Consider the following 202,472-nt stretch of genomic DNA (forward strand, 5'->3'; position numbering starts at 1 on the left):
TTCTTGCTCCAACGAATTGAAATATTTGCTAGAAATCAGTGTATCTTAAATATTTTGAATATTTTACATTTTGAAAAAAAAACCTGTCATTCAACACACTCTTAGGTCTACATTTCCATAAATCGTTTTATCCTAAATTCTTTAGCTCTTACTACAAAATACTACAAAAAAAGAAACAAAAAACATCGTCGCTATCAGGCTATAAAAATTCCTAAATATTTTTCAAGAAAAACTGATGGATATTCGATAAAATTTACTATGCCAGCAAAACAGCAGTCATTATTAATCAGGCTGACCTTTATAGCAATCATCACTATGAAAACATTCAAAGTCCAAACAAAACATTGCATTGAAAAAAGCCAACGTTTTTAACTCATCATTCATCAATCGGTAAATGATGCTACAGCTTTTTTTCCGTATTGCATGGACCATTGTTACATCTCTAGAAATGATAACTGCAAAAGTCTATTGCTTTGAACAGTTCAAATAATGTGTTGGAACGGAAAATCGATCTGCTAATCCTACTTTCATGGATTTTTCTCAACGTTTTTCTGGACAAAAATTTTCACAGAAATTTTCTACAGTCAGAGGCAGTGAAATTTCAGCATAAATTTGCTCAGACAACAATTTTTTGTTCTAAGTTTCGTTTGCTACAAATTAAAAATTTACTGACTCATCAAGGTCTGATCATAAAGGTCAAGAATTTCTACACATTCAACATTACGAATACACTGTTTTGCTTGAGCTCTTTTAATTATTGTTACCTTCCTTTTGTCCGGAGTTAGGGTAAGCGTACCAATCCCCGGTCATCATGTAGTAGTCGGGCACCTTATTTTGTTCTTTTATGTAAAATCTTGTTTATGAATGAAGGAGAACAATATATATGTCCGACTACTCACGCATGCCAAAGTCGCTGTTGAGATGTAACCATCGATGTACTCTAATGGAAAAATGTACGAGAAAGAAAAGCGGTGCCGATTTCCCTTCTCGAAATTTTTTATTCTAAAGTACGTAATGCAAAATACTTAACAGGAATTAATCAAATAATTAACATAATTCGCAAAAAATACGCACACGCCTCACACATGCTCCACGAAGCTTAATAAATGACTTGTGTAGATCTGCGTTACGCCTCGACGTTATTGCTTCCTCCAAATTTGAATCTAATTTTCGATAAGCAGCTGTATGCTTTCTGCGCGATAAGCCACTTCTTCCGTTCGTGTTGGAACGGCGTCCTTCAAGCAACAAAGCGAGCATTTTCGACTTGTTGTGATAAACCACATACGCGATGACACACACCAACAGTAGAAACATGAAATAGGTGAAGAAATTTGAGTCGGTATCATCGGTGAATGGATCTTCTTGATTGTGCAATTGCTCATTGGATGGCGCCTGTTCTGGCGGTGATTTAGCTGACTGAGCACCTTGTGAGTCCATCATATCATCGCCTTCATTAGTTTCGATTGAGTCGTCATTTATGTTGACCAGTTTATCTTTGGTGTTCACATCATTTACATCGAAATCGTCGTTGTCCTCGGTGACAACTTTGTAGTTTTCCTTATCCTCGTCGTCTTTCACCACATCCTCATCAATGTCAGTATCCACCAGGGAGTGTTCCTCATTGATGACTGGTTTTTCGGCCGTTTCCCCGTTAGGAATTGGATTTTCGCTTGGATTTAAACGTTTTCGCAGTTGGCTTCAGTTCCTGTTTGACAGTTGCCGTTGGATTGGATTTAGTGCACTTGACACGTCAATCTTTGCCTCACCCTCTCCAAAGTCCATATTTTGTAAACCTTCGACTGCTGACTCGGCAATTGGACTAGAATCTTCTTCGCGGCTTTTCCATCGAGCCCATCAATCTTTTCTTCGTGAATCGTTTCATCGACTTCATCGACCTTCGCTTTAGCATTTATTGCTCAACCACTTGCTTTATAGCAACATCAGCATCATTCGCATTGATCGGCATAGCTGCCGATAGTTTATCTTTATCTGGCTTGACGCTGCCGGATGCTTTATCTGATTTTGATGAAGAGTCTGCACGTACATTACCCAAATTTCGAATACCTTCAACTGACAGTTGATTAAATGTAGAATTGGTGACCGCATTGATTGGTTGCACGGGTTGTATGTCGACATTCGATAGTTGAAATCCGATTGCACTTACTTGACAAATCGGTTTGACCATGACCAGATTGTCATCGACACAAAATACTGGACAAAGGGTAGGTAGACGGTCGTACAACATATGCGAGTAGGGATATTCGTTCGGATTGTTTGGTACGTAGCCCGGAAACGTGACACAGGAATTCTGCGATTTGGGTTTGATTGGATGCGTTCATGGCTTTGGTGAATTCGTCAACAGTAGTTAAACCTTTTACGTTGCTACGGTCCAATTTTTCAATCATTTCAAAGTACGACCCGCACAACATTTCTTGCTGCGGTTTTAGTTTGTCCGTTGAGCTGCATTCGGTAACAAACGGAACTACTGTAGCATTTAGTAAAGTATCTGAAAATTGTCACGAGAAGCAAACATTGAAACGACATCAACAAAACCATTTCCTAGAAAAGTTCAAATCGTTACCTCGATATTTCGGATGTTTTTCTATGGCACTGGACAATGTCGTTGAGATCGGTAGACTATGTGTTAATGTTACAATTGATATGAGAATGCAATTTAGTAAACACATTGTTAAATAATTTTTCGCTGGATTAAGTTTTAAATGAAATTGTCGATTTGTTGACTTCATCTTTCTTTCGGAAGTGTCATTGAGTTTTTAGGACGGCCACACCGCTAACTTTGTTTGTTTTTTTTCTGTATTTTCTTAAACTTTTGCGTTGGGAATCATTTTGCTGCTCGTATTTATTTTCACTGGGAAATAAACTTGGCTAGGACCACTAGAATAGAACACCAAAATGAGCACGGAATAGGTTAAATGTCGGCCCGGAGCACATAGAGGTTTTTTAAAAGCATTTTCGTAGTAATTTGACATATAAATTGTGAGTGCGTTCAAGATAAATCGGTCGATTGACCATACCTAGTATCTAGTTTTTCATTGCGGAACACTACCTCGTATCTACGTTCTGTGAGAACAGATACCCAAAGTATTCGTGATCAATTCAGAGGTGTTTGATAACATACTTTATGTTTTCGTGTCGTACAATGCATTTGGTGATTTTTGGAATTGGAATTTGAATCTGAATGCGATTTGGATGAATGCAATTTGGATAAGTGCGATACGGTTGAAGCAATTTGGATGGATACGGTTTGAATGAATGCAATTTGTGTGGATGAATGGTGAGATACTTTAGTAGATTTTGTTAATTTGATTTTCTTTTGGTTGCGTCGGTTGCGTTTTGTTTGATCTTTTGCTGCATCTGGGTTGTGAATTTTTTAGCAGCGTTCAAAATTTACCCGTGTTTCCATCAGTAAAATAAAAATTCTCTAAGTAAACTTTCAAACGCTTGTTCAATCGAAAGATTTACTGTCGCTGTCTTGGGAAGGGATCAGTGGAAACAACTGATGATCACGCTACCCCCAGACCGCCACTGAATCCTGTGGTCGAAACAGCTCTGTCGTCTTTGTTAAAATCACTAAACGTGAACCGTTAGTGGGTAGGGAATAGCAAAGGCTCTGTTTGTTTTCCTTTCTCTTATTATCTGCCATTATATTTTAGCAATTCTTCTGTAGGCATTTCAGCTAGTGGTATTTTTAGTGATCCCAAATGTCCTGTATACTGTCCTTTGATCACTGAATGCAACGTTTGATCTACACAGGATGTTTAATGAACAATTGAATGAAGTGTCTGCCCCCCCCTCCTTTTAGTACAAATATCTATTTGTCTGAACCCGTGGCTTTGGCGCTAGAGCTCTCGACTCATAATTCGTTTTCTATGTAACACTTACTCGTAGATATTCTAATATAGTCCGTTGCCAATTCGCAATGTTAAAAATATCGAATGTCCTACATCGCTATACACACAACGTGGAAACGACGCCTGTATTTTGGGCACATTAGGGAAAAATAGGATAGATGTTTTTTATTTATTGTAAATTTAATCTTAGATTAGAAAAGATCACTTTTTTACTGACTGCGTCATTATAGTGAGCAGTCTTTTTTTGCGCATTTAAATAAAAAATATGTACATCAGCGATCGTCGGCCATAAGGCTGTGCGTTAAATTTTATTCTTTAATTCATTCGTTCATCTACTGATTTATTCAAAATTAAAATTCTGAAACGCAATTAAGGCGTGAATTCTTCCCGAAAATAATTTGGACTGATTTAATCACTTAAGCTTGGTTGGCGACCTCAACAGGTCGGAAAACATTCCTGACTTAATATTGGAATCGATAAAACTCAAATTCAAAAACTCGGTTCTGACATGTTTTGGAGAAGTGTAGACTCTCTAGAGATGTATAATTTCCTCGCTCAGTAAAAATCAGTGATTTTTTTTGTTTTCTCTATCAAAAATACATATACAAATGAGTTCTTCCAACAAACTTCTCATTTCGATTTGATTGTCGCTCAATAATTCAAGAACGACATTTTTGCGAGTCCCAAAAATTTTTACTGGGACGCATTGGACAAAAACAAACTTCTAACCACAATAACTTTTGACAATTCAACCAAAATACGGTGAAAATGATTCGGGAACTGAACAAAATTTTAAAATATCGAAAAGATCTGGTTTGGCATGTGCGAAATCAGAGCACAAGTCCAGCCGTACGGAATACGGTTTCAGTTTGTAATGGGAACTATCCAACTGATAGTTGGACAAATGTCACACCGAAAATACTGTCCTATACTGGCCGTAACATCTATTTGCAGAAGAACCATCCACTTTGCATAATACGCAATCAAATTGTGAATTATTTCTACAAAACATTTGTCAACCCAAAGGGAAATGCAATTTTCAGTGTGTTCGATAATCTGTCGCCAGTTGTGACAACAGAACAGAATTTTGACCAACTACTTATTCCGAAAGACCATGTAAGCAGGGCGAAGAGTGACTGCTACTATGTGAATGAACAACACTTGTTACGTGCCCACACTACAGCCCATCAGGTATGTTCGTAGATGAGCACTATAAATACCGTTGACATCAATTTTTCTCTTCAGGTTGATCTGCTAAAATCCGGACTGGATAACTACTTAATTGTCGGTGATGTCTACCGTCGTGATGAAATCGATGCAACTCACTTTCCAGTATTCCATCAGATCGATGCCGTTCGAACGTTACATCGCGATAAGCTGTTCAAAAACAACCTGGAGCTAGAGATTTTCGAGAGCAATTTCAAAGTAAATCCATCATCGTTCCTACCGATCAAGTCCAGTCTGAAATGCATCGATCAATCGAAACAGCCGTGTCACACAATGGAATCGGTTAAGGTGATGGAACATGAAATCAAAACGGTTCTGGTCGGACTAGCACAACATTTATTCGGCAAAAACGTTGAATACCGCTGGGTCGATTCATACTTTCCATTCACGCAACCGTCATGGGAACTAGAAGTTTACTGGAAGGGTGAATGGCTGGAATTGCTCGGTTCGGGTATTATAAGAAACGAAATATTGGAAAAGAGTGGCATCAGCAATACGATTGGTTGGGCGTTCGGCGTTGGCTTGGAACGTTTAGCAATGGTCTTGTTCGAAATACCCGACATTCGTCTGTTTTGGAGCAACGACAGCGGATTTCTGAATCAATTCAAAGCCGAAGACTTCGGTAAACACATAAAATACAAACCGGTTTCGGTGTATCCGCAATGTTCGAATGATGTGTCGTTTTGGTTACCCGACAATGTAAAACCCGAAAACTTTTCGGAGAATGATTTTTACGATTTGGTTCGGGATGTGGGTGGTGATTTTGTCGAACAGGTACGCATCAAAAATCCATGACTCCCCGAGTGGTTCTCTATTAACACATCGTCCGTTTGTTACAGGTGTCTCTTGTTGATAAGTTCACCAATGCAAAGACTGGCAAGTCGAGTCTGTGTTTTCGAATAGTCTATCGACACATGGAAAAAACGCTGACTCAAGACGAAGTAAATGAAATTCATAGCAAAATAGCGTCAACTGTTGAACAAAGTTTAAATGTTACGATTCGATAAAGTGTGAACCTGAGATTTGTTTTCGTTCGGTAAAATAATTATGAATAGAGTGATACGATAACAGTGCACATCCTTTGATTATTTTCTTACAAATTTCCAGTCAACTTTCAAACTTTCAGAATAAGTTTTGCGCCTCACTGACAATTTGGGGCTTCGGTTTATTAACGAATCCAACGACTCGGCTCTACAAGCTTGATAAGCCAATTGACGATGTACGTGGAATTGGTAACATCGAACCAAACTGCATTGTAGTCGTTTTGCGAATTCTGTTACTGGTCTTTTTGTAGTGCAGGTTTTTAAGTTTCATTTCAAGAACTATTTTGTACAATCAATAACCACTGTCGTCCAGTTAACAGCGATGCTAGATGGACGCACGGTAAATTACAGTTCCAGGTGAAATGTAAGGAATGTGGAATGAGGACTCTGAGATTCAAGGTTGATTATGATCAGAAACGGAAAATCGTCGTAGACGTTGTTCATTTCAGACTTTCAGAGAAATTAGCTCAAAGCTTCACATATCAGCTGTACTGTACAATGAAGCGTACCAACTGAGACTTTCCTAAACAAAAAAATGTTTCTCTTCGTTTCATCATTGAATTTTTAATTTCGTTTCGCATTATAACGGTTTCACAAGTGGATTCCGTTTCTTGTTAACATATTCCGTCTCTACGGTTGAATCTTTCGGTACCACATAAAATATCAAACATCCACCGCTCACAAGAAATCTGATGGAAATCAAAACAATGTTACGGACACCGAATGCAATTTCTAACTCTTATGCATTGACTTACCCTTTCTCGGAAACGATTTGCCTAATTGTCTGCGATAAATTGACCTTGTGCACAGACGCGGCTATTCGATTTTCATAGTAGACATTGCACGAATCGAACCTATATCTCTGTTGCCTATCGCATTCCAGTGGTTCAGCAAACAGGTGTGATAAGGCATCAATCATTCTGCAAAGGGACACATCTGAATCAGACCTATTTCGGCTAGAATCAATTTCAATTCAGTTACGTCACATCTTCGCTGACTTGTTGCTGAAAATCGCTGAACAAAAATTCTGGATAGCAGAAACTAACCGGCCAAGTCAACAGTCCGTGTTCATCAATCGATACGGGAAAGTCTTCCAACGGACCCAATTTCGGTTGAATTAGACTGTCCGTAATCGGTGCATTGTATTTTCGGTCTTCGAATTTAATTTTTCGATTTTCCAATTCCAGCAACGTTCGGTTCAACGTTTCTTCTTTCTTCCTATTCGTTGCGTTCAATTTCCGTTGGTCTCTCGCTTGATTGATTTTACTCTGTTGACTGGCCTTACGCAATTCTATAGCCGATTGGTATGTCGGAATGGAATGTAGAATTTCGTCGCATACCCTAATGCAATCATCGTACTTCCCCAACAGACTGTAACACTGAGCCATGCGAATATGGGCCTTTAAATATTGTGGATTGATGGCTAACGCTTTGCCAGCGTCTCCAATCGATGATCTACCATCAGGAATTTGAATTTATTATCTTGTCAGAGTGCGGATTCGAAAGTAACGTATTTGTCACCTGTAATTTTTGATGAAAAAATGAGCTGCACTACGATTGTTGTACAGAGTCGATCTCAGTTCGTCGTTGTTGAATTTCTTATTCAGTCCTTCCGTGTAGCTGTAGATGGCCATTCTGTATTTCTTGTGCTTGATGTAAAAATTGCCATCCTCTTTATATTCGTACGCTTCTTGTCTCTCTCTTCACCATCAGCAGTGTTCAGTAAGTTGACATATTTCAATCTGATCGATTCTACAAAGTGAATTATTCGAAACGCAGAACGACCATGATGCATGAAATGCTGTCCATATACAAGACATTTACGTGAATCATTTAAAAAAGCCGACGTTCAACAGTCAAATTGAAATTCTATTGGAAGGTGTACGATCGAAACAGTACCAACCGTTAATGACGCGTACACGATGTGGTAGGTTGACAGTTGTTTGGCTCTGAAACAAGCGAGCCGGAGTAAAGAGTCGAAATTTTGATTTGTTTTTCTTCTTCACTTTCAGAAAGTTTGGAAAACCGAATAGCTCATTTCGCCAAGAAAGGCGAATCGAAGTGTCAAGAAATGAGGAAGAAGATTGACGGTTGATATTCTACGAATGTATTGTTAAAAAGCTACAAAGTACATTACTTTAAAGAAAGAAAAAAAAAAAATATTTTTTGACAATCTAACTGAAGGCTCTTTTCATTCACTTTAAGTCCATACATCCCGCTGTGGTAATTACCGATCGATCGAAGTATGCAGAAGGTTAAGCGTCTGTAGCCATGGAAGATAAGCTGTAAATCGCGAACAAAGGCAAGCCTCATTTAATTCGCCATTCAATTCTACAGAATCTTTCTTTTTTCGGCTTGTCACTTATTTTCTGTGTAGGGTCGAAAATGAAGCGGTGTCTGAGGTCGCGAAGACTGTTTTTTTTATAACTGGGGATAGAAATTCTGTATAAGTGTGTCACGCACTTACGCCGCTTAGCTCTCGCTTCACGAGCGACAATGGAAGCTCCTCCCACTTCTCATTGCAGGGCCAATTTTTGGAAATTGCCAAAAATTTCCAAAAGCTGCGAACGTCCAAAAACCGAATTTTACACATATTTCGAACGATTTTGGAAACTCCTGAACTCAGCCATGCGTTCTTCCTGACTCTCGATTATTTCCTGACCCTATCAGTTTCAAATGAGCATGATTAATTTGAAAGATGAGAGCGTGAATAAACAAACAAATCATTGAGAGCCGGCTAAACGTTGGACGTTCGCAGCTTTTGGAAATTTTTGGCAATTTTTATAGGCCCTGTCTCACTGTTAAAAACTAAACGTAGTAAGTACGATTACATCTTAAAGGTTGAAGTATTTTAGAAAATAAAGAATTTGGATTTTGCTAGATTTTTCGATCGAATGAGGAGTAACAGGCAAACATAGCTTGAGAGAAATTTTAATTGAATTAATTTTTGTCATTGAATGACGCTCAGTATGAACTCAACTAGAACAGTTGTGTTCTTGAACCATTTCGGCATATCGTGCCAATCGTCAGTCAAGTCATTCAACTTGATATGTTGATATGGGTACTGAACCGAAAGTTGTAAGTTCTATATGAACAAGCCTTCGGTAAAAACTGGGGCTAGTGAATTCTAACTGAAATGACGGTCACTGCCATCGAACGTCATACTCCAAAGTTAATTCTATCTCAAGCTTTGAATGCCATGTGTCATAGCTAATTGATGGACGACCACCATTTCGTTTTGACGACAGAAGCCATTTTGTTGTGAATGTTGCTATACGTGGCTATATATGTTGTTTAAGGAGAGCGATTTTTGACCACTTTGTTTAAACTGGTCTCGGGGTCACACGTCAAAATGAAGAGAAATAACATACAAATTTAAACTGGGCTCAACTCTCAATTTCTTTTTTCATTGATGAATATTTGACAGCTGACCCCGAGACCAATTAAATTTAACTGGTTTTCGCTCTCCTTAAACCTTGTATAGTGGCTTGTATACGTACAGATACTATCTGTCAGATAGGCGGCAAGGAAATGCTAATAAATGTTACGCATTTTCACATTCACATTTTCCCTACAGAAATCACAAAATTAGCAAGAAATTCATGTGTTTCATTGTTTCTCTTTAATTCTCCACTTCTCTCAATACGTTGCACGCTTGCATATTGTGTATACAGCGCTAGTTGCCTCGCTCTAAGCGTGCTCGTGTAAGCAGTAAATCCGAATGTAGATCCGACTTACATGAACATGTATTGATGTGGAACGTGTGGATCTAGCAAAAAGAAGAAGTCGCATAAAAATTGCTAATTATTTTGAGCTTCCTGTATCTTTGTGCTGTAAATCTAATACAAGAAAACATTAACAGGGAAGGAATGAAAAGATGCCGACAATTTCAATCCGAAATGTAAAATCGAAAGAAATGAAAAAAAAATCGGATTCACTTCTGGATTAAATGGAATAAAAATTGGATTAAATGGAATAAATGGGAAAAACTGTCGTCTTACCAAATACTTTAAAAGTCTTAGAAAGACTTCTTGATTTTCATCGAACCACGTGCTCCAACTCAGTACAATGTAAAAAAGCGTAAAATTCCACTTTTAGGAGTTTTTGGTGTAAAGTGGAATAAATGGATTAAATAAATTTAATATAATTTTAATATAACAAAAAAACTTTTTCCATATCTCACGAGTACTTAAACGCCTTGTGGATCGCGCAAATCTAATTTTCCAATTTCCAATTTTTTAGGTGGGTGGTCTAAATATTTCGATAAAACTAAAGACTTTTTTCATTAAATGTATTATATGGATTTAATGGATTAAATGCAAGTGCGTCACCTCTTGGGACTCACACGTTCTTTGAAAATGCCCCTGCTGTCACATGCCAATTTTTTTAATATATGGTATGGGCATATGGTATAGACTGTGGGCAGTCCACTTTTCTCCGCGGAAGAGTAAAATAAACGTTACTCTGTCGTGATATACTGCTTCACCTTTCGGTAAAGTTGATTTCTATATAAATGAGTATATTGGATTTTCCAAGAATTCGGTGAATGTTACAAGAATAAAAATTAGAGATGTGCAGCCCACTGAAAGTAGTTCGCCCGCAGTCCATGCCACATATCTATGGAAATTTTGAAGAGAAAATGAAACCAGAAAAAAAGTTGGTTTGAACGGTTAAGTTGAAGGTTTAAGGAATTATGTTCAACAGTTACTACTAACAGTGACAATTAGCTTAAAGACAGGGTAAATTGAAATGATCTATTATTAAGATTTTTAGCGTATTGTGATTTGAAAACGAGTATATAACAAGCGTTTTGTCGATTGCCATAACATTCCAAGTGTATTGAACTTGCGCGCGCACGTTTATGCTTCGAACTCGAGCTTATGCGTATGCATTTGAACTGTTTACAGATAACAAACCTAACAAATGCACCATATATTGCGTACGTGACCCAAATTCGTCGGTCACCCTTCTCTTACCGTAAGCATACTGCCCCAGTAAACGTCGTTAAAGTAAAATTCTTATGAAATGTGTACGTCTTAAAAATTGCGAAGCCCCGTACGATGTTCCTTTCAAATGTTACACAAATTTCAAACTGACCTAAAATTTTATCGAGTACATAGAACTTACCAGAGGCAGTACCGACAGCACCGTGCTAAGTCGAATGTAATTAATTCCTATTCAAACAGCTACATACCGCTATATCAACTTATATTTTACTATAAATAAACAATTTACTGTTGAATATGCTAGTATACAGCTCAAAATAGCTGTATATACCGTTATATAGCTCAATATAGCTGTATATATTTATACAAATATGGGATGCTTAAAACACCCCAAACACATAACCAATCACTTTCCACTTTGCAGGAACTTTCTATGTACCAATTTAGCAAAGTTACATCATTTTTACTAAAATCCAAGATGGCGGCCGGTGGCCATTTTGTTAGGAGGTGGAAAGTACAACGGCCACTTTACATTCGTCAATACCTTTCAATCAAAAAAAAAAATCATGAAATTCGGTCAAATTTTACTCGAGATATTGACAAAAAACACCACCTTGACTGTACCGAGGACTGTACTCGGAGGTGAGTTTGTTTATTGAAATCGATATGTCCTACGGTTTGTATGGACAGACCATACCTGGTTTGTACATTCATTGGGATACATAGCATTGATTGGATTGTATTGCCAGTTTCTTATTTTTCTTCCACTGTAGGAAATAAATTCCTAAAATAGGCCCTGCCGCTCATCTCTAGCGTAGAAAAGTCTTTTTTCTTAGAATGTTTTGTGTTGATTAAAAAAGAAAGTTCCGCAAAAAGTCATTTTGATTTAAATTTTATTATGTTGTCGATCGATGAACGGATACAAGTTAATGGTCAAAATAACTTAGTATAATTAAATTTATTCATACTACATTATAGCAGATAGTCGAAAGAATTTATGGAAACGTACGGATTGTAACATAATAACACATCACCCATCGCTGGATATCAAAAATTTACTAACAACGAAAAGTCCTTCTACTGATGCCCATACAAACAATGATCATTATTCAATTAAACATTTCCACACATTCAGCATCGGTAAAAATTAATCATTTTTCAAACAACTGAGACGATCTTTAGCAACTTTAATTTTTTGACTATGAACCAATGAACTCAGTTCTCTTTTTCGTAAAACTTTTTTTTTCTTCTCTCGATTTACTTAGGTGGGTCTTATAAAATTAATATCTCTGCATCATGCCCAAAGATTAAGTGTTGTGTTTTTTAATGTTCAATGATATGCTCGCTTCGTAATACATCAAATTTGTGTGTTGAAATTGTTTAAAATTTATTAGGTTGAAGAGATTGAACGTTTTATACACTATTCGATTGGTTAATTGGTATACATTTTTAGTTATCATTTTGGCATTTCTCTTTGTGACTGTAACAAATTTCTAAATAATGTTGTGGGTTCAACATTTTTATGATGTATGGATGTAGTTACGGGTGTTTATAGCGTAAGAAATTTTATGGTAATTTATTGGCGTTTGCAAAATAACAAACAAATTAATCTGCGTAGTCAAGTGGTCATACATATATATTTTTGAACCATCTGTGTATGAAGTGAATAATAAAATATTTAGAAAATAAATAACTGCAAGAACAGACCATTCTTTTGTTGGATATTTTATGTTTAAATGTCTAAGCTCAAGGTTCCGCCGCCGAATTTTTGTAGAGATTTTTTTTTTTTTAATAAATCAAATACTTGGATGCTATTGTTAGAAACTGAAAAAGTGTTTGAAATTCGCATATTATTATTATAAAATTAGACGGTGGTTTCCTGAATTATTATTGTGATTAATAACGTTACATTGAAGCTATAATGATAGAAATTAAAATTATATCAGTAAATTATCATATTAAAAGAATGAGTTTCGGTTGGTTTTTCCTTTTAAAAAAAGAAGATAAATTCATCAAAGAAACATTTACTTCAAGTAGCAGTTTAAAGTTAATTACAAATTGAAAGAATAAGAATGAAGCAATACCCCGTATTTTTGTTGTGTTCTCTTGGGAAATTTCGGTAAATTTCAGTAAATTCTGTAAATATCTGTCTTAATCCACATACCCAGACCCACACCTGTATCGAGAAGCTAATTTGAATTGTTTGTAAGCGAACTAGAGTTATGTTGTGTTGATGTGATTTTGAAGGACTCGACATGGTAATTCCATAGTGAATTCATAAACAAAATGCAATGGAAATTAATGGGAAACTCTTTTATTCAATTATGAATTGTTACAGAGTAATAAATAAATCTCACACGGCGCGAAATTCCTTTTTTTACTGTATAAACGTAGGAATTTCGCACAGTATAGGCGCGAAATTCCTACCAGCCGATTTAATGAAGACAAGATTCTCATTTGAATGAATTTAATTGAAATAAAAGTGGTCACAGATTCTTGTAAATTTCGTTGAGAAATGATTTTCTCCTATGTTATGGCGATTTTCTCTACTGTTTTTGCTAGATATTCATCGATTTTCTTTTTGAGTTTTTTTGCACCAATTCTGAGGATTCACTTCGACTTTGAGGATTTTCTGATAAAAGGATTTTATAGTTTTCATAAATTTTCAAAGGATTCTTTTCGGTTAACATTGAAAGATGATTTTCTAGTTTATCTGCTCCTCCAGTTATAGTTATAGTACATTATAGTAAAAGGACCGCTTTAGGATGCATTACTAACAGTTAAAACAAACTAATTTCCAGATTGAATCTTTTTATGAAAATTAGTTGTTCACTGGAACCTTCAGAGTAAGGGTATGTCGTGCTGCTCAGCCGACGAAAAAAAAATTAAAATTGTAAGTAAAACACCTCCTCAACAGAGAACCGAAGAATGACTTATAGCTTCTAATTGTAATCAGTGGCTAGAAGTCATTCGATTAATCTTTTGCAATGCATTATGAAACAAATTCATTCAGCAAAAGAATACTTACAAGCTCTGTCGTTGGTCGGCCAGTTTGTGTAAGTGTGTTAAACTAATATGTCGATGTGATAATTTTCCCATTTTTAAAAAGCGATTGTTTTCAGTAAATGGGCTTCTGGAACAACAGAACTGATTATGCACAGTTCAAGAAGCTATACAGCTGAATCCGTTGAACGTAAGTAATCATTTAAACTTAACATCAAGGTCTAATACGTTATTATGAATAAGTAATAGAAAATAATTTAGAAATTCATTCCATGTAAAATGTAATTATCGATACATTTTCTTATCGTATTGCTACAATTGCAAGAATTTCGGAAAAGTAATTATAGAATTTTAGTCGAACGTTTTCGAGCATTGTATGAGCTTTGTATAGGACCGAAAATTAACCGATATTACTAAAGCAAAGGCTCAATTTCACGATTAATTATACCTTTTTCAAGAAAAAAAAATCATAAAAACTCTTGAACACTGCCCAGTTATTCGGATTGACTGGAAAAACTCAATCAGTAAATATCGCACTTGTGGATCGTTTCGGTTTTTTTTTCTCTCTCAAAAATGCATTTTCTGAGTGCATTAATCATTGTCTACTTGTCTGGACGTCCGACAGTGGTATGATAAAACGATGATTAATGAATTTATTGTCTTAACATTAACCATTTCAATTCGAAGATAACTGAAGCATCGAAAATCCTAACAAACTGCGGTATGTTACAGTTACATTCTAAAGTGGTTTCAAGATCGATTCACCTTAACCTTAATTTTACAGAATGCGGTCAGGCGAACACAATCTTCAAAAATCGTATCATTGGAGGTGTGGATACAAGCCCGCATGAGTATCCATGGGTAGCGGCAATTTTCGATGAAGACAACGAGATCTATTGTGGTGGTAGCGTAATATCCAATCAGCACATTCTGTCAGCCGGGCATTGTGTCTATTAGTAAGAGATACAATCACACCAATCTGCATAGAAAAATTCGTTCAGCTGAGATTATTGTTATATTTTCAGCACCGATCCGTATAAGCTTCATGCAGTTCTCGGAATGCACGATCGAATCAAGAGAGACGGTCACCGATATGATTTCATGGATATATTCATACATCCGAATTTTACCGCATTGCAGTATCACGATACATCAGATATTGCCATAATGAAAACAAACAAGCGAATAACTTTCACCGACAACATCAAACCGATTTGCTTGCCACGCGACAATAGTAAGAACAATTTGTGGTTTTTTGGTGCTGTACGTTTGGAGGGTTGAAAAATTAAATTTCTCTTTCATAAAATTGGTTACTGGTATGAGGGCGAAAAGGCTACCGTTGCTGGCTGGGGAAGGATGTGGTCAGGTGGCGATAATTCGAGACATTTACAGGAGACAAAAGTAATGGTTCAAACGAGTCAGGAGTGCCGTAAGACTAAGATCGGTTTTCTGTTGGAACCGAAGACCATGATTTGTGGATATGGTAAAAATGCTGATGCTTGTCAGGTACATGATTAATGTTTGATCAATTTTGAATTATACCTTGGAATTACTTCGATTGGATATAAATTATGTCTAGTTCTGGAAGTGTCAGTGGTTCTGTTTCAATTGAAACTTTTTACCTAATAGAAACGGCCGGTGAGTCGGGCTATAAAGATTAAATCTGTTACTTCATTTGGTAAAATGTTTATGTTTGAGTTTGATACAAAATCTATTACTTCATTTGTTTTGACATACATTTACCTATATAAGTATTAGAAGCTATAATGAGTCTATGCTCTTTTTTGTTGTTGCTGCCGATAACAGATGAGCTATTTCCAATTGACTTCGTCACCCATTCTGCCATATCACTCTAGCCATTGATATTTTGACAAAAGCTCGTAATTTCTTGATTTGAGAAATTGTGACAAACTACCTTCAGGACATTAATTCCTCAGCGAGTGTAATCATATAGAATGCGAAATTCTGCTGTGGCATTTGTTACTACCACTTTATACAGCAGTCGAATAGGCAAACCTTGAATAAAAAAAAGACGGGTTGTACACAAATGACGTCACAATATTTTATTGAATTTTTGTCACTACTACGTCACACAATAAGTGTCAAAATTGACCCATTTTTTTAGAGCCGACACATTTATCTCTTCAGTCCAGTTTTGAACACTGTCAAACAGTTTCAACGCAACTTGAACAATGAACTTGCAACTTGAACTTATATTTTGAATTCTTTTTTTTTGCCGAAAAGGGTGACTCAGGTGGCCCGCTTTTTGTGGAAATGGGATTTAATCGACACGAACAATTCGGTGTAATATCGTTCGGCATCGGTTGTGGTACGGAAAATGCGCCCGGAATATACAGTCGAGTGACGACATTTTTGCCATGGATACAAGAAATTATCGCTAATGCTGCTGTTTGTGCCGATCCTGATGCTTATCTCGGCTAATATGTGATTCCATGGAATTCATTTTGTAATAAAAAGAAATGCAAATAAATAAGTGTCAGCTTCCGGAGTTTCGGTTAAGCATTTCTCCTGACTGAATGTTTTCATATTGAATGAAAAATTAGCCATTCAAATCTCATATCGATAATACAATAAATAAGTTTTAAAAACTTAATTAAATACTGTCTCGACTCCATATAGAAGTCATCAACATTCAACATACCAAATATGATAAAAACCTATAATTTCGTTTAGCATTTGAAATTTATATAATTATAATCAAATCACGTAATTATCATAAAAACGTCTCTTAGCTGTTTGGTTGGTTGATGGATCGTTAAAACAATGCGTCAAGTTTAAAAAATAAAAAAAAATTAAAAACTTTTGACCAAAAATAATGCGATCGTGTATGGGTTTTTCTTTCTTTTTATTTCATTCGAAAAGGCATCTTTCCATAAAAATAATTGTTAGTGGATTCGCCGATGGAATTGATATTTAACCGATAGAAAAAAAATGAATTTTACATACAAAGTTGGCAACAGATGCTCAATTTATCAAATATTTTTTGGTAAATGTTGATTAATCACGTTCACCCACAACTTTTGTTTGTAGTCGACCTAATGATGCCTACGCTTACCGTATACAAATTCTCGTTTCAATGATAGAAAAAGTCGTTAAAAGCCAATAAAAATTTCGTTTATTGCTATCAAATGGATTTTACATAAATTATTTTAATTTAGCATTACGAATTAAGAGCAGACCATAAATTCACTTAGGGAACAAAAAGGTCCGTTATAACAGGCTGCATATGTTTGGCATTTACAACAAAGAAAAATTCAAATTTGGTCCATGACAAAGTCTTCTGTTGCATAATTTTTTTATATGCACCGTCACAACCTTATAGTGAATATGGAATATTACAAATATTACATTGAAACGCTACCCAAAGTAATTTCATAAAAAATTTTATTCCGCGAGTAGAGCTTTTTCTAGTGTGATTTACTTGTACCTCTTGCTACCTCCCAAATTGTTGTTTTTACTAGATGAATTGCAATCGCTTAATGTAATCGACCATTTACATGGTCTCTATTGTAATCTACTATTATCTACTGCAGTGCACAACGTTTTTCTTAATAAAGTTGTACTGTTTGGGACTGAGTTGCGAAATGTAATATACGTGACTGGCTTCCAACTATTGTGTTGACTAGTGCAGTAGGAGAAATTGTCTTTGGGATTATCTTTAAACCATAATTCGTAATCTAGTATTGGTTATACAAACAAGGGTTCTAATTCTAAGAAAATTTATTGTTCCTTCAACAACGGAATTAAAATAATTGGACATGGATCTTGTTGACGTTGTCACCACTTTTCAGGAAACTTTCTGTAGCTGAATATGGCGCTGTTGTGCATTCAGGATAAAACTTCACGAAATGACCGAATTGAGCTATGAAAACAATGATGCCTCTTTTGTAGTTTTCAGGGTAAACTAGTACGTCGTAACCATACCCTGTATCCATGCAATCATAGCACTGAACAAAGCACTAGAACAGATTTTTTTAACGGTCATTTGGCCCTTCATTTTTTTTTGCGTTCCAATTAATTTATTTATTTTTATATGAAAAATTTGTACTACTGCGTCGAGAAGGCCCATCTTGAAAATTCTGTTCAAGTGCTTTGTTCAGTGCTATTATGCAATACAAAGATTAAGTAATACCCTGTAATTGTTAGGATAATTTTTGCCGATATGTTCTACAAAGATGCTCTTTTCAAACGCAAATAGGGAAGGAAATGATAATAGGCATATCATGTTCTACTCGTCAATATCTATGTAAAATTGTAAGGAAACTTTTGATTTGTTTACATCGATAACATGCTGTACTGCACACCACGTTAACCGTTCTGATTTTATATTCCTCATTTATTTTTGAGTTAATTTTTTGCATGACTGAAATGTGTAATAGTCAAGTCTGCAAATTGGATATAAATGAATTTTTAAAATTCAATTTTACCATTCACATGTGATAATGCTAACAACTTCAGATATGGGTATCGGATTTGTTTTAATTCATCAATGCTTGCATAGTCGTTAGAAACAGCGAAAAAAAAACCAATAAATAATTTTATTGCTCACCGCGGTTCAGTCAATACGCCCTCGCCTTGAAACGAATTTGTCTTATATATGTGAACGTGTGCAGAGGTTTCGCTTACGAAATTTGGTGATGATTTTTTTTAGCCTGAACTCACCGTATAAAACGTTTAAGGCTTACCAAATTAAAAATCGTTGTCTTACCTCCAGCCTGCACATTATAACGAAAATGCGGATCGACTTGTGTTAGCAGCGTAGCAACAAAAAGTAAGGTTTTCTTTTTTATGTGTAAAAATTTGTTTATTTTAGGTAAATAATTTCTTTGTACAAACTTAAGTCTAGAAAGGATAGATCAAAATAACAATAGGTGGAAATGGAATAATTTTTTTTTTTGTAATTTAATTTTTTTGTAATGTTTTCAATAAAATGAATTCCAAATCAAAACGAACGATGATTAAGTAAGTTTTCAATTTTGATTTTTGATTTTACATAACTGGGTATCAAAGTGAAATGACACGTTGTTGTGTTTTTATTGACCTCGGTCTCGCCTCGGATATGTTAAATTCACACGAAAACTGGTCTTTTCAACGTTTTTCATTCTCAGTTATGTGACTATTAATCAATAAAGTTAGACAATTCAAAATGATGAGTCATCATTGATTACAACTCTGTCAGCAATAAAATTTACAGATTTTTTCACTCCAATTTCAAATTACAATATGCCTCTCGAATTCCTAGATTAATGACACTCATTGCTCTTTAAAGAATTAAAAAACGGTTTCCCGAGATCTCAGAAGATACTTAGGCCGAATTCGAGGTTTGATTTTCTTTGAATTAATTTCTAAATAAGACAGTTGGGAATTATGGTATCACGTCCAATTTTCCTGAAATAAGGACTCAAATAAAGACTGTCAGGAAAAACAAACTATATCAAAAATCGATTTCGTACTTTCCGAGATCGCAGAGACTCGCTTTTTAACCGATCAGCGACATTTTCATGAGTGTCTCTAAGCTTAAACAAAGTTCGGAAAAGATGTGAAATTTGAACTAAAAGTTCTAGTTTTCAGGTCATTTCAAAATTGATTACACCACGTTCAGTTATTTTAAGGTCAGGTTCACGTAAATATGATCTGATTCCACTTTTAATTTTACATAGGATATGGAACGCCTTTTACCGGTTCGATGCAAAACATCACTCTCAGCAAAATAAAAATTCGTACGATCCACTTTTTCCATAAAAATTCGTTTTGCATTACAAGCCAGAATTTAAGGTGGAGCTCACTGTTTTGTTTACAAATTGGTCGGCGATATATCCATTTTTTGTGTGTAGAATAATGTTTTGCTTCGATTAAACTATAAAAAATAAGTGGTTGAAAGTGCCCACTGCCCACGGCCTATTGAATGCTTACGAAAGAGAAAGAAAACATTTCTGTACTCTAAATTAATTTAACCTCAAAAGAAATTAATGAAAAAAATCACTTAAATAACTTACAAATTACGACAAAAAAAACAGCTTTCACAATAGAATAGACCATCAGGAATGATCCGACTAATACTAATTTTTTATTGTAAAAAAATCAATTCTACAAAATTATAGACGAAGATTATTGGTATAAATCTAAGAAATTTTTGATTATTTTTAAATTTCTTTTTTTATTAATTGGTACGTTAATTATTGCATTTGGTTATGTATTTTCTTCATGTTCCGTTGTTGTTCTTAACAAATGAAGAACAATTTCTCATTAAATTATATAGGTGCATGCCCAATCGAATTATTTTTTTAAATTTTTTATTTTCGAAAAATTACCTCAATTTGGAGTGGATATGAATGTCTATATGTGCCACATGGGATTAGTAAAAATAAATTCTAAAACAAAACATTCAGCACAGACCTATCTAAAGTTTAACCAAAAGAACCTCATCAACATTCAGTTCGCTCTTATCCCGTGATATGCAATTTCGACTTGTGCCCGTCACATTATTATTACATTCAATACTTTTATCCGCACCACCCACACCGTCACCCATGAATTTCGTCAATTTGACAATTAAATTATTATTTTCCTCGCAATTCAACTGCTCCTTCTCCAATTGTTCGTTCTCTCTCGACAACAAATCCTCGTCCATCTCACTTTTAGCCAACTCATCCGGTATCAGTGCGTAGCCGTTGCCGTTTATTATTTTCGGTTTCGGCGCAAACAATGAATTGTACGTTGGATTCGACGGATGCTTCCAGATGTTAAATAAGGTTGTTATTGCGCGACGGCCTTCGTCCGTGCCATAGACCTTATGCGATTTGTCGCCGGTCCGGAGTACACGATTTTTCACCATGTTATGGGTTGCTTCTTTACGATCGTACACTTGGCCGATTTGTGCTAAAAGATCGATCAGGAAACCGGTAATATTGAGTGGCGATCCAAGTTCAGATGCACGGTAGTCCCATGGAAATGCGTGATGATAGTTGTGCCATCCTTCGCCAACGGCAAAGAAGGCCACGAACATTGATTCCACCGGAAAGATTGATCTATGGATAGTTAAAGACGAAAATTTCAGACTAAGAGTGGGACTTAGAAACGTTTACTTTGGTACTAAGGGTAAGCATTGGGAAAACAGATGACACTGGAAAAATTTTACGTTATTTATCTGTTCTGCGACCAAAACAAGCTTTGAGGTCTGGGTTTAGTGTTTTCAATATTAAAACGAAATGTATGTTAGAGTAAATGAAGTAACAGATTTTGTATTAGGTACTACAAGATATTTTTTAACGAAAGAAGTAACAGATTTTATCGCACACTGTGTGTTATTTCAACAAAACATAACCTAAGAATAAAGTCCTTGTAAGGAAAATATTGGAAAATAAATATTTTCCTACTGCCACAAATCAATTAAACCAAAAAAATCTTACTTGTCAAACGGCCGTGTTCCATATAAATGAGCAGCACTGTTAACCAACCATGTTGCATTCAACTGGATCACTGTACGTGCGAAGAATGCAGCGAAAAGCGCAATAACTGGATCCTCTCCCCAGAAATAGCACGGGACCATTGTTGGTAGCCACAGGGAAAATATTGTGTAAAGTACTTTGTAGTGACTGTAAACGGATAACAAGAGAAGCGAATTAATTTTCAGACATTTTTCTGAAAGACCGCAAGCCGTATTACACATTTAGCTTTTCAAACAAAATTGTATTAAGAAGTGGATAATGCAATTTCTTGATCATAATGACACCTGAAAGACACATATTTGCATGTGCAAATAATTAAACAATCGAGTTAAATATTGTTGACACCGTCATTTCAATTTGAAAAAAATAAAATAAATTTTATGAAGATGAGTTTTGAATAATAAACCGAAATTATGTTTTGTGGTCACATCTTTCGGAAGAATTGCTGTCCTTGTGTATTCATAATATGCATTCGTGTGTTATATGACTGTTCAATACTAAATCTATTTTTCCAGCGAAATAATTAAATATTTAATTGCTTTTTCAGTTGAACGAGAAGCGAGAAAACATTTTTTGTTTGCATGCAAATGCTGACGGTGTAAACAAATATATATATATTATATAGATGGTATGCTCGCGCCACATATGTGAATGAACAATGTTTGTCCTACGACCTTGTTTGGATATAGACAGCTTTTTCATTTGTTTGGGAAAATAAATGTATTTACTCAATTGTTTAACGTTAATGAACAAAGGTATGTATTCTGTCACACCTCGCACAAGATATAGATTATGCTTTCCTATCGCAATATTGCTTCATTTAACTTCAAACAATTTATTTTTCGACAAAAGATCTCTTTGAAAATGTTTTCTCTCTTGTGAACCTGCTGCGACTGTACAAGTTTCTCTCGGATATCCGAAAGAACTTCGCGGCTAATCTATTTAATGTGGATGGATACTTTTTCTGCATATCGTTTGTGTGTTGAAACAGGTTGTGCTGAATTTATTTTTATTTTGTTAAATGATTTCAAACCTTTAGGTTTAATTTAAAATCGGGGAATGCCTTCTGACACAAGTTACGCTATCGATTTCAACCTTCTACGATTCAGCACAAAACCCATCACTTTTGTAACTTTAGTCCTAGCTTGTGTCCCAAATAATTAATTCTAATCGAGTGATGATTTATGGCACTTTGTTACTTTTTAATTGTTGATATTAACGTCAAAAAGCTATATAGCAACATGAGGTCTATGAGGTCTATGAGGTACATATGTAGTTTTTATGGCAAACTCGAGTATGCAAAAATTTACGATTGCAAAAAATCGTTCACATGTTCTAATTTTACATGATCGATAAATCAATCGTTTTACGCGACGACAACATCAAATACTATAAGTCTATTAGTACAATAATTCTTAATGAATGTTCAAATGATGGTGTAAATCGTTTTAAAATTCTAGGATGGTTAAGTAGGACATGAAGTACATTTCTTCGAATAGGTGGAGAATTCTAGAAGGATTGGATGGAGCTCCCAACCATAAAAATAGAATGAATTGCAACTAATGTGTAAAATTGTCAATCGCTCAGTGGCCTAGTACAAGTTGTAGAACATGAGATGGGTTAGATTTTGGCGGACTACATAAGTTTCGCAGATGCATGCTCATTGCTCAACAATTCCCAAAAAATTAAAAATATTTTTTATTATAAAAATCTGTGAAAAATTTCTGAGAATAAAATGAACAACTTACAGCCAACAACAACTTGAGCATACAGTTGGTGACTTTAAAATGAGTGGCGCATTTCGTTTCAGCTGTTTATCAGCTGATTCACTCACCGAAGAAACATGTAAATACTAAATCAATCAAAATTGAATCAAAACACAACACATCACCGAACAATCAACCTATATAATAACAAGGTACATTGATTAGCATCTGTCTGTCTGTCTGTTGCAGTCGAGTACGTGATAAAGTTTCCTACCATACGTGAATCTAGAGCCATGAACTCAAATCATCCGACTTTTTGCTTTTTACGTCGCATTATGTTGAGAAAAGTGTATAATCAAAATTACGTTAAAATTACGAAAATTTTTAAATAAATCAAATTTTATCTCAATCCATCACAATATTACCAAAATATACAATATAAGCCAATGGATGTTGATGATGATGCATCGTGTGTTGATATTCATAGGCAAGGCATAACTAACAAGCCACGGTTGTTTGCAAATTAGTGATATATGTACATTTAAGCCAAACTGTATAACTTACAGTCGAGTGTGTATAACACATTTTAAATATGAATTTTGTTTTATACGGTTTATTATTTATCTCAAACCATATTTTTAATGTCATGCCGGCTCACTAATAATGTGAAATAATTTCTTTTCTGAACATTATTTTTGTAAATTATATTTTTGTATTTAACCTTGCCTACAGTTTTTTTCTTCTCTCTCTCTTTCTTTCTCTTCTTTTTCGTCTTGGTCTTCTTCTGCTTTAAGCTCGTTTAAGCGTGTGTTATGCAACACACCATGGAATCAGCAGATATGTAAATTAAGTTCGTCGTTAATTTTGAATTTAAAAAATATATTAAATATTGAATGAGTTAACTTCATTGAGAGAATGGAAAAATAAAATATTAGAATCAAGGATAGTGCACACCACAAAAAAAAAATCATGGAAATTAAATTGAAAGGAACAGTACCAACGCAACACATACTGAACAAAAATTGTTATATCAGTGAAGAAAAAAGAAAGATTTTGTTGTGCGGTTAAATTTTTGTGGATATAACGTCCAATGCATACCGATTTTTTTTCATTAATATTTTTTTTTAAATCTTTTGATATGCTGGAAATTTATTGTCGATTTGTAAAATAAAAATTGCGCGGTCGCGAGCAAACAAGAATGAAAATTTTTTATTATTTAGGTGGAACTTTCATTTCGTTTCTGTTACTTTTCAATGAAATTCATTAATTAAATAATTTTACGAGATGAGATAATTGAACTTAAATTTAAAAAAAACGACCAACTCGTAACTTAATCACTTAATTTCGTTAAAAAGAAAATCACTGAATGATGATCCGAAGTTACGGTGACATTCGCATACTCAATAGAAAAATTGAAATTCAGTTTTAAATTACTCAATTAAGAGATGACCGAAATTTCGTAAATTTTTTAAATTTACTACGGTGTGGTATCATAACATACAACCAGTTCGTAGTCACAAACATTGTAATAAATAATAAACTGAAACTTCAACAAAAAAGAGATTTTGTATAAAAGTAAATCATTAATTTGTTATACGAACTGTTTTTCGTACGTAGATAGGACGCTGGAAATTTAATGTTTAAAAAGAAATTTTAGGTTACATCTTTGTGAATTATTCGGAAAATCTCGGAATAATTCTAGATATGTAACTAAGACGAAAAGGCTCAGCTTAACCCGAACCTGGCTAAGTAAGATTTATATTGGATCTGACTTGATATGAGCTACTATCCCGGCTAATAAATACCCGGCTACTATCCTCTGAATTCAGATTTTTAAGGTCATCTTAGGTTCAGATTTATTGTAAACAATCAAGTTACATTGCTAAGGGCGGGTTTATAGTAAAACAAAGACGGCCCTGATCAACATCTCGCAAAAGCTAACATTTCTATTTGAGATAAAAGAGAGAAACCAGTTGCGTATTAATGATGGAGACTATACACGATTCGAAACTGCTTAATGAATTAGCGAGATGTGATCACGTGTATCCATTATTAGCACCAGAACAGAACAATAAGGAAAGGAATCAGCCTTTCAAGCACGAGTTAAAAATATTCGATTTTTATCGTATCCAAACTGATTTGAAATTCTTAATGACGTATGTATTGGGCTGCAAACATTGCAGCCGTAGCTCCACTAGCTATAAAATCCAACTGGTAACACAATGTAACTCATAATCAAACTATACCGATTTATAAATATAATTAACTAATAGGCCACTGCGGTCCACAGTAGGTATGTTCTCAAGTCACAGGTGTCTAAATTTGATCACGTTTCTACTTTAAATGTATTGCACAACGTAAACGAAGCAATAACCGAAAAAGCAACTCACCGTTTTTGGAACATAATCCATGGATCCGCTTCCAGATCCGACATATCGATCTTCTTTCCATACTCGATAACTTTCGGATGTTTTCGTGACATCAACCATCCAACGTGCGAAAAGAAGAATCCACGGTTCGCGTTGTGTGGATCAGCATCGGTGTCTGAATATTTATGATGTTGTCGATGGTCTCTTACCCATACGTACAAGCAATTCTGTCGAATAAAGAAAGTTTTGGTTAAACGAAAAATCCATCGGCGAATCATTTAAAATTCAATTCATTTACCTGTCCGGCTAGTGTATGCAGCCACAAAAGAAATATTTTTAGTGGTAATTTGGCTTTGAATGATCTGTGTGACCAAAGTCTATGTGCGCCCATTGTTATTCCTAAACCTGAGCCATAAATTAAAACGAACCCTGCAAAACGAACGGGCAAGAGTACGTTAGATAAATTTGTTGCGGTTAATTTGTTTATCTGGGCTTACCGTATAAAGTGGTTCGTATATCAACCATTCGCAATAAAGTTATCACAATTCCAACCAATGCACATAAATGTAATAAAAGAAAACCGATAGCGTTAGGCCATACAATTTCTCGTTTGAAATTAAAATCGGTGCCGATTTCCGATGGTAATATGGGTGTCTTAGCTCCAATTTCTTTAAGCTTCTCTAGTTCTTTTTCATGCGATAAATTCGCACTCATGACGTGATCAGTGGCTGAAGAATTCAAGGTTGTAATTTCATTGTCAAATGCGTCCTCATTGAGTAGTTTTTCGTCAGCTTTTGAGGATATTGCTGACCGATGTCTATTGACTAAATGCTGAGAATTTGCGTCGGCACCCATGGTTGTCTGTATCTGGAAATATTTAATAAAAAAAGATCGTGTTTATTGTGTGCGTCATCAACTATGGTGGTTACATTAGAGTCGTATTTCAATTTTACGATAAAACACGTTGACAGTGATGTGTCTAAAATTGTCTTGTTGCGCATGGTAAAACACATTTTTTATCGGCTCTATGATTAGAAGAACCGTTGTTAAAAGAGGTGAAACTAAGAAAAATGTTTAGCGAGTGGGTTTTACTATAAAATTGAACTTTGTTCAATAAAATATTGTTCATACGCTGATGACTTGGCAGCAAGTCCTTGATCAATCGTAAGGTATCATTCATAAAGTATGTCACACGTTGCGACTATGTTCATCTCTTTCTAACACATTTTCAACCGTGTCTTGCATCATTTTCGCCCGTTCGATATACTTTAGAACGATCCTTGTTCCCTGCGGACCGTATTAGAAACTTACGCTAGAAAATTCAATTATTTAGAATATGTCCTGCCGGACCTGGCCACGAGCAGAACTTTAAGAATGTTATAAGGAAAGACTATGTAGAATCGAATAATTTTGTTGGTACTGCAATGTTGATTGAATTGCGATTTTTTTTTCTCATTTTATTAGCTGCCGGCCTCTTCAACTAATCCAAAGTCACCAACTTTACCTAATGGTATAAGTATTTCACAATCCAATTTTTTTTTTCTCTATCTGACCGAAGGAAAATTAAATTTTACTTTTTTTGAGTAAATATTGTTCATCGATGCCCAAAAACTAATAAAATGTAATTTTTTATTAATTTTTAATTTTAAATGCCAATGTTAGACGAACAAGTTATGACTCAATATATATATATATACCATATATACACACAACGCTCACCTCACAGCCACACTTAGCAACGCAGGTCATTTCGAACCTCTATGGATCGATACATTCCAATACTATTTCTAATTTGTTGTTGTTACTGTGTTAAGGTACTCTCCTCTTGAGTACGTGTATACATTTGTATTTTTATAGACATCAAAATCGGAACATTCTCAATCACACCAGACTGTTTGTAAATTCAGACAAGACTTACAAGCAAAAAAGATCGAACAAAAAAACCTTGAACATCGTTCGACAATTTTTTTTTTTATTTCATGTCAACTGCCGAAAAGTTCAAACCTGTTATTTCATCGTATTACCACCATTTAATACCTTTGAAATGATAGAAATCCGCAGCATGTGCTATTCAATTTCGATAATGTTCGTTCGTGTACACATCCAAAAGTTTGTATAGTATATAATAGCTTTCATATACACAACACAATATGCATGTTAATTTTCGTTCAGTTGAATTAAGCAGTATAAGCGATAGACTCGTAATTCATCAATAACATAATAGTTTTATATTAATGCGTGTGGCGTGGGCTTTAATTTCTTGTTTTGTCTACATTACCAAGATGATACATCATTTGACTTGTAAATATTTATTTACAATATCTATTTTGGCGAAGAATAATATTTCTTTTGGACAAAAGATATTATGTGATTTGGAAGCGTTAGAATCGAGTTTAAACGATAAATTGACCTATGAGGCAGCCAAGCATATATTAAAGATTAGAATTTATCTTAGGATTTGCCATTATAGTCAAAATTGAGAACTAAGAACCAATTTCCCACTAGAAGACTAATAATTGTAAGAGCGTTACTCAGAACCGGCCAGTAACTTCTTTAATTAGGTGAAACATTTTCTCCCTCCAATTAATTTACAAATTAGTTTTTTTCGTTAGCATAGAATTGACGCACTTAATGATGACAAACAAACTTTTTGTAAATAATCATTGACTCGATCATTTTCTTTACGTAAGTAAATATTGATATATGTAAGATGAGACACGGACGTGTTAACCTTAAAGAGTTTGAGTTTAGGCGGTCAATGTCTTTATCGATTCTACGCTAGCGATAATTGTGGAGCATTAGATAATCTTGTCGGTACTTATAAGCCACTTACAGTGGACAGTGGTTCTTATAAATGAATAATTAAATGCAGAAATGGGACATGTCGCATTAGCTTCAGTAAAGAAGGAAAATATTTAGTTTTCATTTTTCTTATAATTCCCTAATGCGACATGTCAATTTTTTCATTAATTATTCAAGTATCTTGAATCTTGCAGAATCGGGACAAGTTACATTAGCGACTTATAAGAAAATTGAAATTTCTTTCATTTTGCTCCGGTTTGAATAAGCTGACGGCTTCAAATAAGCTGACGAATCCGTTTCAAATAAGCTGATACAGATTATTTTCTGATAAATTAAAACAAAAAATGATCGTAAGCGTATCCGAAACGAGCTACATCAATGAAGTTTCATTTCTCTTATAATTCGCTAATTTGACTACATATACGTTAAGATGAGCTACTTTAAGTAGATTCGTGTAATACGAACTGTGTTGTTGGTATTATTTACAATAAAATTAAATATTTGAAATGTATTCTTCTAAACTAAGGCTAAGGCATTGACTGAACATTTAGAGGTCTTAATCCTTTTTGGCTTTACAAGTTTGATATTAATTTTACTTCTGCTGAACTCAACATAAGGGAATCCAAATCAAATTTTATATTAAGCACATCTACCAAATAGCAACATCTTCTAAATGTCGGTCCTACTAATTCGTTAAGCTGCTGCGTGGGCTGTAATTTTTTTTTCTTACGAATTTATGTGAATTGAATATTCAAAATTTATATGGGTATATATATATTTATACGGCTAGTATCATGGGTACTTTCGAGTCAGGTCGCAACTTGGAGGAGATTTATTTTATTTTATAATTTATAATTGTATATTATATATTTATTTGCTATTGAAAATATAAAACTATAAAAAATTTATATTTTTATTTGAAGATTTAATTCGACATTGACCTTACCCTGTGCCACCATAACTCTTAATACAGCCACATCTTTCAGAACATTTATTGCGATGTTGTAATTAATGCACCTTGACAGTATTTTTTTCCAGTTCTCATTCAACAAAACGAAATGCTCTCAATGCATGACGGTCAATTAATGAACAAGCATTTTCAATTCTCACCCATACGGCATATGTATTAGCAACAATTTGAACTATTTATTGTTTGTGTAAAAATTTCATCATAATCAACAAATTGCCTTTTTTATCCACCGACAAAAAAAACGTAATTTTTTTGGCCAAATTAAAAGCAACTTTTCAACGAAATTAAAAATAATTGTCGGGTTAACAGTTTGACTTTTTCAATCAAATGTTAAGACTAGCATCCATCTCTGTTGCTGGATACGTTACAAGGTGTGCATAAAAAATCCATAATTATCATGGAAATTATCTATTATTCGTGGGTACATGGGTTTTACCATAATATTGTTGTTTACTTAAATATCCTTCTGACTAATATCCATAAATTGTGTTACGTCTGACCTATTCATCTTACACTCTAATAATGATAATATACAACGCAGTAGTTGCTGTTTCATGGAATGACTTTTTAAATTGCTTTTTTACACACTCTTTCACCATGTGTGTAATATGAGGCAAAAATGTAAGTCAATCCACAAAGCTCACAAAAATACCGGATCAAATTACTCAACCGGCTCAGCCAAAGCGAAAAAATTGAATTCATTCACAAAATATTATCATTTATACAAGCTTAAAGAGAACTTGACCTATACCATCACATCGATCGTACAGCCAATGAAATCGTATTTTCTCAACAACAACGAAAGCATATACATCACATATATTGACATAATCATTCGAACATAATGCAACACCAAATGATTAAGATGAGAAAAAAAGGTCTGTGGAATTTTATTGGGTTTCATGACATAGAAAATAATTCAAATGAAGTGAACGATGGAGAATATATTGTGTACGCTAAGTAAATACCTATGTAACAAAAGATATCAATGAAACAGCGAACCCAAAATATGAATTTTTATAAATATACGGAAGGAAGTGATTTCGTTTGCAAGCTTTCAAGCTTCAACCAGAAACACAATGGAAACACCATCAAATTGAATTAGATAAATATCTCATTTGAATATATTGACCGTTCAATGTTCGACTTCTATTTAGAACGAATGTATAAGATCGGCTGGAAGGTTCTGTTCGTTATTGATTTTGGCTTTGCGATACAATTCCGCTTGATATTTTTTCACCAAAAACTAGTATATTAAACGTGAATCATACGACAATATACCGGGTCTTTATACCTTCTGGAGGTAACATTTTATTACAAAAATTTAGAAGACATTTTGTCCACATACCATCAACCCATTTGTCACTCCAATTGCAAAATTCAAATGTGACTATGTGACTTACGCGTCAAACTTTCGGTCATTATTTTTGTCCACAAAATGTTTACGCATAACGGTGCCGTCTTTGACCCCTTGTATACCGAATTTTTGCGAAACATTTTTAATAAAACCAATCAAGCCACTAAAACCACTAAAACCACACCGAAGCAAGGTACTATAATACCAAAAAAAAATTGCTGTATATATTTGGTCAAGGTTGCAATTTCATAAATACTATGGCTACACCTATTCATTTTCAAAGTAATATTTATGCTAACGTATGTGTACACCACACATCGTCGATAGAAGAAAAAGTACACAGCAAAACATGTGTAAATTTCGTATTAATTGACTTCTTTCTTTTGCCATATTGCATTTTGGTATTATAAACATCACGTTCAAACGAAAGACAAAATTAATTAGAAAAAAGTGCGTCGTCGGAAGCCATTTCGAATGCATTCCGCATTTTTTTTTATCAATCAACTATTCTAATATGGGTGTAAAGTGGAATACAACATTTATTATTTTACAACCATAATTTCATAACATGTTGTTGCTCTTTTTTTTTGATTTGATTTGATTTGAAAATATTAAAGTATCGACGCAAAGCAAAAGAAAAAATTTGATACTAAAATTTCAGCTTTCACTAACGATAAACAAACCATATTAGTGTGCTGCATATGCATCAAGTGCTGTTTATCGAACATATAATAGTGAATTTATTTAAATATAGTCGTGAGATTCCAGGAAAACTGTGGTAATTAATAATGATTCAGGAAAATCTTGTAATTGATTTGATTACATCAATCATGAGGACCCGCACGAAATTTATTAAAATCGTACTTTCAGTGATTCGACATTTTTGCGTTGTCGAAGGTATCCTAGGCGCTCAGCTAAATTCTTTGTAATACCCAAGGTTCTGAAAGAACACGTGCATCAGACACCTCTGAGTTGATCACGAAGGCAGTAGTAGCAAAAACATTTTCTGAAGAGTACTTAACCCCTTTACCGATATATTAACAAATTTCTACCAATATTCCATAAAATATAATGGTAATTCCGAAGTTATAAATGTTACTCTATAAAAAGCAACGGCGGAATATTACCACACTTAGCAAACTATGATTGGTATGCCTGAAGTTACTGAAATAGTGGCAAGTTTCTAAAAAAAAAACTACAAATTTTGTAATTTTGTTAAAGACATGGAATTGTATTGTACCTGCAAATACCGATATGGTAACAATCAAACGAATGGTACAGTTATACCGAACAAATTGTATAGGTCTAAAAGCAATTTAAAGAGTATGTGCAGTGAAGTTCGCACTTACGTATAATTTTTATTATTGTCCTAGTTATTACGTGAGCCTTTTTAAATACAAACTAAAGGCTTCGGTAATGTAATTAGACATATTTTCGATTGCGTGAACTATGTAAAACAAGTGGAGAAAGAAAAAAATTGTTAAATTGTTAAATTCACATTAGATATGAGTGTGAGATGAACGATTGGGGCATAATTAATTTTATATTAAATGCATTTTATGCCCGACCAGAGTCGTGAAAAGTTTGTGCCATTGCAACCGTTAGTTGAAGTGAAAGGTAAAGTTGATTTAAATATGTCACACACAGCATAAATGTGTAATCTATATAAAAAAAAAACCAATTAACAGACATCAAAGATATGTTATAACTTAAAATTAATATCTTGGTTTGATTATTATGTATTATGCGCAGGCTGTGCAAATGTTTTACGTAATGCAACAATCCAGAGAGTAGCGCTTACAGATTTTTTTTTCATTCGTAAATAGGTAAATCCGCAAATTATAAGAAACGAGTCGATAAGTAGATGTTTGGTTTCAATTAAATTTGAATGGCGCAGTTGAATGGAAAATCTGTCTGTTCAACGAGTAATGTAAAATCGCTAAGGGTCCTTTAACTTCAGCTAAATTCTTGGAATTTTCGGCAGAATTAAATTCCTGAATGCATCAAAGGGATTCAGTTGCAATTTTATTCTTATTACATGACCCAAATATGACCGCGATCATTGAATCCATTGAACGAACATATAAATTCGAACAGTGCAGGGGATTTTTGCGCGACTCATCAAATATCCACTATAATGACCCCGAAAAACATGTAACATTTACACATGAACAGTCCTAAATATTCACAGCTACTAGCAACAGGTGACTTTGCTTTAGTGGGTCAACATGGTATCATTTGCTTAGGTTTCTGTAATTTGAGTTGTTGTAAGTTTAGTTTTTGTATCTATGCAGCAAAAGAAGTGCCTTTGTCCTTGTTTGAGAATGGGGAGAAATTTGTTTGGACTGTGAAAATCACAGGCGGATTCATCAGTACACTAATACATCTGATCATTATGGTACACCGGTAATCCATCGAAACACTTTAGTTTGCTTTGCAGTTTTTATGTCGAATGGATGTCATAAAAACTGTAATTGTAATTGCATTTAGCATCTTGATAATCCTACACACAAAAACGAAATGATCATTGGTTCAGCATTGAGTTCAAACAGCAATTTTCGTCTTAAAATCAATATATCGCAACACTAAAGCTTATTACGGCACATTTTTCGTTGCATTCATTACGAATTTAAGGTATATAGAACTTGTTTGTACCTTACTTTTACTTTCGTCCGATTGATTGATTACTACATTTTATACGTTTCTACATAAAACAAAATCTTCTGATTATTTTCAATCAATTGATATTTTCAAGTGAATTTTAAAAAAGTCGAACTGTTTCTTGGCGAGTTTTTTTCCATTTCTTTTTGTAATAGAGGAAAAAAAACTCTTTCATAAGCGACATAATGTTTAATGAAATAACTTTTGCAAAATAAACGCCAATATATAAAAAAATCCACATCTCTCTCATATGTTGTCTATATAACCGGAGAGAGATAGAGAGAGAAAGACATTTTTCTAACCAGATCTGCGTAACCAATAATCTCGAATTATCCGATGAAAATCAGCTGAAAGTATTAAGCAACGATGCAGATACAGATACAATTTTCATTTTCTTCAAAAAAAAAGCATCGTTACAGCATATCCGTATAAATATGTATACATAAGACAAAACCGGCCGGTATGTGGCTTACACTACTCGGTATATAGTTGTTGTTGTTGCTGCTGCTGCAGCCGCTGACATTTTTCAAGTGCACTGACAGTGAATCGATGCATGGAAAAACGATTTATACATTTTAGACATACAAGCAAATTATCATATTTCAGATATCTTGATTTTCATGTCCATTAAAAATTTCACATCTTTATTATGCAGACATGGTGCGGGTAGTTTCTTTTCATGGAACAGTGGCACACAGATCTCGTTATATTTTTGCAATTACTTAATATTTATAATCTGTGTGTATGTACAATGTACATTGTACATGTATGCATAACCAATTAATATTTTTGACATAATTTTACGCAACTTATTCTTTTTCGAGTGAGAAAAAAGAAAGAGACGCAGTTCGGATTTAAGAAATATTGTAGCCACACCACTGAAACTGCTGGAACTAAGTGTTTAATTTTAATTTCATTTTTTTAAATTGCTTGCCGCGTCAGTTGTTGCCATAATTTTTTTTCATATATATTAAGTGGTCAAATGTGACCTAATTTATGTAATAACGTGGCGATACGGACGAAAAGTTACACACAAACAAACAAAAAAAAATAATTAAATCAAAGATCGTAAATCTCGAGTAGATGAATCTTACAATGAAAAAAAAAACGAATAAATTTCATTGTTCACTTCTAACAACAACAACCAACAAAACCGAGAAAAATTAAATCCAAATGATTCATTAACAAAGAGTAACGAAACCGGAAAGGGTTTTTCTGTATCACCAACGTGTGTGTATATTTATGTGGAATGTGGTGCCCATTTAAAACAATGTAAAAACGTAAGAGGCATTCATTGACATTGAAAATCGTCTAACCGAAAATTGTTGAAACACTCGAATCATCTCTACTCGGTATAACATACATTCATACAAAAAAATACGTTACACTCCGTATCGATGCGAAACAATTTCAGGTAATCTCGTCTACGTGATAGGAAATTATGTGAAACAAAAACATAAACATTCTGTTACATAAACTAGTTCTTCTACCGGGAAGGTTAAAGAAAACGTTAATTAATTGCGGAAATGGTCAGATTTTATGTTTCCAAAATAAAAATTAAATAAATAATTCTCGCTCGATCTAAAATAACTCGACGAATTGATCCTATGAAGTAAAGCTTAAGGAAGTCCGTGTAGAAATGTATCTCGACGCCTGCATAAATTAATAGAAATCACGTTGAACGAATTTTAACCAACTCAAATTCAAACAATTCAACACACCGAGTGTTAGTCGGACAGAGTAAGTATTTCAGTTTGTACATTTAATCTGAGCAATTTTCTTTTCAAATATCATGATTTGGTTCGAGGTTACGTTTGTTGGACGTAAGTCAGGGTTATTCACATTTCTATGAGTTAATATAATGTACGTGCAATCGAACAGCATAAATATACAACGTACAACCTCATCAGAAATATATATTAGATTGTTTGCTATGAACTAATTAAAGTAAAACAGACATCTTAAATGAATGTACCTTTTATGCAAATATTGAATATGAAGCAATTTTTGATCACCTTCGAATCGTAACACGTAAAACGAATCACCACGGAATGTTTATTCATATGGGAATTTTCGTTTGTTTTCTTGGTAATTTCGTTTCGAATGACTCAGAGATGATAAGCAAAACATTAAATTAATTGACACAAAATGAATTGTCACCTACATTACCCATGCAAAATCAGTAGTTGCAAGTTTATGATGGTAGAATTAACGATTCAGTAGGATATTAATAATAACAATCCTTATTCGTCTGAATACAGAGTAGAATAATGCATAAAGTCTTCTTACAATAATATGACTAAGATTTCTAGAATTGATTTTAATTTAGTCCAATTCAAGGTTACATAGTATTGCTTCTTTCTTTCTATCATTTCTACTATTTCTACTACATTCCGTTACGATTTGAAATGTCGGGTTATCAATGTAATAAAAGTCGCTAATTCGAAATCTTTTACTTCAATTACTTTTAACACTTAAGCAAAGTTAGTCTTATCGTCGTTTCGTTGTAGACAGCCTAGCAGTTTTTTGAGTGTTATTTCGATTTTAACAATTATTTTAATGAAACCCCATTCGTCTTTGTATTCCTGTGCGTCATGGACAACATTTAATAGTCTGACGCCCATGTCAATATTACAATAGCAAATTGTGTACAGAAAATCAAAAATCTTCAATTTAGTGAAACATTTTCTAAAAGATGTTTAGTGGCATGCGACCACCTACATCGTAAAATCTTTTGTATGTACTTTGTATATTTAAGCAGCTTTTTTTCTCTAAATATGTTTCGATGACGACAATTCTTAACGTGTGTTATATAGTGTACGTACAGCTGTACCAATTAGTGATTATAATCGCGATATTTTTGGTATTCATATTTCCCATTTTAGATCATTTTTTGCTAAATAAGCTGAACAAACATAATTAAAATAAAATAATCTGCTGATTATCACAATTTGCGCCGATAATAGATCAGCAACGGTTTGTTTGCAATGATGATTAACGAAAATGAATAGATCAAATAAACAAAATTGAAATATATAGAAAAAGGTGACAAATTTTGCAGACAGTCTTCATCGTACACGTGTGCGAATAGAGGTAGTACAGTATCTAGGTATCGCAAGGAATCGGAAGAACGATGATTTTGAAATAGTTTTATTCCTGGTCCGAAAACAGAGAAGTTTAAACAGAAAAAAAAACGAAGACGATGATCAAGGTCACGTTCAAATTTGTTTGAATGCAAAATCGTAACATTACTTAAAATAGCGTTTCAATGTAAACCGTATCATGTTGTAAAGACAGCGAATTTTGTTTTTTTCTTTGTTTTTGTATAACCATTAAAACGTAATGAAACAACACTTCATTATTAAATTTACAATCATCATTATGGTAAAATGCTTCCTAAGTTTGGTTTTTTTCTGTAATGCTAAACTATTTTGTTGCGTGTCTTCATTTGTTGTTCATAAAATTACCAAAATTAGATTTTTTTTAATGTGTTGATTTTAGATTGAATTTTGGAAAATGAAGTGAAAAGTTCCTGTCGGTTGGCTTGGAAGGAAATACAAAAATGATGGCGGTGGTTGCTACAAAAAACCAAAGTGGTGATTTACAGTAAAATCCCCAATCGGCTTGAGATATAACCTAATATTGACTGACTTTTCGCTAGGCATAGGGTAAACCGACTAATCTTTGACTAATCTTTGAATCTTTTAATCACTGGTTAATCTTTGGTTAATCATTGGGTAATCCTTAGCTATTCTTTGGTTAATCGCTGGTTAATCTTGGGATAGACATTGGTTAATCACCGATTAATGACTGGTTCATCAGATGAATCACTGGTTAATCACCGATTAATCACCGATTAATCACTGGTTCATCAGATGAATCACCGGTCAGATTAATTACTGGTTAATCAAACAAGATTGTGCACATCCTCGGGGAAAACATGTCAGCGGTGTCTTATTCGTTGCAGCTTTCACTCATGTTTCCAGTGGAAACTTTCCATACCAAAACATCTTTCCAATATTACAATATACAATATTACAATAGATTTACATAAAAAGGTTCAAATGACCGTCAATGAATACAAATGAATTGAATGTATTCTTTGAAAATAACAGATGGAAAAAAGTCTCTCGCCATTTATTTTCAAGCATTTAAAAAAAAATTGAACTGCCCACATGCCCAGTCCAAATATTGTCGTTAAAAAAGTGGAGAATTTTTAATATAAAATTCCCAATTTCATCAGACAATCATTCAAAAATGTTCATATTAAACGTTTCATCGTCATTGTATTGAATGGTACACGTATTGTTTCGCACAAGATGTTGGATGTTCTTTTGATTAAAATACGAAAATATTGACGTGGTTATTAATTTGACGAGAATCAAAAAAAAAAAAAAAACAGCGAGGAATATATGAGCATTATGTAGTTTGTGACACGTTAAATCCGTTTAGTCATGCTTCCTTTATGTGTAGTTTTTTTTTTATTTTTTAAAATTTTCAGCTCGGATGATACATTACGTAATAAATGAATTGACGATATATGCACGCTACATTGTGTTAGCATTATCATCGAATAGGTAGGTCAATTTTTGAACTCTGTCACTTTTTATTATCATCAGTGACATGACAACAAAATAAAAACAGGTTAAGTTGTCGTCATGACCTTACCTAATATTCATCTGCAAAATGCGTAAGGCAAGGAACATCATCGATCGTTCAGCCAGCAGTGAATTAAAATTTTTAATTAAAAAATATTTTGAAGTCGAATTGACTCGGATTCTTTTTCCTCTTGAATATGGTTTTACGAGGAAGTTATACGCATTGTTATGATAATTTTCGAATTTCCTCCAAAAATTCTATCAATAAGATCTCCGGGGTTTTTCTATTCGTCGGATGATGTGAATTTCGTACGGTGAAGAACTTTTATTGATGATTTTTATTCTTCTGTTAAATCTTATAAAACTTAATTTTATTCGGATATTTTATAGCCAAACTGGTTTTGAATACTTTGACATATTGTTTCTGGTATTTATATAAATTATGAATTTTAAATCATTGCATAAACCACCGAAAAAGCAGACGGCGATAAATAACACACACAGTCAATTCTAATTTGTTGAAAAAGGTTTTTGTTTCCTTTACCATCTGATACAAGCCAGATTGAATCTTAATGGGACGCACGTTTCCAATTGAAGGGCAATACACAGAGTTTCTCTGTCGTTTAAATTCATTTCGGATAAAATCAAACACTCTGAAACAAACGAACTTCATTTGTATTCCTACCGGCAACGGATTCAATTTTGTCAATAGATCTCTTTCAGCGAGAATTGACGAAGAAACATTTAAGATTTTGAAACTCTAATGAATGCTAAGCGAAAAATAATTGAGAAGAGACAATTAAAAGCAGTTGAACATTGATGTAACACTTAAGCTGTTGTATTAAAAGCCATTCCTTCACACCACAAGTGTTTCTTTTACAATCAAATGGTTCATATTTAGTTCAAAAAAACAATTCGCTTAGATATCGGCGATTGTGACATTGGATATTATTTCTTCTCTCTTCATTTTTCAATCGCATAACGAAAGCTATAAATCTGCAATACGTAAAATATTACGATTTTGTTTTTCCAGTCATCCCAGCTAACGGATAGACAGATTATGTGTGTTTGTGTAGTGTTAGTGTATACGCAATCATGAAAACGTGTAAAATTATCATTAAAACATAATAAAGATAAACTGAATTAACCAAACAACATTAATTTGGACCAGAACGCACAGATAACAGCTTTGAATCATTGATTCAACAACACGTTACTCAATTACTCGACCTTCGGCTCAGACTGACCTATAGATATTCGGAACTATTCAATTACAGGCTACGCAACTTAGGCAGATTAGCTTTCGAAATGTTGTTTGGTTTCTTTATGGTTTGCTAGTGAAATTTTTTACAGGACCAATGGATCCATCAGAAATGTGAGCAACCACCAACATTTCTCGTCAACGTAAATCGATTCGGGTTACCTTAATTGGGTAGATATATTGTGTGTTGTCGTTGTGTGCTCAACTTACACACACATTAATTTGATATAGAAAGTGCTTGAGGCTATGTTTTAACAATAACTATTCCATTGTTCCGGGTGTCAAAGTCTAGTAGCTTTCAGAAGCTGGATATAACAATTTGAAGAGGAAAATTTTTCCCTATGCTTTAAAATGACAATATTGAAAGGAATAAAGTAAATAACCACAGGTCCTACTGTAACTGAATATAATTTTTAAAAAAATCCACATATGGCACTATCAAAACCAATGTTTGTCTAATGAAACTTACTTAAGTTACATGCAAAGAACTGTACATTTCATTCTATGGATCAATTTTGTCCAATTTCAATTACCTTTTATTTAGAACCAGTTTAAGATCAGGGGTAGGTCATTGCCTGAAGTTATAACGGGCTAATTGCCTTCCAAAATATTCAAAGTCACGTTTTGTTGAAAAGGGCTTGCTGAATTTATTTGAAGATCGGCTGAAGAGAAACTGACTATGTAACGAGGTGCCATTAAAGTTTCTTCAAGCTCGCGGTCAAGTCAATCGAAAAATATGCATCAGAGAAAATTGAGCAACAACAAGACCATTGGAAACATTCTGCTTGCTACCAGTTGTCATAGATTAAATGAAATGAAAGAAAAGAGGATTTCTATGTCTTGATGACCACTGGACATTGACCGGTTTTAGTTTCTACACGAAAATCATTAGAATCACCAATCGAACGCATTGAAATAAACCGACGGACTCATACAAATGCTCTGAATTTGTTTAAATACAGCGATTTAACAACAGCGAGGTTATTATATTTCGAAATAAATAATTGTTGTTATCCTTTGACACCCTTTCACCCAATCACTTTCCATATTCATAATATTTCTTGATAATTCGATAGCTGTGAAGTGGAGAGGCACGTATCACCAGTTATGTAAATGACTTTAAGGAACTTATCAGTAAGCAAAATACATGACTAACGGTCATACAGATTGACATAAATTTTCCCATATGAACGTCCGGTTATACGTTTTTTTATTGTTGTTGCTAAGAACGAATAACTGAGATGTGTCGTTTTATATACTGGGCAGAGATTCTAAAATTTTATTCAACGATGTACCCGTGCCATCTTATCTGAATTTAAGGTGGATATTTATGCGGTTGAATTTGAAATAAATTTTAATAAAAATGGCAAATATTAAGCCGACTATACAAAGACTGCATTGAAAGCAGAACCCACAGTGATACTTATTATTATGCAAAATGATTATTTTTTTTGGTGTGGATTGTGGATCCACACAATATTTCTTCTTTTCCTTGAGAATCTAACTAGACAATTGACATCTTTGTATTTTCATAAGATTTTTTGCTCGATTGAATGCAAATGTTTGTGTAATATTGATAATTTATGTAACTTTCGATACGTACGAGTCTAACAGTTACCCGATTAAGTCAACCTAATTTCTTTGCTTGTTAACGTTATATGTTTTTAAACAACTTTCGGATCACGAAAAAGAAAATAAAAATTTTTGGCTAAGAACGGTTGGTTATGTCATTTCATTTACAAAATAAATTTTACCTGTAATGGTTCATAATGGACAGCGCACCAAACACATTTATTCATGCACACGAAATGAATAAGATTCAAAAGTAACGAAAAGAAAATGAAAAGAAATGTAAAATCGACGAAACGCATTGCACACCAAATTATCAAATAAAAACAAAAATTTTAATTTTGGCTCAAACTCAAATCGTGTTGTTAATCTGTAATTAACGATTGCGTTAATAAGTGTTTGACTTAATTGAAGTAAAAGGGAAATTATCGTACGTAAAGGTTTTTTTTTCTTTGGTTCATTGGTTCATCCACGGTGACATATCGAATATAATGCGATAGAAATTTACTGCAAAACAGAAAGTTTGAACTTACCGTTTAATGTTGATGTGTCTGGTAAGATGAACTTTTGTGTTGCTCCAGTAAATCCAACAATTGTAAAATATTGCAAGTCTAACCGTTTATTGCATTCACACACTATCAATTTTTCATTTTTCCTCATCAATTGTGATAATATTTTTTTATTAGTATTTTCACCAAAAGCACGACAATTGACGGAATTTTTTTCTTTTATCAAATTATACTTTTCCCGTGTATAATTTATCGATCACTTCAGAGTCACTAAACAGAATCACAGACACTTAACCGTTTTATATAGTCGACGAAATTGTCGAAATAATCCAAAACGCTGCTATGCGCCACAGTCTTTATGATTTTTTTTTTGTCAAAATATTGCAAAAACAGCTGCAAAAGAAGGCACAGGCATATAAACTAAAACAAAAAAAAAATATTTGTTTTCGCTTTAAACTAAATATTTTTGTACGACCGATCGAGACACACAAAATTTTTGTAACTACATTGATGTTAAATTTGAAATGAGCGCGTTTGTCTTCGGTACTTTTGCTTATATACCAACTCCTACCGCGCGCGTGTGATGATTCTTTTTTTTTATACTCAACGTGCTGGACACTTCGTTTGAGTGGATTCGATATGAAAATAGCAGCAATTTTTTTTCAATTTTTCGGAAAATACACTTTTTGTTCTACGATGCTTTTGTTCTGTTCGGGTTTAACCAAATTCATTTTGCATATAAGGAGGTTTTGAAATTTGGTGAAATTTGCGATCACAGAATTCGCTTCGGGATGATAATGTAGTGTTTATGACTGCTTTTTAGTGCAACTGTTTAACTTATCTGTTTAACCTTGAAAAAAATTAGGTCCGCTCCTTATGAATGAAACACGCTTTATGTAATGATCAATCCAGGCACTGGTTGAGCGTTTACTCAAGGGGAATATTAAGTAGTCGGAGGACTTTATAAAGTTTGTATGCAGGGAATAGCCATTTCATAAAGACATTCATTCAAAAATTAGCTGATTTTCAAACTACCACTTATCTTACTCGACAGAAACAGATTCTATTCATTCCATGCGCCATAACGAAGCTACCGTACATACACCTACGGATTTTTTAACTGTATCGCTCCTTCAATAAATATTTGCCAGTCGATCATGGAATTCCAGACACGAGTACTGCGGATTTCTTGTTTAAAGCATGGTTTCTCGGATGCCGATCAGATCTTACAGCTCAGACCATTCCTAGACACTTCGACAAAGAATATTCGTAAAAGGCTTGGCTGAGACCGTGATAACCAAATGAATCGTCTTCTGTGGGGGAGATGTTCTGTGAGTCCAATGTGTCCAGTTTAATATGGGCCGTTTTTTATACCCTCCTTCCTCAACTTACTATACAGGTCAAAGTGTACGTGGAATCTTTGAACGATCATGAAAGAGTGTGCCGATTTTTCTCATCTTTTGAATTACACATGTTAGTCGATCGAATACATCCCCTCAAGTCAAAAGAAAATAAAATTCTTAATTTGCATTCATGTGTAATGCGGAATGTTACATGCGGCTATCATCTGTTATCAATAACGCACTGAGGAATAAACACCAAGCTCTGACTAATGTGGTCTTAAGTAGCGTGTTCAAAATAATGAAGTAAAAGATGTGTGATTCTCTCTTGAAAATAATGCCGTCTATGAAAGATTAAGTTTTTACAAAGTTGAAATAGTCAATTCATATGCAGCTGAAGAAACCGTCTAGCTCGACCTCTACCTACACAGAAATGTTATAAATCGCTTTTTTAGTTGAGAAAAATGGAAACATATTTCGTATCTATGTGTAACAAAGAAGTTGCCAGGAAGACATATTAAATTCACTCTGAAATTGAAAACGGTAGCCCAGGTAACTTAAGGTAAGGATTCATGAAAATTTCGATAGAAAAATACAAAATTTTCATAAACATAAATATGCATCTTGTGTCAATGTACATCTGCATTTACATTGAACAAAATGTCGCATTCAGTTGTAAGAAAAACTATGTTCAATGCATAATTTACAATATTTTACCATAAATGTTTTGTTGCTTAATTGAGTTTTCAAGAAAAACGAAGCAAAAAAAGAGACAAATCATCTGCAAGACAATTTAAAATTACAAAACAAAAATGAGGAAAAAAACAAAATAATTAATGAACAAATCGTTATCCCAATTACTTTTTGTGATAATTAAATTAACGCAATTTATTATTTTGTTTCTATACATTATTATGCGATGCAATAAATTTAACGTTCGATGTAAGTTTTCGCTTTAACCTCTGCAAATATCGATTATTAGACAAACTTAGCTCGTTCATAAAACATCAATCATTCATTACTCACCTTATAATTTTCTTCTAAAGAGGTAACATCTGTAAAAAAATATGTATATCGAGTGTATGGCACCGTTTGTAACTTATATTAAAATCGTGTAACATTCACAGTAACATTTAATTCAATGCACACCACACAACAACAACAACAACAACAAGAACCCTGACTTTGTTATAAAAAGAATTTCGATTAAAAACCCAATAATGATTTTAGATTTCATTACCGAATTGTGCGAAATGATTATTTGATTTTTACCAATATTTTTGAGAATGTTCTTGTCAGGGAATATTTTCATTTTCATTCTATTAAGTTAGTTGCTTCATCACATCACAAAAGTCTGGTACATTCTGAGTTGATCACAAGCAAAAAATCTTACGTAGTTAGTGAGTTACTTACAAGCAAGGACGTAATATACTAAAAATAAAAAAAACACTGAAACGTTTTGCTACCAACACTTATGCTGCTCATTGGTCTGCCCTAGTCGGCCGGAAATTTTGCTATAAATCCAAAGCTTCGATGATTTATTTTTGGTCTTTCATTTTCCAGATTTTTGTTTATTTATAACCCAAAATAGTTTCTCCCAGCTATACCGTTTTAAGGTATCACCAAATTCATCTAAATAGCCCCTGGGTGAAAAAGGAAACGAATAACGCTCTGTTTTGTTATGCGATTCCATTATTTGAAGGTCAAGAATTAAATTTTACAAATCCACAAAATGGTAACATCTCGAATGAGATCCGTTTATTGTGTGGAATATTACATTTGAACAAAATAAACTATAAGGTAAGGTAACCAACATGATGAATTGCTGAAAGTTGCAGAACGGTATGATTGATGACTTCCTTCTGTCCTTCTGGGTATGGTACTTTATATTAAGATGTTACCCGCTTTAAGGCCCAAAGCTTTAAAAATCCATTACCCGCCACAGATGACATAAAACCTTTATCTGTCTCGTTAGAAAGTAGTGCATCTTAATTGTCAGGTATATTGCGTTCACGGATCTCGAATTTTCCTGTTTTCATTTTGTTTTTCTGTTTACAATCTTTACCATACCATCAATCATTTCTTATCGAAAATGTGAACTTTAAAAATTTATGCTCAGATTTAATGCGCACATACATCAAGTTAAGACAAATATGTACATTGCTGTAACAACAATCGAAAACATAATATTCAACTACATTGAAACCTTTCAAAATTAGAACTTGACCAATTTTTAATTTTTATATTCCTTACCATACGAACAACAATATAACCATTCACATAACATTACCACGAACGTAACAATCGAAATTGAAATAAAAGTGTTTGTTTAAATACATCTTTTTGACCTCCGGAAATAGGTATATTATGTTCTAGAATGCAACACACTTATGAAATAAAAATCAACAGTCTGTAATAAACGCCGAAAGAAACCATCTAATAATGATTGCTATTTTTTTACAAGGCGAAACATTTTAATTTATCGTTTGAGAAAAGCTAAATTCATTTATTGAATTTAATTATGTACCAGGAAGCTCTCGATCACGAGAGTGTATCAGATCAGATCAGATGTTGTTATTATTATGATTATTTTTAACGAAATTAATATTTCGGCTTTGTTTATTGCACATAAAAGGTTAAATTTGAGCCGACCGAACATAATGTAGGAACTCTTCAAAAAATCGTTTCAATGACTTAGTTGTTTCTATTAGAATTGTTGAAAGTAGTTATATATATTGATCAACTAACCAACAATCCATCCGACCAGTAAGAGACATAAAAATTAATTCAAGGACTTTACATTTGAATAAAAAAAGGATGTTGCATTCATTAACAGAAGTGTAAACTTACCTTTCTAATACCGATGACTTTTCACGTCTCACAAGTTGACGAGTTTTGTTTCCTAGACTATATTTAAGTTCTTCCATCTAGGAAGTCTATGGTTCAAGACTTCGTAGGCCACAAATAAATGTTTGATGTTTGACTACATGCAACATATTTTTATGCAAAATTGTTTTGCAGTTTTCATCTTAGACACTGTAAATACAACGTAGAGGATGCTTATACATTAAACCACAGTACAGAAGAGACTATGTAAATGAGTGCAAAATTAGGTGGTTTTACTAATTTACTAATTTACATAGGCTCTGCTGTAATCTACTTTTCAAAATCGTTCTTTAGTTGTAGTGTATTTATCGAGTTTGTTATTACTTTTGATCTGAGTTTCCAACAAACCGCATTTAACCGAAGCTCATAACTCATCACTTATTTACCGAAGTTACTGAAACTTACCAAAATTTAATAAAGTTTACGGGGTTTTACTGAAAATTGACTGTATTTACCAAAAATTAAATTCGGATTTTTTTTGGGTCATTTTCAGTAAATTCAGAGAATGAATTTACCACCACTAATAAGCCCACGACCGATGCAACAAGAAAATCAGAAAAACAAGGTTTGACAACTTATATTAGAGATTTAGCGGAATCAAAGTAGAACCAAAAGAATTATCGATTTGTTAAATAGATTCGAAATCCGAAAAGAATTAGCGTGACTTGTCTTTTCTGTTTAAATTAAAGCATTAGACTAACTGATTTTAACGCTGAATGAATGTGATAGTTTTACAACATTGGTATTCGCAATCAGTTATGTGAGAGTATTGTACAAATTATTGTATTAATGAAAGCTTTACTTACACTTTTTCGTACGATATGTAAGTCGAGTATCGCTAACTAACATGCTATGGTACTTAATGGCATATTATAAGTAAATTGTTCATTCAACTTAAATAACGAATCAGACTTTTTAGAAGTATAAATGCTGTGACAAGCTATTTTTCACATTTATAAATTTTAAAATCGCTCAGAATTTACATTATGAAAATGTAAAGCGCTCCAATCATAGATCTGTGAAGTAGGATAGATGGTTAGTGTGACGAAAAAGTTTGGTTGTAAAAAGAATTCATAAAATTTGTACTGAAGAGTTAAAACAGGTTTAAGCACTGTCTGAGCCAATGAGGCTATAAAATAGTGTTGTCTGTGCCATAGTGCCATAAGAATTGGCAGTATATTGAGCTTGAATTTCAACTAGTTCTTAGCTTGTCATGGTATAACTAACTAACTAAATAAACATATTTTGTTTAAAGTTTCGCCTAGTACTCGACGACAGGAAACTATCCATTGGAGACTTCCGCTTGAAGGAAAAAATGAGTCTCGCCATCTCTATTGACATGCCTTGTTATAGGAATCGAAAACCTGCCTAAGAAGAGGACGAAAGGTCAAATATTTCAGATAGATCGACAATCACAAAACACACTATTTGCGGATGCATAAAAATTCTGAAGAGATCTATGATACAAATATTTATCGTTAAACATCTATCCTAAATAATTGCTCTATGGTGCTAACGTATGCATGGATAACATATCCATCCATTGAATATATATATGAGTACAGTACGATTTTATGTAAGATTTACAATAATTTCTTTTACCCACGTTGTGCATATTGAGTGTTATGTTTTTACAATATAATACAATGTGAACCACATCACGCCACAGGTACACATGATCGATCATCTAATTAGTCGTATGTTTTTAAATTACAATAATTTCAATAAATTTGAATCTGATTTTTATCTAATGCGCAAATAAGACAGCAAGCATCCGTTCCATCCGAATGGCTACGTGAGAAATACAACGTACCGCTGAACGTGTGGTACTTGCATATGCATAAAATTCTTATTCTCGTTCTTATTATATTCTGGTTCTCGCACGAGATCTTTTAAAGAACCAAATCATATGTGCGCAAAATTACTGTTTGCTTTATCGCACGTCCGCCATAAGATAAGAAGGTGGAAGGTAAAGCGAAAAACGAAAGGTATAACGATTACGCGACTGTAACACGGTTCTACATGGTAAATGTGAGTTTCGGCAATATTGATATTCGAATGTATCCAACCGACCCATGGCACACATATATTCCGTTCACCATGTGATAAATTTTGTGTAACTGTGATAACCGAATCGACTTTTCAATATGAATAGAATGTGATAGATTTGTTGCATTCTCTTCGATGAACGACCTGTTCAGTCTATTGACAAAAAAGCTGAATAAGTAAAAAAAACGTTAGGAAAAAGTGCAAAGAAGATAGAAGAAATATAGATCGAGAATTCACATTTCAATTTTCCTTTAAAGGGTGTGAGAGGGTTTTATGGTTATCTCTTCGAAGGTCTCGACCAGTGGTTAGCTCGGCTCAATATCTATGATTTCTGTTGAATTTAAATAATTATGCCTCTGTCGTATATTTTATGATTGTTATCATAACGTGCGTGCATACCATTATAAAGCAAATTTAAAATTGTCATTGCAAACATGCATGTACGTAGTTAGATTCAATATATCTCAATACATCATGGTTTTTAATTAAAATAATCACTGGCAGTCCTCAGATCATCACTATCACACGTTCAGGAAACTAGAGTGACATATTTTATTAAATCGCTTTAAGGCACCGTGACACGTTAATTTATAATGAAAAGAGTGTACTGTACGTTACCTCTGCAATAACTTTTTTTTTCTAATTTTAATATTTGAATTAATTTTTGTCATTTATTTCTTAAAAGACTTTGTATATCAACAGTAGTATTTTACGTCACACTGACAAGTGTGAGCTTTGCGGAACGAGACGAAGGCGATTGAATTAATCACACGAGTCAAACTAAGCATTTACACACAGTGACGTAACACATTTTACATGCTAGTTGGTGGTAAGTGAATTTTCACAGTTACAAACAGCGACGGAAAGTGTACTTTACCGCCCACTAGCATGTAAAAGCTATGTCGACGAATTGGTATATCGGAATGGTGTTGTTGATGTCGAAATCGCCAAGGTCAAAATAAAAAAAATGTGAAAATTCTTTATCTCACCACTGCGGAAATGAACATTTATGAGATTTCGAATAGTTATTGTAGATACACACAGCAGTGTGAGTTTGACACAAAATTCTTTTGTCCGAAAAAGGCCTGAGGCTTGGTCAATTAATTCTTTTCAATCATCAAAATTGCGTAGCTTTGTGCGCCAAGAAAGAAAAATTGAAAGTTGGTTGTCTAGGGAGGCAAATTATCCGACTGAATGCAGCTTTCACTTTTCTTTTCGAGGTAAACACATAGTTTTTCATAACAAGCGCATTTGCAGCTTTATGTCAGCATAGCTTCACATCTTTAAAAATTGAACGAACGAAACATATTGACTTTTCACGTTTTCATCGAATTGGAAAAAAACGAATTTCCTCTGTTGCCGAAAAAGACACATGGAACTTAGTGCCATATTTTTGGCTGAGACATTATTTAAATCATTTTTTCATCATAAGGCAAAAATTTATATCTCGTTGTTTTCTTCCACATTTTTTACATCTGCACAAAAATGGGCTGTCGTGGCTTCAATGTAAAAAAAACGATTTAAAGAATGTATCGGCCAAAAATAGGTCACTAACTTCTATGGAACTTACGAAAGGAAAACCCTTACCTTAGCAATTTTTCAATCATTTTTTAACCGAAAATAAAAACACTATTACACCAGGCTGATGCTGACTGCTTTCACGTACTGGCTGAACAAATGAACAGCACAACAACTGTTTAAGTATCTAGGTATCTGTAAATAAGAATCAACTCATTCTTCGTAACCAACCAATGTTTAATTGAACTTTCGATTACGTGACCTAAAGCACATTGTTAAATTTCTGTTTTATGTGGAGAAGACAGTTGTTGATTTTCGTTGAAATTTTAATCTTCAGCGATTAATACGTTATTCTTGTAACTATAATTTCTGGTTATTTATTTTCGATCAACAACAAACATTTAGGGGTTATGCTTGATTTCCTCTTACCAAAAAAATTCTCCGTGTGAGAGACAAAATTATTTTTTTTACTTTGTTTATTTGACAATTTGCTCTCTTACGGCACTCTCAGGGAGTACTTTTTGTTGAGTGGAAACCATACTTTACAATCGTAGCCGGAAGATTACATATCGAATAATTTCAATGTGTTTTAGTCATCCAGAACCAATTTAGAATCATTTGCTGTTCGAGAACTATGTCTAACGATAATTGTATTTGTGTGACCATCAAACCTTTTCAAAAGGTATTTAACGCAAAGAAAACCCTTAGAGATCTTTACTGGTCAACAACTGACCGAAAATATTCCGTTTCCCAAAGATTTATTGCTAATAAAATGAAATTTATTTTACGATTTATTTTTGGGAAACTTTGAAAATTATCATTATGGAATCTTAATATTATCAACATAAACAAGTAGTGTAGGAGTAACTATATGTTAATGTTGGCACGTTAAACTAACGTAGATTTAGTCATAATGGCATATTGAATAGATTTATAGGCTTATAGTTTCGTAATCGATTTTTAGATTCAAAAAGTTTCTATTAATCGAATATAGAAATTTCGAGAGTTTTATTAAGTTTTTTTTTCGTTGAAATAAATTTAGAAAATTAAATTTTTGAAATTCCGGGACATAATCTTTACCTTTCCATGTTCACCTTTAAGTGCTCGCTGGTATGATTAAATGTTGATTGATCAGTAATATGACCTCGAATTTTAGATTGTGATGTTAGTATTGTTAGATGAGATTTTTTCGAACAGTTTTCGCAACGGAGTACGGAGTTAGCTAGACTGGTAAGTATGAATAGACAACGAGATAAATGGGTATACACAGTCTTTTCTAGGTATTTATGTTGCCTCAACGACAGCGTTTACATATCAGAATTTCAGATACCACAATCGGACAGTATACCATGTCGTACATTTCTTGTTCAATATTCTCTGTTCTTTGAATTTGCGCTAGTGGCAAAATCTATGGGAACACAAATTACGAAATAGTGGTCCTCACTCGTATTGAAATGAATGACGTTTGCGTTGATTAAATCCCAATTTCAATTCGAATTACTATTTCTCCGTTCGTCTATTGTACCTGTCCATTGAAGAAGAGTAGGGCACACGAGGATTTTTTGTAGACCAAATTTAAGACTGGTGCTTTCAACATTGGCTTTGTGCAACACGGTGTGCAGTTCTACTATTTTCTCACATGGGAAAAAATGATATGGCATACAGACGACGAAAGTTACGAATTCGCTCGTTATAAAATTTAATATGGCGAAGAGTGTATGTCTTTCGAGTGATTGAGGTATCTCAGTTGTCCACATTGTTTGCATCTCGATAGAAGAGAGCTTTGACTAGATCCAATTCACGATATTCTCATATTAGAGTGCGTTGAAATTTATTTTGCAATTCTTTTGGGAATCCTGCATAAGACAATGTGACATCTAGTGCGATAAAATACGACCCTTGGTAGATAAATAACTATTTTAACCATATTGTCTGGCTGATGCAATACAGAAGTAAAGCAACTTTTCGTTAAGTACAACTTGAATGTGATCAAAGGCAAACGATCCACGACACAAGCTACGGATGTCAGTCGGTCGGTAGAAACTAACTCCGTAAATTTATTTCTTTGGCAATGCATACACAATTAGGATTAGGTTCAGCAACAGATAATTTATTCAAAAAATCTCGTTTGAATCTGGTTTATACGGTAAATGTTTTTTTTTCTTCGCTTATCGATTTAATAATTCGAGAATCGTTAATCAACCTTGATGAATCTAAAACAATAAATTACACCATTTTGCTGTTTGCCTTTGAGTAAGTTTGTGGAGAGTATTTGAGAACTACCGAAAATCTATTCTATTGAGTAAAAATTAGTTTTCAATTAATAATCAGAATATTTCCGTTTGGATGCTTCCTCATGATGGCGATTAATAGTCTATTCTACTGTTAAAATTCGCTATAAAGATGCCTCAAAAAAATTTTTTAATGTCTTTTCTGACCTTTTCGCTGTTATTTCCTCTTGTTTTCGAACATAATACACGTTTTGTCAAAATTCAATTATTTATTGGTCCATTTAGGAAACGATCCGCAGAACTTTTTTTTTTTTTAAATCGAAACCACTATTTGTTCGAAAAAGAAAACAAAAATGATAAATATGACAATTCAGTGCACTGAATGGTCATTAAAATTAAAATTTATTTTCACCGATGGAGGAGAATTGACTTTTCAATGTACTTAATTACCCGGCATTTACCATTACACGAAAGATTAACGAAATAACAATTATTTAAAGTTAATTTATTAGTTTATGCTGTCCTAACAATTCCAATTTATTGTGCAATTACAGCTTCGTGCAAATTAATCACGTCAGTTTTTTAAACTGTACACACTAGACAATTTAATTAAATTGCAACATAGTAAAACGTTGATAAAGTTATAATTAACAAAGAAGATCTTTGAAAGCTTCTGTTTTTCAGTGGTGTTTGGCTAGCAACAAGTACTTCATTTATTTCTACTCAGCAGAGGACTTTTGGAAATAAAATGTATACAAAGTGATTGTTTTGGACTGTTGGAAAAAATCAAATTTATACACCCCCCGCGATTTTGCTCCTTTTCTCATTTAAGACCACAATTCCACCTAAAATGTTTTCTTATGGAATAATTTCCAAAAATTTTTAATTTTGCTCATAGCATCGTTTGTCTTGCCCATTTTTACCAAAAATAAAAATTTGAAAAATCAAATCGAGCAGAAGTATTAACAAATTCAGAGAAGGTGCTATGTGAGCATATATGAAGGACGTCCTGTACGGGTCAGCGTAATTGGTCATAGTGAGAATACGAGATTTTGCTAATAATTAGTTTCGTCAAACTGCATTGAAAAATGCGAAACGTCTTCTAGATCGCAGCTTGTCATTTCTTGAAATCGGAGGTGTCAGTATAATTAAGGATGTCAGTCGTATGCATACAACACTTAAAACACAAAATTTGAAATAAAATCCAAAGATCTGGTTATTCTTAGACATACAGCAACAATTTTTTTTTACTTCGGTTACTCACTATCTACTCGATCTCTGCTTTCCAATAATGCCACAATTAACCATTTCCTTCCTAAAAGTATGTACTAAAAAATCCATATTTTGAACGTTTGAAGGCACGCTACTGTCGTTGTGAAGAGCTTTTGAGGCTGGGTTTGAAATATAGGTGATATATTAATGCCTCAAATGTAAAAAAGTTTTTGTCCTTAATTGATGCCGAATGATTTTAACTTATTGTTTACAATTCACCACTTCGAGAGTTTTCTGTTTAACTTCAAATCAGTATAACTTTAGTCTAATTATTTTGGGTAGCTTTGAAGGAACGAATCTTAATTACTCTTACATCGCCTTCTGTTCGTTCGATCAAATGTAAAGATAACATGTCATTTATTATATTTTTCCTATTAAAGGCAAGGTAAATTTTAATTAAAATGATCGATTCGTGCATGGAAATAATGTGGTATCCTGGTATCCTAGATACCGGGAAGTCGTCGGGGCGAAAAATTGGATACCGGGAAATTTAGCCTTCGCCGAACGCGATTTTCTTTTTTTACTGTAAAAATTAGACCTCATCGGGAAATGTCTATCAGCGGGAAGTACTCACCGGGAAATATCTATAATCAGGGAAGAACTCACACTGGGAAATATCTATCAGCGGGAAGAATTCAGAACTAACTGGAAAATAGCTGTCACCGGGAAATCGGAAAAAGCTATCACTGGGAAGAAGTCTCCGAAATTTTATCAGCTTGAAGAACTTATCGTTTCTACCGACGGGAAAAGAACTTAGTGAGACGTTTCTGCTAGCGGGAAGTCTCTATCATCAGGGAGTACTCATCTGGAAGTTTTTATTAGCGGGAATTTTTATTTTGTCAGAGGACAGTGTTAAGTCTCTATCAGCGGGAAGTACTCCTCGGGAAATTTTTATCAGCGGGAAGAGCTTATCAAGAAGTTTTCGTCACTATCCCGATCCCGATGAATTATTCTCTTTAACGAACTAAGCTTCTGGTGAAACAGTTCCTAATAGGGTACTAATAGGGTACTCGCTCCGCTCGCGATTTTTTTTTATTTAACACGTAGCGGATAATGCTCGAACAGGCACTTTAGGCACACCGGAAAGTGCTAATGGAGTCGAGGAATACCTCCAAATAAATTTCTAAAAATCAAAAGACAAATTTTTGATTTTTAGAAATTTATTTGGAGGTATTCCTCGACTCCCTTAGCACTTTCCGGTCTGACTAAAGTTGACAAGTCGCAATAACCGGCAACGTGTTAAGTAAATTAAGGCAGAATATTCGAAAAATTGTTATGCCCAACATATCTGGCAGATTAGAACAGAACAGAAGATAATTTTCCAATGAGTTTATATCTGTTTTATCAAAGGATGGGCTTGTGCAGTTAGCATCTTTACAAACATTCTCTTCGACAAATTGATGAGTTAAAATTCTTTCGGAAGAAAGTCACGAAAAGGTTGTTGCATTGTAAAAACTAATGTTACACTTAAATCTGCACAAAGGACTAGAAAGGGCTTGGGAAATAATATTCGCGCCACCGGGAAGTTAATTGCGACTCACCGGCAAATTTTTGTCAAAATTTTCAGATCCCGGGAAGTTTTGACTTGGCTACCGGGAAGAAAACATTATTTCCATGCACGTAGATCGATTATGAAGATTTTTATCGTATCGTGATTTGGAAACGAGTAAAGAACTAAATAACAAGCTTTCGATCGATTTGTATAAAATTCACAATGTTTTTGTCGGTGTATTACGTTTATACTTCGAAGTCGAGCTTATGCGTGTGAATCGGAACTGTTTACAGATAATAAACCTAACAAATGCAACATAAACAGTTCAAATGGGTGGTATGGGCTTCCAAATCTGGATACACTCAGAGTCGATCATTTTATTTTGCTTCCACTTTTGTCCTTTTCGTTATTAACACTTTTTTAATTCTAATTTTTACTGGATTAACCTATCAAACGTTTCTTAACCATATGTTGTTCAGTTCCCTAACCTTTCTCACAATGATTTTTACTATCAGATCTATTCACGGTGAGCTTTAAAATTTTTTTATTCGACCTCTCGTGCACATGGGATATTTTTATGGGAATGTGCTCAGGGGCCTCCCAGGATGACGAAATGACTATTCCCAAAATGTTTCGATGGGAAAATTTTTAATTAGATCGATTTTTCGTTTTTTTGTGACCTGCGGGCAGCTTCGAAGACTGTTTGGACCCTACTGGTGACTCGTTTGAACACAAAAATATAGTTGCTGTTTAGCCTGAGATGTAAGCTTCACAGCGATACCAATCATGACATTCATGACTACCAACAAACATCTTGTATGAGGCATAGTCATTCAACTAGATGCCTGCGAATTTCAAAGGCTGTATCACACGTGGATGATTTCTATTTTGTCTCAAAAAGTATGTTTAGTTATTTTACATCAGTTAATGCAACTTTTTTGAAGAGGTAAATGTTTTACTTCATTTTATGTTACATCCATTTTGCTGTATAAGACCTCATTGATAAAAGCTTTACGTTTATTTATGCAGTTTTTACGGATAACAGATAATAGTTGTCACAGCTATTTATTTATTTGGTGCCAAATGTAAAAAGTTTCGGCACACGTGCTGCAACTTTTCTACTATAAAATACATAATTTGCAGTTGATAAATTATGGAACTAAACCAATAAAATAATTAGCAAAAATAAAATGTGTTGGTTTTACGAAACTTAAATTTGAAAGCTATAAAATGAACCTCGTATACCGTCTTATCGGCGAGAATAAAATTTAATTTAAAAATAAAATCAACTAAATGTAGGCAGTAAAACAAAATTGAATTTAAATTTGTGTCACCATTTGTGTGTGTAACTGAGTTAGAACCGGTATGGAAATGTGAATGTGTTGACGCTCAGTTGGGATCGATTTTATCGGGAACAGTGATGAGTGATGCTTTTATTCTTTGAGGCCAAACTGTATTAGTATACCCTAACATAAGATCTCGGATAAGATATTCTTTGCGTGTGTGCCAATTGAATTATACTAAGTTGATTCGGGCAAATTAATAATAAAAATGACAAAAGATTTGCTTTAATTATCTATTCCATTTTATATAATAACAAAAATTATTTTATTGGTTTTTTATTACTTTAAATATAAAAATATTCCAAAAATGTGGACGAATGTCAACTTAAATGTTTCTAAAAATAGGCTTTATTACAGGCATTCGATCGTTGTGGCTCATGTTCATTTCATAAATGCGTCAAAAATTTAACAAAACGCAAAAAAAAGATTTCTTAACAGCTTTTTAAGTACATATCGTTTAAGGTACAACGTCGCACACTGGTCCCACAATTTCATTTGTTTTTGTTTTTTACGTTGCATATTTATCTGCAATACCATAAAATTTGTTCGTTTAGAGCGATGTGAATCGGGTAGTATTACAGCAGAGTATTGAAGCAAGATTTAATCGGACACCCAATAAAACGTCCTGTAGGAAGCAACGCGAAAACCGTATTGGACTGGAACCACGAGAATAGTATGCCGAAAATAAAATGGAAACGAACAGTAGTCGACGAATCGAGGAAAGCCGAGAAAGAATAGACGGAAGGAACTCGCCCAGAATCCGATGGCGACAATTTGTAGACTCACTATGCTTCCTCGAGGAGTAAGATGACAGATGATGATGAATGATGATGCATGATGAATGATGATGATGATGAATGATGATGATGATGATGATGATGATGAATGATGATGATTATGAAGCAAGATTTTACTAATTACTATGACAAATACAAAACTATGTAGAAAATCGTGACGCCACCAATTATGAATCGAAGATTGTAGAAATACAAAATAGAACTACTATGTGTGTTATAACCCATAGTGTTGCCAAAAAACGCCATTCGTGAAAACCACCCCTCCCTAACTGCTATTTCTTTGGTGATAATGTCGCACACAGGTCTTGGTCTTGATATGGGTACATTCATTTGTTCCTTATATTACATTTTTATTTGAAATTTGATCAAAAATTTCGTTGAGAAGGATGCTACACTAGCCTCATATTATGTAAATTGAGTAGACCTTTTCAATGTACAGAATTTCGATTGCTATAACGATTTTTAGTGAAATAGACTCGTTCTAACTTTACAAAAGTAATACTACTTTGATGTGTGGTTGCGACGCTAACAAAATAATTTTTGGTGTGTAAAGTTTTCGATAAGTACTTACCTGTGCAGGCAGGTAGACATTCACATGTGTAGTGTACTGTGAATGTCACTAATTAGTTCAAAATCCATTTTGTTTATTAAAATATTTCAATAACGTCAATGACTGTCAACTGATACGAGAGTTAGAGTTCAATCAGCAGACATTATATTGTGGATATTTCTATTTATTTTGAATATTTTTAAAATATATAATCAAGAAACAGAATGTTCAGTGTGTAAATTTCGAAAAAAATGCATGTTCAAAACACCCTGTTGAAAACGAACTGAGAACTACCAACTAGTTCCTTTAACAATTTCCTTCCAAGCGAAAAATCCAACCAGATTTTATTACAAAGTCGTTTATTTACTAGGAGAGTAATCAGAGCTTGAAAATATCTAGTTTGAAACTAGTTCGTTTACAACGACTTCATTGATGATAGGAAACGTTTTAAGACACGTCTGCCCCTTATCTATCATTTTTTTATACTGAGACGTTTAACTGAAAAGTCTTCGGTTTCTAGATTAATTCGATACAACCTTCGCGGTAGACGTTAACAAAGATGAACAAATTTGAAGCAGATGAAAACATACCGATCATTTTTGACACACCCCGTCTCCGTATAAAATTAATAATTCAAGTACGTGAGGATTGAATTGGATTGAAATAGTTCGAAATATGATTTCGTTAACTTCTACACCGTAGCTCATTTTGCCTAAAGTTTCATTTTATGAATAATCTAGTGAACCACCAAGCTTCAACCTAAAAAACAATCCTTCATTCTTGATAATATTCTGTCTAAAGATTACGATTCCCAACCTCTGGTCGGATATGAATTTCTAATTAATTAAAATGGTGACAGGATTTTTTTAAACCCGGCAGGTTAGAACCCAGTTTAAAAAAAAACTGTGGATGAAACCAGGTCGTTTTGTAGTCCAGACATCGTGAAGTTAGTTGCGTTTTTATAGATTCAGAAAATACAATCACATCTGAATCGATATCTAATGATATCGACCAACTGTTCGACTGATAACTCATCCAAATAAGTTTGGGATTTCATTACAAACTGGATAATGTTTGGTTGCAAAGTTCATCACTTAAAACAAAATACCTCGTATTTACCGTATTTACCTCAAATATATCGAACTCGTCTGGTCTGAAAGAGATAAATATTCGGATGACTATGACGACATCTTTCATTTAGCGACCCTTCAGGTCCTCCTACCGAAAGATCATGGAATGAAGTCGCCTGCTTAATTAGAATCGGCTTTTACTACTTATGAAACTCCGTAAATGTTTACCACTTCAATTTCTTAGGATTTATGCTATGATGGCTATCGTTAGCTATGGATGATACTATCCGCCTGATAGTGTAAATGCAACCGTCAGACACAGTTAAAAATTGTGTGGATGTAAGTGATGGCCCAAGATCCAGTTTCGTTCCGGTTTTAAAACGTCTTTGACATTTTGCAGTAAGAGAAAATCTAACAGGTTAATTTGCACCAACATTTATTCATCTCACATATCTGTCCTCCATTCACCCTGTCTAAAGATATTTCGAACTTAAAAATTTACATCCGCTGCCATTATGCCAAATCGATCAAAATCTCCATAAGCCCAATTTACACTTTTTACAAATTCGATTTGATAAAAGGCTTCAAATACAAGTGGAACGATTTGTTCACATCTTCCTGATTCAATGGCGACTTTTTAGCTGCATTTAGCATTCGTTCGTAGACGTTTCCATCGTACGCGCCAAGTGTTGATCCCAAAATGGAATCAGGAATGTCGAAGCCATCGACAATACCGATTGCATTGTTTCTAAATTTCTTCAAAGAAACCTCGAAGTCCAGCTGCAACTTCTCCATTTCGGTCGAGGAAATGCTGACAAACTGTTAATCAGTTGTGATGATTAGTACATTTCTTAATTGCAGTTCTCTTAACCACTCACCTGCAATAAACTTCCTAGATATCGTAGTGCAAGATCATAGGCATAAAGTTCCAGAATGTCTTGGAAAACTGCGGCTAAAGGCTTTGATATATATCTCGTCATCTTCCTCACTGACAAAATAATCGATTGCAATAAGAAAACTTGGCAATGTAATTGAGAGACTTTCGCCAATTCGATGGCAGTCTGACTTGTTGCTAGTTCTGGCGAAAGAGTTTTCTTCCGTTGCTCCAGATGTTTGTACGCTAAAGAAAGCTGGCCTGCTGTAGCGGCTTGGAATGCCTTAAGAATTCCACTGGGCGATCCTTCCCATTTCTCTAAGCGCCCACTCGTATTTACGTAATTCGCCAAGTATTCCACGGACGGCACCAACTTTTGACCCTGTAAAGTCAGAGACCATGCTTTGGTCAAGTATCTTGCAGTTTGCAACAATAGAACCGTATTTTCTCCTTCATAATGCTGAGCGGCAGCCACATGCCCGTAAATATCATTAAAACCTGATGAATTCAAAAAACCATGACCTCCGCAAGCGAGGCGACAAATTTGGACTGACTGTGCTACTTCATCTGTAGTCAAAACTTTCAAGCAGCAGGAAAGTGAATGTAGCTCCGGCAATCGAGTTAGATCGCCTCTTTCAACCTCTGCCGTCACATCCGAAAACAATTGAATCAGACTATTAGCAGCACATTTAATAGCAACGACCTTCACTATGGCCGGAAATAATTTCATTTGTTGCGTCACATGTTCGATGATTTTCGGTTCCGGTAAGCTCGGATCAATCGGACTTTGACGACGTACTGTTGAGTATCTCATTGCTATGGTCACGGCTTTGGACAATTGATCCCCCATGCCCTTAACAATGTCAACGCGTACCAGTGTCATTACGCCGTAATTTAGGACGGCACTCTGCGAACTTTTGACGAACTCTCCGTTCTCCGACACCCTAGCATTTCGCATTAACATATTCTTAAGCGGAATTCGAACACTCTGGAAAGCCAGGAAACCGTTATTAACCGAATTGAATCCGACTTTGTTGCCGATCTCTCCAATTATTATGCCCTTCATTGGCTTGTGCGTTTCAAATTCTCTAACTTGTACAATGAATGGCTGGATGCCGTGATGTTTTCCGAGCGAGTATAGCTGTGCAAAAACTACTACATGATTTACAGTGTGGCCTAAACCGCCCGGCCACCACTAAATTATTGAAAAGAAAAATCTGAATTAGAGAATAATAAGGAGAAATGGGGAAACGGATGTGTGATACCTTGTACGAACTTGTAGTTGGTGAGTTGATAACGAATTCCTTTGTTGTCGGGTCATAGGTTGCTGTCGTTTCCAAGCCACGAACGAAAGTCCCATGACCGAGCTAACAGAAATTGGTTTTAAAAAAAGGTTTTGGTAGGGACACGCACTGTATTACCTCGGTCTGTACATACGAACCCCAAATCCTACAGTTCAGCGCCCGTTCAAGCCATTCTGAGGGAATAAAAAAAAGGGGAATATCAGTCAAAAACACTCAAAGAGTAAAAGTGACGCAAGTCCCTGGGCGTACTTCCAAAACAACTGATATCGCTGTAGGTGAAGCTTACAGATTTGATGAAAAACGAAAGCTCCACCTAACTAAACGATTTTCAACTCTACTGACTGTAATTATTGAACAAACACAAAGACACACCTGAATGCTGCTCCGGTGTTCCGAGTGACGCCAATGCCTGTCCAAACATACCGATGTGAGTAACTGTAGAACACTTGTGACATTATTTTTCTGAATAAAAGTACAAATTATCATCGCCGTTACCTAACGGGCTCCCTTCTTTGAAGACATTCGATATTATCATTGATCCAAAAATTTTACTGCAAAGAAATGAGTGTTATTAAGGAACGATCATGCTGCAACTTCAATGTGTGTGTGTGTGTGTGGATATTTTACTTATGAATGTTGTCGATATTGTGACCTTCGGACTTGAGCTTTTCGATTCTCCTCAGAATCACCACCACCCTTCGAATGGCTTCTTCGTACTTTTCTTTGTGGCTCAAATAACTAGGATCGACATCACCTTGAATTAAATCGGGATCGGATAGGAAATAGTTCTCTGCAAGTACAAGATTGCTAGTGAATTTTTACAACAAAAATTTCATTTAAAAGTGAAACCATTACCAAGAAATCGCTTTTCTTGAAGCTCCTTTACCCCTCCATGATACCATTTGGTAAATTCTTCGATTTCAAACGTAACCTTCTCACGTTCCTCTTTCAAATCTTTGTTGATCTTTGGAGCGGCACTCATTATGTGGCTACGGTAGCAATAAGACTGGTTTATACAGATTACTGTTACAAAATGCGAAAACTCTTAACAGAACATGACTTCTAAAAAAAAACGGTAAAAAACAACGCATATATCTTATCGCTATAACTCTTGTATTTACTTTATATTGAGGTCCAAAGTGACTGCTTATCAGGGCAAAATTTTATCATCTTTCTCAACAATCTCATCAACTTAATTTTCATGAGAGTGTATACGTGAAAAATGGACACTTAGTTGGTACGATAACAAACATCGCAATCAAGAAACGCATGACTTTATCGGCTGATTTTATGCATTAAGCAACCTTGTCTGTGGCGGAAAATTGATAATTGCCCGCCTTGGTACTAAAATATGCATGAAGTTAACTGTTGTGTCTAAGAAAAACGAACAGTTCAGTACAGTGGACGTCAATGAAATTTAGACAAGAATTTGCTTCAGCTGTTTTTCAGCCGGTCCACTCATACAAACAAAATGATAAATAGAAGAAAACTGTAAGACAGACGTAAAGAATGATAAATTACAATGTCAATTTCAATTAATGTCTGTTCATCCTATGACATTATTGCGGGGAAGCAATGGTGTTTGAGTATCGTAGCGAAAGGTTTTCTGAGATACAATCACAATCGAGAGCTTTAAAATGTTTTACAAATGTGTGGTTTTGTTTCTTCGCCGTTCATGTATAGATGTTGAGCTTTTCTTGGATTCAGCGGCGTGGCGTTGTATTGACGAAAGAAAACGAGGATTTTCGAGCATTTCGAGGTTTATTCACCTCTTCATCAGGCTATTCTTTAACTAAAAACAGAGATTTACTAATTTATTGCACAATAATCAACAGAAGTCAGATTCTGATGATTGTCCTTGTTTTCTTTCGTCAATACAACGCCGCTGAATCCAAGAAAAGCTCAACAATTACAAATGTGTATATCAGAGCTAAAATATTAGAGTTTGGCAGCTACCCTATGGTCAACCTTAAAATCCAACATGTTTGACTTGGGAGCTCAATTTGTTGAGAAGATATTTGACTGAGAGTTGGGGGAATCGAAATATTTTCATTTTGGAAGCGTTAGTGCTTGAAACCTATTCACGTAAAGGAGTAAATATCACTTTTATAGTGAAGATTGATCCTTTGGCATCGTAATTAATTAATTTTAAATGGATTTTTCATTTTAAATCAATGTTTTTGTACATTGAGACTAGTGTTACGGTGACCGTGGCTTGGGGTATTTCATATAAAATCGACAGACCAATAGTTGATGCTACTAGAAACGCCATAGCACAGATCACGGTTTTCCGTGGACCGTCAATCTCCATAAGCAACTCACGATAACATTTTCGCTATCGCAACTCTCGGTCAAAAACCTTAAGTTAGTTATCCGAGTTATCTTTGTAAATTTTTAAATTTTTTTATAAATGTTATGCACCTGTGTCCAAATTTGGACGAGTTGGTGATTGTGATCCTAAGCCGAAGGCGCGGATCATAATAAATGATGGAATTTGTTTATGTACTGTCCGTTTGACAAGAGGATCGCCACGGTTCAGCAGGGGGTTTTGAACAATTGTTTTTTACACGTTGGCACACGTGCTCTTGTCAGATTCAAGATTCTTTTTACGAAGGTTACGCTGATTATACTTTGTGAAAAAGGCCAATACCTTGCAAATATGTCACATCTTGGACAGAATTTGACACTGCAATATCTGCAACATGAAAAAACTAAATGTTCGAAACCCCCTGAAACCCCGTGCTTCCACCTACGTAATATACACAAACTAGGTGAGCCAATCTTAATTTATCCAAATCGTCAAAATAAACATTTGGACATAGGTGCATATCATTTTTATGAGTCAATTCAAAGATAAATCCAGACCCCCTCTCTGAGCTGATGCATAATGTAAGTCTTACCACACAGAGACATACAATAGTTATTTATCTACCAAGGTAGGTATGAAGGTATTTTTCGCACTAGATGTCGATTGTCGATCCGAGGCGAAGCCGAGGTCGACAAGACGTCGTGTGCGAAAAAATACCGGCAAATTCGCAATTTCGGGCCATAATCACCTTTCCAATGCAAAATATTACCAAAATTTCTACCAAACATTCACATGCAAACATGACTTCATTTGCACGATCAAGCAACCTGTTCTATATACACATTGCAATAGGATGTATAGAGACGCGCTAAATAAAATCAAGTAGTCAATGCTTAGTATGTACGCTTCAACAATACGTTCTGTATAATTGTGTGACTCTGTAGCCGAATGGCTACGGTCGTTGCTTGGTGTTTGGAAGAATTTTGGTGTTGGATGTTCAAATCCTGGTCTGTGCAAAGTTTTTATTTATAAAATTTAGTCTTTCTTAAAGGTACTGAGCTATGTAGCGTGCGAAAAAAATGTGAAAAAGCCCAAGTGCGAAAAAATAATCAAAAACGCACTGTGAAATAAATACCTTCAAAACGACATTAAATGGATGCATGGAAAGGTGATTATTATGGACCGGAATTACGAAAAATTAATTAAAACATCCAACAGATTTTTTGAATTGCTTATGCATAGAATAGATATCTTAACAATTACACCTATTATTTCAAAGTGTTAAATACAGGTGATACCTGTCAAATTCAGACATCAATTTGCTTCAGCTGTTTTTCAGCTGTTCCATTCATACACGGGTGAAGTAGTGACACTCACATCCGTTTAATTGGGATAAAGATGTATAAGTAGTTGTATGTATGAAAGTACTAGCTGAAAAGCATCTGAAGCAAATTGATGTCTAAATTTTTCTCATTTGCTACATTTAACTTACGAAAAATAGTTTTAAGAACAAATGCACAAATTGCTTGAATCCGATACACAATATTATGCAATTGATCGTTGGATTTTGAATAAATTTCAGTCAGAAGCTAGTTATTATAATGAACTTTGTAACATAGCGACTACAAACAGAAATGAACAAAAATACCGAATATCATTCGATATGACTTCGGTAATGTTATCATTCACGTATGAATTTTATTAGTGTTAATGAATGCTGTTATCGCTTATAGTTACTACTATAACACACATACAGCCAGTTTGTTTTTTTTTTGTAATAACAAAACAAAAAACTCGACGATCTTAGTAGTTGAAAAGTGTGTTAGACCTTACACAAGGTAATTGAGATAATATTATGGCACAAAATATAATTTTGATTTTACCGGTGTACTTTCAGCGTGAGACACTAATGACACAAAATATGAAGTTCGACTGACAAGCGAGTTTCATCAGAAAAATGATAAGACCTATTTCGATGCAAAGCTTTTTGAGCTTTTCGTTGTAATGTATTGTATACATGTAGGCGAATTAATGAAATTTTGTCTACAATAATTCGATTAAATAATGGATCAAGATAGATTTTAAGTCGTTATAGTGACTTCTATAGTCGTCATATATGACAAAAAAGTGTGAAAAAGTTTTCGTCTATTTTCTACGGTTGTATAGCAATAAATTATTTACTTACCAAAATCACACTATACGTGCTTGCACATCTAACAAAATAACGCAATAAAACATGAACAGAATCGATTAAAACACACTTTTAGACTGATGGTTGAGTGCACTTTCGAAAAATTATTTTTATTTACTAACATTTCGAGTTGCCTACACACCGTTAATTTTTTATAGGTATACGAGTCGGTCCAGTTGTTCACATGTATGCGAGTCTCGTTTGGAGGTATTCATAAAGAAGAAACTTATTTTTCATCTGCTGGTAACGTATTAACCGGCTTTCAAGCTTTCATCTAGCATGGAAATGTGTGTAACAATTAGCACTTTTGTTGTGGCACGAATGAGGACAATTTTAAATGAGAGAAAATCGTTGAAAAGTTTTTGTATTTAAATGGTTCGTTGTGATGATGTCTTTTCACCTGAAAATAGATTTGATTTTAGCAGTTTGAGGCAGTCAGAGAACTGAGCAGTATATGAAAATATTGTTGAACGGGTCACGTTTCTGCAAACCGTTCAACCAAAACTAATTTTTATTTAAAGCTATTAAAGCTAATATTTTTGGAAAAGGATTCCGATGAAAATGTATCAACAAAAATGAAATACGAGATACGCTACTCTAGCCTCTTAGTATCGATAGCTTTTGCTGTATTTTCATGAAGCTTAGCGCTCATCACGCTGCATGGATTGGTGTTGTGACGTCAATAAGAAAAGACACAATTAGAAGTTACCATTTAATACACAACATATAAGTAATGTGACATAAACGTTTTTTGTTTCTAAATTACAAAATAAACTTCTTAAAGATTACTGCAGAATAATATTTATAATTTTTTTGCCAAAATGTTTTTTTTTGTTCGTACAGATTCCGTTTTAGTTCAATAAACTTTGGCATTAATTAACTTTCATTGTAAGCCTATAAATATAACGACAATCTTTTGATATCCTTCCTTATTTCTCCGACTTCTCACATTTATGTAATATACCTAACTGGGTGGTTCGATTTAAGAAAAAGAAAAATTCCGGTAGTGACGGTATCGAATGATTTACATAAGCGAAGCCCTGAGGAAACTCAAATTATCGTTAATGTGAACAGAAAATGAGTTGCTTTCATGGGGTGCTGCAAGTAAAAGCTGTGCCATTTATGCCAGGTCACGACAAAAAATAAAAATGAGCCCACCACACAAAGAAGCGTTTCTGATTTGAATGTGCTAAAACGGGCGTTATGTACACTTTATCGCAAGAGCTCTAAAAATTGCCTAAAGGGCAATAATTATGGAAACCTATTAGCCGGCAAATTATGTTGTTAAAATGTGGAACTAAATCAGAAGTTCCTGATGAGCTAAAAATGAAACAAACAAAATGTCATTTTTTAGGCTTCGGCTCCAGGTCTTAGATTAGAAATTATAAAACCCTTGGAATAGATTTTGAATGAGTATTTTGTATGGCTTATCTTCTGTTGTCACTGTCTATAAGCAATAAAAATAGAGACAAAACATTTATTGAAATGTCTAAACATTCAAATAAATGAGGAAAGGCCGCAATCCGATTACACTATTCAGATTTTATTTTTTTTAATCGAACCACCATTCATTTATAGAATCTTTCTGTAACGCACCGTGAAAAGGTTGAAATCAAGGCAGCTCTCGAGCTGCCTTGTTGAAATTCATTTTTGATTACCACAGGCTATGAACTTGATTTCTTAAAGTTTTTAGAGGGTCAGAATGATAACAAGTCAGCGTTACAATCCAATAAATGTTTTTATTTACCTAGGTGAAATAATAGCAGTGAAAAAGTGCTATTATTTCGCCGTCGGTAGATAAAATAGCGTATTCACCTCTGTTGAAATGTTTATTTAGACACTTGGGGTTATAACATTCGCCTTCGGCTCATGCAGTAACTCCCCAAGTGTCTACATAAACATGTGGACAGAGGTGAATAATCTACTATTAATTCCACATGCACTTCCTATAATTCTGACAGTAGTTTTAGAGTTTCGTTTAATAGGTAATGCTGTATATAGAGAGACTCTATATCTCTTTGTCTCTGTACGTATTACCTCTCCGAAATTATATAATTTTACCAAACATATAATTAACGGTTACGATGATATAGATGTATGATATCATCTCCGAGCCAAGCACTTATTAAATCCATGACCATCTATTAAAAGGCCAGTTTTGCGTGTTATTTCTTTTTGTTTCTAGTGCTAGAGTTCAAAGATGATTGATAAATGAAATTTTCTCCACTATTTTCGACTATAATAATAGGTGAGTTTGATGAGTGTTTGGTTTTCTGAGTGAGGGGGCATTTATACACATCAAATTGGCTCTCTAAGTATATTTGTTTTTCGTTTAAAATAATTTCCTTTGTGTGATTTAACACACCAATGTGGCTATAGCAATGTCACTTTCGTCGGCTGGCCGAATTGAAATAACTGCTGTGTTGACATAGTTTCCACTGGAGGAAAGACGAACTGATGTGACACCACAAAAAATACCCTGTTCCGGTCCTAAATTAAAATTTCATTGAGATAAAAAAAAATCTCTCTAGCTACCTATATGAACGTTGCGAGTTGGGAATCGCAAACTTACCTGCTTTCTCCGAATGACCACACACCGAACTGGATCTTTCCATGTTACTCGAATCTAAACCATTTGAACCACCCACAACAATTCTATCCTGTTTGTTTTGTTCGCACTTAAAACGGATATGGAAGGAAAGAAAAAACAAGAAGAAATTTGTTTTGTAAATACCAATAAAACAAACACCCACCTCATGCATATACATATACATACATACACATACGCACACGCTCATTTTTACCAAATCAATAAACGATTATTTTTGAAAATGTGTCATTCAATATTATGTTATTATTTAGCACAAACCATTTAATATTGGACATTGTTAGACGGTTTATGAACAAAACGAACCACTTACATCATAACTTAGATGTTGTTCCGTCCCGCCAACATTAACATTTTTTATGGAAACCACCGCTGGATACAAAGCTGTTAAGGTGCAATTATTTCTTTTACCCACATTTATGAGGTTGTAAATTGGTGATACTTCGCCCGCCATTATATTGCAAGCTAAGAGCCAATAAACAATTTTTATTTCAAAAAGTGGTTTCGAATGTTTTGGTATGTATGTATTTAGTTAACGGTGTAGCATTCAACCCAGGCGAATATAAGATGATAACATCAACGGAGGGGAAAAAGCATAAACAACTTGGCGAAAACGTGCCGTACAGTTTTCTGATCTTGTGTGAAGCTAAGACCGTCATTTTGAAGTGATTTTCTCGAAAGATTAAATTCGACCTTGGCAGTCTGACCTTTCATCCGTTAATAAATATATCCAAAAAAGAATAAATCGGAAATGAATAAGACACGCTTTAGGTACCTCGTCAGACTGCAGTTGGAGGTGGATCCTATTTTTTCTCAGTTGAAATAAACAATAAAAATGACGTTCCAGTCACCGATTGCGTTATATTTCAATTTGCTGTAGAGTAAAAAACTTGACTTACGACTTGGATTATGAATGAATCGTACGGTTGCCACAAATTGTCCACGAATTGGTATTCGATATTGTAACAGTGCTGCATTTTGACTGGATCGATAGACTCGATGAAATTGTTTCAGCGGCCAGTGTTTATTGTCGTTACAAAATTCGATGATTCTTTTATCCAAATTCAATTCGTGATCTTCTACACCAGGAAAGTACTGTCCATTCAGTTCCCAACCATCAACAAACTGTGAATGAAACAACAACGGAATATTGTGGCCGACAAATTGGTTACAGTGGCATTTAATGTGCTACTTACGGCCATCAAGCCGCCCGATTCACAGTTGACATTCATGTATCTTATTGTTATTTCAACGATTTTGTCGGGATCGGTAACCACATAGAGTCCACAGACCGTCATTTCTGGTGTACTCGATTCAATCAAATCAAAATCCTTTCGTAATTGTGGCAAAATTTGTTTCGGACTCTTTTTGTATGTGTAGCCACCTTCCTCGGATGTAACGTGCATGCATTCTGTGGTAGGATTATGGTAAAATGTTTATTCGTCACCAACTGATTAGTTGTATTCATGGAATGGAAATCCGTAAAATATTAACATATTTCAAGGAATATGAAGTGAATCAATTCAGATTTTCACATTTTCGATACAGCGAAGTATATAAAGACTAACACTCAAAATTGTAATTGACTATCCCGAGGAAACATTAAATATGTGACAGAAACAAAAACTGGAAATCCAATTTTCCAGTCAGCCTTCAGAAGAAAAACGTGTATTTATCACGCTTCAATATTTATTTATATTCTTTGAAATATATCCTGTGTACAGGCACAGGCTAAGAGACAGAGTGTCACATATTACAACGCAAAGAAGAACTGCGAAGAAACTTTAACATTGGATATTTATTTTAGAGAATATTGTTTTCATTATTTGTGTACATTTCAAACAACTCATCTGACGAAATGATGTTGAAGAATGTATTCCTAAAAAAGGGGTTTCATATGTAACTTTAAGTAAGCTAAATAAAAGGGCCAAATTTGAATATAAATTGAAACAGATTTGTTTAAGAGCAATTATTCTTTTTAGCTCGAACTCAACCCGGTAGTAATTTGTTTTGTGAAGTTAATAGCTGGCTATACGTTTTCGAAAAAGACAACGTTTTCGTATTTAATTTCAAGTAAACACTGTACTTTATGCATTTAAATAGTTCTACAAATCGGGGATGATACATCAAAACTATAAACATTTTATTGAACATTACTGACAGCAATCGTGTTGTTATGTGTCTTTCCATGCCACTCTCTAGCAACGAAATATTAAAAAATTAGAATAGAAGGAAACAACAGCTTATGTTTTCTATGTATTTCACATGATAAACATAACGTAAGGACGTATCATATTATTTTCACATTTAGTTTTTATATGGATACTAGTGCTAAACCTGTCCTGAAATAGCAAATCTGAACTTTTCAGGTCAGTTTCTTCTAAAAAACCTGAGCCTGGTCTGAAAAAATCAATGAATGTACAAACCAGGTATGGTCTGTCAATACAAGCCGGAGGAAAAAGCGATTTCATATAAAAAAACTCACCTTTCAATGAAAATCATTGAGAGGTGAGATTTTTTTACATGAAATCGCTATTTCCTCCGCTCCATACAAATTTTGACATTAGACAATACCTATAGACACGGCAGAGTAAAATAAACCAGGCAGGAGCGGTTCATTTTCGAAACGTCAAATAAAGGACCTAATACACTGGATGAAAATTAACTCAAATGAACACTGACATAAATTGAAAAATTTTGTTCGCAAAAAATATAAGGCTACTAGATTATTCCCTAGTCAAATCTGCGCTCCTGCCTGGTCAACTTTACTCGAGATCTGTCGTGCTATACTTTCATTTGAAAAAATGAGTTCTGATCAGGTCACTTGAACCTGAACTAATGAATTTCAAGTTTCAGGTTATAAGGTTATAAGGTCGAATATATTAAATCAAGTTCAGGTCAAAATCAGGTAAAATTCAACTAAACACGTCTAAACTGATCTGTTGCGAGCGTTAGGGCGGCTTGAAGTATTACAGTTCCCTATTTGACATATAAAAATGTCATGTTGTTGCTAGAAGGTGCTATGATCTTTCTCGTCTCAATTTCTTTGATGAATACGTCAGATTCCGTTCGAAATTTCTAAAGGAAATTTAAAAAAGACAAAATTGGGTCTATTAGTAATTAGATTAACTATTCCCGGCAAGTCAGTATCTTTTATTTAATTCATTTTGTTTTGCCATAAATATATCTTTGCAGGACATCTTATCCGAGAAAAATTGACATATGAACAGAGAACAAGTTTGACATCATGCTAACAAGCCTTTCTTTGCTATATTTTCGCAAAGTGTGTTTATTTGAGTTTATATCCAACAATAAAATGCTCATTAACAATGGAACAGTAACACAGTCAACATAAAGAGGACAAAACTGTACAATGAAGAAACAAAAATCCGGATACAAATTATATGAGGTTTCATCATAACTGAGTGTACCTACTGCAGTATACTGTGTATATTTGTAGAAGTGATTCCGAGATACCCTTTTTTCCATGTACGGGTCGGTTCAACAGAAAAAGGCAAGGTAATACATTGAAAATGAATTTTCTTTTACCTATTCTTCATAAAGATTTCCCAGTTTATTTGGGTTACTTTAAAAGGAAAACATTTATAATTTAATTTTTGTGACAAAGCCACAGGCAAATTGAAGACATAATAAATTTTTCGAATGCGAACGTAAAATATAATTTAAGTTAGGAGTGATGTTTCAGCAAAAAAAAACTAATTCAAGGAAAAAAAGGTGAATGACGACGATGATGATGAAAACTCATCATTATTACATCGGGCTGAGATGGTCATAGGGTGGCTTAAAAAATTTAATTACATGCTGGTCGTCCTTTAGATTAATTTTTGTCCAAGAAAAAAAAAGGGGAGAAAAAACCAATCGATTCAATATTTGTAAGTAATAAAAACTCTCATCTGAGTGGCATCGAGCGGCACAAGACTGTTATTGCACAAAAATCTTCGCGCTACGACTAATCCTGTGCTGTACAGGAAAAGTCGTGGAAAATTTTTACAACAAAGGGTGCGAAGCGATGAAAGAGAAGCATCAATTAATGGTGGAAATTAAACAGAGAGATAGAGTGTGTGGTGACATTGGAGTTTTTTATTTTACCAGGTATGACAGTGAAATGCACTCGTGAAATGAGTTTTATCGCTCATGTAAATGAAGTAATGACCTAGAGACTTTCATACAAAATAATAAAGCATAAATTTCCAGCAGTAACTATTTGAATTTTTACTAATGAAACATTGATAAACAGAGTTGATGTTTTCCGTGTTACCCTTTCTGATTGAAATACTGTTAAGAGTTTTCCAATGCGCTATAGATATTCAAATGTAAATATGAAGACTGAAAAGTATGGTTTTTATTAAAAAAATAGTACACGAAAATTCGGTAGTTTCTTTAATGTGTAAATACTGTACACTACACTGTACAACCTCGACTTTGAAAAATGTAATATTGATTCATTGCAAAGTGTATTAATTTACATCAGCGTAATTAGTGGGAGCCCCCATTCATACACATGTGTGTGACGTGTAATGCGAATAAATAAATTCACGTAAAATGCGGATGATGAATTAATTAGCTCGTTTGCTAATTAGTTAAACTTGAAATCCTTTTAAGAAATGACTTGAAAATTAAAATGACGCAAATTCAAATTTAAGTCAAAACATTTTATTGGATAAATTTTGTTTGCATAATATTTATGGGGGCCAACCGCTTTTCGGGATTCTTTAGATGTGATGCTGTATGGATATAACACTGTAAAGTAATTATTTCTGAAAAGGATACAACAACCATGATGGAGTGTAAGACAATGATAAAATGTTTTCATAAATATGTGACAAGGGAGAGGGAGAGAAAATCGGTCTGAAATTTTATTATGCAATTTGTTGACCATCCCAATTTAAATTTGATTTGAATTCGGTGCCAAAAACCGAAAATGTTTACATATTTTTCTTTTTTTTTGTGACTTTTTTTCCATCTTCAGCTATATGCTATACGACAGACAACCAAGCTATCTTGAATCGAGTTAGAACATTATTATTGATATACAAATACATATTGGTTGCCGATTATGGTGAACAAACACTGAACCGATTTTATTTACGTTTCTAAAGTTGGAGCGACGACATTAGTATTATAGAACTGGTTTGTTTTTGGTCTTCCAAGAAAAATTGGTTTATTGTATTATCATGGCATTGCTGGACACAATGGGTTTGTGTGCATCACAAATTTTGTAGATAAATCATTCCAGTTTACAGACCAATCAGAAATGTTGAGCCTTTGTGGAACACGACCAAATTCTAACAAAAATTACATAAAAAATTTCCACGGGCACATAACTGACGAAAAACATCGCTTTCTCAGTCTCACCTCTCAAATGGATCTGTCTCGTCGTAGGTCAATATACAGTCACATTTTACCCACAGTGGGGTTGTATCATACAAATTGAGATAACGTACATTGCAAAGGGATGTTTGATGGAACTTTTCAACAGCCCATTGACGATAATTAAATTTTTGATTGTTATTGCCGACAAAGAACCTCGCGTAGAACAAAAGAAAACTTAGGTGGAATTTAATCATTGAGTGTCTTGTACATTGCTATGTTAATCCACCCACAGTTTATTATCGTAATGCAATCACATCGAAAATTGTTGTTAGTGTCTGTTGATTTTCTTTTCACTTTGAGTGGATATACGGTCAAAATATAATGTCATTAGCTCACCTGAATTGATAGTCTAATACAAATGCATGATCGATTCATAAATTTCATGGCAAGACAAGTCTTCCGAAGCGGTTGTGACACAATTCTCAGATTTTGTATGGAGCTGAGGATAACGATTTTGATTTACTTGTGGTTTCCTATACACACTTCTCGGACAATGTGAGGTGAGATTCTCTGGAGCTATTTACCACTTGAAATTTGGACGAAGTATATTCAGCTGAATCTGAATCAGATGTCTTTCAAATTTTAGCCAAATTATGTTATCATAATAAGTCTGCATGCTATTTTTAGAAAATTTACGACAGCAATTTTGTCTTTTTGTGCGTACCCAGCTAACATACAATATTGAAGTCGTAAATTTACTAAAATGCAATGCATGCAGACTTTTGATGATTATATATTTTGAACACAAACGAAATGCATTAAAAGAGCAAATAATCTTGTCATCTTGATATAAAAGTGTTTGCACAAAAGTGTCCACATAAAACAAGTTATAATACATAATATAACGAGCCCTAAACAAATTTTTCGCAAAAGATTTTCATGTCACATTTTGAATAAATGTGATAGTCGTCGATCTAGAAAATTGTAATCAATTACAAAACCCTTCGCAAAAGTTTGTACGAACCCCAATCACATGCAAAATTTATCCAAAAGAGAGAAAAAAATTGTCGAAAAGAAAAAAATTAAACCAAAAGTTCTACCAACAAAACTATGACCCAACCCCTTTGGGACCATTGTTGCAATATTTTCGACATAATTCAAAACATTTTCACAAAATTACTTATTTTCACATTATTATTATTGCTTAGTCTCCATCAAGGTCTCCATATCGGTTCAAAATAAAGAGAAGAAGCTCAATATGCTTTAATTTTATCCTGATTACCCTTTTATATAACTGTTTTACCGTTTTTGTTCATCTTGGATCTATACATTTAATCATCTCTTAGGCATTCCACTAAATCTACAGGTAATAGACCACGACAGAGTAAAGTTAACCAGGCAGGAGCGATGATTTGACCAGGGACCTGAATGATCTAGCAACCCTATATTTTTTGCGAACAAAATTTTCCAATTTATGTCAGTGTTCATTTGAGTTCATTTTCATCCAGTGTATTAGGTCCCTTATTTGACGTTTCGAAAATGAACCGCTCATGCCTGCGCTGATTTGACTTGGGACCTGATTAATCTAGTAGCCCTATATTTTTTGCGAACAAAATTTTCCAATTTATGTCAGTGTTCATTTGAGTTCATTTTCATCCAGTGTATTAGGTCCCTTATTTGACGTTTCGAAAATGAACCGCTCCTGCCTTTTTTATTTTACTCTGCCGTGAATAGACCCATTGCTTTTTGTACAGAAAAACGGAGTTCAGGAAGTTTGTTTATGATTTTCAAGATTGCAAAATAAACTTTCAGTTTTAATTTTTCATTATAAAAACTTGCAAATTTTGATAGTGATTCCTCAGTACAAGTAGCTGGAGGAAATGGAGATTTTGAAAATTATCATCGCAATTTTTGTCGCTCATGTAAGTGTCTAAAAGTGGAGTTCCCAAAATGAAATATTAATTCAATTTCAATCAATTGACGAATTCGTTTTTACACTGGGCAACTTCATACTAATATCCAAAATATTATTATTCAGAATGTTTGTGCTACGGTTACTCCTAACAATTTCATCTACGAATCAGTGAAACTGGAAGATCCTTGTCCATACATTAGATACATAACAAACTACGACATGAATGGCGCTATTGGATGGTGGAATCGTGTCTACACAGAATCCAACAATTCTTTGTGTTTCGAAAATCAAGGGCAAACAATGTACGCAGCCCAATACGATAACACAACGATACAAATTTTGATTTGTTGTCAAAGTGTGGCTGATCCGAGTGTTGCTATTTGTGGTCAAGATGTCGGCTCTGGGATTGCTACACCTGGACCCAGACCTGGCACGCTTTCATATCAGTTCCAAAATAAAGTGTATCCAATTTATGTGCTGTATACGGATTACTATAGTACTGGCCTTGCTTACGGTTGTAAACGGGGAACACAAAATGAACGGGACGAAATTGTGTTTGTTTTATCTCGCGGCTATAAATTGGATGTAAAGGAGAATAAAGTTGCCGATATTTTGAAGACGATCGGCGTTCGATTGTCTTCGTTAATACCAATCAAGCAAGATGATAATATTCCTCATACAGCGGGTCCAGTACAGAATCAAAGTAAAGTGTAAGAGGAAACAAAGAACAAATGTACCGAAATATCGAACCCTTTACTTTATTGATGAAATTGATCATAGATTGTTTTTTGTGGACCACTTGTTGGGACAACGATAAAAAGAACTATGCTGAATTTCGAGAAACGTATGGGCCTCCACATAATGTAACAGGAATAAACTATCTTAACATATTTAACACAAATTATTTAATTAATTCTATAAATTATTTTGTTGCAACGGTAGCGCATATACATTGAGAAACCTTATCACGAGATGAATCACATTCAGTATCTCATCTCTGCTGCCCTTGAACCATTCTGTACCTCCTTTGACATCTTTTCGAGGACAATGATGCCCGTTGGCCGTTAACTGTTTGTGTATCAAATTTTCCGCTAGCCGTCTCCACGATACTTTTTCCGAATGAACCTTAACATACTTCTCATGGTTGTCATGTCCAAGCACTTGAATTCTGCGGTCAGGCAAATTTTTAGTCATTCCAATTTTGAATGTGGATTGTTGTTTTACTGCAATGATGCTGTCGCTCTCATATGTGTACATATAAATGTAACCATCGCCTTCGTCTTTCGTTGGCCCCTCGAAAAATCGCCCCATTGCCGAATAGCAAAGGATATCTTTGTCGCCATCTTCAATTTTAATATCCTTCCAGTGTTTCGTAACTGATTTATTAGCTGATTTCGTTTCAGTGATTTCTGTATCTTTTGTACAGGTTTTTGTTAGTATCAAATCTGGAGGTAATAGCGAAGAGCTGGTGTGAGATTTGCGGTTGTTGGCTGAATTTGTTTTTTTATTTGTAGACCGAGTAATTTCTTCCTTTATCGAAATAACGTTCTTATTTTCATCAGCTATAACTTCTCGTTTTACTCCTGATGGTTCCCGATTGCTGACACGTATGTCCGTTTTCCCAATATTCGCAGCTTCGTTTGTTCTTTTACTCACATTTTTCGGGTATTTAACGGTATTAATTACTGATTGAGAACTGTTGGTAACAGCTTCACGGTTTACCACCGATGGCATACGATTTATGGCAATTTTGTCCGATTTCCCAGTATTCCAAATTTTATTGAATTTTTATAGTTTTATATTTTCAATAGCAAATAAATATATAATATACAATTATAAATTATAAAATAAAATAAATCTCCTCCAAGTTGCGACCTGACTCGAAAGTACCCATGATACTAGCCGCATTCCCCCTCTGAATAGCAATGCTAATATTTTGTTTAAAAAACTTCGTGGCACGTTTTTCACCAGTTGCAGCAACGAGCAGGCGACCGAGCTCATCGGTGAACGATTTCGCTTCCTCACACCATGGCCCCAATGTTTCCACAGCGAAAGGCAATAAAATGATATTCTTTTCCTTGATAGCTTTGTAAAGATTCTGCTTTCTCAACGCTGCTTTTTCCGCTGCTCTACCAGCTTTGACCTTTGATATGTTGATATAGGATGCCGCTAAAGTGTCCACGCATGTTGCGTCCCATGCCAGACAGGAACCTCGTTTCCATGGTATTAATGTTAATCCGTCTAAACGTTTTCCGTCATCTCTGAACAACCCGTCAGGCTCTAGTTTTGCAGGGACATTCGCTGAATGAAGTGTTCTATGAATTATATTATTTAACTCCCTGTGTTTTGCATATTTTCCAATGTTTTTCAAACAGCTAAGGCCATGAATTCCGGATTTCTCAACTAACTTTCCACATCTGGCACAAGTATGTTCATTGCACATATCAGCTCCCAATCGTAAGGCCATTGAAATTCTGAACGTATTATCATCTAGCAATGTTCCGATATTCTTTGATGGGAGAACAGATAACCATAAACTTGATTCATATTCGCTGCTAGCTTTGAATAATGCATTCTGTTTATCTGTTTTGAACTGTAATGACGATATTATTCTTTTAGTGTTAATTTTGTCCCACTGATTTTGTGTGGCCATTGCATTTATAGGTACGATATTTTTCATTGAATTCCAAATAGCGATTCCTTCCTCATAGAAAGCATCTTCCACAAGGTCAGAAGTTGTAACACTTAGTATCGAGTTGACCAAAGAAGAAGTTGATGTCACAGATGAAAGGAATGCTGGAAGCACAATGTCAGCTATTTTGCGTATACCGATACCGCCCATATGACACGGCAGTGAGTAAACTGAAAGTTGATAATCGTTTAGTTTAATATTACAAATGGTCTCAATTGCTTTCTTCAAAGATAAGTCAATCTTGTTGATGATGTGTGGAAATTTCCATAATGGTGTTGTACGAAGAAAATAAATAAGTTTTGGGATTCCGAAACAGTGTTTCAAAATGAAATAAGCCATATGAGATTTTAGAATTTTCAGGCGACTGAAAAGCAATTCCATCTCTGCTATTTTCTTATCGAACACTGGCTCCACGGCTGCCATGGTCAATGGTGCACCAAGTAATGTAAGATCTTTCTCTCCAACAACTTTCATACCAGGAAAAAGCTCATTGATCGTTGTCATTCCAACTGTTGCCTCATCACTTAATTGGAATAACTCACACTTATAGAAATTAATGTTTATGCCCATTGTTTTGAACTTTTGTTGAATCATAATTAAATCGCTCTTAACTGTTTCTGCCTCACCAATCAAAGTTCCATCATCTAAGAACCAGATGTTCAATTCTGATTTGATTTCTTCTAATATTGGTTGAATTGCTAAGCTAAAGATCAATGGACCGGACGGATCACCTTGTTGGACACCGACTTCGGATGAGATTCTATAATCACCAAAAAACAACGTTGTTGGGGCGGCGTAACACTGATGAAAGAAACGATATAATCTTGGTGTCGATTTCAAAATTGCCTTTAAAAGATCATCTCGTTCTATCGCATTGAAAGCATTGCTCAGATCAACCTTCACCATGATTTTGTTCTTGCCTCGATTTTGAAACATGAATGACCTTACTGCATGGACAGCTGATTCTACACCACCTTTTATTGCGACACCTACTTGTTTCGGGAATAAAATTGGTGATACATTACCAAATTCAGATCTACAAGCCATTTTTGAAGTCAAACGTCGAAATGTACAGCCAACAGCAATGGGCCTTACTCCGCCATCATCTTTTGTCAATGCGCACAGATTTGCTCCGTAAACAATCGATAATACGTCCTTATTAACATCACCTGAGAGCATCAAATTTGATAGCTTTGTTATCGCTGATATGAGTTTCACACTCGCTTCTCCATTCGATTTACAAATCATGTCTTTTAGATGTTGTGGCGATAGACCATCGATACCAGAAGCGGATCCATTAGGAAAACTGAATATCGCTGAATAAACTTGCCTCTCCTCGACAACAACATATTCCAAATCATCATCGACCGGTGGTATATCGATATTTCTGCTTGGTAATGGATGTTTAGTCAGGAGGCGTTTGTACGTCTCTTCATTATCCTTAGCTAATTCATTAGAAGATGATAGCAATTTCACAGCTCCACGAATATCCCCGTCTGATATTTTAGATTCGACTCTATTTGACAGCAAATCTTGATTATTTGAAAATTTCCTGAACGATGGGTCTAATGTCTCTCTATTTATGTTATTTTTTACAAGTTTCGTTAAATTCTTCTTATTATTTTCTGGTACTTGGAAAGCTTTAAAAGGAAAAAGTAATAAATCTTCCCACGATGACGAATCATTTAGCCGAACTGTATTCTCGATTATCCTTGTCAACTCGTAAGCCGCAGTCATTCGTGCGCCTTTTGGGATTCTCTTTAATATTCTTATGTTTCGTTTGTAATAACTGATTTTATCTGACAAAGATTTAATATCGAAAGCTTTACCACTCTCAGTTTTCTCGAACATGATGCTATAATCTTCACTTTTGTGCTTTCGGACACAATGGATCTTTAAACCTCCTTTTCGTTTGTACATTTTATTGTCTTTGCATAACATGCAAGGTACCGTATCGCTCTCGTTATCTTTTACTGATTGTGTATTACCATCTGACTCTACAGAAAATTCAAAATTAGACTCATTTTCAATGTCATTTGTTACCGCAACATTGATAACATCATTAATGAGCGACTCAGTCAAACTTCCTTGATCATTTTTAGGTTTTTTATGACGTCGCATATGAATCTTCAATCCGTTGGCGTTTTTGGCTTTGAAACCACATTCATCACATGATAACGAACTTGTTTGCAATAACAATGATTTTGCTTGTTCTATTTCCTGACTATTGCATGTAGTACACACCCAATGCTTGTTTTTCCTCATTATATTCTCAAATTGTTCATCAGTCAGTGAAGCGCAATTCGGGTGAAACCAATGCAAGCAACGATCGCAAATAATCCACCGATCTGATGGGCTGGAATTCTTGCATATGCATTCTCTGCTCTCTGAATTGCCCATTTTTCATAGTTTCAGTAATAAAAATTAATGAAAATAAGAAAAATACAATTTTTATTTTCTGAGCAAATTTTCCAGTAACGTCCGATCTTCACGGCTTACTAGGTAAAAGATTTTATTTGATTTTTCATTCGGTTGAACGTTGGGAGTTTTACTTTTCGCTTTCGGATATTTATCGACATTATTTAAGCAGGATTGGGCACTTTCGTAGGAACTAACTCTGTCAATTTCTTGATGACTTTTCGAATGGTTCACCACCAGAGAATCCGTAGAGTATTTCCTTTGGCACGTAGTTCTGTTATGGCCAGTCTTTTTGCACAACGAGCACGGCATTTTATGTTTAATCTTTCAAATTACGAGTGTAACAAAACACACACAAAGGCACAATAGTCACTAGTCAGAGATGATGCAGTCATTTAATGAAAAACAACGCTACCAACTGATAAGATAAGGAAATATCGATGCAAATAGTATCAATAGAGTCACATATGTTAAAACAAATGTAATGAATTGATTACAACTTGACTATTGAATATGTACATCTCATAGATAATCAAGTCGTATGCAGAGGGGTACACCAGTCTTCGTATTAAGAGAGATAGATGATTTCGGGGACTCGGGACAATGTCCATGAAATTTTTGTGGGAAGCAGCAAGACAATTAAAATCTTTGTCCTTAGCTCCATTCAAAATCAAAGAATCACAATCGTTTAGGATGGCATTTCCCATCGATTATATGCATTTTGACTGAAGTTGAAAGAAATGTATAAATTGTCGGATGTTTTCATTAGAAATTGGTTGGAAATTGTTCGAGTTTTTAATGGTTATAGACTATATACTATACACCAGAGCCTATTTTCGGGAAAATTTTTTCTTCAAATTTCTCGAATTTTCTTGAAAATGTTTTTCGAGAAAAGCGAGAAAACTTTCACGAAATTTTGAGAAAATTCAAGAAAATATTTTCTCAGAAATAGACACTGATACACTCGTGCTAAAAATAAGAAAAATTGACATTCCATCGTCATGTAAATATTCAAGTTTCAATTGGATACACTCGCATGGGACATAGAACTTATATATTTATGAATTATAAGACATTTTTGGCTTTGATCGTTTTGTGTTAATGTTTCTAAAGTTTTTTTTTTGCTGGTAATCTTTGTCCTATGCGCTCCGAAAAAGTCAATCGAAATTATTTTGCTGATTGACCTCTCAGATTGTCGGTATTTGAAAATGACTTTCAAAGCGGCTTCTAGCTCAATAAAGGCTTTTACCTGTTTGAATCAATTTACCAAAAGTCTCCCCAATGTTATACATTATCCTCCTTGTCGAGCACTATGCGTGTTGAAGTGCACTTTGTTTGATTTAAGTTTTTTAATGAATACAGACGATCCCATGTCAGTTAAAAAGAAACATTTCAATGGTAAATGTGTCGCAAGTCCTAAATGTGTCGCTGAATGTTGTCTAATGAATCTAAACACCAGCGGTTCTCTGTAATGGCTCTTTAATGTACTAAAGAAGACGGTTGTCAATATCGCACATGTGTTGAATGCGTGACATGACAAATTTTATCACATCATATGGCAAATACTTCCACGTCTTTCTTTCTAGAGGATCACAATACAAAAACAAAAATGTGAAACGTACCCATTACATGGCCGTATATGGTGAATTTCAAAATGACTTTCAATTAAAATTTGAAGAAATACTTAAAAAACGTTTAGGAATTATTATCCAACTTTGTCTAGACTATCTAACTAACAATAAAAAAGACGTGTGTGTGACATTTGAGTAGGGCCGGAAATCGCCCGAATTCACAGTGTACCACAGTGTGTTACGGAAAAATACGAATGGCGATTAGGGTGTAGGGACTCGCGTCACAGCGTCTTAATACGGTACAATGATGAGCATGTAGAGGTACGACTTTAAAACAAAATAAAACATATATTGCAAACGTTACCTGTTATCGTTTGATATGACGGCTGGGATTCAAGCATTTGAAATGGATTTCTAACCGCAGACCAAGCCTGAAAGTTGAATGAAAATTTTATTTCGTTTTTTTTCGTAATGTAATTTGTAATTGTAAAATATGGACATGCAAATGAAACTTTTGAACTGTAGAAACTATATATAGGCAACCATACCTACACATCTTTTTTTCTGAATTAAAACAGCATTTGAATATTTTAACCGAAACTGGAACGACACTGAACAAATATTTGCGTACAAAGCATTACATGCAATACAATGGGTTCGCTTGGGTTTTGTTAGGGGTTGGAGAATAAAAACATGACTAAACATTGTTTACTTTTCCGATGCTCTGTCTATCTAATCGAAATAAGGTTTTGAGTTCTGTCGACAATGTCACAAAGCTAGGGGCGGGTGAGAAAAGTAGAGTTGAAAATTTAGGTTTCCTTTTTTTTCTCGATTAGTTGTTTGAGGAAAAGAGCCACTGTAATAATACCATTTATCAGGATTATCGCAAAAAAAGGTTGACGACACAAGAAGTGTACACATTGAACAATATTCTTTCAAGTATTTAGTTTATGCTAATCACTTTGGGACTTTCGGGTTGAGAAAAAAGAAATATCAACTTTTCTTACCCTCTTAGACCGTAAACGTTTACATTAAAAGAGGAAAATACAAACTTCAAACGGTTCAGTTGATGTATAAAGGAATAACACGGCAAACGTGTCACAACGTGATGATTAAACATTTTCGTGTGTTTATTGATCTCGGCTTCGCATCGGATATACAAAATTATGTTTATTAAACAACAAGTGATAAACAGTTGAAAAGACTGGGTTTCATGTGCATTTTGTTGATCCGAGGCGTAGCCGAGGTCCATAAACACACGAAAATGTGACTTTTTGTTCTTATTCCGAGTTTTGTAAATGACCTTACATGCTAATCAAAAGACTTTAAAAATCGATTTGAATGTCGAAGTCATCGATTTCATTTTTCATCGCAATTTTACACTTTCAACTACACTCAAACTAAGAAAATTAATTTAAAGGATAACTGTGAACATTAAACCGACGTAGCGGAATGTACATTTTCCCTTTCTATTAACTGACCTTTAACCAAAACACCCTTCCAATCATTTTTCAGTTTTCAATTTCAATAAACTGTAACATCTGAATCAATGGGTGTGTATCTATAATATAGGTGTTAATGGACGTCGAACATGAACTATCAATTAATTGGAAATTATTCAGATGATTCTCACTTCTATTGTCTTATTTGGGTAGGAATTTCTCATTCAGGTAAATTAACTCGATTTGCTCGATTTAACATAAATTTTGGTGTGCGTTTCGAAGCAATGTAAATATTCCTATCACAAATTAGCACGGGCCAATGGTTCCCGAGTTGTTTTTGCTGTCATTACAGTTGTATGGCTATGGAATCCATAGAAACGGATGTCATTTCTGGATAATATCTCGACACGTTGTGATTTCGTTGTCTTCTTTATACGTTTTATCGTAGAAAGCAGAAATATTTTATATTTGACTAGCTAACCGACCAGACTGTAAATATTATTTAAGTACTGAGAAAAATCTCTGGCCTGTATAGACGATTTTCGGTTCACGATAATTTATGTTGGTTAATTTTAAAGAATATTCTACGAATATCCATTGAAAATATAAGATCGCAACAATAGATCATCTTAGCCGTACTAGTTTTGATGCTTTCTAATCAATAAATATTGTCTTCGGTTGGTTATGTGGTTATGATTATATCAATTTAAACGAAAGTAAAAATACAAACAACCATGCCAGCATATAAAGCATCAGCATTCCCTAGAACGTAATACATTATAAAGTAGCGAAGTTTATAATTGAATTTCTAAGTTCTTGTTTTCAAATGAAATTAAATTCGTTAAGAAATTTCTAATATTTTCGAACGAACTTACATTCTCCTGTAAAACGTGTATAAATATAATAACACGAGTACATCCTATGCGCATTTCCATGGCATATTAGACGTGATATCATAAAATTTATGCGAAATATTTATCCCCTTTGCATGTTATGATTTACAGAAACTATACCGCACCACTTGAGTGGAAGTAGTTGGTTTTTATTGCGTATCTATATCTAATGTCACATCTCATTGCGTGTTTCGAGCATTTGTCTCTTCATTCAGATAAGCATTTAACGTTAATTAAATGTCTTAGAATACAGATAACGTTTGGCTTTAACTTTATGTTATTATCTGTGAAGTATTTAAGTGGGTTGATGGTAAATTATATTTATATCAAAGGAACTCAATTAAAAATCACATTTTCTTAAGCCCGCTTCTTGAAAATCTGTATTTTACTTACATGCAATGGTGTACCGAAATTACTGAAACGGATTCTGTATGGGTGTTGTATTGTACATTATTTTACAATAATCTCATTGACAAATTTAACGTTCAGAAGTGTGGATGTAGACTCTATACTATAGAGATGAAAATGAATTACATTTTCGAAATTTAATTTTTATTGTAACGTTTAACGTTAAACCACAAAAGCCACTAGCTAAAGCTATTATTAAATTTACGCTCTTAGAGAGAACTTAATACGTCTACACTTGGCCCCAGCCATATGTATAAAAGTTTATTGTATACTTGTAGCACACGAATAGCAATTCTATTACATTGTAGTTGCAAACTTCGATTCTTCTCTTGTTTAACCTTTTAGAAACTTCAAGTGTCAGGCGCGCCGACTTCTAGGTGGCGTTGGGTGCCGAAGCACCCAACACCAAAATGCAAGACTTTAGCTAGAACTTATATTCTACTTTCAAAAAAATGTCATGTCTCAGGCAATTCTATGTATTTCTCACTATCGAGGCTATTCATTTTTTCTTAGAAATGTCTTCTTCTACTCTATCAAAACCAAGAGTACAGACTACAATTAGATTTCTGTAGAAAGTAGAAAGCAATGACAAGAATTTGTCGACACAACCTTAACAATTTAAACTCCTAGAATAAACAGTTAGTTGAATTACAAATTTCGTACATATTGAAGTATTCAGTGAATGATGTTGACTATGTATTGCGGTAACACATCACTATTATTTTTCTTCATATTTTCATGCCAATGGAAATTTGAAGATGTAGACAACGGGCGTAGTCAACAGCTTTCGCAGAGTGCTCCAAAATGTACGACATTTCTATTTAACTTGAGAATGTCCCATATATTTATCTATCTATCTATTTCCATGCTGAGATTTTAGGAATGTTCACTTACACTTTTTTCCATAACTTTTATAAAACGTACCTAAATATGTCAGTGGAGAAGAAGAGGGATTATGTTCCCGATTCTTGAAAAATAGCCAAATTTTGTTTTAATTTCATTAATCGGGAACATCACAGTTCACTCGCCACTAATATTCCTTTTCCATTGTGGATTTATTACATTATTTTTTTTGTGTGACTTAGGGTATAATAATAGTGTTTTACGTGATTTCAGTGTAACCTATGGTGGTTTTACATCTATATTTTAGGGTAAAGTTATGTAACAAAGTATAAGTGAATGTATCCGAAAATCTGAGCATCTCGAAATGGCAAAATATAAGAGTAGTTGATTTTTGTTATCACCACACCCAGAAACAGTTTCTAGTGGCCTAAAACTACGAAACAGACTTAAAAATTTCTAATTATTAGGGCTCCCAGCAATACACTGGGCTTCTTTTTTAGTTCGGAACATATTTGAGATTTCTTAGACTTTTAAAAATCATCGATGTTCCCAGTCAACAAAGTGTTTCCAGGTTGTGATATTTTGGTATTTAATTTGAAAATCCATCAGCTATTTCAGATTTCACGCCAAAATATTTATCATATAATAGACAAGAAAGAACTTACTTGACTGCGAACATCGATGCCTTTTAAAACTCTGGTAAATCTAAAATTATGTTTTTTAAAGATGAACACACTGTATAACTCATAATAATTTTAGGTTATTTCTGGAAAATTTGAAAGAATTTCATCCTTTGTGATCTTCTGTTAGCTCGAGATTGAAAAATTTCTTGGTTGTGCTAACTTCAGCTACATAGAAAATCAGACCTTGGCGAATTTTAATTGGCACACGAAAGCTCAGCCAAACCCATTATTTCTCTTTATCATCTTTTCTATGCTTACAGATCTGAAGGAAAACAAACGTAAAATCGAGTGATGGGTGTTCAACTTTAGAATAAGGGAAAGTATACACAGACTCTCAGGTTTGCGAATTTTAATTTTTCGCTAGTTGGTCAATTTATGTTCTTTGTAAATAAGAGCTGCAGAAGAAAATCTTAGATTTTGTTAATCTCGACTTAAGATTTTGTCATCCTCACAATTCCTCCTTCAAAGAACGGATATATAACTCCTAGCTCAAAAAAATTGGAATAGGTCTGGTGGCCAGGAAAACGATCATAACTAGTAACACTAGATGAAATTTAAATTTTTGCCACCGTTGTCCGAGTAGGAAAAGTTCTAAATTTCCATTGTAAAAAATTTCGCCTGCGGCGCTAAAGTATTCACTTTTATATCACTAATTTATCGACGTTTAATATGCTGAATACTCAGACTCTGAGTCTAAGAGCTATCTGTATATGTTGAAATTTCAACTGCTTTCTAAAATGCTTTTTATTGAAAATTTATCTTAGAGCATTGCACCCAACACCCAAACCAAAAGTCGGCGCGCCTGTCAAGTGTTTAGCGAATAAAAAATAAATCTGCTACTTCAATATATCAATATAGTGTTTGGAATAAAATCTTTTACTTCATCTTTTTAACATAAATAGCATATTATTATGTCATTATGTCTTTTTCACTACTGTCTTTAACAGATGATGAACAGTCTATGATAGGATGAGAATTCAAGAAATCTATGACTATGTTTCACGAGAAGAAAAAAATCCGAAAGGATGTGTAGAACTTTGTGAAAGTTCTGTTTTCATGAGGTTTCAAGAACATTCTCAAAAATAGAATTGGTTTTTGAAAAATCTAAGATAAGAAAGTGAATAGTCTAGTCGATAAGGGCAAACGTTTACCAAAATCAGTTGCTCAAACTGCACTTAAAATACTTCTAAAAGTATTGTAACAAAAAGAGACAAAATTTTTTTTGTCTCTTTTTGTTACAATACTTTTAGAAGTATTTTAAGTGCAGTTTGAGCAACTGATTTTGGTAAACGTTTGCCCTTATCGACTAGACTAGAAGCTTGAGTCTGAATAGTCTATATTTATATAATACCAAACTCGAATCTTGCTTGAAAGATAATCAAAATTAATACTACAGATAGATCGATTAAAAATTCTATTATTTTTACTTCTAAGCTTTGTTTGTTCCACATTTTTTTCTGTGTTCTAACAAGAACTGGTTCACTCAAACGATGAAATTACCGCGGACGCCTAAAATAAGACCTTGAGAGTAGAACACGAATAAATCACAAAAATATATTTAGGGGCATGCGGTCAAAGTTAATTTAATACACAACAGTAAGGGACAAAGAGAACAAGGCAAAATCATAAGTTAAAAAAAATTGCTAAGTGGTCGTGAATTCAAAGATTTTACTTACGTTTGCACTAAAAATAACGGCAAACAAAAGTCCAAAAGTTCCTTTCATATTCCGTTTCTTTATTTGTATCTCCTTTGATAATTTAGACTACAAGTTGATATCTATTTTTACTTTTAATTGACACCTTTTCTGAGCTGTATTTTGTTATGAAATCCTTAGTCCACGATACACACGACAAACGGGCAGAACAAAAGGGACAAAAGAATTAAAACAAAAAAAGTATCAAAACCAAACTTATGAAATCGTCAACATATCAAATGTCTCACAAAATTAACCACTTTGTCAATCAACCGAATCGCTCCTCAGATAAAATACAATAGCCAGTTCCGTTCAACCGTAACCGAAATCTTTTTAACAGTAAGCTTTTACGATGCGTTGCGCTTAACTTTATATTGGCAAATGATTGGAAACAGCTTTTGCTGGAAATGACGATGGTATCACATGTAACTACTCCTTATATACCCTTTTCGTTAGAATGGTGGGAAGCCGAAAATGTATTTTTATTTGTTGAAAGTCGGTGTATAATTTTCTGTATCAAAGATAACTTGCTTCATGCGTCGATTTTCTACATTTTTATACAGGACTTTTTTTGAATGAAAATGATATGGGAAAAGCTTTCTAGTTTACTTTATTACACACAAGTAATTGAGATAATTGAGTGTGTGTGTGTGTGACAGGAATTCATTTTTACTTCGTTGCATAAAATTAAAAAAAAATCAAACAGGAAGTTTACAATGAGGAGGATCTGCTTCTCCGTTTTGTTTCGCTTAAGAAACAACATAGTGATGAATAAAAAAATTGTTACAGGAAAATTTTTCGGTTCATTGGATGGCTTTACATTAAATATCAATTCGATTATTGATATCTAATATTCAACGGAAAATTGAATGAACCGAAGACATATACATAGAATGGATGAGGGGGTCGAAAAAAGTATAGAAAAGTTGTATACATTTTATGATTTATTATACAATTTTCTCGAATTTATGTTGAACTTTCTTGGCACACATATGCTGTCTTTTGTATGTATCAGCTTGTTATAACACCCGTATGTATACAATTTTCTGTTAAATAATAAATTACATAATATGTGCAGTGTACCATTGGAACAGATGATAATGTGATCCATTTTATTGCAATATATTAATTATAGAAAAACCTACCGAACATACACAACACATTCCATGCATCAAAAATTGAATGCGAATTTTTTATGCAGGTCGACACTATGTGATAATGTAGATGACTATGTAAGATTCACAGAGGTGAATCTCAGAATGACATCAATATTCGAAGTTAGATTTCAATATAAGTCTCCGGAGAGACGATAGAGTGCTTGAACGCTTGTTTCTAATTTCTGGCAATAATTTGTGATATTTATATTTTTTTTAAATGTTGTGCAAGTTATTATGAATTCTAATTCGCATACACCACACGGTGGGGCTGAACAACTTTATTTTGCGAAGGTCGTGAACATGGGATATTTTTACTGAAAACGATAGAGGGATATGCTACGAGTAATTATCAAGTGAAATTGAAATCAGTTTGCAGGGATAGCATATAAAATTTCCAAGTATTAACTCTTTCATGGGACACATGGGATACAGAAACAAATGTAATGGATTTTTAAGAATCCAAGTGGTGGTATATGAATGAAAGAAGCTCCTAACATTCATTTGAGACCCAATACACAACCATTTAGTCAAACGAAATTCAATTTGAGAAGATTCGATATCACCTCGAGGAACTTTACATTTGTTCTTCAAAAATTCGAATTTTCGTTCAAAAATATAAGCAAAACATTTACATCAAGGTTTAACTTACTCGTCTTACAAATTTTCAGAAAATATAACAAATCTCACGGTTTTTGCACTGAACAGGCTATGGAGTCTGTTCATCACGAGTTCAAATTGTACTGGAAAAACTATCAGTTGGATCCTGCACACAAAGAATATTCAAACTTTGCATTAAAAGCTGGTTTTGATATAAATTCTTTTCATTCCTAAGAAAACTCTAATGATGAGTTGATCTCGGTTTATAATTTTTTTATTTTAAGAGAAAAATTATGGAAAAAACGTTGAATAAATGTAAATATTGCAATTTTTTGGTTAAAACTGAAATTGCTGCAAAAAATTGAAGAAATTAGAATTTCTGAAGAGCAAATGTAAAGTGTAAATCGATCGCTTCGAGATGATGCCGAATCTTCTCAAATTGAATTTCGTTTGATTAAATGGTTGTGGATTGGGTCTCAAATGAATGTTAGGAGCTTCTTTCATCCATATACAACCACTTGGATTCTTCAAAATCCATTAGATTTGTTTCTGTATTGCATGTGTCCCATGGGAGAGTTAATACTTGGGAATTTTATATGCTATCCCTGCAAAAGGATTTCAATTTCGCTTGATAATTACTTGTAGCGTATCCCCCTATCATTTTCAATAAAAATATCCCATGTTCACGACCTTCGCAAAATAAAGTTGTTCAGCCCCACCGTGACCATAATAAACAAAGTCTTTCAGTATACGCCATCATCATTGAATGAAAATTATCTCTTAAGAGTCAATTTGCCCAAAATTCGAACAAGTTCAGTTGTATGAAACAGGAAGAGAAGCCATCAGCGACTTTTGGAGGGTATACAGTAATTGAATCAGGTGACCCTACTGTCATTCGCAACAAAAAAAATCCTCGTAGTAATTATGTTTTCACGCCAGAAATGATGAAAAAATGGTCTGCACTAGGGTCACCAAAACAGTTTTTGTTGGTGAGGACGCATATGTTGACCTTTAAAAAATTTCGAAATTTTTCGTGTATGCAGTAGCTATTTTAGGGGGAAAAAATCCAACTTTTGGAGAGTGTTTAAAAAAAACTACAACGATAGACTTGGAAGATATGGGTGTCGTTGGGCAGGTAGTGACACCATGAACCTGCTTCGGCACGAATTTTGTTTAGATTCAATCTTGCTAACACAAAAATTCTCTAGAATTCCACTTTTCTTCTCTTTTATTTTAATTTTTCTGACGTGTGAGACGACTTTAAGTCAGGGCTGGAGATACTGCCACCTTACACTTCGAGAAATTTCGTTAGGGGCCTATAAAATTTGAAGAAAAAAAAACAAATAATTCAATTTTGTCATATAAAAATTCACACGTTCCTCTGGTATCTCCCGACTTCCCAGTATGGCCAGTGCGGCACTGTATCAAGTTTTTACTAGCATATTATAATCGATTTTTTACGTTGGCCACTTACCCGACGGATTTGGAAATATGTCGATTTTTTCGGATTCGTGAAATTTTTTCAAATGCTATCGTTAAGTGGCGTCCCGTATTGTCGGTGATATGCAACAAAAACTATTTTTTTAAACATAATTACTTCGAAGATATTTTTTGTTGCAAATGACTCCAGGAGGGTCCCCTGATTCAATTACTGTATAGAGTGTTATGATGAAAGAGAAGAAGATATTTTGACAAGTACCCCAAGGCAAGTTAAAATAAACTGGTCTTCTGTCCTCTCGCTCTCAACGTACCACGTTGAATGAGAAGCAAATACTTTGACAAGTACCCCAAGGCATGTTATAATAACTAGTCTTCGGTTTTCTCGCTCTGATCATAACAGTCTATACCCTCCAAAAATCAACGATGGCTTTTTTTTAAGTTGTTCAAAGTTTTGGAAAATTGACTCTTAAGAACTATGGCATACACTTACAATTTGCTCGACAATGCTTATAAACACATCTTTTGTTTATTCATGTATTTAGAGTACAACTTTCGCTCGAAGGGGAACACATTTAATCCGAGAATTGATGATGTGCAGTTAGATTATGCTCCTTCTTTTTCCATATATATACAAAACTTGCGTCGTTAATTTGTAGCATGCCATCCATACTTACGTTGTTGGTGGGTTGTGTGGTATTTTCGCTTATCTTACCGTTTATTCACAATAAATAACATTTTAAAACAAAAACTGTTGTTTCGTATAGTGTACTTGAATGAATAGGGATTGGATAGAAAATATTGCCTCAATGTAAATTGTGTTTGGAAAGATGGTGTAATGGATATGTTTACAATACCATCGATTACGTTGAAATTGTAAGAGATTTTTTGAATATATTTGAGAATCTGTAATAAAAATAGAAACGATTTGTAAGGAGGAACCTTGTTGCTGTGACAACAACAATCATTTTTGTAGATAAATGGTAAGAACGTTTACTTAGTCCACACATGTGGCTCGGAGACGGTGCGATGAGAATTTACAATTTTATAATGGGTATATTGTTAAACTTTAAAATGTCCAATGCGATGAAACTTTCATCTGAAATAAAGTTTTTTCTTTCATGCTTTTTAGTTGGACGAAGCCTGAGCGGTTATAGAATTTACAGATCCTAATATTTTTCTATAAATAGTTTTCCGTTCATATTGCTAAAGGTGCTGTCCATAAATGACGTCCACTTCAAGGGGGATCGAGTATAATCACGTGAGTGTAACACGTCATCTTAAAAGAAAGCCATGGACCATTTGGTAGTGAGACCAAAAATGTTGGGAGAAATCGAACCGTCATTTGTGGACGTCCTCAAAGGCTATAATCTTCGTATGATATGAGATATAATCTCCATCTCTTAACAAAAGTAGATATTTTGATATGGAATCTTATACTTGACAAAAGCAATAACAAGAATTCAAAATTGATAAAAATTCCTATCATACACCAAATAAATGTGTACAGGACACAATGAATGTACCTAGATCAATTTTTTTTGCCGTAAATCCTTTTTCCATTACATTTAATACAAATGTAAACTCCTCTTTTAGCTTAGCTACATTATAAAAATACATACGTATGCTAAATTCGTTTTTTATACATGGAATACAAAGTGAAATGAAATCTCAATAGCAATCGTAGATTACGTACTGGTTTGAAGATTTTTATTTTGATGAGTGAGGCTTTTGCAGATCGAGCAGAAGGCAAGAGAAATCAAAATAACAATGGCAATGAGTAAAATCATGCTCGTATATTGTGTAGATAAGTCAAAAGTGAAGGTTGAAATGGGTTACGAATATTGTCCACTGAAACACCTACAATCGAAGTATGGGAACTTTACCTTCAACATTCATTAATTGAATTATAGTTAATCTTCCCACAGTACTGCGGGCCAATAATCTTGTCTTTAGAGAACTCGTCGAGTTATCGGAACAGAGTTATCCGTTCTGACCTGCCTCAACACAGCTCGAACACCAAGCAGTCGACATTAGGTTTAAAACGATTGAGATCTTTATTTCAGCTAATATATAGCAGATATACCACAAAATTTAATCAACAATATAAAGATTCGACTGCTTCAACCTCACTACTGAAATCTAGGACGTTCGGTGTATTCTCTATCCCAAAGATGATGCGCATGATGAGAATTGGAGTGATAAAGACCGTAATGAACGCCAGACGAAGCTACCTATTATGAAATGAGATGTCGTTAAAGGAAATTTTTCCATGGATCTACGACCGAGGTAATACTTTTTTCAGTCCGTTGACGACTGCAAGTAACAATGCCATTTTCGATAATAGTAATGCCTTCCCAGCCAAAACAGCCAAAAATTGAAAGCCCATTGGTGCCATTACCAAACCAGCAGCCGTCAACCCGAAAGCCATCATCGGAAGCATATTATTCCTACGTCTGTTTCGTGCTGAAACGTTACTTTTGCTAATTTACTTGACAATCAAATGCTCTTCACTTCAAATACCTCTTCCTAATGACTGTGGTATGATGTCAATGTGAAGTGTATGTGATTGGAAAAGGTTAGACAATTTCGTTAATACGTGTTCCGCCCACGACACTGACGTTTTATCCTTTCTCTGCCACACCACGTTGTGTATGCTGGCGTCACTATCGAATGATACTTTTTGGCTAAAGTTAGCTCTCACTAGTCTCGCATCATTCGTTAAAGGTATGACGTCTGAATCAATCATTTTGTCGAACACGTGTAGGCTGCTGGTTTTTAAACATTCAAGCATGCCGAGCTGGAAAATAGGTAACGAAAATCGTATAAGTAAAGCACCTGGGAGCGAGAAGTAACAGTATTGTTGTAGGTGGAAAGTAAGATACAATTTCAGCGAAGCATCTATTGCTTTTAAAGAGATGGGTCAATGTTAATGTTCACTTGTAGACTGGTCTGGCTAATGTCAACTAATCATTACACCAAAGATAATTTTTTTAAATTATACTAAACAAATTTGAACTTACATTTACATCCGTCGTACAATTAAGCCACGAATCTTTGAGTGATTTTGCAAATAGTATCCAAGAGCCTGCAACACTAACAGCACATGTCATATGGCCATTGAATACGAATAAAATGAAAATTAGTTTCGCATTCATTTTGAATTAATTCTAAAAGTATTGTCTCGTTCACAATACTGTTGCACTGAAACTGCCTTGGCCAGCAAACCTTTTACACAGTCCCAACTAAATATCGCGATAATGTGCACAGTCTTCTGTTAGTAAATGAAATGGTCATTTGTGGCTTTTGAATCACAATTTAAGAATAGTTAAAGTAGAACACTGCAACTTTTGATGCATTGTCTGTTATATATATGATAATGTTACTCTTTTGCATTCCATTGACCGTAAACGAAAATTGTTAGTTTTCGTAAAACAGCTGTCATTATCGTGATTTAATTTGCAGTTTCTGGTCCAACAATTTTCTTTTTGGTTGCGTTGAAAGTACTTATTAGATCACCATGTGAGAAACAACGACATTTATCGTAGAATTACGTTTATATAGAAATTTAATTACTGGCTGTGTGCTGGCTGCTTCTTTAAAATCAAGTATTATGATCAGAATAAAATTGCATAGTTAGCTGCAGTTGCCATGTCATCGATGGCATATCTGGCTCTATCGTGATTCATACACTCAACATGGAATGCAACTAATGTTTAAATTATAAAATAATCTAATAATCGATGGAACCTTTGCATAAGCGTATGAGTCGTTAACGTTCATATCAGCGAAGCTGGCAGAGCCAATGACAAATTTGAGAGGACTTTCTCATTGCTCAATTGGGAAAGCAGTTTTCCATATTTTCCCACATTTTCACACATTTTTCCGAATTTCCCTATATTTTCTTTCCAAATTTTTCAACAGATTTTGGGTAAATTCAAAAAAATATGGAAAATGTTTTTCCAAAAATACTTCCTGCATAACAGCTACAGCTACATACTAAGAATAACATCAACAAACATATTTCAAGTAAGGCACAATATAGGCTTAACACAGCTGTTACCTCTTACTACATTTGTCGTGTCACTTTACAAACAGTGAACAGCGAACATGGTGGTACGTCTTCACCACAGCTTTGCTCCTCGGAGCATTATGGGGAGTTGTATGGGGATCTGCTAGACATGCATATTTCGCTCGATTACAAGATTACAGTAGATCAGCAAAAGAAGTATCTTAGCTTTTGCATCCCTGGGTTTGGCGACGAATCATTACTTATCCTTGTTTCGATTGCTTCCACCCAATAATGAGTAGTTTTTCGTTATTGGGTGGAATCAACACAAGAATTGTAACCAACCGGATGGGTCGGTTAGTCACAATGTAAGGAGGTACTACAATCCAACTTTTATCCACGAAAAACTGTTCAAAACTCTTCATCGAACTTGTCGAAGAATATCCAAGGGATTTCCTTTTTAAGTTGACGAGTTTTTTTTAGTTTTCTGAGGATTTTAAGGATATTCTTCTGAAAGGATTTTCTAGTTCGCAAAGGATTTTTTACGGATTTTCGTTTGACTGACAGATAATTTTTTACTAATATTTAACCCAAGGAACTTGCCTTCTTTGTTAACTCTTTTTTCTTCGCAGCTTTCAACGGTCCACGCCATAAATTCGCATCTGGCCACCACTTTTGGATTTCTCTGTGCTCTTCAGTCTTCTCTCTCTTCTTTGTAGTTCATACTGATTTACAGATCTTATCTATTGTTTCTAAAGTATCTTTCGAATGTTTTTCTACTCTTTAACGGCATGACGACGTTGGCGTCTATCATCCAAAACCATCTTGTATTTGGATATCATTTCGAACGATATGGTAATTAAAATTTATTATGGTCTTAGGGTCTTAGTCGTCACTGTCATTATGTAACACTCATCTGAAGTACTTCCGATTGGATGCCACATTTGATTAAGGCCGAATACAAAAAAATCTATTTTCTTGAAAAAAACTCTTTTTCTAGAAAAAATAGTGAGCTTTTTTCCTCTTTTATTAATATTCTTTCTCTTCAATAATATATTACATTACAATAATTTGTATATTTGCTAAGCAAAAAACACTTTTTTTAAAAATAATCTTTACAAATTTGGCGATGATATGATAATTGTTTCCAGTCGGATTTTTCGAAAATCCGACAAAAAATGCACTGCGATTCAAATGAACTTCAATTCAATTCAAGTGAAATAAATTAAAAAATAAAATTCCTGTAATTAGATTAGAATGTGATCAGGGCATTTGCATACGGCATAATGTTTGTGAATATTTTATTTTAAATTTTCTTTTATGTAAATTTGGTGCGAAATACTGGCAACCGGATGTGTTAGAATATCAACTGTGGATGTGAAAATGGCTTCTTTAGTTAAAATGTCGGTACGAATTAGTTATCTGTGCACGGAATTTATTTTTTCTTCAAAATTGATCAATCATAATATTGTTTAGAAATGAACCTCCAACGAAACTGTTAGCAATTCCTGTTTCAATTCTATTGTAAACTCCTAAAATATTTTCGTTCAAACTCTCGATACACTGATATGATTCCCGAGAAACTTACACCTTCTGATAAATTAGCCAAAATTAGTAAGAAACCGCCTATTCGAATTTCCCGAAAGAAAACGATTTCTCAATTGAATTGTGACCCTCGACCATAATTGATACAGATGCTTGAAACAGAACGGCATAGGCTCGCGTGATCATCAATGAAATAAGAAATGAATTCTCTTCAATTCTTTAACATTTTCGTTAGATAATAATTTTTGTAAACATTCCATCAGTGAAGTGGCATTAAATTGAAAATCAAAACAAGTTCTAGCTGATCGTTTATCAGAATAAATTAGAAAATAATAATTAACGGCAGCAAAACAATTTAGTCACATGCGATGTGTTTTCAATGGAAATTCTACGACAAATAAGAAAGACCCATTTCAAGTATTAAAAGTAAAGATATACCCGTTATGAAGGTGATGATTTACCTAATATTTAGATCCGTGCGTAAAATTGGAATCTTTGGTTGATGATTTAATTAGTTGGAATGTGTTCAGACGAGATGAGACACTTTTAGGACGAGGGGGAAACCACTCTTTTGTGCAACATGATTTTAGTGAATACGCACGGTTAATCAGTGATTAACCATGATTAACTACACTTCACGATTAATTGTAGTTTTGCGACGATTCATCCTGTTAAATGTTGGTTAATCACTGATTCGTCATCATGTTAATCACGTCAATAAAACAGAGTGGTTTCCACCTCGTTTTAGGAGTTGACTCAAAAACATCTATAGAAACGCCACCATGTCTGCAAATGATAACAGCACCAGTTTCATGTTGCGACCAGCGAACTCAGATAAAAAGTCAATTCTGACGTGCAATACAGGAATTGATTAGAAATTTTAGTGTTTTAGTCTTCATTTCGACTATATGCAGCCGACTTTGACAGCACTCATTCGTCTTCACTTGGGTCTAACTTTGATTTTACTTTCCAGTAATTTTTTTCTTGCTAAAATGGGTAAGAATTGGCGTCCGACGTTTCAAAACTTCCAAGAGTCTTGTAACTAAGATTGTATTGAACATTCAGGGCTGCCATAATAAATGTCGACAAATTTTGTTTTAACATTTTGAAGGTTTCGTCAAATTTTAGTTAAGATTTCGATTGATTTTATCTGACTTAGGGGCACGTCATTTTTTAAAAAATACATTGGGAAGGCTTTATGGACAATGAGATTCATCAGTTCAAGTTGGAATCCGTTAAAACCACATAAATGCGTTGTCGATTTGACAATATTACAAATGTAAGGAGTAAGTACCTTACTAAGGAGGTCCGGCCCATCTAACTAATTTGCAACTCGTCCTTTAATCTATTTTTGTATAGTTTAAAAAGTCGTAGAAACGCGGAACAAAAAAAAACAAATTTCTAGCACAACGTTTTCGAGACACAACCGAATTGAAACTTCTAAAACTTATTGGTCAACAAATGATGGCGGAGAACCCATAGATCACCGAATTAGTCAGGTCAGAACGGCTACTGTATGCAAATTTCGATAAAAATTCAATTGCAACAACACTACTCGATTACTACAAGGTAATAAATTCAATACACACACTGCAGCGACAGCTGAATGGTTCAAAAGTGAAAAATAAATTCATTTGCAAAAAAAAAGAAAAGAAAAAAATTACAAAAATTAAAAGCTTAAAAAATAAAACAAAATGAAACTTTCATAGTAAAAAATGAAACTGAAAATATTTGCACTTACTATGGCAAAAAAAAGGCAAAAACTAAAATCGTCAACGACAATCACAAACTGTTCGTAAATAAATTCGTTATCTCTGTCACTCTCTTCTTCCCGTTTTCCTCTCGCTTCGTTCAGTCTGCATACCGAACAATAACGACAAATTCATAACAAAATCAACAATCAACATTTTCAATAAAAATCACTAAATTCGTACGGATTCGAATCGGAGCACACTCACTATGGGCATGGGTACCGTGTTCATTTTGCAACTATTGCCGGGGTCGGTTTATACTAACACAATTCAACAACAAATACAGGAACTATACATTGCGCTATCATGATGATCACGACTTATTCGCTCCAATGGTCGAATTAAATCGAGGTAGACTCAGACCAAACTTTGTCTCAATACCATTCAACATCGGTATCGCGGCCCGATAGCCGCCGATATGGTCCACATTTATCTTTTTCACGTCGTAATCCACCGATTTCGTTTTAACATCGGATCCAGTCGGCCGTGAGCCACCAAAATCAATGTAGAACATTCGTTGCAGCAGTTCGTACATGACCAGCGTGACACCGAATTGCGGCGATGAACGGAAAACACGAGCTGCAAATTAGAAAGAAATTAAATTTGAGATCGCATCCACAATTGACAGACTGTTTCAATTCTACCAGTAGTTCCCTTCCAGAAGGCACGGAAACCTTCCTCGCGCATTATTTTCCTGGCTGCATCCGGAATTCCGGTATATGTGGTTTGACCCTTACGAGCAACCACTTGTAGCCGAGTTTTTATAACATCAGCCGGAGTGACAAGACTCGCAGCCGGTATGCCTATAATTTTAAGAAAAAGAATGATATAGTCATGATGGTGCCATCAGTCGCTCAAGTCCAACACACTTACCGGCAATAGCACCAGCAAGTAACAAAGTCAGTGGATGATTGTATCTGTGCACGTGAAAGTTAATTATTTTCAGCTCACAATAAATGGGAAATATCCCTTACCCATTCTCATCGGCTAGCGCCGCCTTCGTATGTGCATAGGCTGGAAAATATATTGCAGAGAAGGGTATATCTCTCAAAAAACACGCTCTCGCTCCTTTATACAATCCCATAAAGCCTAAATCTTTAACAACGCCCCAAGCTCGCACTTTACTACCGCCAGCCAATTCACCAGCTACTTGAAGGCGAATTTTCACAATTTCCAACGGATTCGTGAACACGACCTGCGACATGCCAGCTAAGAATTAGAATTTTAAATTGATCATCGTCAGTTGGTTGGCATTTATCGATCGAAGTATTTTTTTCTTACCGGCACCACCAGCAACGACCTCGGCATACAACGGCAAAGTTCCGTTTTTATTGCCCAGCTTGTCTCGCAGAAAGTCGTTTACCGTCAATTTGATGGCCTTCTCCGGTGCCACGCCCATCAACTGCGGTAATAGACCCCGATACAATCCCAGAAAACCTTCGTGACGAATGACTTTTTTGAAGCAATCGATGGAATTTTTATATGCCACTTCACCGATGAGTGAACCAGTTCGCTGATTTTGCATTCGAGTTTTCACCAGATCGATCGGATAAACGGCCGTCGCTCCAACACCTGCATTTTGCAAAAAAAAAACAACATAAACGTTACGGAATTTGCTGGAAGTTTTCTGGGTTGAGAAAAAAATGACTCACATCCAGCCAGTGAACCCAATGAAAAGCGATAAACGCTTTCGAGAATTTGTATGAACACGCTTCGGTCAGCAGGACTAGAAACTGCTTTAATGTCTGTTAAACGATGAGTAATGTGTGTCGTTGAATGTTCCGGCGCTATGTTAATCAAATCGCCGTACACAATGCGACTAAAAAAAATATTTTTTTTGTTTAGAATTTAGAGTTTTAGGAAATTCGGTTAGGGGCAGATTTTTAAAATTCATAAATAAGGTCATCATACGCTTAGTACACTCTTAAGAGGGTCTTCAAAGATTTTAACTTTTCCACATTCATTTTCGCGTGCATTAAAGTTTAGTGATTTAAAAATTGTCATTTTTATCGCACTACTCACAGGGACAGACTTACAAGTACCAAATATTTCAACCAAATTCATGCAATTCATTCGGCATACTGTGGTGCTGTTTATTATGGTATCTCTGCGTTACTAACGCATGCGGAATGAACACATAAAATTTGATTGAAATACTTATAATTCACTAGCAAAGATAGCCGGTAAAAATCGGTTTTTTCTTAAATTCAATACACAGAGTTACACGAAGTAAACGCACACAGAAATTGTTTATTTGAACAATTTTCTAATCGATCGATATTTTTTTAGTTTCTTTTTCGTGTAACTTTATGCTTTCTAATCAAATTAACGCATTGAATTTTCGACTGTAAAATCGACAATTGATGCGCTCCGATTAATGCGCGTGCGGAAATTTTGTTTTCTTCCCAGTATCAGAGTCAAATTTCCCGGTAAATCTGATTTTTCGCCACATATTTTTCCCGATTTTTTCGATTTCCCGGTATCTAAAGAATTTTTCTGAAAACTTCCCGGTATCCAGGATACCGCGGATAGCGTAAATTTCCACACGCTGATTAATGTTACTTATTCGCATTACAAATTAGAGTGGGTCGATGGTTAGCAGGACACAATTTATATTCGATAGACGAACCATCGCACTATTTTGTTATCATTTATGGATTTCAATGCATTTATCGGTCGAACAATTAATAAAATAAAAATGAAAATAAAACGGAAGTGCTGATTGGAAGAATAGAATGCAATCGTTCAGGGCAACGTGCTTTTCGAACAAAAACAAAATCATTTGAGAGTAGAATATAAACACACACAGACACTTGCCTATTTTGCCTAGTATTTTGATCAACACTTCTCTTCCACCAACTTTAGTCGGAAAGCATTTTGTTTTAACGGTAAAAATATTTTTTGTTTTATTTTATGAAAATTTTGCACTTTTCATTTTTCAATTTTGTGAAAATAGAATTTTAAAATAATTTTTTTTTCTTGCGCCCGTCAAAACGAATAAATTGCACATACCCAGATTGTTGCAGTGCACCAGTCAATTGGAACAGAATGTCGATTTCTAATGGCGTAATTTGGCTCATAGTCTGTGCCGATAGCAGTAGTTCGTCTTTAGTGATTGGTTCAGTTCTGTGACCGCCCGTTGCGTTCAAATAGACCCGTTTTATCAGTTCCATATTGTTCAGCAACGAATTGAAAGCCATGAAGTAAGGAAAACTGACTTTATGACCGGCGGTTACCTGAAATTATTGTGACTTTTAAACGTTACGAATTTAAAAATGTGTCTTCTGTGAACGGAAGTTGGCTTTAAACCAATTAGGCTGAGAGATCTAGAGGTTCTAGAGATTCTTCTGAAAAACCGCAGACCGAAGTCGAAGTCGCATTTTCCATTGGAATTTTTATATGTGCCCAGTGAGGTATTCGACTCCAGAAGTCTCAACCACTTTAAAAAAAAAAAAATATTCGAAGCTTGTGTGGCTAGTGTGCGGTGTTCATAAACCGAAAACATGCACTTTTCTTACAGAAATGTCTCCAGTTACACGAGCCGTACAAGGTCACCGCTTAAACATTTCAACTTCTCATATTTCATCGTAGATGCTTCCAAACCCCCATAAGACCCTATTTGCCCTGAAAGCACGCGCAATAACCTTTCTAATGACACCCCACACGACTATGTAAGTTTCGTGTACCTTGAGAAATTTCTGTAAGAAAAGTGTAAGTTTTCAGTCTTTTTTCGGTTGAAAACGTCAACTACACATATCTCAGTGTGGATGAATTTTAAACCCAATAAGACCCTATTTGCCCCGAAAGTACATGCAATTACCTTTCTAATAACTACCCACACGACCATGTACGGCTCATGTAACTGGAGAAATTTAAGTAAGAAAAGTGCATGTTTTCGGCTTTATGATCACCTAACACCAGCCATACAAGCTTCGACGATTTTTTTTTTTTAAATGGAAAATGCGTTCGATTTCGGTCTGAGTTTTTTTAGAAGATTCCCTCTAACTTAGTCGACTGAGCTCGTGCTGTAGCTGAGAAGATCCGATCTACTGAATTTATTGATTGACACTTTTGAGCCACTATCTACAGCGGTATTTGGAGGACCACATAACCTAACCACATACATTGACCAGCGGTTGATTGTGGTCTATGAGTGAGGGTAATACAAACAATTGAAATTGAGATCCGAACCGACACCACGCGTAATCCAAGAATAAATGTTCATGTCGGCAGCCTGTTTAGACACAAGGTTTATGTCAAGTGAATTCAGATATGAACCTCTGAAGGTCGTTGAAGGTCAATATGTAAATATTTCTAATTATTTTAGTTGCTGTGTTCATAGCGTGTAACTGAAATGGATACAGAGCAAAGCAATTTTGCACAACATACAGCAATGAAAAATTTCAAATAACAATCTGAAAAATCGTCACGAAGTTGTTGAACGCTGTGCGTCACAGACTGTGGAGACTTTTCTTTGGTGTTCTAGACTGAAAGTTCGATATTGTTGGGTTCAAAATTGGTTCTATCTATGGATCGTTCCATCATAGAAAATATTTCTAAACCTTATATGTTACGTACAGGGTTTTCTAATAGATAAGAAATCTCCAGCTATTTACAAATCGAGATAAAAGATCCGAAAATTGGGAAAATGGAACCATGTGAACAAACATTGAATAACATACAACACCCATTCGGCCTTTATCAATGTTTATGGTCATTGAAACAGGTTGTCTGTTATCTGATGCGTGAAAAAAGGTGACTGATGTGAAGGCAGAATGATAATTACGGACTGAAAATGACAGAGAAAATCAAGCTGATTGAAATGTACATACGTTAATCGTTCACCCATTGTTATGAAGTCAGATGGGTTTGCGTCTGAAAATTTAAAAAATTATTTATCAACTCACCGCCACTAGGTTGTCCTTCACTTCTGGCGTGAGTAAATGCTTTTTCACCGACAACATAATATCCTGAAAGTCCAGTGGTGTTATGTAACCAGAACCGGTCGGATCTTTACTTTTGAACGCCTCCATGGCATATTCTTCGTGGAAATCATGTAACAGCTGACTGAATTCAGCGTACGTGATGACCCGTTGCTTGTTCTAATCGCAGGGGATATCGAGAAAAAACAACAAATTTAATATGAAGAGTTCTAAGAGCACCGTCACGAAGCAGTCCAACCTTTCCAAAATACCTCTGAATGAACGGTCCATCCAATTGGAATGGAATCTTTGAGTGGAGATCGGTCTTCTGAATGACATCAGCGAAACTGGCTGAAAAGTTTTTTTTTTTTTTGGTTTTGATGAGACTTCGGACCGGTACTTCACATTCGATTGGGTCTAGACTTACCATAGGTAACCGAACCGTCACCACTTGTGTCGAACAATTGAAAAGCAGTTTTGTAGAGAGCATCTGGAGCGCATAATAGACCTTCAAATGCTTGAAATTCGGCAAACGAAATCAGTCCATCTTTGCTTGTGTCCGCTATTCCAGCTAAAAGTTTCACCGATTCCTAAAGTTCAGAAAGAAAAACATTACCATCAACGGACGTAAAACAGAATAGACACTTGAAAACACCGGTTAATGTCGCTCTGCTGATTGTAAAAATGAAAACAGAAATTCTTTCGTAATTCAGTTGTATATCCATACGTCACTGATAAATTTTTATTATCAAAACCAGCTTGAGAGTAAAACACGCTGTCAATGCGTGTAGTCACGATGGAGAATTACTTTTCAAAAATTACTTTTCTAATCATGTGTCTAATAATCTCACCCGTACAGCGTAAAGGCACTATCAAATTCGAGTAAAGAGTAAAGATAATTTCAAGTGGAAGGTCACCGTTTGGGATCATCATTTCTCAATAAAATAAAAAACCGAAAACAGTCCAAACAAAACAAAACGTCAAAAATGTTTCACTCGTGCGGAACTTTTCTGTTTTTTTTTTTCGTTTTCTACTTCGTATGGAGGACGTTTGCATGCATGCATGGGATGGGTTGTTTTTCTGCTGCTGTTCAATTCAATTATGCGCTTACCTTATTGTACGATTGATCCGGAAACAATCCCAAATAGCCTCGAACGAAATCATCACTTGTCATAAACTGTTCACCATGGATATGTTGGGATGCATATTTCTGGAAGACCTCACGAAGTTTTTCAGTTGTTGCTCGTTTGATATGAGTCGGGCCCTTGAAGAAACAGAAAAAGAAAAATTGCTGAACTTCGATTTTGCAAAGTGTCGTCGATTCTGTTCATACTTGTTTGCGGTACGGCATTTTTTTCTTCTTTAAAACCACTGAACACGTATTTATTATTATGCTATTCGATAAACTGTACGTGTTTTGCTGATTTTCGCGTGTATACTACTAAAAGTCAACGAGACATCAAATCAAAAAGAGAAACATTTTTCTTGCACGCATAACCATTGTTCATATCTACTCTCCATTTCTCTCTTCTTCGCTCTCACTGTTGATAAGTATACACGAAAAATCAGCTGCTTTTAGTTTTCCTGTTTTATCGGCATTATAGTAACTGTCGACGTAATTTCAAAAATAGAGGGGAAATTAACAAAATGCAGAAAATTATCAGAGATTTTATTAGAATTAGACTATTATGTAGCAATCAATCTATAAGCTTGGTGTGGTCGATCGTACCAGTTCGCAATGTAAATATAGGAGTGAAATGTACATAGAAATGTAACAGAAACACCATCACCATCACTATTGGACGTTATTATATCATCACAAAGAAGGGCAACTTCAAAATATTTTGGGCGAAAAACGACCTACTCGTCGATATAAATTCTATGCCAGCCAATCGTCAGATTGTACACCGTACTCACATTTTACGAATATAATGTCAGGTTAAACTCATATTGTAAGTATAAAGATTTCTTAAACGGTAGGAATTCTTAGTCATATGGATCTTTCGACATTCTATATCCCTAATTAAGCATAATAACTACTTCAATACTTTTATAGCTTACAATGTGGTACGATCAAGATTCTATGTTAATTTCCATTATATTTGCAATGAGGCAGTTACGTAAAACTGCAATTTTCCACGTCGACGTGCAATCAGTATATACTAGCAAAAAAAGCATCATTCGTTGATTGGAAAATTGTCTATGAAAAAAATATTTATTATTCAAACGTATTTTCCCGACGTCATTTGCCGTTGATGACATATTTCGTTTAAACTATTTACTTTGATTAGACCCAAGCATCGATATTATAGTTAAGTATGGTTTCCACTCAACAAAAAGTACTCCGTGAGAGAGCCGTAAGAGAGCGAGCTGTCAAGTAAACAAAGCAAAGATTAAAAATTCAATTTTATCACACACAGAGTACTTTTTTGGTAAGTGGAAATCAAGCCTTAGTCCACTGGGTTTCGAGTCTTTTAACAAAGAGCTGTCATCGACTGCTATTTGAACTACTAATTTTGATTGCAAGTGAGATTTTAATAAACAATGTAACGCCTGAGGGATGAAAAATCAGGCTACAATATTTACAAAACTTTCGACTTTATATGGAACGCAACTTTTGTTTCCCCTAGCTTGTAGTCTCAAATATAAAAGAACGGTGCGGTGACAGTATACGTGTTTGATACAAATATCTGTTACAGCAACAGTTAACCAGCACAAAATAAAAATATGACTCACGTGCTGATTGTTCTGATGAGTGATCTATGGAATGAAAATTTTTAATTTTCTTTTCGTCATTGTCTTAAGAGAGAGCCGCGTGACATAATTGAGTACGAAATGATATAAGTTCTGAACGTAACAAAGCAAGAAAAAAGATGAAAAATTTATAAGACTTCACGCACGTTAGAACTGAGCTATTACTGGATACAATAGGAGTGTTTTTTTTTGGTGTAAAGTATTGAATAGGATTAGAAGAAGAAAATGAATGGGTACTTGGTATAATATAGATCTGAAGAAGCGGATTTCTAATCAGAATATTGTCCTGAAATATTGAACAAATTAATCTGTAAATGACAACACGCAATTAACACCAAAAACACCTAAAGTTTTAAGTATTTTCAGACTTTCGACTAAAAGTAATAATTTTTCCCTCACATGTCCAACTAACCGGACCTTTTGAATTTTTTCAATCCAACTCCCCGTGTGCTTCCAAATAGGTTTTTGAAAGTTTTAAATTCCTAATATTTTCGTCTCACTAAAAACTTTTCTTTTGTTGAAAGTTATAATCTCTGAAGATCTTCAACCCTCAAAACTATTACCGATTTAATTCGACTGTTGGATTAAAGGTCGTATCGTAAGAAATTATTTTACCTTCTCAAGGAGACCACAGCTAGACAAAATTCTTATCATCTAATTAATTGTTTGTTCTCACATTGAATCATACGAAATTAACAAAGATTTCTCATGTTGCCCCTCGATTCTCATAGAAATCCGTACAAGGAAAATGACAATTCTACAATACTTAGAAACGTCATTTTTTGCGATATATGGCCTTCCAATTTATTAACCACACAGAGGTAAAGTCGATCTTTCGACAATGTGTTCCTTTTTTGAAAATTCAGATCTACATTCTACAATATAATCTGTAAAGGATTTGAGATGGTACAGTACATACTTTTTAGCACCATCAAACCAGCATAATTTACTCTATGATTGTAACATAAGAAGTAACCCAGTAGACTATTATGTGACGAGTGTAATTGTAATAGATGATATATTCATAATATTATAGAAACCAGTATAGACTTATGCTCATTCAAGCGAAATTACAACAACAGACAATAAATATTCCGACCGAAATACATATATGCATTTCCTTGTACGTCATTCTGATACATAAGCATGCACCTTTCTGCATATAAATACATAGCAGCACTTTAACTACACGACCTTGACGCTGTTAGTGCCTACACTTATATTATATGTGCAATAGGGTGTTCGTAAAAATTTAATATTCGAGAAATTGAGCCGTAAACACTTTGTGCAAAGTTTTCCATCCAGTCCATCTAGTCATAGCATAACTCTCTATTCATCTATTCAAATATTTAATTAATCAAAACCGACATTAATCAACCACTTTTCAATTACCATTTCAATGGACTTTCTGAACCCAGTTAAAAAAATTTGTCACTCTTAAAGGCTTCGTAAAGAGACATTCCCTTCAAACCACTTTGACAGAAGACACCTATTGATTAAGATCGAACGCTTTTTTTTTCGCTTAAAACAAACGTAAAGTTCTAAAAAAAGGTTCTGAACTGATGACGAAGGCGGTGGACGATTAAATTATTTATTTTTTTAAAAGAAAAATTCCACTGGACCGTTTGAATGTCTGCCTTCATAGTTGTCTTAACCTGTTCTGGCAAACAAGGACGTAATCTACTTTTAAAGGAATTTCGATTCAATGGACAAAAAATTACCCGAACGTTTCTTTCGATAAGATTCAAATGGTATCGAATGGTATAAAATATCCGGCACCCTATAGGGTATAATGTAAGAAACTCTAATTATATCGCTGGAGTGTAAAAGTGCACACTTGTTGAATTTGTGAAATTTTTAGTAAATTTCCATAGCCGCAAACAGGAGAGAAAACAAGAATTGTGTTTGTTATTTCAATTATTTTAATTAATATTTTCCTGATAAGATTCATCATCGTCAAAGTGTTAATACACATGACGTTATCAGTGTTGTTTGCGCTGGTTACATTTGTAATCATACAACTGCACATAACTACATACAGTAGCGCATGTATGTATGTACCGACAGTCTATTTAAATTTGGTTTAATTGAAGTAAACTAAAGTGGAAAAAAACAAACAACAAGGTTTCCTACATAAATCAAAAACATTATACGTAAATGACTTTGGTGTTTCTTTTTTTTTCGTTAAAATAAAACTACAAAAATAACAAACAAACAAACAAAAACTTATTTTTCTGTACAAATTTTTACAATAACTCCAATAAACTGACCTTATCAATGACCTCAGGCATTTTCTCTCCAGCTGATGTAACCAAATTTGCTGTTGGATATTAACCCGTGTCTGCTGATTAAAAATAAACTCCGGTCAATTTGCATCGGTTATATTAAACACTAGACACTCGAGGGCACTCGAGAAAAGTTTTTTTTTTTTTAAATTAAAACCAAACCTTCAAATGAAAATTCTTTTTTTTCGGAAATTTTCAGCTTTTCCACTGTTCCATTAACTTTTCAAACACAATTGGCAATTATTGTTCGTACGCACAGGTCATTATCACAAGCTGAGAGCACTTAAATAAAAATTTCGTGAGTATAGTAAAACGTCGAAAAAAATTTTCATTTAACGAAAATTGACTAAATTTTACGAAAAGTCGTTAATAACGAGTCGTTGTATTTGTTCACAATAGTCAATCGTATGCGGGATGAGAACTATTAGAACAAACATATAGTATCGTTTTGAACAAACCTATTGAGACGTGTGCGGCTTTTTTTTCTATTTTATTTTCTAACAATTTTTCGTATGTATATGAAAACACTTTTAAACCAACGAGCTTAGTGTCTAACTGATTTGCGAGAGAAGATTTTGAATTGAACGATTATCATATCACTGCTATAATATCGAAATCTACACACGATTTTTCAAGAGATAACCAGTCGGAGCATCTCACATGGACATTTACGCTTTACTGCGCAGACGTTTTGAAAAGTATAATGCGCGTCACACATAAAATTCTGATTTTTTTGTGTGAAAAACTCGTGGAAATTATGATCTTGAAAAATTTATTTCTGTTTGCTGAAAGTGTTGTTTAAGTCAGTGTATATTGTGCTAGTTAGCAGAAATGTGGGACGTTCATTAGTGAATGTAGTAGCAAATGGGAAAAAATAATAAAGAGTCAGAGGTGATAGGGTGATGGGCGAAGTAGCGTACATATTGAACCTCTGGGGAATTAAATGCTCCTGTAATATGTATTTCCAAGTACTTTCTTAGTTGTAATTTTCTTCATAAAAAGATCGATTGTACGTACTCCAGCGACACATGGCTATCATTTTTCATTAAAGTTTTCTTTTCAAACACAAAAAAAATAAAAATAAAAAATCGTCACATGACCTTAACAAGATGGTTTCAACTAGTTGAAACTCTTTTGCAGTGTGCACTTTCGTAGAAAATCAGAAGAAAGAAGACAAATGGACATGGAGTCCATATTATGGACAGTATTTTCTATCGAAATTTGTGACTTAGTGGATGAATTAGTCATAAGAAGTAGTCATCAGAATGTTAATAAATCTATGTCTAAAGACATTGAATTTTCAAATTCAACTAGATGCTAAATATCTGATTTGACCTTTTGCGGACACCATCTAATATCAATAATAACTCCATAAATATGACCACTGATTAAGTGTGGAATGTATATTTAAATGAATGAAGTACAAGATTTAGGGACTATTTTAAATTAGGCGTCTCCTCCATCAGACCTTCTGTAAAAGGTCGTTCGGTAAATTAAAGAAATATGCAACCAAGCTATATATATATCACACTTCGTTTCATAATCAAACAATAATCAAACAATTTCTGTGCTATGCAAATGACAGGTAGATAAACACACAAACAACACCTGATCGATGTACAATCACAAAACTAATAGTTCCAACAATAACAGCATTGTTAGCACGGTAAATAAAAAGAAACAACGCTACTAAATCGTCGTTCACGTAGAAATTCCGTTTACCGTCCCACTACTCGTATCTTCAACGAACTGTTATAAAGCCTTAAATTTATCAATTCAAAACCAATGACTTGTTTTTTTTTTATATAGTTACAACTTATTGGAAAATTAAATTTTTATCAAACAAAAATACCGGTCGATTTCTCATCTGCTTTTTGTATTTAAGCTTATGTTTTTAGCTAGAGTCAGAACCTAAATTTCGTAATTTGGTAAAAACAATTAGTTTTATCAAGCTTTAACGTTAAGTTACGTGACGTCAAATCATTTATTTTGTGGAAGGAATTGTATAAATCGAGTCGAAATTTAACCCAAACCACTGCAACTTACAGCTATTACCGAGATCTTTAGATGGTAGTTCTTTGAAATTCAATGTAATAAGCGAAATTATGAGCGTAGAGAGCGACACCGTAAATATCTTCAAATCCATGCCATATAGTGTCTATAATGAGTGCTTTTATCAAATAAAATAAATTTCGCTTTGAAAGCTTTGGAGGACACTGTAATAATTGATGGACACTGTAAAGTTACACAACACACTTTGTGATACGGCTCGCATTCGCATAAGTATGGAAACTGTAAAATCGTGAAAGACACTGTCAAATTGCAAAAGATTAAATTTTGTTTAGTTCAGGACACTGTCAATAAGATTAGCACACTGATATTCACCAAATCATGCTTAGTAAAATTTAACAGCGTCACTCTATGGTCTGAGGGGTGTCTGAGTTATCATTAACAGGACTACTGAAATACTGGAATTAGGTTGGTTGTATGTTGTATTGCTTGTCTTTGCTTTTATTCTTTATCGATGTTGTATTGCTTGGGTCAGACAAGTCTGAGCAATACAACATCGATTCAGGATAAAATTTATTTTTGTGTCAACTTCCAAGAATTGCTTTCAGAAACACATGGTAGCTGAGTACCCGAGCAATAAATATTATGCACCTATCTCCTATAAATTACGATCCGCGCTTCGGCTTAGGATCATCACAATCACTAGTCAAAATAAACATTTATACAACCGAGTGATAAATGTTTTTTTAGGCACTAGATGTGAAGATTGTCACTTGAGGCCGTAGATCGAGTGTGACAATACACATCGTGTGGCTAAAAAAACATTTATCATCGAGTTGTATGCAACGTTTTTCGCAATAAAGGCAACGGAAAGACCTACTTTTCGTCACTTGTTGCGAAAATAACTATTTTGTATGAAATTCAGTACTACGTTACCGTTAGTTTTGCCGAGTGGGAGGTAAAGCTAGTACTATGTCGTATGAAATGGTTGTTTACAGATCATCTTTAAGATACGGTACTTTCAGACGTAACTTCACTTAAGTTTCGTTAAATGTTTCTACCATTCATTCATTTGTATGAGATTTTTGATGGCATTTCTTGACATGAATGACATTTCAAACGACGTTGAAGATGATCTACAGCTGAGAAACATCTGAAGCAAATTTATATTTGAATTTACCTGCCGTTTCATGTACCACTTTCTAAAAATGAAATCCTCCGATCTATAGATTTGTGGTTTAGTGTAGGTTGAACTTTGTATAGGTTTTCCTTGTTAAAAACAACGTAATTTGCAGGTGACCACAATAAAAAAATGGACAACATATAGTCAATCCTATTACGCACAATTACAGTTACAGAACCTCAATTCCTCTTTCAGGCTAACATTATTCAGATTTTATACGTTTCTCTGGTTTCGAATTGTAACATCGTTAGTAGTACGATCGACACATAGAATTGGATTTTTCCTGTCTACTAAGTGGACAGTTCTCTAGAAGGACAGTGATATTAACGGCTGGAAACTATAATAGAGCCTTCTCATTAATTGCGTCATTTATTTGTATTATATTGAGTACTTAAAAGTACTTGAAAAAATAATAATTTGACTTTCAATATAAAGGACAGAACAAGTTTAACTTTCGTTGCAAATAAATTACAATAAAATTGAATCAGTCAAACACATTCGCACACTATAGTTCTCGTATTTCTGCATTTTCAAGTAGCGTTTCGAGACGTTGCATCCGCCTTTCATGGTTTTCAATGGCACGTCTAAGGTTCGTTGTTTCAGTTTCCATATTCTCTCTCAGCTCATCGTCATAGTCGTCCATACCATTTCGAAGGACTTTTTCTATATGTCGAACGTAAACCAGGAGACCGGATGTTGTGGCGAAGAAGGCAGTACCGACAAGTAACCGGATCCACATATTGCGTATGTCTCTGATCAATGGCGAAAAGAATATCGGAAATTAGATTTTCATTTCAGCGGGAAGAAAATCCAAGTCAAATTTGAGCTGGCTTAGAAATGGAATTGGTATTTAGCTTTTTAAGCTTAATCAGACCCCGAGAACATAACAATTTTACACCATTTTGAATTGGAATGATAAGCTCAATCATTTTTATTCTTGAGTCATCTTGAATGCGGTGCAGTTTGTTTGTCCTCTTTTACTATCAAAATAAGTCGGAACGATACTTACAGGAATATCTGGTCTATGGGCAAGATTTGCAAAATTAATCAATTCGATATTTCCAAAAACTTAAAATGATGCCAGTACACACACGATCAACAAAATGCCGCGAAACAATGGCTCCAGTGAACTAATGGGACTAATACGAATGAACACAAGTTAAGTTCGTTGCAATTTAAATGTAACATCGTCGTCGTTGGAAAGGGTAGCGAGTTTAGCGCAAATTTTTGACATTCTAGTCGAATGGTATAATTAACCGTCGGTTTTTGGTCATTGGAGATAAGAAACATATTCAATCGAATTTTACGATAGTACAATACAGTTAGTGTCAAGGAAATTTGTGTCTAGCTTTGCTTCAGCTGTTTTATCAGCTAGGCCACTCATACACTCACACACTGACGTCTTTATTTTTAGCCCCGGACGAAGTACTGGGGGCTTATAAGATTAATATGCCGTTTGTAACACGTCGAATTGGAAGCAGACAGTAAGGGCAAAGCATTTTGTTATGTTCATAGATGACGAATCCGCAATAAAAACAAGGCATCAGAACAGTCGGAGCGTTTGCTACGACTGAGCCCCGTACGACCCGTAAACCTATTTAGCCCGAAACCATTATACGTCCATAGCCCTAATAAGCCCGTAACCCTTATTCGTCCGATATCAAAATGCTTCCGTAACCTTATTGCGTACTTGACATCATTGTCTATTTTTGCAAATTGTAAACTGTAAGCGTTCATCTTTAAAATTGCGCTTAGCGCAATTACAAAAGCCCGTACGAAGTACTTCTCAAGTATAAAACAAAAGTTTACGATGTAATTTTAGGAATCCGAATTTACAACTTTTTTTTATCAATTTTCTTTCGGTATTGAATTATCTGTCAAACGAAACAAAAAGTAGCAAAATCTGATGAAATATACTCGATTTATGTGCAAAAAACACTTAGGGCCGAGCAGCGGCCTTAGTTCAAGGGCCCAAATTTGAAACTTTTTTCGCCACGTTCTTTTCTGTATTATATTACCTTCCATAGAAAACTAAATCTAGCAAAATCGGATGAGATTTACTCGATTTATGTGCAAAAAATACTTAGGGTCGAGCAGCGGCCTTAGTCCAAGGGCCCAAATTTGAAACTTTTTTAGCCACGTTCTTTTCGGTATTCAATTACCTTCCATAGAAAACTAAATCTAGCAAAATTGGATGAGATTTACTCGATTTATGTGCAAAAAACCCTTAGGGCCGAGTAGCGGCCTTAGTCCAAGGACCCAAATTTGAAACTTTTTTTGCCATCATTCTATTCGGCATTCAATTATCTCTCAAATGAAACAAAAACTAGCAAAATCGGATGAGATTTATTCGATTTATGTGCAAAAACTACTTAGGGCCGAGTAGCGGCCTTAGTCCAAGGGCCCGAATTTGAAACTTTTTTCCCCACGTTCTTTTCGGTATTCAATTACCTTTCATAAAAAACTAAATCTAGCAAAATCGGATGAGATTTACTCGATTTATGTGCAAAAAACACTTAAGGCCGAGTAACGACCTTTGAGCCATCCCAACAAGCCCACATTGCATCATACCCAAAAACAATGTTCAGCAACTTTGTTCTACTCGTCAATACCTTTCATTTGATATATCACAAGCAGGTATTGCGTGCGTATTTCGGTAGATATAGGCGAAAGACTGAAAAACACCTATAGGGCCCTAGCTCTGGAAGGGCCGGCCCTACCATGCCCATTTTCGAACTTGACCTTACTTTTGTCGATACCAATCGGGGAAAAAAAGAATTTTGAAAAAAGGTTGTGATTTACTCTAGCTAGAGGGGTCACGGACGGACGGACGGACGGACGGACGGACATTTTTTTTATTGCGGATTTGTCATCTATGAACATAACCAAATGCTTTGCCCTTACTGGCTGCTTCCAATTCGACATGTTACAAACGGCATATTAATCTTATAAGCCCCCAGTACTTCGTACGGGGCTAAAAAATGTCCGTCCGTCCGTCCGTCCGTCCGTCCGTCCGTCTGTGACCCCTCTAGCTTGAGTAAATCACAACCTTTTTTCAAAATTCTTTTTTTCCCCGATTGGTATCGACAAAAGTAAGGTCAAGTTCAAATGGGCATGTTAGGGTCGGCCCTTCCAGAGCTAGAGCCCTATAGGTGTTTTTCAGTCTTTCGACGATATCTACCGAAATACACACGCAATAGATGCTTGTGATATATCAAATGAAAGGTATTGACGAGTAGAACAAAGTTGCTGAACATTGTTTTTGGGTAAGATGCAACGTGGGCTTGTTGGGAGGGCTCAAAGGTCGTTACTCGGCCCTAAGTGTTTTTTGCACACAAATCGAGTAAATGTCATCCGATTTTGCTAGATTTAGTTTTTGATGGAAGGTAATTGAATACCGCAAAGAACGTGGCGAAAAAAGTTTCAAATTTGGGCCCTTGGACTAAGGCCGCTACTCGGCCCTAAGTATTTTTTTGCACATAAATCGAGTAAATCTCATCCGATTTTGCTAGTTTTTGTTTCATTTGAGAGATAATTGAACGCCGAATAGAATGATGGTGAAAAATGTTTCAAATTTGGGCTTTTGGACTAAGGCCGCTACTCGGCCCTAAGTGTTTTTTGCACATAAATCGAGTAAATCTCATCCGATTTTGCTAGTTTTTGTTTCATTTGAGAGATAATTGAATGCCGAATAGAATGATGGCGAAAAAAGTTTCAAATTTGGGCACTTGGCCTAAGGCCGCTACTCGGCCCTAAGTGTTTTTTGCACATAAATCGAGTAAATCTCATCCGATTTTGCTAGTTTTTGTTTCATTTGAGAGATAATTGAATGCCGAATAGAATGATGGCGAAAAAAGTTTCAAATTTGGGCACTTGGCCTAAGGCCGCTACTCGGCCCTAAGTGTTTTTTGCACATAAATCGAGTAAATCTCATCCGATTTTGCTAGTTTTTGTTTCATTTGAGAGATAATTGAATGCCGAATAGAATGATGGCGAAACAAGTTTCAAATTTGGGCCCTTGGACTAAGGCCGCTACTCGGCCCTAAGTGTTTTTTGCACATAAATCGAGTAAATCTCATCCGATTTTGCTAGTTTTTGTTTCATTTGAGAGATAATTGAATGTCAAATAGAATGATGGCGAAAAAAGTTTCAAATTTGGGCCCTTAGACTAAGGCCGCTACTCGGCCCTAAGTGTTTTTTGCACATAAATCGAGTAGATCTCATCCGATTTTGCTAGTTTTTGTTTCATTTGAGAGATAATTGAATGCCGAATAGAATGATGGCAAAAAAAGTTTCAAATTTGGGCCCTTGGACTAAGGCCGCTACTCAAACCTAATTGTTTTTTTGCACATAAATCGAGTAAATCGAGTAAAACTTTGTGGCCTTATGTGGTTTTTGCTCATAAATCGAAAAAATTTATCAAAATTTGCTTTGTTTCGTTTGACAGATAAATCAATACCGAAAGAAAATTGATAAAAAAAGTTGTAAATTCGGATTCCTAAAATTACATCGTAAACTTTTGTTTTATACTTGAGAAGTACTTCGTACGGGCTTTTGTAATTGCGCTAAGCGCAATTTTAAAGATGAACACTTACAGTTAATTTGCAAAAATAGGCAATAATGTCAAGTACACAATAAGGTTACGGAAGCACTTTGATAACGGACGAATAAGGGTTACGGGCTTATTAGGGCTACGGTCGTATAATGGTTTCGGGCAAAATAGGTTTACGGGTAGTACGGGGCTCAGTCGCAGCAAACGCTCCGACTGTTCTGATGCCTTGTTTTAATCACATACGCACATAATCACATCAAAAATTACTTAACTATAGAAGTTTAATTCAAAAATTACACTTCAGGTCTATGTTGTTGTCTCGTTTTCGCTTATGTCATAAAATAGAGTACACACTTGTCACTATCAGTCTCGGCAAGCCTCGACTTCTTCGTGACAAGTGTGTTATAATACCAGTATCGTAGTCATACGCGGTAGTGTGGTAATAGTGGGATTGTATGAGTGGATCAGCTGGTAAAACAGTCGAAGCTGACACTGTTCGACACAAATTCGACTATCATTAATGCTTGATTTCCTCTTACGCCGTTTACGCTCCGTTTACTCTTGAAACAATAAAAAAGAGGCGTGGTTTAGCTAAACGGAGCGTACACGGCGTAAGAGGAAATCAAGCATAACTGTAGAAGTTTACAAAAAGAAATATTCTGACAATTATCGTTTTCATTAGCACAGGGAGGAATCAGGAACTTTCTTTTTTACGCACAATTTGTGAAAAATATAATTTGCATGATATTGGTGACCCAGTGAAAATGAATGGTAATATGAATTTTGCCTGTCTCACTAGGCCAGACCTATTCCCTTCTTCGTGTGAACATCTTTAATGGATGGCTATTTTCTAAACAGGATTAAGACAAATTAAGACAAAAGGCGAGAGCATTTTCGTCCCAGTCCAATCTAGTAGTAGAGTGAGTAGTTGTTTGGATTTTTTTTTTAGTTCGTGTGAGGGTTGCAGCTTGCTAAGTCCTCGAAATAGTAATTTACAACACTCATCATCTTAATATGCAAAATTTGGCTCAAGGCATGTGAACTCTTGTCATTAACATAATAAACCGCGAGCCTTTTTCAATAAAAGTTTATTTTTGTTATAAAAACACGATTTACCTAAAAAAAATTGAAGTGTTTTTATATTTTTATAGAAATTTATTAAAAAAGTCATAGCCATGACGAACTCATGACGAAAGATATTTTTTCACGTACGGAAACTCTAAAGAATCGAAATGGGATATTATTTGTCTGCTGGTAGGAATATTTTGTTTCTTAGTGTTGGTTTTTTGGTTATCTCGGTGATCACAATCAAAATGAACACAATCAAAACAAACTGTCAACAAATAAAACATCCCAATTTGTTATTTCTTTTACGTTGGTAACTCACGAAATTGGTACTTTTTTTTCAAGCGCGAGAATTTTCGAAAATTGGAGCGGCTTCTTAAACTCAAATTAAAAATTCCAATTAACACTTTTTCAATGTCAATGTCATTGAAATAAAAATACATATGGACAAAGGCTAGCGGTTTATTACACATCTACAGCCTAATAAAGTACTTTGCACCTTTAAAAGTTTCTTTATTTTAAATGCGACAAAAAAGACTGCTCACAATTATGGCGCAGCCGGTAAAACATCGATCTTTTCTCAAAAATTAAAAACTACAGTAAATAAATATCATCGATCTTCTTCTTCCCTAATGTTCCCAAAATACAAGCAGCGTTACCACGTTGAATTGCGATGGAAATTCTTTGCAGAAGGTATTCTTTTGATTTTACCTCACCCGTTGCCTTTTTCATTAAAGAGCCCAATTTATCAATAAATTTCTTCGTTTCCGGACCCATGCAACCTAAAGTCTCGAAAGCAAGTGGGGTTAGCAAATAGTTTTGTTTCAAAGAAACGTAATGGTTATGCTTATGTCTCTCTGCTTTTTGAGCAATGGACCGTGCTTTCTTTGATGAATCATTAATATATGATGCAGCCATGGTATCCCGGACGGTAACATCCCACAAGAGTGATCTCCCATGACTCCATGGTATCAAAGTCATACCAGGTCAGGTCAGGTCAGGTCTTTTACCATCATCTCTTGAAATACCTGAAGGCTGTACTATATTTGGAACACCTGCACTAGAGACAGCATAAGCGAATATGTTATTCATAATATCATGTCTAACGTACTTTGCACCTCGATTACATAAATAACTAAGTTACAAAAATTGAATTTTCGTTGGCTTCTGTGAGAAAAACGATGTTTGCAACTCGGTGATAAATACTATTTTAGACACACAATGTCTATTGTCACAATCGGCCTACGGCCTGGAGCATTTATCACACGGTAGCGTAATAGTATTTTACATAACTAGGGATAAAAAGATGAAAAAAAGACTTTTCGTGTGAATTTTCTTGATTCGAGGCTAAGCCGAGGTCAATAAACACACGAAAACAAGACTTTTCATTTTTATCCCGAGTTATGTAATGGATTCTACATGCTGAGTGCGTCGAAAGACGTGCTTCAAACATGAAAGAACAGTTTTCGACATGTAAAAGACTATTACACAACAAGGATATAAAGTTTTGTTTTGTGCACATAGCAAGAGATGAAAAGTGGAAATGTCTCATGTTCGTCTATTCCGAATATTGACATTGGATTCGGCTCGTCTTGGAACCACAGTCTCCATACGACAACTGAATTTTTCAACCTTTCATCACTAGTTACGAAAATTGAAATGGAGATCAGCTGCTGTTGGATCGTGACACATACGATGTTTATATATTGCTGCAATAAAAATAACACACACTTGATATAGCAGTACAGTGTTTTTCTTCTTTAAATAATTTAAGCCATTTCACACTCCGTCTTGATAATATCGATAACCGAGTGTGAAACATACGAAACATGTTACCTGGTCATAACATTAAAATTGTTAATATTTTATGAACGTTTAAAAGCACTTATTCGTTTTGTTCTGTTTGTTTTTTCATTATAATCCAAGAATCCTACAAATAATATGTAAATGCACACAGCCGCTATCTCCTCAGATCAACCACTTCGATGTTTGAGTGGTCCCCAATCACAATATGAGAAGCATCCTAAAAGAACAGAAATTGAGTGAGCGTTAGGATAACATATAAGGCAAAACAAAGCTCATTTTCTGACTGAAAATTAAAATTCGTGAGTTAAAAGTCGTAGTTTTTCAATGTAAAGTCCACAAAAAGTAAATTCAATCTATTGAGCTAAATATCGAGTCAAGAAGGAAAATCGATCATTCATTGGATTCCAGGGCCTACTTTTTAGAAACTTTTAGAGAAAATCGAGAAATTCAAGAAACTTTGAGAAATTCAAGAAACTTCGGGAAATTCAAGAAATTTCGAGAAATATTTCTTGAATTTCTCAAAGTTTCTTGAATTTCTCGAATTAGAGGAATTTCAAGAAATTCAAGAAAATTCAAGAAATTCGAGAAACTTCGAGAAATTCAAGAAATTTCAAGAAACTAATTTCTCGAGTTTCTTGAAGTTTCTCGAATTTCTCGAATTCGAGAAATTTTAAGAAATTCGAGAAAATTCGAGAAATTTAAAGAATTCCAGGAAATTAGTTTCTAAAAAGTAGGCCCTGTTGGATTCGCACTGCTCAATCTGTTGCACTAAAATTTCTCGAATTTCCCTATGAGTCGAATGCTTCGTGGGTAAGACGATTGCAATAAACCCAAAAGTTTACGATTTGAGTAAAGACTTAACTAAACAGATGATCGAAAGCATTTCGTCAAATACTTACCATAAATAAAGGTGGATCATTCGGATGAGGATGAAAACCCGATTGTCTGCAACGAGCTATGTAGTCGAGGCCATAATTTGGTGTTAAACAGAAGAAACCGGTTCTAGTGAGAAATTTGCTAATTAAAAATTTGTTGACAATAAGCCTATGATGAAGTAAACTTACTCTTGGTACTTGGGAGCACACACTATAGCTACCGCTTCTGGCATCATAATTTGATACGAACAATGTGTGTGCAAATCAACTGATGATAGAAATGCCGTCTGAGATGGATGCGTCTGTAATTCAGAAAAATGAAAATTATTCGAAGTCATTGTCGTTCAATTGAAGCCTTACATGGATCCATCCCAACGTAATTAAATTCTGTTGATCTTGAATATCGAAAATGTCTTCTTCATTCATCGTCGTACAGCTGTCGGAGGTGCCATTCTGCTTCGGTACGATAACGTGAGTGATAAGAAGTTTGTTCTGCGCCTGGAGACGTATTTGAACAACAAGAACATCAATTTACAACGAAATACTGAAAAGGTCGGGATCATCATTAGCTCGATACATACCAATCGACCGGCTAGAATTCCACACGTTTCGACATTACTGGCCGTATTTTTAGCTGCTAACAACAGAAATTTGTACATTGTATCTTTGGGTATTAACACAGATCGTAAATTCCCTTCGGCCAGCGATTCATTGGATGCCGGTTTCAGTGCCCGATCAACCGACGGTCTAATTGCATACAAAAAGTTGAAATTTGTGTTTTCCGTTTCGATTGCATATACTCACTTCACAGGCTTCGGTGTGTCTGGTAGTAACAATCCAGTCGGTAAATTTGTTTTATTGGTCGACGAAGGAAAATCATTTGGATAGACCACTTGGTCCAGTAAGTCTGGCGGTGCGCTCGGTATGAATTCCGATTTCGTTGACATACCAGCAATATCAGTTGGTGCAGGTGTTACAATATCCGTTGGTTTCTAATTCAAATAGATTTTTACCGATTGACTGTCATTGGATGTTTCGCACACAAAAGTCACTGACCCTATTTTTTAAGGCTTCTTTAGCTTGTTCAGCTTCACGAACACGTTCGGCTTCCTTGTTAGCGAGGAACTGGGTGTACTCATGTTTGTACCGTTCCAGCAATTTCAGCTTTAGTTTCTCGGTTAAAGGTAGAATCTCTTTCAATTTCTCCTGGTTGGGCTTTTTGATGCTGCTTGGCACTAAAACATGCAATAATATTCGATTGTTGCATCAATTCAGACAACGTATGGCTTATGTAACGGACTATCAACGAAAGAGATGGAAAGAAGAAATTACTTTGTTGGATGGACTGAATCTGTGTTTGTTTAATAATCGATCGTTTTCCGAAATTCGAGTTTAGAGTTTAAGTGATAAAATGTTGCTACAACAGACTAGGCTTCACCAGAATTCGCTATTCCCTCGGTATCAGCCAATTTCTACGATTAAACCTCACTGATCGATTACAGATAGAACAAGATTCTTCCTCAAAATCTCCAAACTATTAGCACCCACTGTTCGAGTGTGACAATAAAACGTCTCTTCCAATTGTAAATTGAAACATTTTTTGGTATTACGACACCAAATGTGATTAATTCTCGAAACAGAAACCTCGGACACAACGTATTTAAGTCAGCAACAACATCACATAATTATCCATAACAGAGCTGCGTGATGAACAGATCAATTTCGACCTTACCTGTCTTGTACTCCGGATGGCTCAGAATCTTATCCAAGAACAGAGTCATAAATTTAATGTAGAGAATGTATGCATTCTCCAGATTGCCTTCGGTATGGTATACGGTTGCCATTCTCACTATTTCCATACCAGATCGATAGTATCTATACAACACAACAGGCCAACACACAAACCAGAAATAGAAAAGAAAAATGTTAATTTCCTTGACCGACGAACACTGTGTGATTTTGCAGCTATTCACCTTCGAATTGGTACGTTTCCGTCAACGTCAAACATATTCCCATAGTTGGCTAAATGTTTTATCCTCTCCTGTGGATCAACAATGCCCATTCCAGTGAAATTCGCTATTTTAGACATTGTTTTATCGAAGTTTCGATGTGATTCATGCAAAACAACAACACTCTCTGGACAAGAAAAAAAAATACGCAAAATTCAACTGTCAATGTCAAAGTCTTTTTGAGTTTTGTTTTCATTCCATGGTGATATGAGACGCAGTTATGGAACCTTGGTAATAGTGGTTATAGTCCGGTATATCATGTGTGTGGTGTGAACTTTAGAGCCCGTACAGAAATTTTATTTTTTCGTCGCTCAGTGAACGCGCTGAGTTAATGAATAGTATTTTTCATGTGTCGGGCCGAAAATGAGGGAGTTTCGGGATTTTTCTTTTCTCTAGTTTTCGACCCCTTACATGAAATTTTTTTTGAGTATCTGTTTTAGACGATTGATTTTAGGCACTTTCGCATGTAGCCCTCACTTCGTTTGGGCTACAACTCGCGAAATTGCCTAAAAACAATCGTCCAAAACAGATACACAAAGTAAATTTGACAACTGTTGTTGCAATAAAAACAATAGTATTTTACATGCTACATGCGTCGAAAACCGTACTTTTCAAGCACTTCTTTCAACGCCCTCAGCATGTAAAATCCATTACATAACTCGGTATAAAAATGAAAAGTCTCGTTTTCGTGTGTTTATTGACCTCGGCTTCGCCTCGGATTAATTAATTGATTTTCACTATTTGAACACAATGCCATCTTTCAAAAATAATTATTATTCATCAACACGAAAATCGAAAACCTTTTAACATCAAAAATGTCAAGTTTCACTGACAAGTTAATTCTTCACGGACAAAATCGGCCGTGGAGAATCTAACCTCACAGTTACTTTGACAGTATTAACTGAGCGCAAAAGTTAACGTCAGTGAATGAAATACAATTCTTTTACGCGCCCTTATGATGTGTTCGTTAGTTTAGTCATCTAGAGACAGAGCCGTATTAACACGATGGGCTATAGGGGCTTAGCCCCCTGGCGCTGAATAAAACTGGCGCTGGAAATTTTAACGATAGATCTATATTTAGCGCTGGAAACGAAATAGCCCAGTGGCGCCCGAAGTCTTAACCGGCCCTGCCTGTAGATGATTTCGTGTATACTTTTTGGCCACTCAGTAACCAACAAGAGTGATTGTGAGGTAAGTTCAGCTTTCAGTTGCCGAGATTATACTCAAATGATGTTTTGTATTAAAATGGCGTTACAATTTATGTCTCGACTAAGCAGATAAGACAGATTGTAAATATTTTTTTAAAGTACAATATGAAGTAATGTTTTTTATCGCATACGCGGTGTGATTCCCCGAAAAAATTATTCACCTAGGATATATAAACAAACATTATAGGTTTGTTCCAAGGCCATATGAATTGTCAAATTTCATCCATATAACCATAACCTCAATAATATCTCTGTGTAAATCGCGTAGGCGACGTTGCTCGATTTGTATGAAATATCACGTAAGCGACGTTGCTGTGGATGAAATTGTCGTTTTTCGGGTTGTCAAAGTTCGTGTTTACAGTTACTTGGAACAAACCTATACTTTTGTAAATTGTCAAAGTGTCATTCGCATATCTTGTTGTCTTGTTTTCGCTTATGCGATAAAAAAGAATATGCACGTATGACAAGCTGTCTCGGCAAGCCTCGACCGCTTGTTCATACGTGCATTAGTACATTACTATGCAAGGGAAGTAAAGTGATATCTCGTATCCAGATGAGTAAAAGTAACCGAGGGCTTTAGCCCGAGGTACATTTACTCATCGTGATACGAGATATCACTTTATTTTCCGTGTGTAGTACGACGTTTTACTATGCGAGTGATGTAAAGGCTATTGCCTATACATGTAATAGCCTTATTACATGCACCAGCATAGTAAAATATGTATAACGTTTCACCATTTCACAATCCGTTTACATTTTTTGAACAACGAAAGAAATAAGTAAAAGCATTAGCGAATACTATACCTCGTTTAAAGAAGTTTCTGATGGGGGCGTTCCGAGTAACGCTGGATGCATTGCCTCTTTAAATTGCCAAACTCACCCTTTGTCGACAGAAATAGAGTGATCTGGATTCGCGTTGACCATTCTTCTGCCCAAATCACGTGAAAAATCGTTGGCTTCGTTTGACCAACCACCAAAACAATCCACTGCGAAGGCCACAAACCAATACTGTCCACATACAGTGCTGTAGTCACGTCGTTTACTTAGCACGGCTTTTTCCACAGCTGAGCAAGCCACTTCGATGATCTCACAATATTCGACTTGCATAACGGATCGACACAAGTATACCAAGCCAGTTGACGTCCATGTGACCAAGGCACAATGGTCACTCCACCCACTCTAGATGAATCCTTGTCGTTCGCAATGTCCATTGGCTCCAGTAATAATGGAATTTCTGCAGTCGAAAGTGCGCGCTTAATCAAGTCATTCAAGGCACTGTGACGTGAATATTCCAGTGCTTTTACGGCATTTGAGACCGTGATACCCGAATTCGTCAGCAAGTTCGCCACAACGACTGCGATAGATTTTGACTGTAAATATTGAAGATCTGTACGTAACGTCCACTATATTGAGATTTCCGATTAAAAACTCTTTTGAAGGCTACTATCACGATGGATCGCAGATATGATAAAAACTAGAACTAGAAGGGTCGAAATATAAGATACCTAGTCCGGACATTTATTTTTCCTTTTTTTACAGTTAGAGCCAGTGAAGTTTCAGCATGAATTTATTTCAGCTGTTTTTCAGTAGCTGATCCACACATAGAATGAAAAGTGTTTATATTCACGCGCGTGGTAGTGGTAAAACCATGTAAAGGCGTATGTACCGCTTTGATTGTATGTGTGGATCAGCTGAAAAACATCTGAAGCAAATTCATGCTGTATTTCTAATCTTGTTCCAAAGCCCTACTAACTTAATTTAATTTTAATTTGGTTTATTCATCAGAACAACAAGGTAGGTCCTTATACAAATGTTCATCGACTTTTCATAACAGTAGATTAACAGATTACAAAAAAAGAAGAATTACAAATGACTAGCGTAATAAACAAATAGCGAATTGTCAAATTTCGTCCATAGAGACAAAACCTCATCAACATTTGTATGTAAAATCACGTAGGTTATGTTGCTGTGGATGAAATCGTTGCCGTTCGTGTTGTCAAAGTTTGGGTTTACAATTAGTTTGAACATACCTATTAAAAGCAGAATTTGAGTTCACAGTTTAGAATAACGTTTTTGCTGTTACTCGAATGGTTTATGCGTTCAAACTGTCAGGATTTTCATGTCAATATGTTTGTTAATTGAATAAGAATGTGGCGCTATCTACACTTGGATTGAAAATCTAAACCAAGACTTACGCCAAGGCAGCTCTCTAGCAATATCACACCGCTTGTTTACAACGTTTGGGGGCCTAAAATCACTCAGTGTGCCTTGTGGATTTCATTATATATTCTTTATGTGGGAATTATGGATTACTAATGAATCAACGCACCTCAAGCAAGAGTGCATCGAGTGACGGTTGCCAAATAGAGTAATATTTTGTATGAAAAATGTTTACAGATTTTTTTACAGTGCCAAAATTTGTTCAGTACACTGTCTCGTTTCAGTACTCTATTTAGAGTACCACTCATGCTTGACGTGCGTTGCATGAATACATCTCAAGGCACACACTGGGTGATTTTAGGCCTCCAAACGTTGTAAACAATCAGTATGATATTGCTAGAGAGCTGCCTTGGTTGCGCTTGATTTCATAAAAATTTGTAAAACGTGCATGGACTACACCCGCACAGAAAAAGAGCCAAAGTTTGTATAGATACGTTTATTAGAGTCGTTATTCCACTTATTCCAATTGTTTTTCCCAAGAACCAAGCTCTAGTGGAATCTTTGGTCTTCCGCATCCCTCGGGAAATGGAAAATTTTGACCAACATATTTGAAACCCAATTTCTCGTACCATGCAATCAGTTCTGTTCGTGTGGTTAGAACTTTCATACAAAGTTTCGTGCAGCCAGCCTGCCTCGCCAAATCTTCTGCCGCCGTCATCAACTTTTTTCCCAGTCCTTGTGATTGAATCGTTGGATGAACACACAAACTTCCAACAAAACATGTATTATCTTCCGCATTGACTAGGGTGTACACGCAGCCAACGATTTTCCCATCTTCATTGTATGTCAGGTAGTTGCCACCGGGAAGAGTAATTTCCTCGAGAAGTAGCGCTTCCGTTGTACGATTACCATCGACTAGATCCGAGTCGTGTGTCCAGCCCGCTCGTGCCGTATCACCGCGATAGCATGTTTCCATGATTTCAAGAAGTCGAGGGATATCTTTATCAGTAGCTTTTTCGAACGTCATTTCGTTTGGTGCTATTTTTAGTTGAATTGAATGGATTCCGAAATAGATATGACGAAAGTGCTCAATCGCGACGCCAATTTATACATTTTATTATTATCACATTCAACGAGAAAAGAGTAACTGATAAAAATGGTAGTTTTTGAATTGGCCGAACACGATCATACTAATGAAAATGATATGGATGCAGAGCAGAATGTGTGAATGTTTAGATTGCAGTTCTGAGGCAATTTTGTTGAATAATGTGCGAAACTTATCCAAAGATGTTTTTCCATGACATGGTACTACAGAGTGTAGGCTCTCTCACCATACATACCATATCTCGCACTTATGCCAGTGCAACCGGAAAATCACCATATTTTTTACATAAATTGGCTAATATCATTAACAGGACCTGGTGGTGTGTATACTCTAAATGTGCGTCTCTTCAAGGCCTACAAAGCTAGCTAAAAAAATTTTGTCCCAAAGTTGTTTTTCTCGGCTATTCGCAAGAAAACGATTTTGTGTCCCTTTTGGCAGACCCTTACTTCACTACCTCGAGCGTCAAGAATAAAATAAATAACACCAAACGTAGTACTACGTTTTATTCACAACAGTTCAACGAATCGAATGAGCAATAACTCAATAATATTCGTGTCCCCTTGTCCCAAAGTTGTTCGAAGATTTCGCGGTATCACTCTTAAGAGAAACCTGTGATCCTTCAGCCTGATTGATTGATGTCGTGAGAGTTAAAATGACGAAACAGTGTCTCTGCTTCAAGCTTTATTTATAGGCTTATTTAATAATTAATAATTAGTAAACGGATTACAACAATAGTCTCTACTAAAAGAGTACTTCAGACGAAATTATGTTATAGCCGATTTTAGTAGTTCAATACGACATACTACGTGATACTGGAAAGTGAATTCACTAATTGTTCTGATCTGATCCATCTCGCAATGAGAATGGACTTTTTTACCTGTCGTCTTAAGAAAGACGCAGAGGGGTTTAGAGGGTCTACGGATTATCTGTGTAAGAAAAGAAAAGAAATTTCGTCCCTTGATCCATCGTCAGTTTTTCACCATATTCAAGACTTCAACCGAGCTAAACAGAACAATAAAAACCACGACAGAAGGGCCATAGTCTAAGTCCAAGTACAGTCAAATCCGCGTAAAAACGAAGAGCGAATTAAACAAAAACAAAAAAGTCGTCCGAGTCTCGTTTATCCTTAGAGTACCTAGAGACACCGTTTCGTTCCGCTAAATTCAAAAACTTCGGAGTTCATCTTTATAATTCCCGTGAAATGTAAAGTGAAGACAAACACATTGGGGAACTCATCAGGGACGACAATGTGTGGTAGTTTTTCAATTTATATGCGTTCTACGGTAAGGTGGATAACTGTCAATCAAAGGAAAACGCACGACTAGAAAAACACATGGTCAGTAAACTTAACAATAGTCACCAATCGTTTGCAAACCATTACTCAACATGAGTGTTGAATCTCGAACGACTCATATGGCAGGTAAAATTAAACAAATCTCAAAGTAAGGCTCTTAGTACGACGTAACTAAAGCCAGTTGGAAAGTAGAAGAACTATTATTGTCGCAAACAAAGCCACCGAAAACGAAATTGTCATTCATAAGTAGTTGAAGGCTTCAGAAATTGATTAACTAATCGAATTGATCGACCGATTGAATAAAATGGTGAATAGTAGACATCTCATAGATGAGTAGGATTATATCAACTGCTTTTTCGTCAGTTTTAAGTATAATCAATTTTCAACGTGTCATAAGACGGGAAACGGCTTCAATGCGTACTATTTTCAGCTCTTATAATTAGCAACGTAAATCCTAGTCTTATTCATGCGCAATGCTTTGTTTTCATTTTGACTGAATTAAGTCTTTAGATTAGGAAAGATTTGCAAAAATCTACATTCGTACTCTGTTGAAATAGAAAGGCATTTTGTTTGCTTGAAATTTCTCCATGTTATCAATTTAATTCTCTGAAAAATTATAAAACAATTTGAAGCGATTAATCAGAACGAATTTAGTTTGTACGTTTTAAGTAATCGTGGCGCCAAAATGGCTTTTACTTTGTATTACAACAGAATAGGTTTCAAAATAGGTCTAGGTCTATAGGAAGAACGTATTTTTAGCGTGCCTGTGCATTTTTAATCTGTAGGGTCTACAATGTTGACTAAGGTATATTCGCATGAAAAAGTTTGTAATATGATTCCTAAAAAGGTGTTTCCGTCTTCGAAATATCGATTTATCATGCTCCGATTGAAATTTTCGGTTGAATCGTTTCCCTAGCAGACCATATTGCGGTTTGACATTCAACTGATTAATCCTCATTTTTTTCACCTTCCTAATTTCAAAAAGGTATGGGAGACAGTACACTGTTAGCGCGTACACTGTTAGGGGGAAAATTCAACACAGATGCGAGTGCGACATCCAACTTTACATGTATAAATTCACCTTGCCGTAAGAGATTAATTATCTTGTACGAAAAGAATTCCACTCAAAAATTAGATGCTGAAAGCGAACAATGTGTAGCACTGTGTAAGAAATTGACACATTATAAAAATTTGTTAGATGTTGTTATGTTTGAGGTGCATCAGGCTTAACACTTGAAAGGTTTTGTGTAACTTAATTTAGGTACAGCTCCTAACACAGTGACCTATTGTGTAAATTAATAATTTTAAGTAAAGCTTGGCCTTATAATTAAGTATTTGTCTTTTTCCTTTTATTGTCATATCATGCCAAATATGTCAACCTACCTTAGCTGAAAACGTCACACTCGTCCAAACCAGTACGTTATCTAATATTTTAAATCAACATCGATTATACTACGTTTTCATTGCTATAATCACCCCCAATTGCCAATACCATCCATACCAACACAATAAGCCCAAACGGTGGCCAGGTAGCAAATTTTACACCTTTTTCTATATATTTTTGTATGAAATGCCTTTTCACATCCAGGGGGCGAATAGTCGCAACAATATTTTATATGGAAAATAAGAACTTGATTTCTTAAAAATTTTATTTATCAAAATTATCATTAACGCGATCAAACGAATTTATGAACGGCGTGAATTACAATTTAGTTAGTAAAAATGCCAAGCTGATCAACAACGAAGATCCAATCGTTGAGAGGATGCCAGCCGATCTGAGGGACGATATTTTAGAAAATTTGTCTTTCATTTTAATAAATGTAAATTTAACTTACACTCCTGGCGCAGGTGTCGTTCCCGCTTGTGGTATTTGAGTTCGAGTGTACTGCTGGGTAATCCATTGAATGTGATGTCTTACCTAATGAACACACAAATTTTATGTAACCATAGTCAGCGATTAAACTAATGTCCAACTTACTTGAGTATAAATTCCTGGTGTATTGAGCGAGCCACAATTTTCACCCGATGTTGCGATGCCAGTGAAAGCACCGTTGCAATAAATTCCGCCACCTATTGTTGTGTTGCAAATTCCCGAAGTAGCCGCAAGGGTACCTGCAAAACATACCTCACTTGAACGTTCTTTTATAAGAAAATTTGAAAATAGAGAAAATTACCTGCACAAAACATGCTTTCCAAAACACTACCACTATGGACCGTTTCAAGATTGCATCCAGTGTCTCTGTTTAAAATTGGTTGTAATAGTTCTTGTAGCGGTGTAACACCTTGATATTTCAAGCATGGGAAAATCAGGATCATCATCAACGAATATACCGCACACCGGCTAACTAGCAACTAATTGACAACTAATGAATTACCTGCTACAGGGTTGTTAAAACCAACAACAATACAATTGGTCTGGTCGGCAATAACTCGTTCATTAAACACTGCTGGAGCAATATTCGGCGACGGAAGCGGATCGAATTGGATGGGATTAGTGGTCTGAGTGGTTGAGCAAAAATGACTTAGCATTTGACGGTATATCGAAACAACAAAAAGCGAAACCTACTCTCAAAACAGCGACGTCATTTTCGAATGTCCATGGATTGAATTCGGGGTGCGGAAAAACTGCAATGACTGGAGTGACGAATCCTCCTTCCCCGATCGCAATTGAACCAACACGAACGGTAAAGACAGTGGGAGCAAGAAGGTGATTATCAGCTGGATTCAGTACATTACGGCACGATGTGACGACATGATTGACGTGAACGACTGTACCTCCACGTGGTTGATTGTTAACAAGAACTAATGCCTGCAAATGTACGAGATCTTATAGTAAATTGATACGAGGTGGATTGTATGATCATCTTATAGGGGATCTAACTACATAAATAAGAGAGTCAACTGAAACAATATAGTTCGGTTCATCGATCTAAGCAGTGGTTTAACGCTTAAAAAGTAACTAACGAATTTCCTTATTTTCTGTCTTTCGTCTGTAAGTTCGCAAAAATTGAAGTAATAAAGTTTGCGTTATCAAACTCGGTCGTGCCTTAAATATCTTCGTTATGGCCAGTTCATCTCGCCTATGCATATGCGACATATGCCAGCATGAAATGGCCCTTACAATTTCTCTGTCTATGTTATCCACCCGTCAAAGACAGCTTATAAACTATATATTGTTTTTGTGGGCTGTGGATTGTATTTTATGTACGATATCAACGCACTCCTCCTAGCATGAACACTACTTTGACAAATGTCCAATTTGGAGGCTTTTGTGATGAGAGCTACCGCTCAACATTGATTGTATTGTGTGTTTTAAATCAAAAACGAAACAAGTCATCTATCTTTACGAAAGAAACGCAGTGCCTACTGTGTCTTCATCAGCCTCCAAACATTTCTTATGTTCATGCTAGGAGCAGTGCGTTGGATATCTTATCTGAAGTTGCGACCCGGTCGTTTCGTTAGCGGTTACATGCGAAAACTGTGAATTATGAATCACACACAAGATATGCGAAACCTAAAAACGTTTCTAAGATTTTTTGCCGTTTGTAACTGTTTTTTCCTGCATATCCCATAGAAACAAATAGTTGAGAAGTCGAGTTAAAATTATCCATCAACGACGGGTGTGTATAGCTTTACTTCTGACACGTATACTTCTAACGTCGTTATGTATCCGACGTATACGAGGAACAAGAATAGTCGCAAGCAGCAATGTGTAAATATAATACGTTAGCAGAACCAGTAGTAAAGCTATACACACCCGTACGTATGCTGACGATTTTTTTATCAGCGTGGATTTTGTAGATCCGAGGCAAATCAGAGATCAATAATCACAAGTAGTACACAACGTTACACAAGATCCACAAAACAATAGATACTTTTTAGAGTGCTAGGGTTGTAATAGTTATTTGTGTATCTGTTTTGGACGATTGTTTTTAGGCAATTTCGCGAGTTGCGAAAGTGCCTAAAATCAATCGTCCAAAACAGATACTCACAAAAAAATTTTCATGTAAGGGGTCGAAAACCAGAGAAAAATCTCAAAACTCCCTCATTTTCGGGCCCGACACATGAAATAGTTATTTACGTATCGATTGAGTAGGCCGAAAGAGTTACGTATTAAGTTTTGTATGCTTGCTAAGAGAACCGAAAGTAAAGAAATGTCAATTCAAGGGGCGAAAGCGGAAGCTTTCACCCCGCGAATTGACAGCTTTACTTTCGGTCCTCTTAGCAAGCATACAAAATATATGAAATTTCATTTTACCCTACGATGCAGTATGTGCATGTGTAAATATATATTTTTATAAGCCTTAATAGTTCGAAAATTTAAGGTAAATTTGAAACTGGAGACTCAACAAACTCACATGTGACGGATGTGTTCCAACAGGTATGGGGGATCCGCCCAGTAACGAGTACACACTGTTTACCAGAAACACTGCAAATGTAATGTAAAAACACAGAATTTTTTTGTCACTGGATCCACTATTTTTCAAATTTAAAATTTTTCTTACACGTGCAATACAGCAGTATACAAACGGTATACTTCATCGTTCGAATGTCGAATGTTCTGAAGACGTAAACGGGTTGAAACTGAAATATAAAACTAATAACGCGAAAGTGTGACAATGGAGTAATGACTACGGATTCAGTATATAATTTGACTTTATCATTTTGGCCCGTCTTTTTTCTGGTACGATAATTTCAATGATAAATATTTATTTGATGTCACCATCGCTTAACGCCATATAATCCGCTGGAAGGATTATGGATTTGGAATGACACTGATAACGATTTCAAGAATACAATTGTTGTTGTTATGCGTCAGTTAGGTCAGGATTCATAAGAAATTGGTGGAAAATGCGATGGTAATTACGAAATGGAACAACAATGCGAATAGAAGGGGGTCACCCAAAAACGATTTTAATGGTCAGCTTTTACTGCTAAATTTACCATTGAGTATAAACCACCCAGGTATGTTCTAATGTCACCTCGGAGGAAATAACGATTTTAAAAACGGATTCTAACGCATCCATTTTCATATTCTTTTGACAAAAATAATGAGTTCAACATAAATCGACAGATTTTTAAGAATCAGCCATACCTGGTATGCACATTCATTAAAATTTACTCCTTTAACTCTTTTACAACAAAAGATTTGATTGAAAGTTCCCATACAGTTCGTCATGCAGATGAGGATAGGGGTACTAATGCAAAACATTGTTGATGACATCGTTGGTCATTACACAAAACCACCGTTTTTGTGTCTTGCCCTTGTTTTACTCTTACTTACTCACCAAAACTACCTTCAACTAGGGAGTGAGACATACCTCCGAAATAGCATTTCAGAAAATAAAATATTTTTTATTAAGCATTTAAATCGACGAAAATATTTTTATCTAAATCTCTTAAACATCCATGTCAATTCATACGTAATCCAGACACTGATACCGCCAATGTGCGGTGTGCATAGAGGCAAAAAAATTGTTATTTAGTCATCAATAGAAAATTGAAACAGTTTCTACCGAACGTCCGTGAAAAAGAAACCAAATCAATCGAAATAGTGAACGACATAGAAGTGGAACGCTGTGAAAATGTTGCAAACTAAGCTGCTTGTGTTACTAGCTTGCATTGGTGAGATAGACGGATTATTGATTAAGATCTGAAAGCGCTCCCATAAAAATAGTTATTTTCTAACGCATGCTAAAATGCTTTTTTAGCGAATGAGAGGTTTCCAGCTCAGGTCGGAGACGAGTGCTAGAATAGAATTCGCTAAAAAATTCTTTTAGCATAAGTTAAGAACTTTTCCTAAACGACATAAGAAATAAGCGACAAAAACGCGATATTTTAGTCATAAAAACTGTTTTTTTAATTTACTTTTTAAAATTCTGTTCAAAGTCATTGCAAAATGTGAAATTACCACATCTGTTTTGCCCCGAATGGTGGGCGGTCAAGAAACCGTTGCTGGATTCGCTCCAAGTGTCGTAAGTTCATTTGATTTAAGAAATATTTACTTTTATTCAAAACAAAAACTTTTAAAATGAAATAAGGTATCAATTCGGATACCACGACATGTAGCAAATGCGCCCGAGGCCTTTTGCGGTGGCACAATCATAAATCTCAATCATATCTTAACATCGGTACAGTGTGTCCATAACGAGACCTTTCAATTGCTTAATCCATCCGAATTTCGAATTGTTGCGGGTGATTTGAATATCATGTTACCTACGTTCAGACGATTCACTACAAGCGCATCACACATTTATACTCATCCCAGCTACACTGTTAATCCCCGGTCAAATGATATTGCTGTGATGCGAGTAAGAAATTTGAAAATGAATTTCTTGTGGCGGTGAATTTTTTGTAGTCCGAAAATTTAAACATTTCAGACATCGACGCCGTTTCCATCGCCACATAACACAATTGATTTCTCGGCTCGCAGTACACGTGTTCTGCCGAATGGTCACGCTTGTCGATTCGTTGGCTGGAGCTCGGCGGTAACTTTCATTTCGTCTTGGCCGCTTTTCATCATTAACCACAATTGAATTTTCTGTTCGATAGACTGCAACTGGCATACTCAATCCCGCTCAGCAATTTATACCTGCTAACATCTTTGACCGAGGAGAATGTAATGGACCCAACGTACATCGTGGCTTGGTCTTAGATAATATGATCTGTGCTGGTTCTCTTACCGTTACGCCCTCCGTTTGCACCGGAAATCTGGGAGGAGGATTGTTTTGTCAGGTAGGTAATGAGTGGCAATTGACTGGAGTTTTGTCGTTTGGTATTGGCTGTGGAGTAATTAATACTCCAGGGGTATACACTCAAGTCCGGTTTTTTGAGACGTGGATTAATCAACAGCTAACACGAACTGATGCAACACCAGCTGGATCGTTGGTATATGCATAAAGAATTATCTTTAAGATTTTTTGTTGTTACCGCTATGCATTTTCCGAATAAATTATCGAAACAATTTGTATTAGCTCTGTGGCTGGTTTGCCTGCCTTAATTTTATATTTGTATCCAATCCTCTGGAAGGGAACGTTTTAAATGGGAATAAACCTCTAAACTTTATAAATTTGCTGAAGTCTCGCTTTCGACGCATTTTACAGAACATCTCTGCTCGATCAGGGGAATATGTGTAAACGGATTTCCAGTGGATTATTCAAATAAAATTCTTTTTATTGAAGTAAATTAAGGTACCCCTAGTAGAAATAATGTTGGAAAAAATCCAATGTTGGAAAACGGTCCCTTTTGTCCGAGCTGCATCATATACAACTCACACTCACACATTTACATTTTGTATTCAATTCAATCGCATAAACTAAGTATGCCGCGCATTCAATAGCTCATTTGAAAAAAATATTTTTTCTGTAAGCTCGAGTTGGTTCTTCCATTTATAAGTTATTGATTTACAAGCGTTCCACGTAACATTAAAAGGCTATTTTACCAGGTAATTATAAAACGTAATTGTAAAGCGCATAATGAGTGAAAATAGCATGTAAATGTGTCTGACCGTGCAACTTCTGAAATTGTTCATTCGTTCAAATGATTTCAGAATGAACATTGAACGTAAGCGACAACAACAAATTAGTAGAACCGCCCGAGAATTTGTAAAAAATCGAATACGATCGCAGGATTTAAGTGAATTGGAACCGATCTGTTCAATCAAATTTAAAAATGTTCCCATGCCTACTATTCCCGCTCCCTCTCGAACTGTTTACCGCACAGAGCCTGTGCCAACACCCAGTAAGTCAGAAAAACACACCTTGAAAGTGAAAAATCAGAAAAATGGAGCACGAAGTGTTATACCATCAAGTCTTAACCTAAACATCGAAAGTGATTCACATATAACGCCAAAATGTTCATGTTCAGATGCTAAGTGCTCGACAGATATTCGTGAAGAACTGGCCTGTTGGGTCGTGTCATCTAAGACTCCAGCTATGCATGTGGACTCACTGTTGAAAATTTTAAGAAAGGAAGTGTCGTACTTACCAAAATGTTGTAAAACCTTATGCAAGACCCCCAAAACAAACAACATTGCACCTATGGACAATGGGGAGTACCTATATATTGGTCTCAGAAAGTCCTTAGAGCTGTTTTTAGAAAAGAGCACTGTCAATGGTAACAAAATTTATTTGGATATCGGATGTGATGGTGTCGGAGTAGCAAAATCTTCAACTAGTGCGTTGTGGCCGATTTTGGCAAATGTTGCGGGGTGTGACGATGTATTTTTAGTGAGTTGCTTTCATGGTTATTCTAAACCGGAGTCTGCGGACAATTTGCTAAATCCGTTCGTCGAAGAATTTTTACAGCTCAAAGATAATTTCATGTACAAAGAAAGATCTTACAGTCTTTGTATTCGGGCTGTAATATATGATGCGCCGGCTAGAGCCATGTTATCGAATATTATCATGTACTCTGGCTACAACAGCTGCAGCAAGTGTCTTATTCCTGGTGTTTACTACAGACATAAAGTGATTTTTCCTGGCAAGAATTTCGAACCTAGAACGAATTTCAGCTTCAGATTAAGAGTCCACACCAATCATCATCACTCTCTCGACGAAACAAGCCTAGAACGACTGCCGATCGACTGTGTTCGCAATGTTCCGATTGATGTTATGCATTGTGTTTATTTAGGTGTAGTGAAACGACTACTGGGACTTTGGATTAACAAAAGAAGACGTCCCTACTCCATTCCAAAAAAGTCTATTTTAATTATGTCCAATCGCCTAATTAAAATTGGCTCACAATTGCCGTCCGAATTTCAGCGTAAATTGCGATCTTTGAAATATTGGCGGTACTTTAAGGCGACTGAATTTCGTCTGCTCGTGCTGTATATACTTCCCGTGATAACAAAGAACATTTTGAAGCCAGTATATTATTCTCATTTTTTGAAGTTGCATTGTGCTATGAGAATATTATGTGATCCGGTGGAATGTGTACAAAATAATGAGCTTGCATCGCAATTACTAGTAGATTTTGTTGCCGCCGTTCCGAAGTTATATGGTCTGCAAAATATGACATTCAACATGCACAGTCTCTTACACTTGGCCGATGATGTCATGCATTTTAATGCGCCACTGGACGAATTTAGCGCATTTAAATTTGAAAATTATATGCAACACTTAAAGAAGCTGCCAAAAACTGGATATCGAGTCCTAGAACAAATTCATGCCAGACTGGAAGAAAAACATTTTGTTCAAAATTTTCAAAAACCCCAGAACGTTAATAATAGACCCTGTGCAGAACCTGGACTTTATGACAAAGTTTGTGTAAATAATATGACATTTTCAACCTCAGCGCCTAATAACTACGTACAACTTTTTGATAATGTCTATAAAATTCAAGAAATTTATAAAGACCGAACGGGTTCAACGCGGTTCCAAGTGAAAAAAATATTAAATTTATCGGACTGTTTTTCAAACCCTATCAGTTCATCAGACATTAACGTTTTCGAATGTGAGAAAGAGACATTATCGGAAGGTGTTTTTATTAATTGTACGCCAGACATGACTAAAGTTGCTGCAATCAAAGCACCTGGCAAAAACATTTACATCGCTTTACTTCACTAATACAACATGCGCTCATTGTTTATTTTGATACAATTTTTATGTTCGTTTTGTTTAAGCATGTGGGTAATTGTGAAATTTGAAATCGATGACGATGTGGCTGCGGTTCCGATTCTATGGATCAGTAAACGAAAAGGTCTAACATTATGTTTTTGGCCTAACAAAGATGTTGAGAAGAAACGGCGTTGTTTAGAAATTGGCGATTTCAGCGAAGGGAAGAAATATCAGTGCAAGCTGTTGATGAATGGAAGTGAGTATATACAAAGTATTTCGCTGTTGAAGTTGAAACTACAAAAAATGTTTTCTCAGTTACATTCAAGACATTCAACAAAGCTCTTGCCATGGAAGTGCGGGCTCAAGATCATTCCAGTGCTGAAACAAGCGACGAAAAAGGGAAGGGAAAACGTAAACGTGTGCCTAAATCGTTTTCGTCGTCGGATGAGTCAGTGAAAAATACAAAGAAGCTAAAGAAGACAAATCCACCGAAAGAAAAGTTACCGGAAGCAGTTTCGCCAATGTACGATTCAACTGACATATCATCCTCCGAAGAAACTGAAGTACCAACCGAATACTCCTTCAAGAAGTCGAAATATTGGCGACTTAGTGATAAGTACAGAACATTTGATGTTGCGAGCAATGGAACAACATGTGGAAGTTCGGTGCCAACGACTTTACAATCAGGTAATTCACAACGGCAACAAGAGCGAGACAGTTCCTGTGTCTGCTATTTCTTCTGCTTCACATTCTAATACCTCCGAACTAGAAATCGAGAATTTATTACCTCTTATTGATGTAGATGCAAGTGTTTGCTCGGAATCACCAAATCGTTTTGGCATTGGTCGCAAACTTACCACTCCAAACAACGTCTCCGAAGTAACCATGGATGTAGATCTAATCGAGCCAAATACTTCACCTAAAGCCTTCGTTGGAACAACCCGCAAGCAATGCAGTTTATCTACCACGAACGATTCACTTTCAACACTTCAATCCAACATTGTGGAATATCCACTTATTGATAGCGAATCTGAAGTCTCAGATATGGGTATTGATGCAGAGAACACGAAAGTGTCACACCCAAGCACAGGTGATCCGAATGTTTTCCCCTTCATTAGGAATACTGACATTGGACTTGAATGTAATTCATTCACAGAAATCCCACTTGTTGGTCAAATAATTGATTTGTCCGATCCGATCATTTTTAATTCCCAACACAACATGAAGCTGGCCGACGATATGGCAATAATCAAAAGAAACAACATGGATCTCAACGCCAAACTGGATGTCATTATTTCAAGCATTGGAGGGTTTAAGAAAGCAATAGTTGATTTGTCAAACAAGGTGAGTTTTTTTGTTAGAAGAGTTAGTTTCATTGAATAAATTGCCGATTTCTATTACACTCGTTAGGTTTTCCGTTTAGAAGAAATAGTTGCCCGAAATGCTCAGCTCCCAAAGTTGAGTGAAGAGATAAAGCTGCCAATTTCTACCTCAGAAGAGTACAAGGAACATCTTAGTACCCTTTCAGTTGAAGACACTGTTGATAGTGTGGTGAGCGAGAAATAACACGTCTAAGTATGAATCCTGCCTAAAATTATATTTCTCTTTAGGTGTCCTATTTGTGTTCCTCAAACTTTGAAACTGAACTCGAAAAATTTATAAAGGCGACGCTCAAAGCCTTTTTTTCAATCCATTTTTTGTACCACTACATTGCTTGGAGAGTTGAAGCCGATAAACTCGCTATCAAGGAAACAGTCTTCATAAAGTGTATTTTGCGTAAGTTAAAATGATGGAATACTTCAGATTTTGTCTACATTTTTATGTCTAAGTTGTACGATTGAAATTGATTCGCCAAAATAATTTCCGACATTTTCAAGAGTAATATCTTTACAGTTAAGAAAGTAGTCACTAAATTTTGTTTTAATTTTTAGGGTGCATCATGACTCGTTTTCCCGATTTGAAATTGTCCAAAGCCGATCTTGAAGCGAAAGTTCACAAATGTGCAAACAAAATGAAAGACTGTTACCGAAAATCACCAGATTTTAGACCTAAGTAACTGCCTCATAAGAACAGCTTCAGAACTACTAAGTGCAGGACGACGTTTCAAGTTTTTTTTTCTATTGGTTATGAATTGAATCTATTATTTTTGTTGACGACCTACCGACGATCAGCAAATGTTTTCAGTCAACATTCCAGTCATTCAATTTCATTCGAATTTTTTCAAATTTTAAACTTTGAACGTGCTATTGTCGGTAAAATTGAACTGTAATTTTGTTTTTCGTTTTTATCAACCGACCAGTTCGACAAAAATACGATAATTCGTATTTTGTTACTTTTAAACTTTTGTTATTGATTGTGTTGATGTCTGTAACTTTGAAATGTAATTTTTTTTTTTATCAACCGACCAGTCCGACAAAAAATACGATAACTCGTATTTTGTAACTTTTGAACTTTTGTTATTGAATACACGATTATAATTTATATCGTCTTTGACTCGTCGTGGGATCGAACCCACGGTGCACATATCACTAGCCTAACGACTTAGCGTACTCGGCCACTCAATGTACATTTTTCTCACTGCAACAGTCCATTTTATCCCAAAGAATAGACCCTAATGTTTCAACACGGTTCTTTGGGTGAGCTAAACTTTCATGTTACATTTGACTTTGATTGTTACTATACATCGACACCTACTAAGGATTTATTATCGTTCGAATTAGATGCTTTTATCCAATTGACAATTTTTTCATCAACTGCAATCGATTGGTGTACTATACATTCAGAAGACACCACTACTGATGGTAAAAACAGGAACATAATTTTGATGTGGGTGGGTACTTTCCACTGGTAGTGTTACTTAACCCTCAAAGTCAAAATGACAGTTTAACAACAAATTCAATATTTTGATTGGCTTCTCGTCAACTTTGCTAATTTATATCATGCTGATATCGTGTATAAAAAAGAACTTTTTGCAAAATAGTTCATGAAAACATTATGCACAATATGATTTTATTAATCGTGTGGTAAAGAAAATCTGATAAAAAAAATTGAGCCGTTTACGGTATAGTGTTTACCAATGAAGCAATATACGATCAATTGTGTTTACAACTAATACATGTGTAACAGTTCAACCTATATTGGAACTTCGTTGCAATTTGTAAACATTTTTCCACGGAATTTACTTGGAAATTATGGAGAAATTCCAACGTGGAAGTGGGAATTTTTCCAATAGGAAAATGAAACAAATTTCTACTAGGGACTAAAGCGTTTTGTTGAACAGCTAGAATAGCTTCGGCAACAAAAAATAATTTAGAATAAATAAAGATTATCGACTTAACAGTAACTCACTTGTAGATAATTAGCACAAAAAAATAATGAGATTAATGTGGTAGTAACTTTCGTTCGATTTCCTCCTCCAACGAATCGTGGGTGTAGAATACTCTAAAATCATCGCTGACATCGTCAAACACTTGGCCGACACTCGGTTTCAAATTGTAGAATATCAAAGGTTGATTTCGACTTCTGAAGTCTGCGATCAAAATTTCAATAACCTTGGCTGCTGTGAAATCGGCGCCGTAAATGTGCGAGCAATCTATGACTATCGGTACTTGTGTACGGATTCCCTGTTTTGATATCAATTTCCGAACATAGTCGACCGATGGGAAAATGAGGCATCGGTCCGGTGTTAGCATAAGGTATTTGGTAGCGTGTGCGGATGTCTGTAAATGGGAAGGTCGGTTAGAAAAGTAGAAAGTGGAAAAAATCAAGTATTTCTTACAGCCAGATATTCGATGCGAATCTTTGGTCGTGCAGCGTGGTAGAGTATGAAGACAACGTTAATACCGATTCCGAAGAGAATACCAATTTCTAATGGGAATACCAAACAGGCAAAGAATGCGGCAAGACCAGGAATAAGATCCGTTTCTGAGGGAATAATTCACAAATATTTAGAAAATTAAGCGACGACACGTCAAGCACACACTTACTTTTACTACGCCACATCGGCTTAACGACTTTGACTTCGACCATAAATATTACGGCAGCTATGATAACAGCCGCCAATGCTGCTTTCGGGATATAGAAAAACATTGGTGTCAAGAAGAGCAGCGCAAATAGAACTAAGAGCCCGGTGTATAAATTTCCGAGTGGCGTTCTTACACCACTCGCATTATTGACAGCGCCACGAGATAACGACCCAGTTCCGGGATATCCCAACGCGAAAGAATTTACTACATTTGAAGCACCAATGGCAATCAGTTCTTGGGTCGCATCAATAGTCTTCCCTTTAGCTACACAGAAAGAAATAAAAATTATTTTCTTTTCAAAGCTTCCATCACCGATCATTACATACCGAATGCCTTACAAACGGCAATATTCTCCAACAACGCGATCAACGGAATGACAATCAATCCCGACCCCAAATGTGACACCATTTCCATGAATGTTTCTCCTTTGGTTATAACTTCGCCGGTGGTTTCGTTTCGTACATCCGGTATGGAAAATGGAGGACTTTGGAACGGTGGCAAACCGGGCGGAATGTCACCAATCAATCTGAAGTAGCTTTTGTCGGTTTGATAACAAACATACGCTATAACTCCGGTTATAACGACTATTATGGCATTTCGCGCCGTTCCTATCAGCCAGAACAGTTTACTGAGGAAGAACTCACTCTTTGACGCGTTGGCAGGACATGGTTTTCGAAGTGTAAGCAGCTAGGAAAAAGAATAAAATTTGTTTGAATATTCGACGAAAGGTTTCAGTATGTGAAACGAAAAAAAAATCTTTCAAATCACTCACTCTCATTAGCAGCAGGACTATGATGCATGAGAATCCCAGCACTGTGTCCAAAATTCGTGTGTGATGAATATTTGCAATTACGGACTTCCACATCTCCACAAACGTTTGACCTGATCCAGGTATTCCCAGCAAATCTTTTACTTGTGACGATAAAATAATTAATGATACTGCACTCGTGTAACCCGAACTGACTGGTCCCGACACAAAATTTATTAAAAAGCCGAGTCCGAACAACCCCATTAAAATTTCAACGATGCCAGTTAAAAATGACAAAAGGACAGCCCGCTGCCATACACCACCAGCACTTTGGAATGTTAGCAATGATGAGATTGCGCTTGGTCCCATTGGAACGTTTGCATTGGAGCCAAGTAGTACGTATACAAAACAACCCATGAATGAACCGTAGAGACCGTACTGGCAAAAGCAAAAAGTTTTTTTTTAAATCAAAATTTCAAATTTGCAAAAAAAAACAATTTAAAATACTTACGGCAGGATCGAGTCCAGCAATGCCTGAATAAGCTAAAGCTTGAGGGATTACCGTTAATCCGACCGTAATGCCTGCTACTAAATCTCCAACAGCATCTTGCTGTGAATAACTGCAACGAATTTTGAAATGAAAAAAGTTAATTTCGTCTGACTTCCTGAGGACCTAAAACGTCGGCCTTACGGCACTTACGATTTCATCCAACTTATGATTGGTAATCGTTTGTACAACACTTTTTTCCTGGCTACACCATGGTATTTCTTTGAAAGCCAAGACTTGATGGTTTCGGACGTTTTATGTCTGTCATCGTCGTTCGTTACTGTAATAATCGAGATTAGTCATAATAATTCAAGAAAGATGTTGTTGACATGACTCTAACTTACATATAAATTCATTTGATCCTCTATAACTACCCTTTAACTCTGAAGGCATGGTGTCAGTTAAATCGCTGATAACTACAGCTGGATTGTCGTAGGCCATTGTTTCAATTTTATTTTGTCTCTTAAAGCTTAACAAAGAATAAAGAAAAATTATCAGTTTGGATAGTGAAAATGAGGTTCAAAATATTAAGGATTGTGAGTGTGGGATTCGGTAAAGAATGTCTGGAAAATGTAAATCAAGAACTGAGAATAAATACGAAAGCAGTAGTTGAATCTCCGTTTTTTTTTCATGGAAATTTCGGGAAACTGGTCACTTCTCTAATACTAAACCCTGAAAATTAAAATCTAAAAGTTTTGTTCCGGAAATGTTTGGAAACACGCAAAAATAATTCTATTTTCAATTTAAAGCTAACCCATTTATCGTCGATGTTTCGGTGTTGCAAAGGTATATCAAAGAACAATAAAATACGCACAAATGTAGGCTCTAAAAACCTTACGCAAGCAACCATTAAAATTTCACAAACATAAATGTTTATCTGATGAAATAATTATTGAGCCAATCCTTCTTCTGTCCTCCCTTGACACGAAACAATTTCTTATCTGTCTCCTTTATCTTTAGCATTTTCCTCACGTTTCTCAATTTTACCTATTTACCGTCTGTGTTTATCATTGCGTAACGATTATCAAAGTCGTAAAAAAAATATAATTTTTAAATATTGCTAATGTATCTGAAAATATTGACAATCGTAAAATGTAATCTAACGTTAAACATTAAAAATATAAACTGGCAAAAGCTAAATAACATGGAATTAAATCGTAAAGTAATTATTATTAAAAACAGTTGAGGTACGAGAATGTGAAGAAATTTTGATTTGAAAGCAGATTATGTTGACCAATTTCAATTATTCCACATTATAGACAGTGAATCGTAAATGTATATAATTGGAAAGAGCCTAGGTACGGAAAATATCAGCACAAAGGTAGTAGTTAGTAAAATGTATTGATGATTCATGTTACTTTTCACGAGAATGAGCAAAATGATTTCGGGCAGAGAAAAACCACAAAAGAAAGGGAAAAAATGTTTGAAACGTATGTTGTCATGAATATTGTACTGGCTGAATTTCAACCGGCAGAGTTGAAGTAGAAATTTGACGTCATAATATTATCTTAAGATTCTCCGTGGAATCTCACTTATTGTATTGTTACAGCGAAAATCTTTAGCCACGGTTCGCCTGAACGAACGTATAATAAAAAGAGGACATAATCAAACATTTTTCTTTGGAAATATATTTTTGGTGCTACAGTTAGAGGCAGTGAAATTTAGGCATGATTTTCCTTCAGCTAATCCACACATTCAATCAAAACTGGTTATACGATTGAAGGTGTTACACGCACGCACGTTACATACATTTATCAAAAATTACGAATTATCACATTTTCGTTTTACGTATGTTTTATCTATTGAAAATGGAAATGTGATAATTCCTAATTTTTGATAGATGAAGTGGTAAAACCGTATAAAGACGTATAAACAGTTTTGATTGTTTGTGTGGATCAGCTGAAAAACAGCTGAAGCAAATTCGTGCTGAAATTTCACTAAAGCAAAACTTTTTTAAAAATTTCACCGAGTCGTTTTCGAAAAAGTTTTCAAAAATAGTGTTTTCACTTTCAAAATTTATCTGAAACTGATGAAAAAAAAAAATCGCCCAACCGGCGCTGTCATATTTTTTATCGGTAAAAGTCATTATTCTGAGCTAAAAATTCTTCTACTATGCCTCTAATTTTTTAAAGCTAATTTTGTCTTCACTTTCAGCAAAATTTGAAGCTTGCACCGCTTACACGGTGAGCTTGAAATAAATTTTAGTGAAAGGTGGATGTACCCAACATTTTATTGCTGAATAGGGAGTTTTTTTTAAGATAACCCATTTTTGCATGCATTTTGATGCCTGTGAAACAGTTCCACTAACAAAACATAGATTTTTCGCAGAGTTTGATTGATAGTCTTAACCATTCTAATGATGTAAAATATAATTTTGGCAAATAATTTAAGTTACTTTCGACCGTACTGTCTGTAGAAAAGAAAACCGTCAAAGCTAGAACAAAGTCTAAAATCTTCCATTTAAACTCATCCTAGTAAAACAAATCAATTCTTGTTATACTTTCAACATCCCGGAATGATGTATGATACATTGTTTTATCTGTTAGATTCTTTCTAATTGCCGGAAATTAAAAAAAATTTATTGCGAATTATGTTTCCTAAACGACTAATCAGATGCTTCGATATAATTTCAAGTTCAACAATTTACAGGTACCGACAATATAATATAAAAATCAGACTTATTGAAGAAAAATCGGAAAAATACTTCACAATAGAAAAGTTTTTTTTTTATTCCCATTATTGTGTTTTAAACGCTTCGAAGCATGTACGGTGTACACGCTAAAGCTGCTAGACGGTAATTAATATTTTTGAGAAGAAAATTATCGCGGCTATAGATTAGTTGAATTTACACTTTCCATTCGAATTGTTCCCGATTTAGAATTTATTTTTTATTTAAAATTCTTTTTTCTTTAATTAAATTAACTAATTGCTATTCAACAAAAGTTCTTTTTTTATTAATGGAAATAGTAATTGTATTGTTAAAGTTGAGATAATATGAAGGTAGATATAGGTAGATAGGTATGTTATAATATATAAACAGTACCATTAACTCAGCACGATTGTTTTATTATTATGTTTTTCACTTGAATTCTCATTTAGAATTTTGATTTCAACTGATCTGTACGAAGGTTCAACGTTAACTGAATTTCTGATACTAATTTTTCCAGGTTACAGTACCTTTATTAAGTAGAAGCAATTAAAAGAAGAAGAAAAAAACTGTGTGTTCGAAGAGAAACACTGTTGTGTATCATTAACACAATACAATTTTACTGTGAGTGATATTGAATTTCGCAGATTTGTTCAGCGCAAACATTTCTTTAGTACCTATCTAATATTAAATATACCTTTTTGTCTCAAAATCTTTATATTTACACGTGAATATCTGTTGTCTCTCGGATTAGGTTAATTATTGCCGGTGTTTAGAATATTAGATTAATTTATTCGGAAACGATGGAGTGGATTGGAGATTAATTTAATTATATGACGTCATAGCTTCAAATGGAAATACACAACAAAGCATCAGAGTGATATATATCTAAATTAGCTACCAGCCATCTGTACCACAGAATTTGTTTTTTAATTGAAAATTCCTTTATCGCTATTTTCTTTGAAAATATTTTAAAATCCAGTAGCAGTGGAATGGAAAAAATAAACTCACGTGCTTTCTGTTGCGTTTTATATTTGTACAATTCCGATGAATAATTTTTTGTTCATATTTGGTGTGAAAGAAATCAGCCAATCACAAGCCGATAACTAAATGAAGTTTTCATTCACGAATCGGGCGACAGGCAGGCCAGTCTCCTTAATTAATTTTTGTTCTGATGGCCAAGTGCAAGTGGAGATTTATAGGAGATTTGGGGTTTTAAGGGTACCTATGCACTATTTGAACTTTTAAGGTTTCGGGGTTTTGGGTTCTTAAGGATATGATTTACTTTATGTAGCTATATACCTGGACCTAGTCTTCGGAAATATTTCCCAAAATTTTCAGAAAAATTTACTAAATTTTCAGAAATCCGTATATCAACATGAGTAAATTTTCAGTTTAGAAAGATTGATTGTTGTATTTTGAGATAAAATTTTTCTCAGAGTGTGCGCTAGAGTTTCCAGGATGAGCCGAGCAGTGTAGCTACGGCACTGCAAAAATATGACTAATAACGAAGGCTTTATGTTTCTGTTCCCTAGAATTCTGCTTTAAAACTTCAAAATACGATCGGTTATTCGAACAAGTTCGAAGAGGTAAAATTTTCATTATAAGCTTTTAGAGAAAATAGGAATACATTATTTATAATTAATTTATCTACTGCAAGTTGAAAATATTCATAATTTTCAGCAACAATCTAGCTATCAAACGTAGTTGACAATACGTAATTCATAAGGGTATTATATAAGCGATTATTAGTATTTGCGCCCGAAATTAACAGAATCCTACTATAATCATGTGATGTAAGATTCTATGTTAGTTACCGATTGATGTGGTTTTGCATGAAAATTATAAATATTTTCACTAGCAGTAGTTAAATCTTGTTGCTAACACGTTAGTAAATGGGGGTTTTGCGCACAAGATATGAGATAGAGCTCACTTCGCTCGTATCTGTCGGCAAAATCACATCTAGTTCTCAAAACAACCCCATTTACTAACTAGTTCGCACAATAGCTATTTTGTCATCTTGAAAATATGAAAAGTGAAAAAATGATGGGCAATGCCGAAAAATGTTAAAGTACCCGTGGCGCCCAAAAGTCTAGCTTTTCGATATTTCCCCTAACGTTTCCAATCGGCCAGATTCGAATATCTAAACAGACATTTCTTAAGTATGATCCAAACAAAGCTGCGAAGAAAAGACGACTGTACAGCGAAATGATCGAGAATGAAAATCTATTCTTCGTTCCATTTGCCATCGAAACGTTAAGTCCGATTTGCGAAGAGGGTCTCAAGTTTATTAATATTGTTGGAAAGAAAGTAGAGGACAGTCCCGGAGATCCAAGATCCAAAAATTTAATTATTCAACGGTTCAGTGTGGCTTTGCAACGACACAATTCTGGTTGCATAATGGGAACCTTCCCGGATAATAAAGGTTTTGAAGAAATCTTTTTGTTATAATTAAAATGTAAATGATCATGAATAAATTACTTTTACATTTAAAATATCAAAAAAAAAAAAAATGAAAAAATTTAACTTTGTCTCTCACACGGAGTACTTTTTTGGTAGGTGGAAAACAAGCATTACTCTACTGTTTCAGTATGTGTAGCGCCCCCATGAACAAGTTTATTGCAGGCTTATCACTTGTTTGATTAATTCAAACAACTAAAATGTAGTTATGAAACCGAGTAACTTAGGTATGATAATTGTCTTTTCACGAAAGTGCTCGTTTTGTTTACTTAATTTAGCGGTACCCTACTTTAATCTCATTGTTTATTGTAACTGTGAGTAAATATCCGTTGAATTAGTGGATTTAATTTGAAAATAAGCAATTACTTACATTTCTCTCACGCTAAATATTGATTTAATTGTAACAAACATATTGATAAGTAAATAATTATTGGCGAGTAGGAGTAGACCATGAAAAATAATGTAATAGGGTAGTTAGATGGGACTTGGGACACACTCTGTTTAGACCGAAGATTGGGATTCTTATACATGTTTATTATCACGTTGGTAACACTGTGAATCCGTGTAGTAAAACCATAAGAGATCGTGATCGTCGTCGTAGTTGTGACTAAATAACCTAAGTAAGAGGAAATTTTTGTGGTGTGCCAAACGACAGGTGTCCCGTTTATTACATTGACATTGAAATTGAGAAGAAACTCAATTTCGCGGCTGAATGCAATAAAATATCGCTAAATGGTTTAAAGTGCACCGCTAAATGTATCGAAAAAGAACAAAAATAGTAAATCGATTATCCTATGACTGTTTTCGTATGCCACGGAGAAAATTTAAAAAATGTGAGAAATTTTACAAAAGAAATTTTTAGGAAATTGTTAGTACCTGTCGTATGGAATATGAAGATAATGTACCAAGTTGCACGTATTGCAAAACAATAATTATGAATGCAATAGAATTTATACATGATTCGAGATTAACAACTTGTCAAAATGGAGTTTCAAGTGACCAAATGCATCCTAAAGATAAACAATCTTATTTTTCTCAACAAGGATATCCGATTTCAGATCAGCGGAAGACATTTCATGAGTCGATGATTATAATCAACGTTCTTCACTTGACATTGACGATTTCGCGCATGTGCCGCAAAAGCACTGAAAAAGATATCATATCTAAAACACGAATACCAGCAATTGACTAATTAATTCAAAATACAAACAATTGAAGCACGTTTGCCATCATCTTTTTTGTCCTTTGCAAGTCATTTTACGCACGAAACATATCAGCTGTTCAAAGAAGAATTTTTAATTTTGTACTCATTTAGAATTATTAAACAAACAAAGTGCATTTCGATACTCATCGAAATATAGGAGCTGACGATTCGGTTGTGGAATGCGACGGAAAATATTTCTTAATGTGCATGGGTCGAAAATCGTTCATGAATTCAATTCAAGACAATTTTTACATGTAAAGTGTAACAGACTGACTGACAGTGGATAAGGTTTAATTAATAGTCTCCTCAAACTTCACACGCTCGCACTAGTACACCGATTGGTTGAATACAGGAGTGACAAGTTGAGATCGTTACCTTCAAATCTCTAACCGTAATTTCAGGATACCATTAGCATAAGTTGTACGATTTTATCCAATTATGAAGGTGCGTCATAAGTTCAGAGAAACTTTTACGCTTAGTAACCAACTGATTAGACCATTAGTTCTTATTTAGCGAGAAATGCGTGCAGTTATCGAAAAAAGTATCAAAATGGTTAGAACAATTCGCGTTTCGTTCAGTGAGTGATTCAGCCAGACGTTTATCTTGATTTTGAAATTTATTGACATGTTTTTTTCTTCGCTTTAAATTTAAAAAGTACCAAAAGACATTATACACGAGATCGTAAGTATAATAATACAACAGAGATAAGAGAAAAAAAAAACACATTTTCTTGTTGTCGTTGCTGTTGCTGCAAGTGAAATGTTTTTTTTTGTTCATACGGAATGTTGTTGTCTGGATAGGTAGTGTTTTTAGGAATATTTTGAATCATGTGATAGTAGTGATTAATAACTGGCTGCAAATTACTCATATCGTAAAATTGAGGAAGCAATCTTGTATTTTTCTGGTGGATGGACATTGGACGCTGTCGTCGATAATTTCCTTTTGAACTAATTTTGATTTACTAATTTGACCGTGTAGACGTAGGAGCTATCACAAGTCCGTGAAAAATTATCCTAACAACCCTTAGATAAGATATTCTCAAAAAATATGGGGCTATCAACATCCTCGATAGACTGGCGAGATAACAGAGTTACTTGCACGGACAGACAGATCATACCAAGGTATAGGTAAGAATTGAGGACGAAGTATGTAACCATCTTTAATTTGGTCAGTCTAGTATTGAAACTTGATAGTAAATTCACAATAAAAATACCTAGAGCGATAAGTGGAACAATGGTACACCTTCTCCTAAAAATCATATCGTAATTTACACTAACGGATCAGTTATCAGCGACTCGACGATATCAGGCATTTACAGCAATATAATCAATGTTCACATATCTCTGCCACTAGGCAAACTAGGCCTGTGACGTCTTACAAGAATTTCCAACCGGACCTACCCATATAAACCGACAACGAACCAACTCTAAGCACTTTATCCGCTGACATCCTCTATTCAGCAGACGAACTTGCTAAAGCAGTGACATCAATCACACCAATTACACCGGAACCGATCTTCCGAATCTACCCCTCTCATAGCAAAAGCATTCTTGAACTCAGGAATTTACAATACCAATCATGGCCCTACGTTAGTGACGCAAGTCCGTTCACACTGAAAAATTTGACAACAAAAATTTTTCATCATGACACAACTTTTTTGACTTTTCCCCTACCGCTCCTACTACCCCCACTTAATTTATTCGTAATCTAGGCGTTCATACGAGTGCAACGAGCTATCACACGCCTCATAAGGTTAAGATTTGGCCGAGATATTAAATTTCAAAACTTGAAAATTTGTATGAAGAAATTGATTTCCATACATTTTGAAATAGATGAATTTTACCAACCTTTGTCACTTTGTTACAACGAAACTTTTGAATTTACCGGTGGATTTGGCTGAAATTTTCAGGGTATATCAAGGACGTCATTCTAAGAAACTAATTTTAAGGAATTTTCATAAAAGCTTATAATTTCGGAGCTATGAGCGTTTTAAGCTATTGAACTATAGGATTCATAACTCAGAAAGTATGGCAGATAGAAAGTTCGTTTAAAAGACAAATTTAAAGAGTTTCAGATTTCAGTCGACACGTGTTTCAGTGTTTTCAACAAAAATCTGCCATTTGGGAGCTATGTCAGCCATAACTCGGAAAATATGGCTTTCTATCTGCCATACTTTCTGAGTTATGAATCCTATAGTTCAATAGCTTAAAACGCTATTGAAATCACTTACAGTGGAGGTGTGACGCAAGTCCTGTTATCCACTTACAAAAGAACTGATATCGGTGTAGGTGACGCTTACAGATTCGACACGCAAAAAGATATGCGTCACAAATGGCAGCTGATGAGGAAAGCACGAAAAAGTTTGATCAACAAAAACTTTTTATAAAGAAAATTATAACAAAAAAAATTTGCGTCACAAGTGGCAGATGTTGAAGAAGGAAATTTTTTTAAAGTGTGAAATATATTTCTTTAAAGAATGGAATTCAAACGGAAGAAAGCCGAATCATCTGCCACTTGTTGACGCAAATTTTTTTATTATAATTTCTTCCTAAATTTTTTTGTGTATAATTTTTGTTGATCAAACTTTCGCGCGCTTTCCTCATCAGCTGCCATTTGTGACGCATATCTTTTTGCGTGTCGAATCTGTAAGCGTCACCTACACCGATATCAGTTCTTTTGTAAGTGGATAACAGGACTTGCGTCACACCTCCACTGTAAGTGGTTTTGGGCGATTCTAAGTACCTAATCAAGGTGAACAGAACCATTCCAAAAAAAACATTCACCGGAGTAATGAGTACTGGACACTTAGGCTTCAACAAACAACTTATTGTCATCGGCAAGTCCTCCATATTGAATTGTAACGATCATAACTGATATTTTAGGGCTGTTTCGAGATAATGGTAGTTGCCAAGCATCAGAGAAGCGAATGATTGATTGAAAGAAATATCAAAGATTCACCATCGCACTCATCTTTTTCATTTCATTGATTGGATGAGGAAAATAATTCTCATTCAGTTCAAATGAACCTGTTGATCCCGATTACTTACTTACTCTTTTGAAGAAAATATGAATAAATTTTTATTGAATATCGAAAAATGTGTTCGACTAAAATTGTCACAAATTTCGGATGTCTCACTAAACAGTTGTACAGAAGAGTCACAACTACTGGTTTTAATTATTTTTTGCTAATTTTGATAGAGTGAGTCTCAATAGTCTGATAAATAAATAAAATTAATCAAATATGTACATATCTTGAACGTTGTTTTGATCACATGACAACGACTAATAACTGTTCCCTACCGAAAAAAGATGTTTTATGTTAAGCACCAGATCTCGCGATATTTACTTAATTTTCTTTATTTACTCAGGTTTATATCTTCGCAATAAAGTTGATACGAGAACAGAAATTCACGTGATGTTAAATACCTACCTCAATTTTGTCAACATGTACGCAAATTAACCCATTAAAATTTTCAACGGATTTTTCGCTGGCTCAAAAACATCTTTTCATTGTGCCACGCAAATGGTGAGAGAATTTTCATGTGTTTCCAAATTGGTTCAACCCAAGGCTACTTTACAAATAAGTTAAAATGTGACGATGATGTTGCTGAATATTTTTGTACGACAGAAATTAACTAGGTCGAATATTTTATGACTGACTGAAGGCTGCATAATGTTAATTGAACGTTAAATATTTTGAAGCTAATCATGCGACGACCGACGACATACAGTCTGAAGTTATTGGCCACCGGCCGTATTGAAATGATAATAACTCAAATGAATGTTTAAGATGTAGTCTGAAAGCTAAAAAAAATCGCTTTGGTCGAGACAAGCAAAGGAAACCAAGGAGAAATCCTGGCACATCTATTCAAAAAATTTAAAATATATTCGCTTCTCAATTGCTCCTGGTTTCCTTGATTATGCTGAAACGTGAAGCGTCTTTGTAATGTCTCTAGTGTTATTAGGACGTGGCTTTTATCCGTTTTTTTTTGTACAACAACATACGATACGTTCGTTTATGTATGGCAAAATATAAATATTAATCAGGACATCTTTAAAGAATTCAGACTACTAACCACATAAAATGTATTTGTTTTTAGCAGGAATCAGGCATGAGAGCCGGCCGAAAAACGGCGGCGACTAGCCAAAAAAAATATGTCGGCTGCGGCTAAAATGTCGGCTCAAGCCGGCTTAAAACGGATCGGCTGGTACATTCTTTTGTGCTTAGAAAACTTTAGAGTCTAAACTTTAGACTCATGAAATAAAAGAATGCATATTTTGTGTTAACGATAAAGAAAATTTATTTTTCAAATTATTAGGAACGCACTTGTTGCAGTGCAAAGAAGAAAAAAATATTTTACTCGAAACGAAAGATTAGAAAGTGGATTTAATTTAAATTTATGTAATCGAAATTATCATGCACAAACATAACCATTTCCATGGTCAATGGATCGAGGTTAGCCTTTTTTTTGTTAACAAATTGCCTTCTCCCGGCAATATCGTAATATTATGTCCATTTTATGCATGGACGGATCCAAAAATCCTGCTACTATCATATTTTCAGATACCAGGGAAACGTGTATCCAATCTATCCAATAGAAAACGGGTCGATACTTTGATGATCGCAGAACTGCTTTTCGAATCAAGTAGCTCTGTTAGACTGATTAGGATTTCGAGAAATTTGAATGAAGGGAGAAAATTTGGCGTCAGCAAATTTACCTGGCCTTTATGTCGACATAGCAAAAAAGTGCTAAGTTCAGTGATGGATAACTGCAACCCTGCATTAAGTCAGTTGCTGACAGCGACTGAACAAACAGGTTGTTGCACATTCACATACACATTACAAACGTCGATAAATGGATTTCTATAAAACAATAGGAATAGGATTTAGACATTTAAGGGTTGAGTAAATAATTTTTTCCGTAAATTTCATGTTACGAAACAGAAGCATTCGTTTTGTGATAATATTGTAGTATTAGTGTTTCGTTTATTTTTCATTTGTCAGTCAGAAATGTTTAAAATTTTCATATAATCAAAAAATTCAGCGAAAATTTTCATTAAATTTTTACGTACACAATGTGTACTACACATTTTGTTCCAAGCCGATTTTCAGCCGGCTTAAGCCGGAATTTTCAGGCTTAGACGGCTCGGCTGGACCAAAATGTGTCGGCGACGGCTTGTTCGGCGGCTGTACTTCGGCGGCTCTCAGGCCTGAGGAGGATATATTCGGCTAAAAATTTGTGTTGTCTTAAAGCAAAGGCTCTATACCAGGCAAAAGTTGACCGATTTTTAAACGTTGGATTCGTTCCTTACATCCGCCGTTTATACAATGACAACAAATGAATGAGGGTGATATGGATTTTTATTGTGCGCGAAATTTTTGAAAACGCAAATGATTTTTGTGGATTTTTTTTTCTTTTAAGGTATTTAAGGTTTTAGGTATATAGGGTGATCAAATATATATCACTCTAAATACCTAACACCTGAAATACCTTAAAAAAATAAAAATAAAAAAAATTCCACAAAAATCATTTGCGTTTTCAAAAATTTCGCGCACAATTAAAATCCATATCACCCTCATTCATTTGTTGTCATTGTATAAACGGCGGATGTAAGGAACGAATCCGACGTTTAAAAATCGGTCAACTTTTGCCTGGTATAGAGCCTTTGCTTAAAGGTAAAGGTTTTCAACAACTTGAGTACAATCGAAACGTTGGTCATGTCAAACTATACACCATGGTATACAAAACTACGCATCGTGCAAGTCTAAAGAATATATATTCAACAATAATATTGTCTTAACTATTCTTTGCTCGCCTCGAATAAAGTGTTTCCTAAAATTTGCCAAATAAAATTTCGCTTTAAGACTATAAGAATGTCAGCTTCAGGTTGAAATAGAAGATGAACCTGATATTTCCATGTTTTACAGACAGTCTTTACGGTAGACATAAGCAATGGAAAGAGACTGATACCGACTAACAGCCATACCAAATGACAATCTATTTTATTTTACAGGGCTTGAAACTGACCTATTTCGATTATTTCTGAATTATTTGTAGGGTAGACATATTTTACCTTGCTTCACACTAGCTCCCTACAAAATCCTTGTCCACTTACTTCACAAATTTAATTTTCTATAAAATGATTCAACCAAAAAAAAAATACTCAACACGACCGCATGAGTATTGCTTTTTAAGAAATATTTTGTAGCTTTCTCTGTGCATAAACTTTTCTGTCATAACTTTTACTAGAGAATAGTAGATAGCGCGCATATCCATCTTTAAAAAGAAATGAATCAGTAGATGTAACATTTATATTTTGTTGTTTTGATGTTGTATGACCGATCGCAGAAAAATAACATTAACATGCTTCATGATACGAAAAAAGACGAAATCACGCGCCGAAAGTTATCAGAAACCGTAGTTTTTTAGTTCTCTCTGAGCAGACCTTGTAAACAGGTCTAGGGATAGAAATGATGTTTTACTTATGAAATAAAATAACTATTTAGTTGCACGTATATCAGTCATCGCTCATATAGCGTTGTTTGTACGTTATTCAAACAAAGAAAAGAGAAAGAGCATTGACAACATCACTGCAGTTATATTTTAACTAATAATCCATAGCTAAAGTTCAGTTTGATTATATCGGACAGCAGAAATGAAGTAATTTGTTTATCTGTTTTTGTAGGTGAATAATAACGATCAACGATTTGAGAAGTGTGATGAATGTACGGTGAATAATGATGTTCCTCGATAAGTTTTCGTTCGACAGACTAGACTTCACTTTAATTTGGCATAGTAAATATGGCAATTATTTTAAAAATATAAGAGATGTAATAAAATCGTGTACTAAGAGTATTCATAGCTGCTGTTAGTCAAGGACGAGGTCAAGGAAGGATCAATTTTAGGAGTTCTAATCGTTTTGATGGGATCATGTATGAAATTATTTACTTACTGGAGTCTTAACTTTACTCATGACAAGTGGACATGATCAGATGGAGTCGAAAATACTTAGATGTGATTTAACTGGATTTTTTGGGACCAAATACAAAACAAAACACAAATAGGATTAAGTCAAAGCACCTAGCAGGGTAATAGTAAAAAATAAAGTAGTACTTTAATCGAAGTATGGGAATATTTCCATACCTTTTTTCATAATGTCATAGCAAAATTACCATTAAGGCTGCTAATGGTATTATTGGTATCAAAAACTACTCTATCTGACGTGGTAAAACCTCTATTAAGCCGCTAGGGGCTTTGATTAAGTATGATTTCATTTTGAATTTCTCTTATTGTCTGCTTTACGAAATTAATCCAGTATTTCTCTTTATATTACCTTCTTTCTAGACAGTACAAAAACAAAACATTTCATATCACTTAATAGAGACAATAATACGACTTTTCCGTAAACCAAAGGTTGCAACCGAATTGCAACAAGCGAACACGCTCGATTTAGCTTTACCTACAAACGTTGAAGTGTGGCTTCGAATGTGGCGGATTTGGAAGAATATAAATTTTGATAGAATTTTACATTTCCTGCAAATAATAATACAAAGTGCTCGAACAAGTCTACAAAAACACAAGACATATATTACCGTTCAACATTAATTTAAGTCAGTGGCGGATTAACGTTTCTAGCGCCCCTGGCAAATAAAAATCTAGCGCCAATTTTGTTTTGTTTTCGGGTGCTGTTTATAAAATTCCTGTTTTGTTAGACATTTTTGTCGCATGAGTGAGAGGAGGTAGTACGGACAAGCGTTACTGAATCTTCACTGATGATAACAAGAAAAAAGAAAAGTCCATCATAAATACCGATTTATTTTTGTCTCACTGTACCGTTTAATCAGAATTGTTGTCGAAACCGTGGTTCGAATTATCTTAGTAAAATATGTTTGAAGCAAGTCGGAAAATCAACATTGTGTAAACAACAAAAAAGAGACTTATTTAGTTACTATTAATCAATTTTAAATTAAAAAAAAAAGAGTGTCAAGCTTCTCAAAAGTATTGATTTTTCAACTTGCTTCAAAAAACTCTAATTTTACCAAATTTCGGGTCACTGTAAAGATTTTAAACCGAACAAAGTTAAATTTTTTTCCTGATTCACAAGACAATTTAAGGTCACATGTTTTTTACAGGTCATACCTTTATCGGACTAGTAATAGTTTAAAGTATTTTTTAAATTTCGAGCGCGGAAAAAAAATCGAAATTCGCTTTTTGGTGACCTTCAATACAAAATCTACTTTCAAAAACTCGTAAATTTCCACCTGAATTTGCAGGACAAGCTTAGCTTATATTACCTCAAAATAAAAATCTGATGGGTAATAATAACACTCCTAATAAAGTGTTGTTACAAAATATTAGGGTATGTCTTCATGATAAAAAAATCGAGGCTTCTGTTGAAAATTTTTTGTATTTTTATGTTTTAGTCAAAACACCTTTGAAGTGAATTTTTTTGGGCTCAAGTTTTGCGCCAGGCTTTTTAGAACCCTACTTCGTCAATATTACTTCTACCATAATTTGCATAAGAAACTTAGTGCGAAAAAGATGCAAGATTTTGCGAGAGAATTTCATATATTTTCTCTCTCAAAATCTTGCATCTCTTTCGCACTAAGTTTCTTATGCAAATTACGGCAGACTTGAGAGTATAGGAATACGAAATATACAACATAAAATTGAGACTTGGAAATATTTTTAAAAATTTAGGTGACATACTGGCGGTAAAAAGTTTAAATGTCTTTGGAAGAATGGACAAAATATTAAAATATTGACAACGAAATCATTCTAGAGCGATCTAAATTTGGCGCGATATTTTCGATTTAGCACATAATTTTTTCCAGCGCCCAGGACAAAGTCCCGAATTGCCCATGGGATAATCCGCCACTGATTTAAGTTCCATTTCACCTAAATGACTTATGTGGTTTCTGTGTGCCTGAGTGGTGAAATGTGTTTGTGTGTGTGTGTGTAACACCTCTTTCTTAATATGCTTTCTGGAGCATAAATTTTACCAGCATTTTTTTTGGCATTGTTGTCGGTCTTTGATGTCACCCATAGTTTCAGAACTAAAATAGTTTTGCGAAAAGGGACACAAACACGATTCTTGTTGTATATGTGTATGATGCATAGCATCACAACATCTACACAAGCGACGTTCCAGATACCAAGTCAAGGAAATTTATGTATGCCGACGATAATGCAATGCCCTAGCATTTCAGGCAAAATCGTTCGAAGTAATCGAAAAAACGCTAAACGAAGATCTGGAAATGCTAAACGGATATTTCAAGACCTGGAGGTTACGTCCAAACACTGGGAAAACAGTGTCGTGTTCTTTCCACTTAAACAACCGCCAAGCAAACTACCAGCTCAAAAATTAAGTTTGACGACGATGACGTGAGACATGAAAAATTCCCAAAATATCTTGGAGTATATCTGGACCGTTCGCTGACTTACCGCCGAAACATTGAAAGTATCCGAAGCAGATTAAGATCTCGTATCAATGTCGTTCAAAAGCTCACAGGAACATCATGGGGCTGCTCAGCTAAAACACTCCGCATAACTACAAAAGCAATGATCTTGCCCATCGCCGATTATTGCTCACCGATCTGGATGCGAAGTGCACACGTCAAACTCATCGACACACAGATCAACGTTGCAATGCGAATCATCACTGGAACCGTCCACTCAACACCAATACCATGGATATATGCGCTGAGCAACATCACCCCGGCAGCAATTATGAGGGAACAATCGGCAATAAGAGAATGCATAAAAATTCGCGACAACCCAAGGCTACCCATCAACAATGACATCCAATCGGCTCCAGCCATACCAAGACTCAAGTCTCGCAAACCGTTTTGGAATTTCTATCGAAACTTCCAAGAACTTGAAAACTTGAAAACGAGATGGAAACAGTGGTGGACTGCTTCGGATGTGTCGAATCGAGATCTCATAGACGACCCTACTACCGAAATAGAAGGAGCCGAATTGCCACGAAGACTTTGGTCCCGTCTAAATCGTGTCAGAACAGGTCATGGCTGTTGTGCTTATATGATGCACAAATGGGGACTGGTTTCGTCACCATTATGCGAATGTGGTCAACCCCAAACAATTGATCACCTCGTACGTCACTGTGTACTTCATCGGTTCGAGGGTTCAATAGACGAATTAAGCCACATCAGCGGCCGAGCAATAAACTAGCTAGAAAATCTAGCGGTCAATATCTAAAAATACTTCGGTTAGTTGAATTGATTTATAAAATGAAACGACGAACTTATTTATATACTTGTAAATTGTTATTTGAATTCATCGGAATAAATAAATAAAATAAAAATAAATGCATAGCATTCACTCCTGTTTCAAAACATAGATTGTATGCTATTTCAGGGAAACTAACACCATAGATACGAAATCCCACTAACGTGTGCAACACAGTATGTTTACCTTTTAGATTTCTTTCCGATCTCTAACTATATCGGTCGCCTACGGATATTTTATTTGGTGATTGTAGCTTCTTCGTAGAAGAAATCCAAACAAGTGCGACTGAGGAAGCAGATATCTAGAAGCGAGCAAAAATTAATTTGAGAAAATTTTCAAAATACGTTGAGATTAAGGAGTTTCTCAGGATGCAGAATACATTGGGGCAAAAATGCAGTATAGGTGAACAGGGTGGATCGGCGATTTTTTGATTGGGAATAGTAGAGAAATGTCACCTGACACCATTTCAGGCAAAATTGGGGCGCGGAAAGCAATTTTAATTTTGTCACTTTGTATAAGGAAAATTAATTTGAGTCAAAGAAAAATATTGTTTGTACAAGGAAAATGAAAAAATTAAAATTTCTTTCCGCGCCCTAATTTCGCCTGAAATGGTGTCAGGGGACATTTCTCTACCATTCACAGTCAAAAAATCGCCGATCCCCCTTGTTCACCTATACTGCATTTTAGCCTACATTGGCTATTTGTAAATCTTTACACCTTTAGCGTAACATTTTATAGGAGTAAGGATCCTACCCTTTCCTTCGTAAATTGGTTAGAGCAAGTAACAGATTCTGGGTTCATGTGGTAGTCGAACTTATGTGTGTGTATACGCCACTGATACTCCTGCGTTTTCTTGTGGTATCGCAACGCTTTTCTTGGGCTAACACAATTTCATGTTATGCCAAACTACATAAACAATGTAATCTGTGAGAAAACACCAGGGGTCCGTGGTTAGGAACTTGAATAAAATACGTGTGCTCTTGACTAATGACAAAGAGATAATGTTTTATTCATTCTTCGGGTCGGCTCGATATAAGACTATAGGGTCGGTATGTAGATACTTGTTACGAATTAAGTTGTTAACGTTACACTAGTCCAGCATATAACAACATCATCACAATGCTTCTCTTGTGCCAGCACATTAACTTATTGCCTTCTGCCAACTTTACCCACATGCAAGAATTCCCCTCAGTGTAGAATCTACAAATAAAACAGTTATGACTGAATTAGTTTTACCAAACATTGAATTCTCATTGAGTTTTGATGCTGACGAACCCATTTTATTTTCTAAAAACATTATATTGATGCGTCACTGTACAGACACGATACCCCAATTAACTTATATAATTTAAATAGACCAAGGAAAGTTAATATTTAAACAGATTTGATATTAAAAACAGGTAGATCTCTTTGATATTTGCATAATGATTTTTCCATCTTAAAAAAACAGTCTGCCGAAATCGGACGCATTTTGCAGAAGACTCAATTTTACAGGGACTATTTCTAGGAAAATACGGGAAATAGTTCCTACATCGGAATCAGAAAAAAATAAAATTTTTGATACCCATTTTTCTACCACAGACATGCTGGATGATGGTATTAATTGAATGTTAAGGTCATGTAGCATTGGGGAAAATGTAGAATTTTCTGAATGCCGTTTTGCAGAAGGATTGCTATAATAACAATAATGATATAAGTTTGAATGGTAATGTTCTTAATTTTGTTTGTTTTACATTTTTCTCAAATATGAAACACAGTGTTTCAAACACTCAGCTCAAGATACATATTTTCTGAAATTTGTAAGTTTCTTGATTAATTCGATTTCGTCAAGATAAACTCAAGAAGTTTAGCAATTTAACTTTTGAAAACAGGTCGAGTAGTAGACAGTTTAATAAAAAGAAGTCCTATTTGTGGTTGCAATTTGCAATATCTACACTATATTATAGACCTGTAACATTGATCATCAAAGATGATGCATGCCTTACATTATGCACTACGTTCGTTGGTGTTACTTTGGCATCAGTATCGTTAGATTAGGTATTCGAGTCTACTTTCATTTCAATTGAAAACATTTCTGCGAACCCAAGAAAAATAAAACCCTTGAAATGCATGCACACGCAGCAAAAATTGTAATTTTTTCGGACGAATCTCATGTTTCTTTGTGCTTCAAGTTGCAGTCAAGGTTGCAATTTAAGAAGCTCAAAGCCAGTTTTGTTAGTGGCATTAGTATCGTTAGATAGGTATTCGAGTATACTTTCATTTTAATTGAAAATATTTCACCGAACCCCCATTAATAAGAAAAATAAAACACTCGAAATGCACACACATGCAGCAAAAATTGTAACGCCTGAGACTCATATCTTATTAACTCGGACGTTTCATTGATTATTAGAAATCTTGAAGAAATAATTTATTATTAAATGGTAATTGTTGTTATACATTAACATTTCCTCTTTCCTCACACAATAAGTACCTTAATAAACCCATTTGTTGATGTCATAAACGAGATTTAACTCGACAAACAAATAAATCGCGATTGAACGCTGTTCATAATAGCTTCTCCATTAGCTATATAGTATAATGTAAGTCGAAGCGATCCACCAGCAGCATTCGTAATGTCTCAGGCATGTACGGAGATAACTTATTCCAAAAAGAATTAAAAAAATGATTCCACTTTCCGTACATTAAGAGGGCCGACTACTTACTAAAGAGCCATCTGTTCTTGGCTTTATGGAATCACTCACCTTTGTATGAAAATAAACCACATTTTGTGTAGTCATTATTTCGATCAATTCACATTGGAGCACTTTTTTTATAAATTAATATGGAACTTTGAACATCTTACGACGTTATTGCAGAAAAACATTTATAAAATTAGTGTTAGATCCAGAGAAATTATTATTTCAAAACAACACTGCACCGACCACCAAATACGAACAAATTCTCATTTTTGCTCTTATCAACATATTGAAACACAAAAATTATGAGTGAAATTAATTTCTGCAATGGTTTTTTATTAAATTACATTATTTACTGGTTGAAAATCACTTTTTATTTTCTATAAACAATAAATAAAACTTTGTACACTGAGATCGAAAACGGACACTGTTTACATCCAACTCAAAGTTCAAGCTCAGTAAAAAGAAAAGGAAGAAGAAGAAAATTATAATTTTCGTCAGTACAAAGTTTTATTTATTGTTTATAGAAAATAAAAAGTGATTTTCAACTCACGAGTCGGTCATCCAATTTCCATAAACTTTTTTTTCGTCGATCGGTATTGTAAATACCTTTCATTTGACGTATCACTTACAAGTGTAGCCTTTAAATGGCCAGAGATATATTCGGAAAACGTTAAATCACTTATGGGGCCCCAGCTCGGGAGGGGTCGACCCAAAATCGCCCATCTTCGAACTTAGCCTCACTATTTTGACTATCTTTCAGGGAAATTTTGAAATCGGATTTGATTTACTCAAGATATCGACGTGACAGACAGACGGACAGACGGCCAAAATTTTTATTGCGGATTCGTCATCTATGAACATAGGCAAACACTTTGCCCTTACCGTCTGCTTCGAATTCCATCAATTACACACGGCATCGTAATCCTATAAGCCCCTTCGTACTTCGTACGGGGCTAAAAACGTAAACTGAAATTGACAGCTACTGTTGACAGTTCTAACAGTATTCATAACAGTTGTTATTACATTTGATGAATATATGATTATGATCGTGTCGATGTATTTTGGGTGCGATAAATTTTTGTTCGCAACAAGTGTCGAAAAGTGGGACTTCCCACTGCCTTTATTGCGAAAACCGTTGTATACAACTCGATTATAAATGATTTTTTAGGCACAAGATGTGTATTGTCACACTCGGCCTACGGCCTCACATCTAATGCCTAAAAAAGCATTTTTGTGCTTGAAGACTGAAATTCGACACGCATTCTACGATCGGAGAGTTCAATTTTTCTGTACTAGTGCGCAAAAGTGACGTTTGGAAAAATGAAGATCCCACAACTGTACATAAAATCTTGTTGATAACTTGTGCCTAAACTGGAATTTTGCTCATACGATGTGTTGCCTTTCATTGATCAAGTGTGCATGCTTTGTTGTTGAAATGTCTGTAGAGTGTAAATGGCATTGTGGTTTCGGCTCATATCAGAAGCAAAAAAATCGTCGTTTGTGACTCGTGATGACAGATGAATTTTTCGGTACACGTCGTACGACTCACTTGATAGTTACTGACTGACTGCCGACTAAGCGAGTTTCATATTACTACCACCTCGATCGTGATTTACGCTCATTATTTCGTAAATATTTTCCCTTTTAGTCACCCCGAAAATAACTGATGTCCGACCAGTATCCACTCATACGGACAATTTGGCTGAACATAATGGTTATGATATTACGTCGAATGATTCGTTTTCTCAACACAATAATGATTACACTGCCAGTGCACAGATTCGGGATAGTTGTTGTCATCGAGTGTTATACTTTTAGAATGAATTTAAACGTGTTCAAAATCCCATTATTGACCCATATTCAATACCTAGTTGTATTTAGCTAACAGGAAATTCTCGTGTGATTTTTATTGCCAACTACTTCTCGCATCTGTTCCTGTCGATCATAGAAAATCCCTTCAAATGTTTGAACTGAACAGAATGCTGACTAAAATTCATAAACGCCCGCATATACTTGTTGAAACGAATTTCAACCCTCTCCTAAGAATTCGTACCATATAGACTTACTTCATACATCGTAACAATGTTGAATTCTAATTAGTCGATGGTGTGGCGAACTTTTATTAAACAAATCAACCTATTCCATCTTTGACGTAATAAAAAGTAGGAAAGTTTGATAGGAATTGCACCGCGCAGACGAAAAATTTCTCCATTTATTGAAGTATATTGACAACCAATTATGTATAAAAATGTGATCAGACGATTTTCTTATGGCCGATTTTCTCCCTCAAATATCTAGGACCGTGAAGAAATATATATATATTAGATTTTGGGATGAATAATTGCATTTATTGAAAAAAAAAAAACGAAAAAAATCCGGGTTTTTTACAAAAGGTCGGTATTAGATTACTCTTTCCGGGAAAAAAAGAATTTCTGGAAAAGATTCATTCTTTCGATTTGACTCTTAACGTTTTCATATAAAAGGCTTTTTCGGCCGGAAAATCGATTTTCCATTATCCGGAAAAAATTGCGTTACCAAAAAAATTCGAAAGTTCCCGTACTAAAAGCACAAACTATTGAAATTCACGTAAGTGAAACTTACGAATTTTTCATTGTCTCTGTTCAATGAAAATTTTACATTGAAATTTTATTTTTCATATGACTTCAAGACTCCTACTGGTTGGATTTAACCAACTAAATTTTTTACTAGCGTCTCTCAAATTTACGTAACTAGCACTATATTCGGACTATGAGAAAACAGCTGACAAAAACGGTTGATAGAGGTTCAACAACCAACATTTCGACACCAATTTTACCTCACTACTGACATTGAAGCAAAACTGTGCTCTTATTAAGATGTGTATGCACATGAGCTCAAAGGATTAATTTTCCCAATCAGTCTGTGACGTTTCGTATCAGAATATTTCTGAAACTGATTCTCATTGAACATGGCGTTCTATTATTGGAGGAGTTAATTTTACACTCATCAAATTTTCGCAATATATGTCAATAATCAACGAACATCCAGTAAAACTTATGTTTAGTAAACTGCTTTCCAAGTCATGATACCCGTCGCGGTATTATATATCGGCCTCCGATTTGGACGTGTGAAAGCTCATTGAACTCGTACGAATGTCAGATTTTTTTAAAGCTAGTTGGGGGTCAGTAGGAACCAAAGCAGAGAATTTTAAATATTACCAGAGCCAAAGACTACGAATTTTTTTTCAATTTTTTTTTCATGTGATGCAGACCGTCTGTGACGCGCGCCTATGATAGAATTGCAATGATTGAGTGGCTGGATGACCGCAAATTTGATAATTTGTTGTTAAAGCTTCCAAACTTTCTTCATTATTTTTTTTCAATTCTAACTCTTCTTACGAGTTTCTATTATTGATAGTGCCTATATTCGTGAAAATATTTTCGTGAACTCTCTCGATTTTCGTTAAATTTTCACGATTTTCGCGAATTTTCTTGAATTTTCTTTTCACAAAAAAGCGAAAATCAAGAAAATTCACGAAAATATTTTCACGAAAATATTTTCACGAATATAGGCACTGATTATTAATTGAAATGAACGGCTCTGTTAGTCAGAAAATGTTGGCACACATAGATTTCATTTTTGCTTTTCGAAATGTTTCCCAGACAAATGGTCGAAATTGGTCCCCGGTTACCCGAGCACTGCCGGAACGCAAGCCAGTGTGGCGTTCATTCGTCATGGGAAAGTTTAGATTGGCTATTGTGGTGATTCGATAATTATTCTGGGATACACGGAAAACCACGACTTGGAAGGCGGAGCAATTGACCGACGAGCACAAACCCGACTCTGTAGCGTAGAAAATGGTGATGCTGGAGAAAAAGCTTCGGAGGGCCAAAATGGTATTGCACGTGTCGTTTGGTTTCGTCACAATGAAGATATCTCTTGTTTATTTATGTCTAAGATCACAACGGTGAAGAAATTGATGAGATTGCAATAGCTAGAAGCCTCAGAGGGATTTTTTTTGAAAGTCGGAGTTTTTTTTAGCGACGATTTGTTTACATGCCCAGATATCCCTTGGCCTCAATAGTCTAAAACCGCAGTCGTTTTAATTTTATTTTATTTAAGTTTCCTACTTCCAAAAGTCGACAATAGGTGTCTTTTGTCCGTGATTTACTACTGTGCACAAACTTTTTCTCTCATAACTTTTACTATAGAATAGAAGATAGCGCGCACATCCATCTTTAAAATAATATGAATCAGTGGAATGTAACATTTAATTTTGTAGTTGTGATGTTGTATGACCGAATGAAAGTGAGTTCATGCAACGCAGAAAAATAACATTTTAGTTGTACGTATATTAGTCATCGCTCCTTCAGCGTCGTTTGTACGTTATTCAAACAAAGAAAAGAAAAACAGCATTGACAACATCACTGCAGTTATATTTGAACTAATAATTCATAGCCAAAGTTCAGTTTGATTATATCGGACAGCAGAAATGAAGTAATTTGTTTATCTGTTTTCTAGGTGAATGATAACGATCAACTATCTATTTCAGAAGAGTGATGAATGTACGGTGAATGATGACAATTTAAATACTGGTATCTTACAGAAAAATACATGCTAGATGTAATGAAGTAGAAGATTTTGTGTTTATCAAATACAATAAAATATTTTAGACGTCAGGAGTAAAAGATTAATTTCTATACCTATGACATACGCTATCTCTGTAACCATAGCACTGAACAAAGCACTAGAACAGAATTTTCAAGAGGGGCCTTCTCGACGCAGTAGTCCAAATTTCTCATATAAAAATAAATAAATTAATTGGAGCGCAGTAGCATTTTTCAAAAATGAAGGGCCAAATGACCGTTAAAAAAATCTGCTCTAGTGCTTTGTTCAGTGCTATGCTGTAACTAAAGGTAATATTTTGGTTTTGTTACTGTTGTCTTGCTGGCACATTCAGATAATTTATTCAGAATGACGTTGTGTTGCTGAGGGTTATCGTGCCATATGAAAATCAAAGAAAAAACTGGTTTTTCTTTTCTAACTAGCCAACGTTTCGGTTTGGAATCAAACCATCTTCAGGGCTCTATTTATTCGACATGAAAAAAGAAAATTTACAAAGAACTTAGGTCTTGGACCATTATAACAAATTTAAGCGCGATTGTTTACCTGTAGTTTCTTTAATTCCTTATTGAGGAAAACGTCGTGATATTAAAACTGATTTAAACCATGCAAAGTGCAAATTTTGGTTACGATAAAAATTGAAAAAGACTTTGGATAGACTAACTTCGAGACGAAAGCACTCATTTAAATGTAAACAAACTGTTGTCAAGTGCTGATTGGTTAAATATGATGAGGGCTGGGACTATTAGCTTACGTTCCACGACTATCTGAAGCATTAAAGCGCCAAGTACAATATTTTATCCCAGATGTGACCGTTGCGAACCGACCCGATGACAAATTGGGGCGCTTGTATTCGAAACAAAAGGACAAAATAGATGACATGCAGACGTCCGACGTAGTATACCAGATCACTTGTTCATGTGGATCTCTGTACATTGGAGAGACATGTCAAAGGGCATGCGTCAGAAAACAACAGCATAAGAATTCAGTCTCACTGACCAATCTGGCTAAACCTAAGACAGCCTCGGCACTAGCCCTCCACACCAAGACAACTGGCCACGAATTCGACTTCGATTCCATGAAGGTTTTGGATCGCCAAAGAGTCAAGAAAAAGCTCCAAATATCAGAGGTGAACCATATCATCATGAACAAGGGCAAGACCTGCAACTACAAACAGGACACAGAGCATATCGCACCGGCTTATTCGAACATTTTGCAACTTCACAAGTCCAACAACACCGGCGCAATGTCCACACAGAATCATCAATTCATACCGGTTAGCTAATAGTCCCAGCCCTCATCATATTTAACCAATCAGCACTTGACAACAGTTTGTTTACATTTAAATGAGTGCTTTCGTCTCGAAGTTAGTCTATCCAAAGTCTTTTTCAATTTTTATCGTAACCAAAATTTGCACTTTGCATGGTTTAAATCAGTTTTAATATCACGACGTTTTCCTCAATAAGGAATTAAAGAAACTACAGGTAAACAATCGCGCTTAAATTTGTTATAATGGTCCAAGACCTAAGTTCTTTGTAAATTTTCTTTTTTCATGTCGAATAAATAGAGCCCTGAAGATGGTTTGATTCCAAACCGAAACGTTGGCTAGTTAGAAAAGAAAAACCAGTTTTTTCTTTGATTTTCATATGGCACGATAACCCTCAGCAACACAACGTCATTCTGAATAAAGGTAATATTTTTTCGACGATCAGTTTCGTAAGAATTTAAAGCTGAAACAGTTTGAATCGACATACTAGAAAGAGTCAATTTTTAAGAGAATCTATAGTTAGTCAATTGCAAAAAATACATTGAAAACTATGTCAATTCAGCTCTTTACATTATGGTCGAACGTTTGCACGTAGTTACAAGGAATCTAAAATATCTACGCAAAGTAGAGCGAAACTGACCAATCTCATATTCTAGTTGTACCTCGATAAATTTTCGTTCGACAGACCCGACTTGACTTAACATTAATTTGACATAGTAGTTATGGCAATTATTTAAAAAACATAAGAGATGCAATGGAATCGTACGCTAAGAGTATTCATAGCTGGTGTTGGTCAAAGATCAGTTTTAGGAGTCTTTGTCTCAATGTTGCTAATGTCAAGCAAATTGCATCTATCAATTTGAGAGATGATGCAATCAACCTTCAAACTTCAATCAAAGTATTTTTCAATGATCATCATTCTTCAGGGTCTCTGATAACGCCCGTAAAATATTTTGTTCAATCTATTGTTTGCAATAAGAGAGATAGACTTTAGTGATCACTCAGTCGTAACGATTGTTTTTACGATCACTTGATGTCTTGCTGCATGATCGAATAAAGATGATGAAGTTTTATGTGAAGGAGGAAATAAAAATAAAAATGTGCTGTGTCGTCAGCTGTCGCGCTGTACCCCACAAACAAAATTGACTGTCTAGCAGGTGATAAAATGGAGTCGAAAATACTTAGGTGTGATTTGACTGGATTCATTTTTACCAAACGCTAAAAACGTGTACTTATAGGATAGTTACTTATTGGCACTCGAGGCGCAAGCTGGCAACACCATTTAGCAAAAATATACGGAAAAATGAGAGACATAACAACTCGTGATCTTTGCTCATGCACTTTTTTCATATGAAAATCACGCCCCTACAGTGCATCTCAAGTGCCAATAGGATGAAGTACGATTTCACTTTGAGAACTTCTTATAAAATTTCCGCTCTGGGGTGGAATTACGGCTGCAGTTTTCTATATAGAAAAGACGTAGAAAAGAGTTTCTTCTATATAGAAAAAGAACCGTTTTTTGCTTAAAATGTTTCATTTTTAGAGACAATAGTATGTGTAATCGTAGTAGGCATAAGTTTTTCCAGCTCTTTCCATCCCGGAAAGTTTTGGTTGTCCCCCCTCATAACTCGGCGGTTCGCTGATGGTAAATTTTCAGAATCTGTAAAATCGTCTATCAGCGGACGCCTGAGTTTCAATGGTAAACGAATAAAACTTGCTGGAGACGATAGAGCGTGAAAAACTATGGAACAAATCCGTTATTGGCGGAGAAAAAAATTTGATAGCGGAGATCGCCGTAGAACATGGGTTTGAAAATGCAGACCTCCGCCAATTGCAATAATTTTGTATGACCATTTACCTCAGATTAAATTTTTAACACTTTGAGGCAATAGATGAAGGATCAGTCTAATGCATGAAACTACGATTTTTTCTTGAAACTAGAGTTTTCAGTCTTAAAAATTGTAACGCAACAGACCGTTATTGACAAAATCTGCCCTTGTAAAAAAATGTTCATTTTCTATATAGAAAAGACTCTTTTCTAAGCAGAAAAGATTCTTTTCTATATAGAAAACTGCAGCCGTAATTCCACCCCTGTTACGAAATCCCGCATTTCTCTCTTCTATCCCTCTTTCAACACAGAACAAAAACAAGCCATTTTCATATCACTTAATAGGGACAAAAATACGACTTTTCCGTAAACCAAAGGTTTTAATTGAATCCTAAGACCAAATTGTAACAAGCGACCACACTCGATTTAGCTTTACGTAAAAACGTTGAAGTGTGGCTTCGGATGTGGCGGATTTGGAAGAATATAAATTTTGATAGAATTTTACATTTCCTGCAAATAATAATACAAAGTGCTGGAACAAGTCAACAAAAACACAAGACATATATTACCGTTCAACATTAATTTAAGTTCCATTTCACCTAAATGACTTATGTGGTTTCTGTGTGCCTGAGTGGTGAACTGTGTTTGTGTGTGTGTGTGTAACACCTCTTTCTTAATATGCTTTCTGGAGCATAAATTTTACCAGCATTGTTTTTGGCATTGTTGTCGGTCTTTGATGTCACCCATAGTTTCAGAACTAAAATAGTTTTGCGAAAAGGGACACAAACACGATTCTTGTTGCATATGTGTATGATGCATAGCATTCACTCTTGTTTCAAAACATAGAAGTGGGAAAATTTTAATAGACAAACTAATCAACGGACGACAAACTTTTGAAATTTTTGTTGTCCTTTATGATTGTCATCACCCCGGTACTACAGCTGACACCGGTAACAGCTTAAAGTACAAAATTCGACAATTTTTATATGCAATCTTGAAACGATGGATGGGCCATAAGTTTAACTGAATCAGGTAAAAAAGGAAAGGGTGCGCCGCTTTGTGTTTTAATTTCTATGTGAAAGCACTTTAGTAGTAAATTCGTACTTCAAAACTTTCAGAACTGCGACGATTTTAGCAGTGCAAATGCTTTGGCTCTTCTATTAAAAATCCCACTTTGGTATCTAAGCTGTTACATATCCGTTCCTCTACTTTTTTCTCTCATTTTATATAATTTTTTACGTGTGCAACACAGTATGTTTATCTTTTAGATTTCTTTCAAATCTCATTAAAAATTTTGATCAAATTAAACAAAGACAGATATTTGCTCTAGTATTGATATAATTGTAGGTGGCGACTTATGTTACAATATCGGTCGGCTTCGGTTATTTTATTTGGAGATTGTAGCTTCTTCGTAGCAATGAGAACAAATCGAAACAAGTGCGACTGAGGAAGCAGAACAAATGCAAGAAAAAATTAATTTAAGAAAATTTTCGTGTAAGTGAAGGGGTTTCTCAGAGTGCAAACAGTCTTTTTAGAATACATTGGCTGGAAGCTAGCGTAACATTTTATAGGAGGAAGGATCCAACATTTTCCTTCGTAAATTGATTAGAGCAAGTAACAGATTCTGGGTTCATGTAGTAGTCGAGCTTATGTGTATACGCCATTGATACTCCTGAATTTTTTTGTGGTATCACAACACTTTCCTTGTGCTAACACAATTTTATTTTGTGCCACAATTAGTTTGACCAAACATTGAGTTTTCATTGAAGTTTTGACGCTGATGAACCCATTTTATTTTTCTAAAAACATATATTGATGTCACTGTACAGACACGATACCCCAATTAACTTATATAATTGAAATCGACCAAGGAAAGTTAATATTTAAACAGATTTGCTATTATAAACAGGTCGATCTCTTTAATATTTGCATAATGATTTTTCCAGCTTAAAAAAACAACCTGCCGAAATCGGACACATTTTGCAGTAGACTCCATTTTGAGAGAGACTATTTTTGAGAAAACATTTCCTCTTTTTTTATTTTTCCACATTTTCATTGCCTTGGATCAATGTGGGAGAATTTACGAAAATATTGGAAAATAGTTCCTGCATTTGTATATATGTCTAGGAAAGGTGACTATACTAACAATAGTGATATAAGAAAAATTTTGGTGTTTCTTTGGTGATCGGAAAAGCAAGGGTTACAGGGGCAGAACTACGCGGGACGTAGGGTTGTCGTCTTACGATAAACATTATTTTTAAATTACAAAATTGAATTTATTTTTTGCAACAAAATATCTCTAACCCTTCGAATTCATCACCATCTGACGTTTTTATTGAACACCTTCGAGGCTTCGTATGTTCATTTTCTTCCACACTACTCATACCTAGTTTCACACACGATCTGCCACACTGTTGATACTGGCAATCATTCGTACAGCAAAAGTTTTTCCTTCCCCAAATTCGTTCATGCCACGTATCGCACCTGGTGTCGAACAAAATGTGCATATTGTTCCTTCCAACTTCGTCTGCCATTGAGGGACATGCTTTTTCGAAAATTCCCCCAGCATCTGCATGGCATCCTCCGTAATAACACCATCCAGCTGAATATTTTGAAACAATAACGGTTGTAGAAAATTAAAATTTATTTATTGACTTCAATTTAGAAGAGCTTGCCGTTTACTGTAGTTACTATCATGTACATTGTTGAAATCAAAAGAAAATCCATGTTGCTATCGTGAACGGTATATTGCTGATGTGAATGAATTACTTCATTGCATTCGCTACCTATTTAAATGTACATTGCACATACCGAATATTTATTTAAATTTTTGTCGACACACGTAACGGCTGACTGACGTGACGTGTGTAGAAACGAGACGTATGTGAGAAGCAATTAAACATTTTCGAATTAAACAACTGAATCAACTGAAGAAATTAAAAAAACTCATTGCTGAGACAACAACTAGCTCTGGAATTCAGAATATTGTACTATTTTAGTAGTTTGAAGGTCTTGTACTTCATTTGTTCTTGCAAGCACATAGTTTGTTGATTTAACAATATTTGCGAATATTGACGAAGTTCCTCGTAGCTTAACCAATATAATTCACCTTGAAATTGTTAATTTGAGTAGAATAGATATAATATAGGCACTAAGTGAAAAATGATAAGGGAGAATGCATCATCAACTATTATCGACAAAAACGAAAAAAAAATACTCGACGACTTACGGTTAACGTGCTGCTAAATTGTCCACATATAACATGTACATATTAAAGCGGAGGAAGTAAAATATTGTCATATGTGCGTTGCCAATCCACTGAACTTCGTTGAAAAAATGGCATATTCCTCTCACTCTGGGAATTGATAATTCAGTGGAGAAAATTTTTGTCTTATTCCCACTCTATTTTATGAAAATCCATGCCATAAGTGCAGTACTGAATTTGAATCAATAAATGAACAAATGAATTGAGAAATAAGTTTCAACGCACTCTGATATAAGAATATCGTGAATTAAACATTAGAGTGGGTCGATTTGATCAACTTTAAAATCCACATCCAGTGGCTTGTGTAGCTGGAAGAAACTAAACTAAACAGATTTGATCGGTATAATTGTACTTGTTGATTTTAAACTTTATTATTTGGAAGTTTTAAAATTTAAGAATTTTTGGAAAGATAGGGTTCTTAAGAATTTTCATTCTTTTATTAACAAACTGAACCTGCACACCAAGACTAACCAAGACATCTCATGGCACAAAACGATTGATGAAAAAAATATCAAAAATATTGTTGATGTTTACCAGAGATTTATGTTCTGCTACTACCAATTCCGCCCTATTACCAATGCGTATGTATAGTATATGCACAGAAAACATAAACACAATTTATAATAATCTATGGCATCAAAATATCTACCATACGCATCACTGCCACCACGTCACCGAGTTCCATGTCGTCTCATCACTTCACCGTTATTCCCTCCACACATAACTAAAGAGCTGACGATAAAAAAAAATGTTCCCATGACTGACTGAGGTGAAATCGAGTGAGGTAAATCGTTTGTCTGCCATCAACCCCACGGTTGAAAAGTGTTATTGCTTTGTTATTGTGATGTTGTTTTGCTCTATTCTCTATAATTTATCACAGATGGGATTTCATATTAAGGTTATTGTAACGTTTTTTTTTCCTATCCTCGTGTGTTGTTGTTTCGTTGCCTTTTCCTTTCGCTCTCTTTCCGTGCAATATATATATTTTGTGTTTATATAAATAAATATAAGGGTGCAATTAATTCATTTTTTTCTAATTCAATTGTAGATATGAAACGTTTATTATATTTTATATTAGACGAGCGATGGACGCGTGCTAGAATTCGGGATGGCACTTTAATTCATTTAAGTGTTTTCCTTTTCACAAAACGCAATGGTTATTTTCACAGCATCACACCGAAAAATGACAGTCGCGCACACAGAAATATATATAATATTCCCAACGTATTTGTTGTACTGTCTTACATATTATCATCCCCTTTTTTTTCGTATTTCTATTATTATGAATTTATATTACCTTTTAAACTTTCGCTTGTTCGGAAAACACACACAGCGACTTATATATTATATCCGAGCAAAAGTTTTTCGTAGAGGATCGCAAAAAAAAAATGCTTTCAAGAAAATAAAAATTCATATGCTAACATGGTTACTCTAGCATGGAGAGAGAGGAGGAGATGTGTTATAATAATCCATGATGATGATGTTGAAGCACGACCAGGAACCATATTTTTGAGTGAAATATGTCAAAGTGGCAATAAACGTAAGACTTAAATATGTAATAAAACGAAGACAATTTTATCAAATTAACCTTATAAATCTCAAAATATTAATCAAAATAAAAGCAATCTCTTATCCTGAATTAGAAAAGGTCTTGATGTTATCAGAACACAGTTTTTACAACATAAAATACATACAATACACTTATATACAGGGTGTGTAGTGTACACATAGTTAACAACTAACTGCGTATATATCGAAACATTTCTGATTCAATATTGCCACGGTCAATTTTAAACTAATGAAATACATTTTGTAATTTTTATGTTTTCAAGGACTTTACAGATGTGTGAGACGTCACAGCCGCTTGACAACAGGTTGGTTTAATATCAGAATCAACTAAAGCTAGCTTGACATCGGCTGGAAATACAATTCTACCGTAGGAAAAATATCGAAAAGTTCAGATTAAAATCACGACAGAGTAAAGTTAACCAGGCAGGAGCGCTGATTTGACCAGGGGCCTGAATGATCTAGCAGCCCTATATTTTTGCGAGCAAATTTTTTCAATATATGTCAGTGTTCATTTGAGTTCATTTTCATCCAGTGTATTAGGTCCCTTATTTGACGTTTCGAAAATGAACCGCTCCTGCCTGGTTTATTTTACTCTGCCGTGATTAAAATGGTTCTCAAAATTTTTAGAATGTCCAAACCTCGAGGCAGTCCACGCAAATTTACTTCCATTTTCCGCAAACTTGGTCATTTACAAAGTCAATTAATTCTCCAAAGACTTTTTCACGAAGAAATTACCAACTGAAATAGATATTTGTGCACCGGACAACTGAAATACGACATATTTTGCCATGATTTTTTTTGTTATGAAATGTTGGGTTTTCCCGAACGATATATCGTGCGGGAAAAAAATCATTTCTTAACGATTTATCGTGTAAGAAGGGTTTTGAATGAATTTTTACATGACTATGATTGAACAAATTTAATATGGTGAATGTGAAGTTTTAATTTTTTCAAGTAAATTGAAGTGTTTTGTCTATTTCAGTTGTCCTGTGCACAAAACGTTGTTCGTACCTCGACAGGAAATGGATTTATTTTAGCACACATCCTAATGGGTTGTGATGAAAGTTCATGGATTGGGCATCGGGGAATCTGGCACACGCATCATAGTATGCGTCCTTTTACGACATGTAATGAGAAGTCATGATTGTGCTAAATTCGCCGCCTATAGGTGAATCTGGCACACCATCAATTTGTATGGTGTGCCAGATTACCCGTCCCCATGGATTGACCGTCGAAATTGATCGCCAGCGCCAATGTCAACATTTTCTTTTGATTTTTCACTTCAATGATCTATTGAAATTGAGATATAGACTCAATAAACCAATTTATAAAACATATGCCTGAAACATAAATAGTTTCACAAATTGGGCATATGAATTTATTTCAATTCAATGTACAAGAATCAACTAAAAATTATTCTACACTATGCCAAAACCATGTACTGTTTTTTTATAAAGTTGATTAAAAGTGACGAATTTAAATAACAAAATTTAAAGGGTCAAATTCTAAAATTTAAAGGAGATTTGGTTTGAGCCTTTGCTAAAAATCCCGATACTTTTACATGTAAATTGTAACAGCTTCTTGTGAATAATTAAGATGGCGCGTTGGTCGCATGTTGACAAACGTTGGTAATTCTGCTAACTTTAGCAATACTTTTTACAATTGGAAAACAAATAAGCAAAATTTTGATGTATGATAGAATATGAAAACGCTGAAAATAATTTTCGACATCCAAATCAAATACAAAAAATTTTAAGATAGAACCTAATTGTGTATTTACTGAGCGTCATAGACCTGAAACGTCATTCTTCTTCTTCTTAAAATGGTGAAAATCACAACCCATTACTTAGGACTGGTGCTGAAAAAATCGTCATTTCCTGACTTGGTACGAAAAATACTATTAGGAAAATAACTATTACGTAACTATGACGGAAAAATTGGAAAAGTTGAGTTTTCGCGCAGAGTTTGTTGATTTGAGGCGAAGCCAAGGTTAAAAATCACGCGAAAATGCGACTTCTATTATGTAAATAAATGTTTCATTGCTATTGCTCAATAGGCGCATATCCGAATGTCGCGGTAATATCAATTGTGGAGTGAAGCTTACTTATCATTAACAAATTTGGGTTCCTTGACTTTTTTCTGTTCATTAAATGCAAAATTTTCTACGAAATTAATCGTAATTCCCGTCATAGTAAAATTTATCTCAATAAATGTCGGCAACGCATTTAAAGCATGACTAGTACTCTAACTAGAGTACTGAAAGTAGACAGTGTATCAAACAAATTTTAACACTGTAAAAAGTTTTTGTACTCTATTTGACAGCTGTCACTCAAAGCACATATGCTGGGACGTGCGTTGACGTCCGACTTTATCAAAAATGAAAAATCTCACAAAACCTAAAAAAAATTGGGAAACTAACCTCGAACTAGTATAATTATCGAATATATTTTTGTAGAAGCATTTTGTTCAATTGAAAACAACATCTTTTAGTTCATTAAGGTTAACAGAAATGTTGTTATATAAGACCTGATTGGCCAGAGCTAATCGTTAATCGCTAATCATATCTGACAGTTGGCGAATTTTTTTCCCTATATTTACGCGTACATAGTGGGTGAGCTGACCGTTCAAAAATCTGATTGATGATATTGATTGCTATTGGTTGGATTAATTTTTCGTGGTACCCTGTCCCCAAGTACATTTTATATTTTCCTAATACTGTTTTCACATCAAATCAGTTAAACATATCGAAGGGATGACTTTTGCGAAAAAAGGGAGTCAAAATATTTTTGCACTAACTTTTACACTTATCATATCAAAGTTCTGAATTAAACGCACAAAAAGAGCAGTCGAAGGAAACAAAAATAAATCTCCCAAATGCACTTTTCGACATTTATGTGTACTGCATTATCATAAATATATTTATTCATACTTTCTACATGACTAGCAACGTATAACGATTCGTCACAGATTTTTGTCAAATATAACAATAACAACAACTGACAAAATATATCGAAGAGTATAAAATAAAAAGAAAGGAACGAATGAACCATTTTCTGTGTGTATCACGAAACTAATTCAATTTAGTAGTTGTTGACAGTTTACCCTCCGGTTCGGTGTGGTTAGTTACAACAAAAGATGATATGTGTTCTAGAAAATATGACTCTTTAGCACATTAGAAGAATTGCTTTTCTGTCAATTCGGATTATTACACATGCGGGAGAATGTTAAAAAAAAGGTTTTTTTTCCTTTTCGATTCATTTGCATCAAAAGTGGAAAGAAGGGACAGTACACTCATCGTAATAATGGTATTTACATGATGCGTTAGGGTGAGTCAATTCAAATTTAGTTCTAAAGTTAAAGTCACATCTAGGCAAATCGTAAACAAAATCATCTGTTATCCACAACAACGACAAAAATAAACGATCGACGGTACACAGTGCCCTCATATATAGCAAAATATATCTTCAACCTGATGAAGTAATAGATTTTGTGTTAAACACATCGTGACGAAACAGTGATGCAAACCCTTCACTTCGTGACGCTTTAAACGAATGACAAGAGTGACACTCTACACATCTACTGGTAAATAACTATTTCTCAACTCAGTGACAGAAAGTAAAACTTCCATGACACTGATTGGGAAAAACGTTGTTGATCGATGTCAAGCGAAGATGATGAGAGCTACCTGTGTTCCTTGGCAAACACATTACAATAAAAGTACAACATTGTTAAATTCTTCTCATCTTAGCTGTACTAGTGCTAAATTTTACGTCGTTACTAGAATTTTGAACAGTTGAGAAGTGTTATGTACAGTCCAGGCCGTATCGAGACAGTGAAGTCATGGTGGGCCCAAAATTGAAAAACTGAAAATTAACGAATAGCCGGTTTTTTAACAGTCTCAGGGTGTGCCCGCTAGATTTTTATTTACTTTCAAAAACATACGAGCTTACGCTTACTGACATTTTTGACTGATTTTCTGGCGTAAACTTTCACTCCACAAATTTTCAACAAAATATTCCAAAACAATCGTTTCGATTTCACCCAGAACTTTTCCTCTGTGTTCAAGGGCTAACTCATAAAAAAGATCTGACAAATCGACGCACCCTACAGATATGCGACACACATAATGTATACGTTGAATGGATCCTTAACAATCAACAATACAGTTGAATGGCTAATTAAAAAACAATCAAAACCGACGAACTCTCACAAAACTTTAAGCAATTAATTTTAATTATTGACACACTAGATGAAATGTAATACGTTTTATCTGAACCGTATACTAACTGGACGATCTTCTTCTACTATAACCGTCCATATCATTAGATCCGGAGAAGAGAAGAAAAAAAAACATATAAAAGATAATTGTAACAAGAGTTTTATTAGCAAATTATAAGATAGTCAACCATATCTCAATAGCCATATTCACTGTCGATGGACATTGGTCAAATTATTAGTCTCAAGGGTGTTTTTCTTACATAAAATGTACAATTTATTTCGTAAAGTTGAATGTGATAGCTTGAGGTTAGTTATATATTTATGGACTTTTATAGATATGAGATGAGCTGACGTAAGAGGAAAATAAATTTTGGTATAAAGTAAAATCGGAACCAATATATTTAACGGAAAAACGGTGCGATAATGGATAAAACAAAGATTTTTTTATGTTCATATTTATGTGGTTGGGTTATGTTATATTTTTATTACTAAGTTTTCTATAAAGACCATATTGATATAATAAATACGCTTGCGGTATGTGCATACACAGATATTCTATATAGAATAACTCATACTGTATGCAGTGTGTACGAACATAACTCTTTGTATTACACCTCGTATCAATCGATTCGGTTGATGAACTCTAGTATGAACACATTGTACATGAAAGTTGAATTTTCTTATTTGAAGTAAGATAAATTGAAGAAAAAAAAAATAGATTTATTTCAATTGAAATGAGTAAAACCTACATTTTAACGATGCTTCCTGATGATAATCAAAAATCAGTTCCTAGTAGCAGATGCACTACTGCATACATAATCGACAAACTTAAAAAAATCTGATTGATAGAAAAAGATTAAATCAACGAACCACTGAATACAGTTTTGTAGAAAGGCTTCGTATATGTTGCGTTTTGGGTAATCCGATTTCTTCAACTTGCAGAGCAAAATCAGGGAAATTAAACTGAAATTCTTGCAAATAATTTTCGTTGCAAATTCTAAAATTTTGTTTTGTCACATCTACAAATCTTTGATGAACGCTACCATTCTTACTTATTCTAAATCCTACAAACAGTAATTATTAGGGTGTAGCGTTTTGACGAAAGTATCTTGTTTTTTAAGGCCTTCTGGTAGGTTGGATGCAGAATGGTCCCCTGATCACGAAAAAAAAAACAAAAAAAAAATTGAAGTTCGAAGCTCCCATGCGCACCTCTGAAAATCGACTTTTTGGTCCCAAAGCCATAGTGAGATCAGTTCTGGCGACTGTGTGAAAAAAAAATTGTTCAGTGTTTATGATAATTACTCGTAGAGACCGTGGCTTCAATTTGGCATAATTTAAAAATTTAAAAAAATTTGGCTCACCGATTAAAAATTTAAAAAAGTGTTTCCGACCATGACTTTTTGAGAATTTTTCTGGATTTAAAGCTTTCTGAAATCTGTGACTGGAAAGCAATGTAGTCGTTAGCCATACTCACGTTTAAAAAAATTGGTTCAGATTCTTCGGAGGAATGTCGATTTCGTTTTATTATCGGACCCTAAACAATTCCCTAGAACATCATAATTGACAAAGAATTGTTTCTGAGTCGCGCAACGCAATTGAAAATGCATGCGTTTCTGTCCAAATACCTTCTGAACCGAATTTTTTTAACCTGAGTAGGGCTAATAGTCGTGTCGTAGCTCATTTTAAAGGGAATTTCAAGAGCTTTTTAAAGAAAGTAGACTCGACGTAAAGTTTCACCGGGTTGCAGATTCATTGACCTTCTAGTGTGTAAAAAATGGTACGAGAAAAACCATTTTTTAAATTTTTCACTGAATCTATGCAAAAACGGTTCCAAATTGTTCTCAGTATTGCCGGCGTTAATAATGCAGCAAATTTAACAAGTTTTTTTTTCACACAGTCGCCAGAACTTATGTCACTATGGTTTTGGGACCAAAAAGTCGGTTTTCGGAGGTGCGCATGGAAGCTTCTTCAAACTTCATTTTTATTTTTTGCTATTTTCGTGATCAGGTGACCATTCTGCATTGAACCTACCTGCAGGCCTTAAAAAACAAAATACTTTCGTCAAAACGCTACACCCTCTTAGTAATTATACTGTTATAGACATCGACAACAAATAGTGTAAACAACAGACTAAATGGATTTAATGGTTGTACCGTGATACGCCTGTCTCATGTACGGTACGCGTGGTGGCATCTTAGAGTTTAATTCCCCAATATTTTGCATCAATTTGCTCTTTATTGACTGTGTAACAAAAAATTGAATTAAAGCATCTGTTCACGTCGACGTAACTATCGAATGTTATTACAATCTGAAAAGGTTTTCTTATGAGTTGAAAAATTGACAAACATTCATTGAGAATTTATAGAAATTGTTTGAAAGGAATAAAGACAAATTCAATTAGCGAACTATAAGAAAAATGAAATTCCATTGATTTAACCTCGTCTCGAATAGTCTGTCGATTAGTAGTTTTTTGATACTCCAGAGGGTAAAACATCGTCAGCCTATTGGGAATGGAGCTAGATCAGTGAAATAATATTTTTTGTTATGATTCAGTGTGACAATCGCTAGTTACTACCTACAGATATACTGACATTAACCTAGTACCTAAGTACTTCATCCTTGCATTTTTGGCTGGCTACTACTACTTTCTTAAATCCAAATGAAACTAAGTACCCTGTCATGGTAACCTTAACGTACTGTATGACAATGTTCGTTGTGTCTCCAACGGTCTTCATGTTGTCTGATAAAATGGTAATAAAAAGACATTGTCAGGTTGAGTGTGCCTCGACGAAAGTCAATAATTTGCATTTGGTTCTGTTTGAAAATAAATGTCTCGTCCACAATTTATTGTGCATTTTTATCGGGTACACACGGTATACCGTAACAAAAACTAAAACATTTCATACTTTCACCCCCAAAATATATACTTATCCACAGCACATACCCAACCATTCCCATATATTCTTCCAAGCACTCACAAACTAACCGTTTGAAACGCTTCATTTCATCAATAAATTTAATTTTTAAATAAAACTCGATCAAATGCAATTACTTATCGATAAACATGTGATATAACTTGCTTTTAAGCGTAAAGACAGTGGTGGAGGGATAAAAAGTATAAATTTCAATAGAGTTCGGTCATAAATTTTATCTTTCTTTCCGTAGCGCACTTATAATCTAGAAAATTGTTTGGTAAACGTACTTTTAATGTGATTTACTGTTCTAAATACAATACAATATGAGTATTTTATGGGTTTTCAATTGAAATTTCGAAATTGTGTGAGGCGAAATTTTCGTTCGGGTAAAATGCTGGTTGATTTTTGTGTGCAGTAATAGACGATTTCGTATACACATCTTCACAACTATACGTATAATACTGAAGAAGGTTGGTTATTGTTGTCGATTTTGTATAATATATGTACGTACACCGACTGGGAGAGATGTAACTTTAATTTCATCGAACATTGTTGTGATACATTATTGCTGAAATTTTAGTGGGTTACATGGGCTATTTACGTTAAAGTTGATAATATTTTTTGCATAATATTTTCTGGTCTCGTCTTTCAGCCAAAATTAAATGAAATTTTGTGTAAAAAAAAGTCTAAACTGATGCTTCACGGCAACTATACTTTAACTTTTAGGTTTCTTTTATCAGCACCACCTTTTGAATTGAAAATTTAACAATAGAATTTAACAAGTGGAAGAGCAAGCAATTGATTCAAATGTTAGCAGGTCTGCTTGGCGTTGTTCGGCAGATAGTGGAGACAAATTGCTGGAAAATATATTTCCCATTCATTCGCTGTTTCAAAAGATTCCGCATCAAATCTTTCTGATTTTTATTTTTGAAAAAGGTTGATGTCATCAAAACGATTTCAATTTCTATCCAAACGATTTTGCGATTTAATTTCTGACACACCATGCGTTTTTGGGTGGATTGTCGCTGGTTTTAAGAGGCACCGGTACTTTGCCGAAAAGCATACATTAGGGCGAATTTTAAATACTGTATTTTAGTTTACTTTTGATGATATCTTTCGCCCAGAATCATTTTTCAAAAATGTACGACTGCAATTCCGACCACGAATGTGTTAGCTTTCAACAGAAAATAGATTTGGTTGTAGCGATTTGACCAGCTCTGAGAACAATGAACAGTTTATGAAAATTTCATTAAACTGCTCACTTTTCTCAGAGCTGGTCAAACGATTAGAAGCAAAACTAATTTTTATTTAAAGCTAACAGATTCGTGGTTGGAATTGCGGTCGTACATTTTTCAAAAAGGATTCTGATGAAAAGATATTAACAAAAATGAAATACGAAACACGCAAATGCAGGCTACAATTTTAGCTAAGTGCCTCTTAATACCACTAAAGCATCGAACGTAAAAATTACAGTTCGTAATGTTGCTATACCTGTCCAGTCCATACAACATTGATTGTTATCATGTCAGCATCATTAGCGACACAGAATTTATGATTTTGCCCAAAGTTCGAAGTCATATTAAACCTGAAACCCGACCTGGTGGAAGATCTTACCCTTGGCTCAGAATTAAATATCTTTTGTACAGAAATATCAACAAGGTAGAGTAGACCAGAGTAAGTTCAAACTATTTTTTTAACGTAGTGACTATTAGCAGGCGCCAATAGCCAAATTATTATTAAAGATACTATTGGCAGGCGAATAGCATCTTCCTTATACAAAATGCTATTGGCAGGCGAACATGCCTGCGAATAGTGTTTTCCCTTTTACAGAAGCCATTGACAGGCGCCTACCAGTAGCATTCTCCCTTTTACACAGGCTTCCTTTCACAAAGACTATTCGCAGGCGAGATGACGTGCCAATAGCATCTACGTTTTTTTTAACTAAGGTAAACTTCCGAAAGTTGTTAAATACCTACGGAAGTATAGGCATAGTTAATGAACTTATAATCCAATCCCGAAAAACGTCTGAGAAAATCAAGAAGGGTTAGTGAGTCCACCGAAAAAGACATCAATAATATTAGGTGTGCGTTTTTCATTAATTAATTAATCTGAACATAAAATTGATCGTTTCAATATTTACACTCGGTAAATTTCACTGGAGTGCAGAATTCGCAACAGCTGGCCTTTCCCCAACAAATACACTACTATCATAAACAATAGCATTAGAAAAGACTAGCAGTTGGAAATAGCAAATATTACTACGTGTAGACTTGAACATCTAAATCATTATTTCCCCATACATCGTTACGCATTAGAGACGTCAATGACATTAAGTTATTAATAAGAAGTCAATGAAAGTCTTTTTTCCGGATGAAATTAAACGATCTGAAAAGCGTCCTCTTTTAACCGATCCATTTTAATTCGGTACTTTATATTCTAAATAAGTAAAGTACTCATAAACACCTCTTTCGCAATGGCATTAAAATAGCATTCCAAACAGTCACTTCATGAACCATGAGAACCAAACTTTTTTTCGTTGTTGTTGTGCTCGCTGTTTAATCTCTTTGGTTATAAGTAAAAGAAAATTTTTTTTTATTAAATTTTTTTTCTTTATACGTTATAAATTACTTAAGTACCTAACTCGTATTAAACATTAAACCACATCACATAGCTTACACACCCAATAAAAGTGTACTTATAAGGTTATGAGACGTCATTAATTAGTCTTACCCAACATCCTATACTCTATGCTCGGAGAATTACACACCATATAATAAAACCAGATAACCATAGAGTTCGCTCTCACGCATTTCCATCACAAGTGTATATTATACAATTTCAACACACAAAAAAAACGAAAAAAAGATCGTTTTTAATGTGTAATTCATATTCTTGCGACATTTTATAAAAATTTTTTTGTAGGTGTGTAAAATGAGTTTTAAAGTACCCATGAAAAAATATTTGAAAAGCAGCTAATGGTTTATGCATGTTTATTGCTCACTTGTATTCATTTTCATCTTATGTAGGGGAGAGTCTTTAAAATTAATTATAAAGTGAAAAATTGGGAAATTTTTTAATGAGTTTTATATATGAGATTAATGTGATGGAATGCTTAAAAGGCACACATATGACATATTAGTAGGAAAATGCGATAGAACAGAACAGAGCAGAAAAAAAACGTAACCCAGAGTTATAAATCAGCAGGTTTTTGTGTGATATATATTTAAAAAAAGGGTGAAAGGATTAGAAAAATCGAAAACAGATTAAAAATCCTTTTACCTATCAAGTTCATATTACATCCGCTGATGTTGTTGGTGTTTCGATTGCGGCCTACATGTAACGGTAATATGGGAATACTCTGATGGCTTAATTGTAATGTACCTCGTCGAAATGGGAATATTTAAATGGAAAGTAGTGCGGAACAATTCACAACGGTAATCATTTTTTACGCACATTCTACACTGAGAAGAATTTTGAAGTAAATTGAAAATATTCTCTCTCTCTCTTAATTAAGTAAAAGAGTCATAATTCTATCGAATTATTAAACAAAGGTTATCAAAGAACAGTTTGAGACAATGTGACTATTGGGATTATCCCATTCGACAAAAATGTGCCCAAACAAGGTATTTGACTGGAATATAATAGTTTTAAACCAATTTCCATACGTCTCACCGTGGTATTGTCCTGTTAGAAAGCTATTCATCTAGTTAGAGAATATAGGCGATGAGCTATAGTTAAATGCTGAAAGGGTTCACGTCAGCGAATGATAAGAAACATTAAATTCAAATACGCTGACGATGTCAACAGAAGTTTTTTTTATAGTTTTAACCCCATTCGGAAAGGAGCCAAATGATTGAACATTCATATTTATTATGATTCGCTAATGTGACACTTCCACTTGTTGCAATTAATTATCCATATAGCATTTGTTGTCTTATGTATCAAATAAAATGGTAAGCTAATGTAATACAACAATTTACACTAAACGATTACCGTCACTTCAACCAAAAGAAGTAACATATTTGTAAATAATTCTGGTTCAATGCGTCACTTCAGTTACGATTAACCCTTTACAAAGCAATCAATCATAGGTTTTTAATTGGAAAGAATTTGTGCTCGACTACCTTAAAGACAGCTTAAATTCGTCCATCTTTTGAAATTCGTCAGAATGATAATCTTGCAATGACGTATAATTTATAAGTCTACTTATAAGTTGAAAATTGTAAAGCAATACTCCAGAACTTCTTGTGTGAAGAAATGACTTATAATTTCGAACTTAAAAGTTGCCTTATAAATTTTACGTCATTTGCGCTAACTGTCCAATTTGGTGAAACAAGCTAGTAGTAGCTCACTTCACAAAGTTGCATTTCGATTCCAATTCTAACCAACTTTAATAGGTCCCTTTCAATGGAAACAAGTTTTTAATTCCAACAGAAATTTGCTGTATATACTGAAGGGAGTGCATGTAAATGTAAATGAGTGGTTGAAAAGATCAAATTTTATGACATAAAAAATGTTGAAAAATTACATGTTGTGAAGGGAGAGTGAGGTGAACACAGAATGTTGCGTGAACATATTACACTTCATGTAATATAAGATTTCGATTGGACTATTTCGAAATAGAGCGTAACTTTTGTAGCAAATTAAGAAATTGCCCATAAAAAATTAAATAATTGCTGCATATACTCATCTATTTAACCAAAACAATTAAAACAGTCGTAGCTTATTGATCACGTGGGATTAATTATGGTTAACTTTAATGTCTCATCGAGATACTTCCCTTATTTGACGAACAGCGGCTTGGCATTATAATCACAGTAAAGGGACAAACCGACATTTGAACATTCAAACGACGCAATTATAATTATGCCATTCTCAAAGATCGTTGCGGTAATGTCGTAAAAATATGTCCAAAAAAAATTGAAACTGGGATTGTTATTACCAGAAATTTTGATTTATAAAATGAGTCGACGACAAATGTTTTACAAATGCGTTAATTTCTGCGCTACGTTTTCGTCTTTCTTTTTTTTTGTTCTTGTTCCTCTCGGTTTATTTGTTTGAAATTTGATGGTGATATCTATTACAAATGGAGAGAGGCCATAAAAACCCACATAAAAACCGTTTATTCTTTTATCTGCATTTCAAAGAACTGCAACCGAGTCAACAGAATGTTATATATATTTATCATCCACTAATATTTCAAAAAATGATTAAAATGACCCGAGCTGTATGAACTTCTACTTCCTACGTTGATAAGAAGACCATCAGACGATAATGGCTTTTGTACTCATGAACGGTTTTACAGTCAAAGTAATGGAAGAAACACACAGAAAAAAAATGAATGAAAGAGAGAAAATGATAACGTGCGTAATATATCACACATATGAATTTGAATATTAAGTTGATGATTATAAAGTTCATAAAACTCCTTTTTTCTATTTTGACGTCTTCATGGTGATGTATAATGAGTTTGAGATAATGGCAACCGTTTCACCGTATATAACTATCTACAGTACGAGTAGTTTTAAACTGCAAGAACGGAGGAAGAAAAAAAATATTTGAAATTTTCAACACAATGAGCAAGTGATAAACACAATTAATGAAATTGGTGATGGCTTGAACGTTTTCCGCTTCCCGTTTACTGTTCGTTGTATAAACATTGAATACAGAAAATAATCTATGAGAAGTACATTCAATTTTGCAGCGTTTTCTATGAAAAATTTATTTCGTAGTTTGATGTACACATATTTTGGAGATACTGATGTCGGTTCTTAATCTGTTATCGACATCGCCATCGATCAAAAAATAAGCGACGAGCTCCAACTAGAGTTCTAAGTTATATAGCAAAATCTATGTTAAAGTTAATGAAGGAAAAAATTTCGTATACAACAGTAGGTGAAATGGACAATCAAGTGAAGTACCAGACTTAATGATTTAATGACTTAATGACTTTGTAAAGAATGTTGAATATAAACGGGATGGAAGTTACACTAATGTAAATTCATTTTGTATTCTTTATTGATAAGTAATAGTTTAGGAAAACTATTTTGCCAAACGATAGTCTCTTTATTGTACTGTGGCTAATGGCACCGGGTGCCAATACTCTTCTTAGTATAGTAAGTCTAATCGCACCCGGTTTCATTAGCCACACTATTATAAAGTAGTCTCTACTTCGCAACCAATATAAAAAATTAGATTGGAAATATAGAAAAAATGAAAATTTGAATAAAAAATCCAAATTTATGCTTTTACAAAATGTCTGTTCGATCTTAGGTAATTCGTCCTTTTTATTTACGAAATGTATTGTGAAGGCGTTTTGTTCGATTTAGGGAATTCATTCTTTTACGAAATGTAACGAAAAGGCAGATTGTTTGATGACGAAATGTAGAGTTTAATTTCTACGTTTCTCGATCAGCGTTTTTTCACGGATATTTATTGACAGATCTATTATAAGTGTTTTTTTTTACCATTTCGATACGAGTTTCACAGTTTCTATATATCTCGTGGTGCCAATAGTGCCTTCATAATACTGTGGCTAATGGCACCGAGTGCGATTAGCCTTAGTAAAATAAAGAGACTAATGGCACCCGGTGCCAATAGTTTTTTCCTTTCCCAAAACCCCTTAATTTTGAGGTAACCTCACACTTGGTACTTGATCAGGCTTTCAAGGAAAAAATGAATTTTCGAATTTTTTTGTCTTATTCAGCAGATATTTGGACTTTGTTGAAATTATTGCATTGTTTTCCATGGCCAATCCTATGAGACAAAGAAAGAATTTATAAAACGTAAAGCGAGCTGATTGACATAGGACTGGACTACAAATTATCACAGACTTTTTAGCCCCGTACGAAGTACAAAGGGGCTTATAGGATTACGATGCCGTGTGTAATTGATGGAATTCGAAGCAGACGGTAAGGGCAAAGTGTTTGCCTATGTTCATAGATGACGAATCTGCAATAAAAATTTTGTCTGTCCGTCTGTCCGTCTGTCCGTCTGTCACGTCGATATCTTGAGTAAATCAAATCCGATTTCAAAAAAAAAAAATTCCCTGAAAGATAGTCGAAATAGTGAGGCTAAGTTCGAAGATGGGCATATTCGGGCCGGCCCTTCGTGAGTTAGGGCCACCTAAGTGATTTAAGGTCTTTTGGTGATATTTATGGCAAAATAAACGATGGAAATGTAAATGACACGGCAAATGATAGGTATTGTCAATACCAATCCAGGAAAAAAACGTTTTTTTAAAATCGGGTGAGTGGACCGTGAGTTAGGGCCTTAGAAGTGAAATGCTACTAGGGCCCTATGTGTATTTTACATAGAACTCGAGTAAATTTCATTCGTTTTTCGTAATTTTTGTTTGATTTGGAAGGTAATCGAATGCCGAATAGAATGTTGTTGAAAAAAAAATAAATTTGGATCCTTGGCCTAAGGCCGCTACTAGGGCCCTATGTGTATTTCACATATAACTCGAGTAAATTTCATCCGTTTTTCGTAATTTTTGTTTCATTTGGAAGGTAATCAAAGGCCGAATGGAATGTTGTTGAAAAAAAATTAAATTTGGGTCCTTGGACTAAGGCCACTACTAGGGCCCTATGTGTATTTTACATATAACTCGAGCAAATTTCATCCGTTTTTCGTAATTTTTGTTTCATTTGGAAGGTAATCAAAGGCCGAATAGAATGTTGTTGAAAAAAAATTAAATTTGGGTCCTTGGACTAAGGCCACTACTAGGGCCCTATGTGTATTTTACATATAACTCGAGCAAATTTCATCCGTTTTTCGTAATTTTTGTTTCATTTGGAAGGTAATCAAAGGCCGAATAGAATGTAGTTGAAAAAAATTTTAAATTTGGGTCCTCGGACTGAGGCCGATACTAGGGCCCTATGTGTATTTTACATATAACTCGAGCAAATTTCATCCGTTTTTCGTAATTTTTGTTTCATTTGGAAGGTAATCAAAGGCCGAATAGAATGTAGTTGAAAAAAATTTTAAATTTGGGTCCTCGGACTGAGGCCGATGCTAGGCCCTTCAAAAAAATAAAATTTTAGGGCGATTTGAAATTTTTGTTTCATTTGAAAGGAACGTCGTACGGGGCTTCGTAATTGCGCTATGCGCAATTTGTAAGATGTACATATTACATAATAATTTTACTTTAACTACATTAACCGGCGCAATAGGCTTACGGTCAAAGTAGGGTGACAAACGCACTAGGGTCACGCACGCAATAGATATACGCGTTTGTACGGGGCTCAGTCGCCGCAAACGCTCCGACTGTTCTGATGGCTCGTTTCTTTAGAAAAAAACTTATTTGCTGCTAATATGGTCACACCGCTGAGTGTTCTTGCTGTGACCTAACAATGTTTAAGTTCACGGTTGCGCCTTCCAGCACTTAATCTATGTCTATGAAAAAACCTCCCTGTCAAAATCGGATACATTTTGCCAAACTTATCTTGGAACGTCTGAATAGATCAAGTTCATTCTTCAACCGCAGTCCAAATATTGTATTCTTACACACGCAGACTTCAAATGTCGGAAAACATTGTCTGAAAAATTTATTGTAAATTTATTTTTGAAAATGAATGCTTCAACAGTGGAAGTTCAATGATGCCATCTATACCAAAAAAAAAACACATCGTGTCAAGGTTTCAAAGTTTGATAATAGCATCTGCTGTTGCATTCATGTCAAACGTCATCCGACCATCGAGTGCGTTATGATTATGTAATATTTGTCCAGTCGTGACTATTTTCTGTGTACTACAGTGAAAATAAAATCGGAGAAAAATGTAAGTGCTCAATATCAGATCCGATTTTTCTTCTATACTTTTGTTTGATCTACTCGCAGAATGGTGAAACGAAAGATCAAAACGGCAATGACCCATATGGCGGTAAAACGTCGTAAAGTCCGTCCATCCGGCGATCCAAAATCTTCAGAAGATCATACTTTGACTAGTGTCCTGAGCCTGAACGACGATTGCCTGCAGGAAATTTTCATGTATTTGGATTCCAGTGATCTGCTGAATACCATTAAAACGAATTCTCGTTTCAAGTATGCGTGCGAACAAGTGTTTAAGCGAAAATACTGTGGCACGCAATTGGTGATTCTGTCGAATCTCGATAAGTGGTCTAAAATGAACCTCAGCATGAAGAGCTTAAAGTTTTCGGTAAACATTTCGAATCATTTTGGCCATTTGATTTCGAAGCTGCGCATACGGTTTAAGTTGAACAAGATTGATGGCTTACTGGATGCTATTGCTGCAAATTGTGATGAAAATTTGCTCGAGCTGGAATTGGAACATGTGGGCGCGTATGTTATAAAAAAGTCATTGCTGTACGTCAGTGGTCTACAAAAGATGCAATCGTTTTTGAGCAATTTGAGTAATCAGTTCCCAAACCTTCATCGTCTCAAAATTCATTATCGTAACGTGAGGAATGCTTGTCCATATTCGAAAGCAATTATACAGTCCATACCATCAGTGAATTCATTCGAAGTCACAGAGGAAGTTGCTGGAAAGTTTTTCACCGAAAAGGCACTGAAGAAGTTTGTCCGATTGAATCGGCAAATAGAAAGTCTTAGTATTCGCGTTGACGAATATGAATTGATCGACTCGGAACGATCATGGAATATTAGCATCGGATTTATTCGATGCTTGGATGAATCATTGCCGATGCTAAAACGCCTGGAAATTAATCGCGTTTCAATACGGTATCTCCCGAATGTGGGATTCGGGCTCATAAAACCGGACAAGTATCCGATTGGATTCAAGAATTTAAAAGAACTGAAGTTCTACAGTTTCTTGGAGTACCACAATGCTGACGTGGGATTCATGTCATTTCTGAGCGATTCAATTGAAGTGTTGAAGCTATCTACATTCGATTCCAATGCCACTCGCTTTAATCAAAGCATCGCTCAATTTAAGAATTTGAAAGTTTTACGCCTGGAATATCCAATGGACGATGCAGCTACCTTTCTGACTAGCGAACAATTAGCTAGAACAGTTTGGACGAAATACGGCGTAGAGCAACTGATCCTGAACAACCGGAATCTAACAAAAATATGCTTGCTACTACATCCTTCCGATTACGGTTCCGAAGCGCTTAACAATATCTTTGGAGGTGTCACTGAATACACAGATGATGATGGAGTTCAGTGGGATGTGCGTCGGCTATTGTTTGGCTATTCGTTTCAAAAGAAGTTGATCACTTAGAAAATTGGTGTACGCTTTCTAGTTGAAGCGCAACAATGATGTAACACGTTCATTATCAATGTTTAGTTTTTTGTTTCTTTAATTACAAAATAAATTCTGAGAAGTTTATCGCTAAGATCTGCGTTATATTTTCCGACACCGTCGAACGAGCCAAATTATTTCCTTATGAAATTGAAAGCCATCTTGCTACGTTAAAGGGATAACTGACTTGTTGTTACTTCCAGCACTCGTAATGTACATTTAGATGATCAAATCTCAAACTGTAGTTAGCAGCCGTTTACGGAATTATGCTTAACACTTGTTTACTTTGTGTTATGACTGAGCCTCAGGCGACAACGCACAGGTGCGAAAAAATAAAATGGAAATCATCTTGCGAAAAACCTCTGTTCTCGATATCACGAAGTTTAAAAAATACAACGAAAGAATCCACTTCCATCGATTTCATCTATTTTCCATTTAGACACTGTCAGTTGTCAATTTCTTATGCGAAATACCAACGCACTTCAAGCATGAGTGTTCATAGCGGTCAGCTGCATAGAGTGCTCTATTTTTCATAAAAATGGTTTTACAGTGTTTTGCGTTTGTACGATACACTGTTCAATTTCAGTACTCTATTTAGAGTACCACTCATGCTTGAAGTGCGTTTGTGATACATTTGATTGTTCATTGAAAATATTTCAGAGGTAAAATCACGAAAAAGTAAAGACACAGATTTTGGCAAGAGAGCTCAAATTCATTCGAGAAACTTAACTAGGTCTTTATATTTTGACATAGGAAAAGTGAACCGCTCGTGTCGGTTTTCTTTACTAAATCGTGGTAAAGTATAATCGTTGATGCTCGGCAACAGGGTAGAAAACGAGTTAAGAAACAAGCTTTTTTCGGCAATTCTTTGATAAGAACATCTGATTCTATGAAATATGCTCAAAAACCTAGGATATCCAGCCGTTAAAATCCGTTACAAATTGCATTGAGGTGAATTTTGAGATACTTGATTTTTGGAGGAAAACTTTTGAAAATATTAGCGAGATTTTCCAATATTAATCAAGTCCTGACATTTATAATCTTGTCGTTTTAAATATTATTGGATTTTTTAAAACTTATTTTTCAATCATACAGATATTCTTTAAACCAGCAGTCATCTGTCTCAAAAAGCCGCAAATGTTGAAAAATAGTCGAAATATTTGTGTCTCAAGATTTTTAATTTGTATCTTTAACGATCGTCTTAATCCCCTCTCATCATTTCAATAAAATAAGTAGTGTGTTGCGACGTCGTGTCGTACTATGTGATGCCTACCTACCTAAACTGTATACTTATTATATTATATCCAAGGCGCATTACGTTTTCGTTTCACATAAACAAAGTCAACTCTTCAATCATTATCAGAATAGCACATAAGTCATCTTTTGCCACCATTAATCAATTGAAAGTATGTGATCCAAATGAAAAATGGAACACGTTTTTCTGTTTTCTTATTATTTTTTTTTTCTTATTCTTCTGCTTCATATCTTCTTTGAATTCTTATAATAAACACTCATGCAATTTGTTTCGGATTTTAAATGCATTTCTTGTAATTTATCATTTATGTAATTTGATTTATGAATATAATATTAATCGTTTTTAAGTTAAATGACAGGTGGTACAGATGCCATTGAAATGGTTTACAATTTTCTGTGTGAGCATGCGATGCTATGATACACATATTATAATGAGGATGAATAGTGGAGATATACACTATCTTCAATGGAATCGCCACGCCATCGATATAAGTGCATTTTAGTGTATATTTACATATACTTTTATATGAACCAGTGTTCTAGTGGTTTAAGTTAACCGACTATGCACGGTAGTTTTTAAAAACTGGTGGTGAGTATGTTGTTAGGATTCGTCTATGAAAACATTTACTGAAATTTAAACTACATGAACCTCTTTCAACAAAAAAAAAAATCACTAGAAAATATTTTGAAACTTTTGGAAAATTAGAAAATCTTCAAAATCGATGAAAATCCTCAGAAAACTAAGAAACCATTAGAAAATCAGAAAAATCCTCAAAAACAAAAAAAATCTTAATAATCAATGGAAAACCTCAGAAATCATTGAAAATCCTCAGACCAGTTTCCTAGTTGAAAATTCCTTTTCCCCTCACATCTTATTTGTAGTAGACAGGGATAAGAGATACCGTTCAAGATTGTTTATAACCTTCTGAATATTTTCTTTGTTATTGCTAAGAACAGTGCTCAGGGTCATATTTTATAGTGAGTTCGGACAATTAGTTAAGTTGATAAGTGTTGACTGTTGACGTTACTTACCGAACAGTACACAACATTCATCATTTAGGGCGCTAAAAAAATGAGGTTCTGGAAACACGCATTAATTCAAATAATAGAAGTCACGCCATGGTCGGCACGTTATTTAGCTGCCGTTTATATTTGTCTCCTCCTCCTTGCCTCCTCAAATAACTTAATAAAAATCGAACTAATTTGTTTCTCTGGACAGCACGATGCATAGATCATTTTCATTAAACGGTACTTGTCAACGTAACCCCACTTAATTTTTCGTCAAGTAGTCCTTAACCTCAATCAATTGACGTTAACTGCGTTCAATTTACTGATTTTTATAGAGTGTTCCAGTTCGAATATTGGAGCAGCTTTCAAAAATGGATGCCGTGGTACGCAGCTGTCAAAAACCAAAATAAAGCAAAAGTGGAAGAAATAAAATTTTTGTTTTGAGTGTTTTCCTGTTATTTATGAACACTATCATCATCAAATAATAAAATTTAATTGATTTTACAAATAATCAATAACATAAAAACACCCAAAACAAAAATTTTATTTTGTCCTTTTTTGCTTTGTTTTGGTTTTGGACAGCTGCGTACCACAGCATCCATTTTTGAAAGTTGTTCGAATATTCGAACTGGAACACTCTATGAAAATCGTTCGTTCAATTCATTCGATATTTTTCGACATGTCTGACAGTTGGGATCGTGTCTGACGTTTACAAAGTCATGAAAATTATCTATGGTGCGGTCTCTTAGAATCATGACCTATTTTCGTTAAATTATTCTTGTCTAGAGACTTGATGGAAATTTTCGAATTAGTAATTTCGAAAATTTTGAAGAATTTTAGAAAATAGGCGCTACTTACAATCAGAAATGTGTATAGGAAAATATATTGAAATTTAGTGAAAAATGCACTTCACACGTTTATAGTATAGTATCGCACCGCTCCTGTTGTTCTTCATTTGTTCGATCCCAATGGCAGATAAATAATGTTCATATGGAAAAAACAAAGAGAGAAAGAGATGGAGAGAGCGAGAGAGTATATCTTTTGAAGATGTATTTAAACTAAAGAAAATATGAAGTTAGTTTCAAATATTTACTTAATTTTACATATCTCAACTTTACCAGACGAAACTACGAAAATGTTTTTGAGGTCGAATTTTCATCAATCAATCAACATAATTTCATCTTTAGAGCTATTTGTTTTAAAGTTGTGTTTTTTTTTCTTCGAGATATATTTTTCGAAATCCATCTTATGGCAACGATTAATTTTCAATCAACAGCAAAATGCTTCCCTAATGGGTATTTTGTATATGAGAAAATATATATCTACCTATTTGTTGATTTTTTTTCAAAACCACCCTTACATTATAAAATGTATATGTAGATGCAGAAGAAGGAAAAAAAATAGAAAAAAAATTATTTTACCCCGCTACACACTTAATTGAAAGAAAATTGCTTTATGAAGTGATGATTTTAGGCCTTGATTCAATTTGGCGTGTTTTGTTTATGCTTCAATAATAAACACATTTTTTAAAATGCGACTTTGATTACACTTTAAACGAATAGAGAATTTCTTTCCTTGTTTTTCCTCTTTCTCTCTTAACGCAAAATTGATATTAACGGAACAAATGAAGTATTATTTCGCTGAAGTGGTTCGGCTTTTAAAGTGGTTGGCGTAAATTCGGTCAAGTCATGTATTGCAATGGATGTTTTGTTTTTGATATAGTAGTAGAAAATGCAATACGATTGAATGTGGTCTTTCTGTTAACCACTTTCGCTTAGACTATCGTCAATTACATTCTATTCTATGCTGAGAAAGTAGTTCTTTACATGAAATAACCATTTTGTGATGAAAGCAAACTTACAAGTCAATTTTTTGAGCAACAGCATTCGCGGTTGCTTGAAAGGCGGTTGCTTGTTGCTCAAAAACTTACTCGTGAGTTTGCTCGTATCACAAAATTGTGTCCTTGTGTAATGAATTACTTTCGCAGCATCCAACGTAATCTACTATTAAAGACGTTAAGACAGACGACGTAGTTTTTAAAAGACAATAGTACATTACTATACCAGTGAAGTAATTTCATATCTCGTATCCAGCTGAAGCCCTCGGATACTTTTACTCATCGTGATACGAGATATCAAATTATTTCACGTGTAAAGTATGGCATTTTACTTTACGAGCGAGGGAAAGGGTCTTCACTAGTGAGGGAAAGGCCACATTACCTCACTAGTAAAGTAAAATTAGTTGCTATTAAGCTCAGCAAATTGGTTCTGCAGCTTAACAGGTTATGTTGAGTCTGCAGTAAAATATTTGAAATCTTAGACCCGAAGTTCTCACACGTAAAACAAGATCGTGGTCATCGTTTATCAACTTTCCGATCATCACCGATGTGATATTCAATTTTGTAAAAGTTCAAATTCGAGAAACGTGAACGACATAAAATTCTTAATAAGTTAATTTTATTGAATCAGCGGTTACTACACATGTACATTACGCCTTCAACAATTTAGTACCTCCATTTTGTTCAATTCTATTACTTATTTTGTTTAAATTATTGTCAAGAAAATTATGATTTGAATGTTTCGTGTTTAATGCAAAATCATTTACTTCATTTAGCTTAAACATACAACCGATCAAAGCCAGAACTAGTTGTTTTTGTCGTCCCTGTCGATACCGGACATATTCCGTCTATGGACTGAATAGATACTATATAAAACATATCCAAACCTCTTACCATTAATTTAAAACTTTGCTATAAACAATCAATCAAAAATGCACACGAAATAAATGGTTGTATCACCGAAGAAAAAAATTCCTACCGTATCATTTAATAATTCGATGGAAGGCGATTATTGAAAGTAATGCATGCTGCCACGTTTCCCATTTATAGAAAAGGATATCCTCTCAGCAGAGATTTTCTGATTTACAGGAACTACAGTTCAATAATTATAGCAACGAAATAGTACACACAATATATATGAGAGCTTGAGCAAAGATGATATGGATATAAATCGATAGGATATTATCGTAGCGATGGTGGGTTCTCGGTGGAGTCGAGTGTGTATGCCACCATAAAATATCGAATTGAATCGAATATTTTTTTTTATTAAGGGAATTCACGAAGTCAAATCTACGGAAATATACTCCGTATATTACTATATTATCTCGTATATCTTATAACTGTGTATAAGTGTGACAACAGCCACCTGGAAGAAAATTATATTTTTTATGCGACAGATTTTGATCAAACATAATGCCAGTGTATAGCGCATGATCTCAGGAGTCCGGCAATGCAATTAGTTTTTCAATCGGACCAATGTTTACCGAGCGACAAGACTTTGGAAAAAAGATTTGTTGCACATTGCAAACATCGTGTTTTTAAAGTCCGAGCGATAAGTAAATATTGGTCCGATTGAAAAACTAATTGCATTGCCGGACTCCTGAGATCATGCGCTACACATTGGCATTATGTTTGATCAAAATCTGTCGCGTAAAAAATATCATTTTCTTCCAGGAGGCAGTTGTCAAACTTACACAGAGTTAAAAGATGTACGAGATATACAGAAATATACGTATATTTCCGTATGTTTGACTTCGTGAATTCCCTTATTAATTTATTCCGATATTTTGTCTCTCTCTTCATCTCTCATCGGTATATTACAATCAATCGTTTATGTTAATATTCGACAGAGGTTTTAACAAACGGTATACATAATACCAATGATGACGGATAACATTGAATGGCTATTTATATTTATACATTTATTCTCACATCTCTTCAACAATTAAAATGTTCACAAAAGCATATGAAAATTGACTAAAAATTGCATACAACTTTTTTTTTCGTGTGCATGTTCTGTACTCCATTCATTTATAGGACATCGTCACCGGAAATCCTGTTATTTTGAGCGTTTTATTATAAATTGCATGCACTTAATGCGATGATAATACATTTTTATTGCAATTAAAATAAATAAAATTCTCTGTTCCATCATCAAAAATTGATAAATAGATGGAAGAAAAAAATAAATAAAATAAAAACATCTCGTTGAAAAGGATAAATAATGTGATAGAGGATAGAGCATACACAATATTTATCCGTCTCTCCTCAATATAGATATACGATGAGACCCGTGTCCTTTTGTATTTTTAGTTTCTCTCGTATGAAATGACACGTGCTGTTAGCTAATTTCTTTTGTAATTCGTTGATACCTTTTGTGTGACAAATTTATTTTTCCAAGATAAATCTTGGCGATTATTGCGAATTGTTGGTGTGGAAATGATATATTTGATTATTTATTGTTCGAGAGTTTCGAGAGAAGAAAAAAAAAGACTTCGATTCCGCATGATATTTTTGGGCGGCTCTTCTTTTCTATATTTCTTGTCTATATCACAGTGACCAATAGATAAATGTATTATGACCAATTGTATTGAAATTACAAAAATGAACAACACCACGAAATTATTAAGAGACACGCAACGACGCCGTAGACAAATGTTTCGTATATCAGAGTTTTAGATTGTTGAGAAACCGAAATGTTCTCAGGATCGGATTGGCAACCTGAAAGTTCTTCGGGCGTTGAATGACGAAAATTAACATAAAGCCCTTCGGGCCTGTTAAACTAGTATGCTCGTGCTTGAGTGTTCTCGATCAATTTTTCTTTTCTTTTTTGCAGAAATATAATGAACAGTTGCTTACAGTGAACGACATCTCAAATGTCTCACTATCATTTTTTTCAGAGAATGTCATTGTGAATTTGCAATGACACAATAAAATTCTCAGAAAAATTTGACAGTGAGACATTTGAGATGTCGTTCACTGTACTTGAACTTCGATATAAACGTAATATATCATGATATCATGAAACAATTTAACCTTTTCGAACGGATCATTTCGTGAAATGTTTAAATATTGTTTTACAGCGAACGACATCTCAAATGTCTCACTGTCATTTTTTTCAGAGAATGTCATTGTGAATTTGCAATGACACAATAAAATTCTCAGAAAAATTTGACAGTGAGACATTTGAGATGTCGTTCACTGTAATTCCAAATTTATTCTTCTTGAATACTGATAACTTCAAAAACTCAAAAAATTACACACAAAAATTAGCACTTGAAAGTCCAATCTATGGCTATATTCTGGAATTACACAATTGGTTCTGGTAATCGAGTTTAATAGAGCCACAGTATGACAAAATTAATTAGCACAAAATATGATGAAACCAATGTCTCTCAGTGAAATATAATTCAAAACAACAATAAATTAGTTTTCCTTCCAAGCATGGCTACAACGACTATATATACTCGTATTTTTATTGTTACGATTTACGAGCCGTGAAAACCTCCCATTTCAAAATGACCGATTCTTTTACACTTGCATATTGAAGAGTAAAGTGTTTAAAAAAAAAATCAACTTCCGCCATAGAAGTCAAATTTGATGGAACAGGTACATTTTATTGTTGTTAAAAACCGGTTATTTCTCTTATGCTTGAACGATTTTGATTGGTGGTGTACATGGGCCTACCTTTTTTTCTTTCGTATATCTCAGAGTCTGAATGAATATTGATGTTAACTGGCTTAGGTAACCTGAACAATGCAGCCATCTTAAAACTAAATGTTATGTAAGATAAGAGACAGGTGTAGCCTATAATAATATTGTAAAATAATTTTTTGTTACAGCATTCATAGTCAATATCTTTTCTGATTTCTTAATCAATTTTGCATTGAAAGGAAAGGAAAAGTTAAAGGATTAATTTGATTTTCTAGAAATAAATGGAATGAGCTTTGGATAGATCGTTGATCGTTGCTCTTCTCGTAGCTTCTTACACCGTGAAATATACTTTTAGTATACTGCATTATAACATGAAGTTGTTTGACAGTGTTTGCAGCATTTACAGCTTTGCACAATTAAAAAATCCAACATTCGTATCCAAGCCATTTTAAATCGCTTATGAAATGATAGAAATATAAGAAATTGAGAGAACATCTTCGATATAAAAGTGGGGTTTTTACCTGGGAAAAGGAATACAGTTAGAAGCAGTAAACGTTTTTGCCACTACCAAGTACGCAGCTTTAACCGTATAAGCATAAACAGTTTTGATTGTATGTGTGGATCAGATGACAAACAGCTGAAGCAAATTATGGAAGTAAAAAATAAAGAGTAGGATAAGATTCGGGAATTACCAGGTACTAACACACTTTGTTGTTGTTGTTGTTGTAATATTTTGCATATATGTTCCCGTATTTTCCTAAATTTTAACATAAAAATAAATTTGTAAAAACTAGGCAAAAATCGGAAACATGTGAAAAGGTATTCCAAAAATAGTCCCTAGTAATTACACTAGTGATATAAATGACTCTCGTCCATGAAGGGCTTCCAAAGTCTTTTATTTACAATAATCTAGGTTTCATGGGTTTCATGTCTTTTGCATGCTTTCTCATTTATGCTTTTGGATCTGTAGGATGAAAATGGTTCCTTTGAAGAGCAAAGTAACTACTATCCAATAATGTAGTGGTATATAGTGAGCAGTGCATGTATAAAACAATTTAAATAGTCACTCTTTTACTCTTTAAAATTTAAAATCCGCGTAAATTAATTGTCATTGGAACTTCAGTCTTTCCAAAACCGAGGTGAATCGATCTGCGTGTAGAATAGCAGTTTTGTCTATGCTGTCAGATGAAATTCGGCGGTAACAAATACGTGAAAACGGTCGAATCCATCATAAACAACTATAATTTTCAACAAATAAACAAAAAATAAATTTACGAATGTCGTTCCATCCAACAAGACACCTGTACTGATGAATAACGAACAAACACTTGTGGTAGAATACGTTAGGTAGACAACACCCACAACACGCACCTTAATTTCGTTATATACCTGCGCACCTGTGCCCGTAATAGCAAGGTGTGTTTTTTAACTCCGCCCCCAAAATTTCAACATTTTATGCCGAACACGTTCTCCACCAATACCTAATTTGTTGTAAAATTTCGATTTTTATAAAATTTTTTGTTTTTCTTGTTTTATCGAAATCTGAAAGACATGCGAAAAATGTCCGCACAGAAAGGAATTTTTTTTCTTACGTTTTCGAAAATTGAAAATTCTGTATTCGTCTTTGAAATGTAATCTATTTTAATGCACCATTTATGTGTAGTGTGTGTGTATGGCCACATAGAAATGAATGTATTTTATGATTTGACTTCAATTCAAATCTGATACACTCAGCAAGTTTTTTTTTATATTCTTACTTGCTTTCAATTCGTTCGTTCACAGATATAAAAATTTTGCTTGGAAATAATATTATAGAACTATCTTCGTGAGAACTTTGTCAATTTAAAATATAAACCGTCTATTCATAATCTTATACCAACCATCACAGTCTTGTCAAAGTGATATGTTTATTTAGAGTTTTTCACTCTGATATTTCTTTATACAGATACCTAAAGTGTAAGTTGTAACTACTGGTTATATATGGATATATACGTTCGAGAGTACATTAAAATTCAACGCGTTTTTATTACGCGCGTTTCGAATCGTACCATACAGCAACAACGAAAAAATGTGTCAGTATTCTGATAGTTTAGTATTTTTTGAATAAAATAAAGATTTAAGTTTGAGTTTTAGAGATGGAACAGAAGACAAGAGAAGAAAAAATTGTTATTTTATCTCGAATCGCAAGGAGTCATTTGGTGTACATACTCCCTGTCATAAATGTATCTCGTTCGTCTTATTGATGGTGGAACTAAAACTCAAGAGGTTGGCGGGTATTATGTGAATTTCATGTCATTTTTATATGAAGAAACACACTGGCAATGTTATGAATTCTTCAGCTATTTTTTTGGTGTATGAAGAATGTTTATTTAAGGTTATTTTATAGGTTATTCTTACGTCAGCATATTATTATTTTGTATAAAAATACAAACGTAATAAAAATATTTATTTTCTTTAAGACTTTCCCATGCTAAGCATTTTGGAATATATATAATGGGTGTTGTTGTATATGCAGTGCATTGCCTCTCTTGTTCTGTGCCACGAATGAAATTTTATGTTGACTTTAAATGTAAAAGTAATGCCGTGAGGAAATAAAACAAAAACTTTGACAATGATCGAAATTACCTACGCGTTAAATTTAGTAGGTAATCCAGCTATCATGCGGGTATAATCCTGTTTCGTGAACTTGGGATAATAAAAGAACGAAGCTATAAAATAATATATACCTTTTGAAGGTAGCTGTGTCATATGTCGGCGGCGACGAAATTTAGTTTTGAAGTCTGACTAATGTGATTTGTAGTCCTACATCGAATAATGTTGAGATTAATGAAGTAAAAGATTTCGTATGAAAATGTCGATTTTTTCTTAAATAGAACAAGTAATAGATTTGATAATAATTCTGGTTACACGCTTGTTGATGATAATCATGTAGTGGGTTAGTTGGATGAGGGAGGGTACTGTTTATAAATTCCAAATTTTATCCCTGTGGTACTGCGTAATATAATTAAGGAACAGTTCTTAACGAGATACAAACAAACAAAAAAGTTAGAAGATATTTGCAACGATTTTCATATCGCCGGACCTAATGTCTCCGGACAAAGCAACAATGACAAACATAAACTAAACCAGTGATGTGCTATCGCATTGAAGGAATAATAAAATTTTGATTAATTAGAAAATTACTGAAAAAAAATATTGGAGTTACTTAGTCTAGGCTTGACTGCAGTGATGACTAGGATTTTTCTTCAGATTTTTTTTTCGTGTTATTGTGGCCGGAATTATTTTAAGCTGGACCTGGAAAAATTTGGTTTTAAACTTTTATGCATAGACAAGTTTCCATAAAAATTGAGTTTATTCTCTTTCTCTGTAACGGTACTTGTTTATCATCGACTATAGGATAAAATGGTTTCAAAATTTACGGCATTGTACTTGAGAACCCGACTTCGACATTCATTATGGAATGGTAATTTTGAAATTTGAAAATAATTTTGTGAACACAAGTTGTGTTACATAACCATTTTGTTTTAAAAGGAAATCATTGCTGACAAGCGTCCAATGCGACCAATTTTTTTTTATAAAGCAGGATTTTTTTTTTTGGTTCTCGCAAAAGGGGCTTTATCACTCAAAAGCAAGGCTGTAAACTTTGTAGAGGTCAAGCAGATGAAGATACACGGGTGACACACGGCTTTTCATACTAAAAATTTACAACGTCATATTTACAAATTCGATTTTGCAATCTGCTGAGCCTTCCCAAAGGTTACAGCCTTGCACAAAAATACTTATTGTAATTTTGGGACATTAAAATTTCTTATTAAGACTAGGTTCCACCTGTTGGGTGGGTCAGATCCCTTGACTGTTTGTCTGAGCTTCTCAATAGTATTTTTTTGGCAATGATTACTGA

General features: G+C 34.8%; 16 protein-coding genes and 6 long non-coding RNA genes across 27 annotated transcripts; 7 read left to right on the forward strand and 15 right to left on the reverse strand.

The window, feature by feature from the left end:
* Window positions 1–2,436: 2,436 nt before the first annotated feature.
* LOC119070089 lies at window positions 2,437–2,786 on the reverse strand. The gene is made up of 2 exons (XR_005086458.1): window positions 2,582–2,786; window positions 2,437–2,506 (listed from the first exon to the last, which is right to left on the reverse strand). It is a non-coding gene; the product is annotated as an uncharacterized LOC119070089 (long non-coding RNA).
* A 1,716-nt stretch (window positions 2,787–4,502) lies between these two features.
* On the forward strand, window positions 4,503–6,174 carry LOC119070087 (probable phenylalanine--tRNA ligase, mitochondrial). Its single transcript, XM_037174400.1, has 3 exons — window positions 4,503–5,063; window positions 5,118–5,873; window positions 5,939–6,174. The coding sequence occupies exons 1-3, from the start codon at window positions 4,641–4,643 to the stop codon at window positions 6,104–6,106; spliced, it is 1,347 nt and encodes a 448-aa protein (XP_037030295.1). The 5' UTR covers window positions 4,503–4,640; the 3' UTR covers window positions 6,107–6,174.
* Window positions 6,175–6,680: 506 nt separating this feature from the next.
* LOC119070088 (DNA polymerase interacting tetratricopeptide repeat-containing, protein of 47 kDa) lies at window positions 6,681–7,823 on the reverse strand. Its single transcript, XM_037174401.1, has 4 exons — window positions 7,664–7,823; window positions 7,124–7,597; window positions 6,898–7,062; window positions 6,681–6,831 (listed from the first exon to the last, which is right to left on the reverse strand). Exons 1-4 carry the CDS (start codon window positions 7,774–7,776, stop codon window positions 6,723–6,725), a joined length of 861 nt encoding a protein of 286 aa, XP_037030296.1. The 5' UTR covers window positions 7,777–7,823; the 3' UTR covers window positions 6,681–6,722.
* Window positions 7,824–7,952: 129 nt separating this feature from the next.
* LOC119070090 lies at window positions 7,953–8,320 on the forward strand. The gene is made up of 2 exons (XR_005086459.1): window positions 7,953–8,069; window positions 8,155–8,320. It is a non-coding gene; the product is annotated as an uncharacterized LOC119070090 (long non-coding RNA).
* Window positions 8,321–14,465: 6,145 nt separating this feature from the next.
* LOC119070092 (venom serine protease-like) lies at window positions 14,466–16,622 on the forward strand. The gene is made up of 6 exons (XM_037174404.1): window positions 14,466–14,718; window positions 14,779–14,812; window positions 14,876–15,047; window positions 15,117–15,325; window positions 15,401–15,597; window positions 16,336–16,622. Exons 1-6 carry the CDS (start codon window positions 14,665–14,667, stop codon window positions 16,531–16,533), a joined length of 864 nt encoding a protein of 287 aa, XP_037030299.1. The 5' UTR covers window positions 14,466–14,664; the 3' UTR covers window positions 16,534–16,622.
* Window positions 16,623–18,894: 2,272 nt separating this feature from the next.
* On the reverse strand, window positions 18,895–43,309 carry LOC119070093. Its single transcript, XR_005086460.1, has 5 exons — window positions 43,299–43,309; window positions 36,775–36,778; window positions 29,618–29,624; window positions 28,899–28,901; window positions 18,895–19,621 (listed from the first exon to the last, which is right to left on the reverse strand). It is a non-coding gene; the product is annotated as an uncharacterized LOC119070093 (long non-coding RNA).
* Window positions 19,949–41,900, reverse strand: LOC119070091 (acyl-CoA desaturase-like). The gene is made up of 6 exons (XM_037174403.1): window positions 41,387–41,900; window positions 26,133–26,502; window positions 25,934–26,064; window positions 25,657–25,862; window positions 21,522–21,707; window positions 19,949–21,140 (listed from the first exon to the last, which is right to left on the reverse strand). The coding sequence occupies exons 2-6, from the start codon at window positions 26,488–26,490 to the stop codon at window positions 20,513–20,515; spliced, it is 1,509 nt and encodes a 502-aa protein (XP_037030298.1). The 5' UTR covers window positions 26,491–26,502; window positions 41,387–41,900; the 3' UTR covers window positions 19,949–20,512.
* A 15,020-nt stretch (window positions 43,310–58,329) lies between the features above and the next one.
* On the reverse strand, window positions 58,330–64,300 carry LOC119070094 (probable peroxisomal acyl-coenzyme A oxidase 1). 2 transcript variants are annotated; one of them, XM_037174406.1, is made up of 9 exons: window positions 64,280–64,300; window positions 60,944–61,077; window positions 60,716–60,878; window positions 60,584–60,639; window positions 60,461–60,523; window positions 60,206–60,261; window positions 60,050–60,151; window positions 58,789–59,979; window positions 58,337–58,729 (listed from the first exon to the last, which is right to left on the reverse strand). In XM_037174406.1, exons 2-9 carry the CDS (start codon window positions 61,068–61,070, stop codon window positions 58,469–58,471), a joined length of 2,019 nt encoding a protein of 672 aa, XP_037030301.1. In that variant the 5' UTR covers window positions 61,071–61,077; window positions 64,280–64,300; the 3' UTR covers window positions 58,337–58,468. The 2 variants fall into 2 exon arrangements, with proteins under 2 accessions (XP_037030300.1, XP_037030301.1); XM_037174405.1 differs by lacking the exon at window positions 64,280–64,300 and having other exon boundaries at window positions 58,330–58,729; window positions 60,944–61,161.
* Window positions 64,301–66,918: 2,618 nt separating this feature from the next.
* On the reverse strand, window positions 66,919–87,568 carry LOC119070096 (corticotropin-releasing factor-binding protein). The gene is made up of 7 exons (XM_037174409.1): window positions 87,071–87,568; window positions 81,490–81,556; window positions 68,392–68,606; window positions 68,095–68,320; window positions 67,509–67,660; window positions 67,160–67,265; window positions 66,919–67,077 (listed from the first exon to the last, which is right to left on the reverse strand). The coding sequence occupies exons 1-7, from the start codon at window positions 87,116–87,118 to the stop codon at window positions 66,944–66,946; spliced, it is 948 nt and encodes a 315-aa protein (XP_037030304.1). The 5' UTR covers window positions 87,119–87,568; the 3' UTR covers window positions 66,919–66,943.
* On the reverse strand, window positions 75,335–79,958 carry LOC119070095. Its single transcript, XM_037174407.1, has 2 exons — window positions 79,646–79,958; window positions 75,335–76,218 (listed from the first exon to the last, which is right to left on the reverse strand). Exons 1-2 carry the CDS (start codon window positions 79,864–79,866, stop codon window positions 75,360–75,362), a joined length of 1,080 nt encoding a protein of 359 aa, XP_037030302.1. The 5' UTR covers window positions 79,867–79,958; the 3' UTR covers window positions 75,335–75,359.
* Window positions 87,569–92,322: 4,754 nt separating the features above from the next.
* Window positions 92,323–93,869, reverse strand: LOC119070097. Its single transcript, XM_037174410.1, has 4 exons — window positions 93,303–93,869; window positions 92,803–93,079; window positions 92,576–92,745; window positions 92,323–92,513 (listed from the first exon to the last, which is right to left on the reverse strand). Exons 1-4 carry the CDS (start codon window positions 93,435–93,437, stop codon window positions 92,412–92,414), a joined length of 684 nt encoding a protein of 227 aa, XP_037030305.1. The 5' UTR covers window positions 93,438–93,869; the 3' UTR covers window positions 92,323–92,411.
* Window positions 93,870–95,299: 1,430 nt separating this feature from the next.
* LOC119070098 (calcium-binding mitochondrial carrier protein Aralar1) lies at window positions 95,300–108,182 on the reverse strand. Of its 5 annotated transcripts, XM_037174411.1 has the most exons (15): window positions 108,004–108,182; window positions 107,708–107,827; window positions 107,531–107,604; window positions 103,618–103,770; window positions 102,934–103,096; window positions 102,766–102,857; window positions 102,492–102,686; window positions 100,597–100,820; window positions 100,402–100,443; window positions 99,237–99,403; window positions 98,866–99,156; window positions 98,559–98,793; window positions 98,458–98,501; window positions 98,229–98,387; window positions 95,300–98,163 (listed from the first exon to the last, which is right to left on the reverse strand). In XM_037174411.1, exons 3-15 carry the CDS (start codon window positions 107,549–107,551, stop codon window positions 97,898–97,900), a joined length of 2,052 nt encoding a protein of 683 aa, XP_037030306.1. In that variant the 5' UTR covers window positions 107,552–107,604; window positions 107,708–107,827; window positions 108,004–108,182; the 3' UTR covers window positions 95,300–97,897. The 5 variants fall into 5 exon arrangements, with proteins under 5 accessions (XP_037030306.1, XP_037030307.1, XP_037030308.1 ...); XM_037174412.1 differs by lacking the exon at window positions 108,004–108,182 and having other exon boundaries at window positions 107,708–107,943; XM_037174413.1 differs by lacking the exons at window positions 107,531–107,604; window positions 107,708–107,827; window positions 108,004–108,182 and adding an exon at window positions 103,840–104,029.
* A 2,903-nt stretch (window positions 108,183–111,085) lies between these two features.
* Window positions 111,086–111,888, reverse strand: LOC119070099. The gene is made up of 2 exons (XR_005086461.1): window positions 111,748–111,888; window positions 111,086–111,490 (listed from the first exon to the last, which is right to left on the reverse strand). It is a non-coding gene; the product is annotated as an uncharacterized LOC119070099 (long non-coding RNA).
* Window positions 111,889–118,092: 6,204 nt separating this feature from the next.
* On the reverse strand, window positions 118,093–121,189 carry LOC119070101 (STAM-binding protein). Its single transcript, XM_037174416.1, has 9 exons — window positions 121,010–121,189; window positions 120,769–120,911; window positions 120,093–120,271; window positions 119,841–120,028; window positions 119,618–119,783; window positions 119,397–119,534; window positions 119,226–119,338; window positions 119,061–119,163; window positions 118,093–118,378 (listed from the first exon to the last, which is right to left on the reverse strand). Exons 1-9 carry the CDS (start codon window positions 121,123–121,125, stop codon window positions 118,316–118,318), a joined length of 1,209 nt encoding a protein of 402 aa, XP_037030311.1. The 5' UTR covers window positions 121,126–121,189; the 3' UTR covers window positions 118,093–118,315.
* Window positions 121,190–124,930: 3,741 nt separating this feature from the next.
* LOC119070040 (uncharacterized N-acetyltransferase YjgM-like) lies at window positions 124,931–125,389 on the reverse strand. Its single transcript, XM_037174324.1, has one exon. It carries the CDS (start codon window positions 125,387–125,389, stop codon window positions 124,931–124,933), a length of 459 nt encoding a protein of 152 aa, XP_037030219.1.
* A 3,054-nt stretch (window positions 125,390–128,443) lies between these two features.
* LOC119070104 (trypsin-like) lies at window positions 128,444–131,475 on the reverse strand. Its single transcript, XM_037174420.1, has 8 exons — window positions 131,318–131,475; window positions 131,171–131,241; window positions 129,379–129,621; window positions 129,188–129,311; window positions 128,987–129,094; window positions 128,791–128,924; window positions 128,648–128,730; window positions 128,444–128,587 (listed from the first exon to the last, which is right to left on the reverse strand). Exons 1-8 carry the CDS (start codon window positions 131,352–131,354, stop codon window positions 128,515–128,517), a joined length of 873 nt encoding a protein of 290 aa, XP_037030315.1. The 5' UTR covers window positions 131,355–131,475; the 3' UTR covers window positions 128,444–128,514.
* Window positions 131,476–132,278: 803 nt separating this feature from the next.
* LOC119070105 (trypsin alpha-3-like) lies at window positions 132,279–133,782 on the forward strand. The gene is made up of 5 exons (XM_037174421.1): window positions 132,279–132,437; window positions 132,702–132,787; window positions 132,854–133,123; window positions 133,193–133,300; window positions 133,365–133,782. The coding sequence occupies exons 1-5, from the start codon at window positions 132,398–132,400 to the stop codon at window positions 133,710–133,712; spliced, it is 852 nt and encodes a 283-aa protein (XP_037030316.1). The 5' UTR covers window positions 132,279–132,397; the 3' UTR covers window positions 133,713–133,782.
* A 2,451-nt stretch (window positions 133,783–136,233) lies between these two features.
* LOC119070103 lies at window positions 136,234–138,425 on the forward strand. The gene is made up of 7 exons (XM_037174418.1): window positions 136,234–136,625; window positions 136,685–137,056; window positions 137,172–137,459; window positions 137,526–137,713; window positions 137,780–137,920; window positions 137,980–138,145; window positions 138,301–138,425. Exons 1-7 carry the CDS (start codon window positions 136,385–136,387, stop codon window positions 138,423–138,425), a joined length of 1,521 nt encoding a protein of 506 aa, XP_037030313.1. The 5' UTR covers window positions 136,234–136,384.
* Window positions 138,426–138,758: 333 nt separating this feature from the next.
* Window positions 138,759–144,847, reverse strand: LOC119070102 (sodium-independent sulfate anion transporter-like). Its single transcript, XM_037174417.1, has 9 exons — window positions 144,733–144,847; window positions 142,034–142,158; window positions 141,843–141,969; window positions 141,654–141,762; window positions 141,167–141,580; window positions 140,721–141,081; window positions 140,356–140,658; window positions 140,148–140,293; window positions 138,759–140,088 (listed from the first exon to the last, which is right to left on the reverse strand). Exons 2-9 carry the CDS (start codon window positions 142,128–142,130, stop codon window positions 139,750–139,752), a joined length of 1,896 nt encoding a protein of 631 aa, XP_037030312.1. The 5' UTR covers window positions 142,131–142,158; window positions 144,733–144,847; the 3' UTR covers window positions 138,759–139,749.
* Window positions 144,848–165,951: 21,104 nt separating this feature from the next.
* Window positions 165,952–166,169, reverse strand: LOC119070107. Its single transcript, XR_005086463.1, has 2 exons — window positions 166,080–166,169; window positions 165,952–165,996 (listed from the first exon to the last, which is right to left on the reverse strand). It is a non-coding gene; the product is annotated as an uncharacterized LOC119070107 (long non-coding RNA).
* A 758-nt stretch (window positions 166,170–166,927) lies between these two features.
* On the forward strand, window positions 166,928–167,145 carry LOC119070106. Its single transcript, XR_005086462.1, has 2 exons — window positions 166,928–167,017; window positions 167,101–167,145. It is a non-coding gene; the product is annotated as an uncharacterized LOC119070106 (long non-coding RNA).
* Window positions 167,146–189,248: 22,103 nt separating this feature from the next.
* On the forward strand, window positions 189,249–190,912 carry LOC119070108. Its single transcript, XM_037174422.1, has 2 exons — window positions 189,249–189,375; window positions 189,435–190,912. The coding sequence occupies exon 2, from the start codon at window positions 189,436–189,438 to the stop codon at window positions 190,795–190,797; it is 1,362 nt and encodes a 453-aa protein (XP_037030317.1). The 5' UTR covers window positions 189,249–189,375; window position 189,435; the 3' UTR covers window positions 190,798–190,912.
* Window positions 190,913–202,472: the final 11,560 nt, after the last annotated feature.

The sequence above is a fragment of the Bradysia coprophila genome (assembly GCF_014529535.1).
Source record: "Bradysia coprophila strain Holo2 chromosome X unlocalized genomic scaffold, BU_Bcop_v1 contig_45, whole genome shotgun sequence".
In the NCBI taxonomy this organism is placed as follows: domain Eukaryota; kingdom Metazoa; phylum Arthropoda; class Insecta; order Diptera; family Sciaridae; genus Bradysia; species Bradysia coprophila.

Bases quoted from the DNA above. Each gene is read 5' to 3' on its own strand.
- LOC119070088 (XM_037174401.1), bottom strand. From the start codon at position 7,776: ATGGCCATCTACAGCTACACGGAAGGACTGAATAAGAAATTCAACAAC. The intron at 7,598-7,663 runs GTGACAAATACG...TCCTGATGGTAG, and splicing joins TTTTTCATCAAAAATTACAG to ATCATCGATTGGAGACGCTG. The intron at 6,832-6,897 runs GTAAGTCAATGC...GATTTCCATCAG, and splicing joins CAAATCGTTTCCGAGAAAGG to ATTTCTTGTGAGCGGTGGAT.
- LOC119070095 (XM_037174407.1), bottom strand. From the start codon at position 79,866: ATGCCGTGCTCGTTGTGCAAAAAGACTGGCCATAACAGAACTACGTGC. The intron at 76,219-79,645 runs CTTTTACCTAGT...ATTCAATAAAAT, and splicing joins AATGAAAAATCAAATAAAAT to TTGGAATACTGGGAAATCGG.
- LOC119070108 (XM_037174422.1), top strand. From the start codon at position 189,436: ATGGTGAAACGAAAGATCAAAACGGCAATGACCCATATGGCGGTAAAA.
- LOC119070104 (XM_037174420.1), bottom strand. From the start codon at position 131,354: ATGAAGTATACCGTTTGTATACTGCTGTATTGCACGT. The intron at 129,312-129,378 runs GTAGGTTTCGCT...TCAACCACTCAG, and splicing joins ATGACGTCGCTGTTTTGAGA to ACCACTAATCCCATCCAATT. The intron at 128,588-128,647 runs GTAAGTTAAATT...ATCGTCCCTCAG, and splicing joins ACGACACCTGCGCCAGGAGT to ATCGGCTGGCATCCTCTCAA.
- LOC119070098 (XM_037174411.1), bottom strand. From the start codon at position 107,551: ATGCCTGAGGTCATTGATAAG. The intron at 103,097-103,617 runs GTAAGCGCATAA...TCTGAACTTTAG, and splicing joins CGGATCAATCGTACAATAAG to GAATCGGTGAAACTTTTAGC. The intron at 102,687-102,765 runs GTTGGACTGCTT...CCCTGCGATTAG, and splicing joins TTCAGAGGTATTTTGGAAAG to AACAAGCAACGGGTCATCAC.
- LOC119070040 (XM_037174324.1), bottom strand. From the start codon at position 125,389: ATGGAAACATGCTATCGCGGTGATACGGCACGAGCGGGCTGGACACAC.
- LOC119070105 (XM_037174421.1), top strand. From the start codon at position 132,398: ATGTTGCAAACTAAGCTGCTTGTGTTACTAGCTTGCATTG. The intron at 132,788-132,853 runs GTAAGTTCATTT...AAATGAAATAAG, and splicing joins CTGGATTCGCTCCAAGTGTC to GTATCAATTCGGATACCACG. The intron at 133,124-133,192 runs GTAAGAAATTTG...TAAACATTTCAG, and splicing joins ATGATATTGCTGTGATGCGA to ACATCGACGCCGTTTCCATC.
- LOC119070102 (XM_037174417.1), bottom strand. From the start codon at position 142,130: ATGGCCTACGACAATCCAGCTGTAGTTATCAGCGATTTAACTGACACC. The intron at 140,294-140,355 runs GTAAGTGTGTGC...TTATTCCCTCAG, and splicing joins GCCGATGTGGCGTAGTAAAA to AAACGGATCTTATTCCTGGT. The intron at 140,089-140,147 runs GTAAGAAATACT...TCCCATTTACAG, and splicing joins TTCGCATCGAATATCTGGCT to ACATCCGCACACGCTACCAA.
- LOC119070091 (XM_037174403.1), bottom strand. From the start codon at position 26,490: ATGGGTGCCGACGCAAATTCTCAGCATTTAGTCAATAGACATCGGTCA. The intron at 26,065-26,132 runs GTAAGCCCAGAT...TTCGTTTTGCAG, and splicing joins TATACGAACCACTTTATACG to GGTTCGTTTTAATTTATGGC. The intron at 25,863-25,933 runs GTAAATGAATTG...TTTATTCGACAG, and splicing joins TGCATACACTAGCCGGACAG to AATTGCTTGTACGTATGGGT.
- LOC119070101 (XM_037174416.1), bottom strand. From the start codon at position 121,125: ATGTCTAAAATAGCGAATTTCACTGGAATGGGCATTGTTGATCCACAG. The intron at 119,784-119,840 runs GTGAGTATATGC...GTATGCAATTAG, and splicing joins GACACACCGAAGCCTGTGAA to ACCGTCGGTTGATCGGGCAC. The intron at 119,535-119,617 runs GTATGTATCGAG...ATACGTCTCCAG, and splicing joins GAATTCTAGCCGGTCGATTG to GCGCAGAACAAACTTCTTAT.
- LOC119070103 (XM_037174418.1), top strand. From the start codon at position 136,385: ATGCGCTCATTGTTTATTTTGATACAATTTTTATGTTCGTTTTGTTTA. The intron at 137,460-137,525 runs GTGATCCGAATG...ATTCATTCACAG, and splicing joins AGTGTCACACCCAAGCACAG to AAATCCCACTTGTTGGTCAA. The intron at 137,714-137,779 runs GTGAGTTTTTTT...TACACTCGTTAG, and splicing joins TAGTTGATTTGTCAAACAAG to GTTTTCCGTTTAGAAGAAAT.
- LOC119070087 (XM_037174400.1), top strand. From the start codon at position 4,641: ATGATTCGGGAACTGAACAAAATTTTAAAATATCGAAAAGATCTGGTT. The intron at 5,064-5,117 runs GTATGTTCGTAG...TTTTCTCTTCAG, and splicing joins CCCACACTACAGCCCATCAG to GTTGATCTGCTAAAATCCGG. The intron at 5,874-5,938 runs GTACGCATCAAA...CGTTTGTTACAG, and splicing joins GTGGTGATTTTGTCGAACAG to GTGTCTCTTGTTGATAAGTT.
- LOC119070096 (XM_037174409.1), bottom strand. From the start codon at position 87,118: ATGAAAGGAACTTTTGGACTTTTGTTTGCCGTTATTTTTAGTGCAAAC. The intron at 68,321-68,391 runs GTAAGTAGCACA...TTTCATTCACAG, and splicing joins AATCGGGCGGCTTGATGGCC to TTTGTTGATGGTTGGGAACT. The intron at 67,661-68,094 runs GTAAGTCAAGTT...ATTGGCTCTTAG, and splicing joins ATTCATTCATAATCCAAGTC to CTTGCAATATAATGGCGGGC.
- LOC119070097 (XM_037174410.1), bottom strand. From the start codon at position 93,437: ATGAATGCGAAACTAATTTTCATTTTATTCGTATTCAATGGCCATATG. The intron at 93,080-93,302 runs GTAAGTTCAAAT...CCTATTTTCCAG, and splicing joins ATTGTACGACGGATGTAAAT to CTCGGCATGCTTGAATGTTT. The intron at 92,746-92,802 runs GTATTTGAAGTG...GTAACGTTTCAG, and splicing joins ACCACAGTCATTAGGAAGAG to CACGAAACAGACGTAGGAAT.
- LOC119070092 (XM_037174404.1), top strand. From the start codon at position 14,665: ATGCATTTTCTGAGTGCATTAATCATTGTCTACTTGTCTGGACGTCCG. The intron at 14,719-14,778 runs GTATGATAAAAC...TTCAATTCGAAG, and splicing joins TGTCTGGACGTCCGACAGTG to ATAACTGAAGCATCGAAAAT. The intron at 15,048-15,116 runs GTAAGAGATACA...TTATATTTTCAG, and splicing joins GCCGGGCATTGTGTCTATTA to CACCGATCCGTATAAGCTTC.
- LOC119070094 (XM_037174405.1), bottom strand. From the start codon at position 61,070: ATGAGTGCCGCTCCAAAGATCAACAAAGATTTGAAAGAGGAACGTGAG. The intron at 60,640-60,715 runs GTAAAATATCCA...ATTTCTTTGCAG, and splicing joins AATATCGACAACATTCATAA to TAAAATTTTTGGATCAATGA. The intron at 58,730-58,788 runs GTGAGTGGTTAA...ACTGATTAACAG, and splicing joins ATCTAGGAAGTTTATTGCAG to TTTGTCAGCATTTCCTCGAC.